Source organism: Copadichromis virginalis, linkage group LG3, assembly GCF_057382275.1.
Source record: "Copadichromis virginalis isolate Kocher_CV1m ecotype Utaka linkage group LG3, C_Virginalis_male_GT1.1, whole genome shotgun sequence".
NCBI lineage: Eukaryota > Metazoa > Chordata > Actinopteri > Cichliformes > Cichlidae > Copadichromis > Copadichromis virginalis.
Window position 1 is genome coordinate 35,901,844 of NC_140620.1, and position 206,296 is coordinate 36,108,139.

At 40.7% G+C, this 206,296-nt stretch overlaps 7 protein-coding genes, 1 long non-coding RNA gene and 1 pseudogene across 10 annotated transcripts in view; 2 read left to right on the plus strand and 7 right to left on the minus strand.

The window, feature by feature from the left end:
* The window catches only part of LOC146714382 (uncharacterized), an 18,713-nt gene extending 14,882 nt beyond the window's left edge, over nt 1–3,831 (minus strand). The window contains exons 1-2 of the mRNA XM_085450858.1: nt 3,722–3,831; nt 3,544–3,585 (exon numbers count right to left, since the gene is read on the minus strand). Of these exons, the coding sequence (XP_085306984.1) occupies nt 3,544–3,585; nt 3,722–3,752 (73 nt within the window). The 5' untranslated portion in view covers nt 3,753–3,831. The remainder of the gene's footprint in view (nt 1–3,543; nt 3,586–3,721) is intronic.
* Nucleotides 3,832–42,319: 38,488 nt separating this feature from the next.
* On the minus strand, nt 42,320–43,568 carry LOC146714383 (uncharacterized; annotated as a pseudogene).
* Nucleotides 43,569–45,591: 2,023 nt separating this feature from the next.
* Nucleotides 45,592–52,545, minus strand: LOC146714384 (uncharacterized). The gene is made up of 11 exons (XM_085450857.1): nt 52,471–52,545; nt 51,885–51,920; nt 51,507–51,798; nt 51,265–51,401; nt 50,723–51,017; nt 49,456–49,607; nt 49,074–49,368; nt 47,951–48,096; nt 47,428–47,683; nt 46,103–46,281; nt 45,592–46,023 (listed from the first exon to the last, which is right to left on the minus strand). Exons 1-11 carry the CDS (start codon nt 52,502–52,504, stop codon nt 45,962–45,964), a joined length of 1,884 nt encoding a protein of 627 aa, XP_085306983.1. The 5' UTR covers nt 52,505–52,545; the 3' UTR covers nt 45,592–45,961.
* A 4,035-nt stretch (nt 52,546–56,580) lies between these two features.
* LOC146714385 (uncharacterized) lies at nt 56,581–60,667 on the minus strand. The gene is made up of 7 exons (XM_085450859.1): nt 60,492–60,667; nt 58,825–59,504; nt 58,455–58,643; nt 58,228–58,323; nt 57,876–58,029; nt 57,544–57,726; nt 56,581–57,412 (listed from the first exon to the last, which is right to left on the minus strand). Exons 2-7 carry the CDS (start codon nt 59,500–59,502, stop codon nt 57,369–57,371), a joined length of 1,344 nt encoding a protein of 447 aa, XP_085306985.1. The 5' UTR covers nt 59,503–59,504; nt 60,492–60,667; the 3' UTR covers nt 56,581–57,368.
* A 19,955-nt stretch (nt 60,668–80,622) lies between these two features.
* Nucleotides 80,623–96,915, minus strand: LOC146714386 (uncharacterized). 3 transcript variants are annotated; one of them, XM_085450862.1, is made up of 20 exons: nt 96,211–96,915; nt 96,036–96,095; nt 94,500–94,556; nt 94,348–94,413; nt 92,627–92,686; nt 92,490–92,546; nt 92,118–92,177; nt 91,451–91,510; nt 91,291–91,341; nt 91,128–91,205; nt 90,753–90,812; nt 90,615–90,665; nt 90,387–90,461; nt 89,523–89,600; nt 89,189–89,230; nt 87,352–87,429; nt 87,212–87,251; nt 87,092–87,137; nt 83,513–83,927; nt 80,623–81,399 (listed from the first exon to the last, which is right to left on the minus strand). In XM_085450862.1, the coding sequence occupies exons 1-20, from the start codon at nt 96,265–96,267 to the stop codon at nt 80,920–80,922; spliced, it is 1,971 nt and encodes a 656-aa protein (XP_085306988.1). In that variant the 5' UTR covers nt 96,268–96,915; the 3' UTR covers nt 80,623–80,919. The 3 variants fall into 3 exon arrangements, with proteins under 3 accessions (XP_085306988.1, XP_085306987.1, XP_085306986.1); XM_085450861.1 differs by lacking the exons at nt 91,291–91,341; nt 91,451–91,510 and having other exon boundaries at nt 96,211–96,256; nt 96,761–96,915; XM_085450860.1 differs by lacking the exons at nt 91,291–91,341; nt 91,451–91,510.
* Nucleotides 96,916–103,911: 6,996 nt separating this feature from the next.
* Nucleotides 103,912–115,960, minus strand: LOC146714387 (uncharacterized). Its single transcript, XM_085450863.1, has 30 exons — nt 115,743–115,960; nt 115,503–115,574; nt 114,797–114,862; nt 114,232–114,273; nt 113,729–113,785; nt 112,478–113,623; nt 112,210–112,329; nt 112,022–112,111; nt 111,821–111,883; nt 111,229–111,288; nt 111,080–111,115; nt 110,925–110,981; nt 110,780–110,830; nt 110,631–110,699; nt 110,221–110,286; nt 110,032–110,139; nt 109,841–109,900; nt 109,673–109,738; nt 109,506–109,559; nt 109,334–109,387; nt 108,081–108,143; nt 107,773–107,883; nt 107,584–107,682; nt 107,424–107,483; nt 107,271–107,339; nt 106,447–106,515; nt 106,291–106,330; nt 106,135–106,189; nt 105,123–105,468; nt 103,912–104,952 (listed from the first exon to the last, which is right to left on the minus strand). Exons 1-30 carry the CDS (start codon nt 115,758–115,760, stop codon nt 104,548–104,550), a joined length of 3,672 nt encoding a protein of 1,223 aa, XP_085306989.1. The 5' UTR covers nt 115,761–115,960; the 3' UTR covers nt 103,912–104,547.
* A 15,408-nt stretch (nt 115,961–131,368) lies between these two features.
* ndrg2 (NDRG family member 2) lies at nt 131,369–188,244 on the minus strand. The gene is made up of 16 exons (XM_085450865.1): nt 187,955–188,244; nt 159,415–159,500; nt 155,282–155,323; nt 144,330–144,435; nt 144,111–144,231; nt 143,451–143,513; nt 143,095–143,155; nt 135,565–135,651; nt 135,253–135,309; nt 135,048–135,151; nt 134,916–134,954; nt 134,774–134,825; nt 134,604–134,651; nt 134,478–134,513; nt 133,916–133,967; nt 131,369–133,210 (listed from the first exon to the last, which is right to left on the minus strand). The coding sequence occupies exons 2-16, from the start codon at nt 159,487–159,489 to the stop codon at nt 133,047–133,049; spliced, it is 1,107 nt and encodes a 368-aa protein (XP_085306991.1). The 5' UTR covers nt 159,490–159,500; nt 187,955–188,244; the 3' UTR covers nt 131,369–133,046.
* Nucleotides 137,896–140,263, plus strand: LOC146714389 (uncharacterized). The gene is made up of 2 exons (XR_014918810.1): nt 137,896–137,994; nt 139,402–140,263. It is a non-coding gene; the product is annotated as an uncharacterized LOC146714389 (long non-coding RNA).
* LOC146714390 (uncharacterized) lies at nt 140,413–142,591 on the plus strand. Its single transcript, XM_085450864.1, has one exon. The coding sequence runs from the start codon at nt 140,446–140,448 to the stop codon at nt 142,039–142,041; it is 1,596 nt and encodes a 531-aa protein (XP_085306990.1). The 5' UTR covers nt 140,413–140,445; the 3' UTR covers nt 142,042–142,591.
* Nucleotides 188,245–206,296: the final 18,052 nt, after the last annotated feature.

A 206,296-nucleotide genomic window follows, 5' to 3' on the forward strand; every position in this document is an offset into this window, starting at 1 on the left:
AACCCCTGCTGCAATAAATGAGGGACCACTGTACAGTGAGGCAAAAAAGTAATCAGGGTGGAAAATAAGTATTTGGTCAATAACAAAAATACAACTCAATACTTTGTAACATAACCTTTGTTGGCAATAACAGAGGACAAACGTTTACTACAGGTCTTTACCAGGTTTGCACACACAGTAGCTGGTATTTTGGCCCATTCCTCCATGCAGATCTTCACGAGAGCAGTGATGTTTTGGGGCTGTCGCTGAGCAACACGGACTTTCAACTCCCGCCACAGATTTTCTATGGGGTTGAGGTCTGGAGACTGGCTAGGCCACTCCAGGACTTTCAAATGCTTCTTACGGAGCCACTCCTTTGTTGCCCGGGCGGTGTGTTTTGGATCATTGTCATGTTGGAAGACCCAGCCTCGTTTCATCTTCAAAGTTCTCACTGATGGAAGGAGGTTTTGGCTCAAAATCTCACGATACATGGCCCCATTCATTCTGTCCTTAACACGGATCAGTCGTCCTGTCCCCTTGGCAGAAAAACAGCCCCATAGCATGATGTTTCCACCCCCATGCTTCACAGTAGGTATGGTGTTCTTGGGATGCAACTCAGTATTCTTCTTCCTCCAAACACGACGAGTTGAGTTTATACCAAAAAGTTCTACTTTGGTTTCATCTGACCACATGACATTCTCCCAATCCTCTGCTGTATCATCCATGTGCTCTCTGGCAAACTTCAGACGGGCCTGGACATGCACTGGCTTCAGCAGCGGAACACGTCTGGCACTGCGGGATTTGATTCCCTGCCGTTGTAGTGTGTTACTGATGGTGACCTTTGTTACTTTGGTCCCAGCTCTCTGCAGGTCATTCACCAGGTCCCCCCGTGTGGTTCTGGGATCTTTGCCCACCGTTCTCATGATCATTTTGACCCCACGGGATGAGATCTTGCGTGGAGCCCCAGATCGAGGGAGATTATCAGTGGTCTTGTATGTCTTCCATTTTCTGATGATTGCTCCCACAGTTGATTTTTTCACACCAAGCTGCTTGCCTATTGTAGATTCACTCTTCCCAGTCTGGTGCAGGTCTACAATACTTTTCCTGGTGTCCTTCGAAAGCTCTTTAGTCTTGGCCATGGCGGAGTTTGGAGTCTGACTGTTTGAGGCTGTGGACAGGTGTCTTTTATACAGATGATGAGTTCAAACAGGTGCCATTCATACAGGTAACGAGTGGGGGACAGAAAAGCTTCTTACAGAAGACGTTACAGGTCTGTGAGAGCCAGAGATTTTCCTTGTTTGAGGTGACCAAATACTTATTTTCCACCCTAATTTACGAATAAATTCTTTACAAATCCTACCATGTGGATTCATGGATTTTTTTTTCACATTCTGTCTCTCACAGTTGAAGTGTACCTCTGGTGCAAATTACTGACCTCTGTCATCATTTTAAGTGGGGGAACTTGCACAATCGGTGGCTGACTAAATACTTTTTTTGCCCCACTGTGTATACTTTCTCTATGACTATTGTTTTCAACCTGTTAACATTTAATATTGTCTTGACAGAGTCAACTGATTCTGCAAGTTTTTGCTTTATTACTTTAGGGCCAACCAGTAGAGATAAAAGAATAGGAAGAATGAAAAGATCTCAAAATATTGAGAATTTCTTCCTGAAGAAGGCTAAAATACAACCAGAAGCAGAGAGCAATGTCAGGGAAAGGTTGACTGAGCAGCAGTCATCATTGTCATTGAGTTCTACAAATGAAGGTATGTGTGAAAATGAATAAGGAAAATGCAAGGAAGGGATGTTTATATTGTCAATTGTTCAACCGATTCATAGGGGACGAATCCTAATATTTGGGAATAAATAATTAACTAAGCAAATATATGTATTGTGGCACATAATTATAAAGTAAAACAAAATCCTTCTTTAAATAACATGTTTTTTATTTAATGATCCACCTATTCTAAATCACTGATAATATTTGATGAAGCATAGAGTAGGTACTTGAGTAAATGCTTACTTTCAAAACAAAGATTTTTGCAACTGCTGCTGTTTACAAATGTTTTTGTACTTCTTGTCTTCCTAACATGTAACACACTCTTATTAAAAGTTCAAGAGGTTTATTTTTGCACAATTTATACTGAAAACACTATCAAAAGAATATGGGCTCAAAATGTGGTCATAAATATTTTGTACTTGTAAATCAGGATTTGTATGTGTAAAAAAGATTTGTATGTGTAAAAAAGATTTGTGTGTGTGTAAAAATGATTGCCGACATTCCTTATCATACATGCATACGTCTGTTGGCTGAGTTGGGGAAAAGTTCTCAATAGAGTTTTTGAGCACAGCAAGGAAATCTGTCAGTTCATGGACATGGCATGTATAATGCGGTGAAGGCATTTCAAGTGAAGCTGTCACAAATGCACCAGTGCCACCTGCCTCACTTTCCCTGTTGCCAAGTAATGTTGAACCAAGTCAGTGCAACAGTGCACCCAAATGCGCACTTTGCTGATAAACTGAGCGCACTTCGAAGCAAAAAAATGAGAATTTCAAGCTGCATTATAAACCATTTACAGTTGATGTGGAAACTGTACCAGTGCAGATTCAGATTGAGCTGCATTCTAATGGGACACTCAAGGGAAAGTACGACACTGAATGGCCCGCAGAGTTTATTAGTTATATTCCTGAAGCAATGCCCCCGGCTCAAACCTTATGTATGTTTTCATTTATTTTTTTCTGGGGATTTTGGCAGCATGTTCATATTTCTAACTTGCATAATTTTGACAGGACATATTTTTTATGGAGAGCAAAATATTTAAAGTTAAAGCTTTTTTTTTTTTTTAAAGTTTATTTATTCTGGAATTATATTCCTGTCTGTATTCATATTTATGTTTACAAAAACATTGTTTTAGTGTTCAATAAATGTTTATCTTGTCTGGCCTGCGACCTAAAGTGTACCTTGAGGTTTGGCCCCCTGTGCAATTGAGTTTGACACCTCTGTATTAAGAGAACACTCTCTGTGTGAAAAGTAATGGCTCTTCCTTTGACAGTCATGAATTAACTTTAATTAACTACACACTGTAGAAACTTGAGTTCAGTATCAGTGGACACACTCAGACCTGAGCAGACCTGCTGAATCAAGAAATCACTTAAAAAGAAGCTGTCTGACAAAGTGAAGCAGGCTAAAAGATCAAACAAAGTATCATCACTGATATCAGTCTACCTCCAACAGTGGAATGGTTTGTAGGTCTTTTCTAGAACCATGCATTTGTTCTGAGCTGTCAGATTTATCAGGATTAATTTGCCCTTTTAATAAAAATAAATAAATAAATATGGATTTTCATTCAGCTTCATCTTATTGATCTCAACTGCCATGCACCGAGACAGTTTCATGTTGGTTTGAAGGTAACTTGCTCCAGCACTTGGCTGTGCTTTGAGTTTTTATTTGATTTGTGATTCTCTTGGTACAATCCATTGGTTGTCATTGAAATCAGCTTTTTAATATTCTTTTTTTTCCAGTTCCCACCATATGCTAAGTTTGTAATTACTAAAAAGTGTTACCTGCCAGTGCTCCAGATGTTAATGTTAACATGATGGAAATGCCTGTTAACATATAGAGATTGAAAATATTTAAAAAACTGAATTATTATTTTGAATTGTTTTAGTGATGTGTGTATTAAATGCCATCTATTGTCATTTTACCTTTTTTTAATAGACAGTTTAAGAAAATTTAACTTACCAGTGAAGCTCCACATATGACTGCCCCTCATGGTTATGGAAAGTATCCAAGTCAAATTAATTCTGACATTACATATACTAATTAATGGTACACTCCAGCTGGTAGCTAGATTGACTTAGTGGCTCTGTAGCTTTCTACTAAGCTCTCTTAATCACACCCTTATTTGTTGAGATTAAAAAAAATGCAAATTTTAGTCACTAAAGTTTGCATGAACAAAAAACACACCCAGATTGATATCTGCTGCTTTGTTTGTTCTGCAAAGGTTAGCAAGACTGGCTACAGAATTTCAAGGTCAATCCACTAATTTCACACACAACTAGGCCTGCATAATAAATCGAAAATCTATTGTCAGTGCGATATCAGCCTATGCGATGGGCCCATCGCAAAAAAATGGCATAAACTGCGACAATTGGGTACCTCAAAATGTTTACACATGTGCTTTAAAGAATTTACCAATCAAAGAAACCCCTTTACACATTTGACCAGTCAAATAGAGCCCTTCACAGCATTAACCAATCAAACGGATTAGAGGCCCGTCTCCCCGCCTTCACTGTTGTGATTGGTGAGGGGGTAGGGACAGGCTTAGGGCGTCGGGGGGTTCCCCGGAGGCATCTTCCTTGGGGGGCTCAACCCGGGGTAGCGGTCACGTCCGGTTGAGGGCTCTGTTGGCTCTCAGGTGACTGTTTCCTCACGGCTGCGTGCAGCGGGGCTAGGGGAGGGTCTGTGCTGACGGACGCGGGTTACTGACCTGGCAACCTGGCTGCCCCTGGGTGGGTCCGGGATGGGCGTGAGGTTCTGGGGGCGCTCCGTCTCTGGGCTGGGGCCCGGGCCGGGCCTCGGGGGCTCGGGTCCTGGTTGGTGTGTTGCCGGGGTTGTGGGCGGGTGGGTGCATGGGGGCCCGGCCCTGGAGCAGGGTGCCGCCGGTGCATCGAGCCGCCTGGGGGGCTCTTCAACTGGTGGGGGGGATGGTCACATCTTGCAGGAGCTTTCTTCTCTCAGGAACTCTCTGCAGGAGGGGGAGATACAGGAGAGGTGGAGGAAGATCTCAGCCTGGGCGTTTACCGTCTTATGTAGTCTGGAAGATGTGTGGTTGGTGGGGTGGGTGCAGTTTTCTCTGTGGTGGGGTTGGGTGGACTGTCCAGGGCTCTGTGGAGCCGGGGGGCGCTACTGCACTGGGCCCCGGTCTGATGGGCCTGGGCCCCCCTTCCCTGGCGGGTCGCGGAGGGTGGGAGTGCCTACTGGGGTCAGCGGGGGAGCTGGCCCCAGGGAGGGGTTACCTGCCCCTCCCTTCCTTCCCTCCCCATCTCCAGCTGCCTCCCTCTTCCCGCTCCTCCACAACCACCCACACATGCAGGGCCTTGGAGTGGGGGTATGTCACCAGGGTGCAGAGGAGGCTACCCCCCCCCCGTCCCCTTCTGGCTGCCTCTGCCTCAATTTTATCCCACAACTTAGACATTCACATTATTCACACTCTCATTACACATACATATAGGATCTTGGGGGTGGGCACAATCACGGAGTCCAAATCACCATCAGGGTGTATACCTCACCCCTGACGTCGTTGCCCACCTCTCAATTTTAAATACACTTAGTCATTGAGGGTTAGCAGGAGGGACTATGCGCTTACCTGCTGCTCCTTGGCAGGTAGCTCCATGCCCTCCTGGGTTTTAATTGCACCTTAGAACACATGTGCATCAACACTACAATGAGCGGGTGGAGGGAGGTTTGGAGTCTTCTCCCACCCCCATTCTCTGCGGCCTGCTGGAGCGGGAGGGCTAGTAGGAGGAGTTGGCCGTCCGACTGCGGTCTGGGGTGTGGGGCCTCCCTGCTGCTGCGGAGTCGGGGTGGTCTGCCTCTCCCCACCGCAGGGAAAAGGGTAACACCACCTGGGTCTGGGTGCAATTCCCCCCTCCAGGGGCAAGGGTACCTAGACCCGGTTTGTAGAGTACGCTTGGGGAGTGTGATTGTGTGTACAGCGTCTCTTTATGTCTGTCTCCACGTTGGTTGAGTGTGGAGTGAGTGCATATGAGAGCATGAGGGTGGGAATGGATGTTTGTGTCTGTGTGTGCCTGTATGTCTGTGTCTATATGTCAGGTTGGGTATCAGACGCCACCTCTCTGGGGACACCTCAGGCCCTCCAAGGTTTGGAGGCCTATCTCCACCCACCACCACTTCCCCTGCCGGTGGCGGACTCCCTCAGGTGTCAGTGTGTTGGTGGTTCTTTGTGTCTGGGGGTGGGCGTCCGGGTACACACCGGCTCACTCCTTGGCGGCCGCTTGTCGGGGCCTGGGGCCTGGGGCTCGCTCGGGCCCCCTTTGGAGGTGGGGTGCCCCCGGCCTCTCGGCCTAGGGCTCGGTCACTCAGGCGCGGCTGGGGGCCGGCGGAGCTCACGGGCGCGTCACTGCAACTCCCCCTGACTTCTGCTCCGCGGCTGCTGGGCGAGCCCTCATCTGGGACTCTCCTCAGCTCTTACTGGGACAGTGGCGCGGCTGCCCCTCTGTTGGTCTTCCATGGTCTTTTGTGTTCTGGGGGCCTCTGGATGTCTGGAGTTTTGATCTCCTCCATACCCGCTTCACACCCTGGAGGACGGGGCTGTGGCCCCCCCACACTCCCTAGCAGATCATTACATGGAGAAACCTTTGGAATGCAAGCATGCTGATCCACACAGGTATGCACACATGGGTATTCACAGACGCGGACTAAAGCTTTCTTGGCTGCTGCCTCAAAGCACACTGTGCGCTGTCTATCTTGCGTGCTGCACAATATCGTTTATTACTTAGTAAATACTGATATCTATGACTAGCTAGTTTATTGTGATGGTGCTTTGTTTTCTCTATTATTATGTTGCTCTTTGTTGTTTGCTGTCTCCTCTGTTTGTTTTTTTTGTTTGTTTGTTTGTTTTTTTTCTCCATACAGGTGACCCAGGAGTTCTTTTTTTTTTCTCTCTCTTCCCCCCCCTTCTCACCGTCTCTTCTCCCCTTTGGTTTTCTTTCTTTCTCTCCCCCTCTCTCTCTCATTCATTCCCCCTGTCCTATTTATTAAAAAAAAAAAAAAAAAAAAAAAAAATGACAAAGGATGAACTGAAGCTCTGCCATCACGTAATGTCGCATACTGCTGTTTCTGATGTCATTTAGAAAAAGAAAAAAAAAAAAAAAAAAAAAAAAAAAAAAGAGGCCCGTCTCCCATGTAGGTGGGGAGCGAACAACGCTGCAGCAAGAGTTGTAATGGCTGAGAGTGAGACGCATGATGAGAACACTACTGACTATGAACTTGTGTCTAAAAAAAATAGTACCTCGCTTATTTGGAGGTACTTTGGATTTGATAAAGACAACTTTCTGCAAACACAGCTACTCTGCAAAATTTGCCAAACACTCGTGGCAACCACCAGAGGAAACACGACTAATCTCCACCATCATCTTCAATACAACCAGAGAGAACTGTTTGAATAGTTCCAGAAAGATAGGGCTAGCCAAACAAAGGTTGCTAATGTTAAGACAAAGAGCGCAGCAGTCCAACAGCCGTCTCTGTATCAGAGTTTTTCAAGTGGAACTCCTTATGAGAAAACATTGAAGTAGTACAAAGAAATAACAGAGGCCATTACACATTTTTTGACTAAAGACATGATGCCTATGAATACAGTTAGCAGAGAGGGCCTCACCAGTCTGATACATAAAGTGGACCAGAGATAACGCATCCCCTCACAAAACTACTTTTCCCATGTCGCCATTCCACAAATGTGCGAAACATGTTGCAAGTCATGTTTGAACTGAGCCAAGCTGAAAACTACGCAAGCACTAAGACCTATGGTCAAGTCGTACAACGGAACCATATATGAGTTTCACAGTGCACTTCTTCACCGAAGACTTTGAACTGAAAACACGGTGTCTAGACACTGTGTATTTTCCAGACTCTCACACTAGTGAAAATATAGCCCATGTATTACGTGAGGTGCTAGCCAGCTGGGATCTTAAAGAAGTCCGACAAGTGTGCATCACCACAGACAGCGGTGCCAATGTTGCGAGAGCCACGGAGCTAAACAACTGGGTCAGACTTCAGTGTTTGGATACAGGCTGCACCTAGCAATCAGTAAGTTTTATTCAAGGCAAAACTTTTTTTAACTATGAAAATGTGCTGTACGTTACTATCAAATTATTTTTATTAGCTTCAACTTATGTAATGACAATATTGATAAGGATAATGTTACTTTTTAGACAACTTTAGTTATACATTTCAAATAGCTTTTACAAACAGGTTTTAAACAGGACTGTTTTTTGTTTCCTCTTCTTTCTCCAGAAAATTCTGTCAAAGATGATGCCCGAGCCATTGGACTTTGAAAAACGTTAGTTTGTTTTTGCCACAGCTGGAAAGCAAAGATGGCTCTGAAAAAAGCACAGCAGAAGCTTAACCTGCCAGAGCACACACTCATCACAGAATGCACAACCAGGTGGGGTTCCAGGCAGAAGATGATCGAGAGAGTCCTGGAGCAGCAGCAGGCCATTTCTGATGTCATCTCAGCAGAAATCAAGACACTTGATTCCTACTTGGCAGGATCTTGAGGTACTGGAGTCTGTCAACCAGGCATTACACCCCCTTCAAGACTTTACAGATGCCCTCTCTGGTGAGAGTTACATTAGTGTTTCATATGTAAAACCGGTCCTTCATCTGATGAAGACGTCGGTGCTTGCAGAGAAGTAAGAAGACAGTGATTTGACAAAATGAATTAAGAAGAAAATCCTTGACTACCTGATTACTAAATATGAAAATCCAGAAACCTAGGAACTTCTAGACATGGCGTGCTTCATGGATCCCAGATTTAAAGTCAGCTACATCAGCACTGATCGACTCTCAGACATCAATACCAGACTGATGTCAGAAATTGAAGCAGTGGCAGAGAAGGTATTCATGCATGCTTATATATAAAACCTTTCAATTCATATTTAGTCCAAAATGTTTACTTTTCCTGTATTCTGCTCTCTGTTCCAGGAGAGAAGCTCTGCTGAACCAGAGGCCCAGACAAATGATCCACCCAATCCTCTCCTGAAGAAGGCAAAAAAGTCACTGGGCAGTTTCTTCAAGGCATCTCCAATCTCTACCTCCTCTTTTATGCATGTTTCACAAGCTGTTGAAGCTGAGCTTAGCAGCCACTTGCTATCAACGGCCATAGACAGTAAGCAAGACCTCTTGGCATGGTGGAAACTCCACCAAATTACATTCCCACAGCTAACCAAGCTTGCAAGGAAGTATCTCTGCATACCTGCAAGTAGCTCACCTTCAGAGAGACTTTTTTAGTACAATGTTTCAATGCTAAAGTGCACTTTGTTGTTACACTGCTAATACAGCAGCTTTCTTTAAATAAAACTGTTGCAGTAAAACGGAAATTATATATTTGTTGTTTTTTTGTTTGTTTTTTTGCTAGTTATTTTATCGCAAGTCATATTGTTATCACAATATTGATCACAGTAATCGCACATTGCAGGTTTTCCTAATATCGTGCATCCCTACACACAACCATATCCGCTGCTGTTTAAATGCAAACTTTATTACCTTTGAAAAACATCCATTTGTGTTGTTGCATTTCTCAAGTGTAATCTACATTTTAATGTTAAAGCCTCTGACACAACAAGAGATACCTGTTAATAATGTGATATATTGCTGAATATAGCAATGTATTACATTTGCTGCGGAGGGATATTTAACTTAGTAATAAGCACACATATTTAGTACAAGTAAAATTACTATGAGCAAGAGTTATGAACCAGACAAACATGTTTTTTGTGCAGAAGAGTTTACAGTGCAAAAAAGTTCTTCTAAATACACTAAGCATTCCATTGTTAGTATGTCATTCTCCTTTACTATTTACTTGATGCATTCTTGGTGCTGTAGAAGTATACTCTTTGCATGTCATCCACAGCATCTGAAGGGAAAAAGAGGTAAAGGAATTAGGTAGGCAATGTTTGTACAATATTTGCACACATGCATTAACATGATGTACTGTAAGCCCAGCCAGACCGGCAGATGATGTTGAGGTACTTTCCACAGAAATGGTCCTGCCAGATGAAGTGTTCTCTACCTTTTACCATACAGAACCCCATAAAGGACAATTAGGATAAGGGGATGAACGTTTTTAAAGTGGTAGGTAATTTCAAGTGCAATGTTTTTACAACTCTACAAATATCAGCAGACTTTACTGTATGTGCATTTTGTTGCACAGTGTGTCGCTAGTTAATTGTGCAGCTGCTGTATTTCACAGGGAGATTAAAGAATGAAAGCCAACTTCACTCAGAGAGGGAGAACGATAGGAAAGACAGGTGTCAGAAGAAAATTGTATATAGTGTAATCAGCTTCATGAAATGTGTTCTTTTATTGATCACTAAGCAAATGTCTACGTGACTTTTGACATGAACTCTTGTGTGATAAACAACTAACAGCTTTCTCTTTCTGTAAGAACATGCAGACTTAGAAAAGGGGAACCTCGGCTCTGAGTTCTTAGAATAACTCTGTTATCTTTGTACACACACACACACACACAGACACAAGCTTGTATAAATAAAGAACGCAGACAGTGATTGTTACACCCCGGCCTAGGCAACCGGGGTGCAACGTAGAAAAGCAAAGATAAGGAAAATAAAACTACGAAGAAAAACACTAAGGCTCTCCACCAAAATCCCAAAAAGTGTCTCAAAACGAATTTATTTACATCAAAACACAAAACGTCAAACTATTTACAACGGGGGGGGGAAGATCGCGACCATGACATACAGAAACACAGGGCTTAAATACATAGAAGGAGCAATCAGGGAATGGACCACAGGAGGGAAACACAGCCGGGGCAAATTAGAACTGACGAGACAAGGAAACGTAAACTGAACACACTAAGATGACACAGACTTTCAAATTAAAGTAGGAAACACATAACAGTCACGCAAAAACAACACATTACCAACGCCAAATCGTAACATACCCGGAGGAGCACCTAGACACTCAAATCCCCACACAATTACGGCCACAGTCGTAACAGTGATACAGCGCGAGTCTGGAGTTCGAGCGCTCTATGACCGTCCTCACGAGTAAAGACAACTGCAGTGTTTGTGTTTTCTAACTCAGGTGTCTCAGCTGAAGAATTGTGGGGTGATTCTTAGAATTCCCCTGTCAACAGGCCAGGAGAGGGTGATGAGAGTTTTTATTTAACGTAAGGACTGCTCAGTGGTGTTTGATAAACTGGAAACCCAAAGCTATTTTTAAATATTTTGAAACATCCTGCAAAACAAACAAAGGTATAGTGACTTTGTCTTATTTAATGTTTGCATGGAAAAACCTCGCTGTTTAGTGCAGGATAAACAAATCCCTTGTCTGTACTGTGATGGATTTAAAATAAAGAAAGGTGTGTTGGACTGATGTCATGGTTTTGATGTTCATGGTCAGTGGTAGGTTATATTAACAGTAGTAAAGATTAATATGACTTTTAGCTAATGATGTTTAGGTTCATACACTGAATTCCACCTTCACACCAGCATTATACGGTCTAGTATAACAATAATATGACCCATATACAGTCAGTGTAGAGGACGGAAATCAACTATATTCTCATGAATATAATTGTATTACATTAATATAGCACAAGTTTCAGTTACTTTTGCAAAAAATAGCTGATAGAAACATCATCAAGAGCTACTTTTTTAACTTTAAATATATTTAAGAGCCTCTACTTTCTCACTTTTAATTTAGTAAAGAAGTTGATTCAATACTTCAACTTTTACCAATCGTATATTTTAAAACAAGTACCTGTACTTCTACTTAAGTACAGACTGTACTTTTCCTACCTCTGGTCCTGAAGTACTCAGTGTTGTTTTGTCTCCTTTTTATTTTCTCTTTTTTTGGTGTGTGTGTCTCGTTTTACTTTCTGTTCCTTTGTTTCCATTGTGATTGTCTGCTTTGCTCTTATTGTCTTCAGCTGTCATTTTTTCCACCTGTGTGTCACTCTTTTCATTATCTCAGATAGCTCTCATTGTATTTATAGAACTGTCTTATCAAGATGTCTTTTACTTGTCATTTATCCTCCATACACATCTTCCAATGAACCTCTTAATTTGTCACTTTAAAACCCATGTTGAACAACAGTCTCACGTCAGGCAAGAAGGACAAGTACAACCAGGTGAATCGCCACTGAGCCTACCTAACCGTTTGGGTGTGTTAATAGTTGCTAATCAAACAAAGCACCTTCAGTTTCCGTGAAACTAGAGGATTTTGCCATACCCAATGCTACGTAACACTGAGACTTGATCACTTGTGTGCTAAACTTGCAATTCCTTCCTCTGTTGAACTGTGCAATAATTGTGCCTTATTCACACTGTTAGGCTATATTTATAATTTTGAGGATTTCACCAAACACTAATAAGAGAAGGTTAATGTGCTTGCAAAAACAAAAAAACTCCTTGTATATATTATTTTGTATTACTGTTTTGATTGTTCAGTTCTGAATTTCCCAATCCTAATCAACAATTCATCACTTGGGTCTTTAAAATAATAAAAAAAGAAATTTATAACTAAATATGTACGTCATATATACATCTTCTAAAGAATCTGAAAAAATATGAGATATATTATCAAGGACTGCAAGTTCACATATTTGTATACCCACTATTACTGTGAGCATGAAGTCTAAATGTATAATGATGAAAGATTTCCCCACTGCTGTCTAGGAGCTTAGCTAAACAAATAAACATTTAAGTGTAAAGAGTAAAGTAACTTTGGACTTGAGGCTTGGGGGGAAAAAAATACACCCTCAGCACACCATCCTCAGCAGCTGACGGAATATGCGGTAAACTGATCAAGGTATTGTAAAACATATGCACACATGCATCATTTTAGTGCAAGCAAAACCTGATTGGCAGATGAAGTTGAGGTTCTCCTCACAGGGCTAGTCTTGCCAGAGCAAGTTCTCTGTGCTGGCCATGCCTCCACAGGTACTGGAGTAGCTGTCAGAAACAAAATCCTGTGGCCAATTTAAGAAATCCATGGACTGTCCAGACATCCAGAACCACTCATCTGCTCTGAGGGATCTGTTCCTTTCTAGATAATTCCTTGTTAATCAACACAGGAGGTTAAATAATTAACCTTCATGTTAAAGCAGGTTTATCACATTTTCAGTGAAAGCTATAGAAAGTGTCTATTGTGGCCTTTTCCTGTGTGGTAATGGCCACAATGCAAATGAGAAGATACAAGGGCACATATTCAGACTTAAAGACCTTGTCTACTAAGAATGTTTTGACTTGCAAAATTCACTGTTCATGAGAAGAGAGTTGGGTAGTGCCTTTCAGTATCTCCCAGAATCCTGAACCTAGATCGCGAGCCTTCATATTTAACTACTAAACAAATCAACGTTGGGACCTATCCGGTTAGTGTCGCCTGAATAGGGAAAGTATTCCTGGATGTGTATGTGGGAATGGCAGAAATACAAATAGGAAAGGACAAGGACGTGCAACATTTGACATAGAGACATGTTTCTTAAAGGAATATATTTGCAAAATTTGTACTGACAGCCATGAATTAAAAAAAGAGAGAAGTGCAAGGCACAAGACTTTTCACTTTGCAGTAGAAGATTGGATGTAGAACTTTAACCTCATTTATGGAAAAAAGGGTGTCTTTTTTGTTTTGTGTTTTTATTTCTAATTTTTAATAATGAGAAAAGGTTTTAGAAACAATGTAAAACTCTTTTTAGAAGATATATTGAAAAATCCACATTTGTAGCTCTCAAAAAAAGTCAACGTGGCAAATGTAAGGGCACATGCATGCAGATGGTCGTAGCTGCCATCTAGTGCCTCAAGTGGCCTGTCTGGGTAAGGCAAGAGGAAATCAAATCAAATAGAAGTCAGAGAACCCATGCGCGCGCTCTGGTGTGGATGTGTGGAGCAGAGGAGAGGAGAAGTAGCCGTCTCCCACGTGTTGCCACGGCTAGCCACATTAAGAAAGCCTCACGGTTCGACTGAGCCCAAAAGGGGTATCCCTGAGGTCAGTGAAGCAGAAGTCGCGACTGCAGCAAGCTTAGACGGAGTTTCGCTCTGTGTGCGAAGCTTGGCTTGTGTAGCCGCGAGCCGCAACTGGTGTTGCTGCAGGCCACCGTCGAGGTAGATAGCGTTGGGACTGGGGAGTTGGAGCGAGAGCTAACTCCAGCTGCGCTTTTCTTTAAGACCCTCCACCGTTTCCTGCTGGATTAGGCTGGGTTTGGCCGTTAAGTGAACGTTCGGAGTGAGGGAGCATAGCTAGCCATCTCGCTGGGAGCTGACGAGCCGATGGGAGGACTTTAGCCACGACACTTAATGTTGCCCGTTGCTAGCCTGAGGTTGGATGTATTCTACGGACCTGACATCGAGGACAAAGTGGGTCACCAAGGAATAGGTTACCCTGCCATCCAGACGACGTCCTGGTTGTTCATCCTCCTGGTTACGCTGTATGTGAAAGTGTCGCCTTTCGTAGCCCAGTGCTTTTCCCACGCACTGTCGCCGGTATGGTTTCTATTCTCCTTGCTTTCGTGAATCTGAGACTGGACTGCTCACTCCGGCTGCTGTAGCTTTGGTCAGCTTAACGGACTGGGACCCTGCAGTCAGCTCCTGTTCACTACAGTTACACCTCAAAAAAAGACTGTATATGGATGTATGTTCAAAGGACATTTTGTTGGGACTAACTCGTAGGAACTGGGACTATTACCCTGTGAACATTGTAAATTGTGTTATGTTTGTGATACAGTTTTAATCATTCTGGAGAAGAGAATTTCTTTGTTTCATTATTTTATTTGTTTCGTGATTTTTTTTGGATCCCCGTCTGTGGCTACTGTAAACCCAGGGTTTTACAACAGTGGGGTCACAATTGCCTGTTTCATTCGTTGAACCTGATTTCTTTTTATTTCTTTTGCATTTTTGTTTCTTGCCATCCATGATTTCAGGGCCCATCATAACTGATGGATGGTAAAGTTCAAAGGGCCATCTGAGCAAATTAAAGTTTAACATTGCTTAGAAGAGACCGTTTCATGTTTTTGTCTAACCCAAGTTGCCTTGGAGTAGGGGCACCCTAGCTATCTGGTTGGGGTACAGAAAATTGGAGGGAAGGTAGACTAAGCTGTGTTTATGTCTGATAGTATAGTATACTCCAGGCAGGCATTGTTTCTCAAGATTGAATCCTGGAGCCCCTCTTCTGTGCCTGTAGCAGCCAGACAGCTAAAACCATTCTTACAGAAGTAAGTATCAGGGTCAACTGTACTAGGGGGGGGTCACGGACTCAGATCCCACCACCCTTTAGTTGTTCAGGGCAACCTGTGCGCCTCTTCACCCCTACATAGCGGGGCTAGTAGCCCCTCACAAGTGGCGTCACGAACAGGTTCAACTTATTGGCTTGGGGTTGTTACACTGTGATAAAGAATAGAGCTGAAGAAGGCTATGGTAAAGATGTCTGAACTAGAAGATTTGAAAAAGAGCTTTGATGAACTACAGGCTAGGCTTCCAAGCGCTGGCCGGGGGGGCATTAGTTGCCAACATACTCGCAAAGACCGTTGGTGGAAAAATTCCCTTCAGAGTGATGAATACAAGTAGGAAAGCTTGTAGGGGGCAGAGCTGGGATCAGTTGGAGGCAGCACAGAAAGATGACCCCATTGTTAGGTCGGTTTACCAAGTGGTTGAGAAGGGCACTGGAATGAGCCATGCTGAACTGTGCATGTCAACACCTGGTACAAGGCGACTTTACCATCAGCTTTACCGCCTTAGGCTTTATAAAGGTGTGCTGTATAGGCATGTTAGAGACCCCCGTGATGGGGAAGAGATCAGGCAGCTCATTGTCCCAGAGACCTTGCAACGTAAAGTATATGAAAGCCAACATAAGCATGGGGGACATTTCAGTGCAAAGAGTACCCTCAGAATGATGAGGAGGAGCTATTACTGGCCCACAATGAGCAAAGATGTGCGGGGCTGGGTCAGCGATCACCACAAGAACCTAAGGCCAGCTGTAGAGGTAGCAGACTCAGCTGCACAGGGTGCCTCCAAGAAAGGGAAGAGAATCTATGATCGAAAGTGCCACAGCGCTCTGCTCCGGTCAGGTGACCGGGTTCTGTTGGTGGTGAAGCAGAACCACCCAGACATTCCTGTGTTCACAATCAAACCAGAGAGAGGTGGCTCAGTGAAGGTCGTACATAGAGATCAGCTCAAGTTGTGTGCTTTTCGTCCCCTTTCTTTCGGCGTGGTCTGTGGTGCCGTGTTTTTGTAGTGTGATGCAAATCAATAAAATGGCTCAAAACTGTGACCCCTGGACTCGCCGTGCCTTATTCACACCACACTGGTGCCGAAACCCAGGACGCGGCACGACGGGTGCACGCCAGATCCAGGAAAGGGGGGGAGCTGGCCCAGATCATAGACGAAATGGTGGCCATCCAGTGGGAGCAGGCGTCGCCAGCAGGAAGAGCTGCGGGACCAGACCAAGATCACTTAAGAAGGATTGGAGGTCTGGCGGCACTGCTCTGGGCCTGCGCCACCCCCACAGGGGTGTCCCGGCGGTAGTGAAGCAGTGGAGGAGCCGCATGAGGCACTTCAGCAGCCGGAGGTGGTAGAACAAGGGGCGAGACGGTCTGCGCCGGCCGGAGGAGGGGGAGCAGCCGGGAGAAGGGCTGCTCCTGCCGGGAGCGGTGGAGGAGCTGCTCCAGTCAGAGGTGGCGCAGGAGGCACGCGAGGGTCTACACCTGCCGGAGGTAGAGGAGCCGCTGCGGGAAGGGCTGCTTCAGCAGGGAGCGGTGGATGAGGTGCGAGGGGGTCCATGCCTGCTGGGTGAGGAACCGCTACATGAGTGGCTACTCCAGCCGGGAGCGGTAGAGGAGCCGCTCCAGCCAGAGAGGGAGGTGGTGCACGAGGGTCCTGTCCAGCCGGGAGCAGTGGAGCAGCTGCTCCAGCCAGAGACGATGGAGGAGCCGCGCGGGGGGCACGGCGGTCCCCGTGTCAGGGGTACCTGCGCGACCTGGAGCCGAGAGCGAGACGTGGGCTGTCCCGGAACAACGGACGCCGGTCCAGCCGGCAGTGAGTAGGTGTTCACGGCTGTGTCTGCACGGTCGTGCCGGTTCGCCAGGTGGCCGGCCTCCGGACCAGCGTTGCCATCACCGCTGGAGACTTGGGCGGCCTCCACAAGAGACACTGCCTTGTTATCGGGTTGGAGGCCAGTGGGGGAGTAGGTTGATGGTGGCAGTGACTTTGTGGACAGCCAACAAGTCTACTCAGTCTATTCTCCACTTCTGTATCACAGAATGGGTACAGCACCCATCAGACCAGATTCCACTTCTGCACCCATCAACACCTTTAGTGTCAGAGTTAGTGGGGTGATCAGGAGAAGTGGAGACACATGAGGACACAGCTGACTCGAATGAAACATAATGACAACACAGGGGAGAGTAACACTGGACACACTAAGATGAGACACGGACCTTCAAAGTAAAACCCTGAAACATGACAGGACTAGACTCTGAACTAAACCTAAATACAAACTCTTAACCAGAATAACACTGAAACTTGGGATTATAATATTCCAAACAGGACAACTAAAGAATCAGAAAATAAACCATAACACAGAAAAAAAAAAAAAACAAAATACAAGAAACAGAAAATGCTGGGTCAAAATAGCCCAAAACCATGTCATTTAGAGGTTATCCCGAATTGATTGCCAAGCAGTGACTGTACTGTTTGTCTGTTTAAAGCCATGTTTTCAAGCGGCTCAACTAAATTGTTGAAAAGAACAAACAGACATGAATCAGTAACAAGCAGATGTGTTTCAGCAGATCAGATCCAATCACTTAAAAGTCTACCTGCTGGGGCAGCATACACCTCAACTTCACACAGGATTAGTGTCATCTTCTGTCCAGGAAGAAACACGTTCACAAAGCGACCCTCCATCCTGCCTCCATCACACTGGAATGTGTAGGTTTTACCCGCTTTGATATGTGAGATAGAAGCACACCTGACAACAGAAAGGGTACGTCAATATTATATTAATATAATGTATAGTGTGTCATGAAAAGGCTGTCAAACAAATTTCTGAAAATAAAAAAACTACAGTTCTGTCTTTGTGCTTTTTTTGATCGTGTATGGCCAACGTTGACACAAATGTCAGTCTGGACCAAAATGTAAGTTTCTGACAGATTTCATAGTCATGGTCCTAGGTCGTTCAGCCAAAGTTTATTTCCTCATTTATTACATATTTCATCTATTCTTCTTTAATATTGTTTTGCTCTGTTTTTCTCCTAGTTCCCAATTTCTTTAGAATCTAGTTCCCTCTCAGTTGCACCCTCTTGTGTTACTCCTTGTGTATTAAGCTCATTCTTGCATTTGTGTTTTCCGTATTTAGTTATCTCACTTTTTATTCTACTTTTCTTCTTTTCTTCTGCTTTTTATTTTTGATAGTAATTGCTCCTTGTAATTTTGCTTGACTTCCCTTGTCTCCTCCTCTGTGATTTTTTCAGGTGTGTCTTGTTCACCCCAGTTGTTTCCACTTCCAGAGGTTTAAAGTGCTAGTGTGTTTCTAAATAATTTAAAGGGTTTAGTAAGTTTATACTTTTCAGTTTCCTTTTTGAACTTTTTGTTTCACCTTTGTAGGATTCCTAAAATGTCAATTAATAGCTCACTTTGACATTAAAATGGTCTGCCAACGCATGGCTGCATTTGGGTCCTCCTTTTTATGATCTAAAGCATTAATAGTTTTTTTTTCAAAATGGATCACAGACAGGTTTTTTTGATAGTAGCTAGCTGGTATCCCTGTCAAAGGGTAATTTAAGTGCCATGTTGGGGACAATACATGTCTTGTAGGGCTGCCACAAACGATTATTTTGATAGTCGACTAGTCACCGATTATTTTTGCGATTAGTCGACTAATCAAATCCATTGGACGTAAAACGTACAGCTTATTGCACCAGCAGCATCTGCTCTTATATAACTATCATTAGCTTACAGCTTTAAGTGTTTAAGGTGCTAACTAAAAATAAAGACAAAATGAGAGTTTATTAAATTTTAATGAAATCTGCAGATTGTTTCGGTGAAGTTTAATAAACTCCTTGCTATCTAAAATATAACAAGACACTGGAGTAAATTCTCGAGCATCTCACACTTCTGATAATCAGCTGTCTGCTTGACGTTTATTCTGCTGTGTAAAAACTATAACTTTAATCTCAGCCAAACCGATTTACTCCGGAACAAATAAAATACTAAAAAAAAGCCAAACAATAACATTTTTCAGTTATCTAAGTGACTTATATATCATGTTTAACCTGAGTAGCGAAAGACGGCGGTGGGTTTGAAAACGATTAGCCGGGATTCCGGTGTTCTCACGGCGCTAGTGACCTTGCCCCCGGCTAGCTATCGAGCTAGTGGGTAACAGACGTCTCCGAAAACGTCGGCGCGCTTTTGAAAATACGTGGTGTCTTGATAAACTGAGCAGATATTTGAGGTTTACACAGCTACATTCTCGCCTGAAAATATGTTAAATGTTTATTTTGTGACCCAGAAAGAATAATAAGAGTAATATTAAAACTAACTAGCTGCCGCCATTGTTGGAAACTGAGCAGGGCCGCGCTATGAATTCTGGGACACAGCTTCTTCTTCTTCTTCTTCGGGGTTTAACGGCAGCTGGCATCCTTGTACATGCAGTGCTGCCATCTTCTGTTTCAGTCCGTTATTACACTCTTAAATCCTACTACTTATTCCTGCGGCTTTTGTGATCTTACAAAGCTTCAAACGAAGCGTCGACTATTAAATTAGTCGTCGACGATTTTAATAGTCGATGTAATCGTGACTAGTCGACTAATCGTGGCAGCCCTAATGTCTTGTAAACTTTGAACTCTCGCTATTCTGAAATGACTTTCACAATAAAAGTAGTCTAATACAAATTCTCATCATTGTTGTTGTTGTTGTTTCCATTGTTCTCCAGCACTCTGGCATAGACATTCCCATGAAGGCTGAGGAGTGTGATTCCCCTATAGTTGGAACACACCCTCTGGTCCCCTTTCTTAAAGATGGAAACCACCACCCCAGTCTGCCTATCCAGGAGTACTACCCCTGGTCTCCACGCAACATTGTAGAGGCGTGTCAACCAAGACAGCCGTACAACTTCCAGAGCCTTCAGGAACTCGGGGCTGACCTCATCCACCCTAGGGGCTCTGCAACAAAGGAGTTGTTTAACTCATCCCCAGACTCTGCTTCCTCCACAGAAGACCTGCCAGTGTGATTAAGGAGGTCCTTAAAGTATTCCTTCCACCGCCCGACAATTTTCTCAGTCGAAGTCAGCAGTGCTACACCCGCGCTATACACAGTGCAGGTAGCACACCACTTTCCCCTCCTGAGTCACCTGAAGGTTTGCCAGAATCTCTTCGAGGTAGTCCGAAAGTCTTTTTCTATGGTCTCTCTGCCACTCCCACACCCGAGTTTTTGCTTCAGCCACTACCTGCGCCGCGTTCCACTTGGCCTGTTGGTACTATATCAGCTGCCTTCGAAGTCCCACAGACTAACCAAACCCGATAAGACTCCTTCTTCAAACTGGTGGCTCCCCTCACCTCTGGTGTCCACCATTTGGTTCAGGGGTTACCACCATGACAGGCGCCAACCACCGTGCGGCTGCAACTTAGGGCAATGGCTTGAGCAATACAGATGCTGAACATGGTCCATTCAGACTCAGTGTCCCCGGTCTCCCTCAGAATGCTGTTGAAGCTCTGCCGGAGGTGTACGTTGAAGATCTCGCGGACCAGGGCCTCTGCTAGGTGTTTCCAGCACACCCTCACTACACGTTTACAACCCTAAGAAAGATAATCACTGTAAAATGCATGCACTGTATTTTGTGATAATCACAATGACCCCCAAATTAAACCTTGATTTGTTTGTTCTCTGGTATTTGATGTGGTTACCCTAAAGCGTGTCTGCTGGTAAAGTAAAAATTAAGGTTTCAGACTTGGAAGTCTGTGAACTACCAAACGTCTGTATCACAAACAGACTGATTACCATAGTACACTTCAAGCTCACAGAGACTTAGGACTGTCATCCCTGTTGGACAACATCTCCCACCCCATGCAGCAGACTGTGACAGCACTGAGCAGCTCCTTCAGCGGGAGACTGCGGCACCCACAGTGTGGGACGGAGAGATTTCGCAGGTCTTTCCTCCCCACTGCTGTCAGACTCCATAATAAAGACTTTAACTGATCAAACACACACATCCATACATATGCAATAACACTAAGTGCAATAATCTTTTCTGGCATCGTTGTATTTTTACTCAGTTGTATATAGCATTTGTATTCTATTTTTATCTTATTGTATATTTTTATTCTATTTTATTCTACTGTATATAGTATATTATTTTTATTCTATTCTGTACAGCGGTGTACTGTATTTATTCTTATCGTATTCTAATTTTTGCTTCATAACTTTTGCACTGTCCACTTCCTGCTGTGACAAAACAAATTTCCCACGTGTGGGACTAATAAAGGTTATCTTATCTTATCTTATCTTCACTTCCTGGTAGAAATACAGTGATTTAGCATCCCTCCATAGAACTACATGGAAAGTAGAATGTCTGTCGATTTGGAATGTGAGAGATGACCGCACAGCTGTGTTGGAAGGAATTGGAAAAAGAGAGAAGAAACAGAAACTAAATTATTATGATAATGATTTTAGATTTATTATCTGGATATGGATCAAGCTTTTTTACCTCATGCTTTCATGGTCACTGATCTCTGATGAATTTCGAATCCAGATTTCAGCACCATTCAACCTGTTTTCCAGTTCCATTCTATTAGTTATTATTACAGCACCAATTTTATAAACATTTACCAGGTCTACTCTCCACCAAGGGTTGGATTCTACATTGGTAAGCGTGCAGGACTCACTTTGATAGCTTACATCTCTGTTTCCAATCAAATGCCTTGCCAGCAAGACCCACATTGTTGTTGATTGAAGATTGGACAGCTTTTTGTTTCAGTGCCGTGTTATAAAGGATGACCAATGATGTGACAAGATGGCGCCAGCAGTATGCACGGCGACACGTCTGTCGACATTGCGTCCGTCAACTCTTGTAGCTTGGCTTTGGCTTCTGCTAGCTTTATCCTTTTCTATATTATGCCAAAATGCCCTTGGTCTGCGTGTGTACAATCACCAGCTACTTTTAAATGGTAAATGGCCTGTATTTGTATAGCGCTTTACTTAGTCCCTATGGACCCCAAAGCGCTTTACACTACATTCAGTCATCCACCCATTCACACACACATATTCACACACTGGTGATGGCAAGCTACATTGTAGCCACAGCTACACCCTGGGGCGCACTGACAGAGGCGAGGCTGCCGGACACTGGCACCACCGGGCCCTCTGACCACCACCAGTAGGCAACGGGTGAAGTGTCTTGCCCAAGGACACAGCGACCGAGACTGTCGGTGCCGGGGCTCGAACCGGCAACCTTCCAATTACAAGACGAACTGCCAACTCTTGAGCCATGATCACCCCACTTTTAGAAATCAAAGCATCGTATGATCTGGCTCTTAAACAAACAGCGATAGGAGATGATTATGGGCCTCCTCCACCACTTTTTGAGCCCCGTATTCCAGCCTATCTGTGCCGACACTCCTACAACACTTCGTGGAAGAAGCGCCCGAGGAAACGATGAAAGCGAGCTGGTACACTCATCAAAGTCAGAGCTCTTCTCCGTGATTCCCGTAGAACTACTGGACCAGCAGAGTTTATCTTTAGATGGATCCTGCCTGGACCCGTGGATGCGGTGTGGACCACAGAAATCTTTGCACGCTTAACTGAGCCAGAGCATGAGATGTTAGGATCTACACCCTTCAAATGGCTCTACTAAATGTACGATCTTTAGCAAACAAGACGTTTTGTAGTAAATGACTTCCTAAAGTCACAACAGCTGGACTTTCTGTTTCTGACAGAAACATGGCTTCAACCCGGTGAGTCTGTAGCTTTTTCGGAACTGGTTCCTCCTGATTGCTCATTCTTCAGCCTCCCTCGGTCCTCTGGTAGGCGGGGAGGCTTAGCCACCGTGTTCAACCCATGATTTCATTGCCATCAAAAACTACAGCACGATTCATTTTCTAGTTTTGAACTCCAGCTGTTTGAGTTACACCTGAGCTCTGCTGCGCCATTGTTGTGTGCCCTCATATACCGCCCTCCCAAGTTTAATAAGGATTTTATCAAAGAGTTTTCAGATTTTATGGCTGGAATTGTTCTTAAATTTGACACTTTTTTAATCCTTGGTGATTTTAACTGTCTGCTGTGACTCTAAACTTCTGGTCAAGGACTTTTTAAATATTATTGACTCTTTTTAACTTGACCCAGTGGGTTACCAGTCCCATGCATGAAAAAGGTCACACACTAGACTTGGTGCTTTCCCACGGGCTGGATGTGTGCATCACGGAAATATCTGAGTTGCGCATCTCCGATCATTTTCCTGTGTTGTTCACTCTAACGCTGCCCTGCTCAGTAGACAAGCCGTGCGCCCCAGCGCCCAAAAAACTAGCACTTAATGCTCTAACAGCGCCCGCTTTTTCTGCTGCCTTTATGGACTCTGGAACAATGAACTCCAACTGTAAAAGTGTCAAGGACGTTTCAGACATTCTTCATTCTACCTGCACTGATATTTTGGACTCGATTGCTCCGTTTAGGACTGTGTGCACCGAAAGAAGATGGAAAAAGGACAGATTGCACGTTTCTCTACAGATTTTAAGGTCTCGTCTTTCTGCTTACCAAGAAGCTGTAAAAACTGCAAAGACACAATTTGTCTCAAACTTAGTGTGTCACGGTTGTGGGTCGGTTCAACCCAGCATTCTGTGTTTATTATGTTTTGGTTTATTCTTGAATGATCGTTTTGTTACCTTTGTGATTTGTTGGTTAATTATTTGAATTCTATGTTTCTGTTTATTCATGTTTAAGGATTTGTTCTTCGGTTGTGTCTCACGTTAGTGTTACCGGCACCAGACCTAGGGGAATCTGGACCGGCAGCAAGCGGCACACAGGCTAGAGAGCACTGCGTAGCCAAATATGAGCAAACTGTGGATTAACCCTTGTGTGGTGTTCATATTTTTGTTACTCAGCCAGTGTTCATGGGTCTGGTGGACCCGCTAGAGTTTTGGCTTTCGAAATTAACACTATCAAACAATTTTATGTTAAATTACTCAACAGATGTTTACTTCATCCCAATTACAAGCCATATGAACAGCAAACATGGTTAATTTTTTCCCTTTACCTTTGTTAGATCATATTTATGAATCAATGTGCTTCTCGTTTTTTTTTTTTGTTTTTTTTTTTATAAAATGTTATAAAAAAAATAAATCAGTTATAATCAAGTGGAGTGAGTGGAAAGACAACACATTTACACGTGAAACAATATGTTTCACAACTAAATGGGATCAGCTGCTCATCAATGGTGACATTAGGCCCAGGGTTGTAAAACAGGTGGAGGTGGTGCACACACTTATCCCACACTGTCCTGATGGCAGCTAGCTTGTCTCTCTGCCGTCAAGCTGGTCTGTCGTCTCGGTTATCAAAACGGATAATCCTGGAAATTTTGTGGAAATTTTCCAGAGACATTGATGCACGGAAAGGTTCTTGCCGGTTTCTGCATCCCACAGGGATTCTGTGGATTCCCCTTTGGACCTAAAAACTCCTGCAAGAATAAGAACCCCAAAGTAGGCCTTTGGGGTTCTTAGATGAATTTGGTCCATCTCCTTCCACCTCTCTCCAAAAACACACCTTCCTTCTAGATTACTGCAATCCAGAATAATTTTCTGGATGGAATCTGGGATGAAAAGCTCAAATGAAGACTTGATGTCCTGCACATGAGTAACTGTCAGCCGTGTTGGCCCTGGCTTATCACAGTAATAGCTCTGCAGGGTGGCTCATTTCTTGGGCAAGAAGACCATTCAATTTCACCAGTTATTGACATCCATATTTCTTCACTTGCTGACTGGTGGGCTTGTTCTGGTCCTGGAGCTGGCTGCAGATGGGGTACTCGTCTTCGTTTTGTTACTAAATGGTGCTCAACCTCATCCTCTTCTTCAAAGTCCCTGTCAGACTCTGAATTTTCAGAAATGTGAAATATTCTGAAACCTCTTTGTCAACATCATCATCCGAAGCCCCTCTCTCTTCCAAAATCAATTGGATGGCCCTCGCAGCAGATAATCTTTTGCCATCTTGATCAGTTGTGATAAAGAACCACACTGGCAAAGTCTTATTTATAGTATTATGCCCCTAATTTGCAGGAGGGACACGGTATGAGAAAATAAAATTTGGATCCCTCAAGAAAGAGGGTAAAATGTGTGGGAATGTAAGAGCAGACGGTGTTGATAGTTGAATTTTCAACAATGTTGCAACTTTGTGCAGGAGCAGGAGGGGAAGAAAACACTATCAGCAGCACCAGAAAGGAGGAAGACAGAGTGTGGGAACGTAGGACCTACACTTTCAACACTTTTATTAGACCTGGGTCCAGTGGACCCGAACACCTTGTATGTAATGTAAATGCGTGGGGGGAGGTACAGTATGAGGTCATTGAAAATTAGTTCGGATTTATGTTCTTCACAGAAAATAAGCCAAAGCCAATGAATTTCAGGTTGAAAAAATAATTAATTGTTTCATTTTTCTTTTGAAAAAAAGTGAAAACGGGTCTCACAGACCCGAACACCATACAAGGGTTAATAGAGAGGACACCGAAGTTAGCGTCTTGCTCAGGCCGGAGCTCATTTATTTCTCCACATATACACAATACAAATCACACTAGACCATGCATTCTTCCCATAAAATAACAGAGTTCATAAACAAAAATAAAGTTTCAAAAAGCATTCTCTCAAAAGCAAAATAAATACAAACTAATTCAAAATGACTTTACATACTCAAAACTTAAACAAAACACTCGCGGCTAAAGCATAACAACATACCAAAATAACCCATCTCACATTCACACCTTTCCCCACATTCGCGCCATATACGCTATTACTTTTGAACATGGCGTCCCCTGAACGCAACACAACATGGCGGCAGACGACTGCAAACGTTGTTTCACCAACAAAAAGCTTTCCCCTTAATACATGTACTCAGTACTGCTTGGCTAACACTAAAACAAACACTACAACACATTTTCGGAAGTCGCAGGTTGCCACTGTCATAGCATATACTTATAGTGCTACGTAGCATTATGCCGATGATACACTAATACTCATTACAACAAAATACCACAAAACAACATCATCACTCTCATCTCAAAATATAGCCGAACAGTTGTTACTCAACTTACATGACATTTAGAACCAGTTCGGTAACATAAAAGTTTGTTTGTCAGTACCTGTGGATTAATAGAGAGGACACCGAAGTTAGCGTCTTGCTCAGGCCGGAGCTCATTTATTTCTGAGCTGCGCATGCGCAGAGCCTATAGCTAGAGTCTCTCTGGTAGTTCCACAGCAGTGCAAGAACACACTAGAAATCCATACGTCAGAACGCTGCTGATGGCACAGTTGTAGAAGTTCAACATCAGAGATCTGGGAATGTGTGCGCTCCGCAGTCTCCTCAGGTAGTAGAGGCGCTGTTGGGCCTTCCGTACAACTGAGGTGATATGGTTGCCCCAGGACAGGTCCTCGGTCACAGTTACCCCCAAGAATTTAAAACTGCTCACCCTCTCCACCGCCTCACTGCCAATGAAGAGAGGCAGATGGTTGTTATGACCCCTCTTCCGGAAATCTACAATGATCTCCTTGGTCTTTTTGGTGTTTAAGACCAAGTTATTGTCGTGGCACCATGACTCTAGTTGTTGCACCTCTGTCCTAGTTTGTCTCATCATTGTTGGATATAAGTCCGAGCACTGTAGTGTCATCTGCAAACTTAACAATGAGATTGGACGCGCAGGAGGAAATACAGTCATGGGTGAAGAGAGTGTATAGCAGAGGGCTCAGAACACACCCCTGAGGGGCACCGGTGTTGACCACAAGGGTGGAAGAGGTGTTCTTACCCACTCTGACACTCTGTCTACGGTTAGTGAGGAAGTCCACAATCCAGTTGCACAGAGAGGAGTTAAGTCCCAGTTGGTGGAGTTTGGGACGGAGTTTGTATGGCCGGATGGTATTAAAAGCCGAGCTGTAGTCTACAAAGAGGAGCCGTGCATAGGTGTTCCTGTGTTCCAAGTGCTTCAGTAATGTGTGCAGCACTGTGGCGATCGCATCCTCGGTTGACCGGTTCTCCCTGTATGCAAACTGGTGCGAGTCCAGGGATGGTGGAAAAGCAGCTAAGACAATGGAAGAAATGTGTCCTCACAAAGAAAAACCTAGTACAGGCAGATACCCAACCTGAGGTGTCAAACGGAGAGTCTGACACACTATAGGGCTAATCATGGAGCCGTAAAAAGGAAACCAGCAAGGACAGGGATCGAATAACCGAGTGGTAACTACGCACCACAGAGCCAGGCGTGAACCAGCAAGAAGAAGCTTGCAGTAGAGGTGCGAAGCCTATGCTCAAGTTACACAGAAAAACTGAGTCACTGACAGGAAGCATGGCCTTTCGTGCGGGATCATCTCCAAGGGCCAGAGCAGAGAGAGTGTGCTAAGTGACAGCTACTTCATTGCATTTTTAAATTGGCATCATGAATTATTGAGCCAGTTGGCATACAAAGAAGGTGCTATTGATCCCTTGGGAGAGAAGCGTGATACTGTTTGGATGAAGACACTTTTCTTTTTAGCTGGCATGACACCTTAGCTGCTACAGCAGCCCATGACAACAAAAAGAGGGCGAGGTGTCACTGGGATTCAGGTGAAAAGAGATGAACCGCTCTCGCTGAGTGAAAAGAACAGTGGAACTCAAGACGTCGGCTAATTGATGGAGGAGATTCAATCCACCTAATTGAAGGCAAAACAATGGATGACGCCTAAAGCACTGTCAATCCATATGTGTTTCTACAGACTGAGTGGGGTGAGGCAAAGGATTACCACTGAACTCTGAGACCATCCATTGGTATATTAAAGTTCCAACTTCATTTTCCTCAGAGCTTGACATGGACACCTACGGAGGAAAAACTATCACACGACACTGACACGTTTGACAGAAGTGGGCTTTTGATACACTGTTTTACTTTGGTCTCTGTGGCATCACCAACATTTAAGCACTGAAAAACAACAACTACAAACAGCAGTTTGCATTTATTTAATAATCTAGAAGATAACATAATACATCAACTATGGTTACTTCTGAAAAAAAAATCAAACATATCAGTTAATATAAATTTTGCTAGTACCTTAGTCTGTGCATGAGGCTAGAGTAACAAGGGCTATAAATTACCTTTTTTTTTTTTAAACCAACGTTATTGCTTTTGTGCTCACAGTAGAGCTGGGCGATATGAGATTTCTTCATATCACGATATGTTTTTTTCATTTCAGGCGATAACGATATCTATCACGATATAAGCCAAATAACTATATTTGTAAGATTTAAATGTGCCGTTGCTCACAAGTAAAATGTGAAATAATCAGCAGCTTGTTTTTATTTAAATATTTATTTCCCATAATAAGTTCAACAGGGTAGATGTACTTAAGGAACATGAGACTTTTTCAGATAAATAAAGGCAAATATTGCAAACTACACAAAAGGCAGCCGCTAAAGTGTTTAAGTTTCAAAATAGAACAAACGAAACAGACTACTAAATTGTCAATTCCACTTAGAAACAAAATATTAATTCTAAAAATAAATCTTAGTTTGTGTTACAGAAGAACAGACAAAACTGACTAACTTTTGTCAATATCAAATAAACTGAGAACTAAAAGGAAATTCTCAATCTCTCCTTGTTGTATAGCTTAGCTTTTCAAACAGTTTTAACAGTTACTTTAGTCTGACAAAAGCCGAATGACGAATTAGCGCTTCCAGTCAGACACTGAGGCTACGTCCACACGTACACGGGTATTTTTGAAAACGGAGATTTTCCGTTTTCGTTTTAAAAAATAATCCCGTCCACACATAAAGGCAGAAATGAAGGAAAACGCTGCTATGAACATGCCAAAGCAGCAGGTGGCGCTAGATTCCTAACCGTGCAGAAATATTGGCCAATCAGAAGTCTAGAAGCCTCGGTGGGAAAAAGTAAACAAAGCTGGGGCATAGAAGCAGAACCGAGTCATATGTGTGGAGGGACAGTAACTGTGTGTATATGTAAGCATTTAAACACTGCAGAGAGTAGAATTAACAGTATTGTAGAAATTCATTTCACCGAAACAATAACGTGGCGCACAGTGTGACGCATGCACCAGTTCATTGTATTTCCAGACTTGCTTTCGGCACAATTTACAGTGCACGCTACTCTGTTTTTTGTCAGACTTGAAATAGCCGAAATACCTTCACACTACGGAACTTCTATGGCTCTTCCGTTCGACAATCTCTCCGGCGTTGGAACCATTATCTGTTTTCTCTTCGGTCACGCTCGGTTGATTTTTCTAGTCGGCACACTCATTTCCTCCATTACCCGCTGGCTGCTTCCCAAACAAACACACGTGCGGCTTGGCACTTGTGCTGTACGTTACAAGTCACGCGACGTGACGCTGCGGCTGTGATTGGTTCGGCTCTGCGGTACTTAATTTGGATTGGCTGGTCTTTTTTTTTTTTTTAAGAGGTCTATCGCGATAGCTTAATTTCTCTATCGAGTAAAAGTTATATCGCGATACATATCGTTATCGTTCTATCGCCCAGCTCTAGCTCACAGCTATAAAAAGTCATGTTGAAAAATAGGTAGTTATGGCAACTAGTAGTCTTGCTAGCAGGTCATTCTACCATAGCTAGCTAGTGCTGCCTTTTCCATGACTTAAATGGGAACTGGAATCCAAAGTTATCCCAGACAGAGAATACCCTAACACCAAGCGATATATACAAAATAACTAGGGGTGGGGGTTTAACGTGCTATTTTCGATTAATTAGTTTGAAAAAAAGTAAAGCATCTAAATGCACTTTGCATTACAAAGGAAAACTTTTGTCAATGCATGATTTCATGGTATACCGATTATGCTAGCAGTTTGAGTACCAACAAAAAGTGTCAGCAGACCAAACTTGATGAAATGGCTGGCTTCAGGACCAGAAACCAGAGGAAATTAATAAGTCAACATCGGACAAAGTTGCAAATTCTCTCGCAAAATGGATTGGTCTGGACTGGAGACCACTGTCAGTGGTAGAACATAGGGGGTTAGAAAATGCGCTACAGATTCAGATGAGGAAGCCCTGTGTAACCATCAGCAAGACAGACTACAGTGGTGGTCCAGACGAGCAGGGACCCACCCACAGCTTTCTGTCCTGGCCTGCAACTATTTGATTAGTCCTGCCACTTCTGTCCCATGTGAGAGACTTGCAGGTCACATAGTAACAAAAATGCGAACTTGAGCTCTGAAAATGTGAACAGGCTAGTTTGTCTAAGGCTACGTTCACACTGCAGGCGAAAGCGCATCAAATCCGATTTTTTTTGACCCTATGCAACCCATATCAGATCATGGTATGACAGTGTGAACGACACAAATCCAATATTTTCAAATCCGATCTGGGTCACTTTTGTATGTGGTACTGAATCCGATACATATCCGATGTCTTAGAATAGTCATGTCGCATTAAATCCGTCTTTTACGTCACCGACACAAGACAGACGCCAATTATCAGCTCCGGAGAAGCACCCAATAAGACATCGCGAACGCTTCCTGGCCATCCAGCGTAGATGTCAGTGAAACTGTTGGGAAGACAACGTTGGAAAAACGTGAACATTTTATTTATACTGTATAATCTGCAGATTCTGACAGGATTCTGCGACTATCCTTTGAAGCACCGCTCCTCTAAAACAGCAATAAGGATAATTATTAAGTTATCTACATTATTATGTAAAAAACAAAATAACTTGGGAAACGTAAAGTCCAAAGTCTTTATATTAACCCTTTAAGACCTACCATAGAACCAAGTCCGCCACAGCTTATATTATATTTTTACATGCTGTAGAGCCATTTTTGGGAGCTTTTCAAGTTGCTATACATCAATACAACCATTACAGCCTAAATTTTAATAATATGCATGCATAAAGTGCATAGTAATTACATAAATTGCAAAAAAGTGCAATAAACTACAAAAAAAATTAAAATCGTTTTTGTTTTTTTAACATATATTTCTAGTTAGAGAAATTTAAGAGGCTTGTCCCTCAAAACTGTAAATACAAAAAATTTGCACAAAATAGTTTCCCACCACAGGAAATTTATTTTGAGTGTCTTCATAGTTTTATTTTTGAAATACACCAATTTCTATACACTGCAGGAAAAACGAAAATAAATATTATAGTGCAAATTTGCAAAAAAGCAGCATGTGCATCAAAATAAACTATTTCCAGCAGTGCAATATGAGTCCTAAGCATCCCACAAACGACACAGAAAGTCATGAAGTCAAACATAACTTTTAAAAACACCAGTATAAGCTCATGAGGCCTTGATGGTAAAAAAAAAACTACATTTCCGTGAAAATGACGTCACTTCCGGTTTCGGGCAGGTCATGGCAGACATGCGAGAGTTCACGCTGATGGACATAGGAAGTGTTATGAACAGCTGATCGGATCGGCAAAGCGTGTTTCTGGAATATTATGTTTTTGTTGCTGCAAGTGCTTTTTATGCAGTTTTTGCAAAGCTGTATGTGGAAGGAAACTGTGACCTAGGACAAGCTGATGGCATAAGATGTAAGTACAACTCTTCCGGTTTCATATGCAAAAAAAATTATTGCGCTAGCTCACATGGTTGCAGTGCTACCGGGATTTAAAAATAGTTACGCAAAACGGAGCGTGCCCGCTCTGACCAGTTTTAAAGGGTTAAGGGCCATCAGTCAAACAATATTGTTTGCTCTGGGTCTAAACAGAGCACGTTGTGTGTGACGTCTTCTTTTGCGCATGTTTGCTGTCGCATTTAATTTGTAGTGTGAACGAGCAGACAAAAAAAAAATCGTATTTGATCAAAAAATCGGAATTGAACATTAAGACCTGCAGTGAACGTAGCCAAAGTAACTGGCTGAAAGAGATGGACAGTAAATTGTGAGTCCAACAGATTTGTTATTTTTTGCACCAAAATGTTTAATGTTCACACTGTTTTAGCCTAATGTACAAAATAATGTTAGCTAAGGTTATTCAGAGTTTAAAGGTGAAGCTGTATAAATAAACTTATAAGTTTCTGCCTTATTTTTTTAAGAAGAAAAACTGAACTTTATGTTAAACTTTTTATTATTATTATTATTTAAAGACAATACCATTTTGAAAATGTACTTAAAGTTCTTAAAATAACACTTTATTTTGAAGTCTGCACAATTTTGGCCAGGGATTTTTTTTTTTTTCCTCTGTTTTGCATTGAAATGCAGTTTCAATGCATTTTCCCCCATAGATTAAAAGTGCTTGAGTTTACAATATTTATGTCCATGTCTGTAAGTTATGCCCAATAAAATCCTTTAAAATTTAAAAAAACAAACAAAAAAAACCCCATTTGCGCTTTGGGGCAAATTTTCTTTTGCGATTAATCAAGATTAATTAATTACAAAATATCTAATTAATTAGATTTTTTAATCGAGTCCCACCCCTAAAAGTGAAAAAACCAGGGGTATTTTACTGTCTCGTAGGGTTAGGGTTGTTTTTTTGTTTCAATCGCTGCACAATTTCTGCTCCAAAAGGCTTGGCAGTAACAGCAGATTAGAAATACTGGAAACTTATTACTGTAAATGCTGCAAAACATTCTTCCCGAGTTCAACAAGCAATTCACCTGTTGCCTGTGGCAAGATTACGCACAACTGTTTCCAGCATTCCCAAGTTTTGTAATTGTCTGTGTAGTCATCACCTCCCCCTCTTCTCACTCAGCCATTACAAGATATCTCGGAGGCAATAAACCTGTATTCTTCGAAGCAGGCACCCTCCGAACACCACAACAGAGGTTGCTGGAGGCGGACTGCCTGCTTTCACATCAGGGGCTTGTGACTCAGCACTTAGTCACGGAGCAGGAACAGAGAGGAGTACCTGTACAGCAACAATGTAAACGGTCTTCAAAAGCAGGATAGTAATTTTCACTTTCCGTGCAGCGAGACGGTCGGCCCTGTTTGCCTCTTTAAATCACTGAGTGGCGTCACTGCTGGAGCAGAAAGATTCACTTGGTTCTTTGGTTTCCAGTGTATGCACACACACACACACACACACACACACACACACACACACACACGCTGAATAACACGAGAAAAGTGCTCAAGTGGAAGCAATTTGATGACAAATACAAATAAATGAAAATTGCAACACAAAAACAGAAGCTTGAAAAGGCAGATGTATAAGTTCACACAGAAAGGTAGTTGTGAAAAGTATGTCAAGACCATCAAAAAGCTATTCTGAGAATTCGTGGTTGTTCATTAACCTTACCTAAATAATTTACACTGTTACAGCCTGGAGGGAAAACAGGGTTTAAAATATAAATCTGTCAATTTGATCTGACCAGAACAGAAACAAAGCAGCATTCATAAAAACAGAAGTTTAATTCTACGAATAATAATTATTAATGATGTTTGTGGGAGACAATGCAGACACACGCACACACAGAGACAAATGTGTTGTTCGTGCCAATGAGGTGTCTTCATCTCCATAAGGACAGCAGGCCAGACGGAAATGAGCCCTCTGTTATTTGGACTGAGTGTTGTCATTAATTCTGTCTGCATCAAACCCAGCACATGTTATTTACACTAAAGACCACAATCTGGCTTTGAAGGACTCACTGAGGGAGGGTGTGTGTGTGTGTGTGTGTGTGCGTGTTTGTAGGTGGAGGGTAGGGGTGTCTTTTTTCAGTTGAAGGCAGCCTCGTGTTAAGTCATCCACAATGACTCCTGAGTGCCAAGCAGCTTTGTTCTTCTCAGCGTCTATATCATTTCAATTCTAGTCTATCTAGTTTTTTTTCCAAAGCTTGTGGCTTAGCTTGATTTTATCATGCTTGGTCTTGCCATAACAAATCTAGCTAGCAAAATACTATACTCATAGCAACAAAATATGCCTTGGAGAGCTGCTACAAACTTTGTTGTTTCAAATAAATTGTAATTTTTTTTTTCTTGCTTTAATTCCTTCCTTTGTTTTGGCCTTTGTAGTGGAGCATAAAGCTTTTTAATTAAAGGATAAATCCAGTTCTAGATCTTTTCCCCCTAATTCTAGGACTCACTCTTCAAAAGTATTAATGTTCCACTCAAAAAGACAAATCTGAGGAGCGTAAACTCCAACAGGATTAATGAGTTAGTTGTGTGTGTAGAGACCAAAGCCAAACTTTTAAGTGTCGTTAAGAGGACCTCTTCTGACCTGGTTAGATTACCATGGTAACTGCATATTTAAAGATGCATAATGCTGCATATTTATTTCTATTCTTAGAGTTTCCTACTGAAATCAGCTGTACAAATCACTAGTTATTTTCCTGATGACATTATCAAGAGCAATACAGATTCTCAGTTGTAGGGATATTTTTTATTTCCAAATCTGTTGAGCCAAACTTTGCTAGATCAATATCCATATATTCAAATAGGAATGCTGAACAAATAAGTATATTTTTATGCAAGCTCCTGATTTGCTGGCTGGTATGTTCCACACTTGTGATACTGCTTAAAAATCAAAGCAGCCATCTTTATTTGTCACAGATAACAACCATAAAAAAAAAAAAGACTTTCACTTCGGCTTGAATAAAAAAAATGTTATTTCTATATATCAGCCATTTCCCCTGGTGTTAGAAATAAATGGCAGCAACGAAAGAGCACTTAGTGATACAATAAACATGGGTTAGGGTTAGAATTTACAAATTTACAAGTTGCTGCCTGTGGACATTTGAAATGTACTTGGCAAACTGAGTATAATCCATTTTCTGAACAATAAAACAAATGTGCCCTTTTATGACCCTGATGAACAAATCCTGGATTAAGAAGGAAAGGTAGTAACTGTTGTTGTTATGCTGACTATGTCTAATTGCTCTTTGTGTAGCCCCTCACCCAGGACAAATTTGCCATGGTAAACCCTACCAGGCAGCAACAACCCCCTGACAACATAGCTGCTGGGATCCCTGGGACACGCAAATCGCTGCACCATGATAAGGTAGCGATGCACTGTACAAAAAAAATGTATATTGTATTTTATATGGAAATTTAGTTGACTTCACATTAATATTTTTTAAATAAAGTATAATTTATATATAATTAAAATTTAAAATTTATTTAGAAACATTGTTGTTTCTAAATAACACCAGATAAGAATCAGCTACACCATTTCCCTATCCACTCACACTAACTTGCATTAACATCTGTTTAACTTACCAGTATCAAATCGCATCTTAAAGTGTGATTTCATAGCAGAATTAACACCGTCACTCTCCGTCAGTGATTTAATTGGAATGTTTACGTTTTGTTTCTGTTTTTTTTTTCTTCTCGTTTTTTTTTTTTTTTTTCCCTCCTCTCTTTTCCCCCTCTTGGTTTTATGCTGCTCACCCCTGTCCTTGGTTTCTTTCTTTATTCCTTTCACTGCCTCGATCACCTGCTTCGACACTCATCCACAAACATCCTTTATTTCGACACATACGCACCATGCGCTCAACGGCAGCACATTTACATCAGTCAGACAGCGCACACAGTCATATAAGATACACACACACTTAAGCCAAGCCTACTCATATTAGTAACTATGCATACACAAAGTCAGACTCAGGGAGCATCTCGCCACACATTTTTTCTCTCTCTCCTTCTCTTTATTTATGAACAAGTGACGTATTCTCTCCACCTGTCTAAGCGACGCACACAGCATACATCCCTAGTTATACACAAACATCTATGGGTACACTGAGGTTCATTACATGGAATATAAATGGAGCTGGCTCCAGAGAAAAGAGGTTAAATATATTTAACCAACTCAAAAAACTACAGGCGGATGTTGTCCTATTACAAGAGACCCACAGACCTCTTAGAGGTTCGAATGAACTTAAAACACCTGAGTTTCCCAATGTGTTCTCAGCTTGTTATAATTCTAGACAAAGGGGAGTAGCAATTTTAATACATAAAAATATTAATTTCACAGTACTCGATACAGTTATAGATCCAGAGGGCAGATTCTTAATCATTAAACTATCTATACGTGATAAAAAGCTATGTATTGCAAGTGTATATGGTCCAAATGTTGATGATCCCTCATTCTTTCACGGTTTTTTCAGTGCACTCTCTGAACACTTAGATGGCACACTTGTTCTTGGAGGTGACCTCAACCTTGGACTAAATGAAGACATGGATAGGCTCAATACAGCGGGAACTCAGCGTAATTGGCAGTCCACAAATATAATCAAACAGTATATGAGTGACTTTGGTCTTTGCGATGCATGGCGCTCCCTTCACCCCACCAGTAAGGAATATACTTTTTTCTCACATGTTCATCACTCTTACTCTCGTCTGGATTATTTTTTGGTCAGCAGCTCACTGCTGAACGACATTTCAGACACTGAGATTCACCCTATAGCTGTCAGCGATCATGGTCCTGTATCTTTAACACTAATGCACAAGAATAATACTACGCCAAGAAAAAACTGGAGATTTAATATATCACTACTTAAAGATGAAGACTTTATTAAATATTTTAAAAAAGAGTGGACTTCATATTTGGACTATAATGACACTCCCGAAACATCAGCTTCTGTTCTATGGGAAGCAGGGAAAGCTGTGATGAGAGGCAAAATAATTTCTTTCTCATCACATAAAAAGAAAAAAGAAAACAAAAATATTCAGGAATTAGAAAAAAACATCAAATCACTAGAAGAAGCCTACGCGTCCCACCAAGATCAGGAAACATTGAACAAAATACGCAAAACAAAACTAGAATTAAATGAGATAATTGATAAAAAAACAAAATTCTTAGTACAAAGACTACGCCTACAAAATTATGAACATGGTAATAAATCCGGTCAATTTCTAGCAAACCAGCTAAAAATAAATAAAGAAAAAACAACTATATGTGCTGTTCAAGATTCATCTGGGAACACATTATATGAACCGATACAAATAAACAACATTTTCAGGGATTTCTATAAAACGTTGTATTCACCACAAATAAACCCATCTAAAAAAGAAATTGATCAGTTTTTGGACAACATAACTCTTCCAAAATTATTGGACACTCAAGCAATGGCACTGGATTCACCACTGACACCAAGTGAACTCCAGGAAGCCCTGATAAGTATGCACAATAATAAGGCTCCAGGTCCAGATGGCTTTCCTGCAGAATTCTACAAAGAATTCTGGTCGATTCTAGCACCAGTTTTCTACAGAACGTTGTTGGAAATTAAAGAAAAGGGCAGACTTCCATCAAATATGAATTCTGCAAACATTAATCTCCTGCTAAAACCAGGCAAAGACCCTGTATATCCCTCAAGCTATCGTCCAATATCCCTTATAAATGTAGACCTTAAAATAATCTGCAAAGCTCTCTCAAAGAGACTGGAGAAAATAACCCCCCTCTTAATTCATCCTGACCAAACTGGTTTCATAAAAGGTAGGCACTCATCAACAAATACACGTAGATTACTTAATTTGATAGACTACTCATACAGTAAAAACCTAGAAACTACAATATTCTCTTTAGACGCAGAAAAAGCATTTGACAGAGTTAACTGGAAATTTCTATTTGCAACTTTACACAAATTTGGTTTTGGATCCTCTTTCATAAACTGGTTAAAAATATTATATAATTCCCCAACAGCTTGTGTTAGAACAAATGACCAGACATCCTCCAGCTTCTGTCTCTTGAGGGGCACCAGGCAGGGATGCCCACTCTCCCCTTCACTATTTGCAATTTTTATTGAACCACTAGTAGCAGCAATTAGACAGAATTCAGTAATTAAGGGCATAAAATGCAAGAACGTGGAACATAAAATCAGCCTTTATGCAGATGATGTGTTACTCTTTCTCCAAAATTCACAAACCAATATCTCTGGGGTGATTGAATTGATAAACTCTTTTGCAAGAATATCAGATTACTCAATTAACTGGTCAAAATCTACAGTCCTACCGATTAATTGCTCCTTCCATAATTCCTCTTCTACACCACTGCAATCGGGAAATATAAAATATTTAGGTATTAATGTTTCTCCCAAGCTTGCAGATCTAACTAAATTAAACCATATCCCACTTTTAAAGAAGGTAGAAGATGATCTGGCTAGATGGAAATGTCTACCCATATCACTCATGGGAAGGGTTGCCGCTATAAAAATGATGGTCTTACCAAAAATAAATTATTTATTCTCAATGATCCCAACTAAACCGCCACAAGATTGGTTCAGATCTCTAGATTCATGTATGTCCAAATTCCTTTGGAAAAATAAACCCCCACGTATAAGCTTAAAAACACTACAAAAGACCAAGGATAAAGGAGGACTAGAACTGCCTAACTTTCAGCACTACTTCTTAGCCAACAGGCTTCAGTTTATCTCAGGATGGCTAAAACACACCCTCTTAGATGAACCTTGGCTAGATGTAGAACAAGCACTCTGCAATAATCTAGAGATCTCAGACCTACCATTTATCAGCTCAAACATCCAACGACATGAATGCTTTAAAAGCATCAACATCAGCTCTTCTCTGACAGCATGGTGGGAGTTTCTAAAATTGACGGCGTCTTCATTAATCCCATGCAAACGTACACCTATCTGGAACAACCCTGACATATTACAAAACAATAATATGATAAACTTTTCAGATTGGAGTGATAAAGGAATCAAATATTTAGAACATATACTAGAAGGAACAGAATTTATTTCATTTGACGGACTAGTTACACAATATGGGATCAACAAGAAAAGATTTTTAGAATATCAACAAATGAAATCCATAGTAAAAAAGAAATTTAAACCGGGTCAAGTTGAACTACAAACACCACCAAGTGTGGTTCAATTTCTTACTCTTAAACCCCCCAAATTACTATCCAAAATATACAGAATGCTTTCTAAAACAGATGAATCAATATCACTTCCTATTGCAAAATGGGAAGCGGATTTATCAGTTAACTTAGACCTAAACTTCTGGTCTCAGATTTGCTTAAAAACCTTTCATCTAATTAGAAATCCCAGTCTTCAATTAATTCAATACAAAATATTACATAGAGTGCACTATACAGGTCATCGGATGTTCAAGATGGGCTTTTCGTCTACCAACAACTGCTCACACTGCCAAACCAATTCACCGGACAATTATATCCACGCTCTTTGGTTCTGTCCACCAGTTCAGAAGTTTTGGCGCGAGATATGTGAAGACTTATCGAAGTGTCTGAAATGTAACATTCCAACTTCCCCCTTAGTGTGTTTGTTGGGCAGCTTAGATAATGTCACTTCAGAAAAGAATATCGCCCATATGGTTTTCACTGCCCTATGCATAGCCAAGAAAACAGTCCTCATGAACTGGAAAAATAAAAATAATCTTAATTCTAACCAATATAGAAATTATCTATTAGATTACATTAGTCTTGATACAGCCTCTGCCACCACATCAGATCAATTGCTCTGGGCTCCTTTGATCAGCTCCATCACCTAGTGGGGGTGGGGGGTCATAGTTTGGTCCCGCCTTCACTGTTGTGATTGGTGTGGGGGTAGGGACAGGCTTAGGGCGTCGGGGGGTTCCCCGGAGGCATCTTCCTTGGGGGGCTCAACCCGGGGTAGCGGTCATGTCCGGTTAGGGGCTCTGTTGGCTCTCAGGTGACTGTTTCCTCGCGGCTGCGTGCAGCGGGGCTAGGGGAGGGTCTGTGCTGACGGACGTGGGTTACTGACCTGGTAGCCTGGCTGCCCCTGGGTGGGTCCGGGATGGGCGTGAGGTTCTGGGGGCGCTCCGTCTCTGGGCTGGGACCCGGACCGGGCCTCGGGGGCTTGGGTCCTGGTTGGTGTGTTGCCGGGGTTGTGGGCGGGTGGGTGCATGGGGGCCCAGCCCTGGAGCAGGGTGCCGCCGGTGCATCGAGCCACCTGGGGGGCTCTTCAACTGGTGGGGGAGATTGTCACATCTTGCAGGAGCTTTCCTCTCCTCAGGAGCTCCCTCTGCAGGAGGGGGAGATACAGGAGAGGTGGAGGAAGATCTCAGCCTGGGTGTTTATTGTCTTATGTAGTCTGGAAGATGAGTGGATGGTGGGGTGGGTGCAGTTTTCTCTGTGGTGGGGTTGGGTGGACTGTCCCGGGCTCCGTGGGGCCGGGCGGCGCTGCTGCACTGGGCCCGGTCTGGATGGGCCTGGGCCCCCTTTCCCTGGCGGGTCGCGGAGTATGGGGGTGCCTACTGGGGTCAGCGGGGGAGCTGGCCCCAGGGAGGGGTCACTTGCCCCTCCCTTCCTTCCCTCCCCATCTCCAGCTGCCTCCCTCTTCCCGCTCCACCACAACCACCCACACATGCAGGGCCTTGGAGTAGGGGTATGTCACCAGGGTGCAGAGGAGGCTACCCCCCTCCCCCCCTCTGTCCCCTTCTGGCTGCCTCTGCCTCAATTTTATCCCACAACTTAGACATTCACATTACTCACACTCTCATTACCCATACATATAGGATCTTGGGGGTGGGCACGATACACGGAGTCCAAAGTACCATCAGGGTGTACACCCCACCCCTGGCATCGTTGCCCACCTCTCAATTTTAAATACACGTAGACATTGAGGGCTAGCAGGAGGGACCATGCGCTTACCTGCTGCTCTCTGGCAGGTAGCTCCAAGCCCTCCTGGGTTTTAAATGCACCTTAGAACACACATGCATCAACATTACAATGAGCGGGTGGAGGGAGGTTCGGAGTCTTCTCTCACCCCCATTCTCTGCGACCTGCTGGAGCAGGGGGGCTAGGACTAGGAGGAGGAGTTGGCCGTCCGACTGCGGTCTGGAGTGTGGAGCCTTCCTGCTGCTGCGGAGTCGGGGCGGTCTGCCTCCCCCCACCGCAGGGAAAAGGGAAACACCACCTGGGTCTGGGTGCAGTTCCCCCCTCCAGGGGCGGGGGCACCTAGACCCGGTTTGTAGAGTACGCTTGGGGAGTGTGATCGTGTGTACAACGTCTCTTTATGTCTGTCTCCACGTTGGTTGAGTGTGGAGTAAGTGCATATGAGAGCATGAGGGGGGGAATGGATGTTTGTATCTGTGTGTGCCTGTATGTCTGTGTCTATATGTCAGGTTGGGTGTAAGGCGCCACCTCTCTGGGGACATCTCAGGCCCTCCAAGGTTTGGAGGCCTATCTCCCCCTACCACCACTTCCCCTGCCAGTGGCGGACCCCCTCAGACATCGGTGCGTTGGTGGTTCTTTGTGTCCGGGGATGGGCGTCCAGGTACACACCGGCTCACTCCTTGGCGGCTGCTTATCGGGGCCTGGAGCCTGGGGCTCGCTCGGGCCACTTCGGAGGTGGGGTGCCCCCGGCCTCTCGGCCTGGGGCTCGGTCACTCAGGCGCAGCTGGCTGCCGGCGGAGCTCACGGGCGCGTCACTGCAACTCCCCCTGGCTTCTGCTCCGCGGCTGCTGAGTGAGCCCTCATCTGGGACTCTCCTCAGCTCTTTCTGGGACAGTGGCGCAGCTGCCCCTCTGTTGGTCTTCCTTGGTCTCTTGTGTTCTGGGGGCCTCTGGATGTCTGGAGTTTTGATCTCCTCCACACCTGCTTCACGCCCTGGAGGACGGGGCTGTGGTCCCCCCACACCCTCTAGCAGATTATTACATGAAGGAACCTTTTAAAAAACAAAAAACAAGCGCGTCCATGCTCACAGGTGCACACACGGGTGATCACACCCACAAACTACACCCTTTTTGGCTCCTACCTCAAAGCACACTGTGTTCTGTTGATCTTATGTGCTGCACAATAATGTTTAACATTTAGTATTTACTGTCATATTCCCATATATCATTGTGATGTTGTTTATTCTATTACTCTTGTTCTCTTCTGCTTGCTTTCTTTTTTCTTTCTCAGCAGGTGATCCAGGTGATTGATATATGCATTTTTTTTCTCTGCCCGTTCTGTTGGTTTTTGTCTTTTGCCCTTCTCCCCCGTCCCTCTTCTCAGCTGTTTCCCTTTCCCTCTTTCTTTCTCCCCTTCTTTCCCCCAGTCAAGTCTGTCCCGTATTCAGTAAGTGAAAATAAAATAAACAATAAAAGGTGAATCAAATGGACCATTACGGCAAGGCTGGGATGGTCAGTTTGGTAAAGTAAATCCGTTGGGCATCTTTCTTTGCCTTTAGACAACAATTCTGAGGGCAAAAGAGCCAAACGGGACAGGCCAAAAAAAAAAAAAAAAAAAAAAAAAAAAGAAACATTGTTGTTAATAATAAGTTAGCATTCAAAACACATAACACAAAGTTATATATTGCCACTAAAAGAGTTATAAAAAATTGCACTGTATATCTGTGGTTTCTGCAAAATCTGTGAATCTGAAATCTGTGAAAGGGTTTTATTGTTTTCTCAGAAATGACATAGACATTAGTGATGTGAACATTAAGTAGTATCACAAGCGACAAAGGACCATTTACTATCAAATACTGTTCACAAATCTGTCTAAATCTGTGTTAGTGAGAACTTCTCGTTTGCTGAGATAATCCGTCCCACCTCACAGGTGTGGCACATCAAGGTGCTGATTAGACAGCATGAATATTGCACAGGTGTGCCTTAGACAGCCCACAATAAAAGGCCACTCTGAAATATGCAGTTTGATCACACAGCACAATGCTACAGATGTCGCAGCTTTTGAGGGAGTGTGCAATTGTGTGTGAATGTGAGAGTGAATGAATAGTGGAATTTTAAAGCGCTTTGGGTGCCTAGAAAAGCTCTATATAAATGCATTCCATTATTATTATTATTATTATTGGCATTCTGACTGCACGAATGTCTACCAGAACTATTGCCCATGAAATGAATGTTCATTTCTCTGCCACAAGCCGTCTTCAAAGGAGTTTCAGAGAATTTGGCAGTACATCCAACCGGCCTCACAATCGCAGACCACATGTAACCACACCAGCCCAGGACCTCCACATCAGCATGTTCACCTCCAGGAAGGTCGACCAGGTGGAGACCAGCCACCCAGACAGCTGCAGCAACAAACGGTTTGCACAACCAAAAAATTTCTGCAAAAACTGTCAGAAACTGTCTCAGGGAAGCTCATCTGCATGCTCGTCATTCTCATCGGGGTCTGTTCGTCACTGTAACCAACTTGAGTGGGCAAATGCTCACATTCAATGGTGTCTGGCATGTTGGAGAGGTGCTCTGTTGATAGATGTTTTTACTGTTCAGGGCAGATGGCAGACAGCTTTTGTGGCATCGTGTAGGTAAGCGGTTTGCTGACGTCAACATTGTGGATTGAGTGGCCCATGGTGGCGGTGGGGTTATGGACAATGAACATGAGTGCATTTTGTTGTTGCCATTTTGAATGCACAGAGATACCGTGTTGAGATCCTGAGGACCATTGCTGTGTCATTTATCCATGACCATAACCTCATGTTACAGCATGATAATGCACGGCCCCATATTGCAAGGATCTGTACACAATTCCTTGGAAGCTGAAAACATCCCAGTTGTTTCATTGCCAGCATACTCACCAGACATGTCACCCATTGAGCATGTTTGGGATGCTCGGCTCGGCGTATATGACAGCGTGTACAGTTCCTGCCAATATTCAGCAACTTTGCACAAGTATTGAAGAGGAGTGGACCAATATTCCACAGCCCACAAGCAACAACCTGATCAACTCTATGCCCATTGCACACCATTTGCCTCACACAGTACAACACATCTCCATTAGATGTGTTGCACTGTGTGAGGCAAATGGTGGCCACACCAGATACTGACTGGTTTTGCGACATCTGTAGCATTGTGCTGTGTGATCAAACTGCATATTTCAGAGTGGCCTACGTTCACACTGCAGGTGAAAGCACATCATCATTTTTGACCCTATGCGACCCATATCCGATCATGGTATGACAGTTTGAACAACACAAATCCGATATTTTCAAATCTGATCTGGGTCACTTTCGTATGTGGTACTGAATCCGATACATATCTGATGTTTTAGAAAGCGACTGCTGTTTGAATGGTCATGTCACATGAAATCCATCTTTTATGTCACTGACACAAGACAGACGCCAATTATCAGCTCCGGAGAAGCGCCCGATAAGACATTGTGAACACTTCCTGGCCATCCAGTGTAGATGTCAGTGAAACTGTTGGGAAGACAACGTTGGAGAAACGTGAACATTTTATTTGTACTGTATAATCTGCAGATTCTGACAGAAATCTGGAACTATCCTTTGAAGCACCGCTCCTCTCTAAAACAGCAATAAGGATCATTATTAGGCCATATGCAAATAACAAAATAACTTTATAACTTAAAGCAAAATTGGGAAACATAAAGTCTGAAACAGTCAAACAATACTGTTTGGTCTGGGTCTAAACAGAGCGCGTTGTGTGTGATGTCTTCTTTTGCGGGTTCACACTAGAGCGCGTTTGCTGTCACATTTTATTTATAGTGTGAACAAGCAGACAAAAAAATCGTATTTGATCAAAAAATCAAAATTGAGCATTAAGACCTGCAGTGTGAACATAGCCTAAGGCACATCTGTGCAATATTCATGCTGTCTAATCAGCACCTTGACATACCACACCTGCGAGGTGGGATGGATTATCTTGGCAAAGGAGAAGTTCTCACTAACTCAGATTTAGACAGATGTGTGAACAATATTTGATAGTAATGGGTCCTTTGTGTCTGTAGAAAAAAGTTCAGCTCATGAAAAATGGCAGGAAAAACAAATGTGGTGCGTTTATATTTTTGTTCAGTGTAATATATTAATGGCATGGTGTATGCTGTATCCACAATAGAAAACTAAGATTTTGATGTATATATATCATTGTACTTGTAATGTTGAGAACTTACAAATGTGTGTTCACACTAATACACAAACAATTTGAAAACATGTTTTTTGTTTGTTTTTTCTATTCCTTTTTAAATTAACTTTATCCCCAGATTGTTTTTAGCTTGTGAATCGGACAATTTCCCCCTTAAAGGAAGTCACACAAATATTTTGTTGTGTTAACAATTATATGTCTTGATGCATGTGCAATCACCCGGGTTATTAATTCTGTTCATCTGGACGTAGTGTTTTCAGTGGGAGAAACATTTCGTCACTCATCCAAGTGACTTCTTCAGTCTCAGCTGACTGCAGGTTTCCCCAATCTTATAAACAGTACATTTTCATAATGACTGAAACCAGCCCACTGAAGGAACAATTGGCTGGGAGGTCAGTTCCTTGATCATCAAAATTCTCCTGACTAATCATCAGCAAGCACTGATGGCTGATCATTGACCATTGCTCAATGGTCATGAGTACCATTCAGAGAGAGTTGGAGAATGGCTGCAATCACAGCATTGCATGATGGTGAAAGATGCACCCTTAAGCCCCCTCCTCGATTCAGAGATGGTCTTTCCCTTTTTACGTAAATGGCCTCCTTGCATCCCTTCTCAAACCAGCCTCCTCCCTGTCCGGGATACATCCTCATCATTGAAAGAGTGTCCACTGGCCTGTAGGTGTGGAGTCCTGGCCTGTCGAGTTAGCTCTCCTGTCATGTGCCATCCACACAACACAGAAGAACTGAGACTGAAGAAGTCACTTGGATGAGTGATGAAATGTTTCCTACTGGAAACACTACGTCCAGATGAACAGAATGAACTTTAGCAAGTATAATTAGGATTAAACAAAACAGTAAGGGTGGTTGAACAGAGACTATCTGCATATTTTGGAAACATTTCTATCAGACAATTTCATAACATACAACTGTATCTGTTGCTTTAATGAATTTTTATTACTTTGATGACATTTGTAGTTTTACATTTCTCAGGTGTCATCTGTATTTCATCACTACGGCTTTCACAAAAGTGTAGAGTTACTTATGTGGCTGAATTCACAACCCCTGCAAATGTGGAGGAGTACATTACAGGGTAATAAGCTCACACATTTTCCATAGGTACATTTGCTATGAGCATGAGTTATGAAATAGCCAGCAGCATTTTAAATAGAAATCAGTGCTATAGTAGCTACATGCAGTGCATCATAAAGTTAAAAAAAAAGGCAAACATGGTATTGTGTGCAGAAACGTCTTATAGTTTTTCTGTAGTATAATTTACAGAACTAAAGGAGTGCAAAAAGGTTTCAGATATATGTATTTGTATCCATTCCATCAGACAGTACATTGTTCTCCTTTACTAAGGACTTATAGGATCCTTCGTGCTGTAGAAATGAACTCTCTGCACAGCATCGTCAGCACCTGAAAGAACATGAGTTACAGTTAAATTAAGGCAATGTACGATAATAGCGCACAAGCTTTAACGTGGTGTAAGTAAAACCTGATTGGCAGATGAAGTTGAGGTTCTCTCCACAGGGCTGGTCCTGCCAGAGGAAGTGGTCCGTGCTGGCCACGCCTCCACAGGTGCTGGAGTAGCTGTCAGGACCAAAATCCTGTGGCCAATTTAAGAAATTCATGGAATATCCAGACATCCAGAACCACTCGTCTGCTCTGAGGGATCTGATGAATCAGAAATTCGTTGAAATGTTTTTTTCAATCCAAACAAATACAAGGACGCACAGCCTGAGACGTCATGACCTCATCTTTTGAAAATGTCTGAATTTGCAAAATTCAAATTGTCACGGCGTATGAAAAGAGAACAGGTTTGAGCATCTGGCCTCTAGCTATTCTGCACGAGCTTAAACATGAATTATGGCCCTGACTCTGAAACAAATCCATCATTTGAAAATACATTAGCATATTCCTAGTGTTACACAAAATAGGTGAAGCGCATTTCACAGAAAACATAAAATACACACACAAAATTTAATTGGAGCACCGAACACTATTTAAATTTAGAGCTTTACTTACAAAAAAAATCTGTTTCTTCATTATTTTGTTTCTTTTCACTCCAGGACCGTGTGTACATAATTTCATTCCAAATCATGTTAACATGTTTTTGACAATAAAGCTCCTTGAATCCTTGAAATATTTCACAGCAAGCTTAGATCTGAGTAATAGAGCAGATTGGATCGAAGCATTCTGTGTTTCTGTGAGTGAGCTTGCAGTTGTTTGTGTTTTCAATTCCTGTTTTGATATCACTGTCGTTTTATGTTGAGATGTGGTTCTTGTAGTAGTATCTCGGTTCTGGTTCTTGTTTAATGTTAAAGTTTTGGTGGCTGTTGGATTACTTCACTGAAGGTTTGTTGTGGTATTTAACACTGAGATGCTAGGACACAAGACAAAATATTAAAAAAATATATTTAAAAGGTATCCTACCCACTAACAGGTGCCATGATGAAGAACACCTGTCAGTGTTCCTAATGTTATGCCTGATTGAAGTATGGTTTTGCCTACCATTTCTTCATCTTCTGAATTTCATGTTCTCCTGGTTGCTTCTTATTTTGTTGATTGTCTGTTCATTTTGAGTAATTCTGTTTTTTTCTTTTGGTGATGTTCAATAATTTCTGTTAATGACTGTTTGTTTTTTTAGTGGTGGCTCTTTTGTGGTCATTTTGCTCTGAGCTGACAATCCTACATAAGCTGTGGATTACTTATTACTTGACATTAAGACAGTTGTCAGCAAAACAGAATCAGCTAATTTATATTATTTCTTGCTAATTAATTTGGTTGTTAAAAATACTAATTATCTCATTTCATCAGTACCTGCGCAGTCCCAGCCAGACGTGGTCTGTGAGGGAGAAAGGAACGAGGCCCAGCAGCTGCTCCAACTCGCTTTGCTCCTGTTGGCTGTGAAGGCTGAGCAGGTCCCAGTAATAACGTCTACAGTGCATCAGAGCATCAGACCAGCAGAGCCTCTCTCCCACCACCGTCACGTTCCTGCCACCAAGCTGCAGGCTCACAGTGGGAGGAGGGCTGGAAGGAGGTGGAGGTGTCGGTGAAGGAATGACGGCTTCTGGTGCTGGAGAGAAATAGTTTTGTTCTATGTTTGACTCTTTTTTAAAAAAATTTAACTGGTTAAACTGTATCGTTGCATTATGCACCCAATTAAAAAGGGAAGACTGAAAACCAGAAAGAAGTTCAATTTGTCCACTGTGTAGTGGAAAATGAAAAAACACTAAACACTAAAAGGTTAAAGCTGTTTCTACGTTTGGAAGTAATTTTCCAACAGTCATATATCCACACATGACCACAACAGATCTGCTAGAAAGAAATCTTATGGCCTTACCAGGCAGAGAAGCAAACACCTCCACTTCACACAGCGTCAGAGTTTTCGGAGATCCTGGTATGATCACACTGATGTAGCGACCTTTCATTTCATTACACTGGAATGTGTATGTTGGTGTACCCGCTAATGATTCCAGAACGCCACACCTGATGGTGTTACACAAACATCAAGGTGAAATCATCATCATCATTTTTTCCCTCTAGACCCTTTTCACTAGGATTTTGGGTGCTGCTGAGCCAGCAGTTACATTTGCAGCCACTTTCTTTGGTTTTGTATTTTGAATAGTTAGTGCTTTTTGGGGTTTGCTATTTTACAGTCATATGCATGACATGTATATTTCAGGTGGAAATAACAGAAGTCGCACATTGGGAGTGTTTTCAGTTTATATCCTGTAGTTGTTGGTTCAGTCCTTCAAGTATCTTGGTGTCCACATCTCCTCAGACCTGACATGGGCTGCCCACATTCAGGTCCAGACCAAAAAGGCTAGGCAGCGCCTGTATCACCTACGACAACTGAGGAAGTTCAGGGTCTCTCCAAAGATCCTCAGGATTTTCTATACAGGTGCTGTGGAGAGCATCCTCACACAGAACATGACATCGTGGTTTGGGAACAGCTGTGTGAAGGACCAAAAAGCTCTCCAGAGAGTGATCCGTACAGCAGAACGCTGCTGCAGGATTGCTCTCCCCCCGCTTCAGGACACCTACACCAGGAGATGCCGGACTAGAGCAGCGCAGATACTGAAGGACCCGTCCCATCCTGGCAACAAACTGTTCCAACTTCTGCAATCTGGTAGAAGGTTCCGCATCTTCCGGGCAAGGACAGAGAGACTAAAGAGGAGCTTCTATCCCCAAGCCATCCGGGCCCTAAACACACACACCCGCCCTCTCACATCATCTATAATTGACTGAGTCAGGACTCTTCCAGACACTCTAAACCCAGGCACAATGTACATTTCAAATTCCTTTAATTTTAAATATGTTTATATTGTCTATCCTGTAAAATAGTCAGATGTCTATTCTTATTAATGTTGTTTATTTATTATCTCCAAGCTCTGGTTAACATCATCCTCTACATGTGTGTTTGGATCCTTTGAATCCTTTCTACTATCAGTCTCGTGTCTCACCTGGAATTTGTGTTGCCATTCTGCTCCAGTGAGTCTCCAATCAGGATCTGTGCCCCAAGAAGTCTTTCAGAACAACAGTCTTGTCTGTTGATGATGGTGACAGCAGTGACTTTATAGACAGCCAATAAGTCTACTCTCCACCAGGGATTCTGCTGTGTCCCAGTGTGGGTACAACATGAATAACCCCAGAATTCAGTTCTGCACCCATCGACACCTTTGAAGGGAATCCCAACTGCATTCCCTGTTGATGACTGCACTGTTTGTTTGTTTAAGGCCACATTTTGAAGCGGCTCCACTAAATTGTTGAAAGGAACAAACAAGTATGAATCAGTATCAAGCAGATGTGTTTCCATAGATCAGATCCAGTCACTTAAAGCTCTACCTGCTGGGGCAGCATACACCTCCACTTCACACAGGGTGAGAGTCTTCTTTTGTCCAGGAAGAAACACGTTCACAAAGCGACCCTCCATGCTGCCTCCATCACACCGGTATGTGTAGGTTTTACCCACTTTGATATGTGAGATGGAAGCACACCTGACACCAATGGATGGGGAAATATTAAGTTGACATAATTACTTTCTCAAGAAGAGAATGTAACTGAGAACACAGCCTTTTGAAAGTTTTCATAGGTTTTCCCAAAAAATCACAGAAGCTTTTATTGGTTCCTTTGCTAGTTTGACCGATGTAAGCTATTTACATCTCTATGGCATTTATAAGAACCAATACATGAAAATTTAAAGAGTAACGAACAAGTGTGAAGAAATACCCTTTAACCTTATTGTGAATGTTACACATTGCATAATTAGTGATTAATTAATCCAAACAATTTGCAACTGTTCTCTAATGTGTCTCCTATTTTTGTATATAGGTCTCTAGTTTTGTATATATCCCTCTTGACTGTATATATTTCTCCCTTTGCTATTTATTTCTGCTGTCTACTATTTATATTTTATTCTGCTGTACATGTACAATGACAATGAAGGGCTACTGTATTCCATCTATTCTAGTCTATTGTAACGCAAGGTTTCAGCACATTTGGAACAGTGCAAACACAACAACAGAGCACAAACAAGCAAATAACTACACATAAGACATGTTAGGGAATGTGTGTTGTTTTTTAAAAGGAAATTAAAGTATCAAATATAAAATATAAAATGTCAGATTTTTAAATCTGCAAATATACACGTTTAATTTCATTCAGGTTTATTTATATATACTGTAAGGAAAGCACCCTATAGTATTTGGGTGATCACTCTAACAATCAAATAACCCCCTGTGAGCAAGCACTTTGCAATGGTAAGAGGGGGGAAATGTTTTTTTAGTGGGGTGCAAACTTCAGCAGAATCAGACCCGGGGATGGGCCAGACCAGTTTGGGGGTGAGGAAAGAAGAAAGGGAAGACATAAGACAAAATACCAACAATTGGAGAGAAAGACAGCAATTTAAAGACATTGCAGCTCACTGTATTGTGATGTTTATATCGATCTTAAAAATCCTAAATTTGTTGCACTGCAGTTAAAAGGTTGGGAAATCCACTTATTATATGTTAGTTCACCATGTGGTGGACAAAATGAATCTTGTAAACTTTTGACTTATCACTGTTCCAGTTATACTTAAAAACTCACTTTACATTGAAACACTTGTAATTACCTGGGATTATTGTTTCCATTGTTCTCCAGTGAGTTTCCTATTCTGATCTCAGCTCCATCCAGTCTTTCAGCACAGCAGTCTCCTCTGTTGGTGACTTTTACAGCAGTGATTGTAAAGCTTCGCTGCAGGTCCACCCTCCACCAGGGGTTGGTCTCGTCTTCAGCCGTGTGGCTACAGAACCCATTGCTATAGAACGAGTTCCGTCTGCCATCGATGGCTTTGGACGCAGTGGCAAAAGAGAGTGTAGATGACTGGGTAGCTTCTCCTTTCAGTGCCACATTGGGTAATGGGTGTCCTTGAAGGAAAACCACAAAGAGACATTAGATCATTGTGAATAGTTAATTATTTATTGCAGAAGGCGCAGAGTGCAGTAATTTTGAAGACCACACTTGGCTGTCATTCTGGCTCAAAGACCTTTAACTATACAAAACAACAAGAATGATTAATTTGTGTTGGGAGGTGGGCCATTTGGAAAATTAACAACAACTTGAACAATCAAGGCCTCAGACTTGTGTATCGGCATCAGGCTGAAATGTGATTACCATAGTAAACTTCAACCTCGCAGATGCTAAGGACATTTTCACTTCCTGGTAGAAACACAGTGACGTAGCGTCCCTCCATGGAGCTACATGGAAAGTAGTATGTCTGTCCACTGGGAATATGAGAGATGACGGCACATCTGTGTATGAGAAAGCCAAAAAGAAGAAAAAAATAAGAAGGGACAATATGCTACTGAAATAATGATTGCTCATGTATTTTATCTGTCTGCATCAAGCTGTTTCACCTCATGCTTTCAATGTCATTGATCGCTGCGGACTTTCCAATCCAGATTTCAGCACCATCCAGTCCGTTTTCCAGTTCTGCTCTATTGGTTATTATTACAGCACCAATTGTATACACATTTACCAGGTCTACCCTCCACCAGGGATCAGATTCTGACTTGGTGAGTGTACAGGACCCTAACTGATATCTTGATTCTCTTCTCCCATCAACTGCTTTGCCAGCAATACCCACGCTGTCACCAACTGAGGACTGGCTAGCCTTTTGGTTCAGTGCCAGGTTATGGAAAAGATAACCTTAATATAAAAAAAATTTGTTAGTATTATCAATTATTCTCTATTTTTTTAAAGATTGTTTTGAGGGAAGTGAGGAAAAAGTTTACCTGTCAGCGCTCTAGATATCATCATGAAGGAAATCACTGTTAATGTAAAGAGTTTGACTTAAAAAATGTAAAGTATAATTTATATCATATTCATTTTTAACTGTAGTGTTTGAAATTGTGTAAAAATGGGAATTTTAAAGGGAACAGCATACTCAACAACATCTCTGCTGAGTGACTGTTGATGTAACAAGCAATACAACTTAATTAAATTAACGGAGTGGATATAAAAACAAGGAATCATCAAAACCAGAAACATGTTGTGTCTAAATGTGTTTGAAAGACACCTGAAGCTACACTGATTGATAATTCCGATTAATCCTCGCTTGAATAGCTATTATTCCAGATCTGACAGCAATTTCTCAAGTATCTCACTGTTGTTTTTAAGACTTGTATATATTTTTATATCACCTCTGTCCAAAATGTTGCCTCAAGACTTTGCGTAGACCAAGATTTAAGTAAAAGAGCACTATGCTACTACTCAAAGTATTATCATCATTTTTGTATATGATAATGATTTTGAGGGTTTTTTCCAAGGTTTAAAATGAATTAAATCAAGTGTAACTGAAGATACTGTAAATTGACTTACCAATGGAGATGCAAATATAATTTCTCCCACTCATGGCTTTGGAAAATAATCACAGCTATTGTCACTTTACTGCCACTGTGGTTTTCTTCAGAGCATAACAAATCACAAACCTTTCTACCTCATTTATTCTGGTGCAAACAAACATGTAAATTTTTATTCAGTGTTGTTTGCATGAAGGACAACACACCCACATATTACATTTGCTTCTTCTAAACAAATCTCGCTTCTGAAGTTTTCATAAGTTTTCTTATGTTTTGTCCACATCGTTGTTATAGACTTTTCTCTGTTTCATTCCCCTTTTCTCATTACACATTTATGTTCCACACACCAAGTTTTTCTTTGTGTCCAAAACTCTTGGTCAAACAGCTCATTATGGACTCTAAATATACTCAGTAATAAGAAATGTGCTTGAGCAATATTGCCCACAGCAATTTAAAATTCCACACTGACATGTGTAACACCTGAACAGACGCCACAGGTCTCGCACAGGGTTTGGTTTTGTGTTTTTTTGCTATTCTTTTCACTTTCTAGTAAATTTGCTCCTGGTGATGTCACATCATTTATATGTGTGTACTTTCATTAGTGCTTTACAAATGTTTTGTGGTTGCAGTGAACACCAGTCAAAAGCATCCAGTTCCACCCAGTTTTAATAAATGGAATTATTTATTTAGTAAATGTTTGACATGGGTCTTAAATTTTTTTTTTTTTTTTTTTTTTTTTTTTCTAAATGACATCAGAAACAGCAGTATGCGACATTACGTGATGGCAGAGCTTCAGTTCATCCTTTGTCATTTTTTTTTTTTTAATAAATAGGACAGGGGGAATGAATGAGAGAGAGAGGGGGAGAGAAAGAAAGAAAACCAAAGGGGAGAAGAGACGGTGAGAAGGGGGGGGAAGAGAGACAAAAAAAAAAAAACTCCTGGGTCACCTGTATGGAGAAAAAAAAACAAACAAACAAACAAACAAAAACAAACAGAGGAGACAGCAAACAACAAAGAGCAACATAATAATAGAGAAAACAAAGCACCATCACAATAAACTAGCTAGTCATAGATATCAGTATTTACTAAGTAATAAACGATATTGTGCAGCACGCAAGATAGACAGCGCACAGTGTGCTTTGAGGCAGCAGCCAAGAAAGCTTTAGTCCGCGTCTGTGAATACCCATGTGTGCATACCTGTGTGGATCAGCATGCTTGCATTCCAAAGGTTTCTCCATGTAATGATCTGCTAGGGAGTGTGGGGGGGCCACAGCCCCGTCCTCCAGGGTGTGAAGCGGGTATGGAGGAGATCAAAACTCCAGACATCCAGAGGCCCCCAGAACACAAGAGACCATGGAAGACCAACAGAGGGGCAGCCGCGCCACTGTTCCAGTAAGAGCTGAGGAGAGTCCCAGATGAGGGCTCGCCCAGCAGCCGCGGAGCAGAAGTCAGGGGGAGTTGCAGTGACGCGCCCGTGAGCTCCGCCGGCCCCCAGCTGCGCCTGAGTGACCGAGCCCTAGGCCGAGAGGCCGGGGGCACCCCACCTCCAAAGGGGCCCGAGCGAGCCCCAGGCCCCAGGCCCCGACAAGCGGCCGCCAAGGAGTGAGCCGGTGTGTACCCGGACGCCCACCCCCGGACACAAAGAACCACCAACACACCGACACCTGAGGGAGTCCGCCACCGGCAGGGGAAGTGGTGGTGGGTGGAGATAGGCCTCCAAACCTTGGAGGGCCTGAGGTGTCCCCAGAGAGGTGGCGTCTGATACCCAACCTGACATATAGACACAGACATACAGGCACACACAGACACAAACATCCATTCCCACCCTCATGCTCTCATATGCACTTACTCCACACTCAACCAACGTGGAGACAGACATAAAGAGACGCTGTACACACAATCACACTCCCCAAGCGTACTCTACAAACCGGGTCTAGGTACCCTTGCCCCTGGAGGGGGGAATTGCACCCAGACCCAGGTGGTGTTACCCTTTTCCCTGCGGTGGGGAGAGGCAGACCACCCCGACTCCGCAGCAGCAGGGAGGCCCCACACCCCAGACCGCAGTCGGACGGCCAACTCCTCCTACTAGCCCTCCCGCTCCAGCAGGCCGCAGAGAATGGGGGTGGGAGAAGACTCCAAACCTCCCTCCACCCGCTCATTGTAGTGTTGATGCATATGTGTTCTAAGGTGCATTTAAAACCCAGGAGGGCATGGAGCTACCTGCCAAGGAGCAGCAGGTAAGCGCATAGTCCCTCCTGCTAACCCTCAATGACTAAGTGTATTTAAAATTGAGAGGTGGGCAACGACGTCAGGGGTGAGGTATACACCCTGATGGTGATTTGGACTCCGTGATTGTGCCCACCCCCAAGATCCTATATGTATGTGTAATGAGAGTGTGAATAATGTGAATGTCTAAGTTGTGGGATAAAATTGAGGCAGAGGCAGCCAGAAGGGGACAGGGGGGGGTAGCCTCCTCTGCACCCTGGTGACATACCCCCACTCCAAGGCCCTGCATGTGTGGGTGGTTGTGGAGGAGCGGGAAGAGGGAGGCAGCTGGAGATGGGGAGGGAAGGAAGGGAGGGGCAGGTAACCCCTCCCTGGGGCTAGCTCCAAGTTTTTTCCAAGGTTTAAAATGAATTAAATCAAGTGTAACTGAAGATACTGTAAATTGACTTACCAATGGAGATGCAAATATAATTTCTCCCACTCATGGCTTTGGAAAATAATCCCAGCTATTGTCACTTTACTGCCACTGTGGTTTTCTTCAGAGCATAACAAATCACAAACCTTTCTACCTCATTTATTCTGGTGCAAACAAACATGTAAATTTTTATTCAGTGTTGTTTGCATGAAGGACAACACACCCACATATTACATTTGCTTCTTCTAAACAAATCTCGCTTCTGAAGTTTTCATAAGTTTTCTTATGTTTTGTCCACATCGTTGTTATAGACTTTTCTCTGTTTCATTCCCCTTTTCTCATTACACATTTATGTTCCACACACCAAGTTTTTCTTTGTGTCCAAAACTCTTGGTCAAACAGCTCATTATGGACTCTAAATATACTCAGTAATAAGAAATGTGCTTGAGCAATATTGCCCACAGCAATTTAAAATTCCACACTGACATGTGTAACACCTGAACAGACGCCACAGGTCTCGCACAGGGTTTGGTTTTGTGTTTTTTTGCTATTCTTTTCACTTTCTAGTAAATTTGCTCCTGGTGATGTCACATCATTTATATGTGTGTACTTTCATTAGTGCTTTACAAATGTTTTGTGGTTGCAGTGAACACCAGTCAAAAGCATCCAGTTCCACCCAGTTTTAATAAATGGAATTATTTATTTAGTAAATGTTTGACATGGGTCTTAAATTAAAAAAAAACACACATAGGATTCAAGGTGGAAATGAACGCTCTTTAGGTCACGCTGAAGAAGAATGACTCCACTGCTGTAATAATCATCTGGATGAGGATCTTCCCAAGCTGAAAGTAATCAAAATATGGAGATGTTGGATCAGTTGACATGTCATACATGTTTGTATGCACTTGTTTGCTGTTGGACTACAAAGCTGCCCTTTGTCACAGATTTTGTTCATTATATTTATGGACAGAATTTTTAGTTGCATTCAAGGTGGTGGTCTCAGGATCTCGTTTCTGCACTTTCCAGATGATGCTTTTCTCCTGGCTTCATCAGACCGTGATCTCTAACTCGCACTGGGGGTTTTCCTGGGTGAGTGTTGGGATAAGAATTAACATCCTCAAGTTCAATGTCATGGTTTTCACCTGCTCCGGTTTGGGAGCAAGTTTCTAGGATATGTTGAGGATCTCAGGCTCCTGACACTGATGTGGCTGCTGTGCTGCTCTGTTTGGGTGGAGAGAGATCTGAGCTTGATAGTGAACGTGTCACTTCATATTGATCAGCATTCGTATCCTTATGGTCACAAGCTCTGGGCAGTGACTTATCTGGCTGACTCTTTAATATATGGCAAGACACAACTGCACCGCATGAAAAGTGCATGTAGTGAAAATATTGCAGGTTTAAGTAATTTCATTTGAGAACACCCAAAATTGACTAAACATTAAAAGTTCCAATTCAAATCTAGCAACATCCATCAGAAAACACACAAAATATTTTTTTGATAAATATTTAATTATAAACATGTAATACAAAATCATTACACGAGCATCTTCAGTAGTACCACATATAGCATTATTTGTGAACACCTGCTAAAAAGCAAGCAACGCATGTGAACATCAGCCACTGAAGGCGTCATTGTAAAGGTACTGCTGAACAAACAGCATTCATATAAACAACATAGAAATATACTATCAGAACATAATTGTTTTTAAATGCACCTCTGCCATTTGCTGGCATCATTGTCATCATCAGCAAATGAATTTTGCTTTTGGTGTTCTAAGGGTAGACAAAGGCAAACAATGGTTTACCAGCAGTTTCTGTTTACACGGTTTAGCAGTTTAATAATCAAAGTAACCATAAACTTACCGAATGTTTTTGCTTAGCAATAAAAATGTGGGCTTTAAAGGGTACCAGACCCTTTACCCAAAATTTGCATAAATTGCACACACTGGTAAAAGCCGTGATTCTGGTTCACTTAATTCAAACTATGTGTTCGGTTACTCTTAATAATGCAGTTGTGCCCCATCTTACCACACCGTTTTAAAGAGTTCTGCAAATGATTCCAACCAAATCTCTAACTGCATGTAAAAGCAGTATAAAAAAAGCTTCTTGAAAGTGATTGCCCTCCACCAGTCCTGATTTGTAATGTGACCTTTTCCCACAAAATTAATCATAGCAGTCTGGGACATACTGTTGATAGTAAACCTGTGAGTTTAAAAATAGTAGCATGGTTGGATAGGAAAGTTTTAATCTGTTATGTAGGGCAGGTTTCAGTTTCCTTATAGCCACCTCAGAGTCAGGATGCCCACAGTGATCAGCAAAGCTAGAGGCGAGGAAGGAAGAACAGAAGAACAAGTATTAAGTACTCTACGTGTTTCATGTTTGAAGCACATATTCTTTTCTCAGGTAAGTATTAAACCAAAAGAAAGAAGAAAACTTATCTGGTACTTTTACCTTGCATCATTGATTGCTGGATTGTAATTGCATTAGCAGCAGAGGTGGTGGGGGGTTTGGTGGTGGTGGTGGTGGTGTTGGTGGAGTTGGAACTAACCAAATTGGTGACGGTGGCATTAACATCACTCAGGTTTACCACATTAGTTGTTATTTGGAAAGCAGGGCTACCCAGATCCCCTGAAGCTGAAAGAACAAGCAGAGAAAAAAAGATCACTGATGTGTTTAAAGTACATAACAACATATTGATATATTGTCAGTGATGGTCTGTGTAACCATCATTAAAAGAGGTCTGTTAAAGGTGCAATTGATGTGATGTTGATGTGTTAGCTTACTGGCATTATAAGTTCCAGTGGAGACTGACATTGAGAAACTTGTACTGTCTGTGGCTGCTTTAGTTTGGGCGCTAGTAGAGTCTGGTACTGTGGCATCAAATTGACACTGGATGTTCCTTCCATTGATTCTGCCCTTCACATTGTTGACTTTAAGCTGCGGAAGAAAACAGATCACAAAGAGAAGAGCTTAGTTTTTATTAGGATAATAATTTCTTCATTATTAAACTTCAATGTAAGTGAAGGCAACACAAGGGCATAAGTAGTGATAGGCAGAATGAGCATTTGTCACACACTCCAACCCTAAAAAAAGTATTACTAAAGTGTTTTTCAAAAGTCTGCTAGTAGAACTCACCGTTGTGGGATTCAGCTTGCCATTGTTGAGAAGAGCACTTATGTATTTGAGTACATTGTTGTCATTTGCACAGATGTAGGTTGTGTCACTGACTCCCTGTGGTGAAGAACCAGAAATTGTAAATGTTACCTCTCTATAAAGATGACGACTAACAAAATACTAGACTGTCTCATTGTTAAACTTTACTGTATTTTCATCTGTGCTAAAAGGAAATAAATTTGACATACCGGTGTGGTGTTCCGTGACAGGGTGAGAGCAGCGTAGCCGTCTGATTGTCCTGAAAGTGAAAACTTAAAATTCTGACCTCCCAGCGCTTGGCTACCAAGGAAGAAACATGTCCCACTGGAGGGGTCGCAGCCAGAGGGCTGAGAAATGCACAGCTGTGTCTTGCTACAATTATCTCTAGTAAAAGAGGTCTGCAAGGATAAATAAGATCCATGTTAGAGAGTGGTTTAGTTGTATACATTAATAGGTACTGATCAATGCAACTGCAACTTGTTTTTGTCAGTCTTCTGCTATAGTAATTAAGAAATAATTTAATTTATTTTTAAAATATATTTTTTTTAATATATTTTAAATTTTTTCTACATTACTCACATTAACAATTGTCACATTGCTGTCAGGCACTAGTGGGGCAGGTGTTGGAGCTGCAGTCGTGTTGGAAGTGGTGTTGTTGCTGGATGGTGTTGTGGAGCTGGTGTTGGAAGTGGTGTTGTTGCTGGATGGTGTTGTGGAGCTGGTGTTGGAAGTGGTGTTGTTGCTGGATGGTGTTGTGGAGCTGGTGTTGGAAGTGGTGTTGTTGCTGGATGGTGTTGTGGAGCTGGTGTTGGAAGTGGTGTTGTTGCTGGATGGTGTTGTGGAGCTGGTGTTGGAAGTGGTGTTGTTGCTGGATGGTGTTGTGGAGCTGGTGTTGGAAGTGGTGTTGTTGCTGGATGGTGTTGTGGAGCTGGTGTTGGAAGTGGTGTTGTTGCTGGATGGTGTTGTGGAGCTGGTGTTGGAAGTGGTGTTGTTGCTGGATGGTGTTGTGGAGCTGGCGTTGGAAGTGGTGTTGTTGCTGGATGGTATTGGGGTGCTGGCGTTGGAAGTGGTGTTGTTGCTGGATGGTATTGGGGTGCTGGCGTTGGAGGTGGTGTTTGTGCTGGTAGCATTTATGCTGGTTGCTGGAGTCACACTCATTGTGTTGTTGGGTGCTGCCGTAATGTTTTGAGCATAAGTGCCCATGAAACACCCAGTCAGCATCACAAACAGGAGAGTGAGGACTAGTCTGCTGTCCATGCCTAAAACAGAGGGAATAACAGAGATTGAGTAAACTCTAACTATTAACTGTAAGTGAAGTGAAGTTTATTACAGCACTGTATTTAATAACATTTACTGTCACTACAGCTACTCTCTCTCTCTCTCTCTCTCTCTCTCTCTCTCTCTCTCTCTCTCTCTCACTCTGTGGTTTTTTCATCATATATTTGTCCACCAGAGTGCACTCTGACTCACATTTTACAATATCCTTAGCACTGAGGCCAGTGCAAGCATCAGTGTACACATCAAAGCTCAACAAGCAGAAGGTGAGTTGTTCGGTTTGGAATTAAAAAGCAACCTCATCATCTGTGTATACCATTCAAACATAACATAGGGAATACTGGCTTATATAACAACGGTGAGGACTTTTACAAAATAATCAGTAGCACTTACAGTACAGGCTCTAGAATTAAGTGCAGCAAGATAACACATAATTTGTTTTTACAGATGATATAAGTATGGAGTTAAATAATAAAAAAGTGAAACATTAAACCACAAAATAAAACGCTAATAAATCCCACCACCAAATATCACACGAAAAGTTGCTCAAATAAATAAGAAAAACAATCAAATCAAACTGGCAACTGACATAAGAGTGCCATAAATGCAGTGAAACATTAAGATTAATAAAAAGTAATAAAGTAATGAAAGTAATAAATGTGTTTATGTTTTTAAATGATTAATATATTGTAATTGGAAAGTAAGCCTAACAGTCTTTCAGTTTACAATAAAGGTACTCCAGACTCCAAAAAAGTTATTTAGGTTATATATATATATATATATATATATATATATATATATATACTATTGAAAACTAATTGCAATCTTAATTTATTTATTGTTACAATTATAAATTACTACTCTTCACAAAACACTATTAGATAGTGAATGTCAAACTTAAACAGATATTGAACAAAAAAAAACTCATTTAAAAACTGATATGATGTTGCATATGTATTGTTTTTACCTACCTGTAAGTTTTCTTATTTCCAGTGCAAATAGTGAAAGAAATTGAATTAAAGATATATCGTTCCTCAGATTTTGCCTACGTAGTTTCAGTCTCAGGTAAGGCTTGGAGGTGGACCGCTTCTGATGTATCCAGTGGCTTCCAGATGAACAAGTGACACCTGTTCACTTTCTGTCACTGTTAAATAAGCAGAGGGGAGGGGAGAAAATTGCAAGCATTACAAGAGCATTACATGTGAAACTCTGCCATCACTCTAGTGATCAGGGTGGGGCGAGGAATAAGGGTGTGTCGCGTTGAAAGAAACCTGAATTTTGTCTTTCCACCTCTTCGTTTTAGAGAGTTTTGTTTCTAAATGCACCACTTCCCTAACAATGCATGCAACCTACATGGATATTGCGGTAAAAACAGGGGATCTACTTCAATCTTTAATGTGTATATTACCATCGAACAGCAATGAGACTAATTACCAAATATTTTTATTAACTCTGAAAATGTACAAGAAAGAAAGAATGACTGAACAGGTCACAGAGCCATTCTGGTTTATACATACTTGGACTGAACTGGTTGGGCTTTTTTTTTTCAAATATCAAAATATTGTTACTGACTGTTTAAACCAATTCTGAAACTTTTAAAGTGAAAGAAAATTGATCTGCCTCAAAGGCACAAAGCTCGGTTTGTTCCTCTTGGCCATTTGTGTAAACGTAATATGTTCCATTGTCTAAAGTGGGTTTTAAGTGTCCTCCTGAGAAGAAGGCCACTTAAAAGATTTGACTTAAGATCAAGGTCCAGATCTGGGAGGAGATCCATCAGGACACCATCGCCTATATGATCTGTGTGCTTTCAAAGTGTTCCTTTCATTTTTCTTTCAGCAGGGTAGTTGCTTCCTGTGGATATGATCTTTATGTTATTCTGTTTATTGTGTAGTGTATTGACTGTAAAATAATTTTTGGATGTCTACTAAAATCCAGCAACACTTCTGTCGTGCACTTTCTTACTATTAACTAATAAATAATCTGACTTGTTCAATTTTTTTTAACTTTATTATGAACACAGCTCTTCGAAATACACTGTTTCCTTTTCCCTTATTGTGTTTAAGTACACAGACACTAAAGTTCTGATATCTGTGTTCACTTAAGTTTTATTCGGTGCTTCAAGGTTTTTGCAATTGCAGATCAAATCTTCATTGTTGCTACTTAACTTCCACTTCAGAATTTCCGAGAAAGAATGAGGGTGGACCTTTTACACGTTAGTCAGGATATATGGTTGGCATTAATCAGGGTCAGTGGCGTGAAGTTATTTCTTCGTCATGCCTTTAATATGCAAAACTGGTCGTGCTGGTTGAGTTACTGCACATGAAACTGGTCATATGCTTCCCTGGGTTTTTTGGGGTCAGGTGGGTGCAGATTTACAGTGAGGCAAAAAAGTATTTAGTCAGCCACCGATTGTGCAAGTTCCCCCACCTAAAATGATGACAGAGGTCAGTAATTTGCACCAGAGGTACACTTCAACTGTGAGAGACAGAATGTGAAAAAAAAAAATCCATGAATCCACATGGTAGGATTTGTAAAGAATTTATTCGTAAATCAGGGTGGAAAATAAGTATTTGGTCAATAACAAAAATACAACTCAATACTTTGTAACATAACCTTTGTTGGCAATAACAGAGGTCAGACGTTTACTATAGGTCTTTACCAGGTTTGCACACACAGTAGCTGGTATTTTGGCCCATTCCTCCATGCAGATCTTCTCGAGAGCAGTGATGTTTTGGGGCTGTCGCCGAGCAACACGGACTTTCAACTCCCGCCACAGATTTTCTATGGGGTTGAGGTCTGGAGACTGGCTAGGCCACTCCAGGACTTTCAAATGCTTCTTACGGAGCCACTCCTTTGTTGCCCGGGTGGTGTGTTTTGGATCATTGTCATGTTGGAAGACCCAGCCTCGTTTCATCTTCAAAGTTCTCACTGATGGAAGGAGGTTTTGGCTCAAAATCTCACGATACATGGCCCCATTCATTCTGTCCTTAACACGGATCAGTCGTCCTGTCCCCTTGGCAGAAAAACAGCCCCATAGCATGATGTTTCCACCCCCATGCTTCACAGTAGGTATGGTGTTCTTGGGATGCAACTCAGTATTCTTCGTCCTCCAAACACGACGAGTTGAGTTTATACCAAAAAGTTCTACTTTGGTTTCATCTGACCACATGACATTCTCCCAATCCTCTGCTGTATCATCCATGTGCTCTCTGGCAAACTTCAGACGGGCCTGGACATGCACTGGCTTCAGCAGCGGAACACGTCTGGCACTGCGGGATTTGATTCCCTGCCGTTGTAGTGTGTTACTGATGGTGACCTTTGTTACTTTGGTCCCAGCTCTCTGCAGGTCATTCACCAGGTCCCCCCGTGTGGTTCTGGGATCTTTGCCCACCGTTCTCATGATCATTTTGACCCCACGGGATGAGATCTTGCGTGGAGCCCCAGATCGTGGGAGATTATCAGCGGTCTTGTATGTCTTCCATTTTCTGATGATTGCTCCCACAGTTGATTTTTTCACACCAAGCTGCTTGCCTATTGTAGATTCACTCTTCCCAGTCTGGTGCAGGTCTACAATCCTGTTCCTGGTGTCCTTCGAGAGCTCTTTGGTCTTGGCCATGGCGGAGTTTGGAGTCTGACTGTTTGAGGCTGTGGACAGGTGTCTTTTATACAGATGATGAGTTCAAACAGGTGCCATTCATACAGGTAACGAGTGGGGGACAGAAAAGCGTCTTACAGAAGACGTTACAGGTCTGTGAGAGCCAGAGATTTTCCATGTTTGAGGTGACCAAATACTTATTTTCCACCCTGATTTACGGATAAATTCTTTACAAATCCTACCATGTGAATTCATGGATTTTTTCTTCACATTCTGTCTCTCACAGTTGAAGTGTACCTCTGGTGCAAATTACTGACCTCTGTCATCATTTTAAGTGGGGGAACTTGCACAATCGGTGGCTGACTAAATACTTTTTTGCCCCACTGTATCTGTAGTGAATCCGACAGAATGTTCCGAGTGAAGGAACAGAAATGTAAATTTTGTAAACAATTGAATACTGTCAACGTCACATTAATACAGTACAAATGTCATTTAATACAAATTTTATTTGTCACATACACAGTACAACATTTAGTGAACATGTAGTGAAATGCTTGTGTCCTGAACTGTGGACAGGGCTTTTCCAGGGCTTGTTTTTACCATGGGGAGTCTAGCCAGGATCCTTACTGGATACCAGGTGGGAATCAAACTTGCAATCCCAGCTCCATCACATCACAGATGTTATACCCTTGTGGTGTGCAGTGCATCATAAGAATTGCAATGGAGTAAAGATTACCCTGGTTACCCTGTACATGACATCAGCGGATCAATCAGACTGAAGTACAGACTTTGAGGTTTAAATCAAGGGGTGTAAAAAAGTAAGTAGTTACAGCTGTTTTTCTACACATTTTCCAAAGGTATTTGGGCATTTGACTGACAAGCATTTTCCTGGCCAGGAGAGGTCTGTTCCTTTGTTATTCCATAAAGAAAAAAAACACACACCTGGAGTCAATTCCAGGTTTTAACCTTTATTTTATAGTTTTTAACTGGATAACTTAATATGAGGTCCAATGGGATGCAAGTGAAGGGGGCCATAATTAGGCGGAGGAAAAAAAAAAGCTGATTAAATAAACAAACTTATGCTACAGCAGTGGTGCTTCCTGTATGTGGTTAACTCTGTTCTCTTCCTCTGCAGGATTTTTGTGTCGGGAGGGTGTCCACATAATGTGTTTTGCAAATGGTGTGCACCGATGTGGTGGTAGCAGCTAGATTCTTCCCTTTTAGTTTTCCGAGGAAGGAATGCGTCTTCAGGTTGGAGATTGTTTTGAGTTCTAGTTGTTGGTAGTTTGAACTTAATAAAATAAAACCCATGTTTATTTTGTGATCTCTGATAACCTTGCTTTCTGACTCATTTCAATCGTGGTTATTTTCTAATTTCTACTTTTCAGAACTTAATAATCTATGCACTGATGGTGTGTTTCCTGAATTACCTGCTAGAAGTGCTTAGTCATATCACCTGCAGGGCGATATGACTAAAAATATTTATCACGATATACATTTGAAAATTTGCAATAACGATATAACTGATGATATAATTGACACTAGACAAAATACTTTACAACTCCACAATTTTATTAGTACAAACAAAAAAACATCAATGTATTTCACTTAAGCAAGCAGCTGTTTTTTTATGTGCATTAAAGTTATATAAAAATGTAACAGTGCAAATTCCTTGCTGACAGTTTAACCAAAAGGCATTTCCAGAGGAAATTGGCTGACATATCCTCAGCATAACCATGTATAATATCCACAAAACTTAAAAAGAGGTTATACACACACAATACGGTACTATTATGTTGAAGCACAGTACGTATCACTCCGCGAGGCTCCAGCCTACGATAACCGTAATGCTCCGACAATCCATCAAGCAATGCGGGTTCGTAGCTTAGCAAAGTCGTACTAAAACATTTGACAGATTTTCGAACGCCGTGTACCACATAAAATCGTTTCGAGGTCAGTAAGCACAACCAGAGTTCATACATAAGGCACACGGGATTATAAGGGGCACTGTCGATTTTCAGAAAAATCAAAGAATTGATTTTAAGTGTGCTGTATTTTCCAAAAAGCACGGTAATAACAACGGCCCGCTAGCATGCGCTACCAAAAATAGTGCTTTGTTGTGTATCTGACGGACGAAAGCTAAACTAGTTCCACACCACTGAAGTTGCAGCATTTTTACAAACCAATTCTGGTTCATCCGTTTCATTCAGCGATCCACTTCCACCCTTCTCATTCTCCGTCACCGCCATGTGCGTATGAAAACAAAGTTATTCTATGCATCCGCGTTTTATCCATATTCTATTGCGATATTTCATTTTCTTATCGTTGCCCAACATTACACCGGTATTACCGTGAACGGTATGATATGGTCCAGCCCTATTACCTGCCTCAGGTCCTTTTAGTTTATTTAGACAAAGGTCAGGTCTTTAACTTGGCCAGTCAAAAATCATTTTTGATAGAACTACTTTGTTTTGAGGGTTGTTACCTGTGACATAGACCTTTGGTCTATCAATTACTGCATTTTCCAACCAAACAGTAAAAACAACACACACCTTGTTTTAGAAGTATTTTCCTTTTCCATGGCCACTCCCTTGAAGAGTACAAATACGTAGATGGAATTTCCTTGATGTTCAAACAGCCTGACTGTGGACATTGGCCACACGGCATGCAGCATTAGCTCACGCTGTTTAAGAGAAGATAAAAACAGATTTCATCAAGCAGATAAACAAAGGTTAACTTGTACCAGAGTAATTTTACCATAAATATAACGAAGGTGAGAAGAGCTAACGAGCTAAAGCACATCACGTTATCTGTCAGACATGGTGGAGGCGGCATTATGGCTACCAGTGGAACCAGGTCACTAGTGTTTATTCATGATGTGACTGCTGATAGAAGCAGCAGATTTAAATGTGAGGTTTATGTGGCTGTACTCTCTGCTTGATTAAATCAAATGCTGCATAACTAATCTGACAAACCTTTAATGAACATAAGGATAATATCTCAAAGAATATTGCAGAAGCAACTTAACAGTTTCCCAAGGAAAGGAAATTAAAATATTTCTCAATGGCCAAGTAAGTCACCTGGTCTCAACTCAACAGAGATAAACTGAAAACAAAGTGACCCAGAAACAAACTGAAGACCAGCTACAGTAAAGGTCTGACTGAGCATCGCAAAGGAGAAAACACAACATCTGGGGATAACTATGGGGTCTATATTTAAAATTATGTTCATACTAACATCTTCATTTCAATCCTATCTTAATTGCTCTATATCAAATCCAATGTGGTAGTCATCAGAGATCAGAGGCAGGCAAAACAAAAATGTACAAATGTCAGTAATGTGTTTCCCGACACAGCTCATATACTTTTCTTACACTCAGACGAACTGTAATGCTTCACTTACATTTCTGGCTCTGTGTGCAAAGATCTCACAAATATCTACTCTTGACTTTTGTAAGTAAGTAATGTTTATTTATATATCGCTTTACAAGAACAAAATTCACAAAGGGTTTTACAATACAGAAGTAGGTATACACTAAGTTAAAATAGCATAAAGAAATTAAACAAGCAAGTCTGCAGAGGTGTGTCTTGAATTTCAAAGAACTTTTTCTACGTTTTGACAAATTGAAGCAAACATTGGTGTTGCATGTTGGTAGAGAGAGAAATATGGATAATTCTGAGTGAGCTATGTTTGTTCTTACTTAATTAGTTTGGCTATGCTTTAACAGCCCCACTTGCAGCAGCAGCATTGCCTGATATCTGACATATATTAGCATACTAACATAATCTCATATTATTTGAATTCTACAATTCTGACGTTAACTAACATCTGAAAGTAAAATTTCAGTTTTTCAAAACAGTAAAAATTAAAAAAGTCCCAAACTAAGTAGCTATTAACCAAGGCTTTTTGGTTTTTGTGTTTCTTTGTTTGTGAATGATCACCCTAATTTGCCACATGTAGAGGCATTTTGTACATGTGCAGCCGTCTAAGGGTTTTTGTTTTATGTTCCAACCTTACTATTTTCAAGGTGTAAATTACAGCTTAGCTGACATTAACATCTTCTGAGCCTTCAGCGTGACAGATTGAATGTTTCCCAGGGTAACCTGTTTGCTTTCATAACCTGTGTAACTGGGTTTTTGTTTTGTTTGTTTTTAACATTTGATCTGTCTGTATAAAAATATACTACAGTATCCAAAGTATTTACTCATCTACCTTCACAAGGTCAAGAGTTCAAAAAGAAGTTTATTGTCATTTTATGTGGTATTTCAAGAAATACCCAGGCTGAAATTAATTAGTTTCTCACCAGCCTCTACAGTGCAATAATCAATATACATGCATGTGAACTTGAGTGACATCCTAGTCGTAATTATTTTATATGATGTCAGCCCAGCTCTTACTGCTGTAACAGCTTCAGCTCTTCTGAGAAGGCTTTCCACAAGGTTTACCTGTAAAGTCCAGTGGCGAAGTGCTATACACCACTGCTTTCGACATTTTGCATTGTTTTTGTTGCACAGCGGGAATCCCCCCACGCTGCAATTCACTGATTGCAGTGTGGTCGCACTCCTGATAGCGATGCATTTTTTCACAAATGTTTGTGCAGGCAGTCTGCCGGCCTAAGTGCTTGATTGTACACACATGTGGCAGTAGAACTGAACGGAATACCTTTGGCGATACTATAAACATAGAGTTAATATGAAACATGTGGACGTTCAGAGTGAGCTTTTCGGTTGAGGTGATCAGTAAATGATTAATGTTTTTTTGCTTCTTTCTTTATTATTGACATTTCAGTTGTAAATTCATTTTTCTGCTTTCACAGAAACAGAAAAATAAAAAGAGTCATTCATGATCTGGTTTTGGTTGGTCTAAGTATGTGTCTAACACATACGGCATTTCTGAACTTGTCAGCAGACTATTCAGAGTTACAAAGAGCATGTTGCTCAATCAAAACTTTACTGAACAACTTTATTGTGTGGCCATGGCTCTGGATTGTGGCCTGACTGGGAAAACAGGGTTTGTTTGTAACAGTTTATCGCTTCTTCTGCTTGTTCAACTGCAATAATACTTTAATTAATTTTTCATTCTTACTCTTGTAAAGTCAAATTACAACAACAGTTGCCTCAAGGCACTTGATGGCACCATGTGTTGAGCTTTCAAGCAGCAAATATAGTATCATAAAACAGCTTTATAGAATCTAGTGCCTGACCTGCCACAAAGGAAACTGAAGGAAATCTTGAAAAGCACTTCACCACACTCATTGCAACTGTGCAAGATGCTTTGTAGGTTGCATTTAACACGCAGGCATACCCTGTATGTATCTTCCTTTATCCAATGTAATCTACCTGTTTTTGTTAGACCAGAGGACATTCTAACTAACAAAGCTGGTGTTTTGCAAAACTGGGCAAACCTGCTGTTGACGCAAAACAAAACCACAAAAATGTTGTATGTTTTCCTTTAGTTCAACAAAACATTCACAACACATTTCTGAAATTTGTTTACAGATGGGAGAATAAAGTAGTAGGTAGGAGAAAATCTAGAAATCTAAAGAAATCTTAAAAAAAAAATAGAATAAATGTAAGCACATTAAATTAAAGTACTGAACAAGGTTATCTATCTACTGACAAATTATTTTCAACGTCAATCCTGCAAATTTATTCTTTCTTCATCCTTGGTAAAACTACTTTGTTTTAAGGGTTGTTAGCTGTGAAACAGACCTTTAGCCGCTTATGAATTGCCTCAGTTTCATTTCTAACCTGCCAGACAGTACACACCTTGTTCTTGAACTATTTTAGTTTTCACTGACTACCCCGCAGAAGAGTAAAAACAAGTAGACTGAATTTCTTCTTCAGACAGCCTGACTTTGGATTAGTTTTTGTCACATGTTATTCAGCATTACATTTGTTGTAAATGTATAATGACAATACAGGGCTATTCTACTCTATTCTGTTAGTTGGCGAGAAGACAAAAAAAACACGTCACCACATCCATGCTGACAATGACGGTGTTTGTTTATGGAACATAAGACGTACGAAAGGTTTCGGAGCTGTCGTCATTCAAATTGGAGCATTAAAAAAGAAAGAAAGTGAAGCATAAATAACACATAAATTTCACGATTATTCGAGTTTTCCGAACAGAGAGCGAGAGAGAATGACTTTGTCATTAAGACTAAACAAAACAGTTCACACTCGAGCAAAAATAAAACATCTGCTCCAAAAGCCCTTCTGTATTATGAAATTAATGAATAGTGTTGTTCTATTTATTTCCTCCATTCACAGGGTTTTTTCGATGGCTCTGTATGCATACTTTAAAATAAATTGTCTTTAATGTGCAGTCTGGCTTCAGAGTTTCTGTAATGGCACCTTTAGGTTTCTTTCTACATTTCTTGGTAACAGTTGTGATTCTTCCATTTGTCACTGATGGTTTTGTTGAACTTCTTGCTGAGATTATCAAGCATTATCATGCATGATAATCACCATTGACAACGGGAAACTAAGATAGAATATCTAAACTTCCCCATATCTGTGTTTCCAGTGCTTCTTTTACCGTAAAAGCTTTAAACATGGTCATTTTTCCTGTTTGAACAAAAAAAAAAGTTCACCATTCCTGGGTTACGGTTACAACATAATATTTATGCAGGAGGTGGACACTGCATGTTACATAAATATATTAACTGTTACAGTAAATTAACTGTTACAAAGTAAGGCTAAATATGCCATGCCAGATTAGAAGAAACCTCTACAACAGGGATGTCAAACTCATTTTACATTGTGAGCCATTTGTTGGCTGGACTAGTGATACTCCCTATTCTGTCAGTGTAAAGTGTAATTACACATTTAATCCCTGAAACATGTTAATATTTTTTAATGCAGTTTCCAGAGTTTTCTTTTGTTTTTCCTCTTTTTTCTACTTGATTAAGACTACATCCACACGTACATGGGTATTTTTGAAAACTGAGATTTTTCGTTTTCATTTTTTAAAAAGTCCCATCCACAAGTACATTCTTGAAAAATATTTCCGTCCACATTTAAACTCCAAAAATGCAGTCAAACATTGCCAAGAACATGCCAAATCCAAGCCATGTTGAAATGTTGGCCAATTGGAAGTCTAGAAGCCTGGGCAGGAAAGAGTAAACAGGGTTTTATGCAAACCTTGAGTACTTCTGAAAAGTTTTTGTGTTTTTCTGGAAATTTAGTTAATTTTGTGTTACATTTTCAAGTGTCTTCATCATTTCAAATGTTAATAACCAAGAACAGTATTTTACCTGGTGTAGACTCACAACTTAAGAATGAACAAAAAGCATACAGCATGCATACATTTCTTTTTTTTTAAAATTAAGTTTATTCAAAACGACAACGGATTTAGGTTGTGAGAGCATCTTGAATAGTTGAATGCAGAAGTTCACTCTGACGACTTTGTCTTTCTAAATGGAGGGACAGTAACTTTGTGTGCATATGTAAGCATGTAAAAACTGCAGATAGTCAGATTAACTGCAACAATATTTTGTCTATATCCGCCATTGTAGAACTTCATCTCATGTAAACAACAACGCGGCGCACAGCGTCACATCAAAAAAAGCGCACACCTTTGACGTTGCGTGACTAAATCTCAGTTTTCCTCGTCCATACGTAAAAGCAAAAACAGAGTTTTTGGTAGGAGTTTTTAAAAATCTCTGTTTTCAGAGATTTCAACATTTTTCTGAAAATGGTCAAGTACTAGAAATGGACTGAAAATAAGTTTTACAAAAAAATCATTCAATGTCCAAAGAAAAAGTTTTTCAGACCTTCAGAAAGTCTGGAGAATTACTTCTCAGGGTCAAGTCTGGTGCTTTGGAAGCTAAATGTAAAGATATGAGAGATAGCCTATGACTTTTTACGCAGTACATCATTAAAGATACCAGAAGTTATTTATTGATAATTTCCCCAAAGCTATAGTGAACGATTCATAAAATGCAGGGTTAATGTTAGTTAGTTATTCCTAAGATGTGTTAATATAAAATAAAAATGAAATAACTGTGTGTGTGTAAGTGTGTGTGTGTACGTGCCAGTTTTTGTACTTCGATTTGTAGGTCAGAAGTATTGGCCCTGTCAAAACTGACACAAAGTCAAGGCAGAGAATATTTAAGAAAAACTGTTTTGTATTCTAAAGTCTGTGAATTTAGGCTTTAACACCAGTGACTGCATCTTCAGCCATGTTTAAAGTTATGCTTCATGTTGTGTAATAAGTAATTAGTACAAAAACATAAAGTAGTTTGACTTATCATTACATTTCTCTTTGGCTCTCGGAGGAGGCAGACACACTTTTTCTCTTCTCCCTTATCTTTCCTGCTTATGTCCTTGTCTAGTCTCGCGTTTTTTTTGTATTACTTTCCCTGGAACACTCTCTCACAGTCTGTTTCTAAAACCTAAAGAGAATTATGGAGCCCTGGAGGGACTTTCCCTGCCGGATACACGATGGACAGGTGGCAGAAATGGAGGGTCGTGTGCCTTTCCATCGAGGACGCTGAAGATATCTACCTATTCGGAACCATGATAACAGGGTTCTTGCTGATCGGAGCTTGCTTGGCCCTGGCTTATCGGAGAATTAAGAGAGCGGAACCGGCTGTTCAAACCCCCCGCTGGGATTGAAACGATGGGACGAGGCACGACTTCTCAGAACGGGCTCGAAAGCAGAATGGTTAAGACCTTGGAGACGCTTACAGCTGCCGTAAATACTCAGAATAACACCTCTGAACGTATATTGGGATACATCAAGGAGAGGCCTGCTCAAAATAACCCCCTTGAGCGAAAGTTGGATTGCATCGCAGAACAGCTCACTGCAGTTGTGAGTTCTCAAAATCGGCTGTTTGGGCAAAAGAATGAAAACACCAGCAAGTTTGATACCATCATCGGGAAGCTCGCGGTTCTCCAACGGGAGATTGAGAGACCAGTGTCGGAGTGTTAAAAACAGCTTTGAAATTCTCATGAGTTGTCGCAAAAGAAAAATCACCATCATAATCCGGCTACCCCTTTGGCGCCAGCTGTGGGCTCAAGGCTGGAGCCGAACAAAAACTCCCTGATAACGACTGTGTTGAGTCTGTTCCTTCCCATTCCCTACAAGGCCACCTGGGTTGGCTGGAAGACTGTTTACTTAGCTTGGCAGGGCGAAGGACACTGTCTCAGCTGAACTATGGACACGCACACACATATATATACTGATACTGATAAGCACTCACTGACGCATCACCCTCCCTATCCAACGCCACCTCCAACACTTACCTCCCCCATGATGTGGACATCGGATCAGTTGGAGGCGCAGTCGAAAGATTGCAGCGGTCCCAGATCAGATGTACACACTGGAACTCTTTCCCATGTTACTGTCTGTGTTTATTGTGCTATGGTGTGTTGATATCTGCAAGACCTGCAACTGACAAATAAAGGCTATCTCATCTCATCATCTCATTTCATGTGTCCATGAAACTAAAAGTAAATATACAAGTGAAACTATGGATTGAATAACAGGTGGCAGCTATAGCGTCAAACAAGTTTGACCAGTAGCTGCATTGAGGCACCAGAAGAATTTCTGAGAATTCATGCTTGTAGACTGCATTTGCTCAGGGTTATTGTTAGGAGTGTGTGGTGCTATTGACTACCTTGAAGCGTGTGCTTAACTGATGAAAAAATAAAATAGAATAGAATTCAACTTTATTGTCATTGCACATGTCACAAGTACAAGGCAACGAAATGCAGTTTGCATCCATCCAGAAGTGCTTTAGCTGTAATATAGATATATTACAAAATATATATTAGCAATAATATAGCTATATAGATATATAACAGAAATGTGTCTGTTATAGGTATGAGGGTACAGAATATGGGTTTATTATGGGTACGTTACAATGTACACGGTATGAAGGTATGTTATGAATACGCTATAACTAATAAAAAAGATAGAAGCAACAAAGCTTTTTTTGTCAACTAAAAGGCCAGAATGGTCTGCATTGTACTTTAAACAAGAATACTTTTAAAGGTCACGTTTGTGTTTACCATAGCTGTACTGTTTCCTGTATTTATGACATACAGTGCTGCGAAAAAATGTTTGCCCCCTTCCTGATTTCCTAATTTTGTTGTTTATATGTTTGTCACACGTTTCAGAGCATCAAACAAATGTAAATATCAGACAAAGAAGATAGAAATCAAACAAAATGCAGTTTCTAAATGAAGGTGTTTGTCATGGTCTGAAGTCTGTGACTCCGTGTTTATGTTAAGTTTATTATTATTCTGTGGTTTGGTTATCTTGGGTTTTTGTACTCTCCTGCTTCACGTTTCATGTTCCTATGTCTGTGTCCCCCAGTCTGTGTTTAGTTGGTGTGTGTTGTGTTCAGTCGGTGGGTTTCCTGTTTTATTTTGAAGGTCTCTGTCTGATGTCAGTGTGTTCTATTTAAGGTTCCCCTGCCTCGTCAGCTATTATGTCACCCAGGTGTGTTCCCCTCCTGTTTCCCATCCCCTGATTACTGGTGTGTGTATTTATGGTGTGTGTTCCCTCGTCCTCGTTGCTGGTTCGTCTGCTTCTCTCTGTCGTCATCCCGTGTATTTCCCCGTGCCTCCCTGCATCTTGGTTTCTGGTTAGTTTTGTTAGTTTTGCCCAGTTTAGGTTTTCTTAGTTTCATGTTCACCCTCGCCATTTCTGTTTGTATGTACTTTTGTTTATTAAACTCACTTGCAGAGCTGCCGCTTCCTGGGTCCTAAATCATTCACACACGGCTTGCCCCGCAACCCGTGACAGTACGAACGAGTCAGCATGGACCCAGCGGCATTAAACCCGTCTGAGGAGCTCCGGGACGACATTACCTATAATGTGGAGATTCTCCTCGGGCTGTGGTTGGAAGGCCCTCCGGAAGAGCTTCGCCGCGCTGTTGAAAGCCAGCTACAACGGCTCTTTTCCAGCCTTCCATGGTAATGGAAATCGCTTCCCCCGACCATGCAGGCCTTTCTCCAGCACACACCACACCTTCTCCCAGCCACTACTGCCTCGCTGCTCGACCCACTGGATGTGGTTTTGCCCGGCCCGTCGGAGCCGTCCACGGGGAAGAAACAACAATTGTGCCGCCGGCACATCACCCCACAGCCGGACATTGGGACTTCTGAATCGCCGGCTGTGGTGAGTGAGGACTCTTTTTCTGTTTTGGACTATGGCACTGTTTATTCCGGGGCTGTGTTTGGTGTGGGAGATACTAATGTGAACAGCTATTCACCTGCGCAGCCACCTTCAGCTCAGTTAGCTGCCCAGCAGCCACCTTCAGTTCAGCCCCCTGTGCCTCTAGTGTCTCCTGTAGTTCAGTCTCCAGCCTCGCTACCTGTAGCTCCGTCTCCACTAGCACGGTCTCCAGTATCTCCAGTGTCTCCCATAGTTCAGCTTCCAGTCCCCCTAGCCCCGCTACCCGTAGCTCAGGCTCCAGTGTCCCCGCTAGCGCCGTCACTTGTTCTGTCCCCAGTCTCACTCGTTTCTTCTATGCAGGGAGAAAATCTAATTTCCACCCAGGATGTTTCTCGCGTTTTAGCTGCTTTGGGCACAGTTATGCACTCCAGGGTCTCCCCACAAGCTAGGTTTCAGTCCCCAGCTAATTTTGTATCCCCAAAGGTTAAGCAGCCCCTAGAGAACTATACCGTGTCAGCGCTGTCTGGGCAGAGCCAGTGCTCAGCACAGCACCCATTGCCTTCGTGTCTGCCAGAGGACTCCGTGCCTGCTGGAGGGTCCAAGGGGCCCGTCCGGCCTTCGTCTCATGTCTCCGCTGGAGGGTCCAAGGGATCCGTCCAGCCTGCAGCGCCACCACCTGCGGCTCCCACGCCATTCCCTGTAGCGCCACCACCTGCGGCTTCCACACAGTCGCCTGCAGCACCACCATCTCCGGCTTCCACGCCATCGCCTGCAGCGCCATTCTCGTCTGGTCCAGCCTCAGAATCTTCAGCCTCGTCTGATCCAGCCTCAGAGTCTTCAGCCTCGTCTGGTCCAGCCTCATCATCAGCTTCTGCCTCGCCTGGTTCAGCCACATCATCAGCTTCTGCCTCACCTGGTCCAACCTCCGTGTCTTCGCCTTCAGCGTCGCCTGGTCCAGCCTCCGCCTCGCCTGGTCCAGCCTCTGTGTCTTCAGCTCCAGCGTCGCCTGGTCCAACCTCCATGTCTTCGCCTTCAGCGTCGCCTGGTCCAGCCTCGTCTGGTTCTGCGGTTAACTTGCCACTTCCTCGTCCACACTTTCCAGGCTACTGGTCGGGCGTCATCATCGTCGTGGGCGGCCTCCAGACCCCCTTCACCTGAGTCGCCACCTTTGCCTTCCGCGCGGTCGCCCCCCAGACCAGTGCTGTCATCGCCGCCGCTGCCTTCCGCGCGGCCGGCCTCCAGACCCCCTTTGCCTGAGTCGTTGCCATTGCCTTCCGCGCGGCCGGCCTCCAGACCCCCTTCGCCTGAGTCGCCGCCGTTGCCTTCTGCACGATTGGCCTCCGGACCAGCTCCGTTGTCTCCTTTGCCTGCGTCGCTGCCCTCCTGAACTGTTCAGACTCCTGTGCTGTCGGCCTCCGGGCCGGCTCCCTGAGCTGTCTGTTTTGGACATCTGTGCTGATCTCCTGGTCGGCTCTTTGAACTGGTTTTTCTTGGGCTCCAGTGTTTTGTTTTTTTTATTTTAGACTTGTGTTTTGTTTTGGGACCTTCAGATACTCCTGTTTTGTTTTGTTTGTTTGTTTTTTTACCTCTGTGCTTCCTGGTTCCTAAATCATTCACACACGGCTTGCCCTGGAAACCCGTGACAGTGTTCAAAAAACAAATCTAAAACTAATGTGATTGGGCCACTGAATCCGATTGACATGCTGTGGCATGATCTTAAAAAGGCGGTGCGTGCTCGAAAACTCTCCCACAAGGCTGAATTACAGCAACTCTGCAAAGATGGCTTTAAGAGAAAATCACTGTTTCACACAGGGCCATGTACATAAGTGTGACAAACAGAGAAAAAACAGGAAATTGGGAAGAGAGGGACACACTTTTTCACACCACTGTGTATTGCAGGAATTGTTGTCATGTGGTTTGCTATAATTTGTAATTATTTTTCGTGCAAAAGAAGGAGTTAACAAGAAATTCTCCTTCAATTTTAAACATCAATTTGGACAAGAAGCCCGGTTTTAAAGCATTAACGTGAGTGTGTGACTTAAAGAGTAGGAAAAGGACCATTCCTAAGTGTCTGCTTTGAGGCAGGTGCAAGAGCAAACCTTCCTACTCTAGATGCTAACTACTGGTCGTTGCAGAACTTTACAATGTAACAAAAGATGTAATGTAAAAAATGTTTGTTTTGTTTTTTTGTTTGTTTTTTTGCCTGTCCCGTTTGGCTCTTTTGCCCTCAGAATTGTTGTCTAAAGGCAAAGAAAGATGCCCAACGGATTTACTTTACCAAATTGACCATCCCAGCCTTGCCATAATGGTCCATTTGATTCACCTTTATTGTTTATTTTATTTTCACTTGCTGAATATGGGACAGACTTGACTGGGGGAAAGAAGGGGAGAAAGAAAGAGGGAAAGAGAAACAGCTGAGAAGAGGGACGGGGGAGAAGGGCAAAAGACAAAAACCAACAGAATATGCAGAGAAAAAAATGCATATATCGATCACCTGGATCACCTGTCGAGAAAGAAAAAAGAAAACAAGCAGAAGAGAACAAGAGTAATAGAATAAACAACATCACAATGATAAATGGGAATATGACAGTAAATACTAAATATTAAACATTATTGTGCAGCACGCAAGATAGACAGAACACAGTGTGTTTTGAGGTAGGATGTAATGATCTGCTAGAGGGTGTGGGGGGGCCACAGCCCCGTCCTCCAGGGCATGAAGCAGGTATGGAGGAGATCAAAACTCCAGACATCCAGAGGCCCCCAGAACACAACAGACCAAGGAAGACCAACAGAGGGGCAACTGCGCCACTGTCCCAGAAAGAGCTGAGGAGAGTCCCAGATGAGGGCTCACTCAGCAGCCACGGAGCAGAAGCCAGGGGGAGTTGCAGTGACGCGCCCGTGAGCTCCGCCGGCAGCCAGCTGTGCCTGAGTGACCGAGCCCCAGGCCGAGAGGCCGGGGGCACCCCACCTCCGAAGTGGCCCGAGCGAGCCCCAGGCTCCAGGCCCCGATAAGCGGCCGCCAAGGAGTGAGCCGGTGTGTACCTGGACGCCCATCCCCAGACACAAAGAACCACCAACGCACCGATGTCTGAGGGAGTCCGCCACTGGCAGGGGAAGTGGTGGTGGGGGGAGATAGGCCTCCAAACCTTGGAGGGCCTGAGATGTCCCCAGAGAGGTGGCGTCTGATACCCAACCTGACATATAGACACAGACATACAGGCACACACAGATACAAACATCCATTCCCACCCTCATGCTCTCATATGCACTTACTCCACACTCAACCAACGTGGAGACAGACATAAAGAGACGCTGTACACACGATCACACTCCCCAAGCGTACTCTACGAACCGGGTCTAGGTACCCTTGCCCCTGGAGGGGGGAACTGCACCCAGACCCAGGTGGTGTTACCCTTTTCCCTGCGGTGGGGAGAGGCAGACCGCCCCGACTCCGCAGCAGCAGGGAGGCCCCACACTCCAGACCGCAGTCGGACGGCCAACTCCTCCTCCTAGCCCCCCCGCTCCAGCAGGTCGCAGAGAATGGGGGTGGGAGAAGACTCCAAACCTCCCTCTACCCGCTCATTGTAGTGTTGATGCATGTGTGTTCTAAGGTGCATTTAAAACCCAGGAGGGCATAGAGCTACCTGCCAGAGAGCAGCAGGTAAGCGCATAGTCCCTCCTGCTAGCCCTCAATGTCTACGTGTATTTAAAATTGAGAGGTGGGCAACGATGCCAGGGGTGAGGTGTACACCCTGATGGTAATTTGGATTCCGTGTATCGTGCCCACCCCCAAGATCCTATATGTATGTGTAATGAGAGTGTGAGTAATGTGAATGTCTAAGTTGTGGGATAAAATTGAGGCAGAGGCAGCCAGAAGGGGACAGAGGGGGGGGTAGCCTCCTCTGCACCCTGGGGACATACCCCTACTCCAAGGCCCTGCATGTGTGGGTGGTTGTGGTGGAGCGGGAAGAGGGAGGCAGCTGGAGATGGGGAGGGAAGGAAGGGAGGGGCAAGTGACCCCTCCCTGGGGCCAGCTCCCCCGCTGACCCCAGTAGGCACCCCCATACTCCGTGACCCGCCAGGGAAAGGGGACCCAGGCCCATCCAGACCAGGGCCCAGTGCATCAGCGCCTCCCGGCCCCACAGAGCCCGGGACAGTCCACCCAACCCCACCACATAGAAAACTGCACCCACCCCACCATCCACTCATCTTCCAGACTACATAAGACAATAGACGCCCAGGCTGAGATCTTCCTCCACCTCTCCTGTATCTCCCCCTCCTGTAGAGAGTTCCTGAAGAGAGGAAAGCTCCTGCAAGATGTGACAATCTCCCCCACCAGTTGAAGAGCCCCCCAGGTAATGTAAAAAATGTTATCGTCCAGCCCAGGTCTCCTTATCTTTACTACACCAATGCACCAAATATTTTTCTTGTGATAAATGAAAAATCACAAGTGCACATCTAAATCTACGGGCAATTGAAGGTTAAGAGAGCTGCGTTTCATGCAGGTTCTTTGTTGAATGATGTTTGAGAGTGTGTTAAGTGACGATAAGGTTCTACTTTAAATCAGCAAATGTCAACATACGCATTACTTTCAGAATGATAGCTGTTCAAATGTTGTACTTCGTGTTTGGCGTCCATGTTTCACGCTCTCTAAACACTCACATTCCACAGTATTGTGTCAGTGCAAAGCAGTGTGTCTTTACATTTCCAGGCAACATTACAGTTTTCTGGCAGTGACGGTGCAGCCATCCTGCAGCACCTGCACACGACTGTCACCACTGTTCCATTAGGGTTTTGATGGTCAACTTTTCTGGTTATGATAAGCTCTCATACAAAGTACGAGAGTGCAAATTTACACAGTGCACATAATACTCGGAAAGCAGCATACGCCCTTAAAATACACACCGTACAACATTAGTCATGGCAACTGAAAATTACATGAAAATCTCTGTTTGAGAAGCAGCTGCAACTCTTTTCTAATTCTTAAGTTATCCGTGATGTTGTCTGTAAGTTTTACCGATAACGTTATAATTATCAGGCTTCTTTATGCTCTTCTGTCATGCTCTGTGTGCGTAAGATTGACCAGTCTACGTCAGCAGCTTTATCCCCAGGATTAGTCGGACTTTCCGAAAAGAGCACACACTCTGACAGCAAGGTTATTTTTACTTTTCTGTGGGATGCGGCTTACGCTTCTACACCTCATTACATCAGCTCAAATTAAATACCATTAGCCTCTACTTCGACACACACATGCTCAAGAATTTTGCACAGTACGGTACAATGGAAGCTGTTACAATTACTGCCTGTTGGTCATTGCATGGTCAATATTTCTGCTTTGCTACTTTACCAGTCTTGGATTTTCCATTTTGTTGCCTGTCTGCAATCAAATAAGGCTAATTAAAATAACCAAACAGGCTGTATTTGGTATAGATGTCACAAAATGTCAGTGGCTGGAAGACTAATCAAAGGGTTATGTTGGTGCTATATTTTTAGGTAAGGAAAGGGGCACGGGGGTGGATTATGCGAGTAATATGAAACTCAAACTGTCCACCTCCACTAACTGGCGGGCTAACAACTTTTTTTTAATTTCACCTCAGAAATCTCAGAGACCTCTATAGCTCACTCCAGATTTGTGCAGATTGCAGTAGCAAGGCTGCTAAAAAAAAACAACTAGCCGGTGGTCACATATGACACCTATTCCTGCACCTTTGCTTATGTAGCTGAGCTTCTAAAACCTTATTACTACAGCTGACCTCTCCAGTCATCCAGCCAGGTTCCCCTGACTGTCCCTTACTCTGATGTTTAAAGCCAGAAATGATCATGTATTTCCAGGTCAGCTGATTCTGTTATTTGCTTTAGACAACTACTGAAAACTCATTTTCATAGGTTACGTTTCCCTTAATCTTTCATATATCCATCATTTTTGGCCATAGTGAAAATACTTGGGTGTATATGTGTGTGTTAGAATGAATGTCTGACCATGTGGTTCCTTATGTGTCTGTTTATGTGTTTCTGTTTTCACATGTGTACTTATCGACTTATGTGTGGATTTTATTTAAACTGTGAAGCACTTTAAAAAGGTGCTACACAAATAAAGTTATTATCATCATTTCATCATGTAAGATAAAAGCTGATCACTCAAAACCCATCTGAAGGTGGAACAGTACCCTGCAAAGATCCCCAAAGTAAAACCAAGTAATATGAAACCCTCACTGTACGGACTCAAAGGCTGTCATTTAAACTGTGTTTCTTCAGCATGCATGTGCCACATGTCAGCATAAGATTGATGGCTAGGAGCACCCTAACTCCTGGACAGATGAAAAACTGAGATAGACTAGGAATTCATGACTATAACTTTAGGAATGAGATAGGCAGACTCGACCTTTAACATTCTTTTATTTCTGGCCTTTGACCCCACCCGTTTGAGTAAAAGGTCACCTCACCTTGTCCACTGATAAAAGTATTGCGGAGTGTAAGTCAGATCAACTCACCAATGCAGCAAACCAGCAATAAATGTAATACATTTAATTAAAATTGACTTTAAAACAAACAATGACAATATATTAATATAAGAAACTACTGAGAACTATTTATCAGCAATTTCTGCTTAAACTTTATTTTTGGTATCAACACAAGACAATGAGGACCTTGTTTTGTTTTCTAAACACTGCCCTTCAGTCTTCAAGGTCAGTGAGTTTCTTCAGATCAGATTTCAACTGCTCTTCATCCTCCACCTCCTCTACCTCCACTTCTATCCCATCCATAGTTTTCTGAAGCTGTTCCTTGATTCTGTTCAGCTCCAGCAGGCCATTCTGTAGGTCCTTGCAAACTTCTCGGATCTTGACAGCGAACTCTGTTTTTGCCCCCTTTTTCAGTTCCATGGAGTCCTTTGCCAGGAAAAACACATCAAGAGCCAGGAAGAGGCCTGACATTACTCCGGTAGTGACACTCATCACCTGGGCAGCTTTGGCAGCACCACCAGCAACATTCAGGACTTGAACAGTATTGATCAGACTGTCTGTGTTGACCACCAGAGCTTTGCCAGCTCGACCACCCTCTTTGATTACATGCTTGACGTCCTGGTTTAAGTGGTTTTTTGCGATGCTCTCTGCATACTTCTCAAAGTCCCACTGCTGGAGTGTCTCCATCCCTTCCTGTCAGGTATATGTGAGATGAAAATTTTACATTAGCAGCTGTGGCCATACCAACACTAGAATTTATTTCTAAATGTAGATTAGCTGAGTGACTTTTTTTGTCCTTGAAACTGATTGTACTGAGATGCACTTTTAAAAAAACGATTTTCTGATTTCTGAGAGAGAAAAAGATGCAAGGTTAAGTCACATGATTAATATAGTACTGTAGGTATGTTTTTTCTAAAGGCCTTCCACAACTCTTCTTTCACATTCTTGTCTCCCTAAAAACACTTCCTCATTGTTTTGTCAGCATTTTTTTTTTCAGTTTCATTGTGTTTTATTTAACTTCTACTGTGGTTTTTTTTTTTCAACATCAGTATTGTTTTGTATGCTTTTGCTGCATTTTTCCATTTGCTGTTTTCTCAAGTTGGAGTGTATTTTACCTTTAAGGGCCACCATAAAACTTAGACTCATCTAAAGTTAAAGCTTACTTGGCTCTTTATGTATACTTACTATATTTCCTTGCATTATTATTGCAGTCAGTTGGTTAAAAAACAACAGTCGTACCTGACAGTCAGGTACGATGGAAAAATGAAAATAATGCTGCATGACAGCATCTCATTGACAGAATGATTGTTTATGTGTTTCTTGTTTCTTTCTCGAGAATTCACTCCGGTAAATGGTTATCATGAAAGTTCAATTCAAACTATGCATCAACAGGAACAAGGCAGCTGAGCTGTCAATGCTTCTGTAAACACTGTAGTTGATGTGGTTTAACCACAGTGCTAAATGATGCTTCACTGACCTTGAGCCAAACATTCAGATTAACAGATTTTTCTTTATATGTTGAGTAAATGGAAGCCTTTCAAACGTGGCATACTGAAAGTATTCAATGCACTCCTATGCCCCATGACAAATTCTTGAGCTAAGAAATAAATTATGTTGCCAGCTCTTCACCAACATCTTACAGGTTTTACATAAAGGACTAACAAACCCAGTGTCAGGGGTTGCTGAGTGGATGTGGAGAAAAGGACTCAAACGCAGGACTCACGGTGAAGATGCAGGGTGTTTATTGTGAGGGACGAATGACGAAAACAGGAGATGGCTGACTGACTGAATAACTGAATGAACGGCTGACTGATCTGAACTTGGAAGGCAAACATGGGGCATAGACAGCAGTGACAACATTAATGACGCGACGCCGACCAGGAGGGAACTGAGGACTTAAATACACTGGCTGAACAATGACTGATAGGTGACAGGTGAGTGAGCAGCTGAACACAATTGAACTAACGATGCATGGAATAAGAACTAGAACACAAAACAGGAAGTGGAACGTACAGGGGATAAACAGTGAACATGAACTGAAAATACTGGGTCAACGACCCAGAAACCCTGACACCCAGTCAGTGAATTCATCAGGAACCGACAGCTGTTTAATTGTAAACATATCACCCAACGCTTTTCAGCAATGTGAGCAGAGTTTGCAAGTAGGGTGGGTTTAAAGAATAGATTTCCCAATTCATACGCTGTCGGGTGCTGAAAGTCGACATCTCAGAGATTCTAAAACTGCAGGTTTTATTACTCTCCAACCTAAAATCACTGATCCAACAACAAAAGAGCAAACTTACGTTTCGCCTTTGAAAAACATTGTCATGAATTTCCTCTTACTTTCGTGTTCTTGCTTCCACCATGATAAAATTGCACTTCCTGCACAGCTCTCTTTTTCAGTATGCTGTAAAACCAGTTTCCCATCAAAAATCGTTTGGCTGCCTGCTGTTTCGTCTTGTTTATACGGTATCAGCAGTATCATGTAATGTGCATAGGTTGATTCACGGTTTTCTTTAGTTTTTCATCTACCGCTGAATATTTTTATTTCAGTCACTTTGACACAAAGGCGTCTGCTGTGATGTTTGCACCTCTGATGAAGTCTCACAAGTGTCGGCTTTGTTTTTATACTGAGATAGTTTACACTGAGTTTTTAATAGCAAAGAAATAGGCAAATAATTTAGAATTAAATATTTTCAATTTAAAAGGTTTAGAGGGATTGAATCAGTTGTAGAAATACGTGACGATACCCAGCCCTACTTGTAAGCCAGCCATCGTGTGTGTTCCCTTCTTGGTACGTTCTTACCTGTAAAAACTCCAGGCACTCTTTGATGTCCTTGATCTCCCCCTGGTAATCTTGAATCATCTTCTCCACCTTCTTGCGGTCCGTCTTTGAATGGACAGTGTCAGTGATATTGGCCGAAGCAGATGTCACGCCACCAGCTGTAGCTATGCCAATGCCTACAGCTGTGACAATCAGCGATGTTCCAGCTGTGAAGGGAGCCAGAATGAGGCCGGTGATGGTGGTGATAGACCCGGCGACACTGGCCAATCCACCGCCGACACTGGCCGTGACCGTTTTTTTGTGAAAATTGTCTGCTGCATCAGCCAAAGCAAGGAGCTCAAGGATGCGCTGCTGCAGTGAGGCGCCACGTTGGTTAAAAAAACGAACAAAAAGTCGAGCGGCCATGAAGACGCGATCAGCTGCTTGTTCCACCACTCTGAGAAAAAGGCACAGGAGAAGGGTTTCACAGGGAAAGCAATGAGTGAACTTCAACCAAGAAACATGTTTTTATATTAAAACTGTAGCTCAACATTGCAAAGCTTCCTATGGGAAAACATATTCTGTGAACAATAAAGAACACGTCTACCTTGCAGCAAGAAATGACGGAATGGTAAATACTTTACTGTCATGGCAAAATAGTCTGAGGTTTTAGGCAGTGTACTGTAACAGAGGTTAAGACTTATTTTCTCAACACAAATGTGTGATTTTAAATGGGATCAGCATCTCAGATGTGGCTCAAAGTGCATCAAAGAAATGTGATATTTGAGATCTCTCAGTTTGTGTAAGAAGGTGGCTGTGAGATTCCAGCAGCAAAGCAGCTGGTTAACATGGAGAGGGTGTGTTTCAGCACTTCCTAACTACTTCCTGGACAACTCTTTATGGCTGGTGGACTATATGATGGGATAAAGGAATGGAAACTGTCTTTAAGAGAAAGAAAGGAAAGCACAACGACCAGTTATTCGTGTGTTTACAAGAAGGGTGGTGGACAGCAATATATCCCGTGTGTTAGTACAGTAATCTGATCCACCCATCAGTGCCTCAGGTCTCTCCATTATGGGCTTAAAGCTAAGGGTGTCTCACAAAAACCTGATAGACATGCAAAACAAGAGACCGTCTTGTTCTGGCTACCAAGAAAAGACAAGATGTGTGGGCAGGTGAATGCTGAGAATGGAGATAGGGAGACATCAATGTTGTTGTTCCAGTATTCCAGAAACCAGGATTACACATCCTGAGTCAGGAACCTGCAGTTGGTTTAGCAATGCTGCAGCTTACAGGTGACTGGCTGCAGGCTGAGGACCACACCCTCTGTAAGGAGTGAAGATGTCAACAATCTGCAGAGAATAATTTGATTTCCCTTTCATCCAACCAGCTACAGCAGTAATTTTTTGTAAGTTGCAGCTTTTTCAGGTGTGAGCTGGCGTTTGTTCATTTTATACCGTAATTGTCGGGCTATAAGCCGCTACTTTTTGCACAAGCTTTGAACCCTGCGGCTTTTAGTCAGGTGCGGCTTTTCTATGGATTGTCCATGATTTTTGTCATATCGTAAGACGATTTGTTTTGTTTGTTCCGCTGTTGTACGGCACTACGTTGCCTGGCGGAAGGATCGGGGTTCAAGAGTGGTATGTTAGTCACATGTCCGTCCGCCAGGCAACGTAGTGCCGTACGAAGTAGCTTGAAAAACAAACTTCAAAGTAGCGCTACGCATTCAGCGGGAGGCGTGGATGATGAGCGGCGATAAACTTGCGAAAAGCAAGTTATGCCCAACTCCACCGGTGGATTCTGACAGCGTGGAAAAGTGTGAAAACATCCACGATCACCAACGGATTTTGAAGGGCTGGACTGCTGCATGATGGAGAGGAGGACACCGCCACGGCCCTTCTGAGGGTGTTCGACTCTGACACTGACAACGAGGATTTCTTTGGTTTTGAAAGTGACAACGAAGGAGAGAAGCGGAGAGTGGATGACGAAGCCATCCTGAGCCTGTTTGTATCCGACACTGGAGGAGAGGACTTTGGTGGTTTTAGTGCGCAGGAAGAAGAGAAAGATGATGGTGAATGACTGACTTTTCTTCTTGTTAAAGCTGTGTCACTGCACCTGAGCCTAAAAGGTAGTCCGAATCAATTTTTCTGGTGTGCTATAGGTTACTGTTATGTACTACATGTGCAAATATGTACCTATAACTTGTTTTTCAAAATATTAATAAAAGGGATGTGTCTCCAAACAGCCATCTCTTTCCTGACAATTCGCTTTGTGCATATTCTCTTACATATGATAAGTCAACATTGAAACACCTGCGGCTTTTAGTCAGGTGCGGCTAATGTATGTACAAAACAGGATTTTCCCCTGATTTTAGCTTGTGCGGCTAATATTCAGGTGCGCTTTGTAGTCCGGGAAATACGGTAACTATTTTGCCTGTTTTGTTAGTCTAGGGAAGTAAACCCTTGTTTTTTTACGGTTTGTAACTTTCAGGCAGGTTCTTCAGAGTTTGTGTTGGTGAATAGTTCTGCCTGTTGTTTGTTTCTGCTTTAGACTTCCCTGAAGGTTTTGTAGTCCTGTGTTTGTGAATCTGCTAAATCCTAAATAACGCAATAGTCTTTAATAGAGAAGTTGTTTCTGTGGCTATGTGTGAGTCAGTTATTGGTGGGAAACACTTTGGTTAAAGTTAGTTGTGTTAATTGTGCTATACACTCACCAGCTACTATTTTAATTCTCCATAACATGGATGCAACAAGGTGCTAGAAACATCCCTCAGGGATTATGGTCCATATTGACATGACAGCATCACACAGTTGCTGCAGATTTGTTGGCTGCTTGATAAGAATCTCCTGTTTTACGACATCCAAAATGGTGCTCTATTGGACTGAGATCTGCTGACTGCTGAGGGCATCTAAGTAGAGTGAACTCATTGTCATGATCAATAAACCAGTTTGAGATGATTTAGCTTTGTGACATGGTGCGTTATCCTGCTGGAAGCAACCGTCAGAAAATAGCACCACTGTGTTCAAAAAGGGATGACTCTGGTAGGCTGTGGCATTTCATGATGTTACGTTGGCATTAAGGAGCCAAAGTGTGCCAAGAAAATATCCCCCACACCACCACAACCAGCCTGAACCACTGACACAAGAATGGATGGATCCATACTTTCATTTTGCAGCCAAAACTCATCCATACCAAGTAACAATTTTCCAGTCTTCTACTGTCCAATTTTGGAGCATCCATATGAACCGTATCCGATCTGTTTCAAGGTTCAAAGAATTAATTGAGTTACTGTAGTCTGACCATTCTACCCGGTCATCAAAAAGGGATTCTTGCCCAAAAAAATGCTGCTGACTGGAGATTTTCTCTTTCTTGGATCATTCTCTGTAAACTGTAGATGGTTGTGTGGGAAGATCCCAGCAGATCAGCAGTTTCTGAAACACTTGGACCAACAACCAGGTTATGTTTAAAATCAGTATCAATTTCAGTGAAATCACATTTGCTTGGCTTGAACATGTCTAAATGCCTCAGTTGCCGCCATATGATTGGCCAACTATTTGCACTAATGTGCAGTTTAAGAGGTGAAGTGGTCAGTGAGTGTAATAAACTGATTGTTCTACTTACTCTTCAGTTTCATCATTCTGGTTTGCCTCATTCCACTCATCCCAACCTAAGGCACAGAAAGACGTTATGAGGTGCAACTTTCAACAACAATAAATAAGGTTAACAGTAAATCAGTGATACCTTCGACTGTTCTCCACCAGGACAAAAGGCCTTCGTCATCCTGGAAATAAACAGTCTTTTAACTTACTGCTTTGTGACTGTATGGAGAAAGAAATTTAAAATCCACAGAACATACACCAGAAAAAATAAGATAAACATACGTCTAGAGGATCCAGGTCCGTTCCTTCCCTGCGCACTGGTACTTCAGCACACTGCAATGTCTGAACTTTAACTACCTCCTGGAACAAGAGGTGACACATGGAACACTAGACAGAATTTCTAAAGGAGCCTAAAATCTCGTCTAAAAAGATTGAACCTGCGCTTGTGTTGCGATTTCAGCAAAGCTTATAAATCATCTGAGGTTTAACACAGTGACGCTTCCTGTTGTGAAATATTAATGTAAGCTGTAAATAACAGCTTCACAAAACTGCCTACAACTAGGCATTAACAAACAAAAAAATGTTACTGTGTAAGTTTTTTTTTCTCTTTAAAACATCTGTACACTGCCGCCTTAGCTTTACTATAACTGTATTTACATGCTTCAATTTTATTACTCTCCAAAATTTTATGGCAACCTCGACAGACCTGACTAACCACCTAGTTTCACCTTTCTATTTTTTCATTTAAACTGTCACGTAATCATATCAGGAACAGCAAAAATGTAAATCTATAAACTATATAAACACTATAATTACTTCTTAGAAATTTCTGTTAGCGAACAAGAAAAAAAGAGTTTTTGATGTTGTTTGTGTTTATATAAATTTAATGACGTTGACAGCAATAGATTAATTCTTAATGTTTTGTTATATGAAAGGCAGAAACCCGTGAACTGCAAAAAATGAAATCATGTTGTACTCAAGAGGACTCGATAAAGAGAGGACAAGATCAAGTGAGCCAAAGAACCCATGCATTAGACTAATAATGCATTTTTAGTTCATTTAACTTCATGAGATGATAGATGATCTAGTTTTGGTGAAAAGAAATAGTCCCAAATTGAAAGGTTACTGCAGCGTTGTTTACCAGGTGTTTAAAGTAAAATATGTCAAGCATGGGGACCAAAAACTGGAATGACAACTTCAAAGTCACAAGCTAACCAAACATGGAAAAGCAATTAACATCTCTCTTTTAAATCACCAACTGTTTCTGGTAAGTTGTGAAATGCCACGTCACCCTAGTATAATATTCCTACCTCAACATCTTTATATGTTTAGTATTTAAACATAGCAGTTTAAACCACCCTTTTTCTCTTTCCTTTGTTTGTCGTTACTCAATGGGTCAAATGTAGAGCAGGCTGTATCTTCTTATGTATACGTGGCTGTCATATGAGGCACTGTTCCAATAGATGTAAGCACGTTTAACTCACTGATTTCAGTATTAGTCGCATTTATATTAGCCAGTTTATGAAACAATTATTCTTAAGAGGAATTCTGACAGTTTGATCACAGTATATTCTACCTAAGTACTGCATTAGAGATTACATGAGTAAATAAAGACCGAATTCTGAAATGTCTGTGTGTAGTTTTATTTACACAATGACATAATAGCACTGTGCAAACATATTAGCATGCTCACCTCCCAATTGTATCTTGAAAAAAAAAACCACCGATAAACATTTGATTAAATTGTGTGTCAAGGTTCTCAGCCATCCAGGTCACCGTAGTCTAGGGAGCTTGGGAAGAAAAGCATCTGGACTTCTATAATTTTCTTGAAGACATTTCACCTCTCATTGGAGAAGCTTCACGAGTTCTAAGAGCAAGTGGTGACAAGTCCCAGATTTTAAATCCCTGCCTTAACGCCCACTCACATCCTGGGCCATTTGACCTCTTAGAACTGAAGAAGCTTCTCGGATGAGAGGTGAAACATCTTCAAGACACCTAAGAAGTCCAGATGTTTTTCTTTCAAGCTCCTTAGGCATTTGATTACATTTATCTTTATTGCTTAATGTAAAGATAGCATGTAAGTTAGAAAGGTGCTATATACATTTACTTCATTACTAACCTGGGGCGTGGCTTGAGTGTCAGAAAATGCATTTGCAGAGTCCTGTGGGGTCAAAAACAAAGCAAATAAGAACTCGATATGTTTGAGAAGAAACTGCCGGTGGTATTTCAGTATTCCTGTGAAATCTGGAAAATAGTTTAAAAGTCTTCAGGAAAGAGGAAAAAAAGTCATTACAAATATGTTTTTCTTGATTTTTTTCAGCCACCCACATGAAAACAGTGACATCAAACCATCAGTATCAACATGAAAAGAACCAGGCAACATGTAAAACAATGGTGAATATTAAATTAGTTTATTCTGAATTCATAAGGACCCAATACTCTGCATAACATACCCTGGTTCTTCTCCTTTGGGCCTGTGTTGGCTGGGTTTTTACATCACAGCTGGTGTCAGCATCTATATACCAAACAGACTTTGGAAAGGGAGTGAACTGAGTGCTTAGGGCTTAATACTGTGTAAATGTTACACTTATGCACCTGACAAAGATTTTCAGAAGGTACAAAGTTTCTTGTTTGTTTGTCTGGTTTTCTTCACTTTTTCTCCAGTGCATTTGGCTTTATTAGCATAGTCTCTAAATCAGGGGTGGGCAATCCCAGTCCACGAGGGCCGGTGTCCCTGCAGGTTTTAGATGTGTCCTTGAACCAACACAGCTGATTTAAATGGCTAAATTAGCTCCTCAACATGTCCTGTAGTTCTCCAGAGGCCTGGTAACGAACTAATCATGTGATTAAGGTGTGTTGACCCAAGGTGAGATCTAAAACCTGCAGGGCCCTCGTGGACTGAGATTGCCCATCCCTGCTCTAGACACATTCCCGTACACTGTTCTTATCAAACTTCACCAGTCCGGGAAATATGAGTGCCATTTTCCTTGTTATGGCTGCAGTTAAGACATCGACAAACATCATGACGAAAATGCTGATCGTTAAGTAAGCACTGCTTCAACCTGGTCACATGCTTTGCATTTTTGCAGACTGACAACATGCTAGTATTTTTCACTGAACAATAGGTTCTGGAAATCACCAAGTGCGAGAAGATGGTAAGATAAAACAACCATTACAAGAAATGCAATTAGGTTAACAAAAGGTGATGTACTAAATGAAGTCATACATTTCTGTGTGTAGCAGGTGAATAAGAAATAACTTTGAGCTTGGAGGGCTGGGTTCATTTTAAAGACAAGGAGATGTGGTTATTGCCTTACATGTCTCTCTATTGTGCTGTCATCCAGGCTTTCAGAGCTGGTGGAGTTGTCACTGTGAATATCTGCTTGGTTTTCCTGATAATTGTTGAGAGGAAAACGCAGGAAATCACAGACAGAGCCAAGTACACTTCTGTTATAATAAAATCTGTCAAATGTGTTATGTTAAAAGTCCTTAACCATAAGAAATACCAGACATGTGCATCTTTTTATTTCCATCTTAGGCCTTACCAGTGTCTTGACAGAGGTAACCGTCAAATCTCTCTGACATTGATCCTGAATCTAAATTGCAAACATACTCACATTAAGTAGAAACTCCAGCTAGGTCAGTGGGAAACTCTAAAACTGAATTGATCGTCGACATCATACCTGTGTGTACGACTTAAAGGGATTTACTTTCTGCATCGTCTCTTTGAACCTTCCAGGGTTCTAAAAACACAAAGTAGAAAAGAGCAACAGACATTACTCCTTTAAATCTATGTGTCTATTAAAAGCTGTAAACAATCAGTGTAAGCACTATTCATGAAGTGGATTCAAAATTAAAATTGAAAGGAAACAAAATGGTCAGGAAGTATTTGGTCTGTGGAGATTCTATTGTTTTTGCTTTGGCAACATCTTGTGGTCGTGGAAAGAACAACACTGAGAGCGTACTCTACTCCAAATTACACAGCTGACTTTCTTAAACTAAATGTGGGTAGGAAAAATAAACGTGTATGTAATGGTATGAAACAGACAGAGATCGACCTGCTTCTCTGGCAAGTTGATTTTGCCTGTCAGGCTTCCAGCGCTGCATGTGAGGTCATTGTGTTGAGGCTCGACATCCTGAAAATATAAAATGCAAGAAGAGGACAGTTTTCTGTTTGCGTTCAACAATTAAATTATCAGTAATTATTATTAAAAATGAAACCTTTGGCTGTGAGGATGTGAATGGGTTGACTTTCTGAATCATTCCTGGATTCTAAATTATTATTTAAAAATAAGTTAATAAATAAGGAGGCCCAGCACTGCAAGAACAAGCCACAAATTAACACAGAGGGTAGTAGATTATGCAGAACTTGGAGCAGTACTTGTTTGTCTTGAAGTTCTTTCCCAGTCTCTTGATGATTTGCAGAAAAATCTGTTTTTTCCTTTATTTGTTTTTGTTTTTTTGCAGAAAAAGGTCTCAAAGTGAGCAACTAAAATGTAGATGTTACAGATTCAGTTTGTACTTTAACTGATAGATTGGAGTCGGACCAAACAGGAAGTGAAATGTTGCCAGCCCACAAATGTCTGAGCCAATGAACAAGACAACCACTTCCTTACAAAGTTATTATGAAAACATTTTCAGGTTAATGTTTTTTGCTTTGCGTGTCGCCACAGGAGCTCCAGATGAATGCAAATAGTGACAACAGGCTTGACCTTGTTTTCCCATTGCCAGTGGCTTTAGGACCCATCATAGTATTTGCTTCTACTTGCGTCACCTGCTGTGTCTTTGCATTGACTTTGTATCTAACTTTGTAATCAGTCTGAACACGCCAATTGGCACAACTCCCAAACTTTGTATTAAAATAAGAATTCAACAGGCAGAATTAGAAAATTTCATTCAGTCATCCATAGACTAGATATTGGCGTCTGACAAAGATACAAAGCTTTACAATTTTGAAACTGCGGTGTCTTTAAACATAGTTCATATAAAGATGATTTGACCTCCGAGGCCGCATGCTGAGAACAGACATCAAAGGTAGAGTTGCGTACCTGTGCAGAAGACTTGAAGGGGTTGACTTTCTGCATCATTCCTTTCAACATTCCAGAGTTCTGAAACAACAGCATAACTATCAGACTTTGGGGTTTTTCCTTCCACATCTGTGTGAATTTTTGTGTAACACGATGATCAGATGTTAAAGGTCATATGGTATTTTGTCCCCATTTTGACCTTTTTTGTCTTGTGAAAATCTGTAGGGGCTTTTCTGCAATGTCATCTCAAATGTTAGGAAATCCAGTTTCAAGAAATGCGTGCGGATGTACAGGTCGTCACTAGTGACTTGAAGGAACCTATGATCAAGTGATTTTTTTTCTACCATCAGATTTCTGACATCAAATTCATGCAGATTCTCAACTTTTTCCTACCTGAGTAGAGTTTTCCTTTCCCCGCTCCGGCAACTCTGAATATGGTGCTTTGGAGACCTGTGTGAGAAACCCAGCTGAGTGGACGACCTATTATTACTGCCACTATTTTCTTGGTAACATTGAAACAATCCTATTACCTGTGAGGTAGGCTTGAATGGGTTGACCTTCTGCATGACCCCTTTCAGCATACCAGGGTTCTGAAAGTGAGCAAACACTGAGTCACTGTGCACCAAACCATGACTAGAGGAATGCACATTTAATATGCTAACTGAAGGCAACTAATCACCTTGACTCGACCTCGCTGAGAGAAAACAAGAAACAGCAGTACTGAGGTTAAGTCTTCAAAACACACATTTCTTGTAGGAAATCCCTGCTGAGACCCCATTACTTAAATGAAATTAGCGACACCACATTAAGAATATTCTCATAATCAGGACAGAACTTTTAAATTTTGTAGTTTTTTGTGTTTAGTTTTTTTCTTCGCTTTCTCTTAGCTTCTTAAAGCAGCTGTGAGTTTCTAGGAATAAAAAGAAGCTATTTTTGTGACCTTCAGTTGGAAATTATATTTAGTTTTCCCTTCCTTCCTTCCTTCCTTCCTTCCTTGACTGATGGTGGTGCTGTTTGCTCCATTTTGGGTTCTTTGTTTCCCTCTATGTTGGCAGCTGAGGATCACATGGGGGAGCAGTGATGACTAACTGTTTGTTTTTTTTTAACTCTGTGTTTGGTAAATCTGGCTTTACTCCATCTGCATCCACCATTTACAAGCACCAGCTGTACGATTTAGAGGTCATGTCTTTTTTGTTTTATAAGTCTTCTTTATTTGTTTAAACATGGGAATAACTTTATAAATAAATTACTGGAACTAGTTTTTGTGCAATGTACTGTTTATAAGGTTGCAGAAGCCTGCAGTCAGCTGAGACTGAAGAAGTCACTTGGATGAGTGATGAAACATTTCTCCCACTGAAAACGCTACGTCCAGATGAACAGAATCAACCTTTTAGGGTGCTGGAACTAGAGCTTTCCTCTTTTCATTGAAACTGGTCATTCTTGGGGGGGTTGTTCATACTTTTAGAGCAGCCATGCATCCCTTCCATCTCTCCATCTACAAGTTGTACCATAGACTCTTTGATATAAAATGTCTATAATTTTTAAATCAACAGATGAATACAGCGCAGTAAAACGCAGTAGATTTCATCCAATACAAGGCTTTATTCAAGAGTTTTGAATTGCTCAAATAAGCTGCATCTTTCTGCATCCAGTTTTAAGATAAAACCATACAGCACTCGCTAATTTTACACTGTTGTGGTATCACAATGTCTTGTTTACTGTCGCTATCTATGTATTTGGAACTACACTGATAAGAAAATAAATTCTTAGCATAGAAAGCAGGTTTCAAGTGAAATATTTTGGGAAGATAGGCAGCAGGGTGGTGCAGTGATTAGCACTGGTGCCTCACAGCAACAAGGTTCTAAATTTTGACGCCACCATCTAAACCGGGCCTTTCTGTGTGGAGTTTGCGTGGGTTCTCTCCAGGTACTCTGGCTGCTCCACACAGTTTAAAGACATGCAGTTAGTGGGGATAGGTTAATTGTGAGTGGTTGTCTGACTCTCTGTGTCAACCCTGTGACAGACTGGAGACCTGCCCAGGGAGTACTCGTGCCCTATAGTAGTGGGGACATGCTCCAGCCCCACTGCAACCTTGATAAGCAAAAGAGGATGGATGGATGGATAACTTTGGAGGAGTGGTAGTTGTTGTTCAAAAGTGACTTTGCATAACTGTACAACTGGCAAAATTATCGTCCATGGCGTACTTTTTACACAGAAGAATATCACATATTAGCAGTACTTTGCACCTCACCTGAGCTGTGTCTGCGGGTTGTTCCAGTGAATCTGAGGAGGGAGTTGTATTAACCGTGAAGGAGGCCTGCATAGAGAGTTAACGTCCTGTCATTTTCAATGAGGTACCGAACAAAGAAGCTCTTGTGTGTCAGACTGTCCATGCATTTTTACCTGAGCAGTGGATTTGAAGGGATTGACCATCTGCATGACACCCATCACCCCCGTCCTCTGATGTTTATGATAACAACACATTTATTATAAAAAAAATTCTTTCTGCATCCAGTTAAAGTCGATCTTATTCACCAACAAGAAATGGATGGGCCTTGGCCTTGTCAAATTAAAAAAAACATCCTAGAGGGGTCATCATCACTTAATAAAAGATTGAAATATACGTTTGCATTTGACCCTGTGTGGATTAATTAAACTCCAAAATAAATTCAAACCTGTTCCACTCAATTATTGTTTGTTTTGCTTTTGTTTTTTAAGTCATGTGCAATCATTCCGCCCTGGAAAAAGAACAGTTCAAAGAACTCATTATAAGCCCAAACTTCCCGTGACATTCATGCCCACGAGGAGTGTATGTAAGCTTCCGCACACAACTGTAAAAGCTTGTGAATCAAGTGTTTGTTCTGCAATAGCCATTCTGAGTTTCTTAAATCAGTCCCTGACAAAGAACACTGAAATTTTAAAACATGAAACTAACACAGAATCTTAAGAGGAACAATTAAAAGTCATAGTTGTAACATTTTCAAAAAAAACTATGATACACTCAGAGTGGAAAGGGCCAGGGCTGTAGTAAAAGTTTGTTTTATGGTGTTTTTATTACAATATTGTGACTTCAGCCTGTTATGGGATCATTGTGATGTCTTGTGGTGTTGTATAAAAAAATTAAAAAGTGTTTGTACAGCTCTCTCTATGCCCTTTCATATGATATATTACTCAATATGGTTTCTTGAATTTTTTTCCAGCTCACATTGTGTACTAACGGAGTCAGTTAAGTCTTAAGTTTCAACTGATTTACAAATTTGTTGTGACCTTGACCTGATTTTCACCTAAATTAAATGAGCTCAACGCTGGACTGCTACAAACAAACAGGCAAACCATCGGGATCAGACTGAAATGAACAAACACACTGTAGGAAGTAGCTGAAACTAAATTCATAAGACAATTAACTCAAATTGAAAAATAAATATTTAAATAAAAACACTGATTTAAATTGAAATTATTTTGGAAGAGTGACAGATGTTTGTAGCAACTGATGCAGAAGTCACTTTGCATACTGTGCAATTTGCATAATAGTTGCCTAGTGTGTACTCAGCTTTTCCACAGAAGAGTTTTTCACTATTATCAAACATAATAATTTTCCCTGTGATCACATTCAGGTATACCTTTTTTTTTCTGTCTCAAAAGAAGATTTGCTTGCACAACTATGTCAGGAAAGGCACCAGCATCTTCATGGTGCATTTTTACCTGATAGGTCAATGTGAAGTGATTAACTTTCTGCATGCCCCCATCACCCCCACCCTCTCGTGTCTATGCAAAGCAACACGTTTATTACAAAAAGGGAAATAAATGCAAAATTCAAATTGAATCGTGCCAACTAAAAACAAACTCTCAGCTTTGTCTTTGGTTTAAGTTCAATAGCGTCCTCAGTGGTGTCTTCCTATATGAAAAACTGTGTTTTAATGTCCCAGTGTGAACATTCACCTGTGAGCCATCCCCATCATCCTGCTTGTTCTGGCTGTGTCTGACGGCACTACCGAGCTCCTGATGATAAAGGAAAGCTTGTTTGAATGGCAGGGAGACATGTAGTATTAAAAAAAAAAAAATCAGGACGTTATCACACTTCCTGTACTTCTCTCCTGGATATAGGTGGGACTACCTGAGTAGCAGCCGCTGAGCCTTTGTCTCGTTTGAATATATTCATTCTGAAACACATTAAGTTTTCATAATTTCGTTGTACATATACAATGACAATAAAGGGCAATTCTGCTCTATTGTATTCTGTTAAGGAGCTGTTTTAGTGCGTTAAAGCACTTTCACTGTTTTCACGGCAAAGCTAAACAACAACATACTTAACAAATTATAGCGCTATGCCTGCGTTATAAGCCAAACACCAATACTAAAAATGTTAGTTAAAGCGACATTAATAATAACAGTTGCAGTCGTGCTCTCGACTGTTATTATTGCGTCAACTTGCGCAACTCTGCGCAAGTTGGCGGAAAAAACTTTCTGCTTATTGAGTCACTTTAGACGACATAAACAAGAAAGGCGGCACAGCCCGAAAGTGTCAGGGTTTAAACACAGCCCCGCGTGAGATGCACAAAGCAAAGCCACGTTCAAAGCTCTGTGCACTGTGGCCGTTTTGTCCGGAGGAATGTTTGACAGCAGCAGAGCCACAAACAGCACGGCGAAAAGAGCACGGATCCTACCTCGGTGTCGAGTCTGGAAAACAAGGCAGCCAACACTCACACACACAAACACACGACACTAAGTGGGAAAAGTGAGGTACTGTTGTCAAGCCAGCGTCCAGTTCGAGAAGTACAGACGAGCGAGTCCCCACTTTTTTGTGTGTTTTGTGTGTATACTGAGTATTATGGTAAGAGACGTCGAGACCTGATTTCAAAATAAAAGCCCCTTCAAGTGAATTTAGGTTCAACATTAACTAACTTATCTGTCCATTATAACAATAGTTAATTAGTCTCCTTTCCACACTCTAACGATAGATTAGTACTCTAGTCGTACCCTGTCAGTATCAAGGCACTCTTCTTCTGGATTTCAAAGTAAAAGCCCAGATTTTTACCTTTTTGAGCTATCTTTCAATGACTTTAGAATCCCGTTAAAAGGAAAATTCCAGTTTCCACATACTAAATGCAGCCTATATCAACAGTACACACCCTCACACAGGTACCATGTCAATATCAAATCAATCTGATTTTGCATTTCAAAGTAAAGGTCCTTTGAAATTCCTTGTATATGAGGTACACTTTCAAGAACTTCATGATGCTAGTAGGAGCCATTTGAATTTACCTATGTATGAACTAGTTTTTGAACGTTAAGGACACTGTTAAAAGGAATATTCTTGTTTTGATGACAGGCAACCAGTCAGCAGACTGTAGAGAGCAAATGAGGTGAACAATTTTTTCATGGGGTTCTGTTTACAGGTCTCTACTGCCTCTTGCACTGCACACTCTGGCCTCCAAACATCTCTAATGCCTATGATTATTTACTGCTCCTCCTGTTCTTATCCCCGAGTAAACTTTGTTGCTATAAACCTGACAAACATCCTTTGCTTGACTATGACTTCGGTCCTGGTTATGTTGCAGACTGTTGGAGAAACTACACTAGGGTAAGGAAGGACAGGTTATGGTTGGTATTAGCCCCAGGGTTCTGAGCACTCTCCCAGCTGTCTATGATCTTGAGCAACATTTACAAAATGTTTCTGAAGCAGGAGAAGATACTGATGTTACACACATTTTATGTTGTACATATTTTGCCCAGTTCCTGATGAATCAACACCGTCACAGTTTAAGAGTGTCCTCCTAGCCTGATAACAGTGGCCACACAGTGAGAACTTCGGAAGTCAACATCACCTTGTTTGATTTCTAAAGTGAATGTAACACAATCATTCTACTTCTACTGAGGGAGACAGTACACGAAATGCCACCAAGCACATCCACCATCTCATGGACTGCTGGCCAGCTGTCAGACAGGCCACAGTATGTGAGACTGGGCAGAGCTCAGTTTGATTTGATGGTGTGTAGTACAGGAGCTCCACTGGAGACAGTGATCTCTCCACCCCTTTCACCTTCTACGTCTCAGACCTTCAGTACACCTTCAGGAAATTGTCACAATGGGTGTGGTTTCACCTTACTGATCTGGTTACTCCTCACGTGGCATGTGAGGGGAGAGGGCGAGTAGGGCTCAGATATTTTCTGTTGTCCATGTCATCGATCCTGTTCCGGTGTCTCTTGCTCTCTCTTCTTGTCTCTTTATCAGATTCTGATTTTACTGATGCAAACACAATGGTTTTCAGAATGGATTTTGTTGAAACAGTCACAGTAAAGAGCTCCAATTAGCCTCTTGGATTTCTTCTTTGATTTCTTAAAGAGAGTTATCGCTACAAGACAAATTTCCTGGGACAGGATGTTGACATTTTGAAACAGTAGTACTGCCCGGGTGTCCTCGATTACAACTGGATGAACTGGAAGACCAACATAGTAAAAATATATAAAAACAGGATGTTGATCTTCAGCGCTATAATATGTTGTTTTAGAATTATTGTGTTGTCCGTGCCGAAATGTGAAAACATTGATACACTTCGTACACTTCCTCAGATTTATACTATATACTCATTTATACTGTAATGAAAGTTAATAGTGACCTGTACATGTAAATGAAAGAGAGAGTAGAGGAGAACAAGTTATCAGTACATCATGGGGAGTCCATATACATATACTGACCAAAAATAACCACGTTCCTGAGAGTAATACCGTGGCCTAGGTAAGGTCATCTTCAGAAAGTATCTGGTTAGACACATTGTTTCTAAGGTCTTTGGTAATTGTATTATTTTTGAATTTAGAAAACAACTGTTACAGGTCAACCTGGCATTACGCTTGTAGTTTGGCTAATTGATTTGTGTTGATTTGCTTTCAGTACCATCCAACCAAGCTCACAGAGATTGGAGTAGATTCCTCTTTTGTTTCCTGGATGATAGACGACTTGACAGAAAGGCCACTCTTTGTCAGATCCAGGAAATTCGTTACTGGGACATTATTGAGCAGCACGGGGACTCAACAGGGGACCGTCCTGGCCTCATTCTTTTTCACATTCTTTTTCTAGCCAAATCCAGAAATACTCAGATGACACTGCTATTGCAGTGGGTGTCTGAATCTGAATACAGGGGTCTTGTAAAAGCCTTCACAAATTGGAGTCACAAAAATTACCTCATAGTGAACACCTCTAAGACAAAGGAAATAAATAGATTTCTGACGATTCATGCCCCCCTCCAGTCTGTCAAAGTTTGTTGGGGTGGTCATAGAGGTGGTGACAATATATAAATATATAATTTTACACTTAGATAACAAACTAGACTGGTCCCTGAATACAGACAAACTTTACAAAAAGGTGCAACACTGCCTCTTTATTTCAGAATGCTAAGCTCTCTCTGCAGTAACACACGGAAAGTATTCTACCAGTCTGTGGTGGAAAGTCTGCTGTTCTTTGCTGCACTCTGCTGGGGAAGCATACTTGTTTGTGTGTTTTGTGTGTATACTGAGTATTATGGTAAGAGACGTCGAAAGCTAGTGGGAAAAACTGGCTCTGTAACTGGAACCACGATGGAAATGGTAGTGGAAAGATGGACACTAAAGACCTTATTTGCACTCACAGCATCAGGCTTTTCAATTCTCATACAAATATCAGATTAAATATGAATTACCCTCTAGGATCAATACATTTTTTTCTTATTCTTATTATTGTTCCTAAGCAGTTGTCTGGCAAACTGCTCCACAGTGGACCATCTTTGGTTATAAAAACCTTTACAGACTCCACTGTTGGATTATATGTGATATATGTTGACATGAACTGTTGTCCATGGAAACAGAAATTTTCCTTTTAACAGCATTCTGAAGTTACTAAAAGAATAGGTCAATTCTGAGGGCTTTTACTCTGAAATCCAAAATCAGATGAACTTGATGTTGACATGATACACTGTAAGGGCATGTATTGATGATATGGACTGCAATTAGTCAATGGAAACAGGAATTTTCCTTTTGATAGCGTCCTCCATTAATTATAAAACGTATCTCAGATACAGGTTATTTCAAAGAGCTTTTACTTTTAAAATCAGGCTGACTTGAGATCGACGTTATACCAGCATGAGAATCATCTACTGATGATATGGACTGCAATTAGTCTGTGGAAACAGGAATTTTACTTTTAACAGCATCCTGAAGTTACTCAAAGAGTAGCTCATATACAGGCAAATTCAAATGGCTTTTACTTGAAATGTAAAATCAGATTGATTTGATATTAACATGGTACCAGTGTAAGGGTACTGTTAATATAGACTGCAATTAGTATGCAGAAACTGGAGTTTTCTTTTTAACTAAAGTTATTAAAAGAATACCTCAAAAAGTTCAATTCAGAGGACTTTGAAATCCCAAAGAAGACAGCTTTGATATTGACGAGGTACTACTAGAGTACCAGGGTGTGTCCTGTGGATCTAACGTTAGAGAGTGGATTGATTATTGTTATTATGGGCAGATGTATTTGTTAATGTTGAAGGTTAATCAATCGAATGTGGCTTTTATTTTGAAATCAGGTCTCGACGTCACTTACCATAATACTCAGTATACACACAAAACACACAACAAAGTGGGGACTCGCTCGTCTGTACTTGTCAAACTGGACGCTAGCTTGACCCCAGTAAATGGGCCTGTGTTTAACCTAACAACACAAACGAGTTTTCAGACGTGTACACCGCAGAGTAGTGGGCTTCCTCTTCAGAATTAAGGGAGGGGCGACATGGCAGTCACACCGTGCTCTGATTTCAGCACAGTGTTGCTGCACATTGGCCAACAACAGCTACTTGGCGTCACTGCTCGACACCCTGACAGCTGTGAGAAGGCAGAACGTGACACGCCATGCTTTCATTAATTCTACCAGTTTTTACCTGCGGCACCGTGTTACCTATAAGGGGCGTGGCTTTGCATTTACCCATTCCCTGGGGCTTGTTTTGAATGTGTGCCCAGAAATGTGGAGCTGACTGAGCATTAAACATCCACAGAGGCAACACTAAACTGTTTGGCCTGGATATAAACACCCTTTGTGGGCCTTTCTTCATTTGTCATACCTATTTTTTAATTAACACATAATTAATCCCACAGGATTACACAACAATCTTCAGCCCTTATTTCTCAACATACTGTAGCCTACTCATGGTTAACTTTTTTAACGTTTTGCCTGGAGCATCAAACTTAAGACTGTGCAGTTTTCTTCATTTCAATTGCCACAGGATTAAAAAGGATTAGATTAAAGTTTTTGTTTGTTTGTTTGTTTGTTTTTTACAAAGGTAGTCTTAGTTTTCTAAGACTTTTTTTAACATTCTCTGTTAAACAAGTATTAGCACCACATTAAGAAGAATATTGATAGTTTTGAGAATAAATTCAAAATTTTGAGATTAAAGTCCTAATTTTAATTGTAGAAAAAATCCTGTTTTGAATTTTATCTTCAGAATTTTACTTTGAGAGAAAAAAAATCAAACTGAGTAGATTACATTTCTTGTTTCAAGATAAACTGCTAGGCCAGCGACGCATATTTTGTGACAATGGTACATCCTCTTCTAATGTCTAATCATTGATAATGTTTCATTTTGTACAAATGCATTTTTCCAAGTTTATGTTTATGGGACAAAAGGAAAATAATGTCTTTTGTTGTCACTTAAACTGATTCTGAAGTACAATTTTACTAACTCAGAGGTCATAGCAACTGTGGCAGTAGATACAACTGTAATGTCCACATTTTGACTTTTTTTTCTCAAACTGCTCAATAATTTGTTTTTCTTTATGTGCCTCTAATTCTCCTTTCTACTATCCTTCCCACCATCTTCAAATAGATGTGGGGGAAGTATCCGATATCTACAGTATCACTGCCAACACTGATGTTGGTACAGAATCAATGGTAGTGCGATTGTCTAATAACCGGTCGCGGCAGATGGCTGCTCCTACTTGAGCCTTGTTTTGCTGCAGGTTTCTTCCTGTTAAAAAAATTTTTTCTCCTTCCCACTGTCACCAAACGTGCTTGCTCACAGGGGGTCTGTCCTGATTTTTTCTGTGTTTTCTTACAATATAAAGAAGGTTTAGGCGACAGTGTTGTGATTTGGAGCTATATGAATTGAACAGAATAGCATGGAATTGAATTGAAAGTAATTTGTTTCTATCAAACACAGCTCAAACATGCACTATGAAAACTGTTTGAACCTTTTTGTGTGGACGTCTCCTTTTTTATAGAACATTTAAACAAGAAATTTGACCCAAAGTGCATTAGAGATTTATTTTTATTTTTCAATTATTAAGCAGTGTCACTGTGGTACTTTAAAATGCTCTTTCATCAGCCTCTGACTGTTTGGATTCCTTGTTGCCTTGTACTTGTGACATGTGCAATGACAATAAAGTTGAATTCTATTATATTCTATTCTAAAATACCTTACCTACCCAATGGCACACTGGTTTAGTGTGTCTAATGCCACTTGATGTCAGTGTTGCGAAGCTTTCAGCTGAAATTGTCAATACAAATGATTGCTTTTAGTTTCCAGGATATGAACTCACCTTTGTTTCACATCAGTTGGATAGGGACTTTCTGATATTTTACTCTCTGTGGTTGTTGTTTTTTTAAAGAAATTAAGAAATATTAAGAATCATGATTTTCACAGCTTAAAGTTGCCTTATTGTTAGCTGCTAATGGCTAAAACATTCTTAACCTGTAAGGTGTGCTCTTCTCACCTTTCTTTTAAATGATATTTCTTAACAGCAGAATCTTTTAATGCTTTTTTGATTTTTCATTTTTTGGACAAAGACATGACTCAGTGTGTGCATTAGCAGTCACCTAGACAAGATGGAATAAACTAGCTGTCCTGTGAAGGAGAGTCTTAGGATATTGGATAGATTATATGAGGTGAAAAATGAGTGCCTCCACTGTCTTTTTTTTTTTTTTTTTGGAATCACAGTTCTGTAACCCAAACTATTGATTCTAGCATTTTAATTATGACAGTAAATACTCAGTTACAATGTTACAAACAAACCTTTTATTCTAGCTTCTCACTAATACACATCTCTACCCTACAAACCTATTTACTAACATAACAGCCTGTTCATTTCTTTGATTTTTAATTTGTTTTGGTATTTTTTTTCTATTCACAACTTCATTTTTAACGCAATTAAAGCACATTTTCCATAGATTTACAACAACTTGCTTTTGACAGCCAAAACACAAAATGAAGAAACTAGCGTCAAACTGTGGGCCCAGTCTTTAATTCTACCATAATATATACACTTACTGAGCTCTAATGCTAATTTCATGTCTATTTATGTTAGGTTTGCCAAGTCAAATTATAGAAGTAAATATTTACTTTAAAGACCTAGTTACATTACATATAATTACATTTTATGATTATTTAGCTGTTGAACTAGTACACAAATAACAGTTTATTTGTGCGTAGTCTACAGTACAATACAATCACCCCTTTTCAGTTTATGCAACCAGAAGTGCAGGAATCTGCCAAACAGGACAAAGCTTCAGTGTTACAGGAGCATATTTCTTTATTTCACTGTCTTGACAAACACATCTTACTCAGGTTAAAACTAATGCAGGAAGATTCACAAACTAAAGCCTTCCTTGATTCATAGTTAGGTTCAATATAGCAGTTAATATAGAGACTCATTCAGATTACCAAAAATAAAAGAAGGGTTCTCATCAGAAAAGGAAAATGTTAAAGTAACAAAGTAAAATCTATAGTAATCTGTAATATATCTAGCAGCACAGAACATCTCAAATCCATGCCATGTAATATAATTCCAAAAAAAAAAAACAAAAAAAAAAAAAAAAAAAACACACCAGTAAAAAGCTGCATTATAGTGACATCACCAGTATTTAAAAAAAAAAAAAAAAAAAAAAAAAAAACATAATGCGCATGCAAATGGGTTATTTCTCTTCATAAACTTTAGGCTTGTTTGTAGGAGAACAGTACAATGATATATTAAAAATAAATTAACATATTCAATAAATTACAATTACCCAAACATTTGATTGTGAATATGAAGCACTGTCACATTTTCTCTTTAAACATCTAAAATGAGTTCAGCTCTTCTAAAGTTTTTCTTACAGATAATTAAAAAAAAAAAAAAATAGTTGCGAGAGTAAAATTTACCAAACACAATACTACTAATACTTCCACTGCAAACATTTTAATACGTGTGACAGGAATGTCAATCATGAAACTGCATTGTACTGTCTGCAGCCAAAGTGACCATTACAAGCGTCACATGTGTTGCACTCCTTGCAGCACAGTTGTAATTTACTCAAAGTACCTCGAATAGAATAAACCAATCTGAAACTTCATATTTAAAGGCAGGTGCAAAATGAATCAACAGTTCGATCAGTGAGCCAGGAGAGGGTGTTGGTAATCTTTTATAAATGAGTAGCAATGTGCTGGAGTTGCTCAAATACTTCCAGTGGCCTCCTGAAGCTCCTCTCTGAAGGTGTTAAGTTCCACTATTGTGTCATTGAGCACGGCTGCAACTTCTTTTAGTCTAGCTACCATCTCCTTCTTGCAGCTTTTCTTCAGCTCCCTGGAGTCCTTGGTGAAGAACTTATCCATGCCTTCAAAGAGTCCTTGCACTGCGGCCACCGCTCCGTCAGTCATTTCCGTCGCGCGCATCACGGGGGAGTCGACCAAGCTTATTATTTGGACGGCCCTGCGGATCTCCCAGTCCTCTGAGTAATGCTGGGTTCCAGACCTGAGAAACGGATGGCCTCGCAGTTTGTACAAGCCCTCATTGACAAAGTGGAGGATTTTGTTGATGTCCAGCAGGTGAGTCTCATACTCTTGCAGCACTATCTCAACCTAAAGAGTCAGAAAAGAAAAAGGCAGGTTCAAGCATGAGATGAGACGTGATATTCAGTTTTAACTTTTACAAAAAAGTTGCATTAAATCCTCAAATGAAAAGTAAAAACACTGCTCTGAGAAGTTTCCAAGTAATCTACAGCACTGCGCTTTATAAAACTACAGCTTACCTTCTTCTGGTCCTGCATGTTGTTAACATTGTCCGAGATGGCTGCAGAGGCCGAAGTTATTCCTCCAGCTGTCGCCACACCCACACCTATAGCTGTAATTACCAGAGAGGCGCCAAAAGTGAAGGGTGCCAGAGCTAAACCAGCAATAGCTGTCACACCGCCCACAGCTGTGGTGGTGCCACCAGTGATCCCAGCAATCTTGGCTTTCTGGTGGAACTCGTTGATGTCGTCAGCAATGGCGTGGAGCTTGATGATGTCCTGCCAAAGGACCTCGGCTCGCTCTGTGAAGACCTTGTTGAATACACGCAGGCCTCGATGAACCTTGTCTGCCAATATGGTGAACGACCTGGGAAGTAATCGAGAGCCAAAGCAGAGAATTGGAAGCAGCGAGTTAAAAATCGGGTTCTTGATAAAATAACATCTGGGATCCCATCAGCTTGTCTGCTGACCTGGCCTGAAGAGGCCAATTTTCCTGGCTTCCAGTTTAGCCAGAATGTAAGTGAACCAATATCATAGATTTGACAGGCAATGCTATTTTTTCCAGGCATAATTTTGCACCACCAAAATGATTCACAACACATGGCATGTAATGTGACCTTAAAATCAAAATGACATCAATGGGATCAAAATGTCAGGGAACAGAGCAGAAGGCAGCCAACGGGGCAAAGAAGCACTTTTATAAGAAAGCTTCATTAAGAGAGTTCAGTCTATTATAAAGAATAAAGGTGGCCAATACCTGATAATTAACTTTCAATCACATTACAAACTAGTTCACCTTATCTACTGTATTTCCACACGTTTTTGAACATTAAAATAAAAAAAATAAAATAAAATAAAAAAAACCACAAAGAAAAAAAAACAAAAAACAAAAACCCAAAATAAGCACTGCACCCATTTGCCTAGAAAATTTTTTTTTTTTTTTTTTAAAAAGGAGGGGTTCGTACTTATTTACTGAATGACAGATTACCACAACATTAACTTCTGGTATCAAGCTGCAAATTACTGCACGTACTTTGATTCATCTTTCATGACTATCTCCTCATCGTCTGATGCCACCTCGTCCCATTCTGTAATGCAAAACAAGCAAGAGGTGTTATTTAAGCTTTGAAGATATGTCAAAGTGTTAGCTTCCTTTATTTCAATGTGAACAAGTCTGATTGTGACTCACGCTCCACTGTGTTCCACCACTCCATCAAACTATCAGTGTCCTGTGAAAATGAAGTGTGACAGTTTACTTGAAAGATCAGTAAACAAGCCTGTTTAAAATAGAGTATCTGCAGTGTTTAAAAAAAAAAAAGAACAGAAAAAAACCCCAAAGACTGACCCCATCCTCATCTTCATTCTCATTAGCTGCCAAAGCCTGCTCATCCATCTGAGCAGCCCGCCACTCTGCCTAAATTGGAAAGGAGGGGTGGACGTGACCAAAAACAAACCAGTGATTGAGTCAACAAGTCTCTGCAGCACACATTCATACATGACTTATCAAAACAAGCTGAGCCCTTGCACATATCAAGTTGTAGTTGGTGTGTCAGACTATGCAACTAAACCAGTCTGGCCGCATGTCAAAGGAATGTGGTTCAGAGAGAAACAGAACGAAGGCAGCAGTGGGGAACAAAACATTTCATTGTCAAAAAGCAGCCGACGACTGAGAAACGAAAGTTTGCCATGTATAAATAACGACAAAATGTTCTTAAGGAAAGGAAATCACTCAGAACAGTTTGTTTGATCCTGTTTTAGGCTTTGGTTCTGTCACAGCAACACACTCTTCATTTACTAAATCAGGTTTAGAACAGAGTTATTAGTGTAAAATAGTAAAACTGGTAACAATGCTGTACCCAGCACTGATATGTGTTCCAAGTTTATCATGACAGCATTGTTAATTTAAAGATTATTTAAAGGTAAAATTCTCCATGAAGATGATTCGATGGAAAATGTTTTAACTGAGCCTGAAGTTGTTATCAAACTCAAAGCCAAGTCAAGAATGTGTATCACATTCCAGAATAACCTGAGAGGAAGTAAATGCTTCTTATTAGGACATCAATACTGGTGTGATTAGATAAGGATTATGGACAGACTATTCATTGCTGTATAAGTCAAAGTACTTTTGTAACATTTAGGTTTTTTTCATGTTAAAAGTTGTGAACTCACCCTAGCAGCCTCTGATAGGTAGTCACCAGCTCCTGGTGGATCTTCACTCTCTGCATGTGTGGCTTTGTTCTATGAAACAGACAGAGTAATGATGCGGTCTTGTACCTGAAGACCAGACAGCAATAAGAAAAATTCTTGCAAAGTTTAGCAAACCTTATGTTTCAGTTTTTTGGGGACTTTTTTGGGCGACTTTTGAAGTTTTGAGGCCTTTTTCTGTTGGCAGGGGAGAAAAAAAAACAACAAGTATTTTTCAGTCATATATTACATGATGGCAAAAGAAAGCAGTAGAAGTAAATCAAAGTGAAATGAGTACCGGTTTGTAGAAGTCCACTTCATCCTGTTTATCTTCATCATACATCTCTCCGGGACTCGTGAAATCTCTGTCTGTCGTGTAGTCCTCAGCAAACACATTCTGCAGAAGCAGGAAGTAAATAAATGAAACCCAAAGCTCAATAAGTGTTAGCAATAGTGTGTTATGCTAATGATTGTAAGATAAACATACACTTGATGCATGCCGGGGTGTGTGGTAGCTGAATCCGATTAGTTCACTCTGTCCATTGGCTGTCTTAGCTTTTCGTGGCACAGGAAGGGGAGGTTTAGGTTTTGCTTTTTTCTAGCAGGGAAAAAACTATTTTATTTGTCATGGTGACGGCACAAAGATGTATTTAACAGCACAAATAGATCAGAATCAATGTACAAGTCACTCGGCAAAAAAAATAAATACCTTGTTTCAAAGATTTTAATGGTAATGTTACAAAACACAAATTTGAGAAATTTTAAATTAAAAAAAATAAAAAAAATCTAAAATACCGGTTTGCAGTCCTCCATTTCATTTAGCTCTTCATTTTCTAGCTCCTCTGCACACCAGCTGGTCTTTATCAGATTAAGAAAAGAAGAAACTTTATGAAAATCAGAAATCAAAAACTCATTACTCCCCATCCTGAATCCAGATAGTATTACTCAGAGCAAAAATATTATAATAAAATTCCTGAATATTCAATCTGTTATGAATTCACCCTTAAAGCTGTAACTAAATCCTGCTGAGGACAAATCATTCACAAAGCATACAAAAAGCTACTAAAGGTGATACAGAAGCCGTATTTTTCCCCTTCAGAGGAAACCAATAACTTGAGTTTGCATAATCCAATAATCTTTTTAAACTTTCGAGGACACACTCATCTGTAAAGTATGAAATGAACGACGGCCAATCAAAACAAAGCAAACTTGTCCTATTAAGATTTAAGGTGGGTTCATTGAGTCACATTTAACTCATGCATTCAATAACACTAGTACATGCTCATGGCGCAGTATTATTTGGTCTGTGATTTTAGTCCATTGTCAGGTGGTTGCTAGGCAACAACACGTGTCATAGGAGGCATCGTCCTAATTTTGTGGCTATAAACAACATCTTAGCATTGTGAAATAATATCATACAATGCTATAAAGAATACGGGTTAAGCCCGTTGGTAGGTAGGTGGTTGCTTGGCAACATGAAGACATAATGTGATAAGATAATTGTCACATTATAGATAATTTTCAAGGAGCCAAAATATGTGTCAAATTTTATTGCGCAACTCTTAATTGCAGGCAAACAGAATCTATGTATTATCGTAAGATATAAGAAAATATTTCCCTTTCATTGGTACAACTCCTGGTAAGCTTGCAGTTTGAATTTCCCATCCATGTGATAATTTCATTTATCAGTTCTGATGTTAATGTCACAATATGACAATATTGGTGGGCAGAGTGATTACAAGGCTTCATTACATCAAATGCCATTTCAAACTACAAGGTTTCTAAATAGCAATTAATATGGAATGTAATCAATAATAGTAATTCATTACAAAAACTAAACATATTATAAATAATGACAATTAGGTTAGTCAAGAATACATCTTTTTGATGTACCCATTTACTTATTTTCATTCGACTATAAAAAGTGCTTAAAAACAAAACCATGCTAACTCTGTTGCTTCGCCCTTTTTAAAGGGTGAGCAAACTGGTTATAAACAGGACACCGAGTTATAGAAGACAGGTTTATGCAAGCCAAATCTGACTGTTACCTTCTTATCAGGTGTGTAGCCATGTGCACCAAAAGCTCCGTCATGTGATTTCTCCTACATGGAAAAACAACAGTTTCAAGAATGTGATATGCCTTCATACCACAAATACCACATTTGAGCAACTTCACATGCAACGTCCAAACTACAGGAGTCCTAGTTTACACACTCCTACCTTTGAGCCTTTATGAGGTGTATAACCATGAGCTCCCTTTGAATCATCATTTGTCTGAAGAGAAAATGGTTTAAAACATTTTTAAACTGTTTTTTTGCAAATTACATGATTTTTACTTACAAAGCAGTAAAAGCTGAAATTTAAATAGTGCTCTGTGTGTGTAATACCTTAACTGGAGCAATGACGAATCCTCTGCGTGGCACAAACTTTACTTTCAATAACTTTTTGGTTTTCTGGAGAGAGAAAAGACCATATTTCTTAAAATGCACGGCAGTCTGCAGACTCTGTTATTTATCATAAGCATAACAAAAGCAAACAAATTTCAGAGCATCAACCTCTCCATGAGTTTCCCCTTCTTCCTCCTCTTCACCACTACTTTGCTCCAAAGCTGCCCCCTGTAAAATGCACATTATCCATTGTTAATGCAAATATCAGGCCCCAATCACATGGCAGCAACTCAAAGCATTTACACAAAGATTGGGGGAAATTAATGTATCCATACCAACTACTCATTCACACAACCTACCTTTGATGCATAAGGTGAATGTCCATTCAAGTCCTTTTCCTCCAGCACAGGGGAATTGGCAGATGGTCTCCTAAACAGGTGACCAACCTTTGGCTTCACACTTTTCTTCTGGTAATAAAAACATATTGTTAATGAACAAAGTTATGAATTCTACTGAAATGTTAGAAGAGGGAGGAGCATAATCTATACTTTGTAGTCCATCTCCTTGTTATCTTCAAACTCTCCTGCAGACATTTGCAGCTCTGAAAACTGTTCCTAAAAAAAGAACGACACTTATATTAGTGTGCTCGCTAGGAATCTAATTATGACCAACTTTATGGTGAAGCGAAATGTCATGCCCAGGTTTTATTAATATTTATTACTTTAGAATTTCCTTAAAGTTTTATAGTTAAACTATTGGGAGTGTAGTGGTTTACAGATTCGCCTAGCATTTGAAAGGCACAGATCACCCGAGACACAGGAATGTTTCCCACTTGAACCATTTCTCAAAGCATTGATCATTTTATTTGTTCTTCCAAGAATAATGTTTTCCCATTTTTTCCCCAGTTTTATCCTTTAATATTGCACAACCACAGAGAATTTGGACAATCTAGTGTTACCTTGGACGCTTTACTCGTGAGGGGCAGCGTGTTGCTCTTCCCATTATTTATGACATCGGGAGATTTGCTCTAAAAAGTGAGAATCCTTGGCATTAAAATGACAAACAGTCACACAGAAAGAAGCAGGGAAACGGTTTTTCGTAGCGTACCTTTGACCCTCTCCTGGACAAGTGGGACATTCTGAATGCCTTGTTCTTTTTCTATAAGAAATACTGGAGGTGAAGCTACATGCAAGACATAGGATGTAAAACAGCCGGGAATGTGTAACAATGAATAAAATGAGATCGATGATACCTTGCTCTTGCTATGACTCCCATCTTCACTACTTCCTCCATCAGAATCGGCCATTGCCTAAAGAAAATATTTGACTTTTAGCTACTTTTTGGTTTAAAATAACGATTAAAAAAATAAATAAATAAAAGCTAGTCAAATAACGAACGGTGGCTGACCTTCAGCGACTCCCTTCGCAGTCTCAGTGTTCCTGACTAGGGGAAAAAAAATATCACAGGTTTAGTAGCTTGAATGTTTTTAGCATAATTTTGATTAGACATGAGTTCATGATGTTCTCCAAGGTCAATTTTAAGAAATGTGTTCTTACAGGTTTGAAGTTTGGGTCTAGCTGAGGACTGTCATCAGGCCAGTCTTCCACACACCTTTCCTGTTTTAAGATGTTAATAAAACAGATCTTTATATTGCCAGCTGCCCACCCTCTTGTAATAATTCATGTTACAATATGTGTTTGTGCAACAACAGCATAAGAGCTTATGTGACGCAGTGGTGGTGCCATTTAGTTTTAGTATGCATATCCACCCTAAACAGAGTACATTCCTGCACCCAGTGAGGTTTGGCTTCCATTTCAGATGGTCTCTCTTTACCATCAGGTCAATATACAGCATCAGTTCATCATTCGATAATAACATTTTCCAATAGACAAACTGCCTTGAATGGGATTGATTGGTAGTCATAAAGGTAAAATTTGGCTTCACTGGTCTTGTAGCTTTATATGGAAAGCATATTAAGCCAACTGACATTATCCAGTAGTAAAAGTGTCTTAATGTTCATTCCATCCAACATTTCCATAGGATCTCATAAACGGTGTCGCCTCGGTCTTTCTGTAGAAAGTCCTCATCTTTATCGCTATCTCTGGAAAATTTGTGATCAAAGTCTCATATTTGATTAATGAAACTTACCTGCCCAATAAACAGGATGTCTTCAAAGACAACATAGTTCTCAGGCTCCACTGGTTTCATTTCCTGCACAATTATAATAAATAAATATTTATAAAAATAATATATCCTATTCAGAGCATCATAAAAACAAACTACTGTTTTAATCTCTTCTGTGCAAACCAATTAGCCACATAAATTTGAAATTTGAACCCCATGGCGTACCGGAGTTTTTTGTTTACGGCGAGTAATCGGTTTTAGATTTTTGAAGGATGGTTTGGGAGAGACCTTCGGTACGCTTGGTTCAGGTTCACTCTAAACACAGCAGCGAGGAGACAAAGAAGGCAGTTAAAAGCAAAGCAAATCCAGCATATTTGTCAGCTCAACAAGAGGAAACTTAGTTTTTAGCCTACAGGGGATTCCAACTGTGGTGCCATTTCTGGTTTTAGTGGCTTTTCTGGCTGTGGTGGCCGTTCTGGCCTTCGATGTCGAGTTCGAGGAAGCGGCTTCGGCGGACGTTTAAAAGACTGCATCTGCGAAATTGATTATAAAAGAAGCTATCAGGCGCATGTCGTACAAATCAGAGTTAAACTTTGCTGCTGATATACAACCTACTGCACAAAGGGAACTTCATCACAGCACACTTGAATGTACAGATAATGAATGATGGTTGTTACATACGTTGCTCATTCTACTTGGAGATTGGCTGGGCGAGTCAGACAGATCCCCGGCCTGAATGATGGGGGTCGGCTGAAGAATGTCATGCTTGGTTCCCCGAGGAGTTGTCAAGGTAATCTCTTGTGGCTTTTGGAAAGGCTTTGGTGGAACTGGTGGCGGAGCTTTTGATTTTTTAAATACATGTGAAGATGATGCGTCTGGCACATCCAATTTCAATTCTGAAGGACTGTTAAGAGAAGAGTATGAGGAATCTGAGGCAATATTTTTGGAGGCCCTTCTCTGTGATGGAAGTCGCTGAAAAATGTCTGGGGTCCCACTAGAAACATCCTGGAAAGGGTCATATTTTGTAAAGGGAGTGGAACCAAATGGGTCACCCAAACTGGAGACATCTTGGAATAAATCCTTTGTGATCGGGCTTGCGAATGGATCAACTGAATTCGTCGATGAAGTGGAAAACGCACTCAAGTCTTCTTTAAAAGACAAGCCAACAAGTTCCTTCTCTTTAGTATCTTGTTTGTCTTTCTTTGTTGAATCTGCCTGAAATAAATCAGTTTCTTTGGTTGGGGCTGTGTAAAATGGCTGTGGTGACTGAAACAGATCATCCGCCTTCTCAGTGGCAGTATAAAATGGATTTGCCACAGTAGATTTTGGAGTCTGGAACAAATCATCCTCCTTATTTAAAGGAGATGTGAATGGGTCTACAAATGTACTGGCAGCTTTATCAAAAGGGTCCGCCTTCTTAGCCCATGCAGTTTCGAACAAATCTTCCTTTTTATCAGCCTGGAAAAGATAGTCCTCTTCGCCTTTAAAGAGGTCAGAGCTTCTGGTTGGAAAACTCTTAGAGAGGTTCTGCCCCTGAGCCGGAGTTGCTTTAAATAAGTTTGGAGAGTTCAGGGTCACATCATGAAAACCATTAACAGTTGCATTATGACTTGGTGCTGATCTGTGGAAGAGGTCTTGGTCATTGTTGTCATTTTGGCTTTTGAACAGGTTGTTCTTGGGTTCAGGAAACATGCCTCCATTTTCCTCAGTCCTATTTTCAGAGGGAAGATCGCTCTGAAAGTCAGGTGGAGACACAAAAAGGGAATCACAGTCGACGCTCTCCGAAGTTTTCTTTCTTTTGTCCTCTGTTATGTCACCTTTGTTTTCCTGATAGTGGGGCACAAGATTATTCTTTAAAAAACAAAAAACTAAAACAAAAACGTGATGTTGTCATCTGGGTTTAAAAGCATGAAATCAGTGTAATGTACATACCAAGTAATATGCATAGAAAGGGTTCATCCTGGAAGAACTCCCATTGACTCCATTCGTCTTTTAAAAGGAGAGAAAAGGAAGTGATTTTAGTCATGTCATGCAAAAACATCTCAGGGTTTAACAGGAAATGTTCCTCAAACAATTACACAGATTGTTTCATGGTGGCAGGGTAGTATTTATGCCAAGTTTAACTTTAGTTGCTTCAGTATCGCCCACAATTGATCTTTTCTTAATATTTCAATGGCCACACACCAGAATCGTTCCTCTCGCAAAGTCATTTGGAAAGCATCGCTAAGAAATGCTTCTTTTAATGACAGTCTAAGATTAAACGCTACAACATGCTGACAAGGCACTTTATTAATAGAAAAGTCCAGTCAGACAAGATCTCTTGACAACAGCGTGATTAGACAAAGGGTGCAGCTTTAACCTGTGACACAGACAGAAGAGGAGGTCTTCTAAAAACACAAAGATGAGTTTGAATTAACACAATCTCACAAACTCACCTGTGGTTCAACGTTGTCAGTCACATCTGACCACTCACCACCCTGTGGGCAAAAAGTCACTGACACTAAAAAGAGATTTCTGGAGTGAAGTGTTTACATAATGACATTATCAGGACGTATCATGTGTTTGTTGCCTGAAATGCTAATCAGTAAATACACTTTTCCAGGCATGTGACATGCACTTCCACACCTGTCCATTAAACACTAACTCGTATTTTGGTGCCGTTTAAACCATAACTCACAAGTATGACAGAGGCAAATTTTACACAACCTGCAGTTCTGTGTAAGTGAAAAACTGCTTTCTACCCTCTGTGTTTTTTGGGGGTTTTTTTTCCATTCATTAGTCAGAATTTCAGGTTGTCACAAATTGTAACTTTCTCATTTAAACTTTGGAGAATATAACAAAAAAAAACAAAAAACAAAAAAAAAACCACACACCGAACTTTAGTTGTTACGTCAAAATTTTTAGACAACCTGAAATTCTGACACCCCCCTCGCTTCTTCCTCCAAAGAAAGTATGGATTGTAGATAGAAAGCAAGAGCGTGCATTTGTGTGTCTGCTCACCTTGTACCGATTATGGAAAGGACTCTGGGGAACTCTTTTCAGCATATTCTGCAGTTCCGCAATACTCTGTAAAGATAACATGCATGGATTATGGTCCACTTTTCTTTGTTGTGAGCCAGCGAGTACAATACCAGTGATAGTTTGGTATCAATGGAATATTTTCAGATTGCAGTTAAAATGATAATGATTATCTAAACAAAATAGCTACATGTAACTTTCTGAGACTTAAGGATGTATTCCTGCAGAAGGTTCTTCTTTTACTTTTAATTCACAGTACATACAGTATGTAGAGGCTTAAAAGCAGCTTTACATTTAGACTAGACTGTTGCATGACATAAAGAAGTTACGCAACATCTACTTTAAAATGAAATCCGGTAAGCCTACTCCTCCTGTAGAATCTCGTGTTTAGAAATTAAATGAATCAATGTATGTTTGTGATTGAGAAGAGTCCAACAGCAGTGATCGCACAAAATTAGCTTCGCTGTGCAAAAGGCACGCATGACAGGAGGCATCTTGATATTCTGGGTATGTCAATCTAGTTCGTTTGCCTGAACAAAAACAGCACAACATGCCAGCAGCAGTACAGGGAAACTGGCGATGACACATGAAACCATGAAGAGAGAGTGCTTACCAGTCTGAGGACATAATGTGAAAACTGTAATATCTTTTGAGTGGTTCATTGAGTAGTGCACTTTTAAGTACTCACACGTCGTCTCTCTCCAGATGCAGCTTCTGATGTTGTCGCCTCTCCGTGTTCGTCCCCTCCCTCGATATTTTCCTACAATATTCAAACAAATCAAAGTAACTGATTACCAACAATGAAGCTGCAGTTTCTGACAATGGAAAGTGTTAAACCTCCGCAAAGCGTCAGCCTGCACATTCTAATTAGCTTGCAACAGTCTCACACTGATTACTCGCTATTTACTTGAAATTCTTTAATACTCACAGCCGCATCTTCCCTCATGATGAGCAAAACTGGTTAATTTTTTTGATGTTGAAGGTGAACCGGTATGTGTTTCCCCACCTGTGTGAGTTATCCTTTACACAATCAACTTTCTGTTACATTTAAACGCAGCAGCTCCTCTGGACCTACTGGAGTGGCGTTTATAATTAGCTCTGAGTCTCACTCACCCGTGACAGGTCGGCCGGTCTGAGGATTTTCAAAATAAGAGGATTTTCTGCACATGCGATTCTTGTTCCGTCCACTTGAAGCCCAAATAACACCAAAATTCACGGCTTAAGAGTGCCTTAGACCTCTACACATTATATTTTAATGCTTTAATTTTGTCACGGCCATTTAAAAAGTCAAGAATGCAATAATAATAATAATAATAATAATAATAATAATAATAATAATAATAATAACGATAATAACAACTTGATAGCACCTGTTTAATTTCCCGTTGTTATTGTCCTTTGATCGCTCTTTCATGTCAAGGTTGAGCAACCACAGCTAAAAATTATGCTTCTGAATTTGTTTAAATTAAGAGCCGTTTTTTCACAATTACTTTGAAGGTAAATTTCCGGTCTCTTACCTGTTCGGCCGGCTTGTCGTAGCTGCTTTTCTTCTTGATGTTTTTTTAGCTGCAGTGCGAACCGACCGGTTATCCTCTCCCAGCTTAACCAGGCGGACGTGACGGTGTATTGTTATTTATGACACCTACTTTGAAAACAACAAAGCTCTCTAATGTGTAACAAATGGCATGAAAGCAGACGCAGACTGACTGAATAACAATTTATTGTTCAGATTTGGAAATGCATAACAGGAAATACATCATATCTTCTTCTTCAGTTGAACTGTTATATAAGTGTTGAACCCATATGAACAAAAGCCATCCTCATGTCCAGAGCCCCTTGTTACTCCAGGGCTTTGGTCATGTCAAAGAATAGCAGTATGTGGCCACTCAGGGAGATTATTAAGATTTGCCTCCTTTGCTGACTGAAGACACTGGATTCTTAGTTTAACAATGCCAGAAGCTCTATAGAAGATCTGTATAATCTGATTGTGAGAAATGGTCTTATTTGTATGGGAAAACTGTCAAATACAGCATAACAAAGTGTATGTGCGACTGTAAAATGTGCTGACACCTGCTTGCCTCTGCAAAACCTTCAAACAGGAAGTTCAACTGAAATGACTCATTAGACCAAGCTCGCAGACAGCTCAAAAGCTCATCAGCTTTTCAATCTTCTCCCACGCCCACTCTAAATACGGACTGGAAACTAACAGCTTCACCGACACACATGCATGTCAACACACAGCATATTCAAATGTAACTCTTTATTTTCTAATACATAATCTTTATAGGATCTTTTAAGTTTTGTGTGCTCTTTCTCACACAGGTGTTACTCTTCCTCCATCCCAAAGACAATGCTGTGTAGTGTTGTCCAGCACATTCATTAAAAGACACAACATGAGCAGTGATGGTTCTGGTTGGCTCGTGCTACTGTCCTTTTTTGTTTGTATGCCTGTATCATTTATTCAGTTCATTGTAAACAAACAGTAAAATGCCACCAGAAGTTTCTCTATACATGAGTAAACTTCCTAAAATAATACAGAGACTTTATAAATGGATTTCTTTCAAAAATCTAGCTAAACAACACAATTATTCATAATAATTAACACGTGGCTTATAATGTTTAATCAAAAGCTACAAAGAAATGCTTGTATCAGTTAACCATAGGATCAACTATTTTTGGCCCAATACCAATAAATTAAATACTTTTAAAGAATGAAAGGAAAACCATTGAAACACATCATGCAATTCTTTCCACAGACAAACAAAGAAACTTGGCAAAACATGGCATGACTTTATCCAAGCTGGAATTACCTGTATTTTATGGCTATCATGTCCTGCCCTGCAGAGCAGTTAGTCCAAGAAGTGTTAAACTGAAAGTCTGAGAACTGATTTCTCCAACTTTGATAGACCATCTAAAGTAAATACTGTTCAAAAGGTAGTCATACTGTTGTTATTTACATCTAAAAATGATATGTTTAAGCATGCTAAAAAAGCATATTTTCACCAGCTGTTACACTCCTCTGCACCAGTCATTTCAGCCAGCCTGCTATGCCATAGCCTGCTGTCTGAACTGGCTGGTGCCACCAAGGCAAAGACTAGTGAGCTCCCTGAAAAGCCTGCCTCAGGTATGCTTTCATCCACACCTGACTAGGTGTGGCCAATTAGCACCAGCTCAACACATTGAGGAGATAAAAGCATACCTGAGGCCAGGTATGAACTCTATTCATGTGTCATGAATGCCACTATTGAAATTGCTCAAATGTCAAATGCTCACTCTGTGGTTACTGCCTTTTCCCCTCTGTTTAGTCTGCTAATAATAATTTCTACTGTGCTCTGCCAGTCTACGACAGACAAATTGATTTAGGCTTAATACTTGCTACAGAGAAACTGTTACAGTGTCAAAGAAATGAAAGAAAAACCATAAAACCAATGATTCGTATCGTGCCATTCGTTCTACAAACAATCAAGCCTTCCAAGAAGTGACATGACTTTAGCCAAACAGGCAGGCTGTTTATAGTCACCATGTCCTGCCCTACAGAGCAATAAGTTCTAGAAGTGTTAAGTAGAAAAGTCTGAGGCTGAATATCTAACTCTTATTTATTATTATAGAACTCTTATATGTCCAACCATATCTAAAATATCATGGACATATTAAAAATGCATCTGAAGGGTTCAACTCTGACGATGTTAATTATGCATTTTTGCTGTGAACATTCTTCACAGTCCACTTTCGGGACAGTTAAAGAGGTTCTGAAGATTAAATATTTCACAAGCGAGAGGCATATCAGGTACACGTACAGGGAAAAGCCCAAAATAGTATGTGCAGAAAAAAATCATTGCCCATGAGTGTTTGACCCCTAAGGGAACCCATGTTTCTGTTATGCTATAGGAGCATGTTTATAGTTATAATTGATTGATTGTAATAGTTATAGGGATTTAGATCTGATTCAATGTTTAATCATATTAAATTAAAAATGCTTGCATCAGTTAATCAGAGCATAAAGTGTTTTAGACTTGATAGTTTGCTATCAAGAAAATCCATGATTGTCAAAGGGATGGAAAAAACCTACACATGTTAAAATAACATGTATTTTACACACATGTGTAACACATATGATGAAATTCATTCTGCAGACGAAGGTTGGGTGATATGTAACAGTTTTCCAACCGACAATCGTCAGCCCATTAAATTACGATAGGTGATATATTCACTCAGGTGACTTTTGATGGGCGGAGCAATGTAATCATGCACGACTGATTTGCTCGTTTAGAATTTATAAGTTTGGTTTGGAGGGAATATTTTACCTTCTTCTCTTGTTTCTTTCAGTATTATTAAAGCTACTTTTTGGATTATAACTCAATTGTAATCGTAATCAATTTTATATCAATCGCTACATTTTGCGCACTCTGACGAGGAAGAGGGTGCTGTCAAAACAGCGCTATTACTTTTTATGTTGACTGCTTCTCTTAGCTTCAACCAACATTATTAGCTTACTCATGGGAAAATAAATCGCTCTTAATAAATAAATCGATAGTTTATATATTCCTCCAATCGCCCAACTTTACTTACTGCAGACCAGGGGCGGAGCGTGGGGGTGGCTTACTGGGCTTAAGCCCGGGTTGTTTTGTCAGAAGCCCGGGGTCTTTTGGAGTGTAATTTTTTCATAGTTAGATGCCTGGCTGACAACTGTATAAAACAAAAAGTACACACAATATTCGAAGCACATAGTGCACACTGTGGGAATTTACGACTGTGCGTGAATCCCCCCTCATATTGGTATGATCCGAGCTCAGGCACTAAGGGACTGAGCGAGCAGAGCAGCTGCTGCCTGTGAGTGCGCTGTTGGAGAAACGGAGCCAGCCATACTAAGGAGAGCTTAAGTTTGACCAGGTACCAAAGCAAATCATTCCTACTGTACAAATAATGTAAATATGACGGTGCATCACCAAAGATTGATATCAAACTGATCACTTGACCAATATTACGTTACTCGCTCTTCGAGTGAATCAACAAACGGCGAAATGAAAAGCCGAACAAATGCTATTTTTTTAGAGTCTTAGCTTACGTGTGTTTATTTCATATTTTCAGTTCTTACCCTCCCCGACTAAATCGGTTTCAGTTATGTACTGAAATATAAGAATGGACATTAGAGGCTTCTTTCAAAGAAAAAACTCAGGTAAATGTTATTTTATATATTATGCTTTGTATGTTGTTCAGTATATTTCTATGCAAAACAAGAGGGATTTCAGTACACAGCAGGATATTCACATTTGTAACCAGATATTTACACTTTAGGGAGAAAACATAAAACATTTTTACTGTACAACATCAATTTAGAGTAAACTTTTGTTTTAGATAAATATTGAAATATCTTTTGAATTAGTTAAATGTCAGAATAAAGAGAGACAGAGCTGTCTATTTATTATCACTTTCATCAAATTTAGGAGTACATATACACTAAGTTTATTGTTAATTAATAAGAAACTCCAGACGATTCCATTCTGAGCTGAAGAAGCTTCTGATTGGTTCGTAGAGTCCATGTGAGTAAACTGGTGGCACAGCTGTGGATGCATATAAGGCAAAACACAGAGCCTGTTTCTGTGACATGGGAAAATCAAGAGATGTCAACCAAAACACCAGGAAAAGAACTGTGGAGCTCCATAAGTGTGGCTCAGTTTGAATACAATTTGGTGCCATTTGCAATTAAGAAATACAGATAGTTTCTCTCTTTACTCTTAAAGTTAACAAATATGTTTTTTATATTTATCAATCTAAAAAAATAAACATTTAGTCTGATTTGATGTTACAATTAAAAAAGTGTTTGTGTTTTGATCTGAAGAGTAAATATGTGGTTTCAACTGTATATTTGATGATTGTCAGCACAAAGAGGGAGAGAGAGGAGCAGAGAGGGAGAGAGAGGGAGATGGAGAATGAGGACAGAACAGAGATGAACAAGAGCAGGTGAGACACACATGTTAGTCAAATGGTCGTTTACCAAAAGTATCACCGTATCATAGGTTCTCATCTATCTCGTACCTAGTGTTTCTTTTTAGGTTTGTTATTTTTCAAATTCTGTATTTATTAAGTTATGCAGGCTTGTTTGCACAACAAGGCTAAATAATTATATAAACTTTTCTCAATCTAAATATTGTACTTTGGTAGAATTAAAAAAATCAGTGTAGTGCAGGTCTATGATGATTTTTAGTGCTACTATCATCTAGTTCTGATTCTGGTTCTGTCTTGGTTAAGTCCTCAGTAGTCCTGATTTTGAACTGTTGTAGTCCTGTTTTAATTCTGGATCAGTTCTGGGTCTGGTTGAATTGGGGTTTAGTCCTTGTGTCTTGATACAGCCCCGATTTTGTTCTGCCTTGCTGCTTAATTAAAAAACTAGTTTAAGGTGTTCTGCACATGTGATATATATTTTTCCCTATATGAAGTCATTCTTTTTTGAACAAAACTCAAAACAGAGCCAATTAATCTTTCAGTCATTTCTAACCCCCCCCCCCCCAAAAAATTAAAAATAAAAAAATCCCACATGCATACTACCCTTTAAGGCTAAGCCCCGGGTGTTTCAAATGTCTGGCTCCGCCTCTGCTGCAGACAAACAAGTTTGCCAAAGATGTGGCATGACTCTTTCCAAACAGGCAACGCCTGCGGTGTCTAGTTAAAGTTACAATGCCCTGACCTGAAGTGTACCAAGTCTAGAAAGGATGAAGCAGATAAATAAAGCGAATAAATAAAATGATTATGAAAGCTTTATTCCCTTTTTAAAACCACCATATGAGAGAGAGAGAGAGAGAGAGAGAGAGATGTGATTTGAAAGTATTGTTTTCAAATGCAGATAAAAGTTTTGCTGTGGCAAAAATATAGACTTTACATATAGACTTTTTTGTAGATGAGTTTTTAAGTAGCAAATAAAATACATTTTTTGGTTCCTCAAGATCTGCTTCTTTGTATTTGAAGGACACAGTTTGAAGGTAAATAAATTACACTAAATGCATCATAAAGGTGGGAATTGCAGGAAATTCCCTTGTAGGCAGGTGAAAGAGAAAGTAAAACAAACTAAATAAAGAGTTGATCAGTTGATCTGAGGAGTTGACACACACAAGTCGACTGTGTTCACATCTCGTTAACAGGCGAGTATCAGACAAACTATATTACGTAAAATACAAAAAACTGCTAAATTTGTTGCAGGTTTTAGTTTTTGATTGTCACTTCACAATATGCAATGTTGAGAATGACTGCAGCTCTTTTCATTTCAGAGAGATAACCTCAACCTTTTAAGTTCTTTTCTGACCAGATTTTTCTACTTCTTTTCCGAAAATGGATAATGATGAGGAGCTTCTCCTCAAGAAGCTGGACAGTCTGGTTACAAACATTAAGTGGGGCCCAAAGGAAGTCAGTGACTTGTTCAAAGCTCTTCTGAAACGATATGAAAAATCAACAAATGACAAATTAAAAAATCTAGTGTCATGGATGATAAAAATGTTGCATTGCATAGAGATTCATTATATTTCTCCACGTTGGAAATACAATGGTGAAAAGTCAAAGGAACTTGAAAAGAAAGACGGACATAATGGTAAAAAGACACTTCTGGATCTTGTCCAAGATGAAAGTATAACAGATGAAACCTTAAAGAAGTTTTTGGCTGAAGACAAAGAGAAGACCCTGGATGAAATACTTGATGAAATCCGCCAAGAAAATTTGAACCAGGTTGATGGACTTCTAGAAGACGTCAAAGACATTGTATCAACATTTGATAATAAGGATCGCAATGATGATTCTGAGAGGGGGGAATTGAAAAACACCTTGCAGAAGCTCTGTTGGGCAGTGGAAAAAACGTTTAAATATAAGCCACGACTGACACAGATGGTGAGCTGGTGTCTCATGGCTCTTTCAAAAACAGGGCGGTTAATTCAGGTTGGGACTGGGGAGGGCAAGTCCTGTATAGTGGCCATGTTTGCTGCTTTCAGAGCTCTGAGAGGTGAAAAAGTAGACATCATGTCAAGTTCATCAGTTCTTGCAGAAAGAGATTTTGGGGAATGGCAAAGATTTTATAAACTTCTGAAGATCAGCGTAGACTGCAACACAAACAAATTAAATGAAGAATTAAAAAAGTGCTATGAGTGTAAAGTTGTTTATGGCACTGCTGAACAGTTTGCTGGTGACTGGCTTAGACACCACTTTCACAGGGAGGACATACTTGGGCAGAGAACATTTCAGTGTGCAATAGTGGATGAAGTGGATTCACTGATGTTGGACAAGGGGCATCATATGGTCTATTTAAGCAGCGACATGCCTGCTTTGCAGCATCTCAACCCACTCCTGGCTTTCATATGGAACACTGTTAACCAGTACGGTAAGATTGATACAAAAACAGTTGTAGGGCCAAAACACCTGTGTTGTCAGGTTGCGCTTGAAAGCATAAAGGGTGAAGATGATGGTTTTATTACTTTTCAGATAGCTGAAGACACAGGCATACTGACGAACGGCTCAGTCGAGAACTTAAGAAAGAGTCAAGGCTCCTTAACTCTACTAAGTGTCAACAGTAGTGTTACTGTTAAGGAGCTGGCTGAGTTCTTTAACAGAGTAGAACAGAGATTCCCATCCTGCCACTTTGCTCTGTACTGCATAAACAGCAGTGGCACAATAGAGGAACTTAACAAAGAGGCAGAAGGTGAAGATGGGGAAGCACAAAGAGTGTCACTGCTTTTATCCAGTGGCGGCCTCTGTCAGTACATGTACTCTGATGAAAGCACTGCACTGAGAGCTGCAGAAGAAGAAGTAAGAAGTGTACTGCGCTTTACTCCATGTGAACTGAGCCTAGCTGAAATCATCTGCTATGTCCCAGGATTCTTTTCAGATCTGGTCAAATCGAAATTAAATGTTTGGATTAAAAATGCATTCTATGCACAAACCATGACAAAGGATCATGAATATGTCATAGAGAAACATGGGATAGTGCCTGTAGACTACAGCTGCACAGGTGTTGTTGAAAACTGCATGAAATGGAGTGATGGACTACAACAGTTTCTTGAAATGAAGCACGAGTCAAAGCTGAGTGACATGACAGCCATAACAAACTACATGTCCAATGTTGGCTTGCTTCAGAAGTATGGCAATCAGATCTATGGGATGTCTGGGACTCTTGGCAAACAAGTGGAAACTAAGACTCTGCAGAAAATCTATGATGGTATCAAAACCTGTCAGATCCCTTCATTCAAACGCAGGAAGCTGTTTGAGGTTGAAGGCGTGGTCGTGAGCAGTGAAGAAGAATGGGTTGAAAAAATCTGTCATGCTGTCATTGCACAAACAACGCGCACATCATACAGGGATCCAAGAGCTGCGCTGGTCATCTGTGGGACCATCAATTGCGCAAACATTATCCACCAAGCTCTAGGTGATAAAGTCAAAGAGAAAAGTCTTTATATAAACAACAACATGGACAATAGTTCAATCTTTTCCAAGGAGCTTAAAGCAGGAGAAGTTATAATTGCAACAAACCTCGCAGGTCGTGGGACTGACCTTCAGATTACTGAAGAAGTAAAGAGAGCTGGAGGTTTGTTTGTTGTGCAGACCTTCCTCCCTGAGAACGCTCGTGTAGAGGCGCAGGCTTTTGGTCGCAGTGCCAGACAAGGAGCTCCAGGATCTGCTCAGCTCATCATCTCTTCTAGTCATCTGTCAGATCCAGTTCAAATGCTGCTTTTACCATGGAACCTTCTCTCTTTAATGGATGATTTACTGAATTTAACTAAACTTAACCAACATCTTTTTGTGAAACAGATTAAGATGTATCAAAAAAGCCCCAATAATAAACGATTTGAAGACATGTCTTCAATACTGGAACTAATTTTGACTCTAAAGTCAGAGCCAGAAATAAACTTGGCTAAAGATGGCCGAGAGAGCTCAGTGGCTCACAAACTATCAAGCTACTTGGAGTCTGACATCCCAAACATAAAGAAGAAGGAGGAGCTCTTCAATCAGTATCTGGATGAACTTGATGATTTGTACAAAAGCAGCAACAACAAGCCAGCAGCTTCAGATTTGTCTGCTCTGAATGAGTTTTGGGGTATGTGGCTACTCACAAGCTTCAATGCCAAAGACTCTACTGAGGAATTGAAAGGCAGACTAAAGCGAGACCTGGACCAAGCCAGGCTAAAACTCAGGCAAAGAGAATCACCCTCTTCTAATCTTTACCACTACATTGGCTTTGGTAATGACTTACGCGAAAAGGGGAACTTTGCAGAGAGCATCGACATGTACACTAAAGCCACAGAGCAAGACCCCTGCTGGGGGGCTATTGCATATTACAACCGAGCTTTTACAACTCTGAAGCAGCAAAACAGGGCTCAGAGTCGAGACTGCATCAGTCAAGCTTTGGATGATTTGAAAAATGCACTCAAGTCTGTTCAGCTTTACTGTGACCAAATTCAGGTCACTTATAGAGTCTCCAAACAGCACACTGAGAACCACAGCAGTGATTCACCCAGCAGAATTCGCAAACACTTCGTAGCCAGATACAGTGTGTTAAGTTTTTTTAAAGAAAACATTACAGACGCCATAAAGAAGGTGGAGAGGAGCAGAGACATGGGTGGGAATGTAAAAGTGGAAGAGAGTCTAATCTACTTTATGGTTCCACTGGGGTATCTCCTGCCCTCATTTAACCTTTCACTGGAAACACTCCGTGTAACCCACTCTAGAAACCCTCTAAAGCGCCAGCAACTCATCAGTGACCCCTCCTTTGATATTCTAAATGAACTTAGGTGTCTTGAATCTTTGGGCCTGAATTGTATCTATACTTTAGACACAATTTTCTCGCTGGGAGGCTTTTTCTCAAAAATTGGAAGGACACTAAAAACAAAGAAAAGTTCTGATTAGAAGACAGGTATTCCAACGCAAGAGCAAAACAATATGAATATGAGCAAACAAGAGCTATTTTAAAGAAACTGAAAGCCACATCCTTTCAAGACTAAGAAAAATACAAATTTAAAGCTCTTAACTAGTAAAAGCAGGTGTCCCTTCCATTATTTGTTTTCAGTTTACACGAGCAAAAAGTTACCTACGATTTTCTTTTACTTGCATTTATTTATATTTTTAAAGTACTGATTAAAACACTAATGTCATGAATTCTATTTAGCAGTTTTTATGACTATGAATATCATATGTAATATATGGCATGCATTGCTTTGTTTGCATTATTTGAGTCTGAGCCTGTAACGTGTTGTATAAAATTACTGATGTATTGGTATCTGAATCAGTATGGAGGATGGATATGTTTAAAATATAATGACTGTAAATTTGTATAATTGAAACATTTATCTTTGATAGCTAGTTATTAGTCCTCTAGGACCTTTGTCCTTGACTGCTACCCAAACACTCCCCTTATATCTCAAGGAAGCTGAAAAAGGTGGCTGGAAACAGGGAGGTCTTTGCTTCTTTGCTTAGGCGGCTTACTCCCATGACTTGATCTCAAGGAAATAGAAAGAAACTGGATGGATGGATGAAATGTTTATCTTAATTTAACCTTTTTTTTATTACTAAAGAAAAGATGTCATATGGTTTATAACGTTCTAAGATTTGGTTTTGTTTCGGGGGTTTTTTGCTTTATGGACCATAAGGTTATGTTACTTAATACTTTATGCTGTTGTTAAATTGAGTTATTTGGCATCCAGTTACCAGCATTTGTTGACTGCTGAGACATATGTTTTGACCAAGTTTAAAGAGATCATAGTGACATTAACACATTTGGTTCCTTTAAGTGTTGAGATCCTACCTGATGAATTCAATTATCACCATAGAAATATGTAAATAAAGTTCAGCAGTAAGTGAGACAGTTTGTGGAGTTGCATTTCTTATTTTCATGCATTTAGCTTCATCCAAGGCACCAAGGCATTCAAATGTATGTGTCTTTTGTTTTTTGAATGTATAACACTTTAAAATGTGTTTTTATCTTACAAGTAGTAATTTATGCACAAGTTTGAAGCACTATAAAATAATGCACTTTTTCTCTATTACTTACTTACTATTACAATCTGAATTTGTTCAACAAAACACTTATATAACCACGCAGAGTGTGGTGCTCAGTGACTATTTACTATACTTCAAATTATCTAACAGTACACTGTATTCACAACTTTCTAGAAATATTACTATAAAATTTTGCATCACAATTCTCATGTCCTGGTAGTGTATACTTACACTTTTTCTTTTGTGTCCTCCTGTTTAGAGCCAGAGTAATGATCTCCCTGTTCAGGAGATCATTTCAGCATTAGAGGCAAAAGCATAAAGGATGAACAGGGATAATCATGACATTGATAATCATTTCATTGCTGCTACTTTCTGGTGTAACGTCATGCACATGTCTCACTCTGTATATTTTATTTTATTTATTTTAAATATTCTACTTATTGTTTACTCTATTTAATTTGTAAAATATGTGTACACACACACACACACACACACACACACGTAGAAAAATATTTAGTATACACATCCAGAAATGCATATACTATTATATATTGTACATATATTTATTAGTTTCAGATGTAGCCATTCTTGTATTTTGCTTGTTTACATTATTGTATTTTGCACAACTCTGTTGCTTGTGAAGCTCGCACACAAGAATTTCACTCACATGTGCTGTACCAATGTACCTGCACATGTGATGTGACAATAAAAGTGATTTGATTTGATTTGAGTCATACTGAAGCTTGCAGACACTGGACATTATAATCAAGCAATGTTATGATCATTTTAAAAAATATATATATTTTATATCTATTTGGGGGTGGCTATGGCTCAGGTGGTAGAGCGGGTCACCTACTCACCGGAAGGTTGGTGGTTCGATCCCAGGCTCCTCCAGTCTACATGCCAAATATCCTTGGGCAAGATACTAACCCCATGTTTGCCTACTGGTGGTCAGAGGGCCCGGTGGCGCCAGTGTCCGGCAGCCTCGCCTCTGTCAGTGCGCCCCCAGGATGGCTGTGGCTACAATGTAGCTTGCCATCACCGGTGTGTGAATGACTGAACGTGTAAAGCGCTTTGGGGCCCTTAGGGACTAAGTAAAGCGCTATACAAATACAGGCCATTTATCATTTAAAGATTTCAGAGTGTATTAGTTTAGAAATTAGTGTTATTGACAGATGAGAAAAAAGCTAGTATTAATTAGAATTATCAGCTACAAAATGTGAAATTCTTTACCTTCCCCTCTCATCTATGCAGGTGTTTGGGTACTTTCAACATCTTTATGCTTTTTTGTAAGAACAGGTGTAAAACGCTTCTAAATGTAGGAAACAATGGAAATGTAAATTGCAGGATTGCAGAAGTAATTTTTGGACACATTTTTGAGGCACTGTAAAGACATGCACTCTTACTTAGAGATACTTTGATTTAGTGTAACAAAACAAATATCAGCCCACATGATAGTCAATGACTACTTATCTGATATACTTAAAATTCCACTGTATTCACATCCGTTTAGAAACAACACTATGAAATTGTTCAACAGCAAAGATTTTATATTTCTTCTTTTATCTGTGGCTGTTTAGAGCTTAGTAGTTTTATCTGTTAATCACATTTTAATTGCAGCGCTACATCCAGAAGCACGAGACACTTCATTGCTGCCACTGTCTGGTGAAATGTAGTAGTGAAGCTTACCTGCACTGGACTCAGTAAAGCAGTATCATAGATTTTTATTTGCAGGTAAGTAAAAGAGCTGATACTGGTTAAAAATTCTAATGTGTAGTTTTTGGACTCAAAAGTAAAAGAATGTACAATCTACTTCAAAACTTTTCATGAAGGGAAAATAAACCTCAGAAATGAGATCTATTAAAATGTACATGTTTAAATGCTACTATTCTATTATGCTAAAGCTTTGAGCTCAAAATAAATTTTAGCATGTACCAGCCTATTTATCCATTTATGTGAAAATTTCAATGTGTTTGTAGAGAAAATTGTGTGGAACAAAACCTAATATTCAATTATCTTTCCAATTGTTAGTAGGCAGTAACAATAAGAAAAGTGAAAAGACAGCTAGCTTAATTAAAATGTACTATAGACTACTACTATATGCTAGCAAGTTGGTCCTTTGATGGCACTACTCTGCTTACCATGTGAACCCACCAGTTCCAGGTGAACAACTATTGACGTTCCATAGGGATGCACCGATACCAATACTGGTATCGGGGCCGATACTGTAAAATGTGTGTGTACTCATACTCGTAAAAGTTAACCGATACCATGATACTAACTTATTTCATTAATGAGAGGGTGGCTTGTCATTTTTGTTGTAGTTTTTTAGATTGGCCACTAGGGGGACATCCCGTGCTAAACAGGCACAGGGTTAGACGAGTCAGTCTGGCAGCTCCAGATAAAAAAAAAGAGAAACTGGAGGCTGCTGTAGCTAGGCTAAACAAAATGTCAGCAGTGTGGACCGGAACAGCCAACTTTAACTCAGGTTTTGAAAAAGGGATGAAAAATGTCAAGAGAAAATCCACGGGATGTTAAAATAACAGAGGCTCTGACTCATTTTATTGCTCTGGATGACCAGCCAGTGCCAGTTGTGGAAAACATAGGATTCTTCTCAGCATACTCGAGCTGCGATATGAAATTCCCAGCCGCCCACACATCAGGGAGATAATGGTGCCAAAACTTTCTAAAGAGGTAAAGACAAGCAGTGTGTGCGATGTCAGTCCTTGGTTTAACGGCACAGTGGACTGATGATCCACGGGCAGATGGGGAGTTCGTTCGTCAATGCCAAATACTTTAGTTATTTTGTTTGTTTGTTTACAATATGGACACTCTGCAACAATTTAAAAGTTTCTTTTATTCTCAAACCTAATTTGTATTTATTTTATTCCAAACAGAAGTGTTTATTTATTATTCCGAAAGCTCGAGACAGTGCCAATAGTTCAGTGATATTTTGTTAAATTACAATGTGGAGACTCTGCAATAATTTAACAGAAGTGCTTATTTTTCACTTGAAATTTTTTTGTGGTCATTTTTATTAAGATATTATTGATTATCAGCAGAGAATAAAATAAAACCTGTCTTCCAATTCATTGCATTTGTGTGTGTGTGTGTGTGTGTGTGTGTGTGTGTGTGGTAGAAGTATTGTACTCTGTATCGGCAAGTACTCAGATCCAAGTATCGGTATCGTATCGGTTTGAAAAAATTGGTATCGTTGCATCCCTAACGTTCCAGAATAATACAAAAATAAAAACATAAAAAAATCTTTGGTTAGCACAGAACAAATACGAAACATCTTTAAAAAAAGTTGTTTTTTTTAAATTTCTTGTGCCCTCACTGGACTGCTGCTCAGCAGCACTGAGCTCATCGGTGTCACCAATGGGTACAAGCTAGCCTATACATTGTACAATGCTGAACACAACACAGAAAAAAGAAGTCAGGAGACAAGACAGTTCTCTTAAGCTTCTATTAATTTTATTTTCTTTGCTTTTTTTTAGGATGTTCATTGTGTTACACAGAGCAATTAGCCACACAAGTTTGATTCTCTTTAATTTTTTTTTTAATTGTTAATTATATTATTCTCCCTTATAAGCGCTAATGCTAAAAAAGTTACTCCAGAACTATCACACGCTTAACTAACTTGTGAGCACATCGGGACAGTAAACTAACACTTCACATACATAAAACAAAGAAAGATCATTAAAACAAATCAAAGGGGAAAGAAAAATGTAATTGAACTGTAAAAACTAAGAGACAAAAAAAAAGACAAAATGGACAAGCATTTACAATCACACAGCCCTGTTCAACCACTCTGATTTCCTTATTTGGCCTTTTTAAAATTTCTAGGCTTTAATCCTGAAATGAGCCCAGCAATTACATTGTACACTCCAGCACAATGGTCTGCAACCCACATGCTTTAATGCCACAATCTATCATGCACAAGCATGCGGCATGATATCATCAGTATTTGTGTTTTCCACATCTTCTGCAAAAGATGTTGATGGTACAATAGGCCGTTTATGCACTGCATAAGCAGCCTATTATGGATCGGAGGGGAGTGACTCAAAAACAGGTTGCCGTCATCATTCCGACCATCAATTATAATTCCAAGCTCACATCTAAGGCCTTCCATCGCATCACAACCATGTCCGCTTCATGAGTCAGGTTTGGAAAAAGGAGAATTAAATAGCATTTAAATGAAACAGGCATCTTCCAACTCAGTGGTCGTGCTTTCATGCATTAGAATATAAACGCATGCAATGGACTGGGCTCAAACATGGTCCTTTAAAAGCACAGTCCGTGTAATGGCTACTTGGCACAGGGCAGTGGTAAGCTTTGACTTTATTTGCAATTATTAAGTATTAGCAATTCAGTGAGAATCTGGATGAATTTATTTATGATAACTGATGCTTAAAGGTGCACGTTTAGCTCAGAGCACTTCTGATGGCAGAATTTGGTCAATAAACACCTCGATTCTTGAGGGGCTTTTAGTTTTGGCAGGACGCTTAAGCTTATTGGCTCCAACCGGTTGGCTCAGAGTTCAGAGAGTGGCTGAAGAAACTCTTGTTTTCTATTCTTATATATTATCTATCTAAGCATGGTGGCAGTGAAGGGGCTGGTTCATTGTCACTGATAAGTCACAAGGGGTTTTATTGGTCTTAAAACTTTTGTAGGTAACCTGGGCCTTTCTCCATCTTCATTGGTTAACTGTGCTTACAAGACACGAGCACTGACATTTGCTCTCTCTCTCTCCCCACACACTCCCTCTCACACTCACACATATCAGTATAAACATATGCAAACATGACTCTGTTGTCCCCGTTGGTGAATAAAGTGGGTGGAGAGGAGTACGCATTGGTTTTACCCGCACCCCCCCCCACCACCGCAGCACACATAAGTCAAGTATGCTAGCTGGGTTTGTTTGGAGGTATCCGTGCATGGGCAAGGCTAAGAGATTACAACCCAGATAGATGATGAACACAGTGATCCCTTTCTGGCCACACCGAGCACTGAAATGCAATATCCATACGAGCATGCTACCGATGATGGGATGCTCCCTGGTGAGTGGTAGAACACAAGTGTGGATATTAAGACACGCAGTGCAAGACTGCCAGCAGTATTGGAAGCACTTCTGAATGTGCGGCGACTACTATCAATAGGGTGATAATTAAAGCGCGCAAAACACCCTCAGTCTCACCTATGTTTACCTCCAGGCCATAACTCGAAACAGCACACACACGAACACAGATTCACACAACTTAGCAGAATATAAAAGAAAAAAAACAAAACAAAATTATCCATTCAATATTAACATGAGTTGATAGCAGGCATGCAACTTCCAAACAGTCCAGAAGAAAAAATAAAATAAAATAAAAGCTTCTTGTCCATCACATCAAAATCCAATGGAGGGGGGGAAAGATTACAGTCACTTATAGACGAGGGCCAAATGGAAGACATAAAACAATCTGGCAACATCAAGGAGGAAGTAGTCACTACAATGGATCTCATTGGCTGTCTCCATATGATGGGGTCAGCCAATCAGTATCTTCAGCCCCTTGCTGAGACAGGTTACATATAAGAAGAAAAAAAATCCCATAAAAGAAATGATTTAAAAAAAAAGAACACAATAAAAACTAGCTTTAAAAGTAGTAGACACACATTGTTATAAGTATCTCTGCTATAGTACGTTTTTTTTGTCTATGTCGTTTTTAAGTCATTATGTAATAAAGAGAAAAGTTACTGTTTTTTTTCTATCATCATTAGCTTCAATATCATCATCATCATCAAGAACATCAGAATCATCAGCATCAACATCCACAATACCGTTTTCAGGATTATTACTATTGGTTTTGTACGCTGCACTGTAAATCTAAATTAAAGGGCTCTATTGGCTGACAATAGAGGGAGAGAGGACTAGTTGCTGTTCGTCACCCCCTCCTTTGCTTTAATAATCTCTTCATGCCTTTTAAAGACTCATGTTTATGGCAGAACAGCCGGTTGTACTTTGCTTTGGGCTGAGGTTGTAAAGAGAAGGGTTTCTATTTTCCACTCAAGTCACTCTATTCCTCTTCCTCCTTCCCTCCCTCTCTCTAACCATCCATATTCCTATGCTCTTTGTGGGGAATGAAAGGAGTTGTTTAGTGACAAATAAGTAACCCATTCATCTTGTCTCTGCATTATTGTCATGCTTCATCTTTCCCTTCCTTTTGCTTCCACCCTCCTCTCATCCCACTCTCGCTCTTTCTTTCTATCGTTTTGTTTTTCTTCAGCAAGACACCTCCATCGTTTGGGAGGGGCTGGGCGGCATCTGGCCGCCCTGCGAGCCCTGGGACAGGGTGCGGGAGCGAGAGCGGGAGCCATCCATGGAGTAGGAGGAGGAGAGGGAGGTGGTACGAGAGCGGGACAGGCGAGTCATGCAAGATGAAGCCACTGTGGAGAAACACAGAGAAACGGTCAGTAAGAGTACAAGTCATGGAAACAGTCAGGTATCAAAAGGTAAGGAAATGTTGCTGACAACACATAGTTGTGGTCATCCACACTCATAATGGACATGATTGACAATTTGTGGCCTTTAATCATTTACTTGAATTGTTATTTTTCCAGCATGGAAAGACTATACAGCATACATCTTTAATAGCGTTAAAAAAACAAGGATTAGGGGGGCAATTTTCAATTCATTTTGAATTTTCTCTAATCTGCACAGGGTCAGATGAGGCCAAGACCTATTAACATCTCACTAGACTACCTCCAAATTCTTCAACTTCCTCTTAGATCAATAGCTGGACAGTTGAAACACGGTTTGGTGTTCCAACAGGATCCCGAACACACATCAAACCTGGTTTTGGAATGTATAAAACTGGCTAACATTAAGCTTCTGGAATGGCCTTCCCAAAGTCCACTCCAGAAGTCAAAGCTTTTAAAGTCAGATGTATGCTGTACAATCATAACACCGTGGAAAAAAGAACAGTTCAAAGAAATCATTAAAAGCCCAAATGACCACAACATTCATGCTCACGATGAGGGTATGTAACTAAACAGAGTATCGAAATAAAAGTATGAAGCAAATAGGAAACAATACTAAAGCCATGTCTCTGTAGAAATAAGGAAGATAACTGCTTGATAAAGTGGACTTACTGTAGCCCATGCCCTGGATGAAATACTTGAAAGCCTCAGTAAGTTTAGCAGGCTGCAAAAAAAACACAGAACATTACATATCAGGCCAAAAACATGTTTAACTCGTTTGCTGCACTGAATAATGGTGCTCACTGAGGACCCCATGTGGAAGCCCAGGGTATCCGTTTTAGTTTTGACACCTAAAAACATTTGCCAACCTCTGGGGCTAAAAGACAATGAAGCTACCGCGTATGTGTGAAAAACTACAATTCGCCTTGTGGCTACCTGTAGCAGACTCCTAACACGAGTCAATCCCCACAAACCAACAAGACATCAATATATTTACTGCTTTGTTTTAAATGGATCTTGATCTCTGTAGTTAAATCTTCCTTTCATGACAGCTATGTGGGAACAGAAGCCAAAATTTGGCTTGTTCTAAGTTTTTTAATTAGGCACCTGTGAGTGTGACACAATGGAAAAGTATCAAGATGTTCTTTTCACACTGAAGTATTGCCCAGGGTGGATTTAACATCCACACCTATGTCACATGTGTGTTATTATAGAGATCTTAAGGTGTTTTTACCTGAGTCAGCTGAGGCAGACCACCAGCATCAGCCATCTGCAGAAGAACAGAAGATGTAAGTAAAGGTGAAAAAAAACAAAGACAGACAGACGATGCAGACACTGAGGACACACGTATGAAAACCACCTTTAAGAACGAGGTTGTTGTCGGGTCCATTTTGCTGTTGCACTCCACCTGGTGGTTACAGAAAGAAACACAGTCTTTGTTACAACCCATCAGATCCTTTTTTTGCACAGAAACGTACAATCGGTGCAAACAGCCGTTCAGGTAAGTGTCAAATAATAAAAGAAACTTACAGCAGCATCCTCATAGGGAGCATGATCGCCCACCACCAGCATCACAGGACATCTGAGGGTCAAACAGAAACAGGTGCTGATTAGAAGTTTGAAGATTTGAGAGATTAACGTTTAGTAAAAAAATCAGAGAGTGGGTATTTACTTGAAAGCGCTGTTGCGGTCAAAGATCAGGTCTCTACGACTGCAAGGAGAAAGAAATGGTGTCAGTGGTAGTTTGATGTAAGGTCGATTATTTGTATTTAAGTCATGATGCACGACAGCATGTTATGTTTACCTGTTGTAAGATTTCCACAGGAGCTCCATGTTGGACAGGTTGGGAGCTTTGGAGATGCGCTCTCTGTAAGACTGCACTAGATCTGTGCTTGACGACAGCTCCTCCTAGAAAAACGGTTTAACATTTGATCCTTTTTTCTCAATTTTTTATTTAACTCACAAAAAAAAAATCTGTCATTTAAACACTTATGGATCTAATAATGTACCTGACTGAAAAGGTGGCACAGAATCTGCTCTGTGAGGGAGGACGTCACGGAGCTGAGCTGGAGAGGAAAGAGGGGGGATCATTCAGGCAGTTTATTTATTTTAATCAAGCGCGATGAAATATACGATAAACAATTACATGATCAATAGCACAGAACACACAGACCGTGCGTGAAGTCACGTAATTTCATATCCAGAGCTATTTTTACATTGATGAGTAACTCCCATTAGGACTAACAAGATTAAATGATGTTTCTGTGTACACGGCCACTGCAGCCCTGACGTTGAAGGAAGGAAGAGAGAGAGAAAGAAACCTTTTGAGCAGCCCAGTCTATCCATCCTCGGGCGTTAGTGTCGATGTTGATCAGAACCAGACCTTCCACTGCATCTGGGTTTGTGAGCTGAGGAGAGAAAGCAGAAGTGTTCACTGACAGTGTGACACTATCTCACATACATCTATATTTACGGCTCACGTGGTGAAGGGAAAACAAACCGCACATTAGGGCTGGGCGATATGACACAAAATTCATATCTCGATATTTTTTAGCTGGATGGCGATATGAGATATATATCTTGATATTTTTTTAAAGCCATAAAGTAAGAACAAAAAGAGAGCTCTTAGTCAAAGCTGTGTCCCAGATGTCACACAGGCACTTTTATTAACATAGAGCAGATGTACATGAAATTTACTCAAAAATAAATTATGAGCATTTATTAAATAATAATGCTCCATAAATAAAAGAAAACAATGTTGTTTTTGTGCATAACAAAAAGCTCACAATTGTGCAGTCAAAATGTAAACTAAAAGACGAGCACTATAACAAAGACAGATTTCACAGCTGCTCTGTTCCCAACTTGTACTGCGTGACTGACAGCCTGGAGTTTGAAGTCCGCTTCGCAACCACGTCTCTTAACAGCTGCCATTTATGGACCTTATACACAGTAGGGTAATATTACGTTGAAGCACTGTACGTATCACTCCGCGAGGCTCAGCCGTAATGCTCCGACAATCCATCAAGCGGTGCAGCACCGTAGCTTACCAAAGTCGTACTAAAACATTTTTTGACAGATTGCTGAGCGCCGTGTTCCACATAAAATCGGTTCGCAGTCATCAAGCACAACCAGAATTCATACATAAGGCGCGCTGTCAACTTTTGAGAAAATGAAAGGATTTTAGTCCGTGCAGCACCTCTGGGCTGCATGGCGTTAGCGTGGTTAGCCCGTTAGCGTGGTTAGCTAGCTAACACGTTGACGCACATGGGGCGATGCGCAGTAACTCGTTAACGGAGATTTGCCGTGTCCATCTTGTTGCTTCCTGCAGGTGAAGCGATGGGGGAGGAGGGGGAGTTGTGTTCAGTGAAGGAGAGGCGAGGCGGAGTAACGTTGCGTAGAGACAAAAGTGGACGAAAGAGAGGCAAACTTGCGGCTCCACAGGTATAATTATAACGTAACATAGACTATATCGATATAAAGGATATTGTCACATCTTATATCTCGTATAAAAATATATCGATATTTTTTAAAAACTCGATATATCGCCCAGCTCTACCGCATATCGGATCTTAATGAGTGAAATATTCAGGATGAAGATCTTTGCTGACATTATTTAATTTGCAGAAACCAAAGCCATCAACTCTTTGAAGGCTGGATTCAAAAATCCCACCAAAAGTCAGTTAAAAATTAAAATCAGAGGCATAATGTGGTTCGGTAATATGAATATGTGCTTCCCATGTGGATGTATGCACTCTCTAATGTGTGTGCATGATCCTGATGAGAAGCAGGATGGTGTCCTCTGGGATCTCGTCCAAGTTCAGGGATTCAGTGATCTCCTGGACCGTAAGTGGCTTTATTTGACTGAATCTGATACTCCCAGAAGTTCTCAGTCGGATTCAGATCACGGGCTAGTCAGTGACATGATTGCTGTTGTTTTCTAGGAACTGCCTACGTACAGTGACTACGAGGCCAGACAATGTCTTACACCAGGATCCACTGCACAAAGATAAGGTTAAGGTCTAAAGATTTCACCCTGGTACCCAACAGGAGTGCTGTTAGTTAACAGGTGGAGGCCTGTGTGACCCTCAAAGGATTTGCTTCCTCAGATCATCACTGACCCACTGCCAGACCTGTCATGAGCCAGTTTAACTAGTCACATCGGTCGAGCTGCAAGCAAACAGTGACGTGGCCACAGCTCTGTACTGGTTATACCACCGCTGAAGACACAAATAGTGTTCTCCTGAGCGATAGGTGTTACAATTCACACAAAACCTCCACATCAGGGTTGGTACAGGAGGAAACGTCGAAACTGGAAGCAGTTTTCGATCATTACATTAGCTAGGGCAAGAACAACAGGGTATAATAAACCAGGCAGTTTCAGGCAGCATGATGTCCAGACTCTTTTATATCTGTCACACATGCTCAGTAAGAAGCTCCTCACCGGTGGCAGCTCTGCCAGATCTGCTGTTTTCTGGAGAACGGCACAGAACTCTACAGTGGCCCTGAGAAGCCAAACGGACTGCAACTTAAGAAAACACCAGCAATAAGAAGAATGCTGCAAAAACACAACGGAAATAGGAAAAACTAAAACAGAAATAAAACAGATTTCCAAAAGCACAAGGGAAGTGTTTCTGGGCAGACAATAACCTGACGGACCAGTTGCAGGAACCAAAATATGCTAAGAATTGTGCTGGAGACACTTAAAAGAAGTGGAGTATCTATCGGTTTTGTGAGGAAAGAAAAGATGAGAGGTAAGTAGAGCTGGGCGATATGAGATTTTTTCATATCACGATATGTTTTTTTTTTCATTTCAGGCAATAACGATATCTATCACGATATAAGCCAAATAACTATATTTGTAAGATTTAAATGTGCCGTTGCTCACAAGTAAAATGTGAAATAATCAGCAGCTTGTTTTTATTTAAATATTTATTTCCCATAATAAGTTCAACAGGGTAGATGTACTTAAGGAACATGAGACTTTTTCAGATAAATAAAGGCAAATATTGCAAACTACACAAAAGGCAGCCGCTAAAGCGTTTAAGTTTCAAAATAGAACAAACGAAACAGACTAAATTGTCAATTCCACTTAGAAACAAAATATTAATTCTAAAAATAAATCTTAGTTTGTTTTACAGAAGAACAGACAAAACTGACTAACTTTTGTCAATATCAAATAAACTGAGAACTAAAAGGAAATTCTCAATCTCTCCTTGTTGTATAGCTTAGCTTTTCAAACACTTTTAACAGTTACTTTAGTCTGACAAAAGCCGAATGACGAATTAGCGCTTCCAGTCAGAGACTGAGGCTACGTCCACACGTACACGGGTATTTTTGAAAACGGAGATTTTCCGTTTTCGTTTTAAAAAATCATCCCATCCACACATAAAGGCAGAAATGAAGGAAAACGCTGCTATGAACATGCCAAAGCAGCAGGTGGCGCTAGATTCCTAACCGTGCAGAAATGTTGGCCAATCAGAAGTCTAGAAGCCTCGGTGGGAAAAAGTAAACAAAGCTGGGGCATAGAAGCAGAACAGAGTCGTATGTGTGGAGGGACAGTAACTGTGTGTATATGTAAGCATTTAAACACTGCAGAGAGTAGAATTAACAGTAACAGTATTGTAGAAATTCATTTCACCGAAACAATAACGTGGCGCACAGTGTGACGCATGCACCAGTTTATTGTATTTCCAGACTTGCTTTCGGCACATTTACAGTGCACGCTACTCTGTTTTTGTCAGACTTGAAATAGCCGAAATACCTTCACACTACGGACCTTCTTTGGCTCTTCCGTTCGACAATCTCTCCGGCATTGGAACCATCATCTGTTTTCTCTTCGGTCACGCTCGGTTGATTTTTCTAGTCGGCACACTCATTTCCTCCATTACGCGCTGGCTCCATTACCCGCTGGCTGCTTCCCAAACAAACACACGTGCGGCTTGGCACTTGTGCTGTACGTAACAAGTCACGCGACGTGACGCTGCGGCTGTGATTGGTTCGGCTCTGCGCTGCTTAATTTGGATTGGCTGACCTTTTTTTTTTTTTTTTTTTTTAAGAGGACAAGAGCGGCGAGGTCTATCGCGATAGCTTAATTTCTCTATCGAGTAAAAGTTATATCGCGATACATATCGTTATCGTTCTATCGCCCAGCTCTAGAGGTAAGTGTGTTAGCCTAACTATTAGCCTAAAAATCCGTCATCAGTATTATATGAATCATGATAAAACACATCTACCATGTTTTGGGTTCCTGCAACTGGTCCGTCGGGTTATTGTCTCCCCAGAAACACTTCCATTGTGCTTTTGGAAATCTGTTTTTCCTATTTCCATTGTGTTTTGTGTGCTTTTGCAGCATTTTTCTTATTGCTGGTGTTTTCTTAAGTTGCAGTCTGGTTGGCCTCTCAGGGCCACCGTAGAACTCTCTATAAGAAAGTCGAGTGACCTCTTCTGTCACGGACCCGGCTCTGGGGACTCGGGGTCCGTGGGCAGTGGGGACTGTGACTGTTATTGTTATTATTATTATTATTATTATTTGGTGTGTTGTCTGCACTGCCCCTATGCACATCTGTATGTAGGCAGGTATGTGTGTGTTTTGCCTTTCTGCTGTGGCCAAGTTACAGGCACCTTCAGCCCTGGGGGCGTGGTCTAACTTGAGGGCTGGCCACACCCGAAGTCCTGGCCGCACACCTGCTCCTCATCTGGGCTCGTCGGGGGAGCTATTTAGATGAGCGATGGAGCTTCCACCGACGCGGGATTATTGCGTTTGACTACACGTCAGTCTTCAAACAAGTCAAGTGTGAGTGTATGCCTGCTGGGATAAGTGTTAACGGCTGCCTCTATTGTTTTCCCCTCAGGAGGAGTGTGGGACGAGAAGGAGCAGTAAGCACGGGGAGTGCAGGGACACTGGGGCAGAGAGCACTACACGGGGACTTTTGGGAAGAAGACACTCCACGGGAGTCTGGGAAACTGGGGATTTATTGTTGTTTACTTCACCACCTTGTAAATAAACACTGTTGCACTGAAGAGTCCGGCGTTTGGGTCCTATTTCCCCATCTCCCCACGGTCTGCCAGCCAGACCGTGACAGAATAATCCCGCCATTACGGGCCCAGCGGACTCAAGGACCGTCTCACAGGAGGAATTGCTCGCCCAGCTCTCGAAATACTGTCGGAGCATTATCCAGGCGGCGGATCCACATCAGAGACACATGCAGGTCGTATTTTTTGATGCCTTCCTGTCTTCAACCACCTGTTCCATGAGCTTTCTGGACATTGCAAAACTAATTCAAATTGTAACTGTGTTGAGGGCTAGCTCTAGCTTTGAACTGTTTGGTTTAGGCTGTCCGGGCAAGGAGGATGCGGCTGCCTCCCTGGCAGCCCTCGCTGCCTGGTTTTTTCTTAATAGGCGGAAGGTTTTCCCACCGCCGCTTGCTGCTCACCTATTGGACCCTCCACTGCAAGGAGGACGGCGCCCTACTCCATCTCCTCTCACTTCTTCAATGGCCTCTGTGCCAGCAGACCAAAGACCGGCAGTGCTGGTCACCACAGTGAGTAGACCGGACCCTGTCATTTTAACGAATCCAGTCACAGATGAACAGGGGACAGGTTCCTTTGCCCCGCCAACACGAAAGAGACGGCGCCGGCGTCATCCTCGTCAAACCGTAGCTCACCTCACTCCTGTGGTTTGGGAAGAACCAGCTGACTCTGGACTGACCGCACGAGGAGCCGCGGACCCAGTGCTAGAACATGAGCCTGCCACTACAGACAATCGGGAGGCTGAGATTCTCCCCAGGGTTTCCCCAGAGGCTGAACCGGAGGCCTCAGTTGCCTCTGGCCCCCTGGAAATTGCTGAGCCAGCGGTAACATTGTTTTCCTCTCCACCCTTCATGTTGGACATATCACCCTCACTTCAATTAGCTGCCCAGCTAGTCGGTCAGTCATCATCTGTTCCACCTTCCACATCCACTGCTCTGCCACCGCATCCACCGCCTGCTGCTGCCATGTCGCCGTCGTCACCGCCGGGTGACCGGCTCAGCGTGCGGGGGGATCCCGCGCTGCAGCCGGAGGAGCTCAGCGAGCCGGAGGAGCTCAGCGAGCCAGCTGGGGGGCCAGCGCCGCTGCTGGAGGAGCTCAACGAGCTGGAGCTCGGCGAGCGGGAGCCGCAGGAGGAGCTCGCGCTGCCCGAGCAGGAGCTCAGCGAGCGGGAGCCGCGGGTGGAGCTCGCGCTGCCCGAGCAGGAGCTCAGCGAGCGGGAGCCGCGGGTGGAGCTCGCGCTGCCCGAGCAGGAGCTCAGCAAGCCGGAGGAGCCCAGCGAGCTAATGCCGGAGGAGCCCAGCGAGCTAATGCCGGAGGAGCCCAGCAAGCTAATGCCGGAGGAGCCCTGTGAGCCGGAGCAGCTCAGCGAGCCACCCACTGAGAAGCCCGCACCGCTGCTAGCGGACCTCAACGAGCCGGAGGGACCGGCGTTGCCAGCAGAGGAGCTCAGCGAGCCTGGTGAGCCCGCGCTGCCACCGGAGGAGCTCGGAGGTCCGGAGGGATCCGCTGAGCCAGAGCTGGAGGTCGGCGTGCCGGAGGGGCCGCCACGTCCAGCAGCCCGGCCGCCACGTCCTGCAGCCCGGCCGCCACGTCCTGCAGCCCGGCCGGTACATCGGGAATCGTGGGTTGTGCTGAGGCGGGAGCAGCAACGCCGCCGCCACCGGACCCGTGGCCGCCCGCCGGAACTGCAACGCCGTCGCCACCGGATCCGTGGCAGGCCGCCTGAAGCGTTCTGCTCCCGCCCGAACGGTTTTCCCACCACTGCCTGACCCATAGCGGGTTTTGCCTGCTTGCGGTCCACTGGGTCGGCCGCAAGAACTGTTGCTGCCACCATGGCAGTGGTTGGACTTTTGAACTGGGGTTTTCCGGCCCTCCGTCCTGTTTCCCCCCCGTCGCCCGCCCTGAGATGTTTGGGTTGTGGTTTTTGTTGTGTTTTGGGTCGTCGGGAGCCGACCCTTAGAGGGGGGGTACTGTCACGGACCCGGCTCTGGGGACTCGGGGTCCGTGGGCAGTGGGGACTGTGACTGTTATTGTTATTATTATTATTATTATTATTATTATTATTATTTGGTGTGTTGTCTGCACTGCCCCTATGCACATCTGTATGTAGGCAGGTATGTGTGTGTTTTGCCTTTCTGCTGTGGCCAAGTTACAGGCACCTTCAGCCCTGGGGGCGTGGTCTAACTTGAGGGCTGGCCACACCCGAAGTCCTGGCCGCACACCTGCTCCTCATCTGGGCTCGTCGGGGGAGCTATTTAGATGAGCGATGGAGCTTCCACCGACGCGGGATTATTGCGTTTGACTACACGTCAGTCTTCAAACAAGTCAAGTGTGAATGTATGCCTGCTGGTATAAGTGTTAACGGCTGCCTCTATTGTTTTCCCCTGACATCTTCTCTGCACTTAATGTTCGTTACTAAAAAGCCCTTTGAAGTTGAAGTTTTAACATCAATTAAAAACCATTTCAATTATTTGGGAACTCTTTATTCGACATCAGGAAGTGACCCAGAAGAAAACTAATTTTGTGGACGCATTTTGTCTGGAGATGATGTTGATTTTCACATTTAAACCAAAGCTAATGAGCATTCAGCTTTTTCTTATTTTAAGAGGTTTGCACATAAATATCCACAAGCATCACAGTTTAACATTTATTTTACAAAGTGTTCCTGCTGAACTCTTCTCTCTTACAGTCAGCCCCACGCAAAACTGTAAACAAGAACTGATACCATCCTGTGTTAATGCAAAATAAGACCTCTGTCGAGTGCTAAAGCAGGATCTGAAATGACTCATCAGGACAGCTCTACAAAAGAAAAAGATGCTTACCGCGAACCTGGCCAGGATGTATGCTCCTGCTCCCACACCCACTCCGATTACAGTACGGAAGCTGACAGAACGATAAAGGTTATTAACACCTACAGCATACACATGTGCACACAGTGTTAATTGTTGCTGAACACTCTGGTTATTTATATATCTACAGCATTGTGCAAAATTCTTGAACCACCCTTTTCTTTATATTTTGACAAGAAAATGGAAATAGTTGCAAAGATATGAGGCAAAACAGTTTCAACAAGGTCACCACAGCAGGTAGCGCTGTGTGTCTCAAGGCCACTTAGCTCTGTTACACAAATCCAAAAAAATTGCTTGCGGTCACATCACAATAAATACGGTTAACTCACTTGAAAAACTGCAGGACAGCTGGGATCATCTCTGATATGGTCTCCATGGAGGGATACTGGTAACTACAACAGCACACACAAATGAGCTTAATGCAATTAAGCGGCTTAATATGAAAACAAATATGTGAAGAATGTTATGTTACCCAGGAAATACTCATTCTTATCTAAGATCTCCTCAACCTATTCATGGTAGCTGGGCAGCGCTGATCCATTAGATAAATTTCATAAGTAAATACGACGGCTAACACCTCTATCCACAAGGATTTAAGACCACAAAGAGAATGAGCTTCAATTTCGAGAAGCAGCGGCAGAAGTGAAGGGTCAGAGCTGAGAATCTGTCACAATACATGAAACAAAATCCTGCTGAGCCACTAAAATAATCTCACAAGGAAAGGGAGTGATAGAGAAGTACTCGTGGGGGAAGGAATAAGAAGTACGGGGAGAGAAAAGAAGGGATTTTGTTTAAACCTCTGACAAGAGCGCATTAGAGAACAGAGATGGTGCAGGGGGAGATGTGAGAGAGGAGAATGGTAAGGATTTTTAGAAGAGATTAGGTTCAGGCCTGTACGGAAGATTGTTTCCATTTCTCAGAAGTTTACTTTAAAAAAAAAATTGCAAGGTTACTGCAGGACACCTTATCAAACACGATGACTGTCTCACCCTGCAGGGTAGGCGGCGGCCCCCTCCTCTTGTCCTGGGGCGTCGATGTGAATCAGGGTGAAATTCTTGACAATCTCCTGCATCTCTTCGAATTTGAACAGAGGCGAGAAGCAGCTCTTACCTGCCAGGTAACAAAAACAGAGTAAACAAAGATAATGAGGAAAAAACGCAATCGGTAACAAGCAAGAGACTGTTTGACTTGGAGAGAGAGCTACTCACTGTCCAGACCCACATCGTGGAAGGTGAGGATGGCGGGCCTACGGGTGGTTCGCGTGCCGTGGAGGGTCACGTGCAGGACGCCATGCGGAGTCTCAACACTGTGCTCCTAGAGAAAGCAACACGAACAAACACAGACTTAACAACGTCAACCTGATGGTAACATCTGGCATGGAAAACAAAAATAACTAGAAAAATTTGCATTTCCTGCGAAAATGCAGTGTGGATGCCTTAACGGCTGAAGATATCTGCTGAAAAAAGCTGAAAAAGTTGAAAAAAAAAAAAAAAAAAAGATGCCCTGAGCAGGATTCGAACCTGGCCCTCCTGATCAAAGGGCAGCTATTTAGCTCACTGAGCCAAACACTTTCTCACAAAGAAAAGGTGGAGAGATTGACAATTGTGCTAGCAGAATTTGGGCAAAAAAAAGGGGTGAAAATTCTGCTGAAAAGAGTTCCATCAGCAGAATTTCTGCTGAAAAGAGGTGAATGAGCAGAATTCTGCTGAAAAGAGTTTTTTTCTGAAAACAGCAGAAAAAACTGAAAATTTTGCTGAAAAGAGTTGAATGAGCAGAATTCTGCTGAAAAGAGGTTTTTGCTGAAAAAGAGCTGATAAAGTTTGGATTTGTGCTGAAAAGGGGTTAAAAAAACTGAAAATTTTGCTGAAAAGGGGTGAATAAAATGAAATTTGTGTTGAAAAGAGTTTAACTGTTAAATGAAAGAAATGTTGCCATAAGCTGGATTTGAACCCAGGCCTCCCAGTCTGAGAACGGATGCTTATCTCACTGAGGTAAAGCACAGCTCAGCCCATCATGCAAAATCAGTGACCACATTGATAATGTGTTCCATTCATTTCAATGGTCAAAAGTCATAACACACATCAGCAGAAATAGCAGAATTTTTTAAAGTTTAAACATAGCATTTCTGCTAAAACTTAGTATTTATACTAAATAATATTTTTTTCCTGCCAAATCATAGCATTTGTGCTGGAACACAGAAAGTTCCACCAAATCATACAATTTGTACTAAAACATTATTTATGATTTAGCAGAAACATTGGGACTTGGTAGAAATACTATGATTTACATGAAATACTTTGACTTAGCAGAAGTACTACAATCTAGGAAAAAAGTACTAAAGCATAGCAGAAATTCTATCATTGAGCAGAATTACTAGGATTTAGAAGAAATACTAAGATTTGGCACAAACACTGATGTGGCTCAAGAACCTTTATTGTGCAGTTATACTATGATTTGGAAGAAATACTATACTTTGGAACAAATACTATGATTTGGAAGAAATACTATGTTTTAGCACAAATACTATGATTTGGCTCAAATACTATAACTATCCTCGGTCAGAAGGAGAGGCTGACATCCAGGGATTAGATTACCACAGGTGGAGTTTATTGCGGTCAGATGGATGGTACAGGGAGGTATGGCATACAGTAGGAGGATGTGGAGAGGTGATATGGTGTGGTTTCTATGATTAAGAACAGGGTATGCATTACAACATGCATACAGATTAAAGATTAAGAAAACTGGTAACAAATTCCTCCACTACAAATCAGTCTGATGCCACTTTTTACAGGGTTCCCGTTTACTAAGGCACTACCCAAAAGGTGCCACAAGAGGGCACTCCAACACAAGAGATGACCTATTTACACTGATGCACTTAGTAAACAGCCCCTACTTAGCCACTACATAATACAGTGATATTACAGTATACAAATTCACACGAATACTATGATTTGGCAGAAATACTATGACTGAGTAGTAATACTATAACACAACAGATTTCCTAAAAAAAACTATTAAATTGCAGTAATTCTATGACTTGGCAGAGATACTACGTTTTAGCACAAATACTATAACAACGCAGAAATACTAAGACTTAGTAGTAATACTATAACATAACAGTTCAATGTTCTTGCACAAATACCACAATATGGCAGAAATACTATGTTTTAGCACAAATACTGTGATTTGGTATAAATACTATGATTTGGCACACATACTATATTCCGCAGATACACTATAACATAACAGATATGCTACAACTTAGTAGTAATACTATAACATAACAGAATTATTATTTGGGCACAAATACCACGATTTGGCAAAAATACTATGATTGGGTACAAATACTATGATTTGGCAATAATACTGCATTTTAACACAACTACTGAGATTTAATTGAAATACTATGATTTAGAAGAAATACTATTACTCCATACAAATACGATACTTTGGGACAAATACTATGTTTTGGTTCTAATACTATGATGTGCAACAAATACTATGATTTGGCACAAGTACTATGATTTAGTACAAATCTATGATTTGGCAGACATACTATGACTTAGTAGTAATACTATAACATAACAGATTTCCTAAAAAAAAACTATGAAATTGCATTAATTCTATGACTTGGCAGAGCTACTACGTTTTAGCACAAATACTATAACAACGCAGAAATACTATGACTTAGTAGTAATACTATAACATAACAGTTCAATGTTCTTGCACAAATACCACAATATGGCAGAAATACTATGTTTTAGCAAAAATACTGTGATTTGGTGTAAATACTACGATTTGGCACACATACTATATTCCGCAGATACACTATAACATAACAGATATTCTACGACTTAGTAGTAATACTATAACATAACAGAATTATTAATTGGGCACAAATACCACGATTTGGCAAAAATACTATGATTGGGTACAAATACTATGATTTGGCAATAATACTGCATTTTAACACAACTACTGAGATTTGATTGAAATACTATGATTTAGAAGAAATACTATGACTCCATACAAATACGATGCTTTGGGACAAATACTATGTTTTGGTTCCAATACTATGATGTGCAACAAATACTATGATTTGGCACAAGTACTATGATTTAGTACAAATACTATGATTTGGCACAAGTACTATGATTTAGTACAAATACTATGATTTGGCAGAAATACTCTGATTTAGCAGAAGTACTATCTTTTGGTAGAAATTCCTGCTAAAAGGTAGTATTTCTGCGTTTTAGCATAAATACTGTAATTTGGCATAAATACTATGATTTGGCATAAATACTATGCCTTAGTAGTAATACTATAACATAAGAGATATACTATGGTTTTGCAGACATACTATGTTTTTGCACAAATACCATGATTTGGCACAAATGCTGTGATTTAGCAGAAATACTATGATTGGGTTCAAATACTATGATTTGGCAATAATACTGCGTTTTAACAACAACTACTGAGATTTGACTGAAATACTATGATTTAGAAGAAATACTATGACTCCATACAAATACGATGCTTTGGCAGAAATACTATGATTTGGCAGAAATACTATGACTTAGTAGTAATACTATAACATAACAGATTTCCTAAAAAAAACTATGAAATTGCATTAATTCTATGACTTGGCAGAGATACTACGTTTTAGCACAAATACTATAACAACGCAGAAATACTATGACTTAGTAGTAATACTATAACATAACAGTTCAATGTTCTTGCACAAATACCACAATATGGCAGAAATACTATGTTTTAGCACAAATACTGTGATTTGGTATAAATACTATGATTTGGCACACATACTATATTCCGCAGATACACTATAACATAACAGATATGCTACAACTTAGTAGTAATACTATAACATAACAGAATTATTAATTGGGCACAAATACCACGATTTGGCAAAAATACTATGATTGGGTACAAATACTATGATTTGGCAATAATACTGCATTTTAACACAACTACTGAGATTTGATTGAAATACTATGATTTAGAAGAAATACTATGACTCCATACAAATACGATGCTTTGGGACAAATACTATGTTTTGGTTCCAATACTATGATGTGCAACAAATACTATGATTTGGCACAAGTACTATGATTAAGTACAAATACTATGATTTGGCAGAAATACTATACCTTAGTAGTAATACTATAACATAAGAGATATACTATGGTTTTGTAGACATACTATGTTTTTGCACAAATACCATGATTTTGCACAAATGCTGTGATTTAGCAGAAATACTATGATTGGGTACAAATACTATGATTTGGCAATAATACTGCGTTTTAACAACTACTGAGATTTGATTGAAATACTATGATTTAGAAGAAATACTATGACTCCATACAATACGGTGCTTTGGCACAAATACTATGATTTGGCACAAATACTATGATTTAGTACAAATACTATGATGGTGCAGAAGTACTATGTTTCAGTACAAATACTATGATTTGGCAGGAATACTATGTTTTACCAGTAATACTATGTTTTGGTACAAATACTATAATTGAGTACAAGTACTATAAGATTATAGAAATACTATGATTTAGCAGAAATGCAATGTTTTTGCAGAAACACTGTAATTTCGCTTAAATATTATGAAATAGCAGTAATTCTATGACTTGGCAGAGATACTACGTTTTAGCACAAATACTACAACAACACAGAAATACTATGACTGAGTAGTAATACTATAACATAACAGTTCAATGTTCTTGCACAAATACCACAATATGGCAGAAATACTATGTTTTAGCACAAATACTGTGATTTGGTATAAATACTACGATTTGGCACACATACTATATTCCACAGATACAGTATAACATAACAGATATTCTACGACTTAGTAGTAATACTATAACATAACAGAATTATTAATTGGGCACAAATACCACGATTTGGCAAAAATACCATGATTCAGCACAAATACGATGACATGGCAAAAATACTATGATTGGGTACAAATACTATGATTTGGCAATAAAACTGCATTTTAACACAACTACTGAGATTTGATTGAAATACTATGATTTAGAAGAAATACTATTACTCCATACAAATACGATGCTTTGGGACAAATACTATGTTTTGGTTCCAATACTATGATGTGCAACAAATACTATGATTTGGCACAAGTACTAAGATGTAGTAGAAGTACTTTGCTTTAGCAGAAATACTATGATTGAGGAGTAATACTTAAACATAGCAGAAATACTGATACACAGACACACATACACAGACAGTAAAGGGAACAGGAGCTGTTGAGTCTGGGCTTGGTATATGTAGGTCAGTTAAATTAGCTGCACCTGCTGTAGTCAGCCCTTACACACACAGACACAGAGAGAGGTGTGAGTTTTCTTCAGTGTATTTCTGACATTCAGGATTCCCCTCGAACAAATGGCCATAATTTCCTAACCGTAGAGGCTAGAACGGTCATTCAGACATCGTTTTGTTCAGAAGAGATGGGGGAATCTTCAGGTCTTCTTAATTCAGAGATAAAATATAAATTATTAAAGATATATGACTTGTAATACACTGTAACTGTGTAGAGGCGAAGCAAAAACTGCCTTGACTTGCTCTCAAACAACCTTTGGTAACTCTAAATCTATATGGAGCATCAAAATCATTCTTTCACCGTAAGAAACAGCAGGCTTTGGTGAACAGTCATGGAAATTTTCAGGGCTCTGTGGAAATCCATCGAAAAGATATGATGAGAGAAAAAAGTGCCTCATTTCCAGAATTTGAAATCTGATGAAATCTGAGCGAGGGACAAATTTCCACCCCTCAATCAAGTCTAACTCATCTCAGAACGGTAATAGGTGAGAAAATAATTCTTGAATTGTGAGCATCAGGAGTGTCTGAAGATATACAGGGACAAGCCTTATGTCTTAACTTCGCTTCGTTAAGGAGATATGACAATTTGAAAATGCCTCTCATTACAGAAATCCAGCGGTGATTTTGAACAAACTCTCCATTGAGTTTATATGGAGAGTTTTCACACTTTGTGTTACTCTGAGGAGATTTGCAAAATATCTGAGTCCCACAACAATGATAGGGGCATTTTCTGAAAGCCAGCAAAAATACCTACGTTTTGATGTATAATTTGTGGGGCTTGAGTGGAAATTGAGCGAGTAGCAAGAAGTCGTTTGGACATGAAGAGAAAATTCAAACAGTTTCACTGTCCCCTCTGAGTTAATTGCATAGCAACCATAGCAACGCATGTATTTTCTGAAAAATCACAATTTTGCCACTGAAGACTTAAAGAGAGATAAGATGAAAACGGTAGAAGATCTGAAAAAGCTGAATCACACAGGAATAGCCCAATAATTTGAGAACGTTTTAAAGTTTGAATGGAGTTTCTAGGTGAAAGTATGAGGCAGTAGTTAAGTTTCAAAGACAAGAAAGTTTTAGCAGAATTGTGGAAGTTTCCCATTCATTTCAATGGGACAAATTAAAGGAAAAAAGTGTAATATTTTAAAAAGTATAATAGTAATAAACACCAAAAGTCATAGCCGGCATTAGCAGAAAGAGCAGAACAGTTTAGAGTTTGAACGGTGAAAATAGCACAAAAATTGTGGAAGTAGATCCACGGCGAAAAGTGTACGGAAACACCCGGAATAATAAAGAATAAAGAGAAACAGGAACTCAATAGTGTGGATGCCTATTAAGGCATCCACACAATAACCTTTTCGGTGCATGAACTTTCATTTATTTTTGGCTGTTTGCCACAGCCGATCGTCTGCCTCCCTCTCGCCCTGTCCCTAGCATCCTCCCCTGTCTCACCAACCCTGCACCAACTCATCTTCAACAAGTTCTTTCTCTTTTTCTTCATATTCAACAACCTTTGTCAAAGACATCCACCACTGCTACACTGCACATGTCCAAACCATGTCTTGCCTCTTATTTTGTCTCCAAAAACTGAGTATTCCTCTCTAGCTCTTTGCAAATTCTGTATGAATGTGGTCCTTGTATACACTCAAGTTAATAAATTGCAAGTTCTATATCCATTCCTCCACTTCAGGTCATCCAATTTTTCTAGACTGCGATACTTGAGACAGGCTGACAGATAAGAGTGTCACAGGGGGATGTTTCTATCCCCCTATTCTATCTATGGCTACGTCCACACTAATGCGTTTTCGTACAAAAACATTGTTTTCTCTCCGTTTTGGCCTCCCGTCCACACTGAGACGGCAGAATGTGATGATTTTGTGGATAATTAAAGTCAGTCATATATCCACAAACACAACAAGCTGAAAGTCAGTGATGCTGCTCGGTTTGCAGTCCTGAATATCACGGCACAAGCAGGATTCACTGCACTGTTAATGTTAGCTATGTTATATTGCTGCCTCTGTTCGGTGGTGTCGAGCCAAACGGACTTTAATGTGTGTTTGAACGAGCTGACGGTTCACTCGTTAAGCTGAAAGAAAGATTCTTTAATCACAGGAGTCACACATGTGTCCACTGTACCATCTGGGAACTCTTCTTGTGTAACACTCGTAATAACACAAACACTAAATCCTCCTTCTCGTGTGCTGTTTTGTAGCAGTGTATACACCTGAGACTGTCACCTGTCTGTCTGTCCTGCACTCTCTCTCTTTTTCTTTCTCTCTGATTGTGGAATAAAAGTATGAACATGTAGTTATAAGTTACACTTGTGTTTGAATCCTGCAGCTTATCACACATTTGATTTCCATGTGTGACAACTGCAAGTGTCCAGAGTGAGGACAGACTGAGGGACCCACTGCTGCACATCATCAGTGAGGCTTTGCACCCCTGATGATCCACCAGGATAAACAGTGTGTGAGGAAGAGGAGGAGGAAGAGCCAGCAGCAGCTGACAGATGGAGAGAATAGACAGACTGTTCCCTGTTTGTGAAGGACTGCTAGAAAAGTTTAAAATAACTAATTGTCTGTCCTGAATCAGTCTTATTAGGTAATGTTCAAATAATTGTATCATCCCAGTGTTTTCAGTGTGGGAGAAAGTACTCAGGGCCTTCAAGTTACACACTATGAAAGGCAGCAACAAGTTTAACATTCAGAAACCTAAAGTATGTATCAGCAGCAGAATGGAGCTAAAAATAAATGTTTGTTTCAGTTCTATGAAGCTTTGAGTATTTTGGATTAGTAGCACTGCTGTGTTTGTTGCATCATATTGCTGTAATTGTTTATATGCTTTATATATTCTGAGGTAAGTTGATCTATAGTGTTACATCATATTCTATAAGGATGTTGTGTTTGTTTACTTTCTGCCCAGTTTGACCCATTTAGCAGAAGACAGCCTATTTAAAGCTCTGATATCTATTCTGTATGACTTAAAGCAGTTATGACATGGTCTGATTTTCTCACCCAATAAAGGAATATTCAATATATCAGTCTACCCTTCATTCTATCAGAAACAGTTATCACAGCTCGTACATTTGCTTTTTCCACACATATATAAGCATTGAGCCAAATGTAGTAATGCCAACATATTAAATGAACAATATTTGTCTCTTATTTATAATACATCTATATTACTTGTCTTTGAGTGAAGATTTAAGGTGATAAGACATATAAATAACTGCAACTTGAATCTTTACTGAGGCTCAGTGTTTGACACGGAGTTCAAACTCACTGCTGTAATAACTAATAATGATTAATATAATATTGGCCATATTATATTTACATTACCACAGTGAGATGACTTTAGTCTCATGAACAACATTAGCTAATTGTTATTTACTAGCTAATCTTGAAATGACTGTTCAGTACAGATATGAAGCCCAAAAATCATGTTTTACAGTCCTGTGGTCTCAGCCTCAGATACTTTTTAAATCACACAAAGCTCACGTAGAAACAAATGAACAAAATATATTCTACTTCATTTCTGTCAAACAAAGCTGCATGAAACGTTTCCAGCTGTTAGTATCATGGTTGCTAGACAACCTGGGCAGCGCGACGGAGGCTAGACCGTCCCATTTCACAAGCCTCGCACTTCCGGCCTTAGCGGTCTTTGAGTACGCGGCCCTTGAGCACTGTTGAGGCTGCGTACTTTAAGGCTGCAGACCCTGAATTGGGATACAGCCAATATCTCTTGTGTTTCTTTTTGTATTCATAAGTTTGTGAGATCAGCCACACCTGTGGCTCCTCAGCTCCTCCCCCTGCAGGGTCTGTTTACTGCAGCTCACCACTCATTCCCCTCTCCTGTGTTTGGATCTGATTTCTCCTGTGCTTTCACTCAACAGCTTGTTTTCAGTCCATTCACATGGATGCCAGCTTTCAGTCTTTCTGCAGCCTCACTCTGGTTTACCAGCAGACTCCACAGCCTTGTGCTTCATTTCTATCGACCCATCTCGATTACTGGAGTATTCTTCTAAAATCATTGCCAACCTGAGCTTGTGTTGCCTTTTTTCTATTTCTGTCCAGAAAGTTGGTTTGACCCTAACATGCTAATGTTAAAACGACTGTTTTTCTTCAACCCTGCCTTTAAGTTTTAAAGAGCATCATAAAGACTGGAGCTTGAGTCCTTGACAGCCTTTGGTCTTTAATTAGCAAATTATATACAAAGTGGATACAGATGTGTTTTCACATTTTCAACCATCACTGTACTAAGGTTTAATGTAGCAGAAATAAATCCATAAAAAAAGAAAAGGGAACAAATAGCCCTGAGTTTTGGGACACTGTGATCTGTGATGATTCACAAGACGCAGCTCATAGATTTATTCATGACTTTCTGTCCATGGGAATTCATTGCAATTTCATTTCAACTACCATCCTCTGACAACCTAAGCATACTACCTGATTCAGCAGCTTGTAGAACCATCTTTAGCAGCAATAACTCAATCACTTTTTTTGTGTGCGACTTTATCAGTCTGTCGCATCATTGTGGACACATTTTAGCTCAATTTTCTTCACAGCATTGCTTCACTTTATTGAGGTCTGCAGGCATTCATTTATGCACAGCTCTCTGAAGGTCACAGCATTTCAATCAGTCTGGACTCTAACTGGGCCACTTGATTGTAGACTTGCTGGTGTGTTTGGCGTCCCTGTTAAGGCCAAGCTTTAGGTGTCAGACAGACAGCCTCACATGTGACTCTAGAATACTTTGGTCTACAGAGGGGTTCACGGTCAACTCCGTGACTGCAAGGTGCCCAACTGCTGTGGCTGCAAAACAAGCCCAAACCGTCACCCCTCCACCACCTGTCAGTTGGTATGAGCTGTTCGTGCTGTTATGCTTTGTTTGGTTTTCTCCAGCCGTGGTCTCTCCACTTTGGTGTCATCTGTCTAAGTCTTGCGGTTTGTTCAGATGCAACTTTGCAAACTTAAACCATGCTGGCATGTTCTTTGTAGAGACAAGGGGCTTTCTCCTGGCAGTCCGTCCAAGCTAGCCAAGCTTGTTCAGTCTTTTTCTAATTGTGCTGTCATGAACTTTAACATTTAATATCCTAACATTTAGAGTCTGAGATGTAGCTCTTGTATTTTTTAGGGTAGCTCTGAGTGTTGCACATACAGAAACTGGGGGGAATTTGCTCCAATGTCCACTCCTAGAAAGACAGTGGCATTGTGTGTTAACACACGTATGAATGCTCCAGAGCAGCAAATCCCCAAACCTTCTGCTCACGCTTGCTGATGATGAGTTAATCAAGTGCACCTCGTAATTCCTATGGAAGCAGTAAGAGTGCACTTAATTTTTTTACATAATTGCAGAGAGTGCAGTGAAAATGTTCTTGTTACATGACTGTACGATGCAAAGTTAGTTCTCAACTGCTCAAAAAAAATGGGCTGATTTTCAAACGTCAGTGGGACACAACAGGATGGGCACCATATTCATGGGAAAGGGGCACAATGAAGAAATAAAACACTCACAGAAACCTGTCTTGTTGCAAAAATCTGTAAAATACAGCTAAATCCATTATTAATAGTTTCCAAACCCTACTAACAACTCTTCTGTGCAGCGATTTTCATTCCGCTTCTATATTTTTCCTATCGACTACTGACTGGAAAAGAAGCCTCTGCAGAGTTACTAAATATACTTGAATAAAGTTGAATAAAATAACTGTGTATTTCATTTATAACTCAATAATAGTAATAATGCAATGCTTATTCAAACACATTAGCATGCATTTCACAGACAGTCTCACCTGTCCTTGGTCCAGGAGTATCCTAGCAGCCAGTTCAGCATCCTGTTAGAAAAAGAGCGACAGTCTCATTAGCAAAATGTGCACAAAGATTTCTTTTTACATTTGGAAGTAAGTGATGTCCTTCCTGTTTGGGTACTACGGGGACAAGATTTATTTAAAAGTAAATCAAGCTAAAAACTAAGAAGGACTCATTACCCACCAGCTGAACAAATCAGAATAAATTCTCACTTTGCTTCTTAAAAAAATCTTAATTAGGACTCCTTAAATTTATCTTTTTAGTGTGCATTACTGAAAATTGAGTCCAAAGGAGTGACATCTCAGCCTGCTGTTCTTTCATTTCTTTGTTCTTTCATGTCTAGAGAGGCTTTGCTTCCTAATTGACACCCACAAAGGCAGGATGGATAGCATTACGCGGCTGATACCCCAGCAGAGAGCCCCTTCAGAGGAGCAGGTGGTTGTGACATGCCTGGGTTTCAAACGGGTGGCTCACTTGCAGCTTTGGATCCGTTTACCCCCACTAATGAATTACTAGCATCACAAGCTCTTAGAAAATTAACAGTGTGGGAAGTTGAAGTGGAGATGGGCGTGGGCACAGATGGAAGTCATCGCTGAGGAGAAAAGAGGAAGTCCTAGAGGGTTGGTGACTGAAGAGAGGCTGCTGGCTCGATTAATTCAATTCAGTTTTATTTAGATAGCATCAAATAACAACAACAGTCAACTCAAGGCACTCTATATTGTAAGGTAAAGACCTAAAATAATAAAGAGAAAAACCCAATGATCAGGACAATCCTCTCTGTAACACTTGGTGTCGGTGGGAAGGAAAAGCTCCCTTTTAACAGGAATAAAGGTCTGGCAGAACCAGGCTCAGGGAGCGGGGTTATTATACTTTACAAAATGAAACTAAATACTAATACTAGATTTGAAAAAAACACTTTATAGTTAACTGAAATAAATGACTTGAAATAAATAAAACAAACCGAAATAACTGAACTTTGATAATAAAATAAGTCAAATAGGTAGAAATGTCATTAGTTTTAGTACCTGTTAGTTTAGTAAAAACGAGAGACATGTTTATTGTGACTGGTGTCTAAAAGGATATTGTGAGTGATCTTACTTTCAAAACTGATTTTTCTTAAATCTTAAAACTAAACATTTTCATACATTTAAAACTAAACTGAAATTAGAAAATCCACTCTAGAAACTAACTGAAAGTAAACTGAATTAAAAACAAAGTTAAAATGATATAAAAATACAAATGAATTGGAAAATACGAAACTATAATAATTATATCCATCTGCCGCAACTGTTTGGGGGTGAGGGGAGGAAAACAGGACAAAGACATGATGTGGAAGAGAGCCGGAGAAAATTTCAATCTAATGATTACATGCAGAGAGGTGTATAAACACACAGAGAGTGAAGAATTGCATCATGGGAAGTCCCCAGCAGCATAAGTAAGGGAGGATTCAGGGTCACCTGATCCAGCCACAGCTATATGCTTTAGCAAAAAGGAGAGTTTTAAGCCTACTCTTAAAAGTAGAAACAGTGTCTGTCTCCTGAATCTAAATTGTGATCTGGTTCCACAGAAGAGAGACCTGAGATCTGAAGGCTCTCCCTCCCATTCTCCTTTTAAATTCTCTAGGAACAACAAGTAGGCCTGCAGTCTGAGAGCAAAGTGCTCTAATGGGGTGATACGGTACTATGAGGTCGTTAGGATGAGATGGGGCCTGATTATTGAAAACCTTGACTGTCGATCAATTACTGTGGAGGTTGTGACCTGGGTGGAGTAGATACCAGTGAGTGATACATAATGGTCAACAAATTGAACCATTATGTGACCTTTTCCACAAAAAAGTTGATCCACATCTCACACCCTTACCCTGTAGGGTAAGGGTGTGAGAACTGTTTTATTTTTTATTGTTTTATGTAAAGCACTTTGGTATGCCCAAGGCTTTTAAATGTGCTCTATAAATAAAGATTGTTGTTGTTGTTGTTGTTGTAGGGTGAAAAACACATTATTACAGGCTGTTACAGGTTGCTGCTTTTTATTTCCAGTTTAGTTTATATGTTCCATATCTTTAGAGCTTCTGTCTGCATCACCCCTCTTTATTCTGTCATTTTTGCTCAGAGGTCTCTGAGTTACATGGACAATACATTTTTTTGCTGCTGAAATCCAAAAGGAAAGAGGAAACTCAAATTAGACCAATCACAAGCACAAATGAACACCATGATGCAGATCATCAAGCTGAGAAGCACTCCAGTTCTCATATGTCATATATTTAGAGTTATAAAGAATAAGCAATAAGCCCACAGGCAGACTACGGCAGTAAAAGCTACTTGTTATCAAGATGTTTTGAAGTTGTTGCCCTGTGAAAGTCAAATACTCTATGCACAAACAGACTGCTATATTAAAATGATCAAAGTCATGATGGTGTAGTTCTCTTTGCATTGGTTAAAGACCCATTCCGTCTGTCTGGCAGCCCAGCTTTAGTAAGTATGAAGGCTGTACTGCCAGACTTTATGATTATCATTAATTAATCTGGCTTCAGTCGCGGATGCTATGGGTCTTGCCTAAGAGTTAAATCATCTCAGCGGGAAGAGAAAACATAAGTTGAGGGCGAGCACTTCATTTAACTTTGTGACTGGTAGGACGCTGTGGGTGCATGAAGAACCGACAGGGCCAAGTGTGTCCGGTAGTCCACAGCAGAACCACGTCAACAACAGCTACTGTTTCATAAGTGCGGTCACACTCTCTGGGCTGATTTTGTCCTCTTTTACAAATTTTGATTTAATTCTTTGACCTCATTTATTTTCCCACTGAGGTCAAAGACTTGTATGTAGAAGACACAGGAGCTTTTTGTACTATCCTCCTGTAAACCCTGACTTCTTGATTGTTTCTAACTGTTCCCCACGAGCTCCTTGTGTGTATATAAAGAGTTTAGCACTGTTGCCTCACAGCAGGAAGGTCCTGGGTCTGAATACTGTGTGAAGTCATGTCCTCTTTGTGCTTGCCTGGGTTCTCTCCCGGGTTAATCCAGCTTCCTTCCACACTCCCACGATTAATCGGTGAGACTGATTTGTCATCTTTTAGCCCTGTGACAGCCTGGCAACCTCTCCAGGGTATGCCCCGCCTCTCTCCCTATGACGGCTGGTCATAGGTCACCATGTGTGGTGTATATAAAGTCCCGGATCTTGCTTGTCCATTACTGGTTTGTCTGTTCACTTCTAATTCTCTGTGAATTTCTTGTGTTTTTGGTCATGTTCCGATAAAACTGCTGTTTACCATTTTACCTGAAGCATATATCAAGATAGAAGAAGTATTAATTAATTATTAAAAACAATTAAAAATCAGGAAATTAGTTACTAAAAGAGATCAATGCTAGTCACAGCTTGGAAAATAGATTAAAAAAATCACTGGATCGAGTTAGAAACTGCAGAGTCCCTCACATTAATGGCTAGTTTAGAGTTAATTACCAGTTATCTTAACATGCACGTCTTTGGACCATGTGAGGAAGCCACACTGTGGAGTGCCCACATTGTCAACTAGAGAACGTGTAAACTCGACTGAGAAAGGCCAAAGCTGGGGTTCACACCAGGAGAACCACTGCAGAAAAATCTCTGTTGTTTTTGTTTCACTACTGTGTTTTGCTCTTTGTCCACAAGGGGGCTCTGCTCTGCAGCGCTGCATCTGCACGGCAACATCAGCCCAGCAGAGCAGAGGATCTGCTCCCGATCCTTCGGGGCTTTGACGTCAACCTGGCAGATATGAGCCAGTGCTGCAGCTGTGCGCACACACACATCTATATAAGTACACACTGACGCACAAAGTCATGCACAAATGTGCTTGGAACACATGTTGTCACATGTAGGCTTTGTTCAGACTCAAAAACACTTTCATTCATGCACACATGCACAGCAAGGACACATAGTGACACACTTGCACATACACCAGCCCTCTTTTTCTTTCTCTTGGTTTGCTTGTGCTTTCATGTCATGCTCACTGTGTGTGTGTGTGTGTGTGTGTGTGTGTGTGTGTGTGCGGATGTTCTTTATTGATCAGATTACATTAAATCATAGTATATTGGAGATTTAGTCTTGTATAACATGCATGTATCTGTAAGAGCTCCATCTCAGACCTTGGTGGTGTCAGCCTGACCCGTGAGTAAAGGCTTATCCTCCGTGATGGCGATCTCCTGCATTTCTGTTGTCATGGTGTTGCCTCCTGCACGGAGAAAAAAAGGCACAATGAGTACTTCTTATTTTTAAAGTCAATCCTCCAGAAATACTGGATACTGTTATAGGGGCATGGAGCACACATAAAAGGGCCGATGCAGGCATTTATGCACACGCACAACAAGTGATTAAATACTGTATGTCGCTGTTGCCCTCTGCGACTCTGTTTGCGCTGTGGGACTGAAAGTTAATTAGTAATTAGTCCCAGTAGAGCAGAAATGGATTGTGGGACAGAGGGAGAAGGAGCTAAAAGACAAAAGGGCAGATGGATAAGTCGAGGTACACTTAAAAAAAACACAAGTGTTCAGGATATTTTGTAAATATTCTTTATTCATTTGTTTATTAGTACAGAAAACAACAAAAACAATAAGATATATCAGCCAAGTTTTGGTTTTTTTACCAGTGTTAATGCGTACCACTGATGATATATATTATATCCATTATATCAAAATTATATTATTATATTAAAACACTTTGTTGTGTTGATATTTGTATAAAGTAACAATAAAATGAGAAAGTGCATCAACATTTCTTCCTAAGCACTTTACATAAGTTAATGCACCATTGTGCGATTGTGAGAAACGACAGCCAACAAACCAGCGGCTGATAACAATGTTTTCAAAGGGGAAAATGAAACTTGGTCAAGCGTGTCGCTTAATTTCAGGCACCTTCACACCTTTACAGCGACAGTGTTTGTTACTGCACGTTACTGTCGCTCCACCGCAGCAACTAGGAGCTAAAAGCTGCTCCCGTGGGCATCGCAAAGGTGGAAGGAGAAGCTAAGCTTATTTAATTTCCCCGCATTGATCTTTGCACTGGTCTGGGAATTCAATCAGAGGCCCTCCCAGTCACGACTCCAGACATCCCACTGCCACAGGATTTTTAAGGTGCTACTTTCATGGTTAAAGAAATGGCAAAATAACGGTTCACCTGCACGATTCATTCATTCAGATGTTAGTATGTCACCTGAGATTGATCTGGAGCAACTGAAGGGCTTTTGCATTTATTCTCATACACTTTAGTTATCTGCAAGACCTGTTAATAGACTGCATTTTGCAGCAGCACATACATAGGGACCTTTGACATGCAAATAACATCAAACGACGCTCAGATCGGTGCAGTGGGAGAAATTCCACACATTGACTTGCCGCTTGCAGCCATGTTCTATTTTACTTCCTTACATTATTGTGAGAATCTGACTTTTTAATCACAGCTTGCCCTGATTTATGGCACAAAACCAGCAGCAGCTGGAATACACACTGAAGGTCTGCAGCCTTGAACTGTTTGGGGTTTTCTTCCTCACTGGGACAAAGTAAACTGACAAACTGTCGCTCAGAAACCAAGTTAAGACATTTGATGTTGGATCATGTGGAGATGACAGCTGCACATACACACAGCGGGACATTTTTCAGAGTGGACAGCAGGTCTGTCAGCAAGAACTGCTTTGTATTACTACCATCCATGCTGTCATCTTACACTATTTTCTGTTATTTTGGAAAATTACCCACACTGAGAATCTCAAGTGCCACAGAGCAGCGATTTTTTTGTGGTTTGGCTTGCAGCATTTACCGAGGCTGAAAGGAAGTGAGCGCGCTCAGGTTGTTATTGTGCCTATCTGAAAGCATTGTGCTCAATCTGACATTTAAACGTGGAATGGGGGACCTTGTGACATCACTTTTTGTGCGAGCGAGCGTGCCCGTGCGCAATTCATGCTCCCATAAACCGATGACTGTATTCTGTCTGCAGATTATTAAAGGAAGCGGGTGGGTGGGGGTGGGGGAGATTGCAAGTTCATGTGTGTGTCCTTGTGTGCGTGTTCGCTCGCATGTGTGCACTCATCAGAAAATGAACTGCTGGCCCCGAGGGAGCTGTGTGTCTCTCTCTGTGTCGCGCACGGAAATGATTAGTCACCAAAGAGCCCCAACACAGACACACACACACACACACACACACACACACACACACACACACACACACACACACACAAACCTTCAGTTCCTCCATTGTTGACCATCCATCTCTCCTCCACTCCCTTTACATTCATCTGTGTATCAGTTTATTGCATTTATCAGCATCTTATTTTTTATCACCCCTGCCACTGTGCCTGTGTCTCTCTCTGCCTTTCCTTCACTCAGTATCAGTTTCGCAATGACAGCCACTCAGTGGAGGCATCCACTCATTTATTTTATGATTTTATTGCATCACTTCAGCCTCTGGAAGCACTCAGATTTGTCCTCCTCAGCATTTGTGTTTCGGAGAAAGCAGCATCTGTTTACCAGCCTCCTGGATGCTGGACTGGGATATAATACACTGAACAAAAATATAAACGCAACACTTTTGTTTTTGCTCCCATTCCCCATGGGATGGACGTAGAGACCTAAAATTCATTCCAGATACACAATATAACCATCCCTCCCAAACAGTGGTCACAAATCAGTCCAAATGTGTGGTAGTGGGCACATCTGCTATATTGAGATAATCCATCCCACCTCACAGGTGTGCCACATGCTGATCTGACATCATGAGTAGTGCACAGGTGTACCTCAGACTGCCCACAACAAAAGGCCACCCTGGAATGTGCAGTTTTTTGCGCTATTGGGGGTCTGGGGACCCAGAACCGGTCAGTATCTGGTGTGACCACCATTTGCCTCATGCAGTGCAACACATCGTCGCATGGAGTCTATCAGATTGTCAATTGTGGCCTGTGGAATGTTGGTCCACTCCACTTCAATGGCTGTGCGAGGTTGTTGGATATTCGTGGGAACTGGTACACACTGTCGTATACGCCGGTCAAGCACATCCCGAACATGCTCAATGGGTGACATGTCCGGTGAGTATGCTGGCCATGCAAGAACTGGGACATTCTCAGCTGCCATCTGCCCTGAACAATGTGAACCATGATTCATCCGTGAAGCGCACACCTCTCCAACGTGCCAGACGCCATCGAATGTGAGCATTTGCCCACACAAGTCTGTTACGGCGACGAGCTGGAGTCAGGTCAAGACCCCGATGAGGACGACGGGCATGCAGTTGAGCGTCCCTCAGACGGTTTCTGACAGTTTGTGCAGAAATTGTTTGGTTGTGCAAAGCAATTGTTCCAGCAGCTGTCTGGGTGGCTGGTCTCAGACGATCTTGGAGGTGAACCTGCTGGATGTGGAGGTCCTGGGCTGGTGTGATTACACGAGGTCTGCGGTTGTGAGGCCGGTTGGATGTGCTGCCATATTCTCTGAAACGCCTGTGGAGACGGCTTATGGTTGAGAAATGAACATTCAATGCACGGGCGACAGATCTGGTTGACATTCCTGCTGTCAGCATGCCAATTGCACGCTCCCTCATTGCTTGTGGCATCTGTGGCATTTTGCTGTGAGACAAAACTGCACATTCCAGGGTGGCCTTTTGTTGTGGGCAGTCTGAGGTACACCTGTGCACTACTCATGATGTCAGATCAGCATCCTGATGTGGCACACCTGTGAGGTGGGATGGATTATCTCAATATAGCAGATGTGCCCACTACCACACATTTGGACTGATTTGTGACCACTGTTTGGGAGGGATGGTTATATTGTGTATCTGGAATGAATTTTAGGTCTCTACGTCCATCCCATGGGGAATGGGAGCAAAAACAAAAGTGTTGCGTTTATATTTTTGTTCAGTGTAGTTTTGGCTGAAGAGGAAAAGGAAAAAAAAATGAACAAAAAATGTTAATCATCTAATGGCGAGAAAATCCTGTAGACAGATTAGAGTTAACTGATCTGTGAGCCAACAGATGTCAATCTACAAAATTGTATACAAATCCATTTTGGTGCCGTAACTACCTACAGTGTTGTTGTCATTATCAATTATTCACTGAACGGAGGCTGTCTGTGGTTTGGGCAGGCACACATGTCTGCTTCGCCTCGTTGCTCCATATACCGTCCTGCCATGTGTGTCCTCGTGCTATATGTGACACTATACAGGCAGCTTGTATTTGGCACTCAATCAGTCTGTAGATAAAAAAACCAAGCCATTCTTCGCTGCTCCTGAAATGCAATTCTGTAAAATCATGCAATGCACAATGTCTTACATACTTCCTATGCTTAGCAGACAACTGCATAAACTGCTCATAAAAGCTGGAGTCTTTTAATATTTGGTCATTTTGGCACCAAACTAGCCCACAATTACCTAAATAAATAAATTTGTTTTTTCTCAACTAATTCATTAAATCATCATTTATTGACTGAAAAATTAATAACAACTAAGACAGATGCCCAGAATTTTATGGCTCCAGCTTCCTAATTATCTGCTGCTTTCCTTTTATTAACATGGAAATTTTGTCTGACAAGATAAGTGTCAGTTAATGAAGAACACAAATGGCTGATTAATCAATAAGAACATAATTTATCACAGAAGAATCGATCAATTTACAATTAAGGCAGTACTGAAGCAAACATACAATTCAGCAGGCAGATTATTAAGACAGAGCAATTAAAACATTTAAAGACAAGAACACCAACAGACTGCAGTGAGTGGATTAATCAGCCACATATGTTCAGTGAATTACACTTTGAGACAAAGAAAGTGGGTTAGTTTTAATTAGAGCTCAACTGATACTGGGATAATTTCCCGGTAAGTACTGGAGTTTGATCAATACAGAATTTTAAGACCAATATCGGTGCCGATATTTGTTCATTTGAAAATCTGAAAGGTCTTTATTTTGAATTTATCAGCTGTTAAAAATACAGATTCCAATTGATCGGGAAATAATAACACTGGCATTAATCAGTAAGGTCGATTATTCTTGTTATCAATATATAGGAAAATATCTTTAATATACACATTCAGCATGTGAGGAGTAATTTTAGAAAGAAAATAACGGGATCGTTGATCATTAAGTTTCTAGCAACGTATTTAAAAACAAGAAAACAGTGAGACACTGGCTCTGCTCGACCAGAAGTTCAGGATGCTGCAGATAGTTCCAAAAGTATTGTAAAAAATACAGACAATAAGGGAGAAAAAGACAACCAACACACAGGTGATGTTCACATTTTTAAAAAGAATGTATTTTTGCGTGAATCGTGAAAATGATTAGGTCTTCATAGATCGATGTGAACACACTTTAGTCAACTTTAATGCAGGTCCAGGAATTTTTATGAACATCAGAAGAATGCTAATTTTGCTGCTATCTTACAAAAGCAAAAAATAATAGAGAAGTAGTAAAGACTAAGCTCCCCAACCCACCCCCATCTCTTAGATGTCCAGCGGGTATATCAAGCCTGTTTCTGGACTGTGGCTTTGCCAAAGACTTTGACTGCTTCACTGGGGATTTAATGCCTTTAGCATCTGGCACAATAACACATGCACTGATGCAAATACAGGATGTGAGCACTTGGACTAGATGCTACTTCATCTGGGGTATTTTCACTTCACTGCTATCAAATCCACACTGACTGAAATGACAGAGGAAATGGTGTTTGTGAGTCTTAAGCGTACTATGGTATTTATAAAAGAGGCACCATGAGGCTATTTTGAGAAGCTTATAAACAGAACTGGAATATTCTATGTAGAAACAACCTGATCCCAAATGCAACTACACGATAGGACTCAAGTTAGTGAAGTGTGTTACCTAAAAAAGGGCAGATTTAGGAATTTAAAATGACAATATAAACACATACACACAAGCCCAAAGTCTCTGTTTTGTAATTTTGTACATTATGACCTTAGCCTTAATCCTGTCCTGCTTGATATGTAGATTACTGTGCCACAGCTTGTCCCATGTTATTATCATTGGTCTGACATGTCCGGATATGCCTGCAAAGTATATTTGTTTTTGTGAGTCTTTAATTGTGTTAATAGGTCTCTTGTATTTTTAAGGGAAAGTATTGAGTTTCTCCATAAAAGAGATGACTAGCAGCTATGCAGAGTAGTTATTTTCCATGACACAAAGACAGATACCATATTTAGCACAAAGATGACTTCTGTATGCAACGATTGCTTTACTTTTATTGCCCTCCTGGATCAATAATCATTTAGTGAATCAAGCTGCTTTAGCTGTTTTGTTAAACCAATAATCCATAACTGAAAAATAGGAATGACGTTAAAGCCTTGATGTACGTCAAGAATGTAAAACTTATAATATCGACAGTAGAGTCGGGTTTGTTAACCACCACGTTCATATGATTTTCACTGGCCCAAAAAGCTTTTCATGAAATGCACAATTGTTGGAAAAAGTGTGTCTGCATGACAGCAAATACATTTCTCAGTGCATCAAAAAAAATAAAATTCTGATTATAATCATAGCTTTTTATTTTGCCTGAAATGAACCTGGCCCAGTTCTCAAAAACTGTATAAGACCAAGTCATTTTTCCCACTGATAGTTCTGCTGACTGATTGATTAGAGCCCTATATTATACTATAGGGCATTATCGGATTAGACCGATACAACACTTGGTACTTTTAAATTCCATATTCCGATATAGATACTGATATATTTTTTTCCAGACTTGGCTGAAGGGTGTTTCCGAAATTTCTTTTTTACCTTTTATATTTGCCTTTGTTATAAATCTTGATATTGATCGATCAGAAAATGGCTAATATCAACTGATACTGGCATGATAAATCAGACGAGCTCTAACACAGAGTTCCCAGCACTAAAACACTCGATTAATGATCTGCACACACACAGAAAATGACCCCATGTAATTCTGTGATTTACAGCAGCGTCATGCAAAGACATGGCAAAGAATATTGCTGTCTATTAATACAAGTCTGAAATGTTGATTAGCTAAAAAATGTGTCTCAGATTTCTTTATATGTGGAAGCCTTTGGCTCTTTTTTCTTTTGCTCTCCACTGCTCACTGCATTGGGCTGATAATTAATTCTCTGTTGGCTTGTCATTTCTGGAAATGTCTTTCATATTTCATGCAGTCGTTTTTCCATTGTTGATGCAAATATGTAGATTAGTACAGCTGTAAAAGAGTCATCAAGCTCAATGTCAAACGTTAATCAGTTGAATAATGATCAAATAAGCACAGAACACATTTAGGACATCAGTGTGGTGACAGGTCTTCCATGCTTGCTATGACAAAAGAGTAAATTCAAAAGCTGGTAAGTACTGTTTTTTGTTTTGCTTTGGGTTTTTTATTTTTTTTTATTTTTGGGGAAGATTCCCAAACCAATGGCTGTTCACTTAGTTGGAGGTCTTTGTAATCAAAGACTGAGTTTTTTTCTTCTTCACTGGAGCAAAATCTCATCTTAACACTTTGGAGTGCAAGCTGTCATTTTATAAATATGCAAAGGCCTGACTGTTCACGCAGCAACAACAGCTACCACAGCATATAACAGAGACACTCTGATTACAACACACTTAGAGAGCCCTTCATTCTCCATTAAGCACGCCGCTGCTCTGCTCTATATCAGCAAGTAGTTGTCTGCTACTATATTTGTCCAAAATGATCAAAAACCTGGTATTTGGAGCCTTTAATTACGCACTGTGGGAGCAATTAAAGATAATATATTTATCACTGTAGGCATAAAGACCGCTGTGGCTGAATACTGCTGAAACATCACATAGTGCTCAGCAGCCAGTAGTAAACGAATCTAAATGATCTTCAGGAATACAAGCTGCCAAAAACAGCAGTCACATGACGACCTTGTGCATCAGTAAAAATGGACATTACGTCTCATGTAACTCACTTTTACATTTAATCTGATCTCACTTACACGCACACACTTTTTATATACAGCTTCCCGATGCTCTACTATCATCCATCTTTCTTTATCTGTGCCTCTCCGAGTCAGTGTGTTCATTGTGTTTTAGAGCGTGTGATAACTGCTAAACTGCACAGGAGGCAGCATCTGTCACCATAGAAAGAGAAAGATGGAGAGAAACAGACAGATTTGCATGAAGAGTAAGAAGTGAGGGAAGGTGGTAAGCTTGCCTTTCATTTGCCTCTACTCTGCTTCCACCCAGCAGCTATCAGAGAACAGCTGTTTGGTTGTTGCTCCGAACAGGTTCATTGTCTAATCAGGTTGTGTCACATAATTGCTTCAACTAAATGAATCCAACCTTGTTTTATACACATTCCTAATCATGCAGCGCGATGGCAGCTCACTTGTTTACCGTTAGCGGGCCCACTCAGTCCAGTGTGTCACGTTGGGTTTCTGTCAATCCTTGCTGTCATTCCTGCTCCCTTCCCCCCTTCTTTTCCTCATCCTGCTCTGTCACACCGACTCCATCTCTTCGTCCTTCAGCACAATGCAATGTCACCACGCGGTGACTTCAGATTGAGGCTGCCAGCAAAGGTTTATTGCAGCTACATAATACCGGTGAGGTTTTACTGAAAAGCCTTTGTGACCACTTTGGAAGAAGGTTACATAAACGACCAAAAAAAGAGACCTGAAGTAAAAAATTTGAGTTTCTGAATTTTGCAAGCAGAGATCAGAGATCAGTGGGTTTGTAATGGATCAGTACTGGTTTCTAAATTGGAGAGAGGTACAACAGCAAATGTCTACAGCCTTCTGTAAAACACGGTGGAGGCTTTGTCATTGCTCCGGGCTGCATTTCAGTCAATGGTGTTGAGATCTCGTCAAACTGGATGGAATTATGAACACAGAAAAGTACCATCAGATTTTAATGGAATACCATTTGCAAAGCATCTGATTGGCTTCGACATGACAATGATCCCAAACACCTTGCCACAGTACTAGAAAGCATACCTGGTTAGAAACACATCCAATGGAACACAATCAGTCATGGATTGGCCTTCCCAGAGCTCGGACCTCAACATCACTAAAGCAAAGTGGGATCATCTAAAGGGAGCCAGCAGCCAAATAAGAGCTTTAAATGGACTTGAATGTGGGCTAAAGGAATAACAATAACCTTCTTCCCCGGAGATAATGGTGATAAATATCCTGGCATGGTAAAAGTTTTCTGGAACAAACATTATCAGAGAAAATGCTGGCAAACTTACATTTTTTAAGTTTGGCATGCACCAACTCTAATATCTACAGCCCGTCCTCATCTTTTTCCACCTACTCAACTTTTGCATTAGTACCAAACAAACTGCCAGCACTTGAACAAAAAACAACATAATCATGCAAAGTACAAACCAGAGTACTTCAAGCGTCCTCTAGCTGTATGCACCTGATGCTGACATTGTTAGGCACTATGAAACTTCATCATATTCCTACTCCAGTGCAGCTACATGTGCTACTAGCTTGTATGCACACTTTAGTGTCTACAAAGGCTGGCCTGCAAAAAACTTGTGAAACACCTCCACAATACATAAAACCTCCCAAGCCTGCTGATAGCGAGGCAAATAAAAACACCCCTTCTGACAATGATGTTCAAGAAATACTGCTAAGTTTACAGTACACTGTCTATATATCCACTGAACTGTTTTCTGTCAGCATCATTTTCAATCCCTACTGCTTTTCTTATTTCCTTTAGAAGACTACAAGGTGTAGTCTGGGTTATACTGACACCTTTACACACAGCTAGTTAGAAGTAAATCACGTCTTCTCAATGTTTTGACTTAAAGAAAACATTAAAATATCATGTGAACAAGGTCAGCCAACAGCGATGCATATTTATAAATGGAGTTTGCGGCACTGCAAGAGTAAAAAGCTTTTGCCAACAGACTCAGCTGCCAGCAAAGTTAGAGACACAGAAGCTTGTACTCATGCCATCAGAACAAGCAATTTGGTGGATTTTTATTATATCATAAACACAAAAGAGAATCCTATAGAGTAAAAGCATCCACATGAAAAAAGACAAATAAAAAACCAGATTTTTTTTGCTTTGATCAATCATCAGCCGTCAAATTTTGTTTGCTGAGCTGGCAAACCAAGTTGCTGACCAACAGGGAAAGTTTCCCTCGCTCCAGCTGCCCTCTTTCTTTCTTCTCTTAATTTAAACTCTCTTTCTCTCTTTCTCACAGCTCTATACTCTTCTCCATCACTCTCCATCCATCTTTGTCCACGTTGCTGACATTCACCTTCCTCTCGATTCCTGCCAATCATCGCTCCCCGTTCTGTGTCACTGCAGGTCTTTGTCTCATTTCTCCCATCCTCTTTCTGTCTCTTTCACCGCCCAACAGCAAGTGGGAAAGTTTTAAAAAAAGGCAAACGTTTCCACTGGCACACTCTTTTCTTTCATTTGCTCTCACTCTCCACCAGTGTTTGCAGTTCTGAACAAAAAGGGGCGACCAGACACTCAAATTCGCACACGCACCCAGACACATAAACACTGAAAGTAGGGCGCTGAGCATTAAAGTGGCCTATATCAGGAATGTAGGCTGAAGGTTGAAATTCTGAAAGGTTAAACCAGTGGCATCTGGCGCGGCCGCTTCAACGTGTGAAGGCGTCGCTATCGAGGAGATGAAAACATGAGAGGGTGATGAGTGGCAGGAGGTTGAGGGATTAATATTTGTCTCTTCACAGTTCGTGACATTTTTTAAAAAGACAGCTGTTTGGGGAAATATGACTCAGGAACAGCATTCTTCATGTGCTCAAACTCATGTAGGATTTTAAAACCATTTTTTTTAACTGGCAAAAATAATCTACCAGTCAAATGAATAACTCAAATAAAATTATAATTCAGTCACTGGGAGTTTGTTTTACCCTGTTTTACTGTAGGGTCAGTATGTGGAATGACATGAAAGCATAGATCCACCCTGCTTTGCTATAACAGTGTAGGTTTGTGGTGGTGTAATGGTACATGGGGATTATTTCCTTGGCCCCTTAGTACCAAATGAGCAGTGATTAAATGTCACAGCTGACTTGAGTGTTGTTTCTGACCAGCAGTATTGGGTGTAATGTGTTGCAAAGTTACAAAGTAACTCGTTACTGTAATCACATTAGACCTGTTCAGTAAGTTTTTTACTGTACTTAACTCAGTATCTTGATGCCCAATCATCCAGGTAAATATGGATGATTGAAATTCCAAAAGTTGATTCTGTTCATCTGAACGTAGCGTTTGGCCATTCCCCAACTCTCTGTGAATGGTACTTATGGCCATTGATCAGTGGTCTTTGATCAGTGGGTTTTGGTCAGTGGTTGTTGATCATTGGTCATGAGAATTTGCATAATTAAGATTAAGGAACTGACCTCCCAGCCCATTGTTCCTTCAGTGGGCTGGTTTCAGTCATTATGCAAATGTACTGTTTATAAGGTTGGGGAAACCTGCAGTCAGCTGAGACTGAAGAAGTCACTTGGATGAGTGACAAAACGTTTCTCCCAAAAAACGCTACATCCAGATGAACAGAATCAACTTTTGGAGACTAAACTCAGTAATTACATAAAAGATACAAAATGTTGTTACTTGTGTTACCAAATGCAGATAGAAAGAAAAAAATTCAATATCTTCCTACGCACTTCAACTACAACCAGCTGATTTCAGTTTGTGTGCAGCAGAAGGAAATTGGTAGAGCGATATGGATCTTGAGGAGCAGTGATAGTGACAGAAGCAAGGGGTTGTGTTGGTGTGTGGGGATGTAGCCTCAGGTTTATATTGTTCAATGGTAATCACGTGACCATGCATTTCAGGTCATTTCACAGAGAAACGAGTAAGTAATGTAACAAGTTTTGTAACAAATTACTTTCTCCGGTGAGTAATCAAGTAACATACTGCTTTATTTTAAAAAAAAAAACCACACACATAAGGTGTAATACATTGCTTTCCTTGAGTAAAAATCCAGACACTGCTATGCCATATCACATCTTCCACAATATTCAATTTTTATATGACACAAAATTATCATCTCTTTCTATTGTTGGTATAGCAACACCATGCATTAATGTTCCCTGATGCATACAACAACAAGATAAGCCTGGGCATATAGCGAGAGCTGTATGTCAGCTACGGCAGCGGTCCCCAACCCCCGGGCCTCGGACCAGTACCGGTCCGTGAGTCGTTTGGTACCGGGCCGCGAGGGTTGAGGCTCAGGTGTGAAATGTGTGGTTTTCAGGGTTTTTATCGGTTTTCAGCGTTATTTTGTTATCGTTTTTATTGTTAACTCGGTTTTCCTGGGTCTTTTCACGTGTGTTATGAATAAATCTTCTATTTTTCAGTAGCGGTACTAGTTTTATTTTGTTGTATTTTTTCGCGACACCTTAAAGGCCGGTCCATGAAAATATTGTCGGGCATAAACCGGTCCGTGGCGCAAAAAAAGTTGGAGACCGCTGAGCTACGGGTGACGTTTTAGCACCTATAGTAAAAAGGAAGCTGGCGGTTTGCAACACAAATATAACCAAACCACTCTGTCAGTCACTGGTTGTACTTCATACAACAGGAAGTGCAACGACTAATTTAATAGTCGACGCACGTTTGAAGCTTTGTGAGATCCCAAAAGACACAGGAATAAGTAGTAGGATTTAAGGGTGTAATAACGGGCTGAAACAGAAGGTGGCAGCACTGCATGTACAAGGATGCCAGCTGCCATTAAACACCACAGAAGAAGAAGAAGCAGTCTCTGGTATCGTAGCTGTGTTCAAATTCAGGGGCCTCATCCTCCGGAGGCCGCGTTTGTAGGCCGATTACGTTATAGCGATGCGACGAAGGTTGTCCAAATTTGAAGACTGCAGCCGACAAATGCGTTCTTCATTTCCCCTGATTTGAAGGACGGGTCGGGTGTATCCTTCGTGGCCCAACCTATCCCAGAATTCATAGCGCGGCCAAGTCAATTCCAGATTCCAACAATGGTGACAGCTACTTAGTTTTAATATTACTCTTATTTTTTTTTAAATTAGTTTTATTTGTTCCTGAGTAAATCAATTTGGCTGAGTTATAGTTTTCAAACAGCTAATAAACGCCACACAGAAAACTGATTAAACAGAAGTGTGAGATGGTCGAGAATTTACGCCAATATCCTGTTATATTCTAGATAGCAAGGAACAGATGGACGAGTTTATTAGACTTTACTGAGACAATCTGCAAATTTCATTAAAAGTTAAAAAAACTATCATCTTGTCTTTATTTTTAGTTAGCACATACTTGAAACACTTAAAGCTGTAAGGCAGGGGTCCCCAATCCCAGTCCACAAGGGCCGGTGTCCCTGCAGGTTTTAGATGTGTCCTTGATCCATCACAGCTGATTTAAATGGATAAATTACCTTCTCAATGTGTCTTGAAGTTCACCAGAGGCCTAGTAATGAACTAATCATGTGATTCAGGTGTGTTGACCCAGGGTGAGATCTAAAACCTTCAGGGACACCGGCCCTCGTGGACTGGGATTGGGACCCCTGCTGTAAGGTAATGATAGTTATATAAGAGCAGATGCATGCTGGTGCAATAAGCTGTACGTTTTACCTCAAATAGATGCATGATTCGATTAGTCGACTAATCGCATAAATAATTGGTGACTAGTTTGTGGCAGCCTTAGTCACGGCTGTCGCGCTGTAATACTGCTGCTGCTGAAGCCTCTTTTCAATAGTCTCTCTTCAAATTAACAAGTGTGTCACTAATAAGAACAGCTCATTGGAAAAGAAGGATGAAAATGCCCTTCATTTACTTGCACTAATAAGTGATGCTGCCTGCAAGTTGCAAGGCTAAATAAAGCTATATCACCCATCCATGTATCTCTCTTTAAGACCACAGTGTACCCATCATCTGATGGCTACAGGATACAAGCCATGTCACAAAGCTCAGATTGTCTCAAAATGGTTTCTTGAACATAGCAATGAGTTCACTGTACTCAAAAACCTTCCACAGTCAACTCAGTCGGTTCCCTGAAGTAACCGACTCAGGCAGTAAGCAGTAGGTCTCCTGGGAAGAAGGGAACTCATCCTTGGTTTAACTTTTCAGGTCAAAAAGCTACATCAATCTTTTATATACAGTCTGTGATGCATTTTCGATATAAAACATGTACAATGGCAGACTCTTCCTTACACAGAAAAAAGTCAAAGGGAGTAAAAGTAAACTATCTCACAAGAGATAAAAAGTTGAATGCAGTAAAGCACATTTTGCCCCATTTTTTTTGCAATTCCAAACTAAAGTCACTGGAGATTTGCAGTTTTCATGTGACATGCACAAAAAATGCAATCCCACACATTTATCACCCTGCTAACACAAATCTGCACAGCGAAGAGACCCAGGTGCCGAGGACATAAACACTCTCAGGACCAAATCTGTCCTCTGTCCTGAAACAAATCACGTTAGTGTGCAGTACTTCACTGCTGTCACACCTGGGTACCACTTTTCCAGTTTTATGTATGCAGAGTGACACACTGCTCTACCTCGGGTGTGCCTGGATCCCTTTTTTCTTATGTAATTCTGCACACTCGTCTATCAAAGGTAAACACATGGAGGGACCCGCTTTAGCAGTTTTTTTACCCTCCATTTAAAATATAAAGATCAAGTTTTGGGAGCCACTATGAAATATTTTTATGTAAATTTTTGCTTATAACATGAATACACATGTCAATGCCCCAAATCTGACAGCCTTACAGCAAAGAATTTTAGCTAATGCTGACATAACTGGGAAGGTTTGCTTTGGAAAGTTTTTACTTTTCTTGGCTTTATTGTCTTTATTATGCAACACAAAATAACAAATGAGTTGAAGTAATCTTAAACTGTCGTTTTTAATCAGTCGATTTAAGAATTTTGAAATGACGCAGAAATGAAAAACAGAAACGTGCTCCAGGGAGGTGAAGTTCCTGATTTATAATGACACTTAGATCCGGAGATCGAGTTTTGTTTTCTTAGTGATAGCCTAGAAAACCTGACGTGTGGAAATGATGGGAGGCGAGGGCTATTTTAGGGACTTTTTTTTCACTCTGAAACTTTCTTTCTATCCTCAAACATGCATGCAAGTACAAAAAAAGAACAATTTCTTATTCAGTTAGTTTTAAAGCTGCATTAACCTAATACCTACATGGAAAAAATGCATGAGGATCCATTAGATCATCCTTTTACTACACACTGCAGACATTTCAGCATGATGTTATATGTGAACCTGAGGGGCTTCTAAGAGAGGTCTGAGTAACTGATTGGGAAATAATTCAATTTGTGCTTTGAAACCACAAGAATCAAAGTTCACTTTATCAATGAGGGAGAATTAGATTGTAGACATTCTGTGACTTCTGCTCATTTAAAGCAGGGCCACTTTCATGCAGTCAGTTAAACTATTTAGATGTTTTGTAGGGGGTCTGTTGCTAAGTCTGCTGGACCAGAAGCAGTTCAACAGCAGAAAAAAAGAGGAAAAAATGAGCGACGACTGTCTGCTGAGAAAGGAAGCCCAACAGCAGCCACCATGGAGACTCGGAGAGGAGCCAAAGCTCCCCTCGTCTCCTTGCTGAGCCAAGCCTTTGCTCGTTCTCATCCCATGTGAAAAGCCTGTTTTCTCTCGCTGTCTCTCAGCAGACCACTTTGGGCTCTTGTCTCTTCAAATTCTCGTTCGTCCATCACTCAGCGGCTCAGCTCAGTTTCTTCTTTTCATTTTCAGGACACCTATTATTCGCTCCATCATGATCTCACCTCCACGCAGACATCCAGTCTCTGTATATCTGTCCTGGGAGGTAATTAAACGCTCTGACAAAAGGATATTCACCACAGATCACATCCTCAGAGAGATCATTGTTAAAGTCGTATATGTTTCTTTGAATTTCGGTCATTATTATTAATAACTGGATGAATAGAAAACATAACAAATAATCACTGATTTGTTGTATTGTTATCAAATTCATAGGAAGAAAATGTTTTGGGACAAAATCTAGGCCAGACAGCCACTGCAGCAGTTACCTAAGCCTCCTTATGTACGCATGCAGCCTGCAATAATCTTTTATCCAACGGCAATCCTGTATTTGCTAGGTTAATGATAACAGGTAGCTAATCTAGCTTTCAGGTAATTGCTAACAATTAAACAGCTAACATTTATAACTGTTTAATACTTTTCCCTGACCTCTGACATTCCTTCTAAACTGTTGTTCAGCTCTAATAGAGAGCTTGCCTCATTCCAGTTTTTCATTTTTCTCTTAAGTGTGATCTGCTCACACTGTTTATGTGGATTCTGATGTCTTTCTACAAACTGCAACTATAACTAACAGCATATACAAAGAAAAATAAACTTTACTTGAAAGAAAAATATTATTTTTATAATAAAGAACTTTTCCCATAAACTGCAGTAAGTTAAATGTCTGTAAACAAAGTGCTCTGCCAATTTTATTCCCACCTTTACCTAAAATATTTCACCTTAACAAACAAAAGCAGGTGCAACATAATAAATGTCAGGTGATTATAGCATTTTCCAATATGTTTATAACTTTATAAAAGCTTTGTCTTTTGATTAGATAATTCAGAACTGTTTTGTTCCTTTGCTCATACCGAGGCTCCCACTGGCTTGTAGCTGTGGACAGCTTTAGCTTTAGCCACTATTCCTTTGTTAGTTTCTTTAAAATGTTCACGTTTAAACATCTGACTAGTTTTATTGCTACAAACGTTTCGGTTCCTCTGCAGTTTACTCTAGCAAACCTTGTGTTTCACTGACTTCCATGTTAACTGTGTGTGCCTGCTCCACTGTTTGGACCAGCTAATAACTGGTCATATGGGAGGCTGACTGGTGGGTCACCGGTCAAGGCCAAGAACACTGTAAGTCATCTGATTCTGGTCCCTGGCTGGTCAAACGGTGCATGTAGTTATCAACCAAGACAAATCACTGTATTACTCTAGAGGCCCTCAAAAACTGACTCCTGCAAACCCAGTCACGCAACTCTAAATGGTCCATCACATCAGCACTGCTATTTGGGCTGAAAATAAAAAAGGTGTTCATTTATGTACAGTGGCTAAAATTTGAAAATGTCACCTTTCAAATATCAGTAATATTGTCAATACCATTTATCAGCAACTGCAAAAATGTTTTTGGCTAATTTATGGCCAAAATGAAGAACAACTTCAAAGGCGTCTAATGCACTGAATATAAGCAATAATGGCTTTATTGATGTGAGTGGAGACTACGCATTTCATCTTTTCTTTCTCTTCTGTGAAATTCAGAATTGCTTATCTTTTTGTTCACCCCTCAGAGAGCACTCGAAGTCCACTGAAAGGCTTTTAGTTTGCTCACTCAACAGTTGTGAGACAGTATGAAAGTGAAAAATGAAGCAAACCAGTAATTAGCTTGAATAATGATGTGACTATAGAACAGACAGCATTTCATCTTCTGAAGGTCCGGTCTGTGAGTGTATTTCAGCAGCATTAAAAAAAAAAAAAGACTGGGCAGAATCAATTGTTTTGATCCAGGAAGCAGACAAGCCCGTGACACACAGAGAACCATGCAATCAGGCACACACTCAAAATAATTGACCTTCAAGCTAGGGTAAATTGATATGTTGGACCAATTGGCTGAGAGCTGATGGAGATAAATAGCCTGGTGATGGTTAGCTGATTTCTGTAGCAGATACACACAGAGGAGCGTTTCGTAAGCTCAGACCCCTAAAGTGGCCTCCGACGTCTGTTCAAGGAGCCATTCAGTGCCTTGCTCAAACGCTGACTGAAGGATATTTACTCTACACACTTTTTAAACTCTGGATTCATGCTTCTTTTTTTAAACAGGGGAAGATAATCTTACCAAACGATCACATCACAATTGTTTTTCTTTTGGTAGAATAATCATCTAACTACAGTTCTCCCTGCAAAATTTAAACCACATTTGCCTCAATTTAAAAAAGAATGCATCACCTTATCTCAAGAATAAATGTCGAGCACACATCTCTAATCATGCTTTAAACTGATACGAATCTTTAATTTCTTTCTTCTGTTTACAAATCATTTTGCAGCCAAGGTTTGAACAGCCTCGATACTTGTTTATGAGATGTTGTATTTATTTTTCATCATTTAAAAGCTGCTAAAAAGCAAACTCGTAGCCATCTTGTATTATGTCCTTGGAATCATTCAGCTACCTCTCCAGTAAATCACTTATCCCCTGGGTTAATCCTCTCTGAGAGATATCTGGCAAAATGGTGGGCCACTCCAGCTACAACCACCACCAAGTGGAGGACTTCTTCATGTGTTGCTACGCCCACAGAGCTTGGATAGCAGAACAGGGACTACCATCGCCAACTGCCGTCCAAGACAATGAAACCCATCTACAGGATATGACAATGACTAGATCTGAATGACATCATAGAGCACAACAACAGTGGCACAGCTAGCCTGCAGGTAAGAAAACATGATGGGACAGAGTTTGTTGATTAGCAGCAGCTGAGCCTTCAAAGTAAAAGGTAATCTGTATTATTCATTTGAAAATCTGACAATCTGCCTACTATGGAAGCATGTCAGATCACCAGTCTCTAATATATAATTTTTAAAAAAGGAATGTGGACATCAAACGTGACTTACATCAGTCGGCTTTGTTCAAAACAATGAACAGCCAAAAATGTCATTAAAACACTACTCCAGTACATTCAACATAATTTCGCTCAAAGACTCTGAACGTTTTTGGATTTATTCATTAAAATCCTGTCGTCTTATCATCCTTATCATCTCAGATATGGACTACACAACCTTTAACCAAGAGTAGAACTAGGGCTGCTCAATTAATCGAATTTTGATCTAAATTACGATCTGGGCTTTCAACGATCATTAAAAATGACTGAGCCGATTATTAGCACCTCCCTCGTGCTTTACTCTCACGCTGCTCCGTGTAACAAATCGAGTGCACCTCTCTGCGTTTCGAACACGCGTCACAACAATTAAGAGGACCCGAGGGAAGCTCGGAAAGCTAAGCAGGAGTTATTTGGAGAGGAGAGTGACTGCCGTTGGTTGAAAAGAGGTAAAAAAAACTTCAGTGGTGTGGAAACATTATGGGTTCGCGGAGTCAGACGTGGATCAAGTAGACACAGTGTGTAAACTTTGCTACGGTGTCGTAGCTGCACCACAGAGCAACACTGCAAAGTTCACTAAACTTAGATGTTTACATTTCTCATTTATTTTTTATATTGCAAACATTTGCACTGTTATCAGTATTTGCACACTATTTTATATTATTTTTTGACAATCTTTAAAGTCATTATTCAATACATTGTTATTGTTAAATAAATAGCGTCAAATAATCGAGATTATTGAACCGTAATGGCTGCACAGAAAGATTATGAAATGACATCAGCCAGTCAGCATTATCATCTCAGATATGAACATTTAATGAGGGCATTACCATGTTTGTGGTTGACTATGAAGTTAAATGAAATATGACTAAGTTAATAATAGATTGGATGTGCGCCTGAGAAGCCAAATGTATGCCAAAAAGCTTCTCATCCCCGTTACCGTGTCTGTTTGTCACAGAGCATATTGGAGAAAATTGACATGATGAGGAATGACTGATTTGGAGCTATTATTACAGCAGGTGTCAAATTTTCATTGATTAGCATCTCCTGTAAACGGTTACACTGGAATAAGTACAAATCAGTAAATGCTGCTACCATGCTAAATGATTCCCTTCTAAATACGATTTATGTTGTAGTGCTCGTTCCCTCACATGGAAACTGTGCATACCAAGAGGGTAGAGCGTTACCCCTGATGCCTGTTTGTGCCGTTCATTTTCTGCCCAGCTCAGCTCTTCCTCTGCCTGAGGAGCTATTGACAAACATCCCAGATTATGTAACACGCCTCTGACAGCACCAGACTGGGCGCACTTTTTGACATATTTAGGTTGAGGCTTAAAATTTTCACCACAGAGTTCAGCTGAGGGGGAAAAAAAACATACATCTGAGCACGCTCTACTCCCAACATCCAACTGAAGAAATATGAATGAGCTCAGGCAGGGCGCTTGTCTATAAATAGGGTGTTGTGAAGGCCTGTTTGGACTTGTGGGAACAGACAGGGCATTGTGCTGCCTGGCCTATCTGTATCAGGACTCTAACCATCAGGCTAAGGACTGAGCTGCCCTGATACAAACAAACACACATACTCTGGCCTAGATGCTTCTATATGCAGGCTGCTGTAATCTCACCCACCTACACATATAAAATCCATACACGCTGACCCAGATGCCGAGACTGTTACGTTCGTTTACACCTACACAGGATATAAAAAATACAAATCCATATTTCTACACATACTCATCTGCCCTAGACGCCAACATCGGCCAATAACAATTGATATTATAAACACAGTGCCACTCGCATTGTCCCAATTTAATCTCACTTGCCTGATGTTAAATTCCCAGAAGTTAAGCGTCGCTCTGTGTCGTTTTCGGTAAAAATACAACTAAGCTCATATTACTAATGCCTGTACTAGTGTGCACTACTGCCAAACAGCTATAGCAGGTGTCATATCGCAGTAACTAGCCCATCTGCAGTTGCACAGGCGATGTTAAAAACAGAACTGCTTTGATAGCCCCGTGTGATTTTAAAATTTAAGCAGACAATGAATCTCACAGTTTGTAGAAATTAATCTGAAATGGTGGTAGATGAAGATTTCGGCTTTCTGTAAAAACACATTTAAAAAGATTCAATTAAAAAAATCTCTGTTCTTTTTTATGTGCTTTTGGCTGTCATTATGCTGTTCAGGAAACTATGAAATGCTCTGCTGTTGGTCTTCCTTCTTCTTTAAGAGCTATAAACAGATAATTATCATAAAAATAAAAATAATCCCAGTACGCAGCCAAAAATACAGGTCTGAGTAAGGAAATCATTTCAGCTGCGCTCAGCGCACTTTGGTTACCATCCAAAATAAATAAATTGATTAATTAAAAAAATAAAAAAACTTTTTTAGCAGCCTGTGAGCAAAAACTTCAATATTTATTTTGTATTTTTGTCTTTCATGTAAGGCTAGCTGGGTTTTAACACACAGATGAATCTGTCAACACAGAAGAATCAATGTTTCTGCTGGTGCCAAAAGGCAGAAGCTGCACTCAGCTGGGCCATACTCTGTATATAAAGGCTAGGAAGGGTTTTCTTCTTGTAACACATTAATTTCTCCCTTTTAAAAAAGTAGCTCTGTCTTGTTATTACAAACTGTATTTTCTTCACTATGTTCAACATAATCTCAAATCTCAATCTGAAAGTAATCATTGTTGTTAAATAACAATCCAATCTTTTCTGTAATTATACAACTGGTCTCTAAAGGTGTGATGTCGTATCTATTAAGTATTTTACTAAGTGATCAACATACAGTAGTTCCACTAAGACTTCTCTTCATGATATTTTTGATCACATGGATGCATCCCAAGCTAAAAACACAACAATTTTTGACATTAAATTCTACTTTATTACTTTATGTAATTTGATTACATTACTTACATTACATTTTTCATGTAAATTTCTTATATAAGTACAATGTAAAACATTACCTTTAATGGAATCTCATGAAATGAAATTTAGTTCATTTGTATTTTCCTTAATAATTTTCATGAATAATCCTTTGAATCTATTTGAAGCTACTTCGGTTGAATTTGACTCAAAATATTGCTTCATGTTTATGAGGTCATTAAGAATTATTTTGTGATTGAAGATTTTACATTAATTATACCATTTGGGGCAGCACAGTGGCACGGTGGTTAGCACTGTTGCCGCACAGCAAGAAGGTCCTGAGTTCAATTCCACCATCAGGTCTTTCTGTGTGGAGTTTGCATGTTCTCCCCGTGGGTTCCCTCCGGGTACTCTGGCTTCCTCCCACCGTCCAAAGACATGCAGCTTGTGGGGATAGGTTAATTGAATAATCCAAATTGCCCATAGGTGTGAATGTGCGAGTGAATGGTTATCTGTCCTTGTGTGTTGGCCCTGCGACAGACTGGAGACCTGTCCAGGGTGTACCCTGCCTCTCGCCCTATGACAGCTGGGATTGGCTCCAGCACCCCCCGCGACCCTGAAAAGGATAAGCGGTAGCGAATGGATGGATGGATGGATATACCATTTGGCAGTTGTAAAATTAAATTCTCGAACAAGCTATCCCAGTTCTGCTAACCGTTCACTAGCTCCCTACACACTGAAAGTGCACCTGTATAATTTAATTCAGTATGTTATCCCCAGATTTTTTCCCATGCAGATGCTGCACCGTGTTGTTCATCAGATTGCCAATTTTCCCTTTAAAAACAACTCGAAACGCTTGAGAAACACATCACACATTGCTCAAAATACTGGTATTTGCCAGCTATCTGCTAACCCATGTGCCAGTCCTATATTTAGACTGCTTTTATAATTTACTCCTTATCTCCACTCGTGGCTGAAATATCTACAATATATTCACCGACTAGCCAATACAATTGTTAGCATTTTCTTAAAAGCTGAGCAGCTTTTTCCTTCTTAGCAATTGTAGAACTTTTGACATTTGCAGTGTAAAGTGAGAACTGCCTTTGTGGCTTTTCTGTTATGGATATTGATTTCCTTCTCACTTATTTAAAAATGACCTACAATGTTTATGTTTTTGTTCGAGTGGCAAAGAGATTAAACGGGCTATAAGCCATCCAACTCTTTTTGGCAACACTGCTATAAACAAAGAGTGATCCACAAACTCCACAGTAAAATAAAACTCTTAGACTTAACAGGCAGTTACACCCACAGATGTAAACATCAGCTCCATATCAGCATTGAAACATCATCAAACACAAGAACACAGTCCATTGCTGCAATGACACCTAAATTTTAAGCATTAGTAACACAGCTACACTCTTACAGAAAGACTGTATTCACCCAACAGCTGGCATGTACTTTAGTGGAGATCATTTCAGTGTTGTCAACGACTCAACATAAGGATAAAGGCTATTTCTGAGCAGTGGAGATGACAAGAGCATTTACTTTCCTGATATTCTGGGACATGAATGCACCTCTGAAGCAATACTCAGAGTCCAATTACAGCTGTTTACTGCCCCACATTGCTACACATACACACATTCATCTCCCTTCCAGCATTATCAGTGCTAGTTATTTGGAAACACGCATGAGTCCTCAGGGACAATTTAAGATGATGAAACATGTAGGGTATTTGGTGACGATTTCAGTGTCCCTCAGTTTAAATCATAACATGACTTCGAGTATCTTCAATACCTTTCTTTTTAAATCAAATTGATGAAAAACAAATCTTTTATATTTGTTTTAATGAAGTGGTGTCAAGTTTGAAAATAAGTTTCTGTCATTTTCAAGGGTGTGTCTGTATCCAATAAAAACATGCTCTGTGTGCTTTCACTGTAGTGTGAATAACTTTTTAAAAACTCCTTTGGCACGTTAGTAAGGAAGCTTTGATGGTAGACACGACTCCTGCCGTGTCTGGTTTAATAAAACAGAAAAGGTAAACAGGTGCAAGATGCTCCAGCATTTTCCCATTAGCATGTAAAATAGATCAGTTGGTTAAGAATATGAACTAAACTTTTTTTTCGCTAATACACCACCTTAATTTGTCTTTTCTTTTTTTTTACTGCTAGATTTTGGCAGTTAAACTGTCATATATATCTCACATACTAGTTAGTTTGGCTTATATTGTTATACATTGTTCTTTTAAAATATTTCTTGTACTTGTCCTTTTGACTTTATACAGTATGATGCATTACTGTAGATTAAGCAGAATGCCAATTATTTGAGCTCAACATGTGCAGCAGTATTATTGATTCATTTAATAGTGATGGGAAACATTTTTTTAGCAGAGTAATTACTTTAATTTTTAATACTTTATATACAATTTGAGAATAATTCAAAGTTTTATGTGTAAGTATGTATTTTATAATGCTGTATTGATACTAATGATAAATGTAATAATATTTTACAATTCTTCGACTAGGAAGTACTGCAGAGAGAGATGCCCACGAACAGTACAGCAAGAGGCACAAAGATGAAATCGTGAAAAACAATCATAAAATAATGAAAGGCAGAACAAAATCATAAAGTGGCATGCTGTCAGCTGGCAGTTTGTATTGTTGACGTGTGTCAGATTTATTTTCCTTTTCTAAAAGGGGTGGTCACCGTTTGTGTTTGTCATTTTGTAAAAGTCACTGTGCAACAGGGCAGGGCAATATGGCCAAAAATATTTATCACAATATATGTTTGAAAATTTGCAATAACAATTTAACTGATGATATAATTGACACAAGACAAAACACTTTACAACTCCACAACTTTATTAGTGCAAAAAACACATCAATGTATTTTCACTTGAAGAAGCAGCTGTTTTTATGTGCATTAAAGCTATATAAATATTTAACAGTGCAAATGCAAATTCCTTGCTGACAGTTTAACTAAAAAGGCATTTCTAGAGGAAATGGGCCGACATATCCTCAGCATAACCATGTACAATATCCACAAAAGTTAAAAAGAGCTTATACACACACAATACGGTAATATTATGTTGAAGCACAGTACGTATCACTCCGCGAGGCTCCTGCCTACGATAGTCGTAATGCTCCGACAATCCATCAAGCAGTGCAGCTTCGTAGCTTCCCAAAGTCCTATTAAAACTAGTGCTGACAGCGTTAACTTCGTTAAAATGACGTTAACGCGGTTATGGCGGTAACACGGCAAATCTCCGTTAGCGAGTTAACAGAGATGTGGGGCTGGACGGCACTAATGCATTGACGCCGTGCAGGTTATTCGGCCCGCTTGCATGTTCTACCAAAAATTGTGTTTTGGTGTGTATCTGATGGACGAAAACCAAACCAGTTCCACACCACTGAAGTTGCAGCATTCTTACAAACCAATTCTGGTTCATCAATTTCATTCAACAATCTGCTTCCGCCCTTCTCATTCTCCATGCTTTTTCCGCCATGTGCGTATGAAAACAAAGGCACTGCGCATGCGCGTTTTACTCATGTTCTATAGCGATATTTCATTTTCTTATTGTTGAACTACATTATACCGGTATTACCTTGAACGGTATGATATGGCCCAGCCCTACTGCACAACACTGCTAAAATTTCAAAATACACAAAATTCAGAAAAAACTCACCCTCAAAAACTACCAGCTCTATTTGTCCAACTGCTGATCCCTGTCTAATGCCTTCCATCTACAATAAACTTAAATAATAATAAACTAAAAACAGTAAACTAATAAAACATTGAGCATGTTTAAGCTGACTTCCCAGAAGGGCAAAAAGTCAAATTGTTATTGACAATCCATGTAAACCCCACAGAATAACTAATCTATAATGACGTCAAGTTGTTCAGTAGCCAACAGGTTTGCTGGTGCAGGAACAATAGTCACCATGTGTAGTTTTTACAGTGGCGAGCATCTTGCAAGCTACAGAAGAGCAACACTGAGCAAAATAAAGTGTGTGCAACACAGACTGTCACTGTTCACCACAGTTTAATGATGTCAACAAGTTTATCTCCTTGGATTACTTGTGTGTCCAGAACACAAATACTCTTGTACCATCGGATCAAAGGGCAGCCGTTCCAGCTGAAGGGTTTATTTTTGGCCCTGACAGATGTGTTTGACACAGCTTCCAAAAAAAAAAAAAATACTAAATGTCCGCTGTGAAAAGTCAACAGCCCCGCTCATTCATAGTAACACCATCCTGCTGCTTAACTGAGCTGATCACGAGGCATTTAACATAGTCTGCGAGAAATGTTACCAAATATATATAGAATATATAATGAGAATAGATGTTACTGGTGTCTCACAGTCACAGTGTCTGCAGCTCATCAGCTGTGGAACCTATATCAATATAAAAAGATGTACAGCGGAACAATTTGTTCTCATGTCCTCTATAAATAACCAGTGTTTTATAATGTTCTGACGCTGAACAGATTAGAGCACCAGAAACACTTTGAAGTCAATAAGCAAGTCTTCCAACACAGCACTCTGCTCTCAGACACACCAGCACGGATCTATAAGTCTATTCAACGTCAGACACATAAAGAAACATAATGAAATCATTTGAAGTAAGTAAGCTGCAGAATCAAAACAGCACTTCATTAGTGATGTTTTAGTGTTGATTTATTACCGGGTAGGTCAATGTTTAATGCTCCAGTCAGCTCACCACTCTCTCTCTCCCTATCTCTCTCTCTCTCTCTCTAAATATATATATATATATATATATATATATATATATATATATATATGTGTGTGTGTGTGTGTGTGGGTATATATATGTATATTCACATGCAGCTTGGACCCGCGCCTGTTTCATGAGCTTACAGTGTATGATTTGCAATTTAAATTTTAAGCCTAAACATGAATGACAAGTGCACAGCTGCTATCTTTAGTGCAGTAAAAATGCAGGAAATGCTTGTTTTATTCTTAGCACACTGAACTTCTAGAATATTATCAAAATACAAACACTGACTTGCTTTTTTAGCATGTTACAGATGTTTAGATATCACAATTGTTCTGTGTTTTGAACTCTCCTCCTTCAAATACAACTATTTCATGCTCAAAGCCCTGAAAGGACGCGTCAGAATTTTGTTTTCTGCTGCTCTCACAAATGTGTCAGTTCTGACTGTAGGTGAATGGTCAATATGGGAAATGCAAACAGTATGAAATTCCATCAAAGTACAGTTTGGAGCTGCTGAGGCAGAGTGTTATCTGGGCACGCACACTGTTCAGCTTTCATCTGCTACACTTCTGATATATCATTTTGTGTCTGCCCTCCTCCACACCAGCACAACAGTTGTGCTGGTGTGGAGTGCTGTTGTTGTGGATGAGGCCACTCAGAGTGCTGACATGTGGCGTCATAACGCTTTTCATTAATAATGATAAAACTCTTCCACAAAATAATAAAAGACCCACAAAAAATAACAGATGAAATGCATTAAAGGCCTCGTTTTTAAAAAGACAAACACACATATACCACCCAACCCCCAAGAGGCATATACACACACACATATATATACACAAACACAAAGCATCAGCAGATAAGACCAAAACTCTGACATTTGGGTGAACTAACCGTTTAAAATACTCTAAAACAGAAAAAAGGAGGAAGTAACTTTTTTGCAACGCTGATTATCGTTATTGCCATCATTACCATCATTTCTCTTTTAGTTTTATTTGAATACACCGACACAAATTTGGACTTGGCTCCTGGTAACACCACACCCACCAGCAAAAGAGAAACAATACACTCCTGCCGTGTTTCTGGGCTATGTGCATCTCCGCGCACCCCGTACGTGCAGAGTCGGGGTGCGCTTGCGTAACGCAGCATGTCCACGTCTCAGAGCCTGAACAGTTCTGGAACGAACGTTCACTTTTTCTTCCCCCAGAAGATGAGGCTGTCTGTGCGCGCGCGCGTTATCAGCAGGGGGCTCCACTTCACTCAAAGAGAAGCGAGGCCGCGAGTCTCCAAATGCGGTATGACTCACAGAATCTGCGCGCGAGCCTGTTTGGGCGCGTGCGTGCGTTCGTGTAGCTCGCGGCAGAGTAAAGACAGAAAAGAACTGTCTCTGGAGCAGTGTGTAGACAGAACAGTGTGTGTGTGTGTGTGTGTGTGTGTGTGTGTGTGTGTGTGTGTGTGTGTGTGTGTGTGTGTGTCCTTGGTTTGGGCACGACACACTAAAGCAAAACATTTCCACTCGCGCTCGAAGATATTCCGTAAAAGGAATGCGAAACGCACATTTTCACTCAATTTCTCAATTTTACTCCTTTTTTCCTGATGTTTTACTCGCGCAATAACACGGCCCGTGAACACACACACTCACAAAAGACACACCTCCATTTGACATTGACACATATTACACACCCTCTCCAAAGAACCACAACACCCTCCTCGCGCCCCTCTTATCAGCAGATTACTACTCCACCAAAGCCCAAGTCCCCCTGTTCACACAGACAAGCCCAAAGCTTTCCATCTAAGAAAAAAAAGTATGAGCCTCGAAATTCCCACTGCTGCTGCCCAGTAAGGACACCTAACTGGAAAACACCACAAAGAAAGAGCGTTGATGCTTCTCTCTACTGAAAGGCGTAGACAAAAATAATAAGGTGGGGGGCGGGGTGGGGGTATGTATATGAACATGTCAATAGTGGCCTTAATTCTGTGTACGGGAGATTTGAGCCGTGCCACTGAGCAGTCATGTCTGGTTCAGTCATGACCGACAGAGGAGGCTGGGAGAGGGAGGGGGCAACAAAGACCCGCTGGCTATGCCACATGTGCGTGTCAATAACGCGCACTGCACTCCCTCTGTCACGGGCTCACTCTCACCAAACTACAACTTAAGGCATACTGTTGGCGTTTATTAGCACTCGTCTTATTAAGTGAGCACATACCTGGCCCAGAGGCGTAACGTTTGTTGAGTTTTTGTTCGGTTGCCGTATTGTTGTTGAACGGTGCGGACTACATCCTTGCATCTCTGTGCATTTTTGGCACCGAGTCCACCAACACAAAACAATACCCTCTGAATCCCACCACCCTTTTTCTCTTCTTCTTTTTCTTCGTTTTTTTTTTTTGATTGTTTTTGTTGTTGTTGTTGCACTGCTGTTTAATGAACACTGACTAACCACAAAGGCTACTCCCAGACTTTCTCCAGGACGACACAAAGAGATTTTTTTTAAATAATTAATTGCGGCAATAACTCATTTATTAATATAGAAGAAAATAATGCATATAAATAAACTCACCGTTTATTCAGCAAGTGGGGAATACAAAAAAAATCTTCGAGAAAAATTGTGGGACTTGTAGAAAATATATTTGTGTCTGTACGACAAGTCTCGTTCTCCGTTATTTTCTCCTCGCTCTCTTCCCAGCCTGTCCCTCCAAGCTTCCCGCTAATCTCCTGTTACTTCACTTTTCCTCCACCTCCTTTATTTTTCCGCTGCGCCTTCCTTCTCTGTGTGTCCACCGGCGTTGGGTTTTTTTTTCTCCTTTTCTCCAGCAGGAGGAACATTCAGCACACGGGGAGAGAAAAAATACTCAGCGGTCACTCAAAAGGCAAGATGGAGCCATTGAGGTTTTAGGGGTGTTTTTAAAGTCATATGCCGGTAAGTCAACAGCGGGTCTCGGTGAAGTGGGTTGTTTTCATTCAGACAAAGGGTAATGTATAGAAAGATGGTGACAGCTACGGTGTGGATGTGATAAAACCTGACGAGACGCCGAGAGAAAAAACAGCGGGCTTCTATTTTCTGGCTCACCCCTCTGCTTTGACGCCACAGTGGTACGGCCCACCCTCACCGGGCTTGTGGAATGGAGCCGAGCATTCCCGCCTGGGCTCGAGCCAGCAGGTAAATAAACACACCTGCCCACGCAGAGAAAAGAAAGATAAACTTAACGAAGACCAATAATGAGCCCCACTCCCCAACCAAAGACGGTCTGGTGGCATTTAGGGATGGGGTCAGGGAAGGAGGTTCTGGTCACTCTGTGTATTTGTGCCCCGGAGTATGCCACCCTCAAAGACTGGGCCATTTAAAAACATCCACGAAGCAGGGCTTTGACTTTTCACGAGTTTCCTTTGGTCAAAACAAAACTAACCACCAAAAACAGCTCAGTAATAACAAATTACTTACAGTAATTTTAAAAATGCAGATTTTACATGTAAGTGCCAGTGCATGGATGAGAAATTACCAAAGTGTAAGATCTTTAAATCACCCACTTTGCACAAATTATTGACAGTAATTTTTGTGAATTCTGTACTGATTCATAATAATAACAATAATAAAATTTATTAATAATTTAAAAAATTCAAGTAGAAAAATTAGATACCTTGCTCCATTTATTTGCCAACAACATCCCAGTAGTGATAGTAAGAGAGTGAAGCGTAGCGTAAAAACAACTCTGTGACAGGCCCCTGGGCACATTTTCTTTTTCTTTTTTTATTCTGCATATCTAAATAATCCAATAATATCAAGCATAATTCCGTCTTTTTATCAGCTCCATGAACAACAACCACAGTGAGAGGTTGGCGAATGTACAAATTTATATAGGTGTATGAATTCATGTGAACATCTTCAGACATATTACCACAAACCCAAAACAGATTTAATTGTCATGCTGAAGTAACGAAGAAAGCTGTAATGTCTAAAAGCACAGAACAAATGAGACAAGCTTATTAACCACAGATCCTCACAAACAAACCACTTATTTCTACAAATCCTCATTCAACAATCATCTCCAGTGGACCAGGTACATATATCACGCGCACACTGTTCGGTATGAATGCATATTTTCAACAAACACAAACTACGGGCATATCAGAACTTCATCTTGCACTCAGCAAAGTCATTGACAGCACTGCTCAAATCCAAACTCCTGGCAATATACTCACAATACTCTCTTCTCTTCATCCATTTTTAAGCACTTGAGACTTTTAAACACATGCCACTGTGCCCATGAACTAATCTATAAAACACTTTGTGAAAAACTAATTGATGCTTGCTCGATTTTCCAGGTAAAAAAATAAATCCTAGAAAGCTGATTCTGTTTCTGTGGATGTTGCGTTGTCAGTGTGAGAAACATCTCCATCAGTTAGCCGAGACTGGACAAGTGATGAAACATTTCTCCCACTGGAAACGCGACGTCCAGATGAACAGAATCAGTTTCAATTGCGTTTTGGTCATCATCCACAAATGAGAGAGAGCATGGTCAGGAAGTACAACTTGCTTCTGCACCATCAAAGATTTTCAGAAAAGGTGCCGATTATGATCCGTGGAGTGTAAAATGACAGAGTAAATATTTGCATAGCTGGAATTCAGTTCTTGAGGAAATTGTATAACGTATGCTTTATAAATAAAAAGTTAGGCTTTGGTTTCACAAGGTAGAATTATGACGTAAACATATTAGTGGAACTCATACCGTCGGCCCACTTTACCATAACACATTTAATATTTGTTTAATGTGGAAGAGCCCTCCTGACATTGAGGTAGTCCGGGCCTCTCCTCCTACCTTCTATCCTGTTGGATCTCATGTCTTTGATAATCGACATCTAGCCTATATACGTCCAACAAATTGCAACTGAGGTGTGGATAGGTTGAAAAGGTTAGCATAGGTTATCAAAGCAGTTAGCAGTCCCACTTTGGCAAAAGCTTAAATAAATTTTGCATGACTGCACTGAACGTTAACTTTGTACTTAGACCCTGTTTGTTAACTTAAAGGCAGATTAACTGATTTGGTTATGTAGCTATGTGATGCAGTCTTTATATCCTTTCGGCAAACTAAAGTTGTATAGCGGTGTCTTGTTGATATGTAAATGTTTCTGTATATATACACATCTTTTAATGGCATTTAGCTACAATTTAGTCCAGTTGCATAGTTCTATGTTCTGCGCTAGAACTCATAGTGGGCTCTTTCACTCACGGAAGGAAAAATAAATATGACACATGCAGTTCCAGCTAAAACTGTACTGTAAGCTACACCCAACTACTGAGAACCAGAGCGTCGCTCATCGGCTCTGTGGTTGTGTAAGTCAGGTTAGAGTTTCCCCAAGTGGGACACATATAAAGACTTATATTGCCACTCAATTACATTATTTCCTCATGTGTTTCCTCACAGCGACAGTCAGAGTGAATGACTGCCAGATATTTGTTCCACCAGAACACACTGACGCCCATTTAAATAAGTTACAGTGTCGCTGTGAATTCAGTCCAAGTCGGCAAATACAATACGAATGCCCTCATACTTCACTGTGTAAAGAAAATCTGACTCATTCTATCATATGTTCAAACTCTCCGTTACAGAAGACAGATAGGCTCACTCTAGTGAGCTGACACAGATGGAAAGAACTCAAGACACGCACTGTCGCAACTGCTACAATTGCCTCACTTATATATCCGTGGCCACTGCTTATCTTGACCCACCAGCTGTGCAGACAGGCTGGATTAAAGGGCTTTCAGGTGACATAACACACCCTGTGGTGGACTCACTAGAGGCCCAATGACGTCTGATAATATTTGTTGCTGCAAACATAACACGAATCAATGTCCTCAGTTTTGGATAAAATGATTTTCTCTGCATACAAACAGTAAACTAAGAGTCTATGCAGCGTAAATCGTTATTGTCTGCGTGTGTGTCTTTTTTGTGCCCCTTCCAAACTTTCAGAGTAGAGGGCTGCCCCTTGCTCTGCCTGATTCTGCTGCTGTACTCTTTATGTTAAATAGAGTTCTTTCTTTCTCTTGTTGCCAAGTGCTTGCAGGTCTTTGCTGCTGAAAGTGATTATTGAGGCCTTGAGGCAACTATTGAGGAGGCCGACTATTGTTACAATCTGGTACAAAAGATGACAACAACTAAAAGTGAACTTAAATTAATGAATTTAAATTAATGGATGTTCATGTTAGACTTTTAACAAAAAAAAGTGTTTCTTTAACAACTCTATTCTACATTTCTAGAATTTTTTTCCAATTAAAAAAGTTTCTCAGTAGAAGAAGAATAAACGCTGCAGTGGCTCAAACTCATGAGCTCATGCGTTGGAGTTCACAGCTTATCACAAGGTGTTAATTAACCTTGTATAGATATAACAGAATTCCTGAACTTATTATGCTGACAGAAAAGATTTATTTGTAAGAGTCCGACAAGTTCAGATCGTCATGCAACGAATGATAAAAGAACAAATTTTTTGATTTATTCTAAACTTACTACAGTATTTATGGTACTCTTATCATGTCACTATGCTTACATACAGCACATTCCACTGAAAACTAATAGTAATAGTTCCAGGTCTATAGATTAGAGAAGCAGATTAGTTTGAGTGGGAGGCAGATGGATGATTTATACCTGCATGCAGATTCAGATTACATCATACATGTGCATAGCTATGTAAAACTTGGCTGGCTGGCTGGCTGGATGGATATTGAATTTGTTTGCCTATCTCAGCCAACTACTCGGCTGGTGTTGGAGTTAATTGGACAGCCAGTATTAAACTGGTGCATGTTTTCTGTCTTCCAACTAAATGTATAGGAGTCAGCAGTCATTTCCAGATGTGTTTTTCAAAGCTGTCCCAGGTCAGCTTATTTGCACCACGGGCTGAAACAGCATGTGAGACGTTCTCTCCATCTTGTCCCGACCTCTGTGTGACCTGAAATGAACTCGAACTTTAAATCAGGCCAAATCTACTGTGTCTGCAATCACTAAAGCACAGCAGGAGCCAGTGATTGAGCAGCGTCGCTCCACCAAACAATAGTGAGTCACTGAGGTCATGGCAGGTTGATTGGCCCATGAAAAATTTTCTCCTTCTTGGCATCTATTACATTTACCGGTCCTGAGGATAAAATACGTGTGTGTGTATGTGTGTGGTCTGTGGGGATTTCTGGCACCCTTGGAGCCAGTCAACACTGTAACAAACAGATACCTTCTGGTGTAAACATGTCATTGCGGGGAACTTTGTTTTTGTACTACTGCCAGTAAAAAGGCTAGTGAGAGGACTGAATTATTCCAGTGTACAGCAACTCTCTACATTAAAAAAAGTTTGACGCACAGCGTGTTACACGACACAGAGAGAACAATCAGCCTGGAACTAGTTTTGTTTGTTTTCTGATAAAACACTGACTGCTGAGCTACAAGGACACGCCAGCAGCTACATGTTGAGCACAATCTGACACTGCATGCAGTATTGCATTCAAAAACATTTAAAATTAAGGATCATTTAATTTAACAATTAATTCTGAATTGTGAGTGGATTTCAGGCAATTTGAAAAATAGGTTATTTCTCATTTGGACTGTTGATGAAGCAGAAGGCACAGGCTTCCATTAAAATCATGTTCACCCACAGCTCCAATTAAATATTTGCCTGTGTGGTCTTATTCACTCTAGTGCTTTTAAAATAATGAGATTTGAGCTTTATCATGATTGAACTGCAGCCACAGTAGGTCTGGGTAGCCGGTCATGGGGAGGAAAGTATTTGTCACATGTTTGAGCATCAACACAAATCTAGCTTTGGTTGGGTCCGAGATTTTTTACACTTCAAATTCAAATTCAAATTTTTTATTTGTCACGTACACAGTCATACACAGTACGATATGCAGTGAAATGCTTGGACAACTGCTCGTGACCTAAAGAAAACAAAAAAAGGAAAAGGCTATGAATAAGATAGGAAATAAATATGAAAAATTAAAAAGGGTAAATTTAACTAGGAAGGAATAAAATATAAATTAAGGTTAAAAATGAAATAACTGTACAACACAAATTAGAATGAAGGGTAAATTTAACTGGGAAAGAATAAGATAAAATATATAAATTAAAGTTTGAAAATAAAATAACTGTACAACAAAATACACAATATAGAACTATATAAGAATGTATGAAGAAATATAAATAAATATATACACAATAACAGCAGCTGTACAAGACTTCAAGCTGTACACTTCTAGCAACTCGTTTGCCACTCAGTCGGTTCAGTCGTGTTCCCAAATTCTGTTTTTAGAAGTATTCTGGTTCATGTCACACCAGCCAGACTACACTTGGAGTTTACAGCCAGGTGTAAATGTAATCTGTCCAGTGTGACCAAACACTGAAGAGGAAAAAAAAAGTCCTGGAATTCAAGAAAGGTCAGTGACTATTGGTGTTAACTGAAGCACAAGGCCAAGTACTATTAGCTTACCAGTGGAAAAAAACACAGCCCGTGTAGCTGCGTCAGTGCAGTTGGGCCTGTTTTTTAAAAGTCATGGGGCGAACTACTTTCCAAATTAAAGCCAGATGAAATTTAAGATACTGAGAATGCATTTTAATTCCTGATGTACATACAAAGGCATGTGAACTGCATAACAGCCTGGTGTAGTGTATAGTAAATAGAGTGCCACAGCAACTTTAATTCAATCAGGACCATTATAGTCAAAAGAAGATTGATGTTTCCATCTGCAGTAATTTATATTTGGCAGTTCTGGGTACAGCAAACCATCAAGGGCACATACAAAGAATACAAAAGGTCTAGAAATCAGACGTCACTGTCCTTGCATGCACTCCTGCACAGAATAATAAAGACTTCAGGGAAGACAGATGTGATGAAGTCAGAAATACCATGAAATGAGGTGTAGGGTTGCAAAGCAGCTTGCAGAGACATGTCTGCTAAAGCTGTCTGCTAAAGCAGAAGGAGAACCCTGTTTAGGTTTTGCAGATGTGACCAATAACTATATGACATCAACATGCCTACTGTTTGGATGCGTGACAATAATGGTGACAATATATGATCAGGTGAATAAGATCCTAGAGACACAGACCTAGAGACCAGTCTGCAACCATATTTTAAGCACTGGTGATGAGCGGAGAATAAAGTATTCTCTGACCATGGTTGCTGGAGGTTGTTGGGAAATTCGTTACAATAGCCCCAGCCTCACAGGTTTAGAGACCCCTGGCAACCACCTGTTGCTAAGGAAAACATTTATAACTCCAACTGGTTGGCAAAAACCTACATGCAATTGTTAGGATAAGTGTTTGAATTAAAATTATGGACTATTTTTGTCTTCAAAGCTAAAACTGTGCCTTTTGAAAAATGCTGGCTGCTGCACTGTCAAGACTTTTTGAAGTTTTACTACAGTTGGGCTAGTAGTTAGCGGAGCCAGCAACCTCCAGGAAGCTGATGTGGCCTCTCACCTAATCAATTCCAACATCCACTGTCCTTTTAGCTGGAGTTTAGCCTCCTCCAAAAACAGAATTATGGAATTTTATCGGATTCTTTTTTCCCCTCTAACATCTAATCTATTGACTGTGGCATCCCTGCTTTCAGAGCCTTTTTTTCACAGTGACTAATAAAGATATGTGGGTATATGCATGTGTGGGTATACTGCCTTCTTTGAACTACAGCTGTTGCAATGATGATAATTATGATTGCAATGTTTCTCTTCTCCTCCTGAGATGGATGTTAAATTATAGATGGATGTGCTGTAGGTGCTTCCAAGTGATCATCGAAGAGAAAATATACCAGGCACTGAAGCATTTTCAAATATGGCGCTGTACTACTTGATGTGTATTTGAATAAGAATACTCTTCGTTAATGTAGTGGCTCATGTTGAAATTACTGCTGTATTCACATCAAGGTATGTGTCATTATTCCTGAAATGTAACATTTCTTCACATAATCGCTGCCAGTTTAAAATGAATGAGCTCATGTTCTGCGCCACGATCAGCCTGACGCTCGCCTTCATTACCATCATCACTTTTTCTGCATACTCTCGTCCACTGCTCCGTGTCCTTCCAGGTTAACAATTACAAACTCAAAGAAGATTAACTGACAGATTGGTCTCATTGCATTTACTTTTTAAAAATGTATCAGCAATATTGAGGCCTTTGATCCCTTTGAATTGACTTACAAAAAAACAGCTGATCAAACATCTGCATCGTTCCTTGTTAGTCCCACATTTTAACTGGCTATGGGCCTTTTGGCTCTCCTGTGGGGGATGCTAACCCAGAATTGGAGATTTAAACTTTCATCTCCTCCATTTCAGCTACTCTACAGCAGCTTCGTTTTCCTTTTGTTCTTCCTCTACCCTTGTTTTGTGGGGAAAAAATGATTCTTTGTGAATAAAGTTACTTTGATCAGTTGTCTCTTCCACTCTGAGATTTCAAGTACAACTACAAAATGTGCTGCAGCTTCAGTTGGTGGTCCTCATCGGCTCCTTTTAATCACTGCAATTGACCTTGTGACCCTGTCTTCTCCCTCTGCACACTCACACACATTCTCCCATATAGCCTCATAAATACATCCTCCCCTATTTTACCCTCCAAGGTCAGCCTCCTGCTGACTGTAGTCTCCCTGGTTAATGCTGATGGAAGGAGAAGAAAATAACAATGGACAAAAAATTGTCATTATTAATGACCCTGGAACAGCCAGGCTTTTTTTTATTATGCCTTGCACATGCCTTGAACAATGCAACGTTTTCCACAGAAAAAACACTTTTGCATTAGACAGAGAGCAGTTTTTTAAAAATTCTTTTTAGTTTTCATGTTTTTGCACTTAGTCTTAACACTTGTTCCTGTTATTTGTTGCCCAGTTATAGACGGTACATGTAAGATGGACACAGCTAATGCAACATTTCCCATTAGGATCTGAAGTTGTGTTATGCCCCACGGTCCGGCTCAGATTGTAAGCCAAATTACTATAGCCCTGTTTAGTTGTGTCCCTCAATTTTCCTGCTCACTAGTAATTTTCTCCCCTTTCTGTTGCAGCCTCCCACGATGCTGATTACGGCTTCCCCGTGTAATTTGTCTTCCCAGTTCTTTCAGTTCCGTGATTTTGCTTCCTTGGTTGTTCCGGGTCACCTTTTGTTAAAGCAATAAAATCTGTACTTGCTCCCATTAAGCGTATTGCTGCTTTTGGATCCCGCAAGTGCGGTTCTTGACAGATACAAAAGATGCATTAATGAATAAAATGTTAAACAATTTTATTAAACTACAATTTTAAATCCCATCTCTTCCCATCAACACCCACAATAGAGTCTTTTCTCCAAAATAACATTTGATTTTCTTGCATACGTATCCAGAATGATTTATATTGCCCTCTTTTACAAACACACATTCCTGTGTGCCTCGCCCATTGTCACATCATGCTCTTGTCATGTTGGTAAGATTACGTTCTTAGCCACTGTGAAAGTGATTGCAAAAACGTACAGTACACTGTTTTTGCATTACACTGTGCTCGCCTTGTAAATAAAATGCAAATAGTTGCAGACACCAGACCTGACAATGCAGATACTCAGTTTCTTCCTCAAGGACAATTGGAACATACTACTCCTCTGATGGAAACCTTGTCCTGTTCCCTGATTGAGTCATGTGACCTGTCTGTAATAAGACAGGGACACTGAGTACACTGGTCAGGGCTACACACTTCTCCCTATGTGATATAACCCTACAAAGTTAAGGACACCATCTGGTCTGCATGAATGCTTGAAACTCAGGTGGAGGATTTTCTTCTCCAAATAGTGCAGGATAAAGGATATAAAACAGTGCAAAGGGAGAAAATTTTAATCTATCAGGGTAAAAACAAACTGGAATGTTTTATAAGGATTGTAAACAAAAAAAAATAGATCCCTGCCGTTAAGGCGAATGTCCACAGATGCAGAAACTGCATCCTTATATAACTGTGTGAATTACTCATGTGACCTTAATAATATAACTGAGTTTTTCTGTTTGTGAAATGCTCACCTTGTTTTCACTTACAGAAATATGCGCCCACGCAGTGCTGTGTGTCTGCACATTTCATATCATATGTCCAGTCCAGTGGTTCGGGCCATGTTGTAGCACACATTTGATCTCGCTTAGGTTAGCAAGGTGCTTTCGTGCTAAAATTAAAAAAAGAAAAAGAAAAGTGAGTATGCTTAACCACACAGCAAAGAATGTCAATTGTCAGATAATTGCATTAAAAAGCTTAAAAATGGGACAACACCCAAACACTGTTGAGATGCCCAGTTGCGATTCAAATTGCGGATGTTAAAGCACAGAAAACAGTTAGCATTTCAACATAATTGTTTCTACTTTAGCAGGGTTTTCGATCTTTAATCAAGGCACTTTAAAGTTGGCTTCTTTTTTTAGGTTATTATAGAAGCTTGTTTCTGTGACTGGGTAAAAACATGTCAAGCAGAGCTAAGTTGAAATGTTGAGTTATTACCTCAAGATTTCAAAATACTAACTCAAACTTTTCAGTAAATCATGATTACGGATGGGCTTTTCAGTGGCGCTAACAAACTTCCATAGTTTGTTAAATTTCTTCTTTTTTGTTCTTTTTTTAAATCAACACCAGAATCAGAAAATAACAGTAATGATAAAGTATGAAGTACTAACGAAGACATTTAAGTAGAGCAGGGCAATATGACCAAAAATATTTATCACGATATACATTTGAAAATTTGCAATAACGATATAACTGACGATATGACACTAGACAAAATACTTTACAACTCCACAACTTTATTTGTGCAAAAAACAAAAACAAATGTCAATGTATTTTCACTTAAACAAGCAGCTGTTTTTTTATGTGCATTAAAGTTATATAAAAATGTAACAGTGCAAATTCCTTGCTGACAGTTGAACCAAAAGGCATTTCCAGAGGAAATTGGCCGACATATCCTCAGCATAACCATGTATAATATCCACAAAACTTACAAAGAGGTTATACACACACAATATAATATTATGTTGAAGCACCGAACGTATCACTCCGCGAGGCTCCTGCCTACGATAGCCGTAATGCGCCGACAATCCATCAAGCAGTGCGGGTTCGTAGCTTAGTAAAGTCGTACTAAAACATTTGACAGATTTTCGAGCGCCGTGTACATTAAATCGTTTCGAGGTCAGTAAACACAACCAGAACTCATACATAAGGCACACGGGATTATAAGGGGCACTGTCGATTTTCAGAAAAATCAATGGATTGATTTTAAGTGTGATGTATTTTCCAAAAAAAAAACACGGTAATAACGACGGCCCGCTAGCATACTCTACCAAAAATAGTGCTTTGTTGTGTATCTGACGGACGAAAGCGAAACCAGTTCCACACCACTGAAGTTGCAGCATTTTTACAAACCAGTTCTGGTTCATCCGATTCATTCAACGATCCACTTTCACCATTCTCATTCTCCGTCATGCAAAGGCACTGCGATTGTGCGTTTTACCCATATTCTATTGCGATATTTCATTTTCTTATCATTGCCCAACATTATACCGGTATTACCGTGAACGGTATGATATGGCCCAGCCCTACATTTAAGTACCGTCGACATCTGAATCTTTCTGCTTACTCTATTCTCCATTATTCCCGATTGATTTACAGTTCAGCCAAGTGTAGCTTCCTCACTAGAATGACAAAAGAAAAATCTTTCTGACGGGAAGCCTTGTAAACAACATTTTAATTTTAAAGAGCAAGAAACACAAGCAATCAATCAAGCAACTTTTTTGTGATTCCTTTTCTTGAGCGCAGGAGGTGAAAATGAGAACATTTATAAACAAATCAGCTCAGCCGTGCATTTTTAGTGATAATTAGGATCATGTTAGTGTCACTGTCTCATTATGTTGTTTGAGAATACCGCACACTGCTTTCCTGCCTGTCTGACCTCCGCTAATGGAGCTTACACCAGAATCCTTCCCAAGTTATTATCTGTTTTTATTTATTTTATTTATTTTTTTGTAATCTTTTTCGTTCTGTCAAATGTTGTATGGATTTCTTGGGGAATATAAAGCTATTGTCAAATTAGGCCTTTACACTGGCAAGTTTTTATCTTCTGTCACAAATAATGTGCCTCAGCCTCGGGGTTGGTATGAATCTAACACACACACACACACACACACACACACACACACACACACACACACTTATACAACAGAATGTGAGAATCTGCTATCAAGTCTTGATGAAGGGGAAGTGGATTTGTTTGATGCTAAAAGTCAAAAGAACATCAGAAGCGGCTCCACTGTTACATGCAGCACAGATGCCTCCTTCAGTCTCGTCTGACTGAGTGAAAAGGCTTTTCATTTTTGGAAAGGGGGCAAATGCAAAAAGAAAGAAAAAAGACTAAGAAAAGATGAGACAAATAGAAGCTGCTGCATCTTGAGAATTACAGTAGTGTACTGTTACAGTCAGCAGTGGTGTTTATAGCTGCAGGAATGTATGCGTGTGTGTTACTGGGTGTGTGCATATGTGTGATTTGAGACAGCTGCAGAAAAGAAGGGGCGAAGAGGAGGGGGGTGCATTTTATTATCCTGGTGGCAGCGGTGGTGGAAAAAGGGGGTGTGTCCCCGCACGCCATTGGCCTAGTGGGTTGATTCCAGCGTGAGTGACATCACAACTCCGTGCCTGACCTACTTAAAGTGGCCATGACGTCACAGCTGTCTCTTTCAGTCTGTCTCTTTTTTTATCCATTGTCCCCTATACCCCGTCTGTTATACAACCCCTTTCTCTCCGCCTCTTACCATCTTGGCTCCTTCATTCACATCTTTCTGGTCCTTATTTATTACTTTTTTCCCAGCCTTTCTGTAATTATGCAGAGGCAAACACACGGGAGAAGAGTTCATCAGCAAAATGAGACACAGAGGAGAGATGAGAGTAGTCCTGTGTTGCCAATAACCCAATATCTGGAGATTAAAGCTATACTGATGAATTTTAATGTGTTGGAAAGCAGCGTTGGCCCCGATGACGTGACAAAACGAGGCGGCAAGATTCCACCATATGGACGGAAAGGCACTGTGGGACCTCAAAACCCTGTTTTGGAGTGATGGTTTTATATAACCGTGGGAGGGGGGGGGGATGCTGTGCTTGCGCAACGATTTTAGTGAGGTTGAATATTCTAATCCAGCACAGTAAAAGCAATAGATTTACAAAATATTTATATTTATTTATATATAGTTATATTCCAGGGACCAGAATGCACTGCATGTTTGCCCTAAACGTTGCATCTGCACATCTGCATTTCTCCAATGGGCCACATTTAGCATGTCAGATGTGTCTTAGCAGTTGGTTGACATCTGGATGACATGGTTGCCGGTTCCTTAAGCGAGGCTGGAAGTGGCAAAAGCAGCCCAGGTTAGGTCAAAAGGTTTTCACTACTGTACAGTTAATTACTGTCACAGTATGAGAGACTATTAATCTCACCCTATAAGTGACCAGGTTTGAATGACAGGATGGGCTCATTTATGACCCCATTATATTTTACACAATAGGATCATAACGTTTTCACAGGACTCCCACGGGGATGGATGTCCTAGCAAAGTCAGACCATGCAATTCTCAGAAACTGCAAAAAACGTGAGAGAGACTCATCGTGATTGTTAAGGACATAGAAAACTTAAAGTTCATGACAGCATAATTAGAAAAAGACTAAACAATTATATCTTACTTGGAAGTGTTGCCAGGAGAAAGACTCTTCTCTTATTCATTTTGTAAAAATGTATCTAAATACAAACACCTTATACCAGCTGTCAAACACAGTGGTGCAAGGGTGATAATTTGGACTTGCTTTGGAGTCAAAGGACCTGGGCACCTTGCAGGCACTGAATTGACCATGAACTCCTCTTTATACCAAAGTATTCTAGAATCAAACACACACACACTCACACACACACACATATGTGTGTGTATATAATGACAGACAGTAAACATAATTTACTCCAAGAACTCTGTGTGTTATTCATACAATTTTTGCTGGAACAAACAGACATAAGAAGCTACTAAGTAGCTGCAGGTACTTGCATTCAAAAGTTGTCTTCAATATACTATTGGTTTTAAGGTTAGAGGTTGTTTACTGTGTATATGAATATCTAAGTTAAATAACAATGAATCTGCTTAAAAGCTTCTTAAAAGTAAAAAGGATACTTTTTCAGTCAACTTTAGCCTAATTTAAACCAGGAATCCTTCATCATGTTAAAAGCAGTGAAACAAATTAGTTACAGCTTCTGCGTGTAGGCCTGTAAAGAGAATACAGTATAGAGACAAAGATATTGAAGTCCTTACACATTACACCTACATGAGCTGCTTGGCCACTGAAACCGATCCCATGGGTGCAGTTTTTTTGTTTTGTTTTCTTTGCTGATGTAAATGTCAAAGGAGGTTGGAGCTTTGAAGTTTTTAGTCAGCAGAGTGTTGTAGACGTTTACGTGTTTTGCACTTCAGCACTCTGCTATCCCAAAACCAGAAGAGGACAGGTATGTTGTCTATGTTCAAATGTAATAATAGGAAGCTGTAAAATAATGTTTGATGTTTTACTGCAGGAAGTTTCTTGCCCAGTCAAGAAATATCCCATAGCTCCAGACATCAGAGTGGTGTCGGTTATCTCATTTAACTCCGCAAGAAAGCAAAGAAGCATGTTTCGCAACAAGTTGAAAATGGAGAATGTGTGTTACAGTGTTTCAATACTGCGATGCTGCTAGTTTTACCTCAGCAAAGTAGGATGGTGTATTTTCCACTCGGTGCTCTCTGCCGCTAGCAGAAGCATCAGTGTGGTGTACATGTATAAATGTATTACAGTGGGAAACAGATTTATCGGCAGATTTTTGTGTTCCTGAACACAAGCAGATTATCTGCGAGGAGCAGGAAAGCTGGCGGCTGATTATGCCTGCAGGGTCGTATCTAATCTGAGGCTACAGTCAGATCAGTCAACAGTGAGAGGGTGAGAGGGAAGGAAGGATAGAGGGAAAAGAGAGGGAGAGTCTTTAATGATTTACAGATTGGACAGAAGGATGGAAGGAAAGCGATGAAGTGTGGTGGAAATAAAAAGGGTAAGGATTAGGGAGAGATGTAGGGCAAGAGCATAAAGACAGGGGGATAGTAGTAATTAGAGAAGCTTGCACACATCAGGAAAACACAAAGAGGGACACTCTGGGAAAGAAAAGAAATGGGAGGAGGAAAACAATCCAAGTTTTCCTGCTAAAATGGAGTCCAATAAGCTCAAAGCAACAGTTCCTCCTCTTCCTCTTCTCTCCCTCCGATTTGTCTCCAATGGGAACCTCCCTTTTCTCTCTCATTTATATTCACAGGAGCTAGGGGGCTAGTCACAGGGGGCAATCACCACACAATACTACTTTTCCAAACACACACAAACTCACATGAATACGCACAAATACACAGTTGGAATCTTCTTTGTAAAGCTAAATTTAGGGCAACCAAGTGCAGCCACAACAGACTGAAGGAAAAAAACAAAAACAAACTCAAAGTAGTATTCTTCTTTTTTTGGTTCAAAATATTAGAAAATAACAACAGATTAATTATTTAAGTTTGCAAAATGTCAGTAATAGTAAGAATCAATATCTTTGTTTCAGTTATTTTTTAATAAATCTCTCTGTCTTCGGGAGATGTCATTTCAAGGTCGTGCGGCTTCATAATGTCGCTTTGGAGAAAAAAACCTCTCAGTCATAAATAGTGCAGGCTCAGGTGGTGCCACTTCTCTGGTGTGATTAAATCATAGCAGACTCCAGAACCACGAGGCTAGAGCCGACTCACATTTAGTCTTGAACACATTTCACTGCCAGCAATCAGTTTCAATCAGCCTGAATGTGGCACTCACCTGCCTGCTCAAAGCTCTGTTTCCTAATATAAACTATCCCAGAAGGTAGTAGTGAGAAACTGTCATTTTCTCAAGGAAAAATGGACAGAATGTGTTGCCTCTGCCAACAAATGACACAAAAGTAGTAGTGACAGGCCTAAAACAACAACAACAACAACAAAACTGTCCATCTCTTAAGAAATCCAGCAAAGATCTGAGACAGAACCCAAGAAATGTATGTGGACCAATAGTTGATCCATCTACTGTTCACCGAGGCCTCGTCAGAAATGGTCTCGGTTGGCGGTGAAGAAGCCAGAATAAAGGGAAAAACACAAGACCTGAACTGAAAATCAGCGGCAGCCAATGGTAAAACTTGGTATCTTGTCAAAACTGATTGTATTCTGAACACAGAAAAGTACCATCAGATTTGATCCACCATAAAATATCATTGGTAAAGTATCTGATTGGCAGCAGTTTCATTTTTCAGCATGACAATGATCCCAAAATCATACCTGGATAGAAAAACACACAGTGAAACACCATCAGTCGTGGATTGGCCTCCCCAGAGCCCAGACCTCAACACTGTTGAGGCAGTGCGGGATCATCTAAAGGGAGCCAACATCCAAAGAGAAGCTTTGCATGTCTTTCAAGAAGCCTGGAGTACTATTCCTTAAGACTACTTAAAGAAATTACAAGAAACCTTGTCAAAGAGAAACCTTGTGCTAAAGAATAAAGGTGGACATACCAATAGCGACTTTCAAGCTCATTAGAATGATAAAAACAGTTTTTGCCTTAACCTTATGAGAACCAAGGAAAAATCTATCTTTCCACTGAACTTTTTTGGAGTTAAAAGAGGCCACCCAAACATGGGATAACAATGGAAAGCCCATAATGTTCTCTATTTAGTACATAATGACTTATAAGAATAGCTCAAATAAGTCAAAGGTATAGACGAAAAACAAATGTCCATCACAGAGGACACAAATGAATAGGCTGGTTCTCAGGAGGCTATACACTGCATTTCCAAATATTTGTATGCATGTTTCAATAAGCCAATGCACCTATTTCCTAATTATCCTACCAAGATATAAAGAGATTAAACATTTGCGCAGCACAATACATTTACTTTCAATCCATCTTACTAAGGCAGGAATTACTATTTCTCCATCCGGAGCAAAAGCAGAAACAAGGAAGGTAGCTCAATGTAATTTATTGCATCCATCTATCAGGGTTTTTTTTTATGAATTAATTAACCAAACAGGATTGCTGGCTGTGGGTTTCCCCAGCCAATGTTTGCAGAAAGGCAGGCTGCACCCTGGACAGGTCACCAATCCATCATAGGCTAACACAGAGAAACAGACAACCAGTCACACTCACATCCATACCAATTCCAATTAACCCCACATAGATGTGGGCCAAAGCAAGTCAGACTGAGTCAGCGGGAAATCTGAACATCCAAAATGTGGACTGGTTAAATTGTTGTTTCTCTCCTTAATCCCACTGAAGGCCAGAGCTTGTCTGCTACACTATGGGTGGGACTGTTTCTTTAGACAGGTCTTTAGGCTGTTGCCAAAGACCTGGGACATTACGATAAATTTATGAGAACTTTTTATCCTGGTTGTTCACAATGATGATGAGCTTTTCGCAACCTATTACTATCTATAAATTTTAAGGCACATGTGGCAGCGTATCTGGCCTTATATAGCTACATCTTCTATGCCAGATGTGCTCAGTCACTATGCTCACAAGACTGAGCCTTGGAGGTGGAGAAATCTGCCCTTTAGAAGCAGCGTATTTAAAATAGGGACACCTTGACTTGAATTTAAACAAAACGAGAAGAAAAAAAAGATTAATTTACTTTAAGTATCTCTGAAGGACGGGGTGCGGGGGTGGGGGGTACATTTGGTGCTTTTTCAGGGGAAGCAGGTCAAATATGGACACATTTTCTTAGTTTGAAAAGCCCAAACTGAAAGCAGAATGAGAATATTTTCAGGGCAGGAGGTTTTTACAGTGCAGAGCCTTGATGACCATTAGTGCATCAGTTATTACTGCATCTAATGGATGGGGAAATACGTGTAAATCAGACAATTAAAACAGTTTCCACTGTGCTACCGGTGCCTGTTTTACACACACAGACACACACACACACACACGTAAAGCTAGCTGTTTTGCTTGAAACCAAAGTGAAATACACCCACAGGCAGTGAACTTTCCTCTCCTGATGTTTAACTTGTATTTCATTCTGTTTTCCTGACACATTATCTATTCCCCGCTATCTATCTCTCTCACACACACACACACATTCAAAAAAAAAAAAAAAAAGCTCACACATTATGAACAGCCTGGTGTGATTTTCTGAGACTCACACCGACTCAGATACTTTTATGCTCACACACGTACAGTCACACACATTCACACAAAGAGCTCCCAGTGACACAGAAATCTCCTTGGAGACTTACAGCTCCATCCCTGTACCTCCTTTCCTCCCCCTCCCCTCCCCACCTCTCCTTGCCTCACGACCTCTGTGCAGTCCTGCAATGCCGCTCGTGTTCATCTCTCTCCTCTGTCTTCTCTTTCCCCAACCTTCTCATCCTTCCCATCTCTCCCCACGACCTCTCGGTGGCTCAAATTATTTCTTTGGTTTTATCTCCCTTCCCTCGCTCACCGTCAGTCTTTTCCTTCTTCATGCCTGTGTCACTTTTATTTCCTTTTGAATTGTTGCAGATTCTCTTTTCCCATTGGAAAATATCTCTGTTAGGTTTTTACACCCAACCCAAACTGCCGCAGAGTTTCAGGATGACTTCCAGAGCCCCTTTAATCTGTAAATCTCACCCAAAAAACTCCAATGCTACTAGCTCAGCCAATGGTTACATACGATATTTGCATATGTGCATGACCGTGCATGACCGCATAACACAAAACACAAGCATAAGCAATGCTAAAAGAAAGATGGATCGCTTGGCCACAGTTTAGTTGTGAAAGCTGGTTCAGGTTGTTCTAGGTGGGCTCAGCTGACACACCTGAAAGCACTACAGCCTTTCATGAACACTGTTTACACCTTTCCTGTTGTACGTGACAC

Bases quoted from the DNA above. Each gene is read 5' to 3' on its own strand.
- LOC146714384 (XM_085450857.1), bottom strand. From the start codon at position 52,504: ATGAGTGGGAGAAATTATATTTGCATCTCCATTG. The intron at 51,921-52,470 runs GTAAGTCAATTT...TTACATTAACAG, and splicing joins TTATATTTGCATCTCCATTG to TGATTTCCTTCATGATGATA. The intron at 46,282-47,427 runs GTACTGATGAAA...CTGATTCATCAG, and splicing joins GTCTGGCTGGGACTGCGCAG to ATCCCTCAGAGCAGACGAGT.
- LOC146714385 (XM_085450859.1), bottom strand. From the start codon at position 59,502: ATGGACAGCAGACTAGTCCTCACTCTCCTGTTTGTGATGCTGACTGGG. The intron at 57,727-57,875 runs GTAAGCTAACAC...TTGTTCTTTCAG, and splicing joins CACTGGAACTTATAATGCCA to CTTCAGGGGATCTGGGTAGC. The intron at 57,413-57,543 runs GTAAAAGTACCA...CCTCGCCTCTAG, and splicing joins CCAGCAATCAATGATGCAAG to CTTTGCTGATCACTGTGGGC.
- LOC146714386 (XM_085450862.1), bottom strand. From the start codon at position 96,267: ATGTGTTTCAGAATGAATATATTCAAACGAGACAAAGGCTCAGCGGCT. The intron at 96,096-96,210 runs GTAGTCCCACCT...CTTTATCATCAG, and splicing joins GCTCAGCGGCTGCTACTCAG to GAGCTCGGTAGTGCCGTCAG. The intron at 94,557-96,035 runs GTGAATGTTCAC...CATAAACATCAG, and splicing joins ATGATGGGGATGGCTCACAG to AGGACGGGGGTGATGGGTGT.
- LOC146714387 (XM_085450863.1), bottom strand. The intron at 110,700-110,779 runs GTACGCTACGAA...CTCACTTTTTAG, and splicing joins TGTCCAGGAGAGGGTCAAAG to AGCAAATCTCCCGATGTCAT. The intron at 106,516-107,270 runs GTGAGTTCACAA...TTTCCAATTTAG, and splicing joins ACCTATCAGAGGCTGCTAGG to GCAGAGTGGCGGGCTGCTCA.
- LOC146714390 (XM_085450864.1), top strand. From the start codon at position 140,446: ATGCAGGTCGTATTTTTTGATGCCTTCCTGTCTTCAACCACCTGTTCC.
- ndrg2 (XM_085450865.1), bottom strand. From the start codon at position 159,489: ATGACAACAGAAATGCAGGAGATCGCCATCACGGAGGATAAGCCTTTA. The intron at 135,310-135,564 runs GTTTCTTTCTCT...TTTCCTCTCCAG, and splicing joins TAGACTGGGCTGCTCAAAAG to CTCAGCTCCGTGACGTCCTC. The intron at 134,652-134,773 runs GTAAGTTTCTTT...TGTAACCACCAG, and splicing joins CTCCCTATGAGGATGCTGCT to GTGGAGTGCAACAGCAAAAT.